The sequence below is a fragment of the Pleurodeles waltl genome, chromosome 11 (genome assembly GCF_031143425.1).
Source record: "Pleurodeles waltl isolate 20211129_DDA chromosome 11, aPleWal1.hap1.20221129, whole genome shotgun sequence".
NCBI classification, from domain to species: domain Eukaryota; kingdom Metazoa; phylum Chordata; class Amphibia; order Caudata; family Salamandridae; genus Pleurodeles; species Pleurodeles waltl.
The window spans coordinates 695429125-695714591 of NC_090450.1; the positions used below are offsets into that span (position 1 = coordinate 695429125).

The 285467-nt window shown below is 45.0% G+C and overlaps 1 protein-coding gene and 1 long non-coding RNA gene across 5 annotated transcripts; one reads left to right on the forward strand and one right to left on the reverse strand.

The window, feature by feature from the left end:
- Positions 1-280: 280 nt before the first annotated feature.
- Positions 281-95010, reverse strand: LOC138265991 (uncharacterized). Its single transcript, XR_011199447.1, has 3 exons — positions 94943-95010; positions 2955-3027; positions 281-855 (listed from the first exon to the last, which is right to left on the reverse strand). It is a non-coding gene; the product is annotated as an uncharacterized lncRNA (long non-coding RNA).
- DBNL (drebrin like) lies at positions 94405-231911 on the forward strand. Of its 4 annotated transcripts, XM_069214242.1 has the most exons (16): positions 94405-94594; positions 119089-119144; positions 119655-119767; positions 134396-134470; positions 138016-138162; positions 139897-139974; positions 150092-150243; positions 156580-156634; positions 157328-157402; positions 158480-158585; positions 192579-192680; positions 193289-193381; positions 195638-195748; positions 213642-213769; positions 213869-213962; positions 226655-231911. In XM_069214242.1, the coding sequence occupies exons 1-16, from the start codon at positions 94512-94514 to the stop codon at positions 226792-226794; spliced, it is 1608 nt and encodes a 535-aa protein (XP_069070343.1). In that variant the 5' UTR covers positions 94405-94511; the 3' UTR covers positions 226795-231911. The 4 variants fall into 4 exon arrangements, with proteins under 4 accessions (XP_069070343.1, XP_069070344.1, XP_069070345.1 ...); XM_069214243.1 differs by lacking the exon at positions 193289-193381; XM_069214244.1 differs by lacking the exon at positions 192579-192680 and having other exon boundaries at positions 94407-94594.
- The last annotated feature ends 53556 nt before the right edge of the window (positions 231912-285467 follow it).

The window sequence follows — 285467 nt, forward strand, 5'->3', positions numbered from 1 at the left end:
ACATAATTATAACTCTGCTACCAAAATCGTTGTAGCGCTCACAGAGGTCTTCTTCATGCCTCAGGTTCAGAAACTGTAAGCACTCTGGTGAGACACCATTACTATTCCCACCACTAGAAGTCGACTGGATCTTTAGATTTAGTAAAGAGTGTAGCAGTCAGATTCACCTAATCACAAATCAGTGACATAAAACCACAAACAATTCTAAACACCATGAACAGCTTGACACTAAAATAAACTCCAAACTGAATAAAGTTTTATAGTTTTATTACAATCCCAAAATCAATGTCACGTATATGGTGCGCAAAATTTAATTATAAACATACGTGAAAAGCATAGGCTGACCAAAACGTCTAAAGAGATTTAACCTACTAAACATCGGCACTATTAAACACCCCAAAAGAATAACCTAAATTAGCAGAACCACAAAATGCACATTAATATCAGATTTCAAAGCAGATGATGGTGACATAGGTAAATCAACAAAATCCAATTTTTAACATTCAATTTCAGGGCTGGGCTATCCTTATTTCTAAAACAAATTTAAACTTGTATGTGTGGGAATTGGCTAACACATGCAGGCAAAAGCAAAAAGGAAAGGACAAAATAATTTAGAAAAATCATCTAACTAGGGTTACTCTCCATAAAAATCTGCTGGTGTAATTATCTAAGCTGCAAATGAAACAAGAAACCACATTTCGTTATACGTCTCCTCATGGGACAGCAGACAGGGATACTTCATCAGATAGAGCGTTCGCCTTCTCCTGACATCAGAAGACAGCAGCATCAAGATGGTGCAGAACACGGGCTGCACATAGGACGTCAGCAGTTCACAATTAGTTGGGCATATTAGTCCTGAACAGCATAAATGAATGGGGCAAATAGGATTAGAAGGAACTCATAATACAAATATTAAATATGACAGCTATTACAAATTTTCTTACATGGTTGTCATTGAAACATGTTTTTTGTCTTCAATGTAATAGGACATTCAATATCACGTCAGCAACCTAGGGAAAGAATTCAGGTCAGAGGAAACAGAATAAACAAGTAATTTTCCTCTGCTGCTGCAAAATTAATCTTTCAGACCTAGTCAAGCTAAGAAAGCCTTAATACACATTAATACAATGAATACACTAATAAAATCTATTGTGCACCTTACAATTAAAATCAAGTAAGCAGAGCAAATTATTTAATTACAAACCTTATTCATGACATGTTAGAACAGTTTAAACATTCATTTATTTTTCTGCACACATATATCTCACATTAATTAAAATCCATTCAGATCAATATAAGCATGATTAATTCATGTTCATCTAATATTTTGCTTCTAATATTCATCTATAAATACTTTTTGCATTATTTCATGTCAATAGCCTACTCAAATATAAGTACACAGTATCTTCATGTTAAACTTGATGTCAAAAACAAATGACGGCCACATCGTCCACCATGATTCAAACGTGCACATTTTATATTTCCCTGTTAATTTCTTTGTTAGCCTTTTAAATGAGGGTTTGTAAATCACCATATGCTAACATCTATGCCACTAATGTATTAGTAAAATGTGATCTCTATTATTGGCTAGAATAGAAGTATAAAGCCATGCCAGAAAATACATAGGAACAAAGGTTGTGTGGTATTTAAAATATTTGCACTTTATCATTCTTTTTTAATGTATATGTTTCCTTTACTAGTTTGCTTTAAAAACAAGCATTTGCAATGCAATAGTCTCACATTTGTGAAAGTTAGAGCTATCGGTGTGGTAAATGACAATGTTTTTTACCCATATGTTTTGTTTTGGAGTGTAGTGGATGCATGTGGTGTGGAGTGGAATTATGTGGGTTGTACTGGAAATGGTAGTTAATGAATTGTGGGGTGTGGAAATGTGTGTTGTGGAGTGTATTTGTGTAGTAAAATTATGTGTCCAGGTGAATAGATAGTGGTGAGAGCTGCAGATAATAGAGATAAAGGAAGAATGAGAGGGATAGGCAGTTTGTGTAGGAAGTGGTTATTGAACTTGAGACAGAGAAGCAGAAATAGTGTGTGAGAAACATAGAAAGAAGGAAAGAGCAGGCAATAGATGCATCAACAGAGATGTTTTGTGTACACAGAAAACACCCTAAGAAGAGGAGAAGAGTGCGGTTTGAGGTATGGAGACTTTGAAAAGTCACGGAATAGAAACTGCTCTTGAAGGCCTGAAGTTAATCACATGAGAGAGGCAGGAATAGTGTGAGAGAGAGCGAGAGAAACTGGTGAGCGAGAGTATGAGAGATAGAGGGACAAGTGGAAGGGGATCTGGGGAGGTGGACTAGTGCACAGCTCAAGGAGGTGCAGGAAGGCACATGTCTGAATAGGTAGTGGGGGACAGGTAGAGTGAGGGAGGGATGAGAGGGGGCATTGGTAATGCGAGATGAGAGTGGGTAGTGGGAGTGTTGGAGAGAGAGATAAGATGAGAGGGGCAGTGGGTGTGTGGGGGAGAGATGATGGTATTGGTAGAAGTAAGTAAAACCAGTAAGTAAAAGATAACCCAAGTAACAAATTAAATAAAAAGCCATGTTACTAAAGTAACAAATACCCCGATGGCAGAAGAACCAAAAGGGATTGCAGAACGCAAATACTCTAATAAAAAAAAGGAAAGCAGTCTATTATTTTGCACAAAAGCACTAGGAACAAGTTTCTTAAGGAATTTATTCACCCTAATGTTTACGCCCATTCCCCTCACAGCCAAGATCGCTTGATGTTTCTACTTTGCAAATTAACAGCCGCCCCTTTCTACTTTGCAAAATAACAGCCGCCCCTTTGTCCTTGCTGGTGACTGCGATTAAATGAATATAACACAGTGTTAGTTATATGGGCGGGTTGATGAGAAGAACATCCTAAATTGGTGCATTAAACTAAAGCTAACAAGATAACAAGATAAGGGTTGAATAAAAGCAGTGTGCGCCTACCTGACTTCACTCACTCTTAACAGAAGTATTTCAGCATTTTTGAGATTGCCTTTTTAGTTATGGTATTCTGCATCTGTGGAAAAGAAAGATTGTGTCACAAAAACATACTAAGCACACACATGTAGAGCTTATTTTGCAACTTTGCAGTAAAAAAACAATGCATTTCTCACAAGACCTGAAGATGAATGCAGGTGAGTAATCTACTGATGCAATAAAAAATAACCATCTTTCGAATAGTTGATGAATATCATTTTTTCCCCTTTCAAGCAGAATGGCGCATTGCTACAAAGTTTACAGAGTAGTGAATTCAAGATCCTTTTTTGGTGTTTTTGTTTTATGCTGCAAAACCAAGTAGCTCTATGAAATAAAAACAGTACGTTGCCATACCAAGAAAATTCCGGACTTCCGTGGCGTTTCACGGAATTGGGGCACAGCGAATGGCGTCCACCCTCTTGGGGTCCACTCACAACCCCTCATGAGAGAAAATGTATCCGAAGAAATCAACTGAGTTTTGGTAAAATGCACATTTCTTCTTGTGAAGCGTGAGACCCGCGTGAGACAACTGCTGAAGCGTGGCCCTTAACCGACGATGATGGTCTTCCAATGTTTCAGAGAAAATCCGAATGTCATCACTAAGGTTCAGCACACCCTCAAGACCAAACAAGGACTCTCTGACAGCAATTTGAAAAACTACAGCGGACGACAACACCGAAAGCTAAGCCTTTTGAAACACCATAGCCCCACATGCATGGAGAAAGTAGTAATATTCTTGCTGTCAGGTGCTAACTCCAGCTGACGGTAGCCGGAATTCAAATCAAGTTTTGAGAACCATTGCGCACCGTTCAAATCTGTGATGATGTCATCCATCGTAGATGTGATGAGTCGTTCCTTTTTGATAGCATAATTCGGCAACCGCATATCCACACAGAGGCTAATGGCACCGGGATGTTTGGGTTTAGGTGTGATCACCAATGGCGATACCCAAGGGGTGGGCCCCGTAAACTTCTCGATCACCCCTTGGTCTTCTAGGGCTTGCAGTTCTTTCTCAAGCGCCGGTCCGAGATGAAACGGAACTCGGCTGTGCCGCAACGCCATGGGGATCACTGCGGGCTCAATATGCAGCTCGAACTGTTTCCCCTTGAGTTTGCTCAGTCCTAAAAACAACTGTGGGAAGTCATCAAGTATGGACTCTGCATGTGTGTCATGGATCTGGTGTCAAAGAACACAAGTTCCAGATCCTCAGATGTGTGGCATCTGAGAAGGGTACACCTGTTCCCCTTCGCAACATAAAACTTGGCTTTTGTCGAGCGACGTTGGCTGACCACTTCCACATCAATGGCACCTTGCAGTAGGAGCAGGTCACGCCCACCATAGGTGTAGATTTTCGTGTTGTAGGGCATTAGTTGTGGCCTCAGCAACAGCTGGTCCTATAGCACACTGTCCATCACATTGACTGGCACGCCAGTGTCAATCAACACAGTCGCTCTGATACCATTGATCTCAACATTGCACATAGGGGGTGGCCACCATCCAGTGAAGGAGATGACAAAAATGTCTTCCTCATCTTCCTCATCCTACCTCATACTTCCTGCCCTCTCCACACCAGCATCTGTGCTTTCCACAGGCATCAGTTGCCTCACTGTGGCAGTCTTTTCTAGTGCTGTCTTCAGCTTGAAACGTCCAATTCGACACAGCTTGGCTAAATGAATCACCTTCCAGCACTTATTGCAGCTTTCCCCTCTCGCTGGACAAACGCCAGGCATTTTGTGGTCATATCAGCAGCTACCGCTTTCTCTCTCTCCCCTTGCTTTTGGGCACACGGTGAACGCTGGGTGACTTGCCGTGTTTGCAGAACGACAACCTGTTCCTCTTTCACCTCCAGCTGTTTAGCGGCACTGGATGGCGCCAACGCCTGCCCTCTCACGGCGGCCATAGCATCTGCCCAGGTAGCTGAGAGTTTGTGCGAGCCGGCAAGGATCAGAATCTCGTCCAACGTAATGCCCGGCTGTCGCAGTATAAGTTTCCGTAATACATTTGAACGGCATCCCTGAATGACCTGCGCACGGATCTCTTCGGTCTGGTTTAGGCCTATGGAGGTACTTGCTAATTTCCACAACCGGGCGTAAAACATGTCCACTGACTCAGTGTCAGTTTTTTGCGCTTGGAGGAGCTTGAACCGTTCATAATCAGAATTCAACTGGGGGTCGAAGTACAGGTTCAGTGAGGCCACCGCAGTGTCAAAGTCATTGGCTGCACCCGTATTTGGGAGAGTGCATAAGGAACATAAGGGACCAGCGCACCGCACCATCCTTCTCTCTGGTGGCAAAGAAATAGTTGTTTAGGTGACCAAGCCACTGATGCCATCGCTTCGCCTCCATGGCAGGATCTGCCAGCTGGCTGAAGTGGGGCAGCGCTGCCACCGCTGAGTGGGCCCCCACATTGGGTGGTGGAGGCTGATGGTCACAGTTCTGCTGCCACAAGCTCATTACACTTGTCTAGCGCCACCCACTCCCTACACGCACAAAACTTGTTCTGTGACCTGGCAGGCCTGTGTCTCTGCCGCTGGTGTCCCCACCTGAGGCAAGAGCCTTATAGTCTTTTTTTTTTTTTGATGTCTCTTGTGACCTCTTTTTATATGTAGATATACATATATATCTTAACACCACTCTGCAGTGAATTGTCTCTCCCTTCCAACGGGCTGTGCCTTGGTATTTGTTTCAGACCTTACGCGGCAGGCGACCGCTCGCAGTCACCGCAGGCTCAGGAGCCAGAAGGCCGCGTCATCCCCAGCCTGGCTGGAACACGCAGGGAAGCCTCTGGGCGGGGTCCTTCCCCAGCTGACAGCGTCGAGGGAAGAGCCATGCCTCCGGACCGGCATGGACAGAGAGCACCACTGCTGCAATCAGAGGCAGACATCAGCGGGCGGGCCTCTTCACCGTCCCAGGGGCACTACCGAGCGCAGTAGCACCGCAGGAGGAGTGGGGAGATGGCCCCAATACGAGTGCATGCCCACGCCGATAGGACACCAGAATGCTCCACCAGGAGAGCAGAGCGCCGAGGTAAGCATCGTCGGGAATCAACTCGATGGAGCCAACACCTGAGGCATATGCCGTGGGGCACTGCAGTGGGGGCAGTTCAACCTCATCGCCAATGTGGCGGGTGGCTGGGCGATCGTTTGGCTGTTGCAAATAATACAGGACACAAGCAGAGTGGACTGGTACGTAGCTACTGCCAGGGTCAACAGCGCTGGTTCATTTTATATCCCTCGGTGGTGAGCCCAACCCCCTTGACCACCATTGGCAACATGTTATCGGAGAGCCCGGGTGGCTCTCTACACTCTAGAGGTGGGTGTGCAATGCCGCAGCTAAACAGAAAATGTGTGCTTGTGCGTGTCTCCGTCTCACTGTTTGTAGTTTGTATGATTGTCGGTGTGAGAGGGTGAGTAGGAAGTTATTTTCTGCCTTTTTGTGTGTGCATTTGATTGTGTGCACCTGTAAAATGTATGTGCTTTAGTGTGGATATAAAATATTGCGTGTCCAGAGAGTTTCAATGCAATTTTGTATTTGGATGGTGTACATTTGTGCATCTGAATGTTCGTGTTTACTTTGTACTTGTCTATGTTTGAGAGAGGATATGTGTGGAAGAATGTGGCATTCCCATTGTATGTGCTACATTAAAGACTATTCGTGAATGTATGTGTGTGCATGTCAGCACCAACAATAGAATACACAAGAAATACTCTTCGTGCTTCACACAAAACATTAAAGGGCCAAGTGTCTGCAAACATCTACTCCCGGCACCGTCCGAACTCTGGGGGTTGAACAGACGCGGAAAACTTTGAGAAGTAGTGTGTTCTGCACAAAATAAAGGGACATACGCCAAATCAAATATCTAGAACCCCCCAAAATATCTGCAGTGCAAGTGGAGGAGAAACGCACAAAGACGAGAATGTTCAGTATGACAGGGTTATACAGCACTTACTTCAGCTGCTCCCCAAGGCTGAGCTGCAAAAGAAAAAATAGTACGTGAATTTAAGGCAGATGGCCCAGAAGTGAAATCCTACAAGTAACAGGGGCAGTCGCCATGGGCGTGAGCAGCACACCAAAAGGAGGGCCAAATCTAAGCAATTGCCCCAGAAAAGCAAGTATTTCCAAAGGCCATGCAAAGAAAAGGATTGCAAGATTTGGGAGTGTTCTAAACCCACAGATGAGATACAGCATGCCTCACAGAGGCAGTGCATGCGCTGCCTAGGCGAGACCTAAAAACGATTTGATTGACTCTAAGAACCCAGTTTTAAAGTGAGTTACTTCACTGTGGCAAACGTTTACACTGTGATTGATCCCCACATGATCCCATGTTTTTGCTTTGAAATGTTTACAGCTCAGGGGTTATTTGGGCATACCCCTATATGTTTTGACACAGATAGTGCCACTCTGCAGCACTTTTGACTCTCTGTCCTCCAGCAGTCCCTCAGCATCACTCTATCCTATGGACAAAAATCTCCTACACGACTTGCTTAGGTCTTTGATGGAAAATAGCTGAGGAAGACAAGTGTAAATAGGGTTATTGATCTTGTTAAGGCCTGAAACGTTTCACAGCTGGACTCCCTGCACTCTCTGTCCTCCAGCAGTCCATGAGCATCACCCTATCCTATGGACAAAAATCCCCTACATAACTTGCTCAGGTCTTTGATAAAAAATAGCTGAAGAAGACAAGTGTAAATAGGGTTTTTTATCTGGTTAAGGCCTGAAAAGTGTCACAGCTGGACTCCCTGCATGTTTCAACTCTGGTATAATCAGGCACATCCACAAACCAGGCACCAGGGGCAAATGCACCTGCAATCCCAATAGGCTCATTGCCAGCCTGCTCACCCTTACCCACAGCATAGGCGTGGGAGGAACGGGCGGAAATATAGCTTTTGAGGCTTGGTAGTATGCACATTTTGCCTTTTTAATAAATGTTTATACCGTGCAGAAAATACAAGGCAATCAAAACGTGTACACCAAGTTATAATCCCAGGAAGGGGGGAAAGGGTGGCGATAGTTCCCGTCTTGAAAAGCACAGAATTAACGTTTCATTTCTGTCTATTCTTCTTTTACAGAGTTCTGAAGCGTGGGATCTCGGCCAGAGCCCTAAAAAATAAAATATGCATAGTACGGTGAGAATGTCAAGATCCTATCTCTCAAAGTTTTCTTCATCACCAGATCAACAGAGGTGTGTGAGTCTTATATACTCTGTCAGTGGTTCCCAACCTGTGGTCTGGGGAATCCTGGGGATCTCGGAAGCCTCCTCAGGGGGTCCGTGACTGCTTAGAAAATTAACTAATATTAACAGATTTATAAAGTGTATATAAATAAAGTGGCTAAATGTACAGTTATAAATTTTAAGACGTATTGTAAATGTCAAGGAATTTGAAATTGGAGGCTAAAAATGTAACTAGTCCATCAGATTGATATGTGGAAGCAGTGCAGGTGCATCAAACAGAATACAGTATGGATGATTTGTAGCTTAAATTTAATTTAGAAAAGGTCTAACCTTTCTATTTCAATTAAGATTTTGATTTTGATTTTATTTGTTTGTAAATTAAATAAAAAGTGTTATCAATTGTGGATGTGTTTGATGGAATGCTGGTTTCTGTATTTTTTGTGTATTGTTTTGTGGTTCATATCATCAACAATGTTTAGGCCTGGTTCCCCAGCTTCCAGTAATGATTCAGTGGGGGGTCCCTGGATTCCAATAATGAGTCAGTGGGGGGTCCCTGGGTTGCAGGAATGATAAAGTTGGGGGTCCACAAAAGTCAAAAGGTTGGGAACCACTGCTCAATTTGCCTCTTTTCTTCTAGGGACATCAATATAAAGACGGGGGAGGGGGCCCAACTCATATTTTGTGTATTCAGGTAAGTTAAACATTGAAGATATTGTGAAGAAAATAATAATAAAAAGAAAAGAGAAATAAAAAGGAAAGGGAAAAGAAAATAAGTACTTTTTTCAGCTTTGCCACTAAAGTTAAAGAGGGGCTTCCTCAGAATACTTCCTTTGTGGCGACCGACTTTCCTATTGTCAGTCTCTCTAGGGTTTCCCCGTTATATTTTTGGGCTTTTGGCACCACCTCACTTCCTGTCTCTCCTGCACCGGTCCAATCGACTGGCCGTTCAGGGCTGTCCGCCCCGCCCCTCCTTCCCTGTTGGGATAAGTCCCTCGTTAGTTTTGATACATTAATAGTTTCTGCCCTCCCTTCTTGTTTTAATAGTCCTTCTATTATTTCTAGGTCTTGCCAGCCACAACAACAAGGAGGAGGTTGCGCTCCCCAAGCAGGTAAGGAGACAGGTTGGAAGGGGGTTCCATCACAATGGGACTTCTGCCTTGGGCCCAGTTGGAACAGCAACCCACAAGAGGTTCAGCTCTTCATAGCATGTTTGCTCTGCTGTGAAACACCAAATGGAGTAAAATGTACTGGCTCAAAGAGGGCAATATTTATCCTGTTTGGTGACGGAGGTGGGAAGCTAAATCTAATTGAAAAGTGCTGTTTTTTTCAAATGTCACTATTTTGGCCACTTTTCTCAGGTTGGCCTTCGCTTCTTGAAAGTGTGATTGTCACAGAACAATAGATCCACCCTTTTTGCTATGAGGCAATAGTCCAGGTAGTGCTTCTAGAGGCCTTAATTTTATACACTTTATTGCATCCAGATCATGTTTTTGACCACATTGATTCTATATCATTTGACCTTTCATTAAAACTGAACCTACTATCCCGAAAGAAACCAATAATTCCTCCACCATTCCAAGACTCATTTTGTGTTACGGTTCCAGCCTTATAGGTTCCAACTTTTCAGATCCAGATAATGACAAACATATCACAGTATGTTGGTGGATCTCAAAGTTGTGATTTTCTAAACTAACAGCCTATGGCTAACTCAGGACTTAACCCCTCCACAATCTATTGGATAAATCATAAATGCATTTTTACTTTGTTTTAGGGCATTCTATTTATGGGAAATTTACAGGTATCCATTATTGTGTTAACATTTAGAATCATATATGAATATTTATAGGCCTATAGATGATGATGATGTACCTAATATCCCTAATTATTATTAATAAATATGAGTGTAACAAAAAAACAAAAAATTACATATATCCGTGGTATCAAAAAGGTGGCAGTCATGTTATACGCAGCAAATGTCTGAAAATCGGGAGCACTAAAACCATAAAGGCCAAGTGGCCTCAATCCATAAAGATAAACTCAACATGTAACAGACAAATGAACACTCCCATACTAATCACTTGTACATCATTTGTTTTAACAGTGCAGCAAGATAGTGGCTACCACAGTCATTACTAATGCTCAGCAAAGTGGCTGTATGCACCTATATAACTCAGTATTGAATACTTTTATACATTATCCATGTTTCGCAAGTAACACTTGAGTATAAAGTTTCTTTTTTCAGCAAAAACAAATTCACACGTCAAATTGTGGATACCAGATCAGGATACACGTGTTCTCACAGTCTCAACATGTTCTCAAAAAAACGCCACTAATAAAAACAAAAAAGCAAACACATGAGTGGACAATTACTCCAGTATTGAGAACTTTCACAGATTAACATGCTTGATTCCTTCTCCGTCGTTGAGATGGGAGTTCCCGGTGTTACACAAATGCAATGCTCTAATATACATTACAGGCAATAGACCTTTAGCTTAGTAACATATCAGTCATTTTGTAAAAAGGACAAACTCTAGAATCCATCAATCAGGCTACACCACCCCCTAGAATCCTCCTGTGAGGAGCTGCATTCCCTCAGATTTTCCACAGCACTCCGTGCTAAGGAGTCTCCTCTGAGCTCTGCTCAGTTTTTTCTCAGAAATAGTTATTCTAAGGTTTTTGGATTAAACTTTTGATTTTCTTCACAGAAGCTGAATTCTCTTCAAGTTGGTGTTTCAAACTGACATCCACCATGTCAGAGACGCCTAAAAGGGGGCTTTTCAGATCTTGTGCTACCTGCATGAAGAAGAGGCTTCATACTGATGACCCACATGAGGACTGCATATACTGTGTCTACCCAAACCATAAGACCAGAGACTGCAAGGTATGTCTCAAATTTTCTACAAAGGTATTAAAAAATCAGGAGGGGTGTCTCCTCCTCTGGCTGCAGAAGTTAAAATCTAGAGTGTCTCTGTCTCTGATGATGAGAGTGCCTCCTCTTCTGTTTCAGTCACCAAAACACCAGTGAAGAGACATAGGGGGTCATTCCGACCCTGGCGGTAAAAACCGCCAGGGCCGTGACCGACGGAAAGCACCGCCAACAGGCTGGCGGTGCTTTCCTGCCCATACTGACTGCGGCGGTAAAGCCGCGGTCAGAAAAGGGGATCTGGCGGTTTCCCGCCGGATTACCCCTGGCTGGGCTGAATCTCCATGGCGGCGCTGCTTGCAGCGCCACCATGGAGATTCTGACACCCTTCCCGCCATCCTGTTTCTGGCGGTTTTTACCGCCAGGAACAGGATGGCGGGAACGGGTGCCGTGGGGCCCCTGGGGGCCCCTGCACTGCCCATGCCACTGGCATGGGCAGTGCAGGGGCCCCTAACAGGGCCCCAGCATGATTTTCACTGTCTGCTTAGCAGACAGTGAAAATCGCGACGGGTGCAACTGCACCCGTCGCACCCCTGCAACACCGCCGGCTCCATTCGGAGCCGGCTCCTGTGTTGCAGGGCCTTTCCCGCTGGGCCGGCGGGCGCTCCCTTGGCGGGCGCCCGCCTGCCCAGCGGGAAAGTCGAAATGGCCCCCGCGGTCTTCTGACAGCGGAGCGGTCTTTTGACGGGGGAAGTTTGGCGGGCGGCAACCGCCGCCCGCCAAACATGGAATGACCCCCATAGTGAGAGAGATGTCACTGAGGAACCTCCAAAAAGGCACTAAAAAGTCATCTGAGGGCTCCGCAAAACTTTGTAGTCCTTCAAAAAAACATTAATTGCAGTTGCACAAAACAAAAAAAGTCAGATTCCTTATCAAAATCAAAAACGTAATATCATTCTAAGCTCCCAACACTGCCTCTGCAGGTTAAGCACACTTAAAAAAAAACAGCCTCTGCACTGTCGATGGCAGCATCATCGACAATATCCCTGTTGAAGGCTCAGGCGTCAACTATTACATCCACCATCGTCAATATCTCTGTGTCGATGGCAGTGTCAACAGAGTCCTCGTCGACGTTTTTTTCATCTTCGCCGGCGGTGCACCCTATTTCATCTCCATTCATACAGTCACCAACGACACTGCACACCTTGTCGACAATTCTCCCATCGTCGACACTTTCGTCGACAGGTGCACCGACGATGTTACTGCCATCAACGACACCTCCATCAAAGACGCTACCATCGACCACACCTCAGTTGATGAAGAACTTGTCAACGCCACCACCATTGACGACCATGGAAACACCGGCAAGAAGGCAGAGACCATCAACACAGCCTCTTTTCTCATCAACGGAACAGATAGGACTTAAAACATTTTTAAAAGCACGTTTGACCCCCATCTCTCACATCTAGCAAAGTTACTAGGCTCTACCATCCCACCTTTTGGATGAGGTTGATTCGGAAGAAGATGGGCTATATGGTGTTGCTAGAAGACCTTCACAGCTGCATGTCAAGTGTCAGGAAGATTCAGATGATGACTCATATTATGACCAACAGTATTATGACCAACCACCTCAACAACAGCAGGAGATGGTATGTCTTCCTTTCGGCATTGTGTTGGAACTGCACGCAATGTTGACGAATTACAGGGAATGTTTCCCGACAGTATCTAAGTCTGTACAACAGCCACTGATTTCCACAATCCCAGCAACCCCTCAACCACAGATGTTTCCTCTGAAGCAACCACAAGATTCCCCTCAGGCTGTACCTACACAGAACCAGACTTCCTCGGAGGAAGAAGGGAAAGAGGGTGAGATCTGCACCCATCAAGATGAATAGGATGAATATATCATACCAGCACCTGCTTCTCCCTCACGTAGAATCTCCTCCTGAGGATATAAGAGGTTTTCACAGCCTACTGGAAAGGCCAGCCACACGCTTCGACTTACCAATGCCAGCATCGCAGCAGGATTGTTTCCTGCACAGTTTCAAAGAGTCCTACAGGAAAACTGTCAGAGCTATTCCTGTCATTGACCATGTTTGGAGTCGAGGATTGAAAATTATGCATAACCCTGCAACAGTACCTGTGGTATTGACTAAACTTGATAAAATGTACAGGGCCCCAGATGACGCTTCTGTCTGCCTCACGGGTCACCCAAAGCCAGACTCGGTTATCTCGCAGGCGGCGCAGCAACACTCTAGGATCCCTTCCACACGTTTAACCACACCGTCAGATAAAGAAGGAAGGTGCCTTGATAACATTTGCAGGGCTTTTCCTCAATGTCGGCCATTGCGGTACGAGCTGCAAATTCCCTGGCGCTCCTTGGGAGATATGATAGGCAGCTATGGTCGATATTGCTTAGTATATAGAAGAGCTTCCAGAGAACATTAGGGAAGAAGCCTGGAAAGTACTGTTACAAGGACAATGTTCTTCTGCCAAAATTATTGACTGTGCGCTCAACATCGCCGCCATGGGTTTTAGACAATTAGTTGGGGCAGCAGTATTAAGATATCAAGGGTGGCTAAGGCCCACTAATTACCATCCCGAGGTTCAGTCAAACATTTTGGATCTTTCCTATGATGGAGATCCACTGTTCGGAAAGCACGTTGATGATGCGCATCAAGCTATAAAATCAGACACAGACACCGCTGGATCGCTGGGCACTCTTCAATATAGAAAAATACCTTTTCATGGGACCAGAAGAAGAGGCCTGCCTTCATTTCGTGGAGGACACCAACAGCATAGGTATCCAACATACCGCTCCAGTATTCACAGTGCCAGGCCTCAATATCAGCAAAGGCAACCACCTTCGGAGGCACAAAGTAGACCTCCTCAAAGCGGAAGGCTCGGAAGGCAAGGAAAGAAAGCCTCTCATAGGCTATGACTGCGTTCAAGCACTGGCTACCTCTCATTCTTCCCCATCAAGACTTCAAAGAACAGTGAAAGACCACCTTCATTGTTGGCGTCAAATAACCAAAGACCAATGGGTCCTAGACATAATTCAATTTGGCCACCTTCTATAGTTATACAAAAACCCCCATTGACACCTCCTTCTCTAGTGCACCAAAAGCACCTGCATTTGCTCAACTTAGAAGCGGAGATCATGTTACGGAAAGGAGAATAGAAGTCGTACCCTATTCTCAAAGGGGGAAAGGCTTTTACTTCTGCTTCTTCTTGATTTGAAAAAAGTCTTGACTATGGATACCGATCCTGGACTTAAGAGAGCTCAACAAGTACCTGAAGAAGCAAACATTCTGCATGGTCACATTACAAGACATCTTGCAACTTCTCAACTATCAGACTTCATGGCCACTCGTGACCTCCAAGACGCTTACTTTCATATACCCATTCACCCAACTCACAGAAGGTTCCTGAGATTCACAGTAGCCGGCAGGCATTTTCAATTCAAGGTCTTTCCCTTTGGGCTCAAGTCCGCACCCCGGATCTTTACCAAATGCCTAGCTCCAGTTGCAGCTTACCTCTGGTGAAAACGGCACCAAGTTTTCCCCTACTCAGAAGACTGATTAGTAAAAGCTCCCAGCACACGTGTCCATCAGAGCTACCTTATGTCTTTTCGAGGACTTGGGCCTCACTCTCAATCAAGAGAAATTGGTGCTCCAGCCATTGAGAAGCATAACCTTTCTGTGGGCTATATTAGATATGTAACAAGCCAAAGCATACCCAACGCTAGACAGACAAGAGAAGCTAATCACCCTAGCAAAGCGAATACAAAGAAAAAAGTGTCTTTCATTTGGACGTTACAAATCTTTGATAGTAATGATGTCATCTTGTATCAATCTGATTCCCTATAGTCGCCTTCATATGTGCCCACTAGAGGAGCTACACAAACAATGGAAAGAGGCGCAATGGTCCTTCGCAGATATAATCCAGGTAACTCCACTCAAGATAACCTCTCTCAATTGGTGGACGATCCATGCAAATGTCTTGGGAAGCCTACCTTTCTTAGCTCAAATTCCCCCGTTAACCATATCAATGGATGCGTCGCTGGATGGATGGGGTGCCTACTTACAGGATCTTTAAGTAAGTGGTAAATGGCCTCCCTCATACTGCACTCTTTACATTAACCTCCTTGAGCTGAGAGCAGTGTGTTTGGCGTTACAAGCCTTCCTTACAAGAATTTGCAGATCAGCAGTGCTTGTCAGAACAGACAACACAACGACAATGCATTACATCAACAAACAGGGAGGAACTCGCTCACATCTATTGTCCCAGGAAGCACAAATCTTTTGGAGTTGTTGCCTTCAACATTTGGTACACATAAAGGCAGAGCACTTTCCATGACATCAAAATGCCATTACAGATTCTTTAAGCAGGCAGACGACATTTCCTCATGAATGGGAATTAGATCAGAAGACACTGGATGAAATAGTCTTCCAGTGGGCCAAACCAAACCTGGATCTCTTTGCGACCTCCCAGAACGGCAAATGCCTGTTTTAAGCAAGTTGGCATCACCCACATGAGTTGTGGGGGATGCCTTTTCGATTGCATGGTCAGGAATCTATGCTTATGCCTTTCCTCCAATTCCTCTCCTCCCAAGAGTGATCAGCAAGATCAAATCAGAACCCTGTCAGGTCATATTAATAGCTCCTCAGTGGCCATGTCAGCACTGGTACACGGAGCTACTCCTGCTATCTCTATGTCCAAACTTCAAAATGAAGCCGATTCCATCTTTGCTGATGATGAACCAGGGCCAAGTGAGACATCCGGATCCCAAATCTCTAAGCTTATCGGCATGGCTCCTGAGTTCCGGGAATTCAGAGACTTAAACATCCATAAGGATTGCGAGGAAATCCTTGCCAAGGCCCGAGAAGGCAGCACAAATAAGACATAGGTGGTCATTACAACCCTGGCGGACGGTGTTAAAGCTGCGGTAATACCGCAAACAGGCCGGCGGACAAAAAAAGGGAATTACGACCCTGGCGGAAACCGCCAACTAAGACAGCCACTTTAACACACCGGCCGCCACGGCGGTACAGACAAACAGCGCGGCGGTCACCACCAACAGACAGGCGGAAGACAATGTACCGCCCACACTATCACAACACACCAATCCGCCACCTTTTCCAGGGCGGATTCACCGTGGATAAAAACACGGCGGAAACAGCTTTTGCTGTGGGAAAACGCTCACCTCAACACATCCCACGAGGAACGAGGACACCATGGATCCGGAACTACAAATACTCCCTGCCCTTGCATTCCTGCTCATCTACGACCAACAACGACGTAGGCGCAGAACATACCGGTGAGTACAGCACCTACGACACGGGGGAGGGGAGAGCCAAAAGTTACGGGGACACCCACCAAACACCCCCACCCTCGCATATTACAACATACACACCAATGCATTCACAAAAATCACAGTAACAACCCACAATCCCCCCGGAAGAATGCAAAGACAAAGCGAATAGCGGTCAAACTTTGTATTGTGCCAATATACTACTCATTAAAAAATATACGGATATATATATCACGAAATCTGTCAAAAATAAATGTACAATACAAGAAGTAGTGCAGAGATGTACACAACAATGCCCGTGCACCAACAGTCCAAAAATGCATGGGTGACGCCTACAATAGATACCTGACCAAAATCCGAGATAACACTGCCGGGGCATCAGATAGAAACACTACAGGCACCTCAGAGGGAAGGGGGGGCACCTCAGCCACATGAATGCGAAGCCAGATCCACGACGGGGCTCCATGCCCACTGTTACATCCTGGGGAGTGCTAAGCCTCAGTCTCTCAAGTCTCTACAGTGGGTGGCTTGCCCACTGTGCCATCCTGGGGAGTGCAAAGACACATCTTCGCAAGTAGATGCAGTTTTCTACTGGTACTGGGTGGGACTGGTGCCCAGACTGGATGAGTCTCCCCGTGAAAGTACATGTCCTGTCACAGTCCCAGCTGCACATGGGAGAACGATGCCTGATGTGCCAAACTATTCATACCCACACGGTCTTTGCCCTGTTCAGCAGTGCTTTGCCATGGCAGTCTTTGCCCTGTTCAGCGGTCTTCACCATGGCGGTCTTTGCCCTGTTCTGCGGTCTTCACCATGGCGGTCTTGGCCTTGTACAGCGGTGCTTTGCCATGGCAGTCTTTGCCCTGTTCAGCGGTCTTCACCATGGCTGTCTTTGCCCTGTTCAGCGGTCTTCACCATGGCGGTCTTGGCCTTGTACAGCGGTGCTTTGCCATGGCAGTCTTTGCCCTGTTCAGCGGTCTTCACCATGGCGGTCTTGGCCTTGTTCAGCTGTGCTTTGCCATGGCTGGCTATGGACTGTTCAGCGGTGCTTTGCCATGGCGGTCTTTGCCCTGTTCAGCGGTCTTCACCATGGCGGTCTTGGCCTTGTTCAGCAGTGCTTTGCCATGGCTGGCTATGGACTGTTCAGCGGTGCTTTGCCATGGCGGTCTTTGCCCTGTTCAGCGGTCTTCACCATGGCGGTCTTGGCCTTGTTCAGCGGTGCTTTGCCATGGCTGGCTATGGACTGTTCCGCGGTGCTTTGCCATGGCGGTCTTTGCCCTGTTCAGCGTTCTTCACCATGGCGCTCTTTGCCCTGTTCAGCGGTCTTCACCATGGCGGTCTTGGCCTTGTACAGCGGTGCTTTGCCATGGCAGTCTTTGCCCTGTTCAGCGGTCTTCACCATGGCGGTCTTGGCCTTGTTCAGCGGTGCTTTGCCATGGCTGGCTATGGACAGTTCAGCGGTGCTTTGCCATGGCGGTCTTTGCCCTGTTCAGCGGTCTTCACCATGGCGGTCTTGGCCTTGTTCAGCGGTGCTTTGCCATGGCTGGCTATGGACTGTTCAGGGGTGCTTTGCCATGGCGGTCTTTGCCCTGCTCAGCGGTCTTCACCATGGCGGTCTTGGCCTTGTTCAGCGGTGCTTTGCCATGGCTGGCTATGGACTGTTCAGCGGTACTTTGCCATGGCGGTCTTTGCCCTGTTCAGCGGTCTTCACCATGGCGGTCTTGGCCTTGTTCAGCGGTGCTTTGCCATGGCTGGCTATGGACTGTTCAGCGGTGCTTTGCCATGGCGGTCTTTGCCCTGTTCAGCGGTCTTCACCATGGCGCTCTTTGCCCTGTTCAGCGGTCTTCACCATGGCGGTCTTGGCCTTGTACAGCGGTGCTTTGCCATGGCAGTCTTTGCCCTGTTCAGCGGTCTTCACCATGGCGGTCTTGGCCTTGTTCAGCGGTGCTTTGCCATGGCTGGCTATGGACTGTTCAGCGGTGCTTTGCCATGGCGGTCTTTGCCCTGTTCAGCGGTCTTCACCATGGCGGTCTTGGCCTTGTTCAGCGGTGCTTTGCCATGGCTGGCTATGGACTGTTCAGCGGTGCTTTGCCATGGCGGTCTTTGCCCTGTTCAGCGGTCTTCACCATGGCGCTCTTTGCCCTGTTCAGCGGTCTTCACCATGGCGGTCTTGGCCTTGTACAGCGGTGCTTTGCCATGGCGGTTCTGATACTGGACATTGGTGTGTGGCATGACGATCTCCACACTGGACGTTGGTGTGTGGCATGACGAACCCCACACTGGACGTTGGTGTGTGGCATGACGAACTCCACACTGGACATTGGTGTGTGGCATGACGATCTCCACACTGGACATTGGTGTGTGGCATGACGAACTCCACACTGGACATTGGTGTGTGGCATGACGAACTCCACACTAGACGTTGGTGTGTGGCATGACGAACTCCAAACTGGACGTTGGTGTGTGGCTTGACGTTCCATCATTGCCCAGCGGGGCTGTGGGATTCTGGACCCTCATGGGCTGTGACTCCGCCGGTGGCGGTGGTCTCCTGACCAGTTACGATACTTGGGCCCTCCTGAGCTATGACTCTGGCGGTGGTCTCCTGACCAGTTACGATACTTGAGCCCTCCTGGGCTGTGACTCTGGCGGTGGTCTCCTGACCAGTTACGATACTTGAGCCCTCCTGGGCTGTGATTCCAGCGGTGGCGGTGGTCTCCTGACCAGTTACGATACTTGAGCCCTCCTGGGCTGTGACTCTGGCGGTGGTCTCCTGACCAGTTACGATACTTTAGCCCTCCTGGGCTGTGACTCCGGCGGTGGCCTCCTGACCAGTTACGATACTTGAGCCCTCCTGGGCTGTGACTCTGGCGGTGGTCTCCTGACCAGTTACGATACTTGAGCCCTCCTGGGCTGTGACTCCGCCGGTGGCGGTGGTCTCCTGACCAGTAACGATACTTGGGCCCTCCTGGGCTATGACTCTGGCGGTGGTCTCCTGACCAGTAACGATACTTGGGCCCTCCTGGGCTGTGACTCCGGCGGTGGTCTCCTGACCAGTTACGATACTTGAGCCCTCCTGGGCTGTGACTCTGGCGGTGGTCTCCTGACCAGTTACGATACTTGAGCCCTCCTGGGCTGTGACTCCGGCGGTGGCGGTGGTCTCCTGACCAGTAACGATACTTGGGCCCTCCTGGGCTATGACTCTGGCGGTGGTCTCCTGACCAGTAACGATACTTGGGCCCTCCTGGGCTATGACTCTGGCGGTGGTCTCCTGACCAGTTACGATACTTGAGCCCTCCTGGGCTGTGACTCCGCCGGTGGCGGTGTTCTCCTGACCAGTAACGATACTTGGGCCCTCCTGGGCTATGACTCTGGCAGTGGTCTCCTGACCAGTAACAATACTTGGGCCCTCCTGGGCTATGACTCTGGCGGTAGTCTCCTGACCAGTTACGATATTTGAGCCCTCCTGGGCTGTGACTCCGCCGGTGGCGGTGGTCTCCTGACCAGTAACGATACTTGGGCCCTCCTGGGCTATGACTCTAGCGGTGGTCTCCTGACTGGTAACGATACTTGGGCCCTCCTGGGCTATGACTCTGGCGGTGGTCTCTGGACCAGTGATGACTGTGCTGGCGGTTGTGTCTGGACCGCCGGTAATGATGGCGCACTTCTCCGCCGTGACACTCACAACAGGTTGGGGAGACTTCCTCAGGACCTTCCCCACCTTCTTTTGAGTTACAGATGACTCACCAATCGCCTTGGATCCCATATCACTGTTTGTCCCACCAGGAGTCTTGACACGGTCCCGTCGTCCACTCTCCAATTTCGGAGCCTTTACAGGGGGTGGGCTGACAGTGCCTTGGCTCCGGGTCCTACTGCCTGCCCTGGTGGACGGGGCACTCCAAAAACCTGGTACACGCACCACTGGTACTGGAGGCTTTTTGGCTGAGGCGCTACGACGGGACTGATGAATTGTAGGGGGGGTGGGGGCAAAAAGGTCAATTTGACATAGGGACAGTTTCTGACGTACACTGGGATGGGTAGCTGGAGGGGCTCTGGGAGTGGAGGAAGAGGAGGTGGTTGTAGGAGGTGTCACTTTAGCTGTTTTGGGTGCAGGTGCAGGTACTGGAGGCTGTCGTGAGGTGGATGGATGTTGGGTGAGTGATTGCCGGCGTTTGTGTACTTTGGGAGGGGGCGTCACAGACACACTGGGAGAGGACACAGGGGACGTGTATATGGCAGTGGAGGTGGTGAGTGCAGGTGAGCGGCTTGTGGTGCTGCGTGTCCTGGTGCGAGTCCTAGTGCCTGTAGATGTGGTGCATGCAGGTGTGTGTGTAGACAACACTGGGAGGGAGGAGGGAGACGAGGAGGAGGGGGACACAGTGGAGACAGTGGATGTTGCTGTGTCTGTATGGGTCTGATGCTTGTGTGAGTGCCTGTGGTGTGTGTGGTGCCTATGTTTGCTTGAGCTACTTGTGTGTGTTGACTTGTGTGCATGCTGGTCTGTAGGTGTGCTTGGGATGGGCTGGGGTACAGGGGATTGGGTCTGGGTGGAGGAAGTTGGAGGGGGGAGGCTGGACACAGGGACAATGGCTGCCATCAGTGCTGAGGCCAGAGATTGCAGGGTTCGCTGAAGGACAGCCTGACCAGAATGAATGCCTTCCAGGAATGCATTACCGTGTTTCAACTCTCGTTCTACACCCTGGATGGCATTCACAATGGTAGACTGCCCAACAGTGAGTGACCTGAGGAGGTCAATGGCCTCCTCACTGAGGGAAGCAGGGGTGACTGGGGCAGGGCCTGAGGTGCCTGGGGCGAAGGTGATGCCCACCCTCCTGTGTGAGCGGGCACGGGGCGAACGCTGAGGGGCTGCTGGGAGGGCGGTGCTGGTAGGGGAGGTGGCGGCTGTACCTGTAGAAGTGGGGCGCACAGATGGTGCCGCCACCACAGGGGAGCTCACATCGGCGGACGAGTCCGTGTCGCTGTTTGGTGATCCTGTGGCCGACGTGAAGCTCCCCTCGCCCTCCGTCCCACTGGTGAATTCAGACTCTGTGGTGTGGCCCTCCATGGCCATGTGGGATGCAGCTCCCTCGTGCTCCGGTGCCACTGTACCTCCGCCTGTTGATGCTGATGTACAGAAGGACAGGTAGAGCAGAAAAAGGGTGGAGACAGAAGAAAGAGTTTTAGTGCATGGCATACCGCTACCGTTGGCGGACAAGACAAACGCAGCAGCCCCCTGCATTACACCGTGCTCCTGCCCTCTGCACATGCAATTTCTGGGATATGGCCTACATGGCAATGGTAGAAATCTGCCCACATGGATGGCAAAGGGGCAACTATACATCAATTTGCCTTTTTTTTTGCTGGGGTAGAGTGCCACATGGCCTACATAACGGAGGGGCCTTGCCTACCTAACTCGCCCTGGCCTGGGAACACCCACAGCCCACCACCCCCACCCAGACAGCTCCACTGCACGCAAAGTCCATAGGATGAGGTTGTACTCACCCCCTTGTGTCTGCTGTGATGTCCTTAAAAGCCCATCCAACTCCAGGTACGCCACCGCCAGGATCCGGAACATCAGGGGGGGTCATGGTGCGACGGGCACCCCTCCCACGTTGGGAGGCCATCCCCAGCTGAGCCTCCGCCGTCTTCTTGTTGCAGCGGCGAATGTCCTCCCATCTCTTCCGGCAGTGGGTGCCCCGTCTCTGGTGGGCCGCCAGGGTCCGGACTTCCTTGGTGATGGCACGCCAAATGTCCCTCTTCTGGTGGGCGCTGACCTACATGACATGCACAAGGAAAGAGGAACAGTCATTACCTACAGCACCGTCGTTGTAATTGGCCCCCTCCCAACTCTATCCCTGTAGCCCATTCATCCCCATGCATGACTATTCTATGTACTCTGCCCCCTTCCCTCATCCACCCAGCCCTGTCCACCCAGGCCTAGCCCATACAACGTAGTCCCTGTTTACTAACCTGTTGGTCTGGAGGACCGTAGAGTAGCGTATACTGGGGGAGGACCCCATCCACAAGTTTCTCCAACTCCTGTGCAGTGAAGGCAGGGGACCTTTCCCCAGACGCAGCAGCCATCGTCGCTTCCCTTGGACCACTACCTGCCCTGAAAAAATTGTTTTGGGTCCATTCGCAAAGGGGAAGGGGTCCCATGGGGACCCCTTCCAATTTGCGAGTGGGTTACCATCCACTTGAAGTGGATGGTAACTGCGATACCATTTGCGACCGCATATGCGGTCGCAAATGGTATTGCATGCCACTCCGAATCGCAAATAGGAAGGGAACACCCCTTCCTATTTGCGATTCTGAAATGCATATTGCGAGTCGGTCCCGACTCGCAATATGCATTTCTGCATAGGGAAATGCGATTAGCGAGTCGCAAACGGCAATTTTTGCCGTTTGCGACTCGCTAATCGTTTCCTGCATCTGGCCCTAAGTTACTTACCTGTAACTGTAGTTCTCCAGTATTGGAAACTTTCATAGATTCACATGCGACCCACCTGCTTCCCCTGAGGAGCTCACCTTCATTTTCTCAGTGTTATCTTTCTAACAGCACTACTGGTTGGAAAATCTGAAGGAATGCAGCTCCTCACAGGAGAGTTCTAGCGAGTGGTGTAGCCTGATTGGTGGACTCTACAGTTTGGTCCTTTTTACAAAATGACTGTTATATGTTACTAAGCTAAAGGCCTGTGGCCTGTAATGTATATGTATATTAGAGCATTGCTTTTGTATAACACCGGTGACTCCCATCTCGATAACGGGGAAGGCTTCAAGCATGTGAATCTATGAAAGTTTCCAAATCTGGAGGACTGCAGTTACAGGTAAGTAACTTATTTTCATAACTGTTCTGCTTTCACTAATGACCGAGCTGACAAAAAATCTCTGGAATGCACTTCTTAGTTTAAAGAAGACATTTATTCTAACTTCACCACGAGGTTCCTAAAAAAATGAAGGAGATTAGTAGGTCGAAGGCACACATTTAAAAATAGTCACAGCAATGAAAGGAAAATATATCAAAGTGATTCTCAACTGCAATGTACACAGCAAATATATGTGATTATATTATAGCATAATTGCAAAGCAAAGGATAAAGTAAAAATTAATCACAGTAGGGCCTGCCAAGCTCTTCATCTTTCTCATGCCAACAAGAAGACGGCCCCTGTTCAACCATCAGAAAGAGATCCTCACCCTAATGGGAAAATGTTATGCATTTGATGTCCAATCCTGACCGAGGTCTCGGAAATTCCCTCGTTACTGAGCAGGGCCACCTCTTTATAGTTTAAAAAACCGAAAGGTCTTCCTGGAGAAAACCCCTCCTCTCAAATGGAAATAACATGTTGGCTACTGTAGGTCAGAGTTCGAAGAAAAATGTTGAAAACTGGCCAGCCTTTCAAGGTTCTCCTTCCAAGGCCGCACCTCTCCCTGCACTGGAGAAAACAAAAAAATATGTACTTTCTTATCAAGGACTGTTCGTGTTCGGTGAGAGAAATATGAAGAAACAAGCTTAGTTTACCATGTGTAAAAAGACAGCTCAACTGCACTGTCTCAACTGCAATGTCTAATGCCACAATAAAGCTATTAGGCAGCTAAACTGAATACAAAATGTAATCTGCAACTGGTGAACACTGAACAACTAATATGCACAGTGGTGTAACACAGTCAGTGGTCAAACCTACCTATTTTCAATACATTTCCACCCTTTGACCATTGACTTTGTGTACTTTTCTCTTAAAAAAAAAAAAAAATCATAAGCAAATTAGGTTTGCATTGTATACAGCAACATAATGCAATAATAAAAGCAATCACTGTAAAGCAATTGAAGTGGATTAACATATTGGTTTTATAAACTTTTAAATCAGACACACGTACAATGAAAAGACTGAAGCTTATATATATTCTGATTGGGATAATAACTGATTGAATAGTGTCTCTAGGATAGCAAGTTGGTGTAGAATTAGATGGATTTTTTTTAAAAAAAAGACTTTTCTAATGAAAAATTGGGTATACTCTGGGAGGAAAGTAATTTTGGATACATATATACATATATTGTACTATTGTATATCTAAATATATGTGTGTATATATATGTGTGTTAATTAATTGTTATTCATGGTCTGATTTTGAAGGTGGGCAATGAAATCTCTATTTGTGATGATGAATATTAACGGAATCTGGGTGGAATTTGGATAATGAATCGGTCCCATTGCGGTGGATGAATGTCGAATACGGGGGCTTGAGAAATGTGGAAGCATATATATATATTTAGTCTTTTGTGTTGTTGTATGTAGGTTTGATTGAACAACTTTGGGGAGCATAATATTTAGTCCTGAAGAAGGTGGTGAAAAAGGTCTGGAAGCCCACCGAAACGCGTCAACGCTTTACTCTCACTGGACCCATAGGAGGAGGCTCTTATCGAATAAGGATTGCTGACAATTATGGATAGGCCTAGACCTACCATAATTGGGACAGTCTTATTTTATAGACTATTGTATATGTCTTCTTTTTGTCTCCCTTTTATTGAATTTTATTTTAATTTTATTTGGTTTTATTGATGTTTTTAGTATTGATGTTTTTGTCTTGTTACTGTATGATCTGGGGTCTTTATTTGGAACTATATTAAATACTTACCCTTGATTCCTTTGTCTTTAGGCTGATCAATAGAGAGATTCATTGATTGTGTGAGTGTGAAGTGACTGGTTTGGTTTTCCCGTGGGGGATTTTTATGATTTCACTGTGTTACGGTACCCTGTCCCCCTCGGTATATCGGATATAGGAGGGTCCCCTCTCTATTTTCTCATTACTTACAGTACAACCATTTGGTTGGAGAGGTCTGTGGTCCTGTGGACCTTACCATGGATTCTTTTAAAACATCTGGTTTCAGTGATGATCAATTTAATAAGATCATTGGAACTGGTGGGAATAATGGTGGAAGAGTAACAATATTTACCTCAGATAGTAATGAGAAAAAGAATAAGATTTTAAATTTAAAGAAAAAAATGATTAGGACTGAATTTCATGCGGATTTTCTTATAGAATATGTAAAGGCAGGAGTTATCCCGATTGGATTACAGGTAAGAAATGAACCTGGCCTATTTGTAGATAATAAAAAATTCTTAGAGACTTGGACCCTTATAGCTAACCGGTGCAGTCAGGATTGGATGCTGCTTATTATTGAAACAGCTCAGGGCATGGTACTAATAGAGAAACAGGAGGTTGAAGAGTTAGAAAAAGCCCGAAAGGAGAGTATGGCCCTTGAAAATGCAAAACAATATATAGAAGAAGTAAATCAGGATGTTGACGGATATAGAGACTATTTGATGAACAAGAAGTCTACGAAATTGAGAAAAGATGTGAATAGGTTTAGCTATGAATTAGTTTATCCATACCTACAAAAAGATTTTTATCAAAATAAAAAAGATCAGGGCGGGGATATGAACCCAGGACGGAGATGGGTGGCACCCAAAATGGGAGGGAAAAAGTATGTAACTTTTTCCAAGTCATCAGGTTCGGGTAGTGAAGATGAGGTATATACACACAATAGTGCGGATTTGGGAGACAAAAGTAGTAGTGTTTTTTTAGAAGCCCGCCCGAGACTGAATCGTAGAGGGAGGGGTATAGGAGAAAGGTCTATGCCACAAAGATATCAACCTCAACAGGAATATATCAGAACAAGGAATCAACGATATTGGAGGTAGATAAGGCCCCTATAATTAATTTATCAGCTAGGACCCTCACTAACATCGAGGTTGAGGTGTTAGAGAAGGGCCTGAGCTTTGCCCCTACAGCCAATATTAATAGGGTGGATCTACAGCAGGAATTGAGGGCCTTTTTTCGAAAAGTTAGGCTTCAAAAATATTTCATGGGGTGTCAAGAGACAAGGGAGACTGATAATATATCTGGTTTGAAACCCAAAGCTACCTTTACTCCCTCGCTCTCACAAGTAGGAAAAGAAGTGGAATTGTTTGACACACTGGTGGATAAAGAGATTCAGAGAATCATGCGTAGTAACCCCTTTAAATCAAAGAACAATCTGTCCAAGGAACATTCTAACGCTCTCTGTGCTTTACAGGGGGATGTTAGTATTACTATAAAACCAGCAGACAAAGGTGGTGGTGTAGTAGTCCTTGATACGTGGGATTATGAGAGGAGGGCTGTTGACCTCCTGTCAGTACAAGACCACTATCAAAAAGTATCCATGAATCGATTAGAGATTCTGAAAAAGGAAGTGAGAAAAGTTGTAGATAAGGGATTAATGGAAGGTTGTATTTGTGAAGAAGAGGGACGTTTTCTTCTGAATGAGTGTCCCATTACTCCGGCATTTTATGGATTGCCCAAGATCCATAAGAATACCTCAGATCCTCCCTTGAGACCGATCATCTCATGTATTGGGTCCCTTCTTGAACCCCTCAGTAAGTACGTAGACAGCTTTCTAAAACCCTTAGTTTTACAACAGAAATCATATATTAGGGACTCCACTGATATGATATCAAAGGTAGAGGGCAGACTCTTTAATAGCGGTACACAGCTTTTAGTGACGTTAGACATAGAAGCCCTGTATACTAATATTCCACAGAATCATACTATAGAAGTAATTAGGAACTGTTTAGAGGAGATGGACCTTAGAGGTGCAAGTAGTGAGTTTATCATTAACTGTGTTTCTCTGGTTCTTAAAAATAATCTTCTTTTATTTAAGAATGATCTGTACCTCCAACTGAAAGGGACGAGCATGGGAGCAACCTGTGCCCCCAGTTTGGCTTGGCTTTATGTTGGTGATTTTGAGAACAAGCACATATATAATTTTACAGCGCCTTTTTATGAAAATGTCACCGCTTGGTTCCGATTTATTGACGACATATTCTTTATATGGGAAGGACCAGAGGAGACGCTTCAAGAGTTTCTCCAGTGGTTGAATCTGGGAGACATTAACTTACGTTTCACAGCCCATATCAGTAAGACGGTGGTTGATTTCCTTGATATTTCTATCAAGGATGACAATGGATGTTTAGGGGTAGAGTTATTTACGAAACCTACCGACAAAAATACCCTGCTTCATTATAAGAGCTTTCACCCTAAAGCTCAGAGGGACTGTATCCCTTTTGTACAATTTTTAAGATTGAGGAGAAACTGCACATCCTTGGAAGATTTTTATAAACATTCTAATGTTCTGAAACAAAAATTGAAGAACAGGGGGTACCCGAAAAAGCTACTCAGTCACTCTTTTAAGAGAGTTCGGTTCTATGATAGGGATAGTATGTTTAATCAGGATCGAAGAAGGAAAGAAAATGAACGGATAGTTTTTGTTAGTCAGTTTAGTGGTATCAGCAATAAGATCAAAAATGTGATAAATAGGAATTGGCATTTATTGGATGCTGCAGATGAGACTAGGTTGGAAAAGCCCCTTTTTGCATTTAGACATAACCAGAATCTGAGAAATAGATTGGTTCATACTTATAGGGAGGATCGTCAAGCTGGACAGCTGGGGCTAACTGGCAATATAACTAGAGGTAACTATAAATGTGTAAATTGCAGCTGCTGTGATAAGTGCTTAGAGAAGAAAGTTATTGAATACAAGGGAGTAAGTATTACCTCTAAAACCCTTAACAATTGCCGTAGTAAGAATGTGGTGTACTTGATTCTTTGCCCCTGTGGATTAGGATATGTGGGGGAGACAGGGCGAGAACTGCGGGTTCGCCTATGTGAACACAGATCAGCCATTCGAACCAGAAAGATCAATGCACCTTTGGTGGAACATTTTATTAGTAGTGAACATTCAGAAACAGACTAAGTGGTTCATCCTAGAGAAAATATTCCAGAGGAAGAGAGGTGGAAATTGTGAGCTACTAAGGAGAAAACGCGAATGGTGGTACATCACTAGGTTAGACACCATTGAATATGGTTTAAATTGTAAGGAGGAAGGGGTTTGACTGTGGAGGGGCTGTTTTGGATTGACCTGGATGGTCATTTTTTCCTCAATTCCTTATTTCCTCTATTTAGGAGATTGCTGTCTATTATTATGCTAGGGGTGTGTACATATGTATATGTATATATATTTTTTATAGCTTATGGGTTGGTTTTTGGTATTTTAGATATTCTTATTAGACAGTAATCCCTTTTTGGACCATATGTTTGTTGTATAGTCCCCGTATTTAGCTGCTCTATTTTGATAGGGATAGTGTCCAACAGATGATATTAGCTTTTTTGTATTTTTAGCAAATTTCTAGTTTTTATTTTAATTAATAGGAGATCGGGGGTTTTATTTGATTTTTTTTAAATCATCTTAGTTTCCCTGCAGGTCGGGTTCATTATCGAACAAACGCAGGACTTCAAGATGGCGCCTGTTCGGTGCTAAAAGCAACAGTCTAGTGTCTCGCTCGGTGTAGGCAGGAAGTGAATCAGACTGAATAGGAAGTGATTTTACTTCTTGGTTCATACCGGATGGAGCGAGCACTCGGTATAATGCAAAGCGGTTGAACAAAGATAATAACGCCGACTTAGCGGTAAGTTAAGGGAACCGTCTGGATCACAGGGGGCCCGTGGGTACGTCTAAGTTGAGTTATAGAGCTGCACTACAGAATTACAAAAAGTGTCAGTCTCTTATATATGAAAAATGAGTTAAGAGGAACTAGAGGGCCCAAAGGGGCTTTTTGATACCAGAGTCTGCTTTAGTGTGGCAGTAGGGCGGTCTTTGATTTATTGTTTAACAACCTTTAGAGTATTGTGTAATCTTGTAATTCAAAATGTTTGATTCTCATTGTAGAATTAAGGCTTGAACCAGATGAACAATAGTTGGTTCTGACCTATTTTATTTGAATACATTTGGATTCCATGGTAAGCCCCAGGAATATGACCAGTGCATGTTATGAAATTAAAGATATTTTGGGATTGCATGAGGGATACATACAAACCTGCTTGCTTTCCTATCTCTGTTGTAACACTTTGTCATATTTTTCATGCACTTATGGGAGAAAGAAAGCATGGATGAATTCCTATCACTATATGGGTCACTACATGGTGTTTGGGCCCCTGCGATATGAAGGATAATTGATTAATGGTCCTCTATCTCACCTATATAGAAATATACTTCCTAAAGACTGCGGATGTCGAGGAAAGTATCTATGTTTATCAGTGTGGATGTTTAGAATTGGCATTTGTGGAGGTGAGTGATTGTGGATTGATTTAATAGTTGGTTCTTTTACTTTAATATTAAGAGAGATTTAAAAAAAAAGACTTTTCTAATGAACATTGGGTATACTCTGGGAGGAAAGTAATTTTGGATACATATATACATATATTGTACTATTGTATATCTAAATATATGTGTATATATATATATGTGTGTTAATTAATTTTTATTCATGGTATGATTTTGAAGGTGGGCAATGTAATCTCTATTTGTGATGATGAATATTAAAGGAATCTGGGTGGAATTTGGATAATGAATCGGTCCCATTGGGGTGGATGAATGTCGAATACGGGGGCTTGAGAAATGTGGAAGTATATATATATTTAGTCTTTTGTGTTGTAGTATGTAGGTTCGACTGAACAACCTTGGGGAGCATAATATTTAGTCCTGAAGAAGGTGGTGAAAAAGGTCTGGAAGCCCACCGAAACGCGTTGACGCTTTACTCTCACTGGACCCATAGGAGGAGGCTCTTATTGAATAAGGATTGCTGACAATTATCGATAGGCCTAGACCTACCATAATTGGGACAGTCTTATTTTATAGACTATTGTATATGTCTTCTTTTTATCTCCCTTTTATTGAATTTTATTTGGTTTTATTGATGTTTTTAGTATTGATGTGTTTGTCATGTTACTGTATGATCTGGGGACTTTATTTGGAACTATATTAAATACTTACCCTTGATTCCTTTGTCTTTAGGCTGATCAATAGAGAGATTCATTGATTGTGTGAGTGTGAAGTGACTGGTTTGGTTGTCCCGTGGGGGATTTTTATGATTTCACCGCAGAATTAGATGGAAACATCATGAGTTCTAATCATGTAAAGGTACACGGCCCACCTAAAAGGTTTGCTGGAAAGTAAGTGAAAGTCAGGTTTCCACACGGAAAACAGCCAACAAACTGGCAATTTTGCTTAATGAGACTGGCAGCAGTCATCAGATGATAACAAGCCATGGGTTATTTCCAGTGGAAGAATGTAATCAAACAAGTTGACAGAACATCCATGGTACTCTGTATTGTTCCCATGTAGAACTTGAATCGGAGATGCAATTTGCGCAAAATGGATCCATAGCTTTTGTACTTTAAAAGCAGCAGGAGCGTTACACAAATGTTATCAATCAGGTTCACCCCACACGTAAACCCCCGAAGGGAGACCACACAGCACACCCATGGTCAATGGCAAGTGTTAGGATCTGTAAAAGAAACAAGTATGACTTTTCTTGCAAATAACATTTGTCATTTGAAATGTGCTCTCCTTTTTCCTTTCCTTGTTTACTAATTAGCAGGACGTTATTCGGGCACTTTGCTGTAATTTCTGCAGGTTCTGGAGGGCCACGTGGGGATTCAACCCACACTTTAGCACTGAGGTTTTTATCTGCTGAACTTCCCTTTTGTTGCACTGTCAGAAGGGCTGGGGAAGTCCCCTTCCTTACCAAACCTCCATACACTGCACTTAAGACAAGTTGGACAATTCTGTCTCCAATCTGTATGAATAAGTCAACTTCTCCACTATTTAACATAATAACTTTGATTTCTCCTTAGTAATCTGCGTCAGTCACTCCCCCTAAAACCTGAATACCTTTAAGGGCCAACACAGATCTGGAAGCAATAAATCCAAAATGTTCTGGGGGAATCGGTATTCCAACACTTGTTTCACACAACGCTATGTCTAGGAGTTTTAGTCTGTAAACTTGTGAAGCATGTAAGTCAAGACCTGTAGATTTGGGTGTGGCTCTGTAAGGAGCTAACGCTCCAGGTTTTATTTCCCAGTATGTGATGGTATTGGTGGCCACATGTGGTTGTATTTGCAAAACTGGAGTTAACATTTGCACCAACGGTGTTTCAGCATTTGTTAATGGTCTATTGTTCAGAATCTTAAGGGCTTCATTTAAATGCCCTCTCCAGTTATTCAAAGTTCCATCAGATAATTTTCGCAATTGAGCTTTCAGTAAACCATTCATTCTCTCAATCAGTCCTGAGGCCTGTGGATAATAAGGAATATGATATATCCGCTCAATATTGTGCTGAGAGCAGTAGTCCTGTACCAATTTGCCTTTGAAGTGTGACCCGGTGTCATTCTGAATCTGGAGTAGTACTCCATAGTATAACATTAACAAGTACAGAGTTCTGATAGTATTGTGTTGAGTAGCACGTTTGCAAGGGACAGCAATCAAGTATCCAGAATAAGTGTCCACTACGGTACAGGCGTATTGACACCTGCAACTAATCAGTAGTGGTCCAATGTAATCAATTTGCCATATCTGTCTTGGTAACTTTCCTCTCCCCAACGGATCTTTGACGGTTTGTGGGATAGATCTCTGTTGTGTGTGCTGAAAAATAGGACATTGCAAAAGTACAGTTTTGATCAAATCTAGGGGAATGTGCATCTCTCTAACCTCTGCCCACCTGTAAGTGGCTTTCTCTCCCAGGTGTCCACATTTCTGGTGAGCCCACTAAGCCATCCCCACCAAGTCAGAATTCTGGGTTGACACTTCTGCTCTGAATTTTTATCTATGATGTCTGCAAGGGAATTAAACCAGCGTTCTAATGAGTTGATGGGACAATGAGCATCTATGACTTTACTCTGTTTTTCCCAAATTTCCTGCCACAACTCATTGCTCCACATCTCCTTTGAATGAATGAACCAGTTATGTGCAAGTCATGTGGAAAGCCAAATGGCTAATCCATTGGCAGTGAACCAAGAATCAGTGTGAAAATGACATGTCTCAGGCAGCTCTTGCTTTAGAGTCTCACACACAGTTTACAACTCTGCATATTGGCTACGTTTTCCTTCTCCTATGGTGGTCAACAACTTTTCAGTAACTGGATTGTATGTCACTGCTTTCCATTGTCTTTTAGTACCCATGTATTTCAATGAATCATTAGTAAAACAAACATGCTTTCTATCCTCAGGGGACAAGAATTCAAATAGTGCACTCCATTTCACTGGTGACTCTTACCTGTGGTACCTTCTGCATCCTCTACTTGCCCTGTAAAGGGGCTGGTGACACCTGTTCATGTAGGGCTGCAGTGCCTGTCGGTCCTACTCGAGCCCTGTCTTGTATGTACCAGATCCAAAGTATGATACTATCCTCTTGTGCATGTCCTATAAGGTGAGATTTAGGTGAACTCATCACCCACTGCATGGTTGATAGTTCAGGTTTCAGAATTACATTATAACTTAATAATGTGATTTTCTTATTATCCACTAGAGCCCAATAACAAGTCAAAAGCTGTTTTTCAATAGGAGGATAGCGCTCCCCAAAGTCAAGTCGTTTTCTAGTCCAAAGCCCCAGGGGCACCCTTGTCCTCCCCATTTTGACTAGCCAAGCAGGCAAATGATGAACATTCGAGCAGTAAAAGTATTCTATAGTGGCATGGATAGACTCCCTGCAAGAGTCTGCCAAATTCCCAGTTATTTAGCGAGCTAATGTCCAGGTCACTTTTATCACTAGGGATGACCTATCATGATTTAAGTTGCATAAGCTGTTAAAATCTCTCCAGATACTATATTACTGTTGGCAACAGCTGACTGCCAACTATTAAGATAATTTGGTAAAGAGCTGGCTTGATCAACACTGGGTGCATAAATACTGGTCAGCAGATCATCCCCCACCCCCTCACCCCCCACAACCTGCCAGCTAGATCTATCATATACCTACCAGCTAGAACAACCAGTTTGGGTAGGGTAAAGGTCATCCCACTCCTCACTGAAATCATTGTATCCCTAATGTAATCTGTGTGAAACAGTTTGCTCTTTCTGGGCCTATTCCATTTCCCATGCTCTTCCTCTGTAAAGTACTTTTTCTGAATGAGTGTTGTGCAGGTCCCTCTACATTTCACATATGCATGGATTTTGTATTGAGTTGCATTTATATAGCACTTGCTGCCCCTGATGAGACTTTGAAGCATTTTACTGTGAATACCATGCTGCCCTGTAAGGTTAGTAATTAATCCTGATGGTATTGTTGGTTAACTGGATTTATATTGTGCTCTCAGTGAAACTATTGTATGCATTTACTTCATTATATGAGGAAGATTATATTATTAGAAGTTAGGTGTGATCATTTGTTGGGGGGGCAGTGTGAGTTTATGCAAATGGTTGATGGCATGAATATATAGGCTACAGGAGTGTTGCATAAACTATGGCTTTGGCGTAGTTCTACAAGGTTTGCTTTCCCACCCATGGGTGACACTGGTGAATTTGTTGTGAAAGACAGGTTATTGTAGCCCTGCCAAACCCCACCCAATACATAACTTGAGTAGGGTTATTGCTTTTGGGTTACTAGCAAACCATGCAAGGGGATCAGGGGCACCCTGGTAATAGAAACAAACCTGTTTTGTTATTCACAGTATTACACACTGCTAAAAGAACATACACTTTTAGCTGAAAGTATTTATTACATAAGGCTGAATCTGTTTCTCAAAAACAACAGATGATGGACGGAATGCAGAACAAACAAACATTCACCCCATTCACAAATCTGGGTTTAATCCATCAGTTTTTTTGCTCGCTATGCCATTCCAGTATGGACCCAGCCATATGCAAATCAGTCTTCACCCTTTTCCCAATGGGGACAGTCCATCCCGAACTGCCAGACCGGGTCCTCCCTGGACAGGACAAAAGCATCCTGGGACCGGTTTCAGGGTGTCATCCTTCGTCAGCCAGGCTAACTTGAATCCAGTGGCATAGTGAGCCCGGGACATTTGAAAATGTTTGAAGCAAAAGATTAACATTCATTTATCTGGGGAATGCAACGTGTAGCCTTAAAGCCTGCAAACAATACCCACCTGTACTGTAAGTCTGGTCAAAGCCCTCTAAATGTCCATACCATCATGTGTTTGTATTTATGATTATTGTAAAGCATATTCTGACCGGAGGTATCGAAGCGCTATGCAGGGACTAGAGCCAAAGCAATCATAGATCTAGAGGGAAAATAGCCATGTCTTAAGATGCTTACGAAATGGTAGCAGAGAGGGGATTGGACTGATCCCATTTGGGTGGGAGTTCCATAGCTTAGTGGCTGCTTTAGAGAAGGCCCCATGTCCCCATTTTACTTTGTGGGTTCTCGGAAACTTCACTAATCTGAGGTTTGATTATCTTAGTGAGCGCTTTGGGGTGTGCCAGCTAATTGCAGTTTGTAAATATTTGGAGCCTTGGAAGTGAAGAGTTTGTGTGCCAAGCACAGTGTCGTGAAGGTGATACATTTCCTAACTGGAAGCCAGTGCAAACTCCTAAGGCCCTCCTTAATGGAAGCTTACCTGGGTATCATGAGTACTAATCTGGCTGCTGAATTTTGAACAAGTTGTAGCTTATTCAGGGCAAGTTGATTAATGTTGGGGTAAAGGGCATTGCTGTAATCTAGCCTGGACACAATAAGGGCCAAAACTCCAGTGACTCTAAGTTCATATGGGATAAAACGCAGGATGTTCTTAAGAATTTTGAGTAGCCAAATACATGTGTTTGTAACTTTATTTATCTGGGCATCAAAGGTTAGTCCTGGGTCACAAATGACTCCAAGATTTCCTGACAGAATTGTTGGGGTTGGTAAGGTCCCACAGGTCTCAGGCCACCAGTTGAGGTTCCAAATGGTGGGGTTCGCACCAAAGACCATAACTTTGGTTTTGTCCCCATTCATTTTTAACCAATTCTGGTTCATCCATTTATTGCCTTCTCTCTTAAAAGTTTGAAATCTGCCAGCTGTGATGTCTGCCCTGTCTTGCATGGTAAAAATGATTTGGGCATCGTCAGCAAATGAGGACACCTGGAAGTCAAAGGAACAAGTTCATTTAGCCAGAAGGGCGACAAAGTTTGAAAAGGGTTGGACTCAGATGATCCCTGAAGGACCGCACAAGGAAGTTTGTAAAGGGGTGAGCAGAAATCCCTACACTTAATCAACAAAATTCTCTGGGTGGACATATAAATGCGGAGGCCGGATACGATTCAGAATGGTGATATTTATTAGTATTCTTGCTGTAACAATTAATGTTGGCTCTCCTGATAATAATTCTTCCTTTGGTTTTACAGGATCTTCCATCAGGAGGGCCCCATCCTGGATTCTCAAGGAAAGAGAAAAAGCGGTAGGTATGAGAACTTGATGTAGTACTACGCTTATCAGTCACAACACCCATTGTGTGTTCTCTAGGTTAGGGTAGGTGCTCTTTCGATACACAAAGCAGAAGCCAACATGCAAATAAATAAATATCAGGGGAGGGAAAGAAAAGAAAGAAAACGAGTGTCTTGAGGGTGCTGTTGTGCGGTTGGGTGTGTGAGTTGTGTGTTGTTGTATTCAGCGTCTGCTTGTAGTGTTCTCAGTCTGGCTTCTCCTACTGGTGATGCAAAGGATTGTGGGGTGTGTATGTGAGTGTTTTATAGTGTTGTGGATGTGTCAGGTGTGTGTTTTCAAACTTGCCAATGTGTGCATTTTTTGCTGTTGTGTCCCATTGCTGGCCGTGGCGGTCTGTACTGCCAATGGTCGTTCTTCATCCACTACCCGCCGCAGTGATTTGTGCATCATTATTTGGAGGGTGGGGGATTTGTGTGCTCGGCGGGGCGGGGTGGGATGTGCAGCCTATCTGCCGACAAGGCCCTGGCGGTGGCAACAAACATTTTGGCTGGTTCTGTTTTTGGCATCTTTATATGGCGGGTTTCTGTTTACCGCCAATGGTGGTATTCTGGTCACCGTTGCCACGGCGGCCGACGGTGTTTACCGCCATAATCATAATGACCCCCTAAATGAAGTATAGTGCTTAGAAACACAGTAGCTCCGACTGGGGCTACCACAACATTGTGATGGAGTCACTTCCAATAGTCCACGGGGGAGTGCAGGCCTGTTACAGAGTCACATGGACCCTGAGTACAGTACCTCAGAAATGATGAGGAAACAAAGATGTTGCAAGGAGTCAGGGAGGTGAGGCGTCACTGGAGCTGGTACGGCGTTGGTTCCTTATTGCTACTGGGGAGGCACTGGTTCCTTACTGCTAGGCAGGGGAGTTGAGGATTCGGTTCCTTACAGATGCAGGTGATGATGCAGAGTCTGCTGCGAGGCATTGTTTCCTTATGACACTGTGAAATCTATGGATCCAGCAGGACAAGACTTCAGGCGCCACCTTTGTAGGGTTGCGATCACCCTATGGGGCCACAGGTGCTGTGGTGGAGTCTTAGTCGGGTGTCAAGGACGCGGTGACAATGCTCTGGACTCATGCTGTGGCGGGACTTCAGAGGCGCTGCAGCGGCCTAGGGCCAGCGGTTGAGTTTACAGTCTGTGAGGAACACAACTACAGTGCGGGTGGCAGCTTGGAGGCAGAGTGCGGTGCCGATCCTGAAGTTGTTCCGGGCATCGGTACACTGGTTTGTTCTTTTTTCTCACCATAACTCACTCCCAAAGGCAGAGCAATTGGGTTTGGCACCCCTTGGCAAGGCAGGACTCTCAGCAAGAGAACCGAGGTGCAGGCAGATTAAGGCCCTCATTCCAACCCTGGCGGTCTCTGACCGCCAGGGCGGAGGGCAGCGGTAGCACCGCCAACAGGCTGGCGGTGCTTCCTGTGCTATTCTGACCGCGGCGGTAAAGCCGCGGTCAGAAAAGGGGAACCAGCAGTTTCCCGCCGGTTTTCCCCTGGCCCAGGGAATCCTCCATGGCGGCGCTGCTTGCAGCGCCTCCATGGGGATTCTGCCCCCCTTCCCGCCAGCCTGTTTCTGGCGGTTATCACCGCCAGAACCAGGCTGGCGGGAACGGGTGTCGTGGGCCCCTGGGGGCCCCTGCACTGCCCATGCCACCGGCATGGGCAGTGCAGGGGCCCCCTAACAGGGCCCCACAAAGATTTTCACTGTCTACTTAGCAGACAGTGAAAATCGCGACGGGTGCCACTGCACCCGTCGCACCCCTGCAACTTGGCCGGCTCCATTCGGAGACGGCTTCATTGTTGCAGGGGCTTTCCCGATGGGCCGGCGGGCGCTCTTTTGGAGGGCGCCTGCCATCCCAGCGGGAAAGTTGGAATGGCCGCCGCGGTCTTTTGACCGCGGGGCGGTCATTCGCCGGTGACCGCATGGCGGGCGTCAGAATGACCGCCTAAGTCTTTGTTATCCCTGAGACTTCTCAACAGGAGGCACGTTCAGTCCAAGCCCTTGGAGATCACTTGTGGGGAAGGCAAAGTCCTTCCAGCAGAGTCAGGGAGCAGCAGGCAGCAGGGCAACAAACAGAAGAGCAGTCTTTCCACAAAAATGGCACTGAAGTCCTTCCAACAGAGTCTAGTTGCAGGTCCAGAAGTTTCAGATTTGAGAGGGTCACAGACCCAGTAAACATATACTGTATATTCCCAAATGTGCCTTTGAAGTGGGGTTGACTTCAGAGAGTGGTTATGAAGAGCCCCTCCACCTTTCTTGCCCAGGAAGACCCATCAGTATGCAGATGAATGCAGATGCAGCTGAGTGTCCTGTGTGTATGGCTGTCTGGATGGAATGCACAATGAGAGCTGGCAACCAGCATAGACCAGACATGGACTGGAGACAGGCTTTAGGGCACGGGGCAGTAAGTGCAGAGAAATGCCTACTTTCTAAAAGTAGCATTTCTAAAATATCAATGTTAAATCCTACACCAGTAAGTAGGATTTCTCACTACCATTCCAACCATACCAAACATGACAATGCCATTCCTTTTAGATCAGAAATTACCACTTAAAAGTAAATAAGGGAATTTCCAATGCTGGCCTATTGGAGGAACAGCCATCACAATAGTGAAAAACAACTTTGGGTGTTGTAAAGATTAAATCAGGGCGCACAAAACGACAACAAACACTAACAAAGCACTACCATACTCTAAGACAACAGGATAGGATTACAGAGAAATTGGACTAATCACAAGAGTGCGAGAGAGAGGGAGAAGAATAGGATGTTGCAGCAATCCAGAAGGGAGATGAGGAGGAGAGTGGGCAGACAGCAGAGCTAGGCAGCAAGACAGGAAGTGGAGACACGAAGTGAAACAGATGTGCAGGAAGAGACTGCCACCCCAGACGAAGCATCTGACATGTGGAGCAAAGAGCGGTACACCCCCCTGGAGGATGCTGGAGAGCTGCCACAACTCAGGAGAGTTGCAGCATAGCGGGTGAGTCTTGGAGGGAAGGGTCTGTGTATGTGTGGAGAGGTGGGATGGTCATGGACCGAGTAGCTGTCACTGTAGACTTTGGGCCAATACTTCAACTTTATTGTTTTCTGTTATTTTTGTTGTTGTGTGGCTGTGTGTGGAAAGTACTGTTTCCCCAGTAAACAGCCACTGGGCTATACTAAAGTTTTATAGACTGGCCCGTGGGGAAATATGTAAGCATGGTTTTTGTGATCTTGCAGAGGGGGTAGTCCCTAAAAACACTGTGTGAGGTTAACTAGGCCTATATCGGAAACCCTGAACCTCTCCCCCTACAGAATGAAAAGTGGGAACCGAGAGTGACCCTGTGGAAAAGACCACCAAAGTCGTAATGAGGGCCAAAACCTTTCAAGTTTGGCTCACCTTTAAAGCTGTGGCTTCCCGTATTAGTACAAAAGCAAAGGGGGATCCATTCGGGATGACCTTGGTTTACCATGGCACAAGACATGGGTGAACATGGCTTCCTCCAGACAGCAATCATAAATTGTGTTCATTCCTGTAGCTGAAGGGTGGAGACTGAGTCACTGAGTGAAGGGTTTCCCTAAAAAATTCAATAAGAGCCTTGCCCCTACTAATTAGTTCTTTCTGAGAACTGACATTTGGTAAATGGTATGGGGGCAGGTGATACTGTAATTTGTTGTTCAAGGAGAGAACGTTTCTTGGCCAGCCTGCCTTTTTGTATGTTATTCATTGTTGCTTCAGGAAGGTTAATGACATCCAGGTGCAGGGATCTCATAGTTAAATAGTGCCCTTGCTGTGGATACTCACGCTTAAAGTCATCCTCAGTTCTACTTGTTTGAGAAGCATCTCTTTACCCAAAGGTTGTGCCTGAGTAGCAGCTTTAAGAGGACACTTGAAAGACAACCAACCTGGTTCTGTAGCATGAAACAGTGGATGGACTGTCATGATATTCCTTTGTGGTGGTTTAGGGAACCATTAAAAGGAACACACATGGGAAAAAGACAGAGGAGCACTGCGCTTAAGACAGAGCTAATTTGCCTTAATGCTGCAAATCAATTGGTCATAAATTATCACTGCAGAATTCAATTGCCTACAAGCCTGTTGGCTCACAACTAAATGTGGCCATGGGGTGGAAGGCGAGACGGAGCACACATAGAGCCACCATAACTCACAGTACAATATTAAGACCTGCTTCTCATGCCAGCCGCTCAAGAAACACACTGCATAGCAGAGCTCCAGTTGCATTCATTGTAAATCTGATGGTCCTACGTGGAAAATGCTTGCAGTGAGGCACGGAGAGTTGAAGCACTGGATAATACAGCTGTTGGACTGGACCCTCCTGTTTTCTAAACCAGATTGTGTTGGCTTTTAGGGCTCTGTGCACTTTATCACTACTAACCAGTGATACAGTGCTTGTGTCCTTGTCTTAAAACTTAGTAAAATTGGCTTAACCCTATTTGGTACATTTAATGTATTTGTAAGTCCCTAGTAAAGTGAGACTACATGTACCCATGGCCTGTAAGTTAAATGGTACTAATGTGCCTGCGGCACTGATTGTGCCACCCATTTAAGCAGCGTTTAAAACTGCATGCACAGGCTGCAATGGCAGACCTGCAGCATGTTTAAAACTGCCATTTAAACTTTTTGCCAGGTGTAAACCTTCCTTGTTAACCGATATATGTCACCGCAAAAGTAGGTCCTGATCAGTCCATGAGGCAGAGTGCAGTGTATTTAAAAGGATGGACATGTACATTTAAGTTTTACATGTCCTGGTAGTGAAAAACTCAAATTGACTTTTCACTACTGCAAGTCCTACCTCTATCATAGGATAGCATTGGGTTATTATTGCCTTATTAAATTTAATAAGTGATAACTTTTGATTGGGAGTATATATTGATGTTGAGTTTGGTCTCTTACAAATTGTAATTTAGAAATCTCTTTAATGGTAAAGTTAGATTTCAAGTCACAATTTTGTGAATGCCACGTTTAGAAAGTTAGCATTATCTTGTCCTAACCATTTTCTGCCTGAGTCTGTTTCCTATGTCACAGGGCTAGACATAGTTGGCAGATGGCCTGTGTGTATTCCTCCCATACAGTATCACAAAAGGGGAGTGGGTGCTGACAGGATGTCAGGATTTGGGGGAAAGGGGTGTGGTGGTGGTGATGGAGAACTGTCACCTGCTACACTTGCACTTCACAAATGGCTGCCGCACACTACAAAGCATTTCACACTAGTCTATTGTGATCCCAGGCAATCTGCGGCCAGGGCAGGGAAGGAAATTCTAGTCGCCTCAGAGGGGGAAAACTGTAGAAGCTTCTCCCACTTCAAAGTGGGCATCAGGTATAAAGGTTGGATCCTCAGACCCAACTCTCAATACACTTGTAGACCTGTGGATACTACAGAAGAAGGGCAGCCTTCTGCCTGAGGCCTGCGCTGCTTGCTAAGAAGGAAGACTGCACCTGCTCCCTTTCATCACAGGCTCCCTGAAGTGACTCCAAGGGTCAGCTGACTGACCTACGTGTAGAGCTACAAGGACATAACAAGCGACAGAGGCCTTCCTGCTACTGTCCAGCTAATCTGCTGCTGTGGACATGCCTGAGCCCTGCTGACCTCAGGATGGGTGAGTTCCTGATCCCCAGGAGACCCCTCTCCAGGTCTTGGGCCTTTGGCTGGCATCAGTTGAGCTTCCCCTGAAGTTTTGGGCTCTTTGTGACTGCAAACAGGTCAGTTCACACCATGATCTTGCCACCTATGTTGAGGACCAATGCAAAGTTCCAATGGACCTGTCTCTTTGTACTACATTGACAAAAGGCAACGCTAGAGCTACACTTTGCATTACAGCATCAACAGTCCACTGTGACCGCCAACTCAAATCTCCCTCTACAAGCATTCAAGATGCCTGACAGGACACTTGCGCTACAGCAATGACCATCTGTAACGCCCGACCTGCTCTTTGCGCTACAATGATAACCACCAGCTACGTTCTCCCTACTCCTTACAGCCTACCCCATTGTGAACTGGACTCTTCCCACTAGACTTTGAGAAGGTAGCACTGTTAGCAGGACTAACCTGGTCCCTGTATCATTGTGGTCAGCCTGAACGTTTGAATTTCCCCGGTCTAGCACAACCAGATGACCACGAGTGGCTGTTTGGACTTTTAGGGGCAATACCTAGCTTAAATCTTTAAAACTGCACAACTCTGGTTCTACTAATTACATGTTTCTCCTTTTGGTGTCAAATAATGTATTAAATGTTACTCTATTTTTTAAATTGGTGTGGGATTTTTCTTGTGTTTTGTTTTTTGTGCCAAGGTACCAAAGGGTTCAGCACAGGTGAATTACTTTAGTAACCTGTATGGCTCTCCCTGACAGGGATTCTGGCTGTTGCTTCATAATGGCTGAACTCCCGCCTCCACCCACCAACCCCCAACTAACAACCCAATTCCTCACAACAGCCAAATAACTTACAACCTGTGCATACACAGCACCACAATGTGAGTTCTGGCTTGGTCAGTCTCACCAGAAAAAGTGCTACACTGTAGTTTACAAAGCAGAGTAAAAAGTCTGAGAAAAGAGTGACCAGAAGCAGGGACAGGGAAGAAAGAAGGCACTTCTGAGAAGAGAGGGTAAAAAAAAAGGAGCATAAAAAAGAAGGCAATACTGAGAACAGGGGAGGGAGAGTGAGGGAGTAGGCACTGCTGAGGAGTGAGGGGCCAAAAGGAGGAAAAGGGATTAGAGCAGGAGGTTTGTAGGTGAGAGGTTTGAGAGGAAGAGAGAGAGCAATGACTGTGGATGAAAGAACATCCAGACAGGAAAGGAATGGAGAAAGTGAGAGCAAGCATTGCTAAGGAGAGAGGGACTACAGTGTGGAAGGTTGGGAAAGCAGACATTGCTGGGGGGAGACTGGAACTTAGTCAGGGCCTGACCCTCACATTGAGGCATGCAACACGCCTTCCCTGGAGCTACTGAGAGAGGTCTGATATCTTTCTTACAAATGGCAACATGTACCAAAGACTGCAGCACCTTCCAAGTTCAGGAATGTATCATAGTACACAACTTTTACAATGTTGTAACAAGGGATCTCCGACTTCCCAGTTCTCGCCCTCACTACTTAACTCAAACTTTTCATTAAATGCACTGTCATCTTTCCAGGGGTTGAGTAGAGGTGTTTGATCTTTATCATTCAGAGCTCTGCTGTTTTCCACGTATAGGCATTAGCACATAATCCTGTCCTTTTTCTTTACCATCTGTTATTTGTGGTGGGTGGTGGTGTCGTAATAACACAGAAGGGACTACAAAATCCATAATGCAGAGGTGAAACCTAAACTGGTTGAACCACGGATTCTTGAGAGCTCTGTCCATCACTGTCAAGTGGTCCACTCCCATGTCATCTGAAACTATCAGACACATACATTCCTGGTATTTCTACCTCCACTGAAAAACTATCTACTGATTTGGTTTTCTGCATAAGATAGGTGAGTACTGAGCTAGACATTGGTCAGTCTCTGGCTCAAATGTGAAGATTTCCTTCAGAAAACTGATACTGTCCTGACGTTTCACTTGACTGTGGGAGGATCAGAGATGTTTGAGCCTAGAGGATGCTCATGTGTTGAGGTCTTCCAAGGTAGAGGTGGCTGAGCAACAGAGCAACAGGGAGAGCCTTGTCAGACCTGAGCCAATTGTCAGCTCTGGCTCTAAGTGGGCCTACACAAGCCAAGCCTTGAAAATATTTGGAATGTAAATCATGCAGCAAACCTTGTGTTAAATGGGATAAGGTGTGTTCAAAATTCAGCAAAGTGTATTCTTATTTTTTTGTATGAGATTCTGATTATTAGGTTTTCAATAAACATTACATGTCAAAAAACTTGTGTCAATCATTAATAGTGATGGCAGCAATACATAGACTAGTTGGCAAGTATACCTCAGCTTCACAAGAACATCAATAAGCATCCCCATCAAGGATAAACTAAATAAATAGAACCAGGCCTTGACTGGCCAGGTAAGCTCGATTAGGGGAGGATACAATTATACGGCGATCCTAGATATGCCACAAGGTCTGTGAGCTGAGCAAAGAGTGAGGTCCTGTGTAAGTGCTGGTCAAGATATGATCGTCAGGGGTAAGGCCTGTGGGCAGTGAGCGCTCCCCACCAAATGTATGGCCCATGGAGGTGAGGCTTGTCCCTCTCCAGTATGGTCATGACATGGTGTCATGAGACCAACAGGTCTAGCCATAGGGGAGAAAAAAAGAGGGAAAACTAGAACCCAACTGGTGGGAAGGTGGTGGGATTCTCCTGTTCTGCAGCACAAGGGAAAGAGATATGATCGCTGGGGTGGGGGTCCTGGAGAGGTTACTATTGAGGGGCTGCCCAGTGAGGGGCGGGCCTTCCTCCCCCACCAAAATCCACCCACAGCACCAGAGAGGTCTTTTAACTGAATAAGTCGAGGGCTCTGAGTCTGGTGGGCATGACGCATAGGCGTTCAAATCGGAACATATAGTCAATGAGGGGTTAGTTGTCAGTGTGTCCTAGGTTGTGTGACATTTGTTCCATGGCTAGTGTGTGGCACAATTGCATAAACCAGGCTGCCACTGAAAGAGGTATCAAGGTATTCCTAGCCAAAGCAATACATTGTTTTGCTGCTCCTGACATGACGGACAAGATACCAGTCTTCATAGGTCAATGCCTCTGACGTGACCCGTCGAATCCCCAGTATGTTGTACCTTTATGATTTGTCATTCTGTTTCAGTGTTTGGAATATTTCTGTATTCTTTATATATATGTATTATGTGTTTGTACTTGACATGAGTTCCATGATTGTATGGTGCTGCTTCCGGTTGTTGGGCTTAGATTGGCTGGACGGCAGAGACAGCAGGCATGCTGGTTGTGGGCTCTACTTCTATGTACTTAAGCTTATTACAATAAAGCTGCACATTATGAGGGGGGCGTGGCCAGCAGCCGATGAAGCTGCACTTGTAGAGCGGCTCTCCGGGGCCGAGAACGGGACCCGGACCGAATCCTAGCCATCAACCAACCCCGAAAACCCCATCAAACTCGATCCCAACACTGGCGTTCCCCTGTACAGTATTCGGAGCAGTGGTGGCATCCCCGAACAACTAAGAAAGAAGAAATGCGATCGAACCCTGGAGCTTCAGAAAAATCAAGATGGCGGCCGCAAGGGGAACCGGGTCCCGTTTTGCAGAAATAACTAAGCTCCTCGACTCTAAGACGCGATCTCGACAATCCGACACCCCAAACTGATGCAGGGAGGAAGCGGCGACCCATAAGGCCACATTGGGAGAAAGGAGAGGAGCAGCAGCGGGATCGAATCGGTGCGGGCCCGGAGGCCCGAAAACCCAGAGCGGAATTTGCACCGCGGCGAGGGGGCACACTGAGACGCCAGGCACCCGCAGGTGACGGCGCCCACTAGGAGCTCCCGACTCGACGCGGCTGGGGGCATACAGCATCAACTAAGACCCTGGGCGAGCGGACGGGACCTTCCGCAGCCGAGAATGGGATGGCAACCCAGATCCCACAAACCTGAGCAATTAACCACCCGGAGGCCGGAGAGATGACAATGGAAACGGGGGAGCAAACTAAGCACTCAGCCAACTCAAGCGCAGTGAGTAACCAACGATCCTAGCACCTACTAGAGGCATAAACACCCCCTGTCCCCAAAGGGCCCCTGAGAGACTACTCCAGAATCCCCACAGAAGCGACCGGGCCCCAACATCAGAACTAGTAACATTACCGTAAACCAACCCATTGGGGGCCCCCACTCCGACACGGCCGCGAACTTGCAGCACCGACTGGGAACCTAAGCGAGCAGAAGAAGCCCATCCGCAGCCTAGAACGGGATTGCTGCCCAGATCCCGTAAACCCGAGTGACCAACCTTCCAGAGATCGGAAAGACGGCAATTGAAACGGGGGAACAAACCGAGTACTCAATCAACCGCAGTGAGTAACCAATGACCCAACCACCTCCCAGAACTACAAAAACCCCCTGTCGTCGTTGTCAGAACTAATAACATTAACACTGGCCTACCCGGCCGCGCACTGGCCTAAGCAGTCCTGTCGAACTAAGAGAACGGCACGCCGACTGCAACTTATTTTGCCCACCACCGGGTGGCACCGCCGCGTTGAGGACTGCACAAAACGCTTACCCCCTCGCTTAAAATCCTAATCATCTATCTGACTAAAGTAACGACCTCTAGACGGTCTGCTCTCTGAAGACCATAACCGGACGCCCCCACCCTAACCTGCCGCAAATAAAAGCCCTCACCTCTACCAATACAGGACAAAGCTAACAAAATGGGCAAGCCCAAAAAACGAGATGGTCAAGACCAAGAAGAACCAACAGCAGACAAGACACCCGGCCAATCTCTCCACTCGGCTTCCCAGAGCACAACAACTCAACAAGAAACTACCCTGGATACAATTCTACAAGCCATAAGGGAATCTCGTGAGGCACACGAACAAAAAATAGATAATCTAACAGTGGACTTGTCACTGCTGAGAGACGATCATCGAAAACTCACAGAAAGAGTGGGGGCCACGGAAAAAACATTAAACGCGGTGACGTCTAGTCAAAAGACATTGACTCTGGAGACGTCCGATTTAATATCCAGGATCAAAACCCTAGAATCCAGAGCCGAGGACGCCGAGAATTGATCCCGGAGGAGCAACTTGAGAATAATCGGAATGCCGGAAGGCATGGAACTCTCGTCATCGAACACAGAGACATTCCTAGAAAATTGGCTTAAAGACACAGTCCCGCCGGAGGGCTTTTCGGCATTCTTTGCGATCGAAAGAGCACACCGAGTCCCCGGCAGACCACCTCCACCGGGATCCAGACCCCGCCCGATAGTAGCAAAATTACTGCACTTTAAGGACAGGGACTATATCCTCTCGCAAACTCGTATTAAAGGGGAAATCATTCTAGACAACCAGCGTATTATGGTATTCCCTGACTTCACCAAAGAAACTCAAACCCAGAGAGCTTCATACAATAACCATAAACAAACCCTACGCGAGAAAGGCATCAAATATGCAATGCTCTTCCCGGCTAAACTGAGAGTAGAACACGAGGGCAAGACGCACTTTTTCTCAACTCCACAGCTGGTAGGAGATTGGCTAGAAACCCTAAATATCGCGTCCTTGAACGAGCTGAGTGGATCATCCCGCGCCCCGGGCAGGAAACGCGGTAGATCTTCTAAAAGAGCATTAGAAACTGCACCCTCCAGACACCAATCACTACAAGGAATGCGCGAAGCAGTAGATGCAGTAGCGGCCTTGAACAGAGGAGCCCCACATTGCTCGCAAACCTCAGGTGATGCCTCGGACCATGACTCGAGCTGCGGGAGTCTTTCAATATCATCCCAAGACACATGCACCAATCTACCAAAAGTGACCCCCAGAACGGCGGAAGATCTCATCTAACCCTGCAAGAACCGGTCAGTGATCACCCAATCTACCAAGCGATCACCCCCTATATATAACCCCTGTAGAGGCTAACCTCCTAGGCAACCTCCAGTGTACAGTAAACCTCGAACACTCACTCACGGGCAGAAAATATACCTTAGCCGGGTCCCCGGAACGTCCCGGGGTGTAAGCTCTCGGCCCTGTTGCGCCTCCCACCTCCAGTAGGAAATAGGATAGTTTATATGGTTTGGACGGGGAAAGTTTTGTCATCCGGTCCTGGGGAGAGGGAGTTGGGTAAAGTTCGAATTAGAGTTGGGAATGGGACAATTCATGCAAACACAATCACTTTAGAAGGCAGATCTCAAACTAAATATAGGATGACTAACTTAGCCTCATGCCGCAGAGCCCGTGAGTAACTCTGCCAACACAACCAAGATTAACCAAGATAATGACTACTCACTATAAGATTATAACCTGGAATGTAAGAGGCCTAAATAATATGTCCAAACGATACAAAGTTCACAACTACCTCAAGCGAAGGGGGATACACATAGCCCTACTACAAGAAACTCACCTGACAGAGCAGGAAGTTAAAGCCCTTAGCAAAAGATGGAGAGGCCAAATAATTGCTACTAACTACTCAGCCTATGCTAGGGGAGTTCTTATGTGGATCCGTCCCGGGGTCCCTTTCCAAATATTCCACAAGGCTATCGATAAAGAAGGAAGATACGTATTAGCAAGTGGAAGATTAGGTGGCAGAGAAGTGACAATAGGAGGAGTATACGCCCCCAAACACGACCAAGGTAAATTCCTCAACAAGTTATCGCTAGAATTAGGTCCTCTCCTGGCTGGCACAAATATAATCGGAGGGGACTTTAACTACATCACCAGTAACTCCCTGGACAGATCGCACCCCCCAGTATCACAATCCCAATCACTGAAAACGGCGAAGCAACTCATAGAATGGCAGCAACACTGGCAATTAATAGGCTGTTGGAGAACACTTAACCCACACTCTAGGGACTACTCATCCTACTCACCTGTACATGATCTACATGTTAGACTCAATACCATCCTGGTATCCCCTGAAATACAGAGCGACGTGGTATCCGCGGAATATCTTAGCCGAACGATTTCTGATCATAATCCCCTGATAACTTCATTGGCCTGGGGCAGAGAGAAACCGACAATCCCAACTTGGCGCCTCAGAGCAGAAATGCTCGAAGACGAAGCGTTTAAACATACTTTACATACAGCTATCGGAGAGTTTTTCAAACACAACAAGGGTACGGCATCTACTAGATCCATTGAATGGGAAACTTTTAAAATAGTTATCCGGGGAAAATGCATTGCTGAAAATATAGGGGCCCGAAAGTCAATCGAAGCAGAACTTCTTCAACTGGAAGACTCTCTTAGAGACCTGGAAAGAAAGTGCCCCACACAACCTGACTTACACCCTGCAATAGCGGCTACTAGGACGAAAATTCACGTAGCTGCCAATACACTTGCCCGCTTCGATTATAAACAACACGTAACCAGACTACACTCAGAGGGGGACAAAGCTAGTGCTTTACTTGCCTGGCTCGCGCAACCCCCCAAAAAACAAACTGTAATAGTCGAAATCGAAAACTCACAGGGCACACACGTTTACACCCAAAAAGACATTAACTCTGTCTTCCAAGAGTACTATGCACTCTTATATGCCCCCCCCCCACCTATAACACTGACCCCTACCCAGTTACGTGAATTAGAGTCCCTCACCTCCCCCAACCTGTTAACAGCAGACAATTCGGCTCTAGCGACGCCTATATCTATTGAGGAAATAAAAACAGCAATCCAAAGCATGGCCAGGGGTAAAGTACCAGGAGCGGATGGGCTTCCACTAGAATTCTACCACCAGTATCAAGACCTACTAGCCCCCCACCTCTGCGCATTGTATGCAGAAGCATGGAATAGTAACTCCCTCCCACAATCCACCAACACTGCTATTATGATCCCCCTACTAAAACCAGATAGACCCGCCACAGACGTCCGCTCTTATCGCCCCCTATCAATGCTCAATATAGATTACAAAATTTTAAGACGGATTTTAGCTGATAGATTACTCCCCCATATGCCATCATTAATTCACCAAGACCAATCGGGTTTCATACCCAATCGTAGCACATCCCAAAATATTAGACGCCTCATATCAATACTCCACTCTTTGCCCCCGAACTTACCACAAGCGGCGATCATCTCGGTAGATATTGAGAAGGCATTTGACAGCTTAAGATGGGACTGTCTGGAACAAGCTATGCTAACGTTGGGGCTGGGCAGAGGATTTGTAAGGTGGACCAAACTATTATATACCAACCCTACTGCAAGAGTAAAAACAGGCAACTACATTTCCCCTTCGTTTCAGATTGGCAGGGGCACTAGACAAGGATGTCCATTATCCCCCCTTCTTTTCGCAATCGCAATAGAGCCCCTAGCGCATATGGCAAGAACAGGCCTCCATTATAGGGGCATCCTAATAAATAACTGGACCCACCACATTGCATTATACGCAGATGACATGTTGCTCTTCCTACAAAACTTAGAATCAGATTTACCTGGGGCCATGAGAATGATGGACAGTTACAGTGCTGCCTCCGACTGCGGCTTAACTGGAGAAAGTCCGCCATTTTCCCACTACACAAAGAGACCCCGGAGCCAAATGACACAAGAGGCCTCCCCTGGTCACCTAACACATTCAAATGCTTAGGAGTAAAAATTTACCATTCAGTAAATGACCTACTAGAAGGAAACATACAAGGAGCACTCAGAGGGATCAGAGCCAGTATGCGCTTTTGGGAGACATTACCACTAACAGTCACAGGCAGAGTAGCTCTTCTCAAAATGATAGTGCTGCCCAGACTGCTGTATTATTTCTCAACTATCCCACTCATAATCCCGAAAGCAGTATTCAAAGAGATAGAGTCCATGTCTACAAACTTCATCTGGGGCCCGAGTAGACATAGAATGGCACTAAGAACACTCCAGAGACCTACAGCTGAGGGTGGCCTTGCCGCCCCAGATATGGAGTTATACTACTGGGCAGGACAACTTCAATGGGTCGCAAAATTAATATGTAGCCCTCAAATTGAGGCGGGGCTACGCCTTCCCTTAAACTGCCCCATAGACAGGATACAGGGCATACTACTGAACCCCCGGAAAACCAAACAGCTGCTCCCGATAGAATGGGAGTCTGCTAGACACTGTTGGTCTCAACATCTGAAACGCTCCCGCATTAATACCCCTTACACCCCGGAGGCCCCACTGTCCTGCATGATCCATATCTCAGGGAAGCAAAGTATTTCAGGCCTCAACAAACTAATTTCGCATAATATTACTAAACTAGGAGACCTATACGGCGGAGGGAAACTCCTCACATACACTGAGCTACAAACACAATATAACCTCCCCCCCGGTTTATTCATTACCCACAACGCCATTATTAAAATCGCTCAAAAAACCTGGAGAACCGGAATCCTTGAACCCCCCACTCATAATAGCAGCAATACTATTTGCTCCATTGGGGACCTAAAATCGGTAGTATCCAGAATCTACAAAGCGCTACATGCCAGTACATGCCTATCCCTAGAAAAACTTAAAGACAAATCGGACTTAAATATCACTTGGGATGAAAAGCAATGGGATCAGATCGTCGCTCGTATCTATCCAGTTTCCAGAAATGCCAGGTTCAAATTAATAAACCTATACATTTTTCACAGAGCTTACATGACCGCACACATGATCTCCAAAATCTACAGAACAAACTCCTCAAGCTGTCCTAGATGCACGGAGCCAGCAGCCAACCTTATACATATGCTCTGGAGCTGCCCCCAACTTAACACATTCTGGGAGGAGGCCTTTGCTAAAACATCAGCCTGCACCGATAGATTATTAATTAAATCCCCGGCAGTGGCGCTACTGGGGGACTTTCCACGCCCGATAGCTCTTAAAATCTCCAACAAATTTATAGACCTTGCTCTAATCCTAGGAAGAAGGGAAATAACTACAACGGGCCCACAAATATCCAGATGGCAAAACTCTTTCGTGAAGTGGGCAGAAGCAGAAGGAACGTCACTGCTTCGCGAGGCAATACACGAACTCCGACCAAGGGATGATGCATCCCAATGGGAATTAATCCTGGAAAAATTAAAATCACCAAATGCATTCTCCGAAGAAGCAAACAGCACCGCTACGGACTCAGATACAGACTCCAACGCAACACAGGAAACCTAATGGCTCTGCGAGCGAGGACAGAAACAACTAACAACCAAGACCTGCCAAATGTGAATAATTTTTATATAAGTAGTAGCATGAGGGGAGGGAGGGGGGAACAGTTAATCTAAGCACCGTTACCATAATGTTGTTGTTATTGTTATATTCAAAAATTGGAATAAAATCTTTAAAAAAAAAAAAAAATGCTGCACATTATGAGTGTGCAGTAATCAGCTGGAATGGGAAAGCCCAGTGTGCCCTTGATGTGGCTGAGGACTTCCTTTCAAAATGTAGTAATGGCGGAGCAAGACCACCAAATGTGCTGGAAGTCCCCAACCTGTGTGCCACACCTCCAGCAAGTGTCTGTAGAGGAAGGGAACATAGTATGTAGGTTTGTGGGGGTGTAGTACCATTATAACATTAGTTCATAGGCCAATTCCTGTTGGACCATGCTCCTATGGATCCCAGGGACCTTGTGCCACAGAAGCTCCCATTGCTTCTGGGAGGTGGCAAGGGTACTATCCAGGTCCCATTTGGCCTGGTGGGGAAGTATGCAGGATTGCTGGAGGGTGCTGTAAATTTTGGAGATAAAATGTTTGGAGCCCTCAAAGCCACGCACAAGGGTCTCAAAGGGTGAAAAGTGACAGGTGGCACCCACAACGTTTGAGGGGGCCCAATGTGTAAGCTGAAAATATTGAAGGCAGATGTTTCAGGGATGGTGAAGTCGAGTTTGCATTGCTCAAAAGACTTGATTGACTTCCCTTGGGAGAGGTCCTGCAAAGTTCTACACTCTCCCTTCTCCCAGTCCTGGAAGGAACCTGGAGTGAGGGTGGACATAAAGTCTGAGTTGCGTGCTATTGGACTGTGAGGGGAGGGAACAGTAGGTCTCTTCTAACTGCTAGTCTGTCCAAGATTTCCAAAACTGTGCACTTCATGGTTGCTAGGTATGCACTGCGGTGGCAATGTTGCTTCGGATGCCAGGCTAGGCTCCAGAGTGGCCTGCAGGCCACTGCCTGATGCATATGCAGCCAGTGTTTTTTTGCTTTCCCTGACCACCCATTCAGAGATGTAGTGCAGGTAGGGAGCTCAACACAACAATAGTTTAAGAGATTGGGACAGGCTAGACCCCATGGTTTCATGGCAACATTAATTGTGAATTTGAGATTTGCAGTTGTTTCCCCTTCCAGATAAAGGATCAGAGATCCTTCTGCATAGCTGTGATATCATCCATTGGGACATGTGTGGGGAGTGTCTGGAAAAGACAGAGCAGATGGGGGAGGATGTTCATCTTTACCACGTTCACTTGGTTCAGCCGCAAGATATGTAGGGGCCTCCATCTCCTGAGGTCTTCTAGAATGGCCTTGCAAAGTGGGAACCAGTTGGCACGGGACCAAGTTTGCAGGGAGGGGTTGATGTCAAGACCAAGGTACTTTATGGATCGGGGCCCAGTGAAAGGGGATGAACTGTGCCAGGCACAGGACCTGCTGTGGCAGGACTGTCAGGTTAAGTATTTGGGATTTAGTCATGTTAATTTTATACCCAGATACCAGCTCAGCGGCCCGCAAGCTACGGACCACCGCAGACAGGGAGGGAGGACTCCAAGTAAGTCAGTGCAAGTAGCATGTCATCTGAAGGGGATGCCACCTATCAAGCACTCTTGCCGAATGCGGATGGCTCACCACCAGGTCAAAAAAGCAGAGGTGAAAGGGGGCATCCCTGTCAGGACCTCTGTGCAGGTAGAAAGACTGGATGGTCCGGCCATTCACCCAGATTGTGGCCCTGGGGGGCAGTATAAGAGGCCATGATTTTACCAATCATAAGGGGATCCAAGCCGATCTTGTGAAGAACAGCTCACAGGAAGCTCCCAACTATCTCAATCAAATGCCTTCTCAGCATCACACAAGAGGAGGGAAGCTTGGATTTTGTGTGCCCGGGCTTTTTTTTACCAGGTGGTCAAAGGGTCTGATATTATCGGCACCCTGGCACTGTCAGATAAAATCAACTTGGTCAGAATCTATCAGTGATGGTAGCAAGGTCTCCAAGCTGTTAGCTAGCATTTTGGTGTAGATTTTAGCATCCATCTTGAGCAAGACTGTAGGCTGATAGGAAGCACAAAAAGTGGGGTCCTTACCCGGCTTAGGAAGAAGTGTTATCTCTGTGGCAGACATTGGGGCATAAAACGAGCGGTGTCTGTGAAGGAGTTGTACAGCTCAAGTAAATTTTGCTTCAACTGGGGAAGAAAGACCTTATAAAAAGAAAACGGTATGCTTTTGGGGCCCCAGTGTCTTCCCAAATGGCAGTCCATTGAGGGAGTTTCAAGGTCTTGCCCCATTTGGGGGTATCGGTGGGACCAGGGGCAGCTACTAAAGTAGGAGGCGATAGCCTCTGTGTCATCTGTCTTCAGTGCGAAGTGCTTGATAGAAGGCCCAGAAGGCTTCCTGCTTGTTCCGTTTCTTGACAGCCTGTGCATAGCTTAGAAATGGGAGAGTGATCCTGCTTTAACCGTAGTCTGCCTGCGGGACAGTAGATTGCCTACCTTGTGGCCCCCCCATAGTATTCGTGCTTAAGGGCCAGCATGGACCTCTCTGCCTTGTTTATCCGGTGCACTCACAGCTGACCCCTCTAAAAACCCAGTTGGTGTTTAGCCCGTGCTGTGGGACGCTGGTTGTCAGATTGTTCTAACCTGCATATTTCTGCTGTGAGGTTTGTTTCGAACAGGCATGTCTCTCTTGGTCGGGCGATGGAGATGGAAGCTCGATCACCCCCTGATGGTTGTCTTGAAGCCTGTCCCACACACCTGCGGAAGGTGTTTGGTAAGACATTGAGCTTGAAGTATTCAGTGAATTCCTCCTTAATGGAGGCAATGTCCACCGGAATGCCCAGGAGCTGAGGGTATAATCGCCAGCCCAGGGGGCCCCGATCAGTGGTTGCTCGTTGGGGACCATATAAGCTTAACATGAGCATGGTCGGAGATTGAAATGTATGACCTCGCAGTAGAGTCTGGGTGTAGGTAACGCCAAGCATCAACCAACCAATAGTCTGTGAGTTCTCTATAGAGCTGGTTAGACATGGCCCCAGTACCCAGGAATTGTGGTGAAGCCTATTGCGGTTGGGTTCCCAAACCAGATTGAAGTCCCATGCCCCATTATCAGGTCCCCCAGAGCGATACCCAGCTGGTTCTTGTGTACCTTTCTCAGGAAAGAGTCTTGAGCCTGGCTTGGGGCATATAGATTAAGGAGGGACAACACAGATTGTTTCTTTTCCGCTGTTAGAGTTATGAAGAGCCCACATCCAGGCAGGAACTCAATACCTTTGTATAGACTCCTTGAAAAGGATGGCAACTCTGTGGTTTTAGTGGTGATATATGCCCAGTGTTGACGTGGATAGCAAGGGTGAAGCATGCGTGGGCAATCCCGATGGAGCAGGTGCGTTTCCTGCAGGAATATATCATCAGGGTCGTGCTGTAGGAGGTAGCACCAAACTTGTTTCCTATTGCTAGGGGAATTGAGCCCTCTGACATTTATGGATAGTAGTTTAAGATTGGACAAGGAACCCATGGTCTTGGGGTGGTGTGGGAGGTGGCTGAAGGGTAGTGCAGGAGCTTGTGGGGCCCAATTGAAGAAAATCACGGTGCCCCCGTGCACCCCAAACCCCTGTAAAGAAACCTGAACCAGAAAGAAACAGGTGGGCCAACAGGGCCCAATGTGGAAGACTTCTCCGTCAAGAAGTGGGTGTCCGTACCCATTGCACCCCACAGAGGTGTCACCCTCAATGGAGCAAAAACCCATGTGGGTAGGGGAAGTGGTAACTGGGATGCCGACACTGCCTTTTGTCCCCGCTGGACCATGGCCACAGTCTACCCCCTGGTGTTGTCTGCAAGAAGTAAGTCAGGGTTAAAGTCCACGCTCGGGCAACAAGACCAAGCAAGGCAAGGTGAAAGGAGTCCGGCCCAGTATGTGGGCCTAGCTGTAAGAGAGAAGGTAAGGGGGAGCAGCTTAACATCATGTCCCCCCATCTGACAGCAGGCAGGGATAAACGCCTGTGTGGTAAATCAAGACAATGTGGGGGTAGGCTGGGAGGTCCCTTTTTTCATGTTCTTTATGTGGGAAATTATGTCCACATTTGCTTTTTGAAGAGATGGCCTCCAACTGTTGAAATCAAAACAGCCGGATGCCATCTCTACATGATGAGGGGGCTGGGGACCCCAGTCCGAATACCCACCACGGAGGCCCAAGTAATTTGGCTTCTGTCAGGGATCAGACTAGGCACTGTTTACCATACCATTGAAAGGCGAGCCCGAATGGGTGGGCCCATTGATACTTGAGCCCCTGCTCCCGCAGCTTTCCATGACTGGTTTTAAATCTCTCCTCTTTTTCAGTGTTAGGGGGGGAAGGGTCTTGGAACATCTGTATAGAGTTTCCTTGGAAAACAAAATCTGCCTTGCCCCTTGCTGCCTTCATCATGGCCTCCTTTTCCTGCAAAAGTGTACTTTGGTCAGTATGTCTGGGGTATTGTTCAGACAGCCCACCATGGCTGAAGTGCTCTGTGCTCTGTCTAAGAGTAGGGGTTTATCTTCCCAGCCCCCCGGATACCTTCTAGAAGGTGCCTGGTGGAAGACATGTCGTCATCACCTTCTGCACATCTAGGGACCCCCCCTCCTTTCCCCGTATGTGAACATTGTTTCTGCGGCTGCTATTTACAAGGCCTTCTTGCTTGGCTTCAAGTTCGATCTGCTGTTCTTCCAATAATGCGTTCTAGGTCATCCACATGGTCGTCACCTAGGTAATGTCTTTACGCAGATCCTGCATGCAGCTTTTGAAGTCCATCTACAGCCAGCTAATCTCAAGCCAGATGTCATTTAGAAATTTCTCCATGTACCCCTGAGAGATGCGCTGGGTGGAGGGCACTTTGGAAGCCTGCAGTGCTGAGTCACCTTTGCTGGCCAGTCATCTAGTTTGGATTTCAACCACAGAGATGCAATGGATGCACCTCTAAAGTTTCTGCCACTTGGGTGGGGCTGGAGGGGGGAGGGGCGCAGGGAAGGGTCTTGCAGTAGCCAGAGGTTGTGGTGGCTTCCAAGTTGTTTGCTTCAAATGCTGGGAGGCATCCAGCAAAGCAGGGGGTGTTGGTGGGAGGAGGGATGCAGGGAAGGGTTTTGCAGCAGCTAGAGGTGCAGATCATCAGTGCACTGGGGGCGCGAGGTTGTGGTGACTGCCAAGTTGTTTGCTTTTATTGTTGGAAGGCAGCCGGTAGGCAGACCGGCCAAGCATGGCTCCGGCAGTGGACAGGGGGGTCGAATGTGAGAGGAAAGTGTCCAGGAATGTCCACCCAGGGAGTGGGGTGGCGTGTGAGAGTGTGCCCTCTCTTGCTGGAGCCCTGTGTTCCAGTGGCTCAGAGCGAGGGTGCCAAGATGGCCATTTGGCACAGGGGGCAATAACTAGGTAAAGTCCAGTGGTCCTGTGGCACCCATCAACCAGAGGAGCCGTGGGGGAGACCAGTGTGCAGTGTCCCTCACTAGGGCCTGGCAGTCGACGTTCTACACCCAAGTCAAAAAAGAAGATCTTCCTGCAGTCATTCTGAAGTCATCTGATGACTTTAGCTGTGCTATTCCTGCAATTAACTGGTGAAGTCATACCAAACCATCCTGAAGTATGTTTATGGAGGGAAAATATTAAATGAGATGACTCTAGAATCATCACAAAAACTACTCTAGGATGGTGTTCTGATGACTTCCACTGGCAGGGAGTGATGACCTTCTACAACTCCACGAATACTAATTGACAACTTCGGGATGAGTGTGAATTACTCCTGGATGGTCTCTAGACAATTTACCAATGCTTGTGGATTACTCTAGGATGATTCTACAACAATTTCAGGAATACTGTGGATGGTTTCTTGATGATCTCATTACCACGTCAGGATGGCTGTTTATTACTCTGGAATGACCACAGTACAATTTCAGGAGGACTGTGGGTTATGCCTCGATGATCCTATTACTGCTTCAGGATGGCTGTTGATTTGATTATTTTGGAATGATCCCATGACAATTTCAGGATGAGAGCGGATTACTCTAGGATGATTTAATGACTACTCAGGAATGAGCATTGATTATTCAGGATTATTTTAGGACAACTTCAATATGAGTGTGGCTTACTAAACCATGACTACATGTGGACTTTCAGATGGTTGTGCAATACTCTTGGCTGGTTTTATGCCAACTGCAGGCCAAGTGTGCATAGCTCTTAGATGATTTAATGAATATTTTAGAATGGCTGTGGATCACTGTTAAATCTCTAAGGGTTGGATTACACCTTGATAATTCCATGTTACAAGCACATTAGCCAATTGACAGTATTTCATTGCAAGCTCTCACTAGTAGTTTATGAATATGGTTTTGTTGATAGTGAAATATTTAGATGACCACTTCCTCAATCTTCCTTCCAGTTGAAAAAAGGTCACTTGGATGTAATATGCCTTCTTTACACAATACCATGAATTATTTGCAATGCCATGAGTTCCAAAGAACTAAGTGCCAGAATTACAAAACTGTCACTGAACGCAGCACAGCACCCAAAGTTGCTGTGTTGCAAGAAAGGGAGAGAACATTAAAGTGTCATTTCTCCCCCTTTCCCTTGCACCAGTGGGCCATCAAGCAGCCGAGCGCCATGCACACACCTCTGCATCATATTGCAAAGGTGTCTACCAGAGTCTAGTTTAGGCTAGTCTTAGCCTAGGCAAACGTGAAAACTTTTCCCCACTTTGGACTGGTATCTTACCAAATACCAATTTGCTTCAGTTTGTAAATCCTGAAAAGGAGTTTGCATTAGTTCCGAGTTATAAAACATAAGCAAACTAAACACAAAACTTCCATAAATCTGGTCCCAATAATCAGATCATTATTATTCTGCTTTGGAAAGATTACTTTTTAAATTCTACCAAGAGAGGGGAGCACCGGTATGAAACAATTCTGAGAATCATGCTTTTAGTCTTGAAGTCCTCTGAGCCCTCAGCCCCACAGTGCTATGTTGTGGTGTGATGCGGACACACAAGTCCACAGAACCCATTGGGATTTAAGCTTCCAGGCTGAGCAGGAAAATGCTGCCCTTGTGGGCCTCCCCTGGGCGCTTGGGGCAGTGAAGTGGCAAAGACAGAGGGCCTGTTGATAGGGGAAGCCCCAGCCTCCAAGGGCATGTGCAGTGTCTTAATCCCCCAGGCCGTCCAGTATGTGCCTCTGCTCTTCCCCCTCTTCTTACTGCTTAATCTAGAGCAGGTTTCCTGGTGGTGTTGGGTCTCTTTCCCCCACAGTGGGTCAGCTTATGCAAGAGGGGGCAGGCTGGAGGGTTGAGGCATCTGGGTGTCATTGCTCCCCATCAATAGGTGGGAGGGCCCAGGAAGTGCAGGGCAAAATGGCAGACTGCGCTCCACGTGTCAGGTGGGCTGTTCGGTCTTCAGGAGTCAGCAGCTGTGAGCGAGATGCAGCCCGTGGAGAAACTGCCCTTTCGAGAGGAAGGGGCACCATTGACAAACAGCCTGGGTCTGCCTTGCCAGATGCCTCCTCCTTTCTGGGCGCTGCTTCATGCAATGGCCCACAAGATGGAGGCGGGAGGCAGGGAATCCAGCCCTGCGACTCTTCTCTGTGGGACTTTCAGCTTAGCTCTCGGGGCCCCTGGTCCGCAGGTCTCCCAGAGGTAAGCTGGACCACGCTAGGGCCCCGAACTGGGGCCACTATGGATGATGTAAATGCGATATTCGGTCAAAGGGAACCCAGAGCTCGGACCAGCGGTTTCCTACTCCATTCCTGTCCAACATTATTCCTTTTTTAATTCACCTTAGTACATCAGATCATTTAAATCTTACTTATCGTACTTATTAAAAGTGAGTGTTTTTAAATATGAGGAGAGAAAGATTCCTGCCCCTGCTCTGATGACACTCAATTTGCCCTACCCTCTTATTATAAATTTAGCATCTTTACAGGCTATTAAATCAAAGACGAGAGGTTTTTGTCCATCACACATCCTAAGCTCATGTATTTGAAGGTCCTCGCCTATGTGAGAAAACAAAAAGGTAGCTTGGTGAAATAAAGTATTTGCCACCGATCATATGATGTGGGCACGCAGGCAAACTGGGATTGATCCTAGGTTCTCCAGTTACACACTGCAATTCAGCAAAATGATTAGATAGGTATTTTTTCCTGATATAAATTATTAATGTTTTTCGTTAATTCATATCAGATGAGATTAGAGCAGGGGTGACAGACAGAATCTGCATTTTGTTTTTGTAACTGTTTTACACGGTGCAAACCCAAGTCAGGCCAGACAAGCATACCACTGCATATACAGACTACCTTATACTTTTTTTCAGGATTCACAGGGTGCCACATGAATGCCTCTCGTGAAAGCTCAGCTTGTTTTGTTGGGACATGTTGCTTGGGCTTTAAATAAATACAAAATCACCCATGGACAGTTTAACCAGAAAATGTACCTCAGAGCCCATTGCCATAATGAAGATTTAGTGGAAATTGTTTATTTGAAAATCTACCAATTTTCGCTTATCATCTGCAGGGAAAATACATCAAGTATATGGAACTCGTACATAAATATTTTCGTGCCTTTAATCTATTCTTTTTCAGCTCATTGACATTAACATTGAAATCAAGAAGCCCATCCATTTGATTTTAGATGAGGGGCAGGGTATCATTTTTAAAAGCTTTTCTGTGCTCATGGTTCTCATCCGCCCATCAGCCTGTCTGTTCACTTTGGGAAAGTCAAAGGCAACTTGTTGATAAGAAACACTGTTAAAATTCACATAGTTGCTATTTCTTTCTGCTATTTCTTCTAATAAATGTGGACATGTTGAACCCTTACAATTATCCTGTTTCACCTCTGAGGTCTGCAGCCACTGCAAACATGATACTCGTCGAAAAGAAAACACTCCAAAAATTAACATGTATTCAAAACATTGCATGAGTCCGTACAATGCAAGTTAATGTAATATGGTTGTTCTACAAATGGAACAGTGTCACATCATGTGAGCACATTGTTCTCATGAAATGAGGGATGGCATATATGAGATTTCTTTCCAAATAAATCGTCACCGAAATTTCATAAGAAATGAAACTCCAGAGCTCTATAAAAATGAATGTGAACTTTCCTACGATGTTTGGATAGGGAGTGGTTTGTGTCTGCTTCAAGGTATGTTTATCACTACATAGAGAATGACAACGCTCTACAGCACTAAATATGCATAGAGATCAGAGTAGAAAAGCCTCTTCATCAGTTCTTAAGGTTCTTCTTTGTCACATGAGGAGAACCTTCACTAGCGCCCTGCAGGCTCCTTCCCTACGAACTCAAATGCTTCTGCACCTCTGAAATACCTCATAAGCCTCCAAGCCCTTTGCCCCATGAGTTCTGCCTCAAGCAACTTACAGGCTTTTTCACTTGCACCTCAAAGGCTCAATCCCAGAAGTCACAAGCTCCTTCTTTGGCAGTTTCCATGATTCTTCCTTGTCACCTCTTAGTCTCCTTCCCTGCAGCTCACAAGCCTACCCAGACGCACATCACGGGCTCCTTCCCATGTACCTCAGATGTTCCTTTTCCAGTCCACAGGCTCCTTAACTAATACCTCATACGTTCTTTCTGTAGCAGCTGCTCGTAAGCTCATTCTGTGGTATATCACTTTCTACTTCCCCTACACCTCAAAGGATGTTTCCTCAACTCACAGGCTCCTTCATCAGCTCCTTGCAGGCTCTTCCCCTTTTCACCTCAGTAGCCCATCAGCTCTTTTCCATACCCCTCAAAGCATGTTTCCACAGCTCACATGCTCTTTCCCCGTATCCCACTGGCTTTTATTCCATGCAACTCAGGATCTGTTCCAAACACCTTGCAGGCTCTTTTCTTGTACCACCGTAACACACAAGCTATTGTCCTTGTACCTCAGAGGCTCTTTTCCCAGCTCACAGACTTCTTCATCTGCATTCTACATGCTCTTTCGATGGCACCTCACAGGCTCTGTCCCTACTATGGTCCAAAGGATCTACTCTCTGTCTCATACAAGCTTGTGTGGTCTTGCCAAGCAGGGGACTCTCCTCCTCACCAGGCAAGTCACAGGCTCCTTCCCAAGCAGCAAAGCCACACACCAGCAAACTGCTGACTTCACAGCCTCTGCCAGCACTGCAGACCGTAAGTTTTCAAACTGCAGCACTTAAGCCTTTTTAAATAACATTTAGTTGTGCAAATATTGGGTACAGTTTATACCAACAGCAATCATTCCTCGAAATCAAGCTTCGCGGCCGAGCACCAAAATCTAGGAAAAGTAATATACTTAACAGCCATCAATGGTAAAGAGCCTGTGCACAGTACACTGAGGGTTAGGAATTATAATGTTTCTGGCTCTGATGCAAGGAATTACTACAACCGCAATGGTGGAAGTTTCTCTACACTCATACGCACCCTAGAGAGGTGCTTAGCAGAACAGAACACACCCTCCCCCATTTCCACACACAAGCTTCTTGACTGTGCTGCACCACCAGCTGGGGATACAATATCTGCATTCCTGGGAGGAATGTCATGCATACCACCTCCTATAAGAGGGAGTAGACCCTGTGCACATCTCTGTCAACAAAATGACAAGAACCGGGGTATTGTGTCCCTAGGGGTGCATGGGATGCCACCTGTCCTGGTAGGAGAGACATTGGGTCCTTGCATTTACAGGCACAGATAGTCTGACAAAGACGCCATCTCCTGGTACTGACAGGCAGAGAGCCTTCTGTAGAGACACTCTGTTCTAGCACTCACTGTCACAGAGTCTCCTACCAAGATGGCTGCGCATGTAATGACAGGCAGAGCTCCTCCTGTAAAATACTATTTACCCTACCGGTAGAGATTGTCCCATAACAACGTCTTCTAAACCTGACAGGCAAGAAATCTCCTTTATGGACAATCTGATGTCGTTGGAGAAGACAAAACCATAAGCATGCTCTGTTTAAAAGAAAATCTATACAAGCCAGTTTGATGAGACATTTGCTCTTTTTGTTTTTGCTTTTTTCTGTTTCCACGGTTGGAGGGGTAGGTGTACTTTTCTATCCTCATGCCATGAAGACACTCAAGCTTTCTGAGTCCTCTCCCACCTCTATTGCATAACGGGCAAACACCCCAAAATCAGCAAAACACACATAGATACACACAACCACAAGAATTGGCAAATTACACACACACACAGAATCAGCACAGGTCCATACACCTCCACTTAGCCATAGCTGCCAAGTTTTCTGTTTTATTATGCGTGAAATGTACATGTCTTCTGTGTGCCAATGTATGACCCTTAGATGCATTTGTGGCATTTTGAACGACACTTGAGAAAAATAAACTACGATGGCCACAAAAAGAGATAAATATAAAAAATGAATGCCTTTTTTGTAATTTAATGAGAAGGGCTTTGCTTCAATGAAGACAAAATATGCATACTATATATGTAACGTCAAAGTCTACTTTCCTTTTCTGACATGATCACCATGGATTTAATTTTAAGAGGCAGATAAGATGAGGGGGTTCAACAGCCTTTGACAGTGCTGCATAGGCAACAGCGCTGTCTTCTTACTACAAGGAGAAAGATCTTTCCTCCTAACTGAATCACATCTCCTGATAGAGAGCTACAGGAGTAAGCTGGGCAGTGATCTGTGTGTTGCAGGATTTTCATGATGGGGCCCTGCACTCAATAGACAAAGGCCCACTCCTGCCACTACCCTTCCCCAAAGTTAATACCCACCCACCTTTGACAGGTCTCTATTTAAGCAGAATACATACCTTCTCACTAGGAGTAGAAAAGAGATCAAGGGACCCACTGCTCCGGAAAGGTACTTTCAGAAGCAATGTCTATCCAAGTCTATTCAAAGGCCTCAGGGAACACATGCTAATCATCAGAGACAGAAGATAATTCCGGATACTCACTGGATAGAGTCCCAGCTCTCAGCACTAAATGGTAACAGTAGGAATCACCTATAGTACCACTAGGTAACTATGGTGTGTAAGTCACTACTGCCAAGTGGCCTACATCGTGTCTGACCGTCAAACAGTTCTGTGTTCTAGCTAATTAGTTTTTTACTTTGTGTACCAGCTACAAACACCTGGAATGAAAATTATCATTTGAACCATCAGAGACCCCGCCTCATTATGTCTATACATCCAAACACCCACACTGTGCACAAACACCGTGCACAGCCCCTTACACATCCCTTATACATTCATTTTCCAAAGTATGTGTAAGTGATGAGAAGCAACTGTTCCTTTTCCATTCGTTTACAATTTATGACATTTTTGAATGTGCTTTCTAACTACCAGGACAGCAAAGACTATCAATGCTGCCTTTTCCAAACAATCATCTTCACATGAACTGAAATGATGCACTTCTAACAAACCTGAAAGTTAGATATATGGACTGGATTTACAATAGATACAAGAAGAACATTCATAGACACTAAATTATAACTTCTTTTATTGTGAGATCCTTTGCTTGGACTTCTGTCATCCTATGGACTCATAGTCGACCTCCCACGCTGCACCCACAAAACACCACACCCCAACAAATGTCCCTGGCTCCCCATTCACAAGCGCAGCTAGTTCAAAGTTCTCACGCACACATACAAAGCCCTACACAACACAGGACAAGAATACCTGAACAGCTACATACACTTTCACCAACCCACCACACATCTACGCTGTACCTCACACAAATTCCCCACATCTTCAAAAGAAAAACTGGAGGTCGTTCATTTCCCTACATGGCACCCAAGACATGGAACAACCTTCCTCAAAACATCAGTCACCTCCTTCCTGAGTTCCGCAAGAAGCTGAAGACCTGGCTCTTCGTTTAAGCACCTTGTGGACTTCACACCTGCTCATGCTCCTGGATATCCTCTTTGGTGATTAGTACATTATACAAATCAATATAACATAACATATGGACAGCCTATAACAACAACTCAAAAGTAAACTCAAATTAGAGAATGTGTACACATTGTAAAATGCAGCTTTAGGAAAGGTCATTTGAGGACTTGAGGCAGCATTCCAATCTAATGAGAATGTCCTTGTACTGTGCTGTTTAACAGAAATTAAAGGAAGAAATCGAGGGATGGGGAGAAAGGAAGTTAACAATGTGTGATGGATAAATGGAAAGAAGAAAGGAGGAATAAAAGCAGAAGGAAGTATTGAGGATAGGAAAGGAAGAGATTAAAGAAGAGATGAAGGACGGAGCTGGAAAATAAAGTAAGAAAAGTGAAGGAAGAAATGCACAAAGGGTGAAAGAATGAGGAATGAAGTCATATATAAGGAAACATGAATGGAAATAAGAAAGGAGGTGTGGCTGGAGGTGCTGAAGAAGAGAAACAGGAAAAGAAAAAGATGGGACAAAGGAAAGAAATTAATTCAAGGGAATGGATAGGAGTATGAAAGACTTGGTCAAGGAGAATCAGAGGGAATAATGACAGTGTAATATTGGAAAGAAATTGAAAAGCAAAAGATTAAAATATAATTTTATGTCCTGAACACGCTAGGTATGTTTGCAAAGCATATATTAATCACAGGGGGTCTTGACACCGAATTAAAAATATTGTTACCTAACTTAATGGCACTCATTTTATCGCCTTCAGAAACATGAAAGACTGAGTGGCCACACCAAGATTTAAATTTATGACCCTGAAATTAAACACAGATTGCAGGAGTGGAACTATTAGCCCACTGATCTACAAGACCCAGAAAAGCATTTGTTGAAATAGAATGTAAACAAAGTGAAAAGGAACGATTTAGATTTCTCTTACTTAAAACCGTAACTAAATCTGTGGAATATGGCTGAAAGCTTTGGCCAAGTGCATGGAGGATTGAGCATTGTTTGAAATCTGGAGGAGGCAACTTTTAATGAGATAGATGTCATCCGACACGAAAACACATACCTCTCACAAGACAAAATAGACCAGGGGTGAAACAACAGACTGGAAAGCGACCTTCTCTCCTCGAGAAATACAACTTAACTATATAAAGACAGTCAACTGTGTAAAACAGACAAACAACCTCACTATGACGGCTAACAAGAGGAGAACCTATTAGTGGCATTCCAATGCTGAAAAGGTCTCCAACACAAGTATGACAAATGTACCTCTGTCAGTTGCCCCTTCACCCCAAGTCCAGATGCCGCTGAGCTTGCTGCGCTATTGATTGTTGCGCTTCTGATGCTCGTCAAACTGTTAGTACCCCTTCTCCATACCCCAAAAAACTACGAAAGCAGAAAGCTAAAGAAAACCTTCACACACAGCAACAGGCCCTTTGAGGTTTCTGAGCGAGAGATGCAGCACAACTGAGAGGGCATTTACAAAAATCTACCTGCAGTGTTTTAGAAGCACTCGTAGCTGATCCTGACATAGTTTGCAGCGCTGAATCTTAGTGTTATTAACTTTAGTTTGCAAGCTCTTACTTGGGGAGTCCCATGGGTGAGCCCATCGACCCTGGCCCAAACTAAAACCCAACTTCTGTTTTCCAGATGCTGCATATGTGAGGTAGCTTACGGGTCGAAACACTAAGCGCACAGCTCAGTGCTTAATTTGTGCTTGTTGTTTCCGGTGCTAAGCACCGGACCTTATTTGTGAGGGCCGGGGCTTATTTTTATGCCTCAAGCATTTTGCAGTGAGCAAAAGACACATATGGGAAAGACGGAAGAGGGAAAAACAAAAAGGCGTCATAAAGGGAGAAAGTAGAAAGTTGCAGGATGAGCTGAAGGGGCAGGGGTGGCCGTAAAAGGATTTAAGAGGCCCGAGATGTCTTCAGGAATACGCTGCCTCAGTATTCAGTGCTGGCAGATTTAATTACAGAAGCCTTGTGTTTAAGAGAAGGGCTTTGAGCACCGGCACCTCTTTATTTACAAATTAAGCACTGGCACAGCTGCTACAAAAGGGAGGAGACTATGGCCTATCAGTCACACCTGCGGGCCTGGGTATTTTATACCTTGTCCTAAAGTATACAACAACACAGGTAAATTGCAGTATTTAGTTAGACGTCTCATACTATCACCAACAGTCTGCTCTCTCTGTCTGCATTTCCCTACTCACTTAGCAACCTCGCGCTCTCCCTTCCATTCTCGAACTCACAAATCTCAAGACCAACCACAACACCATCCCCCTTTTGCAAATCAAGATTTAACAATAACTAAATGTATAGTGTAATAAAACAAAGAGCTCAAAATCAAAAGCAACAATTATAGGAACATGGTAATAAGCATTAAAATGCAACTGATTAAACGAATTACGAGATAAATAAATTGTCATGCAACCTACCAAAAAGAACAGGTAGTAAATAAGTTACTAAAATTCCAAACAATGAGAGAATAAAGTGAATTTATATACAAGTACAGTGGTGACTGATACGTTATAAGATCACAAGACATGGTATTCAAAGTCATACACAAAATGTAAATAACATAGTATTGAGGATCTCAGATGAAATTACACATCCACCAAGGTTTCCTTCGCTGTCTACTGGGATGCTCCCCACTGCCTCTTCCTGCACATTCCTCACCATAAGGTTGTTTGTTGGTCCCTCTCAGGATCACTCAACACAATAGTGTCACCACCACTGTCCTATTCTCTCACCAACTGCGACATCCTTCACTCATCACCCAAGTCCAATATAACCACATTCTTTTTAACTCCAGAAATCTTATAAGGTCCGATAAAATTTGTGGTGCCCTTCCTTACAGATGTAGTTTCTTGATATAAACTCTGTCTCCAACATTCCATTGTCCACTCTTCACTTTGTGCGATGCATCATACCTTTCTCTGTACATACGCTAGTGCTCCCTAATACTCTTGCTGTTCACATCACCAACTTTACCACCTCTTCCTCTGAACCACACGAATGAAGATAACTTCGTTTTAGCCAATCTACCTCTCAACCCTTCCAATGGAGATATCCCAGTCACCCTGTTGGGGGTTGGCCTCCTTGCCCACAAGGTCTCTCTTAATGTCTCTACCAACGGCACCCCATTGTGTAAGGCTCTTTGTACACAGTTCTTCACCAATGTATTCATTACTTTAGCAAGACCATTTACCTTGAGAGTGATATAGCGCTGTGCAATAATGCTCTATTTATAGGGCACAAAAGAAATCTCTCATCTCTTGTGATACGAACTGCACCCCATTATCTGGCACTATGTTTTTTTAAATAGCTTCTTTGAAAACTTCCTTCAAGAACTCAGTGATGGTCATGAAAGTGACTTTATTGCAACACTTAGTTGTCACACACTTTGTGGAATAGTCAACAACTAATACAGCAAACCTCTCTGAAGGCCTCAACAACTCAAAGGGTCCTACTATATCCATCCCCAAATTTTGCTAGAGCTCACTGGGAACTTCTACTGGCGAAAGGGGCATCTGTCTCACTTTCTTCCCTTTTTCAGCCTGGACACACGTTGCAATCCCGGACCACCTCCTCAACCATAGTGTCCATCCCTGGCCACCAATAAAGCTTTCTCAGCCTGGATTTAGTCATATTTCTGTGTAGATGACCCTCATGTGCCAAGGACACTAATTTCACCCTCACACAACAGGTGGAACCTTCTTTCCATTTCTTTATATATCACTTATATGGTTAATTCTTCTTGAACAACACTGTACCACTTTTCCACTTCACTAAGAGCTTCTGCATTTGGCCAGCCCTTCACTACAAACTCACTTCTCTTGCCGTAAAGTACATTTATGTTTTTCTCCATGTCCCACTCTTCCTTCTTCACTGCTTCCTGGCCTACCCATGACACTACTTCATGACTTACCCATGTATTTTTATCTCCTTCAAAATCCACTTCTTCCTCATCACTTACCATAGGTAGTCTAGAAAGACTGTTTCACACCTTGCTCTGTGAACCCTTTATATATTTTACCTCAAACTTTAATTCTGTCACTCCTTCTATCCACTGGGCAATCCTGGGTGTAGCCCATTCACCCCCTTTACATGAGAAGAGAGTCACCAGTGTTTTTTGGTCACTGCATACTATGAAAGGCAGTCCCCACAAATGAAATTTAAAATGTTTCACCACCCATATGCATGCCAAAGTCTCTCTCTCTCTCTCTCTCTCCCTACCCACAAGAATAGTGAACATCCAACTCTATGAATGTCTTTGATGCAAAATCAATCACCTTTTCGTCCCCATTATCTAGAATGGGACAAAACTGCACCCATTCCATCCAAGCTAGCATCAGTGGTTAAAGTAGTTGTCCTTCTGATGTCAAAATATCCCAATGTAGGCATAGTTCAGGTACCTCTTAATGGACTCAAAAGCACTCATACACTCATCATTCCACACAAACTCTTCTCCTTTCTTAATGAGTTGTCTCATCGGATGAACTAGTGTGGCAAAATTCTCAATGAACTTGGAATAGCAGTCGCAAGAATAATCTGAGGTTTTCCTTGTCACTGGGAATAGGTGTCCCCACAACAGACTTAACCAAATCTAATTTTGGGGCACTGATCTCCTTCTCAGAGATAGTGTGGCCCACATAAAGTCACTGTCCCCACTCTGAATTGAATTTTTTTTCTTTTTAGGGTCAATCTGCTTTTCAGTAGTCTCAGTATTACTTGCTCCAAAACCTCATCATGATTACTTCTGATTTTACCATAAACTTGGATGTCATCCTGATAAAATAGAATTTGTTTGACACCCGCCGACATTCTTCTTATTGTGCGATAGAAACAGGCGGCCGCTGAAGGCAACCCAAATGGCATTCTGATAAGGGGAACGCACCAAGGGGTGTAACAAAAAAGGTTAAGTGCCTGGAGTCTTCACTCAACAACAGCAGATGGTAAGCAAAAGACAAATTGAGGACATTGTACAACTGAGCCGCCCCTAGCAGTGATAGATCCTCTGCAGTTTGGGGTAGGGGTGCCTGTCCACCCAGATATTTTTGTTAAGGTCACAAAGTTCAACACTCAAACTGATATTACTCCCTCCATCTTTGGGTGCCAGGACTATAGGTGCCAACCATTCAGAAGATTTGATCTCCTTGAGCACTCCCTCCATCTTCAATCTTTCCAACACAGCCTGCAATGGTTGTGTCATTACATTTGGAGCTTTCCTCACTTTATGGACAACTGCCCTAGCTCACTTAAGTATGACCTTATGCTGAAACCCTTTCAGGAGGCCCAACTTGTCTGAAAAGACAATATCAGTGTCATCACTCACATGAGCGGCTATCATGACCTGATCCAGTGACCTGGGATTCAAGGTAACCACCAGCCCCGTTGGTGACTCTACCCCAGTAAATATATTGTCTCTTTGCCATCTAAATCTTTTCTACAGTTTCTCTGCCTTTGAATCTTATAGCTGGAGAATGTAACTAATTAAGTATACAGTAATTCGTCCATTACCTACAGGATTGACGTCCGGTTTTAGCAGTTCAATCCCCCCCCATGACAAAAATGGCATCCCAATTCTTGTCTCTTATCAATGTAAAGGGTGAACCAGAGTCAGCAAGTTTCTCCACTTTTTTTCCTCCAGTAATGCTTTTGCACTCAGGCATTGTTATCACACAAGTGTCACAGTCAGAAATAGAACCAGGTGTCATATTGAAGATAACTCTATTTAGTCCTTCTTGTAGTTCCTGTACTTGTTGAACAGTGTCAACACTTCAGATCCCCTTTCCTTCTTGAACCTTACAGGCTCTTGCATAATGGACTTTTTTCCCACACTTTCAACAAGTAGAGAATTTTGCATAACAATTGGGACTGTTTGAAGAATGGTTAGTGTTACCACATTGATAACATTTAAATCTTAAAATTACTACTTCCGCACTTCTTCACCCTGTTTCTTTTCCTTGATAGTGTAGTCTAGAGAGCTGTCATTTATCCTGGCTATCTCTGCAGTGGCTAGTTTATCGCTTCTCATTTCCTTGATCCACCCAGAGGTGTGTTCATTACTTTCAGTTATAGCAAGGGCCTCTTTCAGGTTGGGATTTTTAGCTAACAGTTTTCCCCTGAACCCTCGGATTATTGGTACCATGTACTATTTGATCTCTGATGAGTGAATCATTGAGTTTGCCAAATTCACATGTTCTCACAAAACCTTTCAATAAAGCTACATAGTTGGAAATTTCCTCTGTCTTTCCCAGATGTCTTGAGTAAAACGTATGCCTCTCCATCACCCCATTCACTTGTGTGCCAAAATTTACTTCTAATACTGACATCTGATACAAAATAGTTGGCTCTCCTTCGCCTTGACCAATTGGGACTTCCTCCAAACTCTCATGTAGGTTCCTTCCCTCAATTTCCAGATTATGTAGCAAAATTCCTTGCTTTCTTGCGGCAGTGAACTTTTCCCCACCTATGGCAATTAAGTAGGAGTCAAATAGTTTTTTCCATCTCGTCCATGTTAGAAGAGATTCCCAGGCCTTTGACAATAAGGTAGGAGATTGCAACATGGTTGCTGCTGCCATAATGCATAAAGCAACTAACTAATAAAACAAGTTAAAATAAATAGATAAAACGAAGGGACATTATAATTAATTAACACAATAAGTTAATCTAAAAATATCTCAATAAAGAGGATACTTATGAATGTAGCTGCCGTATTGACATCAAATGAGTAGATGAGAAAAGAAACAGTAGCAACGGCACAATTATCTTACTCTTTCTTCTTTTCTTTTTTAAGTATAAAATAACTGGCGATAGTCCAGCACAGTCAGGTGTAGCTACTGTAGAAAAAACATAATTCCCACACAGTTTCCTCAATTTAAATTACACTGAGCTGTATGCTTCCACAGTGGTGAATGGCGGGATGGCTGTACTCCGCCCAAAGATGGTGGCATGCAATGTGATTGCATTGTGTTCAATCCCACAGTGCACTGCAATAGTCCTTGGAAACAAGTTTGTGAGTGTTCAATCAACTTGCGCTAGCCTCGATCAACAACAATTGCGCTCCAACTGATATAGCCGTCCAAAATAGGCTTGCGCACGTGCAATTCGCGTGCTTGTTCTGAAAAATTAAAACTGCTTACATGTGGAGAGAAAATTCAGATTTTCCTAGCTTTAGTGAAGGAAAGTCTAGATTTTATTAAAGACACAGAGGCGAGTATTATGCTTCCTTTTCTTGCTTTAATGTTAACAGCAGCCAAGAAAAAGAACACTACAGTACGAACTACATATCCCATGAATCAACAAAATAATATGTCACACGTGAAGTCACAAAGGAATGACCAATGGCATGCTCCCAACCCCAATAACTGTCTTAACTGCGAGCAACAAGCCCTTTTTTCTTGCAAGAGCATGTCAAGGGAAGCAATACAATGGAATAATAATCAATATAATGGAAAAAGCCATCAATAAAGTAAAAAAGTATTTCGCAAAGTCCAGAGCTAAAGGGGAAATCGAATTCGGCCGGTCCACAAAACGACAGGAAGAGAGAGGCCGATCTTCATGAAGAGTGACAGATGCAGAGACTTCTCGTGGATCAAACTTGGTGGAAGGACGAACATCCTCATGAAGCAGCGAGTGGAGCAGGGGAAGCCAGCACTAGAATAGAAATGGGGGGGTTACGAAAATCAGTGGAATAATATGCGCCTCCATGTCTTTAATAAAATCTAGACTTTCCTTCACTAAAGCTAGGGAAATCGGAATTTTATTACAAGACCGGAGGCTCCTCTTATGCTTGTTTAAAGCATGTTAATAACAGAATCGGCCACAGTAGAAATTGGTTTACAATAAAATGTTCTAAAAGTGGAAACATTAGACCAGTCTGCCAATCTAAGAATGTCCTCCAAACGAGCCCCGGCCCAGTGGGCCTTAGAAGTCATAGCACCTCTGGTGGAATGAGCCCCAAAGGAAGTGGTGTCAACACCCGTGAGGGTCATAATCCACTTAACCCAACCAGCAAGGGTAGAAGAGACTGGTTTATAAGGTTTTAAAAAGGAAATTAGCAACTGGGGAGAGGAGGACGTTCTTAAATCTGCAGTTTTTGCTATGTAAACTTTTAAACAGTTACCAACACAAAGTTTAGGATGTGAAGGAAAGTACGGATAATGAACCATGGACAGATTTGTTTTCATTCTCCTATGAATTCTGAAAGACACATTAATGGGAGAGAACTGGACAGAGGACACATCTAAAGCTCTAACATCGGAAACACGTTTCAAAGAAACCAAACATAGCAACATTGTTAGCTTTGCCAAAAGGCATTTCAGAGAAAGAAACTCATTATCGTGCCAGGAATAAAACAAATTCAAACCAAATTTACATCCCATAAATCATTATCTCTAGAAACAGGAGGCCTGGAAAATCTTACTCCCTTCAAGAGACGACACACCAAAGGATGTTCACCGACCAGTTTTCCATCTACTTGGCTGTGTTCGGCAGAAATAGCAGATCTATACGTGTTCACTGTTCTATACGCCCTACCTTGGGGGCCAGAGAGGCCAAAAAACTAATGACTAAAGTCACATCGGCTGAAAAGGGATTGAAATTCCTGTCCAAGCACCAGCCACTCCAGACCAACCAGGCAGACTTGTAAGCTTTAGCTGTTCCCGGTGTCCAAGAGTGGCGGATATACTGGGCAGCCTCTTCCGAAATTCCATGGGTTCTCCAGGCTGTCCCAAAATCTTCCATGCCACCAGAGTTAACGTATGATCGAGAATCATATAGTGAGGACGACCCTCCGGATCTAGAAGGAGTTTGGGAAAGGATGGAATTAGAACCGGAAAATCGAAGACAACTCCAGAATCGAAGGGAACCAGGGCTGGGTTTGCCAAAAGGGAGTTACTAGCACCAGAGAAGCCTGTTGGTGGCGAACCTGGGCCAAGACCCTGGCTATCATCATGAAAGGAGGAAAAGCGTAATTGAGATGGGGAGACCAATCCTGGAGAAAAGCGTCTGTAGCAAGAGCTTGAGAATTCGGTCTCCAACTTTAAAACTTGGGAAGGTGAGAATTTAAGTGAGAAGCACACAGATCCACCGTCATGACACCGAATTTCGAAGAAAGTTTGTTGAATACGAAAGGGTGAAGACGCCAATCACTGTAGTCTTTTAGATGCCGAGAACACCAATCCGCAATGGTGTTTAGTTTGCCTGGAAGATATTGCTCTCTGACCGACAAGTTCCGAAGAAGGCAAAACTCCCAAAAACTCTTGGCTAGATCCACAAGGGGTTTTGATTTCGTTCCTCCAAAATGATCGATGTATTTTACTGCGGAAATATTGTCCATCTTCAAAAGAATAGAGCAACTTACATTGTCCTTTGCGAAGGTCTTCAATGCAAAGGAGCCTGCAAGCATCTCTAAACAATTGATGTGCAGTGCCAACTCCTTCTCTGACCATACGCCTCCAGACGAGATTTTGCCACATCTTGCGCCCCAACCTGTCCAACTTGCATCGGATCTGGGACCGAAGAGAAAATTGCTCTTCCGTTCCATGCTTCCAAATGGTCGAGCCACCACTGTAATTCTGCTTGAGAGTCCAGGTCCAGCTGAATTATATCCGAATAACGAAGACCTTTGCGGGGATGTTGAATCTTCAACCTCTGAAGGGCTCTGTAGTGTAATGGACATGGAAATATGGCCTGAATAGAAGAGGCCAAGAGGCCTACAATTCTCGCCAGAGAACGAAGAGAGAGAACAGAAAGATTGAGGACTTGGCAAAGTTCGTGTTTTATACGATTCACATTTTGTTGGGGAAGAGACAGGGATGGTGTTTTGGAATCTATAAGAAACCCCAGGAACTCTACTTGAGTTGAGGGAACAAGAGAAGACTTTTCCATATTGACCAGAAAACCCAGGGAATGCAGAAGGCAAAGGCAACTGTTCAAATGACTTAATAGAATGTCCTTGCTCTGAGCCATAATGAGAAAATCATCTAGATAAATGTTCTGTCTTATTCCCTGAGCTCTTAGATGAGCTACCACTGGTTACATCACTTTTGTGAAACACCAAGGAGCGGAAGCGAGCCCAAAAGGAAGAGCCGTGAACTGGAAGATTGAACCTTCCCACTGGAAGTGCAGGAATCTTCTGTAAAAAGGATGGACAGGTATCGCAAAGTAAGCATCCTGGAGATCTAGGCGAACAAACCAATCGCCTTCCATCAAAATGTCTCTGAGATGGAGAATAGTCTCCATTTTGAAATGATTGTAAACTACATAATTGTTTAACAATTTCAGATTTATCACCGGATGAAACTTTTTGTTTTTCTTCTGGACCAGAAAAATGGTACTGAGAAACCCTGAGGGGTGAAAACGTGTTTTCTCTATAATGTTTTTTTAAATCAAAGAAAGAATCTCCAGATTGATCAAACAGGCTTGTTCCTGGGAAAACCTTAGGGGAGTAGGTGGACAAGACTGGCATGGAACTTGATAAAGGTCTATACAATACCCTTGAATGGTTTGAAAAAAACATGGATCCGCAGTAATTTGATACCAGTTTGAAAGAAAATGTGCCAACCGTCCTCCCACCGGAAGAGGGCCAAAATTAAAATTTCTTACCTGAGACCTGTCCTCCTCTTTGACGATAACCTCTGCTCCTGAACCCTCTCCCTCTTTGAGGGTAGAACTGAGGTCTGTATTCAGGGGAGTAGAAAGAGGAGCCTCTGAGGGAACTGCCACCACGGGAGGGGAAGCGGCTGGTAAAGCGGCTCCTCCCTTTACCGGCCCTGCCAAAAACCCTGGAGTTGAAGATTTTCTTTAAGGAGAACTGAGCCTTATTCAAAGTCGCGAAGGTAGAAACATATTTACTCAGTTCTTTAATAAGAGTCCCCAAAACAAAGGCCATTCGCTTGCTGACCCTCCTCTCTGGAAGCCAGGCTGCCCAATTTAGGGTCCATTTTAAGCAAAAGACTTTTACGCCTCTCCTGGGAGATAGCAGTGTTCGCATTGCCCAAAACACATACTACCCTTTGGGCCCAGTTAGATAAGTAGTTGGATCAATTTGTGAGCCTTCCAACCTGGCCTCCTCTGCTAAATCAAGAATTCTGGTCAAAGGACCCACCAGATCTAAAAGCCTGTCCTGGCAAACGGAACAAGCTCTATCGACCCCTTTTTTAGGGTCCTTACCATATTTGGAGAAAAAAAAAAACATATTAGGATCAATAATAGGAGTAGAAGTAATGTTATGAGGCAGGGAGGGATGGGGACACTTGGAACAAAGTTTATTTCTTGTGAATTTGTCCAAAGAATGTCTTAAATGCAGAGAAACGTCATCTGCCACATGCTCAGATGGGAACCATTCAGTAGAATTCGGATGGTGTAGTAAAGTGGGATCAAACATTGGTTCCCCCAATCCATCCAGAACAGTATAATCATTTGTATCTGCTAAAAGGTCTGAGTGAGAAAGATAAATTTTCCACCTTTTCTCTGAAGGCCCTTGCCAGAGGTCATCAAAACCCTGGGTATCATCATCATCCCTGTCCTCATATTCCATGTCATCATCTGTGTCCCTCAGGTGTGTAATATGAAATTGAGAGGGACCCTTTTCTACCGTATGAACTTCCTTACGGGGGGAAGGACCAGCAAGTTGGGAAGAATCTTCAGCGCCAGCAACCAACTGTACCCTGGAAAGAGTACGCTTCTTCCCTTTATTTGCCCCAGAAACGTTAGAATTTTGAGAGGCCAATTTTTTTAAAGATGCTTCTAATTTTTTTGACGTCTGCAGCATAGACGCTGACACAGCCTGTTGTACCGAATCTTGAATAAAAGTATTTGAGTTGGCGCGAAAATCCTGAAAATCAGCATTATTAGAAACTTCAGAATTATTTTTGGACATCCTTAAATGTTAAAAAAAATAATTACCAGAGAGAAAAGCTCACAAATTGAAAGAAAAAAGCTTCAATGAAAAAGATAAATTGTATACTAAATTCAACCCAGAAAAGAAAGGGTTAAAATATGTATTGGGCAATGGGCATGAGCAAGGGGAGTGGAAAAAGGATGGAAGACACACTCCCGACTGCTAAGACGTCCAACGAAGGCGGGACACACCCACAGGCTGCGCCCGAAGAAAATATTGTGCTTGGAGCCGAACGTGTGAAGGACGCGGTGAAATTGGCCCCAATCTGACCTTGAAGCCAAGAACGAGGAAGAAGGCAACAAGAAGGCGCGCCGCCAAGCATGACGCAAAGCCGTTGACGGTAAAAGTTTTCTGAGGCGCGTACCTCAGAAGCTGACAGAAGAATGAGAGACGAATGTTCTGGAAGGGAAGAACGTTCAGCTCTCAAAATGACGAGCGAACAAGACGGTCGTAAGGGAGTACAACCAAACCGAGAAATGTAGCGTGAAACATGAAAACATGCACAGCACCAATAACAAAGTAATAATAATAATAATAAAATTCAGTGAATATAATAAAACGTAAGAATAAATGTATAACTTATCTTGACTGCGAGCAGCAAGAAAAGAGGGCTTGTTGCGCGCAGTTAAGACAGTTATTGGGGTTGGGAGCATGCCATTGGTCATTCCTTTGTGACTTCACGTGTGACATATTATTTGTGTTGATTCATGGGATATGTAGTTCGTATTGTAGTAATCTTTTTCTTGGCTACTGTTAACATTAAAGAAAGAAAAGGAATCATAATAGGAGCCTCCGGTCTTGTAATAAAATTACTTGATATCGATTTGGCCTCCCCACCAACCTGGCCAGTGATGCTCCACTGCCTTCCCCATGCTTCAACATGTCCAGGCAGCATCCTAAATGTTTCCTTCTGTTTTTCCCCTTTTTGTGAGGTGTGATGGTGTGCCTGCTCCCTGCACAGGACCCTGGTTATCACGTGGTGTCACAAAATATACAACTCGGATAAGTTGTTCTAGTATTTATTTGGATATTGTGTGCCATCATCAATGATCTGCTCTCTCAGCCCCCAGTCTCCTACTCACATCGCAGCCGCCGTGCTCTCCATTCCATACTCGAACTCGCACATCTTGAGACCAACCACAACAGAAAACATGTTTGACCTTGGCCTTAACTGAATGTCCTGCCATTCTGGACAAATCAAAAGTTCTACCTATCCTTAAAAATAATGTATAAGTCGTCTATGTCTCTTTTAATGTGCTCTAGGGCCATATGTACGAAGACATTTTCCCATTGACACAAAATGGGTAAAACCCTTTGATACATCTAGCCCCTAATTCCTTCTCCCTATTTAAATCTGCAAAACGAAAAAGTCATTGTAGGAAAGTACCATCTTGCCTGGCATGTTACCCCCATTTTTCACTGTATATATGTTGTTTTAGTTGTATGTGTCATTGGGACCCTGCCAGTCAGGGCCCCAGTGCTCATAAGTGTGCCTGAATGTGTTACCTGTGTTATGACTAACTGTCTCACTGAGGCTCTGCTAATCAGAACCTCTTTGGTTATGCTCTCTCATTTCTTTCAAATTGTCACTAACAGGCTAGTGACCAATTTTACCAATTTACATTGGCTTACTGGAACACCCTTATAATTCCCTAGTATATGGTACTGACGTACCCAGGGTATTGGGGTTCCAGGAGATCTCTATGGGCTGCAGCATTTCTTTTGCCACCCATAGGGAGCTCTGACAATTCTTACACAGGCCTGCCACTGCAGCCTGAGTGAAATAACGTCCACGTTATTTCACAGCCATTTTACACTGCACTTAAGTAACTTATAAGTCACCTATATGTCTAACCTTTACCTGGTAAAGGTTGGGTGCTAAGTTACTTAGTGTGTGGGCACCCTGGCACTAGCCAAGGTGCCCCCACATTGTTCAGGGCCAATTCCCCGGACTTTGTGAGTGCGGGAACACCATTACACGCGTGCACTACATTTAGGTCACTACCTATATGTAGCTTCACAATGGTAACTCCGAATATGGCCATGTAACATGTCTATGATCATGGAATTGCCCCCTCTATGCCATCCTGGCATAGTTGGCACAATCCCATGATCCCAGTGGTCTGTAGCACAGACCCTGGTACTGCCAAACTGCCTTTCAAGGGGTTTCACTGCAGCTACTGCTGCTGCCAACCCCTCAGACAGGTTTCTGCCCTCCTGGGGTCCAGCCAGGCTTGGCCCAGGATGGCAGAACAAAGGACTTCCTCTGAGAGAGGGTGTTACACCCTCTCCCTTTGGAAAATGGTGTGAAGGCAGGGGAGGAGTAGCCTCCCCCAGCCTCTGGAAATGCTTTCATGGGCACACATGGTGCCCATTTCTGCATAAGCCAGTCTACACCGGTTCAGGGACCCCTCAGCCCTGCTCTGGCGCGAAACTGGACAAAGGAAAGGGGAGTGACCACTCCCCTGACCTGCACCTCCCCTGGGAGGTGCCCAGAGCTCCTCCAGTGTGCTCCAGACCTCTGCCATCTTGGAAACAGAGGTGCTGCTGGCACACTGGACTGCTCTGAGTGGCCAGTGCCAGCAGGTGACGTCAGAGACTCCTTCTGATAGGCTCCTTCAGGTGTTGCTAGCCTATCCTCTCTCCTAAGTAGCCAAACCCTCTTTTCTGGCTATTTAGGGTCTCTGTCTCTGGGGATTCTTTAGATAACGAATGCAAGAGCTCATCCGGGTTCCTCTGCATCTCTCTCTTCACCTTCTGCCAAGGAATCGACTGCTGACCGCGCTGGAAGCCTGCAAAAATGCAACAAAGTAGCAAAGACGACTACTGCAACTCTGTAACGCTGATCCTGCCGCCTTCTTGACTGTTTTCCTGGTGGTGCATGCTGTGGGGGTAGTCTGCCTCCTCTCTGCACTAGAAGCTCCGAAGAAATCTCCCGTGGGTCGACGGAATCGTCCCCCTGCAACCGCAGGCACCAAAGAACTGCATCACCGGTACCCTGGGTCTCCTCTCAGCACGACGAGCGAGGTCCCTTGAATCCAGCAACTCTGTCCAAGTGACTCCCACAGTCCAGTGACTCTTCAGTCCAAGTTTGGTGGAGGTAAGTCCTTGCCTCCCCACGCCAGACTGCATTGCTGGGAACTGCGACTTTTGCAGCTACTCCGGCCTCCATGCACTTCTGGCGGAAATCCTTTGTGCACAGTCCAGCCTGGGTCCACGGCACTCTAACCTGCATGGCACGACCTCCTAAGTTGTCCTCCGGCGACGTGGGACTCCTTTGTGCAACTTCGGGTGAGCACCGTTTCTCTCCACTTCGTAGTGCCTGTTCCGGCACTTCTGCGGGTGCTGCCTGCTTCTGAGAGGGCTCCTTGTCTTGCTCGACGCCCCCTCTGTCCCTAGACGCAATTGGCACATCCTGGTCCCTCCTGGGCCACAGCAGCATCCAAAAACCCTAACCGCACGATTTGCAGCTAGCAAGGCTTGTTGGCGGTCTTTCTTCAGGAAAACACTTCTGCACGACTCTCCACGGCGTGGGGGATCCATCCTCCAAAGGGGAAGTCTCTAGCCCTTGTCGTTCCTGCAGAACCTTCAGCTTCTACTGTCCAGTAGCAGCTTCTTTGCACCCACAGCTGGCATTTCCTGGGCATCTGCCCATCTCCGACTTGCTTGTGACTTTTGGACTTGGTCCCCTTGTTCCACAGGTACCCTCGACTGGAAATCCATCATTGTTGCATTGCTGGTTTGTGTCTTTCCTGCAGAATTCCCCTATCACGACTTCTATGTCCTTTGGGGAACTTTAGTGCACTTTGCACTCACTTTTCAGGGTCTTGGGGTGGGCTATTTTTCTAACCCTTACTATTTTCTAATAGTCCCAGCGACCCTCTACAAGGTCACATAGGTTTGGGGTCCATTCGTGGTTCGCATTCCACTTTTGGAGTATATGGTTTGTGTTGCCCCTATCCCTATGTATCCCCATTGCATCCTATTGTAACTATACATTGTTTGCACTGTTTTCTAATACTATTACTGCATATTTTGGTATTGTGTACATATATCTTGTGTATATTTGCTTTCCTCATACTGAGGGTACACTCTGAGATACTTTGGCATATTGTCATAAAAATAAAGTACCTTTATTTTTAGTATACCTGTGTATTGTGTTTTCTTATGATATTGTGCATATGACACTAGTGGTACTGTAGGAGCTTCACTCGTCTCCTAGTTCAGCCTAAGCTGCTCTGCTAAGCTACCATTATCTATCAGCCTATGCTGCTAGACACCCTATACACTAATAAGGGATAACTGGGCCTGGTGCAAGGTGTAAGTACCCCTTGGTACTCACTACAAGCCAGTCCAGCCTCCTACATTGGAAGTAGCGATGGGATAAGTGCTTTGAGACTACTTACCACTTTTGTCATTGTACTTTTCATAAGAGAAAAATATACAAAACAAGTTCAGTGTATGTACACCTAACCAAAAAGTTTTGCATTTCTTTTCTCACCTCTTTTCTAAAGTGCTGAAAAGTACCTCTAAACTTTCTAAAAAGTTCTTAAAAGTTTAAAAAGTTTTTTCTGTCTTTCTAAAAGTTCTGAAAACCTTTTTTTTCTCTTTTTCTGTCACTTAAAGGCCTCACTATCAAGGCTTCACAGTGCCAGATAGGGCAGGGAAAAGTGGTTTATCTGGGACACCTTGTTGGTGGGGAACAGATTGCACCACTTCAGGGGAAAATCCAAACTATTATAGATTGGGTTCCCCCTACTACTCAGACCCAGGTGAGAGCCTTTTTAGGCCTCACTGGGTATTACAGGAGGTTCATTAAGAACTATGGCTCCATTGCAGCCCCTCTTAATGACCTCACATCCAAGAAAATGCCTAAAAAGGTATTATGGACAGCAAACTGTCAGAAAGCTTTTGAGGAGCTGAAGCAGGCCATGTGCTCTGCACCTGTCCTGAAAAGCCCTTGTTACTCTAAAAAATTCTATGTCCAAACTGATGCATCAGAATTAGGAGTAGGGGCAGTCCTATCACAACTTAATTCTGAGGGCCAGGATCAACCTGGTGCTTTTATTAGTAGGAGGTTGACCCCTAGAGAAAAGCGTTGGTCTGCCATAGAGAGTGAGGCCTTTGCTGTGGTCTGGGCACTGAAGAAGTTGAGGCCATACTTGTTTGGCACTCACTTCATTGTTCAGACAGACCACAAACCTCTACTTTGGCTAAAACAAATGAAAGGTGAAAATCCTAAATTATTGAGGTGGTCCATATCCCTACAGGGAATGGACTATACAGTGGAACATAGACCTGGGAGTAGCCACTCCAATGCAGATGGACTCTCCAGATATTTCCACTTAGACAATGAAGACTCATCAGGTCATGGCTAGTCTTATTGTCCTTCGTTTGAGGGGGGGGTTATGTAGGAAAGTACCATCTTGCCTGGCATGTTACCCCCATTTTGCACTGTATATATGTTGTTTTAGTTGTATGTGTCACTGGGACCCTGCCAGCCAGGGCCCCAGTGCTCATAAGTGTGCCTGAATGTGTTACCTGTGTTATGACTAACTGTCTCACTGAGGCTCTGCTAATCAGAACCTCAGTGGTTATGCTCTCTCATTTCTTTCAAATTGTCACTAAGAGGCTAGTGACCAATTTTACCAATTTACATTGGCTTACTGGAACACCCTTATAATTCCCTAGTATATGGTACTGACGTACCCAGGGTATTGGGGTTCCAGGAGATCCCTATGGGCTGCAGCATTTCTTTTGCCACCCATAGGGAGCTCTGACAATTCTTACACAGGCCTGCCACTGCAGCCTGAGTGAAATAACGTCCACGTTATTTCACAGCCATTTTACACTGCACTTAAGTAACTTATAAGTCACCTATATGTCTAACCTTTACCTGGTAAAGGTTGGGTCATAAGTTACTTAGTGTGTGGGCACCCTGGCACTAGCCAAGGTGCCCCCACATTGTTCAGGGCCAATTCCCCGGACTTTGTGAGTGCGGGGACACCATTACACGCGTGCACTACATATAGGTCACTACCTATATGTAGCTTCACAATGGTAACTCCGAATATGGCCATGTAACTTGTCTATGATCATGGAATTGCCCCCTCTATGCCATCCTGGCATAGTTGGCACAATCCCATGATCCCAGTGGTCTGTAGCACAGACCCTGGTACTGCCAAACTGCCTTTCCCGGGGTTTCACTGCAGCTGCTGCTGCTGCCAACCCCTCAGACAGGTTCCTGCCCTCCTGGGGTCCAGCCAGGCTTGGCCCAGGATGGCAGAACAAAGGACTTCCTCTGAGAGAGGGTGTTACACCCTCTCCCTTTGGAAAATGGTGTGAAGGCAGGGGAGGAGTAGCCTCCCCCATCCTCTGGAAATGCTTTCATGGGCACACATGGTGCCCATTTCTGCATAAGCCAGTCTACACCGGTTCAGGGACCCCTCAGCCCTGCTCTGGCACGAAACTGGACAAAGGAAAGGGGAGTGACCACTCCCCTGACCTGCACCTCCCCTGGGAGGGGGCCCAGAGCTCCTCCAGTGTGCTCCAGACCTCTGCCATCTTGGAAACAGAGGTGCTGCTGGCACACTGGACTGCTCTGAGTGGCCAGTGCCAGCAGGTGACGTCAGAGACTCCTTCTGATAGGCTCCTTCAGGTGTTGCTAGCCTATCCTCTCTCCTAAGTAGCCAAACCCTCTTTTCTGGCTATTTAGGGTCTCTGTCACTGGGGATTCTTTAGATAACGAATGCAAGAGCTCATCCGGGTTCCTCTGCATCTCTCTCTTCACCTTCTGCCAAGGAATCGACTGCTGACCGCGCTGGAAGCCTGCAAAACTGCAACAAAGTAGCAAAGACGACTACTGCAACTCTGTAACGAAGATCCTGCCGCCTTCTTGACTGTTTTCCTGGTGGTGCATGCTGTGGGGGTAGTCTGCCTCCTCTCTGCACTAGAAGCTCCGAAGAAATCTCCCGTGGGTCGACGGAATCGTCCCCCTGCAACCGCAGGCACCAAAGAACTGCATCACCGGTACCCTGGGTCTCCTCTCAGCACGACGAGCGAGGTCCCTTGAATCCAGCAACTCTGTCCAAGTGACTCCCACAGTCCAGTGACTCTTCAGTCCAAGTTTGGTGGAGGTAAGTCCTTGCCTCCCCACGCCAGACTGCATTGCTGGGAACTGCGACTTTTGCAGCTACTCCGGCCTCCATGCACTTCTGGCGGAAATCCTTTGTGCACAGTCCAGCCTGGGTCCACGGCACTCTAACCTGCATGGCACAACCTCCTAAGTTGTCCTCCGGCGACGTGGGACTCCTTTGTGCAACTTCGGGTGAGCACCGTTTCTCTCCACTTCGTAGTGCCGGTTCCGGCACTTCTGCGGGTGCTGCCTGCTTCTGAGAGGGCTCCTTGTCTTGCTCGACGCCCCCTCTGTCCCTAGACGCAATTGGCACATCCTGGTCCCTCCTGGGCCACAGCAGCATCCAAAAACCCTAACCGCACGATTTGCAGCTAGCAAGGCTTGTTGGCGGTCTTTCTTCAGGAAAACACTTCTGCACGACTCTCCACGGCGTGGGGGATCCATCCTCCAAAGGGGAAGTCTCTAGCCCTTGTCGTTCCTGCAGAACCTTCAGCTTCTACTGTCCAGTAGCAGCTTCTTTGCACCCACAGCTGGCATTTCCTGGGCATCTGCCCATCTCCGACTTGCTTGTGACTTTTGGACTTGGTCCCCTTGTTCCACAGGTACCCTCGACTGGAAATCCATCATTGTTGCATTGCTGGTTTGTGTCTTTCCTGCAGAATTCCCCTATCACGACTTCTATGTCCTTTGGGGAACTTTAGTGCACTTTGCACTCACTTTTCAGGGTCTTGGGGTGGGCTATTTTTCTAACCCTTACTATTTTCTAATAGTCCCAGCGACCCTCTACAAGGTCACATAGGTTTGGGGTCCATTCGTGGTTCGCATTCCACTTTTGGAGTATATGGTTTGTGTTGCCCCTATCCCTATGTATCCCCATTGCATCCTATTGTAACTATACATTGTTTGCACTGTTTTCTAATACTATTACTGCATATTTTGGTATTATGTACATATATCTTGTGTATATTTGCTTTCCTCATACTGAGGGTACACTCTGAGATACTTTGGCATATTGTCATAAAAATAAAGTACCTTTATTTTTAGTATATCTGTGTATTGTGTTTTCTTATGATATTGTGCATATGACACTAGTGGTACTGTAGGAGCTTCACTCGTCTCCTAGTTCAGCCTAAGCTGCTCTGCTAAGCTACCATTATCTATCAGCCTATGCTGCTAGACACCCTATACACTAATAAGGGATAACTGGGCCTGGTGCAAGGTGTAAGTACCCCTTGGTACTCACTACAAGCCAGTCCAGCCTCCTACATTGGAAGTAGCGATGGGATAAGTGCTTTGAGACTACTTACCACTTTTGTCATTGTACTTTTCATAAGAGAAAAATATACAAAACAAGTTCAGTGTATGTACACCTAACCAAAAAGTTTTGCATTTCTTTTCTCACCTCTTTTCTAAAGTGCTGAAAAGTACCTCTAAACTTTCTAAAAAGTTCTTAAAAGTTTAAAAAGTTTTTTCTGTCTTTCTAAAAGTTCTGAAAACCTTTTTTTCTCTTTTTCTGTCACTTAAAGGCCTCACTATCAAGGCTTCAAAGTGCCAGATAGGGCAGGGAAAAGTGGTTTATCTGGGACACCTTGTTGGTGGGGAACAGATTGCACCACTTCAGGGGAAAATCCAAACTATTATAGATTGGGTTCCCCCTACTACTCAGACCCAGGTGAGAGCCTTTTTAGGCCTCACTGGGTATTACAGGAGGTTCATTAAGAACTATGGCTCCATTGCAGCCCCTCTTAATGACCTCACATCCAAGAAAATGCCTAAAAAGGTATTATGGACAGCAAACTGTCAGAAAGCTTTTGAGGAGCTGAAGCAGGCCATGTGCTCTGCACCTGTCCTGAAAAGCCCTTGTTACTCTAAAAAATTCTATGTCCAAACTGATGCATCAGAATTAGGAGTAGGGGCAGTCCTATCACAACTTAATTCTGAGGGCCAGGATCAACCTGGTGCTTTTATTAGTAGGAGGTTGACCCCTAGAGAAAAGCGTTGGTCTGCCATAGAGAGTGAGGCCTTTGCTGTGGTCTGGGCACTGAAGAAGTTGAGGCCATACCTGTTTGGCACTCACTTCATTGTTCAGACAGACCACAAACCTCTACTTTGGCTAAAACAAATGAAACGTGAAAATCCTAAATTATTGAGGTGGTCCATATCCCTACAGGGAATGGACTATACAGTGGAACATAGACCTGGGAGTAGCCACTCCAATGCAGATGGACTCTCCAGATATTTCCACTTAGACAATGAAGACTCATCAGGTCATGGCTAGTCTTATTGTCCTTCGTTTGAGGGGGGGGTTGTGTAGGAAAGTACCATCTTGCCTGGCATGTTACCCCCATTTTTCACTGTATATATGTTGTTTTAGTTGTATGTGTCACTGGGACCCTGCCAGCCAGGGCCCCAGTGCTCATAAGTGTGCCTGAATGTGTTACCTGTGTTATGACTAACTGTCTCACTGAGGCTCTGCTAATCAGAACCTCAGTGGTTATGCTCTCTCATTTCTTTCAAATTGTCACTAACAGGCTAGTGACCAATTTTACCAATTTACATTGGCTTACTGGAACACCCTTATAATTCCCTAGTATATGGTACTGACGTACCCAGGGTATTGGGGTTCCAGGAGATCCCTATGGGCTGCAGCATTTCTTTTGCCACCCATAGGGAGCTCTGACAATTCTTACACAGGCCTGCCACTGCAGCCTGAGTGAAATAACGTCCACGTTATTTCACAGCCATTTTACACTGCACTTAAGTAACTTATAAGTCACCTATATGTCTAACCTTTACCTGGTAAAGGTTGGGTGCTAAGTTACTTAGTGTGTGGGCACCCTGGCACTAGCCAAGGTGCCCCCACATTGTTCAGGGCCAATTCCCCGGACTTTGTGAGTGCGGGGACACCATTACACGCGTGCACTACATATAGGTCACTACCTATATGTAGCTTCACAATGGTAACTCCGAATATGGCCATGTAACTTGTCTATGATCATGGAATTGCCCCCTCTATGCCATCCTGGCATAGTTGGCACAATCCCATGATCCCAGTGGTCTGTAGCACAGACCCTGGTACTGCCAAACTGCCTTTCCCGGGGTTTCACTGCAGCTGCTGCTGCTGCCAACCCCTCAGACAGGTTCCTGCCCTCCTGGGGTCCAGCCAGGCTTGGCCCAGGATGGCAGAACAAAGGACTTCCTCTGAGAGAGGGTGTTACACCCTCTCCCTTTGGAAAATGGTGTGAAGGCAGGGGAGGAGTAGCCTCCCCCAGCCTCTGGAAATGCTTTCATGGGCACACATGGTGCCCATTTCTGCATAAGCCAGTCTACACCGGTTCAGGGACCCCTCAGCCCTGCTCTGGCACGAAACTGGACAAAGGAAAGGGGAGTGACCACTCCCCTGACCTGCACCTCCCCTGGGAGGTGCCCAGAGCTCCTCCAGTGTGCTCCAGACCTCTGCCATCTTGGAAACAGAGGTGCTGCTGGCACACTGGACTGCTCTGAGTGGCCAGTGCCCGCAGGTGACGTCAGAGACTCCTTCTGATAGGCTCCTTCAGGTGTTGCCAGCCTATCCTCTCTCCTAAGTAGCCAAACCCTATTTTCTGGCTATTTAGGGTCTCTGTCACTGGGGATTCTTTAGATAACGAATGCAAGAGCTCATCCGGGTTCCTCTGCATCTCTCTCTTCACCTTCTGCCAAGGAATCGACTGCTGACCGCGCTGGAAGCCTGCAAAACTGCAACAAAGTAGCAAAGACGACTACTGCAACTCTGTAACGCTGATCCTGCCGCCTTCTTGACTGTTTTCCTGGTGGTGCATGCTGTGGGGGTAGTCTGCCTCCTCTCTGCACTAGAAGCTCCGAAGAAATCTCCCGTGGGTCGACGGAATCGTCCCCCTGCAACCGCAGGCACCAAAGAACTGCATCACCGGTACCCTGGGTCTCCTCTCAGCACGACGAGCGAGGTCCCTTGAATCCAGCAACTCTGTCCAAGTGACTCCCACAGTCCAGTGACTCTTCAGTCCAAGTTTGGTGGAGGTAAGTCCTTGCCTCCCCACGCCAGACTGCATTGCTGGGAACTGCGACTTTTGCAGCTACTCCGGCCTCCATGCACTTCCGGCGGAAATCCTTTGTGCACAGTCCAGCCTGGGTCCACGGCACTCTAACCTGCATTGCACGACCTCCTAAGTTGTCCTCCGGCGACGTGGGACTCCTTTGTGCAACTTCGGGTGAGCACCGTTTCTCTCCACTTCGTAGTGCCTGTTCTGGCACTTCTGCGGGTGCTGCCTGCTTCTGAGAGGGCTCCTTGTCTTGCTCGACACCCCCTCTGTCCCTAGACGCAATTGGCACATCCTGGTCCCTCCTGGGCCACAGCAGCATCCAAAAACCCTAACCACACGATTTGCAGCTAGCAAGGCTTGTTGGCGGTCTTTCTTCAGGAAAACACTTCTGCACGACTCTCCACGGCGTGGGGGATCCATCCTCCAAAGGGGAAGTCTCTAGCCCTTGTCGTTCCTGCAGAACCTTCAGCTTCTACTGTCCAGTAGCAGCTTCTTTGCACCCACAGCTGGCATTTCCTGGGCATCTGCCCATCTCCGACTTGCTTGTGACTTTTGGACTTGGTCCCCTTGTTCCACAGGTACCCTCGACTGGAAATCCATCATTGTTGCATTGCTGGTTTGTGTCTTTCCTGCAGAATTCCCCTATCACGACTTCTATGTCCTTTGGGGAACTTTAGTGCACTTTGCACTCACTTTTCAGGGTCTTGGGTTGGGCTATTTTTCTAACCCTTACTATTTTCTAATAGTCCCAGCGACCCTCTACAAGGTCACATAGGTTTGGGGTCCATTCGTGGTTCGCATTCCACTTTTGGAGTATATGGTTTGTGTTGCCCCTATCCCTATGTGTCCCCATTGCATCCTATTGTAACTATACATTGTTTGCACTGTTTTCTAATACTATTACTGCATATTTTGGTATTGTGTACATATATCTTGTGTATATTTGCTTTCCTCATACTGAGGGTACACTCTGAGATACTTTGGCATATTGTCATAAAAATAAAGTACCTTTATTTTTAGTATATCTGTGTATTGTGTTTTCTTATGATATTGTGCATATGACACTAGTGGTACTGTAGGAGCTTCACTCGTCTCCTAGTTCAGCCTAAGCTGCTCTGTTAAGCTACCATTATCCATCAGCCTATGCTGCTAGACACCCTATACACTAATAAGGGATAACTGGGCCTGGTGCAAGGTGTAAGTACCCCTTCGTACTCACTACAAGCCAGTCCAGCCTCCTACAGTCATGAAGCGCTATGATTAAAATAAATTTTTCATCCTGAGCAACTTTGCCCAGTGCCACACACTGTTGACCATATCAGCTCTGTGAGGATTGAAGTGATGATGGCTGGTCACAGCAGGTCACTGTTGCACTTGTGTGGTTCGTGCTGTAATCTTCAGTCTAGGGCAATCGGACATCTAAAGTTCAACTTGGCATATTGTGCCTGCTGCCCCGTTGCTCCCTGTAATGCTGCCACAGCCAGGATCACGCAGCACACCAATTAAGGTGCCAGTGCTGGCAGTTTTTAGTGTCAAGCACACAAAGCGTTCTGTCCCTGGTGTAATCCCTCTATGGACTTTTAACCACGCCCATCAGTTTGGTTGGTTTGTGGGCTTGCCTTTTAAAATGTTCTTGATTTCATTAGTTAAAGGCATGCATACGTCATGCCTTTTCCGGTGTTTAGCCCACCTCGAGCTCACCGGCCAACTACTGAAAACATACCAGGCTTGATGTTTTCCGTATGGTTTCTGGCCTACTTTTTCTTTTTATTTCGTAAGCAACGTGATCTCGCTGGGTAGTAATCAAGCAGTTTTTCTTTTTATTTCATAGGCTGCGTGATCTCACTGGGCAGTAATTGAGCGCTTTGCATGACATCAACCCTTTTAAATGGATAATTGCACTTTTGCCGTTTACATGGATATTTGCACCTTTGCCAGTTACATGGATAATTGCACTTTTGCAGATACGTTTCACTGTGAGCAAACTTCTGTTTCCTTTAGTGTGTCTGCTTCGTGCTTATGGCGGCCGTCGGCTTGCTTATGTGAAACTGTTTTACTTTTCAGTTTATGTGGCAAGAAAAGTCTGGTTAGGAGTTTAAAACGTTAATAGCTCTAACTCGAGCAAACATGAGACCCATTGCATTGCAAATGCTTGTTATTCAGTGCTGCCAAAGCACAGCAGCATGTGCACATTGAGGTCTGACAGGGATTGCAGTTGGTGGTGGGCCCAGGGTGCAAGTGTGCGAAAGGTAGAATGAATTATGTCTGTCCTGTTCAGTTCAGTGTGTGTGAGCTGTTAAAGTATGCTATGCAGTTTTAATTTACTCCATGCCACGACGTCGCATTACACTTATCCTGGAATTTCCCAGCCTGACTGGCCCCAGCTTACCCTTCAGCCCGCTGTGAACCACTATTATCCAATGGGAATGATGATACTCCTTGGTGAAAAGCATGTCTGCACTGCTGACATCCTTAACATGATGCATGCAGTCTTCATGCCTGGACCTGGGTGTGCCATCCTCTGAAGAGATATACCAGGCAGACATCCGAACCGAAGGAGAACATGACAGGTAAAATGTATTTTTAATAATACCTGGGCCCACAGTCCAGGAGAGAAAAATTCAGTAGACCCAGCCCTTATGAAATAAGGGCTAGTGCTAAGTACCGGAAACCACCAGGACAAGTTAAGCAATGGTCGAGAGTCTGAATTTATCTTAGAAGTTTAAACAATTTGCGTTGAATCCCTTTCCATACCTCGGATTGATGACGTGACAATGATTGCAGGTGCACGCGGTTTAGTAAAATTAATCTGACATCTGCATACCATCAACTTGAATTAAATCCATCTTCTAAATATCTCACTACTTTTGTGTCCCTAATGGGAACTTTTCAGTTTAGGATGAATCCTAAACTCTTGGGATTGCGTCAGCCACTTCTGTTTTTCAACGGATCACAGAGGCAGTTCTACATGGAATCAAATAAGTGGACACTTTCCAAGATTACATCTTTATTGCTGCTAAGGATATTCAGGAACATGACAAACTGATGCAAGCTGTACTGGAAAACTGGTATAATGGCTAATATAAATATATGTGAATTTGCGACGTCAAGTATTGAATATTTAGGCCATGTTATTTCCGATCAGGGGAAATAACCATGTTATGTGTCGGCTGAGGCTATAATGAATGATCCTTTGCCAAACAACAAGGAGCATGTAGTTTCCTTTTTAGATGTTTTTGAATTCTATGCTTAAGTTTATCAATAATCTTTTGACCAAAACTGAAAATCTGAGAGTTTGTTAAAAAAAAGAAAAAAAAAGTTTTTTTCTGGGATAAGAAATGTCAAACAGTATTCGCGACACTAAAAGAGGAAATTGCTCCTACTAAGATCTTGCCACCATTTGATCCTAGCAAGGAATGTGTAATTACTGAAGATGAAAGTAACACTGGCCTTGATGCTACAATTTCTAAAATCATTAGAGAAGAAGAGAGAACAGGTTTTTGCGTCTACAGCATTGCATGACAATGACAAATATTTTCAGCAATTGAAAAGGAACTGTTAGCCTGTTGCTGGGCGGTGGAACGTTTCAAGTGTTTTTTTGAGTTGAGAAGGAAATTTACAATGATGACAGATCAAAGATCTTTGGTATATATACTGGGTGGGTGTGTTGTTAAAGATCACACACCAAGAATAGCCAGACTAAGTTCTAAGTTGTTACAATATAATACTGATATGCATCATATTAATGTTCGGAGGAACATAAGAGTTGATTATTTTTCTAGATCATCAATGTTGTTGAGTCACGCTTCTGGTCAAGAAGAGGACAATGAAGAATGTCTGTTTGCGGCTGATGATGTTTGTTGTGAGTGTTTTTTCTGTTGAAGAATGGTTTGAATTTTTGTCTTTGGGTGAAGATTTGGTTTGGGTACAAATATATTTTAGAGAGGTGGGCAAATGCTGTGACACACAACAGGAAAATGAGGAGGGACAGAAAACAGTCAGTGGACTGGTAAATGATCATGCAAGTTGGAATCTTAATAGAGTGGTGAAAGTGAGCAATGAGCTTGAAGTTCGTGTCAGTGCAAATGGTAAAGTACCTGTTCACATACAAGATGAATCTCATGATCTGTATGACAAAAGGGTTAGGTATCAAGATTTCTCTAATAACAAGAATGTACTATTGATTCTTAAGAGCAAAAGAGTTGTCAGAAAACCAGCAAGGTTTTGCAAGTAACAATGTTAATGAATGACTAATAAACAACTGACAAGCAGTATTTCAATCAGTTTTTTTGTTATGTTTATTGTTATCAAATGCCATTATCTTTGTAATAGTAATTTACATTCAGAGTATTAAATGTGTTCTTAACATTGAACAGTAATTTTTCTTTTCGCGTTTTTCATACATCTAAGAATTGTTGTTTAAGGAGGAAAGGAAGATTTTGTGGTGATGTTGTCTTTAACCCTGTCTGTGTTTAACATTTTACATTTATTTTGTACCTATGGGATGCAGTATATGTTTTTGACAGTTGGTTCCTGGAGCTGCTTGGGGCTTGTGGTGAATAAAGGTCGCATCACCTACTGACTTCACTAGTGCCTAGAGAACCAGGGTCCAATCTCTGCCTCTGCCCAACATCCTGTGGTTCTGGGTAATCATCTAATCTTAGGGTGACTAGACAGCTTGGTTTTTCAAGGACTGTCCTATCGTCCCAACATTTTAAAAAAATACATCTGCTGGTTTTGAGAAAGTCAGTGAGCATTCATATTTACCACTGTGCTGTGAAGGCTCATGTTTACACCAGCCCTCTCACCACACCTGGGACAGAGCTTACTGCTGCGCTGTCTGGCGTCAGTCATGCAGCACAGCAGTATTTAATGAGGTGTGGTGAATCAGTCTCTATTGGGCCCATCACCCAAGGGTGGGATCACAAACTATCTGCCCTTGGAACAAAGCTTTGAGAAGGAGTCAAATAGATAGATAAGATAGTTAGATAGATAGATGTTGGTACTGGTCAGAGCAGTGCCAACATTTAGTCTTATTTCAATGTCAATGGCTGCCATCTGTTTTTTTGTACTGAAAATCTGGCCATCCTTCCTCCCTCTGCCTACTAAATGTGTAACATAATCTGATTCTCTTGTAAAGTGCTCCAGTACGCTTGAACTAAGATTATGATTTATAAACGTGCAAATAAAAAAAGAAACCCCTAACCTGCCATTCCTTTTAAAGACCGTGTACCTCAGTGGATTAGAAGACAAAGGGGAGGCTAGAGTGCCTCACCTTTGTAGTTGTTGTGGTCGCTTGTTCCACTCTGGGCATAAATGTTGTGTCCTCTGCAAATCTATCTGGCTCTGACACAGAAGTAGATTTTCAGCAGTATGCTTTGTAGGTGTCGTGTGCTGAGCTCCTTTGCTGGACTACCAGATATAACAAAGAAGGAACTCGCACTGGAGTGCACTATGAGGGGCTCGCACTGGTGAGTAGTGTAAAAACAAGAAACTGGTGTATAGAAGGAGAGGGGATATTCGTGGGCAATAACAAGCGGTAATGGTGGGTAGTTTGAGAGTCCTTGCCAATGGCGCAGGCCCCATATTATATGGGCTCCTGAGATCTGACTCCATCAATAATTAAGGGTTCGAGACAAACAGTCATCCCAGGGCCAACTCATTTGTTTTTCCTAGACCTGGATGATTGAGTTAGCAGATATGCCCTCATATTCCAAATATAAAAGATAAACGCAATGCACAGCTTTCCGTAGTTTGTATTTCAATGCCAGGCAGATATCATTGAATGTTTGGACATGCATGAAATAATGCTTTAATGCCTGTAAGGCCTAAACATTCATTGCTTTGAAGTGGCAGGTGGATTGGCAAGAACATGTAGTTTACATATAAAACATTATGAATCATATGTATGTGCATCTACACTGCAAAGATTGTACTTCAGTTATGATAGCAACAAAGTGGTTTTGAAAACTCTCCCTATGATGAAGTGACATCACTATCCACAATAGTCAGCCACCACCTACTTTTAGGACATATTACCTGTTTATAAGGTTTAAGGAAGGGGGCCTCGGTTATCAGCGCTCATCGGGTGGCTATATAGACCATTAATAAATGAGTTGCTTGTCCATGGTCCTGAAGTCTGGGATATGCAGTAATTTCCAAAACTTCTCCATACATTTTTGGCGTGACTCATGGAATACCTCCTCCCACACTCTCCTCATCTCAATGGACGTGCTCATATGACCCTGTGGTCTGCGACCCACCAATAATTTGGTGAACCTGGCACCCATGGTCACTGTCACGGTTCTTCTCACACTGGTGCTTAGAATGAGAAGCTGATAGTGATAGGCAGTTTAGAAGCTTTCACTAGTGGGACTTGAGAGAATCCAACACTAGGGGAATAGAGGGCGAACCTGTCACTGATATGCAGTGTAACATGCTGAAGGCCTTGCCCTGGTGTGCTCTACAAGGGGAGTGCAGGAGTTGAGCTCCACTAAAGCAGGATACTCCCAAAAATTTCGAAAGCCCTCCACCTCGAAACAGTCATTTTCTGAAAATGAGACAACGATCTGGAATGCCATACCGACATCCGATAGCCCACGCCACCGCCACTTTTAAAAGGGAACTTAAACAGCACAAGTTAAAACCTCTCATAATGTGTACCCACCTCTTGTATCTGGCCTCCTCAAACTGCAACACAAAGATACCAAAACCTTTCTCGAGTCCACTGCCTGCACTGATGCATTTATAAAGGATTTAAATAAATAAAAACGTGAGGATGTGTGGTTACTTGTGAAGGGCTTCAGGTCACAGAGCTAAAACTTAAGATTTTTTTTTATTGAAAAAAGATTATTGGTCCGAGGCTGGTTTAAACCCAATTTCTCACGCACTCACTAAAAACACTGCAAGGTGGCTGTAGTCTCCTGTTTCACACAAAAAATGGCTTAAATTTGGCAGCCTGACTGGTCCCTACAGTGTGCTTTTTACATAAACATACAATACAGTCCGCTCACTGCCTCGTGTTTTAGGATTCATCTAGTACTGTATGCCACTTGGGTGCTGTCTCCCCCTCACTCGTAGATCAGTTTCAGGTAGTTTGCTTCAGCACAGTTCCCCCTCCGGTCAGCAGAGGGCAGTGCTCGTGAGCTACGAGTCGGAGTGAGTGTGCAAGGAAGGCGAAAGAGGCACGCCCAAGAGGGAGGCGGTGAGGTACACACGGCAGTGAGGTACCGACGCACCCGCAGACATGGCTGTGAACCTCAGCAAGAATGGTGCGGCCCTGCAGGCGGCTTACGCGGATGTACTCAGCGAGAAGAGCGGGACCGACTGGTGAGTGTGCCTTCTCCCCTGCTGGCAACCCCCATGTGTTTCTACCGACGCTCCGCTCATGCACTTTACTTTGAAACCCGTGCTCAGCCTCTGCCCCTGTTGTCTCACACCCTGCCCCCCTCTTTTACCCACGCACAATCCCGACAGTGTCCCCGACTCTCCCCCTTCTGTGCCCGTTGTGTTCCTCCGACCTCACCTATGCCCAAATGCTTTTGCTCCATTGTATTTCCCCTCCTCGCTGACGCTGTTATTCTTTCATCCGAGTCCCAACAGGTGAGACCCCGTGCCTCCCACTGACGCCTGTCCCGATACCCCGCTTCTTACCCACCCGAGCCCCTCACTCCCTACCGTAAGGTTTCCTTCAAGTTGCTTCTGCTGTACCTCTGCTCTTCTCACCCCTCGTAGGACGCCCCTCCCACTGCGCCCCATCCCTTTCGAGCAAGCACGAGACGACTTCCCCACCTCTTTCCCCCTCAAGCGCAGCCCGCTCCCTAATGCCACCTCTCTTTACCGCCCCAGGAGCAGCTTTTCTGCCTCAGTGTAGGCCCCACTTCCGGGTGAGAGAAGGGGCAGGCCCTCGGAGAATAGAGCGAACTATAGATGTCCTTAGCATCACGTATGTCCCCTCTGTAACCCCTTCACCACCTTCCTGTCTTCAGTGGGATCGGTAGTGGCAATCACAGACTGCTGACTACGAAATACCGCCTGGATGTGGCAGTCAGTCGCGCATGATGTTTTGTCTGGTTTCATTCAGCAGGTTAGGTGTATTTGAAATACTGAAAGGACTGGGAAGAGTCAGTCATAAATCGGACCGGTACTTCTGAAATGGTGTCAGAGTTGTGGCATTTTCACACCATCTTTCCAGTGTGGGTGCGGTGAAATGTACTGTCAGTCAAACTGGCCGGTGCTCTGAAGGTGCGGAGGGACTAGGGAGAAGTCAGTCAATCATAAATTAAAGACACGTTTGGAACGATCCAAACAAACGTGTAGTAGAAGCACACACGAGATGCCATGTAGTAACCGCCTTACAAAATATATCTCTACTTTTCGTGTCCTTTGCAGTACAGCTCCCTGAAGCGAAATATCTCTTTCGACCGCTTAAACCAGTAGGTCGGGCAAGGAGTCCAAAAGAGGGTGCGTAGCCCCTGTCGAATCTGCTCCTTCGTAAAGAAACCTAGAGATACCCTTTGAGATGAAGTGTGGGTCTGTCAAACCCGCCAAATTCATTTCAACCCTTTAATCATGGATGCTGGCTACGTGGGCTTTAGCTTCCCTTTTCTTAGTCAGCACTGCAGCTCCCCCTTGCTTCACAACCACATTTTGTGCTCAATTTCCTGTTTTAGTCACAACGAATGCAGCTGTTCACATTTTCCTGTGTCCATATAAGTACCGTAACTTGTCTGGTGTAGCAATTTCATTAAAAAAGGAAGCTACTAAAATTCTCAGAGTGTAGTACAGGAGAGGAAGACATTGGGAGAAGCGATACCTTCCACCGAGAATTGAATCGTTCTATTTATTTCAGTATACCGTCTATTGTTGTGCATATTGTTGGGCGTAACGCAGGTTTCCAAAAATCTACGATATACATTACTTGATTTGTTTTGTTCACTCACGCCGATAGTCATGTTTTTCTTTTGTATTTCACACCTGTACTCTGATTTGTACACGTGCAGATAAAGAGATCTGGCCAGGCGTTCTCCCTTTTTCGTGTTAGAATAAATATTTTAAGTTGTACATTGTCTTGTGTGATCCAGTCAACACATTTTCAGATTATAGGTGCGAGTAGCTAACTCACTTTTCAGATTTCAAGCTGTAACATAATAGAGTAACTGCCCAAATCTGGGGATATTAGGCCGTGACATGGCAGCTGTGAGTAGACCACCCGCGTTTCAGACCTCCTATTGCATGTCTGAGTTTCTCAACAGCACCATAGAGCTCAAAGTGGCCCATGTCCGTTTATGTCCAAGGATGCCAGTGAGCCACCCCCACAGTATTGTTTTGTCAAGCTATCCATATAAATTGAGGTGTGTGTGTGTGGCACTGAGGGAAATGGGGAGGGGGGGTAATAATAACGGAATTTTCCTTTTCTGTTTTGGGGTTTCTGGATCTCTTGAGTCTTTTATACCTTTGACCTGTTGGGAACTTGGATATGAATGAAAGTTCAGTCAATGATTTAATTTCACCCGGTGGCAACACATGAGTAAAATAAGTAGAGAGATGGATCTTCCTCCTGCCCCTTCTCTCTGTCCCACATGCCCCGTACCATCATACTATACTGCCAACCCCAGTGGTCGTATGTTGTGAGCAAAATTCATTGACAATATATTGATGCTGTAAAAAAAAAAAAAACATCTGTAATACATTTTGCCTTGTGTACTCCCCAGTACGTATAATCGTGGGTCAACAACTTGATGAAAATAAGCATGAGTGAATGCAGTGTAACATGTCAATACTTCACATATCCTGATTTTAATGTTTAACTTGTTCATTTAAAATAGGCATTTCTGTTTCCTTTTATTTGTTCTTTAGTTTGTTCATATACATATGCTGAGCAAGTTACACAACATATGTTTGAGTATGTGTTACTACATATTTCACCTCATTACTTTTCGATTAGTTGTTTACAATAGCTATGTGATATTACTCTCATTAATTTATTTTCACCATCTGCAGTAATTACATTAGTGACAGTAGCCGCACTACTTGGGTTGAGCTGGTTAAACTTGAGTTTGAGTGCATCATGTAACTTTCACAGCGATAGGCTTCGTTATGCTTTGATGACTGCAAGATCAAAGCTGTTGGTCATTGGGAAATTGGAATTAAGGATATGCGAATTGTATTCTTATCAGATTAACCAGATTATCCAGGGTTCATGAAGTGACCAGTCTCCCAATTCTCGAGTTTTTTTTCCTTTCCCCCCCCTCATTTGTTTTTCTAAACTGATTTAAGGCGCTTTCTTGTACAGCACGAGAGTCCCGCATTTTTCCACAATGGTTGGAGTCATGCCAGATCCTCCGGGTATTAACAAGAGGAAATTCACATGGGATGTATATGCATGCAGTGACACTAAAAATAATTATTTACCCAGTCAGTTGTGAATGTGAAATTTTGACAATCCCCTTCACAGGCTATGTTTATAAAGATCACAGTGGTCGGACCTCGTTGTCTTTTCTGATTAGTTGTGTATGTTCGTATTGGAACTTTATTGCAAGTTTGCTTCTACTCTGCCAAGTTAAACACCGTACCCTCATTTACGCAGCTAACTGTAGATCCTGTTACCTTAAAATGCCCCATTTTGTATCAGTACTTTAGTCTCTGCTTTGGATATATTCTATTTATATGACTGTTGGGTCTCTGACTTTATTTTTTCGTTCTCTGTTACTTATTGCATTGTTTTCATACACCAGTGTAACTGGTTGTAAAGCAGGACGTTCTATCAGTTTGTTTTCATGTTGGAAATTTCTGTGTAGGTTTCATTGAATATATATGCTACGCTTTTCAAAGGACGCCACTTGGTCATTTCGTTGGATATTTAGGTATTTAAGTCATACCAGGAGACAAAAGTTCTTAACCTATCTGAAAACATTGATTAGAGACGTTGTGCTCACACAAGACACATATCAGTTCCCTACAGTGTGTCATGTGTCATTGAAATGGGATTGAACACAGCATTTGGTCTTAGTTTTGTGCCTATTAAAGTTATATCATGATGCTAAAACCCCAATTCCTCCGGGAAATGAGTAAAGGCAGGTGTATCCATTATGTCAAAAAAGTAACCACTATGTGCTTGTACGGGGTGAATTCGTCTTTTTCTACAGCAGATAATCTAATTTTAGGTGTGAGTTGCTTCGGGTCACCCGTTCTTAAAAATGAAATCAGAAGTGAATATGTTTACTACAATGTACATAAGATTTTATGCAGTGTTAATAATAATTATGCTTTAAGAGCCTTAGCATCCCCAGATATGTGAAGTATGCTTTCATCTAACATGCATTACGAACTGTAGGGTTGAGTCGCTTTACTAAATAATGTTGCAGTAACTCAGTGTCCCAGTACTACAGTTATTGAAATGGAGTGTGGTTTCAGAATCCAAAATTACTCCTGAAAAGGAAGATAGACTTTTATAACAGTGCAGTGCAGCCTCAATCACTGCATTGTTTACCACACTGGCCAAAAGCCTAAAAGGATTAATACCAAATAAAGGAACTTGTTGGGCAGTTTAAAAAAATAAATAAATAAGTGGGCAACTAAAGTAAGCACATTAAAAAAAAAAAAAAAAAAACAGTAGAAATAAAAGTTTGAGACATTTTCATGAGCGTTTCAGATTTTTTTTAAACACTAAACCTAATCTAAGATAGTTTTAGGTTTGAATATGTTATTTAAGCAACAGTATCTATACTATAAACAAGATCAAGAATTACCCTGTTCGGGAACCAGATGACCTTCCAAGTTTTATTCAAACTTACAGGGCATGCTGAAATCACTAAAACTAGTTACATTCTGTTCTGTAATTAGTGACCCCAGTTGCGTTGTTCTGCATGTGTATTATTCTTGATTCCAATAGCAGAAAATACCCTACCTTACAAAAAGATTACCGTGCTGTGTTGCCCTTTTATGCAGTACAAATATAATTTAATAAAGTCCTTGCATCAGATTAGGCTCTGCCTGCCCTGTCACAATGAATCCTCATCTAACTAGCTTTGTTTAAAAAAAAAAAAAGAGAAGGATGGCAGCCTCAAACATTCTTGCGCGTGCCACACTTCTGTTATGCCTGGTTCGCAGTGGTGCTGCAAAGGACCATCTCAATTGATGCTTCTTAATCCATACTTTAAGGTGCCACGTACTTTTCAGAATATTTCTCCTATGTCAATGTATCAGATCTCCAGCAGCATGAAATGTGTATTCACCAACAGTTTTGTCTCTTTTTTCTTTAAACAAGAAAGAAATACTTGATGGCAAGATGCCAACCGATATTTAACTTTCTTACCTCTCGTCCTCCTTACCAGTGCTGATGCCTAAGAATAACCAGTACTTTTGGTCTCGGTATATGAGCTTAATTTACATAGAATTTCAATAACGTTTAATGCCTGTTTCAGACATAATCGATACTTGAGCCTGACCTGCCCAAGTGTTCAGAGTTGATGGAATATATTTGAATAGATTAAATTTATAACTTAATGTTGAACCTGAATTTGGCTTAAATCAGCAACAACTCTTGGGCATTATTAAAAATGAAATAACATAAATATTTTTCCCTGCTAAATTCCCCTTGTTGGGGTAGACCTTATACCATCTAGGCTGACCCCTCAGGTTTTTGACTCTTTATTCTCCCAAATATACGGGAACATTTGAAGACCCTTATCGAGCTTTCCCTGGTAAAGTAACCAACCCTGAAAATCCATCGGTAAACTTCAGAGTACCAAAATCAGTGAAGAGCTGCACAAGCCAAACTTCCAGCGGTTCCTGTGTGCCTTCAGTTTATCTCAGATGTTTTACTGAATTGGCCACTTGCAAAATTATGCTAGTTTCTTGGGTAAGTTTTGTTAATGTAAATTTTCTTTTTCCTAGTTATGCCACTCTGAACACTGGTAAACTAATCTCAGACCATCTTGTGCCACATTTCCCAGAACATTTACAAGCAAAGCCCAAAAGACATGATAGTGTGAGAAAAATGAGTCGTAAAATCGGCCAGTATCAGAACCTTAACTAGACTTACAAACACAATTTTAACAACTGTAGATCCTAAAAAGTGTTTTTTTTGCAACCCAAAAATAATAGAACACAGGGCAATTAATTTGTTACTACCCTGCCTTCCACAGGTCCATATTAAGCCGGTTCAATGATTAGTTTGTTCTGAGTTTTAAAATAGAGTAGGAATATCCATAGCACTGCAGTCCCTGCTGTCCACCTGCCAGTTCTAAATGGCATATACCATCGTATAGTTAAACCACCAATACTTCCTTACAATTTTTTTTGCTTATTTAGTTTAACTAGCAGCTTTACATCTCTGAAATTATGATGTTGTATGAGTTCGGATGGGAACGTTTGGTTAATAGCCTTGTGAGGCTTGAAGAATAAGTGCTTATATGGGCCAAAGACCTGGGTGTCTCAGTAGAAGGCACACATTTTGTTTACTCTCCAAATTACCTTGTATTCTTTTAATAGGCTACTTAGAACTTGACTATTTGATAAGCTCAGTTGTTAGAGATCCAGTACAGAAGTGGACTCCCCGGAAAACATGTTATTATTCTGTTCTCTGCCAAACAAATAGTGATCTGAGTAAATAACACACTAACTGAGGTGTTAAAACAAGAGCTTGTTCACTCTTTGAATTGTTTCTCCTTTCCGTATACCACTGATAGAACCTTACACAACTGCAGATCACACTCCTAAACAGTTTAATGATGTACGTCACCCCTTGGCATTACATTGTGTGGTTCTGAAAGTCCCAGTGATTAGCACTTTGGAGCACCCTGCCTTTTTCATGATTTTTTACCCTCTTCCATATCTGCTTCCAGAGATTAAGTATGGCGGCTAACATCGTGTATCTTAGACGTTCATACACTTAACCGTGTGCATGTAGATCGCTTACTTGGTGGCTTGTCAAAAGTTTGTGATACAGATGAGCTGTTTATTTCTAGGGAGGCTGGATGTGCATCACATCAGAATAAGAACTACCCCCAAGTCCCTTTCTAATGAATTCTCCCTCCAGAGACATCAGCAAAGTAGAACTGCCCACGTACAGTTTTTTTCTTCTGGTAATTTTCTTGGCATCTTGTGAAACACAGAAACCCTTTTGCCATGGCGTTCTGTCCAGTTTGCTTGGGAAGACCTCAAACCTGATACACATGGACCGGAGTTGTTAGAACCATTTTAACTTCCCCATTGTGTGATTGCAGGTGTGTTGCTTTCAGTGATTCCAAACGTCCTTTAAGTATCGGACCCCTTTTCCTAGTACTTTGAAGAGTAATGGAGAGCCAATATAATCTTAAAGAGAGATCACAGTGAGACACGTGGTGCTTGCTTCCTTTTAACTCTGTCAAACGAGACACATCTATTTTGAATGGTATCGGGATTATGCTACAGCATTTAAAAACTCTTTGAACAAATCCAAAACAGTAGGGTTTCTCGCTAAACCTCTTATTTGGAAAAACAAAAAAAGCTTGTGGGAGTAGTTTTACTTAAAATAGCTAAATACTACACTAAACCACCTACGTCTAAAATGTGCTGCCTGTTTACTAAAAATCCCAGGGATGAGTCAATAAAACTGATTATTAATGTTCTGTGCATGTTGTTAGTCACCACATCGGACCGTTTTCTAAGTAAAATTGTCTTCCTGATGTCTCCGTTTCCGTGAAATAGGAAAACAGATGCAGAGCCACGGAAAGAGAAGAGGGGAAGGGGAAAACCACATGTTCATCTCAGAGCAGCAAACCGTGTCATCCTTACAATGGGGTGCACATGCATTTTATACAACAGTCAGTTAATATTAGCATAATTTGTTAAACATCTACTGAACCACACGCAGCTACGGTGAGGAAGAGCAGGTTGGCAGGTTTGCAGAGAGGGAGACATTAGTCTACTATTCAATGTGTGGAGCAGTAGGGATGATGGCACAGCGAGCCACGCAGGCTTGGTGGTGGGGAGGGGTCATATAGGGGTCTCATTAACTGTGAGAGAACTGTGTTATAATCAAGCCGGTGTGGTGTGTGATTGATCTAACGTACTGCCCTTGTGTGTCCGTATGTATGAGGATCGTGTACAATACTGAGCTGCATCCTCAGGGGAATGAGTGTCGTTCTTGGCTCTTAGGTTGATCACAAATATGTCCCATGTCTCACAGCCCTACTGGGCCAATCTCCTATGTCTTAAGGAGCGCAGCATGCTCACGTCAGCCTGGGCCTATTGGTGCAGAGCTTTGAGTCATTTCGTGGTATCTGGTGTTGCGGCTGCCTTCCACTGCATTGCTATAAGCTGCTTCAACAGCACAAATGTCAGGTCAATAAACCTGTGGCGATGTTTGTCCCCTTTTGCTTTGGGTGTAGGATTTAATGCATGTCCCTCTAAATATGCGGTTATCTCTTGCCAGGTACGGGGGGACAATCCCAAACCATATGGTAAAACCCTGCAGCCCACAGTGCGGGCATTCCAGAGTCGTTAAGGGGAACATATGTTTAACACGTTGGGAGTATAAGTATGTTTGGTGCGGATAATTAAATTGGGTGAATCAGAATCCAGGGTTTCGTGAAATCTCCTTTACCTGTTGTAGGGCTGTCAACCAAGACTTTTGGGGCAAGGGCATTGGGAGGACTCCCTCCATATCAGTGTTGGCACTTGCGGATAAAGTTACATACAGCAGGGAAATAGCATGTTTTTGACCTAACCCAAGTAATATTGCATGGAGGTTTGCTGACAGTGGTGGCTCTGTGTGACCTGTTCTCCACGTAATCATGCACTACCTGACAAATGGCATGATATGATAAGAATTGCCCAGGGCCTATAGTACTGGTCCCCATAATGTCCTCATAGGACATCAAAGTCCCACCTTTAAAGAAGTCCATGACTGTTGCTAATTCTGCAGCAGCCCATAGGGTCCAGTGAGGATGCTCAGCCAGGGCTTGTGCACATGGTATTTGGGTCACAGGGTTCAGTGGAGAGTAGGGTAGGAAGAGGGATTGGCTCTGCACAAACCCAGCAAACGCAAGCTGTGGTCCTCCGGTTGGAACCCTGCAGTGAAGGGTGCTTACGGTATGACAGCCAGGTATATACACTGGTCAGACCCAAGCTCGTACATATGGATGTTCTCTCCACACTGGAGGTAGAGAGCTGGTGTAGAGGCCATTGATACTACGCTGCAGCGCAATTACAGTCAGGCATGTCTAAGCCACACCCTTCAAACGGATGTTGCATTGTAGTCCGAGCTACTCGGCTCCAGTCACCTCTCCACAGTAGTCCCAACATTAGACTGTGTAATTCTAGAAAAAAAGGAATTGGGGAGTACTATTGGAAGTGCTGCAGAAAATACAGTACCTTGGGAAGTATGAACATCTTAGCTATCGCCACTTGTCCCAAGAGAGAGTGGTAGTGAGCACCAAAAGGAAAGTGATCACTTAATAGAACAGATAGCTCGGCCCAGATTGCCCTCTTTGAGGTCATCAGTGGAGTGTTATATTTGTATCCCTTGGTATTTGAAGGAATCGTGGCACCATTGTAAGCGATGGCTTGGGAGAGCAGCTCTTAAAGGTGCCGGGACCTGTGCAAGTGGGACGAGCAGGATTTCGACCAGTTTACCCTGAGACCAAATATATCTCCAAAGGTGTCCCTAAGAGCCATCAAATCCTGCAGGGAAGATGTTCCCTGTCGTAGATATATCAACGCATGATCTGCATAAAGCAACGCAGTGTGGTCATTGTCAAAGTCAAAGTCCTGGATCAATCACTGCCACAACTGAAGGCGCAAAAGGCAGGTGAGAGGTTCCAAGCCATGGCAAGTAGCAATGGTGCCTCTGTATCAGAAAAATATTAGAGATCGAACAACCTGTTTTCACTCTGGTTAAAGGATTAGAGTACAGAGTACAAACCCAGTACAAGTACCCTGGGCAAAAACCCATGTGTCGTAGTTTCAAAAACAGGAACTCCAAAGCTGAGGATGTCTCATTATCTAAGGAGACTGCCACCCTATCATAGTCAGCCTGTGGGGTATCATGAACAATTTTTAAGAGGCGTCTAATGTTGAGAAAGGTACTGTAGCCTGTAATAAACCCGGATTGGTCCTCATGGATCAGTTTGCTGATCAGGGGAAGTATTATATTTGCATGTATTTTATCTAGCACTTTACAATCAAGTTTAAGCAGGGACAGTGGCCTATCAGAGCGCACATCTAGAGGGTCATGTCTCGGTTTGGGAAGGACTCCTGTGTGCGCCTCCGTGCCTCATTAAATACCTCCAACAAAGGTTTGGTAAGAAGCGCTGAGTAGGTGGTATGGTATTCAGCTGGTAGGCCATCCTTACCTGGTGTTTTGTTCTGGGCTTTCTGCTCTAGTGCATCCCGTATTTCCTCAAGACAAATCAGCTCATCCAGCTGTGCACTTTGGAGTGGAGAGAGCCGAAGCAGAGGAAGACTCCCTAAAAAGGCCTCCAACTGCCCAGGGGCTAGAGCGGGGCCCGCTGCACACAGCGTGCAGTAATAGTCACAAAAAACAATAATTAATGGCAGTTTGGGTAGTGGCCAAGCCGCCATTATCCAACCTGATGGCTAAAATTGAGATGCGTTGGTGTTAGTTCCGGACGAGCCAAGCCTGCAGCCTGCCGAAGCGGTCGCCTTCAGCATGCAGCCTAATTAGGTAGTGCTTATAATCAGGCTTGCTTAGCCGTATCTCTGCTTCTCTGTGTTCTTTCTGAAGGTCCCGAAGGCGGTCAGCACCAATTGTTTTGGCTGGGACATCCTTTTCCAGAGTATGCAGCTCTGACTCCAGCAACATCAATTTGCGGTGTAGACCACTCCTCACTCCCCAGGTGGCCAAGAGACAATGGCCCCTTACTACCACTTTATGGGCGTGCCATTACATGGCACCGAGAGGGGTTTCTTTATTGCGCTCAAAATAGTACACTATGCAAGCTAATTGAATTGGAGGATCAGTGAGCCCCCTCAGTCTCTAAGCGCTATGTGGGGATGAACATGCGCTGCCTACCTCACTGTAGTTCCATTTGAAACGGGCAGTGGTCAGACAGGGTATTGGCCAGGTACTTCACCCTTGCAAAGATCTGGGCCAGTTGCGCCGATCCAAGAATGAAATCAATCCTGGTGTGGAGCTCGTGGACCGGGGAGCAAAAGAAGTACTCGCGCACCATAGGATGTGCAATGTGCCACAGGTCATGGAGCCTTCTATCTGCGAGCCATGAGCTGAACCCTTGGGTCACTCTCTTACTTGGCGCTCTGTGCAGCGGTGGTTGAGCCTGATCAAGGTCAACATTTGGTGCACAATTAAAGACATCCCCATAAGCCAGATAGCCATTGGTTCACGAAAGAGGGTGGGGGTAAGTGTTGCCAAGAATTCTCCATGGCTCGAGTTGGGTGCGTAAATCCCCACCAGTGTCAATGATGACCCGTCTGTGTCCTACCAGAACTACATACCTACACCCAGCATCTGTAGTATATCTGTCCTTAACAAATAGAACTCCTGGATTCACCCAAAATCAATACCCCTTGGGCAAACGCGGCTGAGGTTGTGCCATACACCTGCCCTCGCCGTTTAGCCATGAGCTCTGTGTCGATAAGGTGGGTCTCTTGCAATATAGCAATGTGCGTGTGGCGGCACTTGAGATATGCATGAATCCAGTATCTTTTAGTGTGTGTTGCCATACCACGCACATTCCACATCAGCACGTCTTAGCGTGGGGCAGTCATGGCATCGTTGATGCTCATGATGTATTATGTGGGTATAATGGACAAGTAAGTGGTGGCACTTCTGCCGCGCACCCCAGCCTCCTTCCTCCATACAGGATATGTGGATGCCTTCTCTTGGTGGATTTCCCCTCCCCCACAACCATTCCACCATCCCACCATGGATCTGTCGAAACAAACTTGTAACATTGCAGAAAACAGTTTTAATGAATTCCCACCCCTTCCCCCAACCCCACGCTAATGGTGGATAGGCCACCTGCCAAACATCCCCAAATGGTAAACTATATGTATAAAACACCAAGCCTAATGTAGAACTTGTGCATATGGAAGTATCTTTGTGCGGTGCAGCATCTCAGGGTATACCTTACCTCTTGGTTTTTGGCCCTTCATATTTAATACCTCATGAAGTCCCTTAGTAGATTGTGGGTGTAGTCAGTTGGACACATCCCTTTGGGAGCTAAAACTACAGAGGTACACAGGCTAGACCTCCCTTGCAACTGCAAACCCCAGCAGAGCTCCGGTGACCGGCACATTGTGTCTCAAGACATTGAGTCCGTGGAAACCCCACATCGGGGCAAGAGCCTTTTGCGCCTAGTTCAGTGAGACATGTTGCACCAATTGTAGTATAGTTTCCATGTAACAAAAGCTGGTGGTGAACAAGCAATAGGGCATCCCTCGGAGATCATCAGCCGTGGGTGGGGTGACCACTGGCCCTTTGGTGGGGTCCGCAGAGGAAGCACTGGAGCTTCCACAGTCGGAGCCGGGGTCCGATATGCAACCTTCGCAAAGCACCATAAAGAGTTTCCACATACTGAGTGGTTTCATGTAGAACTTTAGCCCAACCCTCCCTTACTTGTGATCTGGTGAGTTTTGTACTGGAAAGGTTACGCCAACCGTGGCGGGGGCGCAGAGTCAGCCACTTGTCAGTCACAGCCTCTCCCGACCGGGATCAGGCCATTCCCTTGGTGTGAAGCTAAGTCCAGACGTCTTCTGGTCAGGCGAAAATATGGGTCATCTCGCCATCCACTACCCACAGTTTAGCAGGAAATAATGGAGCATATTTAATGTTATGGCCTCCTAGTCGCTGCTTGACCTCAATGTAGGAACTCTGCTGTTGCTGTAACTCTGCACTGAAGTCGGAATAGGCAGTGATTGAGGCATCTTCAGACCTCCAGGGTCCCTGGGTTCGGAAAAGCTGGAGTATCAAGTTACAGTCTCGATAACTGAGAAGGTGGACAATAAGCGGTCTTGGAGAGGCCCGGTGGGGGTGTGTGGTTTGCCTGGTATCCTGTGTGTGCGTTCAATGGAGAAAAATTATGGCACTTTATCGAAAAGCATGGTGTCCATCAACCATTGTTCAATAAAAAGATCCTCACTCTGGCCTTCCAGGGGAAGCCCATAGAACTGATATTCTTGCGTCTTGATTGCCCCTCTGCATCTTCTGCCTTGTGGTGCAAAGACACCATCTCTGTGCTCAATTTGCTTCATTTGCACCTGCATAACCTAGACAGTTGCAGGGACGACTCGGTTTCTTCCACCTTGTCTGTCAGTTTACGATGCTCAGCACGCAGAAGATTTACATCTTGTGACTGTATCAGTTTTGTCTTCTAATGACGTCTTGGTATTCGATATAGCCTGTAGGACCCTTTCAAACTGTATTGATTGGAAATGAAGGGTGGCTTTGCCAAAGGGCATTTGCTGTGCAGTCTGGCGCTGAGTGGGACAGTGATCCTTTGCACTTCGGTAGGGAGAGTCTTGCAGCTTTGGGTTCCACCATATTACCATTAGATGAGGATCCGTGCCTCTGCAGAAGGCGCGGAGAGGAATTGATGCCTTTGTTGTTGTCGGTGGTCAGGCAGAGTGGGCCCAGAGTTGAGTCCTCCGCTCAGTAAAGGCCACACTTTTTGTCATACAATGCTTGCACCTGGGTCGCCATCAAGTGATACCCCCATCCCTGCACGGGGTTTGTAGCAGGTGATGCAGAGGGACAATTATAGCTTGAGTCCAGTGGCAGACAATCCTAGCGCAGGACGTGGGTCTGAGCCTGCGTCACGTAGGTATGAGCGCTGGGGCCCCCTCAAATCGCCCGAAATGTGGTAAGAAATCACAGGGGCTCCTTTTCCCCCCCCTCCAGTTATTTGGGTGGGTGTGATTCCTGACAGCGCGGCGGCAAAGCACGCTTAGGCCCTGTGGCAGGTGGAATGTTAGCCTCCTGAGTGTGACTATGTTTGGGCCTTCTGCAGTTTTTAAATTGCTGCGGTGCTTTCCCCAAGAGGGCGGGAAACAGCTTGAGCCCACCCTGTGATGGTGGGGTGTCACCAAAAGGAGCCCTGCACTACCTTATGCAGAAAAACGTGGGCCTCCGTGCCTCACAGTGAAGCCCGCTGAATCTGTAGGCAGGATAAGGAGGCACAAAGTTCAGGGGTTTTTATTTTTGGCCGGATGTGGTTTCTAATGGTCGTAAGAAGAGACTGAGACAAGAGTTAAGTGTCCAACAATGCCAGTGTGTTTGGAAGTGCAAAGTTATAGATGTATACTGCACTAGATTCTTATTACATTCATAACCCAATTTCGAAAATCTTTGTACAGCCTGCAGAAAAACTGGACCCATGCAGAATACAATGTCAGACAACTTTGCTACTACACAGATAAGAGACTGGCCAAGTGCTAAGCTTTTTATGTACAATAATAAAATATTTTCAGGTTTTTAGTAAAAAATAATTTTTTTTATTATATAGTATAAAGTTGTAAAACATAGTCCATGCTCGAACTTCACTGCTAACCCCATTTCATCGCCAACTCAATAAATGACACACCACCTTCAGTACCTATGCAACAGCAGTATAGCTATCGATAATAGTTTGTTTGGAAGTTATTAGGTTTGCCAACCTTGGCCTTCGCTAGGACAAACTTTATTTTTTCATTATTTAGTTATAAGTGAAGAAAGGATCTAGTGAAGTCTGACTGTTCTGCTTAATTACTCAGTGTTTAAGTAGACCTGGGATATTTCAGTTTTGTTAGAATGTGAAATTGTAAAGACCTGCTATATTATAACACTTTCCCATACTCATTTAGTTAAGTGAGATACAATGTTCCACAATTTTGAAAGAGCTATCTGAGACTGTTTTATAAGTAGTAAGGAGAATGAAAATATAAATTGAAAGACTTCTGGGAGCTGCTGTTATGTCTCAACAAAAAAAATGCACCGAACTACTTTTAATAGGCAAGGTATTTTTTTTTAGACAGTTGGAAGACCTAGAAGATCCATTAATATTTATCTGAATTCAGTCTCTGTACGGTTTGTGTAGACCAGAATACTTTAATTTTCTATGGCCGTAGAATCTTTTTAGACAGCCGGGAAATAGCTTGCCAGCATAGTTCAATTGTGAGATAAATATATAGTCGGGGGAATGTATGTTGCAAATTGAAAATAACCATAAAAGCCCACCATTTAAAAATGCCTCTAGCTTTTACCACTGTAGACTTGGATTGCAACTAATTATCTGAATTTAGGGATCGATTTGATACTAATTCTTTGATCACAAACTAACTGAAGATAAAGCAAAGATGGGATTCTGGACTTCACAGAGAACTTCCTGAATGGCAGCAAAACTTAACAAGCCGAATTTGTTGTCTTCTCTTTTAAACCAGCACTTGTAGTCAAAGGCTGTGATCTTTGCCACATTGCTTCAAATGCAAACAGTTGCTTTCACGTTGGGAGGAGGGGGGGTGGAAGCGTGGAGCAGTTGATTGGTTAAAGACTCTATAAACTATAACACATTTAAACAATCAGCTGCCCGAGTGCCAGGTTATTGAAGATCATTTCAACATTAGCAAATCAAAAATATAACAGCTTGGTTTATTGTTCTTTGTGAGCTGAAACACATTACATTTCTGACTGATCCTTTGTATTTCTATTTCATTGTATACATTTGTTCTTCGATCTGGACAACATTTATTGACATTACAAGTCTTTCTATTATCATTCGTAACAGTTCAAATATTGGTCCGTTCACATGACCATAATATCTATCTTTTATGTTTTCTCTCAATGATAGTCAACTCAACCCTTTTCTCTCTGAATCAACGTAACTATTCTCAGTGTTGCTGTGGTATCAGTCAGTATTTATTTATGTGGGTGTTCCTGAAAGTAGCCTTATTCCTTCTGCAAAGGGCTCCCTTTCTACTTCATCCACCCTTCCACATGCATTATGCATTATGCAGCATACACAGACTGTTTGACCTACTGAAGTTTGTTATAACTCTTTCTAATATAACAGCAGGTTTAGTGTTTTAAAAACAGTTTTCTGGTTGCTGAAACGGATATTATTTGCTGAACTGTGCAAAAGCTGTACAATGCCACGTTTGTTGGTCATAAAGAAACAAGTAGTGTATATGGTACATATTTTTGTCAACATTATGGCCCAACGGGGTCAGAGTTTCCGCCTCTGGTATGTGCCCAAACTCATTACAGCCCTTGCATTTTCTGCCTCATCTTCTTGATAGTGCGGACGTGGCTAATGTCATAAAAAGCGCAGTGTGCCAGTTTGCTTTAGTGATATTCTGAAAAGTGTTTGGTAATTGGACAGTTGTTTAAGTTGAGATGTTTTACTGCTTGTCTTCTGTGGTATATTTAAATTGTATCGGTTTCTCCTGCCATCCTTGTTGTCCGAGTTACTTTGTTAACGTTATCCTGTGAAGGATTCGGTTTTCCTGTATGTCGCTGCGGATGAAGGATCCGTTCTCTAGTGGATCTACTGACACATGCTCGATTCATTCCAATATTCCTACATGATCATTTCGATTTGGTTGGCTGTATATTGTTATAAAACATGTCTCCGTTCCAATCTTAGCATGATGCTTATTCTAATGTATTTATAACCAACTTCCTATGTCTTTTTAATTCGTGGGAGGTCAGTAGTAGTTTCTCTTTTTGTTACAGAATCCCCAGTTACTGCTTTGGGTTTTACTATTTTTAAATCTTTTCCCAGTTGTCATTACTTATTTTGCAAAGCTTTGCTTGTGTGAGTAATTATGTGTTGGACCAAGCATTTTGTTAGAAGTGGGATTTCTGGTTGAGTAGGGTTTGCACCTAAGCCAGGCAAAACCCACCACTCTAGTCAGGGTAATTGCACCACACACCCAAGAAAACCCCTGCCCGCCCCCTTGGTAGCTTGGCCAGAGCAGTCAAGCTTATCCCAGACGCAATGTGTAAAACGTTTGCGTGAGACACAAACGCACCAGTGACACAATAAATACAACATAAAAGAGACACAATGATATATCAAATGTATTATACATAAAGCATAGAAAAAACAGCACAAATCAGTCATTACTTTGCCAACTAGGCAATTGTCAAACCATCATAGTCAGTGCAATAAAAAATAAATGTTTCTACACTGCACGGGTCATCAGAACACCATTCCTGCACCGACTCAACAATCCCTGAAAGAATGCTTGTTATACTGTTAGTACAGGAACAAACACGACATACATCATCATATCAGGGCCCAGCATGCAGTAGTTAGATGCAGAACATGTATGGGTTACTAAAAAATCACTAAATACCCCAAATGTTGCTCACAAGTACCGGTAACACTCAACTCCAGCGCTCGTGCACTTCATTACAGCTTAGGCAGTAAAACGGTGAGCTCCTTTAAGGAGCAATAGGGAGTATGCAACGTAGGCCACAGGAATCCCCCTGCGTAGCTACTACCAACAATATGGTACTCCAGTGGCAAGCACCCATGTGTAATGGAACCAAAGGCCCCTCAGGACCGAAGTAGTAGTGGGGCCACCACAGAATCCACGAGTCCGCCTTGGTTCCTCGGGACTGGTACAGCAGCTGCAACACTTGTGGCATCCCCGGTCAGTTAGAGCTGTGGGTGGGTCTTTGCCATGGGAAAACACCACCACGGAGGTAGAGCCATCTCTTCCCTCCGCCCCCTCTTATGTGTTTCTCCCTGGGCCAAGATCGGCCACAATACGGAGCAAATCCTCAGCCACCAACAACCCCGGCAGCCTAGAGGAGGTCTCATTGTAGATGACACAGGGGGCCTCTCTGGTTGTATAACAGAACCACACATGGCTTAACAGCGCGGTCGGAATTATGACTGCCCTCTCCCAAAAATTACCCGATACCCCGCCCTAAACCCTAAAATTTACCCTGTCCTAAACACTACACCCTGTCCTACAAACTAACCCAACCCCCGCCCTAAAACATACCCTGCTCTGTCCTAAAAACTACCCCAAACCCCCGCCCGAAACTCTAAAAGGTACCCTGCCCTGTCCTAAAACCTACCCCTTCCTGTCCTAAAGACCCCACCCACCCTAAACACTACCCTGTCCTAAAAACTACCCCACCCTGTCCTAAAAACTACCTATGCCCCCCACCCTTGTCCTAAAACCGACCCTGCCCTGTCCTAAAAATTACCTTGACCCTCCCCCACACCCAAAAACCTACCCTTCCCTACCCTGTCATAAAAATCCTGTGAGGAAAGAATTATCGAGCAGATTAGAGAAACCTTGGTGGTTCTAGGTCTAAAAGACATCATATGAATATTCCAATATATTCAACATTCAATCTGACCAAAATCCAGAATTCAAAAACTGAATTAACTTTTGGTAATTCGAGGAAGTTAGCGAACCACACGGGATAGAAAGATTGAAAAAGACAACATAAATCCAGAAAACAATTAATTCTGGTTTTCATATCAAAACACCTTTATTTGCTCATATACATATATATATAAAATATAGATGACAAACTCAAATATACATAACCGGTCCAGGAGTGAGAAGCAACAAGCATTATATAAACTGTGAACCATTACTAAAAACTAATTTCCTATAGTTCAACATATAACATTTAGAGCAAGAGAGGCACATTCCTCAGAGAACCCAGGGTAAGAAAGTAAAAAAGGAAATATAAAAGTTAATGAAATAAAACATAGTAAATGTTAAAGAAGGTATTAGGTTTAAAGTGTGTCCTTAGTACTTATACTTGTGATTGTTGCAGATGCTGTCATCCATTTAAGACCTCACATGAGTGGCAGACTGAGCATGTGAAGATTCTCCATGTCTGAGGCAGTCTCTCTAAATCCCATTCCCCTTTCCCCCTCCAGAGTGCTCAAGACGGGAATTCAAATTCGTTGCGAGCAGTCTGGGTTGGGATTGAGGACTTACCTTCTGCTCCTGAGGGAATCTAATCTAGGTATTCTGACATCTCCCCACATGTGGCTCCCAGACACAGTGAAAGTGTTCAACAAGCGCTAAGTAGAAAGACACAGTGAAAGTGTTCAACAAGCGCTAAGAAGACAGACTGGCACAGAGATGCAGGGAAGTAGCAGCAGGCCAGCACATCATGGTCCTTGAAGCAGAGTGGCAGTCCTTCTTGTGGCCTAACAGGTCGTGGTTCAGCTCAACAAGCAAGTCAGTCCAATGGCGGTATCTCCAGGCAGCATAACAGCTCCTTCTGGCAGTGTGCAGGCTGTAGAGCCAGCAGCATGTGGTTACAAGTCCACGCACTGTCTGAAAACATGGGGCTTCAGCCCCTGTACTTCTACTCAAAATGTTGTTGATCGAAGGGGCACATTAAAAGAACCTTAATAGTGCACAACACCCACCTTCAGCCCCAGGCCTGGCTCCAGACAGTAGGGGGTAAACAAGCCTTTTGTGTGAGGGCAGGATACAGCCTTTACGAATGTAAGTGCGCCCACCTCCCTCTCTCCTAGCCCAGAAAGACCATTAAGTATGCAGACGTAATCCTGTTACACCTTCATCCTCCCTGTGTGATGGCTATCTGGAAAGTATGCATAAAGCCCAGCTGTCACTCTACCCTAGACGCGGATTGGAGTCAGACTGCCAACCACAAGAGTCATTAACACAGTGAAATGCCCACTTTCTTAAAGTGGCATTTCTGCAATAGTAATGAAAAATCCACCTGCACCAATAAGCAGGATTTCCCACTACCATTCCAAACATACCTAACATGACCACGTTACTCCTCACAGATCAAAAACTACTACTTAAATTCCTTTAAGGGAATTCCCAATGCTAGTGTATGAGAGGAGTAGGCCTCACAGCAGTGAGAAACCAAATAGTCTGTTTGTCTTTACCAGGGCATGGCACACAATGAAGGCACGTGTCCTACCTTTTACATACACAGCACCCTGCCCATATGGCTACCTAGGGCCTACCTTAGGGGTGACCTATATGCATTAAAACAGGGGTTTGAGGCTTGGCAAGTAACATTAAATGCCAAGTCATTGGGGCAGGAAACTATGCATGCAGGCACTGCAGTGGCAGGCCTGAGACAGGTTTGAAAGGCTACTTCTGTGCGTGGTGCAAGCTGTGCTGCAGGCTCACTAGTAGCATTTAATTTACAGGCCCTGGGTATGTGGGATACCACTGTACAATGGACTTGTAGGTAAAGTAAAGGTGCTAAACAGGTGTAAACAAATCAGACCAAGTTTAAAGGAGAGAGCACATGCACTTTAGCACTGATCAGCCATGGTAAAGAACCCAGAGTCCAAATGCCAACAAAAAGGGACAGAAAAACAGGAGGAGGAAGGCAAAAAGATTAGGGTTAACCCTGCAAAAATGGCCAGGTCCAACACATTTAAAAAATGGAATGCTATATTTGAACCCATTTGAGTGTGCTGTCTGTTTCTTGCCTAGTAATTGACTTTTACAGTCTGTAAGTCAGGAGCACACTATGTGACGATTGAAGATGACTGGTGATAAGATTGAGCCTTGAAGTGCCTGCACATTGGTGGATCATGCTTGATCCAGTGCTGTTTGTTTGGACGAACTAATGTTTGATGGATGGACAAATTGGTGGGACCCCATTCCACAACAGTGTAATTTAGTTTCACGTAGGGTACAGAGTATTGAGAGTGGCTTAATAGTGGATGGTCGATAGAGTTGAAAGCAGCAGTGCTGCCCTGGAAAATGACCAACTGAATGTTCATTGATTCTGGGCTACATCCCAGGCCTGAACTCTGACTGGTGGTCCTGTAAGAGCAAGCTTGTAGTCATGGGTGTGACTACCACCTTCAGTAGTCTGCCCAGGTACGAGAGGTGGGTGATTGGGCAGTAATTGTTGAGGTTAGATTTTTCAATAGAGGCAAAATGTGAAGGGTGCCTATGGAAACACTGATGATGCTGATCAATTGTCTGAATACTTCCCTGTGAATGGACTTGAGAATAAGTGTGGAAAAGGTCATATTTTTAATGTGGGCTTTGGAGATGCAAAGAATTTGTGAGGTTGCCAATTAGGAGAGAGTGAAGTGGTTCATTTGGGTGCACGGTGAATGGGCATTTATTTGTAAGTGAAGGTTGATTCCATATCTCTCTTTTTCTTTGGAGAATATGCTTATTGTATTGCATGTGTTCGTGGGTCGTTTCATTGATCAGTCTTGGGACAGCGCTAATTTACTATCTAAAATCTGTAACAAGTGCTTTGCTTCTATTTAAGGAAGTTATTTTTTGTCTCTTTGGATTAGACGCTGAGTTTTCTAGGTGTTTAGTGGAAAGTTTTCAGAATTTCAAGGCTCCTTGGTTAATGTCTTTAGAAAGCTTATATGATCAGGTGAAAGCCCAGGATCATTTTTTTAAGTTTTATTTCAGCTGTACCACTAGTTATACCATCTCATCTGATGGCCACTTGAGTTTAGGATCTACTGTGACTGACTGTGCTTTGTAACAGTGTGTATTGGTTTTGTCGCTGCTGGTTTAATGTGCTGTTAATCTTCAAAAATAGCTGCAGCATCGATTGGATAATTCTTCTCAGACAGCACTTTCCTCTAAAGTTCCTCAGTACAGATATTTCTTGTATTTTAGCACCAAATTCCACATTTCTCCTGAAAAATCTACACCTCTCCTTGCAGTGCTTCTATGAACTGTTAAGTTTTTAACAGTTTCCTGAAGATAAGATGTTTTGACTAAGCCCTGGTTGATGGAAGTTGAGTGTTTGAGGTGTGATCCTTTCCTCCCAAGGATTTAGCTTCCTGTTTTATGTGTTTTGAATTTAAGGAGGAGGTCTTTTCATTGACTAGCTGAAGACCGCTTGCGATTGGAAGCTAGTATGTGGGTTGTTTCTGTGAGTGCTTGTTCCAAAACACTTAGAGAAGAAAGTTAAATTTAACTCTGGTATTGAGAAACAGCCCAAAGGGTTTTTAAGATAGGTTTGATGCGATTCTGTTTCTTCCATTAGAGATCCAAATCTTTCTGTATACATTGTGGCCTTAGTAGGTACCTTCTTTTGTTTTGTGTCCTTGGGTGACATTCTTTTAGTTGTTTTGTAGAGTCCTGTCGTCAGTTTTTATCCACTGTGTCCTTTCTAATTTAGATGTTTTGTAGAGTGCTGTCATTGTGTCCTTTTTGTCCATTTTGTAGAGCTCTAACATTGACCTTGGGAGCAGGGCATGAATGTCAAATCTTGTGTCCCGTCACCTCATGATTTATGTCAGTCTCAAGATTTATGAGATAGATTTAATTGAGGTGCCCCAACAGGTCTTCAGTAAAAAAGGATTAGGAACTGGTGGTGAAGGGGCTGTCTTGTGTTGCCAGGTTGGGTAAGAAAAATGCTTTTTTGAAAAGTAGTAGCTACATCAGTTTTTGTGTGGTGCACAAGTCATACACACCTTGATCTACTTTATGCATTCATGTGCAAACACCCGTGCACACAGATAGGTAGGCATCTGGATGCAGTTACTGTCAGACAAGAGGTACAAATGGAATGTAGGTTTCATGTCTTTACAGATAGAGCAATTATGTATCTGATGTACTGAAAGGTTTTACCCATTCTATGTCTTTGGGGAAATACATTGATGCATAAGGGTCAACATCTGAAGGAGAAAAGAGTAAAGTGTCAACTCCTAATTCAATCCTTGGCGAAATCGTTCTGTCAGGTGATAGAATACTTTATACTCCATTCCCGTCTGGTCATAGCCCTCATTGGAATAATCCATAACACAGCGCAGTATGTATACTTATTCATTCTTTGGCCTTCTTAACACAGTCTTTCATGTGTATTCTACTATTCAGTGCATGCATCGCCCTAAGAATTATCTTGTTGCACTTGGGGGTTGTCTGACTGCTCAATTTAGATCAGGCAACGTGTCTAGCCCTGAGCTATCATTTTTCAAATAAGAGTTGTGTGCTATTTCTGATTCCATACTTGATTTCTCATAGTGCACTTTGTTTTATGAAATCCCCGATCTTCAGTACATCATCAGCCTAGCTCCGGGATGGTGTTGGAATACACTAACTGGACAAAGTTCCATTTTTCACAGTAATCATTCATTTAGTAATTGACAATTTCGCCTAATCCTGTTTTTGCTCCTTTGGAATGTGTTTCCTGTTGTTATCATTGTAGACTTCCTACTTAAAAGGCATTTATATGCACCCTATTTGACTTTGCATTCTTTTCATTAGTATTTACGTTTGAATGAAAACATTGGGGTCTCAAGCAAAGAATCGAACCCGGGCCATTAAGTGTTTTATTTTTTTTATTTTTTAAAGAAAAAGTATGTCATTTTGCCTTTGTGCTAAAAAGCCTTCATTTGATAGTAGTCCCACTTTATAAGCTTGGTTAGCACTACATTAAGAAAGAGATGTTGCGGCACTTGCTGTTGTCAAGCAGTGCACTGGTGCTGCTTACTGAAACATACAATCTCTTAAAGTTGGTGCCTGGCTGTGATAAGTCTTCTGAAACATTATTTCTTTCTGCAAGTGCCCTCTGTGTGTACCACAGATGGGATATGGTGCAGAGACTAAACTTCATTCCTCGACCATGACACTTGCATACCTCTGCTGATAAGGCAGTTACAAATTCAGTTGTTCTACTTGCAAGACGCACATATTACATTTGGAATGGTCATTGATTAATGATATAAGGCAAATCGATACTGTTTAAAAATTAAAAATGGTTTTCTTGAAGTTTGGTAGGTTGTGGAGTTCCCTAAAGTTATCACACATGTTGTTACAGAAATGGGCTCGTAGTAGACTTAAGCTTTTGCCCTCAAGCTCGTTTCTCATGGATGTTGGGTGACAGAAATCCCTAGTAGTGGGTGGGTCTGAGGTTTCCGACTGGCGTGCAGTGAGAGGCATCTTTCTGTAGGTATCTGGGACTAGTACCGCCTTAAGATTGGGTATGCACAGAGAATCGTGAACCTAATTCTCTGTTTCATTAGGAGGCAGTGTATTGACTTCAACCCATGTGTTATCTGATCAGAGTGCCATGGATTTAGCATAGTCTCTTAGCTTGGTTTTGGATCCTTTGAAGTTTGGGCTGCTACTATGTTTGAGATGTCACTGTGTTTTTTACCTCACTGGTGGTTCCTCTGTAATGAGTTTTCTTGCAGTTTTAAAAGAAAATGCACGGGGGAAAGATTCACATTCCCTATTACAAGCATTTTTTAATGAAGTCCCAAACATCTCCTTAAACTCTTTTCCTGTGTAGTATTTTTTTATGAAGATTGTGGAAGAAGCGCCTGACAGCTGTCAAGACAAAATTCTGTTTTGTTTTTTTATTTTTATTTTCTGGGTCAAAGTGTTCTTCACTGCTGCCAATTCGAAATCATATCATATTGTAAATGATTCCTAACTTCGTACTGCCTCCATCCCTGTCCTATAGGTATTCTTATTTGGTCAACTTGTAGTGTTCAGCAGGCAATTAATCCGTAGGTACTGGATTTGAATTAAGTTGTACATGAGGTCTAGGATGAGCAGTAGCAAGTTCATTGCGAGTTCCAGCCTGTAGCAAACGTCAGAGGGACATTCTAAGCTTTGAGCTTTATGTTCTGAGCGACCAGGTCATGCTTTTGTGCTTTTGGGATTGGTGTTTCTGAAAAACGTGTGGTGCTTCTTTATATTTTAGAGATGTTTTTGGCTATGGAGACTGGTTTGCACTTGGTTCTCCACCGGTGAGGTAACATCATGGGGACTTGTATATTTATGGTGCCTATCATGTGCTCGTAGGATAAAGAGGAGGAAAACGCCCATTGGGTCAGGGAGATTTGTGTACTTTGGAGAGAGTCCTAGAAGGCTACTCGTTGTCTAACCATCTTCATCTCTGCTTCTTCCAGGGCTCTCTTCACCTATGAGGGTAACAGCAATGACCTACGTTTGGCTGGGACTGGAGGTGAGTGATTGCAGATTCACTAACTAAGTGGGATAGAAAATACTGGGTTTGGTGGGGGGGGGTCAAAATCTCTACCATGGATAATAATGGGGTAGAGGAGCAGGGTCTGGATATCTGCTGAAGTAATCATAAACACGTGTCTGGGCAGAAGTGGGTGTTGTGGAGTCATGATATCAGGGTTAGGGGTTGCAGAACCACCGAATGCTGATCATTTTGTATGGTCCACTAATGAAAATTTCAACTGGTGACTTGTTATAAGCACGATAAAGACGTCAAGTACTTCACTGAAGTAATTCATTCTAGAGAAAGAACACTGATTTGTTTAAACAGTGCTTGGATAGTCACACAAAACATACAAAAGTATATAATGCAGTATCTTTATCTTTTTCCACAAAATTGTGAGGACGTGTTTTCTTATATGGCATGCAGTCAACACAGTAAAGACTCAATGTTTGTGGCACCTTCTCTCAAATGGTTACTGCTTCTCTTTTTTTTTTTTTTTTTTTTAAGATGGCGGCCTGGAGGAGATGGTGGAGGAACTTAACAGCGGCAAAGTGATGTATGCCTTCTGCAGGGTGAAGGACCCAAACTCTGGCCTGCCCAAAAACGTTCTAGTCAACTGGGTATGAACATATGTCCAGGAGAGGTCTGAAGCCTGATGGAATCAGTGTGATTTCAATGCATTATAGAGCCTAGAGAAATGTATTGAGTGAAATGACACTTTAGTGGATGAATTGAGTGATTTGTGAATATCCGAATGTTGAAGAGTCTGTTGCCAGTGATGTGGACATTAGTGTGAGTCTTTCGTATATAAATTTGGTAATGGGGGGAAATGTAACACTGAATTAACATGCATGACAACAATGGTGGAGATGAGTCAGATCACATTGGTGTGTCTGCTGTCAGTGATGCTGCGATGTTTTGAGGTGCATTTAATTCTAATATACAGGTGGAGTGTTGTAGAATGATAAAGCACAGTAGTCAGTGCGGCTAAACAAAACAGATTTTGAGACTATAGGTATTCTATGAAGTAAGTTTGATATGAGTACACGCCAACATGTAAAATACACCCCTTTGTTTCTGTCACCGGCAGCCGTTTTTCTGCAAACGGTCTGTCGAGTAATAAATGTTTCATTTAGCACCACATCAGCCTGTGGTTTGCTTTGTGCAACAGCCCAGATTCCAGCTGCTTGAGAATATTGCCATGCTAATAATTCTTGCAGTGGCTGCATTTGCAGCCTCTCATTGGCCAGCAATGGAAGACAAGAAGCCATTGCCCAAAATGTTTTTTAAAAAAATTACTGTCAACGACTGTGACACCTGGTAAAGAGCCTTAGATTGATCGATTTGAGAGATGAACCCAAGAGATATTGTATTTGTTGTGTTTGTAACTGAGATTTATTGACCGTGATTGAATACCCTAATTTGTATAACAACGCCTTGAGTATAATTTATATTCTTACATTGTGTTTCCACTTATCAGCTAGCCCTCTAAGCGAGGATTAACATTTAAGCTTTGACAATAATGATCATCTTCCACTGCTAGACTTTTTCTGGACACCCAGCATCAGCATAAAAAAGTCTCCATCTTTCGAAACCCCTTTTGTAACTGTGCCCACTTCTCTTGCTGAAGAGAAGTCAGCTTAAAATATGTAATTTTTACTTGTCAGTTCAATAGCCATAAATCCAAAATGGGTCTCAGTGACCTGTCCCTTTCTTTGGAATTAAGTTTACAGAATACTCTCATTACTCATGTTTCAGGTCCTCGTAGGCTCCTTAATTCTGTATGCTGTAAAAGCTGTCCACCCTCCAGCAAGACGGACACTGCTTGCTTTCAAAGACAGACAAATGGGGGTAAAGTGAACATCCAGGAAGGGACCTATAATGACAATGAAGGATCCAGGTTTCCTAAGTCACTTTTGGCATCTCAAAAGAACTGAACTTCTCTACCAAGCATTCACTTGTTCAGTCTTTAGTACATAACTTATGTTGAACACAGAGGTCATTTCTACATTTGGAAGCAGTCTGCCTTCTGGAGGGTAAATTAAGGAAGCACATCAAGTGACCTTAGTAATGCATATGTACTGCAGTGCTTGACTGTCATAAATACTAAAGATACTCATTTTAGTTTGACCTTTTTGGTAAACCAACTTGTTCAGTAACATGAAACCAAAAGAGAATTGAAATCCTGGTTATGACCTTTTAACTTCTGTGATCATTTAGTTGTGATAGTCTCAGAAACACAAGTTTCATTTGGTAACCCAACGGTATTGCGCACGGAGTCTTAATCAAGATTATGTGTAAGAAACCTCCAATTGTTCAGGGTTACAGGCACACTGCATTATTTGTTGACTTTCATAGCATTAATAGGCCTGATAATTGTCTTTCCTTAAAGAATGATACACAAAGCTTTCAAGAGTTTTATCCAACTACAACTTTCATCAACTTTCATCAAATACAAATGCGTCCAAGACACTCCTACCCCTAGTCAGGGATAGTCTCTCTAGATCTGCATAAGTCCTGACTCACATTGATGGTCACTCGAACAAACTGCAGCGCAGCACACCAACACCACAAAGGAAAGCCGTTCTCCTGTGCACTCTCACTGATGCCTCAAAGTGTCTGATGAGGGACGTGTTCCCCTGTAATAGCACAAGCTGATCCAAGATGGTCACTACACTTAGCATTTTGGGGAATGTAGTCCTGCTTCTTCCCTTATTTGTCTTTCCACGCTGTCTGCACTGTTTGTGTTTTGCCCGTGAGGAGAATTTTTTTATCCATGCCATGCTGGCCTGCTGCACACCCACAGTTTTTGCACTGTTTCCTCATAAATGTCAATGGATGGGGCGTGGTCTGGCCACGCATGGAAATGGTGGGCTCTAGACGGGGTGGAGGAGCCCAGGGTGCAACACGGCCCTCCATCGTCGCTCTGGAGGACACTCGGAGTACCTGGGGGCTTGAACGGCTTCACTCCCTGCTCCATGTGAGGATCTCTGCCGAGCGGGGTAGGCGGGTCCTAGTTAGAGGCCTGCAGCAGCGGCCTGGAGTACGCAGCCTGCGGAACCCCTGCGACGTCTGCGGCATGCTGCGGTGATAGAGTTATGCCACCGTCACTGCCAGCGAAATCGGAGAGGGATGGAGCCCGTTGGTGGAAGTTTTCTGTGCCGCTGGAGTTAATCACACCCCACGATATTGACTTCACTTTTGCCCACCCACACTTCATTTCCTCCCCCACCGCCATGGTGATGGCAGTTACACTGTGACTAGCGGGGCCTCTGCACCCACTCCTCCTCGTGGCCGCTCTCCTCTGGATGCTGGGCTAACTACGAAAACCTGTGTGGGTGCATCTCGAGGTCCGGATCCCGCAGTGCCAACATGGAGAAATTGTCAAAGAGATGCCCAGCGGCAAAGTGATGGGGAAATCCTCTGGTAAACCAGGGAGACAACTTCTTTCTCAGTACCCGACCCGTGCCCTCTGCAAAAAGTCCATAGCCAACGGATTTACTGCACGCCACTGCCCCACAGGAGATAACAATGGATTGCATACTTCAAGAAATTACGCCTGTGGGACATAGACTCGAGGGCATGGACCCTACTATATCCTCACTGGCCACAGAGACGAGATCCATACATTCAGACATCGCAGGCTTCCAGACTAAAGTATCAGGGATAAATGTCAGTGGATGCACAAGGTGTGAGTGCATCTCTGCCACTCCAAACTACTGGCACTCAAATACCCTTTAGGCCTTGATCTTCGTGCTGGGGATCTGGCACCCTTACCTGCCTTAGGCATGTCTTCTACTTCACCCTTGAATAATAATGATATCTCCTTCAACAATAGTGGTATTATAATTGTATAATTTGCAATTGTTCCGTGATTTCTTTGACAAGTGCTTGGTGGCAAAATATCAAATTTTGTGCATTATTCTTGTTGTATTATTGAAAACACCAGTTTGTTAGTTAGCATTTTCCTCTGCTTCGGTATTAAACGTTTCAGTTTCCCCAACCCATTTTTCAGGTTTTTAAAGTTTAGGCTAATGTGGCACATACACTAGGTAAATACTTTGAAGCTGAGGAACCTCTCCTTTGAGGTCCCCTGGACCTTATTCTTTATTGTTCTGTAAATGTTGATTCAATTCTGTTGGGTTTGCAGAAATAGTTGCTGTTGTGTTTTTAGTTCAAACAGATGTTAGAAGTCAAATGGCATATTAAGTAGATATTGAATATTGCTATGACCCCGACATTCACAATCAAACATGCCTTCTATGTAAAATGTTTGTGTCCATGTGTCGTCTTGTGGTGTCAGCCGCATTTAAAGTACACTGAATGTCTTCATTAGAAATAGTCTCTCAGCGATGGTTTAAGCTGTCTTTCTTTGGGTTTCTGCACAGTGCTGCAACAGCACCTCCATTTCACTTCACTGGAAACTGTCATAACTACTCAAGACTCGACTATATTCCAGTTCATGGTAGCTCCCACTGTCGCTCTTTGGCTTGCTGTATCAAATTGTTTGCTGTCCTTATCAGGTAGCTGTCAACTTCTGTAATTTCTGTACCTGCCCGTTTCCTTGCCATGCGCATGAACTATTGAATCAGCAAGCATATATCCTATGGAGCTGCCTTAACTTTTTACTCTACAAAGAGCATAATGGCTTTAGTCTAAACTGGACTCGTCGTCTGTTGATTTTAGGACAATTTTAAGAAACTGATATATTTTTCTTCTTTTTTTCCCTGGACCAGGGCAGTGTTATGATTAATAAATCTTCCTCTTCATCAGTTTTCATAGTGATATTCAGAAGTTTCAGGCTAAGAGGATACTTTAGCTGGCTTAGGGTCTACTTCTTCACCATTATTAGAATACATAATAGGTGTTCTATGCACCACTCCCACTCCTGATTGTAAGGAAATGTCACTTTTTGCATGGTCACCCCCAAAGGTTTGGCCTAATGCTGCTGGTGTCTCAACTGTGAGTGAATTGAGGCCTGCTAATCAGACCTCCATGCCAGTGCCCTGACCCTTAAACATGTATGTTTGATTGGGCTATGCCCAACTGGCATAAGCTAACTTGTGTCTAAGCCCCTAGTATATGGTACCAGGGGTACCCAGGGCCTATAGGTTATAGTGTCTCCTCTGGGTCTGCATCACTTATTTTGCCACCCTCATTGGGACAAGATGAATCGTGTCTCCCAGCCTGCCACTGCAGACTGGTGGAGCAGTTTAAAAACTGCTAACTCAACGTTGTCATTACAAACAATGGCAAAGCCCAAACCTCCCTTTTAAATGTGTACAAGCCACCCCTAAAAGCAGGCCTGTTGAGTTCTAAGGCAGGGTGCTGCATGTTAAAAAGTAGAACACGTAATTTGCATGTTATGACCGTAAAAACACGCAATTGTTTTTACTGTGAGAGAGGCTAGTAGCCCCATTGACAAGTACAGGGTTACATTCTGACAACTCAGCTGGGCAAAGTTCTGAATGGGGCTATCAAAGATGGTACTTGAAGGTATCAAACAACTCGTTACAATAAGTTCGACTTGATGCCCGTACAAAATTTATTGTAATTATTTAATTAATTATTTTAATTGTAATTTGTTGCTACATGCAGCCTTTAGAAAGTTGCCACTTTGTTGCCTAAGTTTCCAGTGCCCATGTGCAGATGTTGCCCACAAGACTTCTGCCTGCCAGGGAAGATGTTTAAATGTCTCCTAGGACAGGTAGAGACCTGGCTCTGAAGGAAGTGTTATGTCCTCCTGGAAGGAGGCTACAAGGGATGTTAGCCCAAAAGACAGGTTTCAAAGTAGAACCCGTATTTGAAGGTAAAACAGTGAACACACTCAAGATGGTTGCTCTTTAGTCTGTGTAGACAGGTTGGCGTCTGTGACAGAGATGGGGAAACACTGGCCAAACCATTGTTTCCATGGGTGTGTAGTCCTCAGGTAGCCACACCTCTTGTGTGGGCCACTGACTTCCACACACCAAGAAAAGGGTTCAGCCTTCTTGGGAGTGGGCAGAGTAGATCACTCTGGGATAGCTAGATGCCACACTTTACAGGAAGTTTTCATCAGGCAGAAGAGACGAAAGTAGCCCATTGGCTATTGACCATGGCATCCCTTAAGGACATTTGCTGGGCTTAAAAGAGGCACCTAGAACCTATATGTTGTGTGTAGTGGAGAAGAGGACGAAGAAGGACTGCCCTGCTGACTGTGGACCTGTCAAAAAAATGAGGCTGTACCGGAGTTTGACTGCACCTGCTGCTCCTTGGGCTAGCGAAGATGGGACTGGGCCTGTGGTATCCTTCTTGTGAAGAAGTTTTCCCTTGAGCCCAGCCAAAAGCAGAGACTTCAAGAGTAAATTGGCTGACTTCCTGTTCTTAGCACAGGGCCACAAAAACTGCTGCAGCCTGAGAGAGAGAGAGATCTGATGCCCAAAAGTTGGACCCGAGTCTGCTGGAACTGGAAGTGTTGTCAGAGTGCAGTTTGGTTGCCTAGAAGGAAAGTTACTGCCAAAAGAAGGGAACCACTGGTTTTTTTGTGCTCGGGGGCTAGCAGTCCAGTGCCAACTGGGCTTGTGCTGGACCAAGGAGGACTTCGAAGAACATTGACCCCTGTGGCCATTGTAGCCCCCACCTGGACCGTGGACTGATGAGTAGTCCCAGGAAGGTCCCCACCCGACTGCACATCATCTTCACCATCCCAGAGCAATTTCAACATCCTGTATCCCTTCAATCATGGCCACTCTATAGAAGTCAATGGCAAGTGACCATTAATGCTGTAACTGGAGTGGAGACTGCTTTTCTGGTGAAGGTAACTGTTTCTTCAGACATTTTTGGTCCCCTTGCCTGGTTCCTCGCCGGAGTTGGTCTTCCAAAGAACATCTAAGTAACAGCATTCTTCCTTGATGTGACTTTTTGTTGAAAAAAATCCCAAGTGTCAAATTCTTTGAATTTACCTATGCTTGTTCCCGGTTGAATGAAAAACTTTGATTTATTGATTCTTTAAAAAGCAACATCTCCGGAATGCTCCAGTGTATCTTTTTTGTTTTGGTGTTGATAAAATCATAAAAATATATCCTAGTTCTGTAGCTTGGTGTCCGATTACTTGAGAGTCCTGTTTCTTTCTTTGTTCAATTTTTTAGGTGCTGTTTAAATGATTTACACTTGTTCCTTTTTTGAAGCCTGGCTGCTCAAAGCCTTAACTACCCAGGTTTGAGCTAAGGTTTGACAAACTAAACCTAATGGGTGCTAAAAGGGTTGGTAGTGTATTACATGGTGAGGTCTCACAACCACACTATATAATACACCCCATTTCCTCACACTGATGCTGTTCTTAGTCCCTTTCAATATCTTAATCTGAATATGTTTGAAATTTTTCTGATGGTGACGGAGGTATAGACTAAGACAAATTGGGGAGCATCTTGTGTCTTGGCCCGTGATATTCTAGGAATCTGGTATGCTTTGATTTGACGTTTTCTTCTGAGGTTAATCAGGAGTTGTAGTTACATCCAGAGGTGCATCTAGAGGCATATGAGCAAGTAGGTGTAACATGGTATGTATCTGCATCAATTTCAGTAGTTTTTTACCACTGTCCACCACAACTGGTGTATTAGCAAGAGGTGAAGAAGGCTGCACTTTCCTCTGACTCTGAGCACCTAATTGCTTGAAGGCTCTTTGTAGGAAACTGGGTTGAAGTTGCAGAAGTCTCCCCCCCCACCACCCCCACACTTTTTTGCCTGGTATTTGGTGCATTAATAATTAATGTATTAATAAACCCTCACTGATTCCAGTGATGGATTTATTAATACATGTACCAAGAGAGCACCTTAGAGGTGCCCCCTGAAAACCTATCAACTGCTGGTGTGCTGACTGACTGTCTTCTACCAGTCTGCCACCAACAGATGAGTTTCTGACCCACCCAAGGGTCTCTGGCTGTCAGGAACACAGCCTGCTCTGGCAGGGGTTTACATACCCCTCCCAACAGGAGGACCTGAAAATCTACATTCCAAGGCAGGGGGCTTCAAAGAGCCCACTGCCTTTGGTATGCTGATCTGGCTTCCCTCAGAGGTGCAGAGATGCTGACAAACCCCATCCCTCACAGCCTGGGCCCATTTGGCACCTTGACAGGTGGGAAAGTTAGCTATGCAGGAGGTGCGATGCGCTGCCAGGCTCTGGACACACTTCTAGGGTTACCAGCCTGAAGTAAACACACAATGAGAAGTTCCACCATCTTGTGAGTGGTGGTATTAGGAATTATGGGACAGGGTAATGCCCACTTCCCATAGTATTTGGTCATCTAGGGGGCGTAATGACCCCAGGAGTAAGTACCTCTTTGGTTACTAACCCTTATTCACTTAAATTACTCAGCATTGCGTAATTTCAAGTAGAATTTCTTTATACGAAATGTAAATTCTGGTAATTTTTGAACGGGAAATTACAAATTTTAATATGAACGACAGTGTTTTAAATGCTAGTGGCCGTTCCTTTAATGTGGGTGGTCAACAAGCATTTCAGGTAGCACACCACTCAAGTAATTTTTAAACCTAAAACTGCAAATCTGAACAAAAGCTGCAGTGTTTTGAACAAGAACAATCAGAAATCAACTCCAAATGACACTTTCGAGTTGAATTTCTATCCAAACTGCCCGTTGGGGTATTTTTGTAAGTGTAAGATGCAGTTCGCATAGTTATGTACAATTTTGAGTAGTTTTTTGGCAATTTCATAGAATAACGCTACCCAAAATTCCAAGAGTTAAGGCAAACCCTAGTTTTTGGACGGGCTGTGATTTTGAGCCATGCATGCTCAAAACAGAATCAAAGACTTAAAAGAAAAACAAGTTAAATGGTTCGGTACCCAAGGCTTAAGTGGACTGGGTCCCTCCTGCTCCCAGTCCTGGTAGTATATAAAAGCTAACAGAGAAACAGGTCCTTACCAGGCTCTTTACTGATGTACTTAACTTTACAGACAAAAGCGCTGATCGATTTCTGAACAATGAAAATAAAACACATTAAAGTGCGACAAGTGAGAGACTTAATTTTTGTTTATATTTCACATGTTTTACCTAAGCCCATAGGTGCGGGTCACGACCAGTGGCCGATGCTGGGAGGGGTTTTGCACCGGAGTATTTTTTTATACTTTAAAACCCCCTAATGAGACACGGAAGAGCTCAGTTTCTCCCCCTGCCTCCCCACCCACCCCTCTGTGACATCAGCACGCCGGTAAGGCTGCTTTCTGCTCCGGTCGGGAAAACGGGCCCAAAAGGGCCTCCCCACCATTCAGGAAGGCCTCGTTTGAAAGGTGAGGCCAGGCAACCTCTCTAGACACCAGGGGTTACACTTGGGGGAGAGGGTTGGCCCCAACTGAAAATGCCCCCCGGGGGCATGCATATATATATATATATATATATAATATATATATATAGGCGATACCTATTTTTCACGCTTTATATTTTACCAAATGAATTGCTGTATACCCGGTTTACAATGAAAGCCCATTGCAAGGTGCAGCTCATTTATTGGCTCTGGGTACCTAGGATTCTTGATAAACTTACAAGCCCTATATATCCCGCAACCAGAAGTGTCCAGCAGACGTAACGGTATATTGCTTTAAAAATCTGCCATAGCTGGAAAAAGTTACAGAAGAAAACATGGACAGAAATAGCTGTTTTTTTCAATTCAATTTCAATATTCTTTTTATTTCAGCTGTTATTTTCTGTTGGACTACCTTAAGGGACACAAATGACCCCTTGCTGAATTCAGAATTTCGTCTACTGTTTAAAAATGTTTAGCTGTCTGGGATCCAGCATTGGTTTCACACCCATTTCTGTCACTAACTGGAAGGAGGCTGAAAGCACAAAATATAGTAAAAATGGGGTATGTCCCAGTAAAATGCCAAAACTGTGCTGAAAAAATTGTTTTTCTGATTTGAGTCTGCCTGTTCCTGAAAGCTGGGAAGATGGTGATTTTAGCGCTGCAAACCCATTTGCAGGTAAAAAAACAGATGCTTTCTTCTGCAGCACTTTTTTCCCATTTTTTTTTTTTTTTTAACTGCACATTTTAGCTGTACTGTGGCTAATTTCTCGGTCTCCACCAGGGGAAGCCACACACTCTAGGTACCTTTACAATCCCAAGAATGATGGGGAAAATGATGGGGGAAAAAAGAACGCAAATTTGGCATGGATAGCTTATGTGCACAAAAGTTATGGGGGCCTAAATTCGAACTAGCCCAAATAACCAAAAAAGGACTCAGCCCTGGGGGGTGTGCGGGGGAGGGGTGTTAAAAAAGGGTATCTGGGTTAAAAAGTGATTCTTTGCAAATGTGTGTGGAGGAGATAAACATGGCCAAAATATTGACAAAGTGTAAATTAAAGAAAATGTAGTGCATAGGTAAGTGGGCGTGTTGAGAGTTTGGGGGTAGTGAAGTGAAAGAGATACAAAGAAGTACACACACAGGAGAGTGAAAAGACTTTGCTGAGGGGGAAAGAGGTGAGATATGCAGATTGAGGATTTCAGAAAGATGTGCAAAAACAGCTGTGGAGTATTGAACAAAGACTTCAGAGGAATGTGGTGTGAAGGGAAGAACAAGAATGATTGAGACACCCTAAAGACCACTGCCTCTTCTACGATCCTCAGTAGTGTTTAATTCACAGTCTTATGATTTCAAAATTAAAACATTTTCCAATATTATTCACAACATCATTTTTGTTCATTTGTCTTATACCGCTAGCAGCTACTGACAAAGCTAGTAGTCCTGGCTTGTTTTAGTTGTATGTCAGTTGTTGTGTTGTATATCTGGATGCAATAACAGAAAGCACAGAAAAACAGCAAAATACCATTTGGGTGGCACACTATGGGAAGCACACATTTTTTGTTAACATGTTTAAGTCACGCCCTTAATTACATAGGCCATGCCCTTTTTAGAGCCCCCAAGTTTTTTTCATCCCCTTGTCTGTACCAAACACTGGAAGGCAAAGTACACAGCATGTGACAACAACACTACGAGCTTCAAATAGATATGTGAAGTTTTCTGTGCAGCAGGCTTGATGTGAAGGATATTATTTGTTTTTCTTAATACTACTCTTAATGTACAGTGTTTCTATTAGGTTTATAAATAACAGTTTTTCAATTCTGCTCTATTGTCTTCTGCAACAGTATTTATATCATAAGAATTGGCGGTCTTTGCGAAATTGAGTATTTATTGTATGTTTAACTGAGTAACATGTTTCTAAAAGTTTGAGAAGTTGCAGCAGAGGCGGGAAACAAAAAGATATCTCAATGTTTAAAAAAAAAAAACTTAAAAAAAACTGTCTGACTGTAAATGCCAATGAAAGAGCATACTGGGTTGTCTATCAGGTACGTAATTTTCTGTATATCTAATAAATGATGCACAGTGGCTTAAAAACAATAGCCCAGTATAAAATTGAATGTTCAAAGCCTCATTGCAAAAGGAATATATCAAGACATTTTATAGTTGCATGGTCTGTGTGCCTGTCCACCCATGCTTTGTAACCATGAATCAAAGAGACTGCTTACTGCAGATGCCATTTCATTTTGTATCGCCTGGTAGTCTTGGAGATTCCTGGCATAAAGAGCTGTTCACCCCCTCCTTTTTATCTCTGCCCGGCTATGAGAATGGTTAATGTGTTCGCTATGTCGGTTTTTTGTTTCTCCTGGCATGGTATTTAGGAACTGGTCCAGGAGCAGTACATGGATATAGTACGGCTTGCATGACAGATTGCTCTGTGGTTCAAGTGCTTGCTGTTGCCATACAGTATGATCTGCAGGCCATAATTTGGAATCTCGGGCAGTGGCTGTCATCTGTTTACTTGACCAAATTCACTCAGTGGGAGAGAAGCAAGGAACATAAAGGCAAGAAGGCATAACACAGTTGACTCCCTATTTGACAGACCTAGCATAAGGTTTGAAAAAAGGTTAATTACATGAGGAGAGTAAAGATTAAGTCCAGGAAAGTGAAATGCTTTTGGTTATCCAGCCCAGTGTGGAGCATCCTTTCTGTACTCATTCCGGTGCAGAACACTGCCTGGTTCAGATTAAGGGAATTTTCTAGAAGCGATTTACCATGTATAGTAGCAAGGTCAAATGTATGTCATCTTATGTGTTGAAGATGTGTTGAAGTTCACATTTGTTTAGACTGGTTTTCATCTGGTTCATCTTGGGTGCACCTAATTGTGCAGCCGCAGAGCACCTGCCTTGGACCAGACAACAGAATGTGGGAAAGCTGCATGGTCCAGTCAAAGGAAGTGTTGAAATGAAAAACAGTGAACAGAAATAATTAAAATAATTTTACTAAAAATAACCAGGTTTTAGACCGGACAGCCTTAGGCTGGTCATCCCCCAACTTTTTGCCTGCCTCCCTCCAGTTTTATGACTCTGTTTTTCCTGGTCTTAGGACTCTGCGCACTTTACCACTGCTGACCAGTGCGAAAGTGCATATGCGCTCTCCCCTAAACATGGTAGCATTGGTTTTTACCCTATTGGCATATTTTATTTACCTGTAAGTCCCTAGTAAAGTGCACTACATGTGCCCAGGGCCTGTAAATTAAATGCTACTAGTGGGCCTGCAGCACTGATTGTGCCACCCACATAAGTAGCCCCTTAGCCATGTCTCAGGCCTGCCATTGTAGGGCCTGTGTGTGTAATTACACTGCCATTTCGACTTGGCATTTAAAACTACTTTGCCAAGTATTAAAAACTCCTTTTTTCTTCATACCAGTCACTCCTAAGGTAGGCCCTAGGCAACCCATAGGGCAGGGTGCTATGGAGGTAAAAGACAGGACGTGTACTTATGTGTTTTACATGTCCTGGTAGTGAAAAACTCACAAATTCGTTTTCCACTACTGTGAGGCCTGCTTCTCTCAGAGACCAGCATTAGAACTGCCCTCATATACTTTTAAGTGGCAGATTCTGATCTGGAAGGAGTAGCCTGTCAAGTTTACTATTGCCAGAACGGTAATAGACAGTCCTGCTTACTGGTGAAGTTGGGTTTAGTATTACTATTTTAGAAATGCCACTTTTAGAAAGTGGGCTTTTCTCTGCACTTACTGCAGTCTGTGCATTACAGCCCTGTCTCCAGTCCTTATCTGGTCTGTGCTGGTTGACAGCTCACTTTGTGCATTCCACTCAGACAAACATAAGCACAGGACACTCTGTCATATCTGCATTTATCTGTGTACTGAATGGGTCTCTCAGGGCAGGAAGGGTGGAAGGGCTCTCTCTTAGACTTCAAAGGCCAGTGGCATGCCCTCACACAAAGGTGCTCTCCAAAGGCTTAGATTGAGCTTGCCTCCTGTTTCTGAAGTCCAAGGGCCAACAAAAACTTCACCCCTTAAGGAAATCCTCCTGAGTCAGAAAATCAACCCAACACCTGCAGAAATTGATGCAATGCCTTCCTTGAGGCTGGAAAATTGACTCATCGACAACCGTAACAATGCAGTGTCGGAGCCACAACCAGAAATCGACTCCTATCAGATCAGCTCATCACCTGCTCCTTTTACCAGCGTGTCAAGAATTTTTAGCGCATCGTACCTGGGCGTCAAAATATCACCACATCACAGTAAGGAACCAAGGCTGTGCTCCTGAAATTCAACGCATCACCTTGCAGCGTGGAAAGAAACCACGCATCTCTGCCGTGCCAGCAAATGTCACGCAACACCTTCTTTTTCCACGCATCTCCTCTGCTGCTCCTGTACGTTATTATTTTTGATGCATCCCAGTTACTGTGTGATACAAAGATACAACCATTGATTCCTAAGGATTGAAACTCTTTTAAACCTTTTCACTGGTGCTAATTGGATTGTTGTGACCTTATTTTATTCAGATAAATATTATCTATTTTTCTTAACCTGTGTGGTGTAATTTTGTGGTGTTTTCACTGATACTGTGTTAGTTATTGCACAAATACTTTACACATTGCCTTCTACGTTAAGCCTGCCTGCTCTGTGCCAAGCCACCAGAGGGGTGAGCACAGGATAATTTGGGTTGTGTTGTAATTTATCCTGAATAGGATTGTGGTCCCTACTTGGGCAAGGGTGTATACCTCTGCCAACTAGAGACCCAATTTCTAACACCACAGGATTGGGAAACCGGGAAACCGGATAGTTATGTATAAGTAACCATGGTGTATTTGTTATAACAAAAACTTGAATTTATAGGAGAAACAGGAGGGAAGTGAAAGGGTAAACAAAACTCATACATTTGTAAAAGCAATGGAATCAACTGTAAACCTATTCACAGGTTATCAGCGGGCAGTGCAGCTCCAAACCTCTCATTTTCCTGTGCATGTTTGCATAACAGCTTACAAATGGTGCTGCATATATTGAGGTACCCACTCCCTTGGAGGCACTGCATTCTTTTAGTAATTGCCACTACCACTATGTACTGTTAGGGTCCGTAACTCCCAACTGTATGAGCGTGTGCTATGCCAAACCAAACAAACTCTTTAGAAGCGACACCTCCTGCTCCCGTTCCCCGCAGCCTTGCCCAGTCAATAAGTATCCTCAGACCTGCAATAGGTCTTGGCTATGTGGAGGACAAAAAAATCATCCTTGTAATCTTAACAGCTGAGCTTAGCAATGTTTTCTTTTAAAACCTTTTAATTGTGATTCCTAAATATTATTGAATGCAGACATTGTATGTTTATGCATGCAAGAACAAAAGATGTGGGAGCCAAGAGAGGACATACAGAGAAATGCTTTAAAATAACACTTTTTTGGTATTCACCCAGGTGGCCTGCAAACTAGATGTTTAAACAGTGTCTATGTGCCAAATGAAGACTCATTTTTAAAGCAGATGTCAAACATGTATTATCAAAAAATGAATGATTAAATTCATTCATTCCCTGCAGCCGTTGTGTAAAAATTGATTTGAATTCCAACAGCATGTTGACCAGGGGCTCCTCACTTTTATTCAGTCATTAAGGAATGTTTTCACTTCAGTTCTGTGATATCTGACCTTACAATTAGTCATTTCCAAATATTTGGTTAATAACTTGCATAAACAGCCCAATCAAAATGGGATGAGTAGCCTGTAGCATGCAGATGAGGGCTGTGACGAGGAATGAATGAGGATCAATTGAACATTACACCTGTAATATGAGAATGAGTTAGAATTTACTGAAGGATCTGAAGCTGTGGGTATGGACATGAGTGAAATGCCTCGAAGAGTATGTAGGATGTGAACAAGACTCTAATGAAGTGTCTGGGGTCAATGGCATATTTTTCTAATGTCAGTATTTTGTTTTTTCAGACTGGGGAAGGGGTGAAAGATGCCCGGAAAGGAATCTGTGCCAATCATGTCAGCACTATTGCAACCTTCTTGAAGGTAAGGCATGTTTTTCCTTTTCTACTTTGAACCCTAAAAAGTAGGCATTGCTATGGCTCTGATTTGGATTTTGCTATACATCTTAGCCATTGTGCGGGGCTGGCGGTATGCATGAATAAATGGAGGAAATATTTATGTACTCTTATTTATCATTTGCGTAATGTCTGGATTGTGGTGCTATGAGTGTTCGACTATCCCACTGTAGCCCATGGGCGGATGTTTGTGTAAAGTTATATGACATAAAGCACCCATCACCAAGTGTTCCATTTCTTCCTAATATTCCATTTTGTATCATGCAAACTACAAGGATTTGGGTGTACTATATGATATGGCTGTGGGGCCTTATCGTGCAGTACACTCTCAAATACCATCTTGTGCCCAGTCAGGTAGTTTACTTAACCTTAAGCTCAGCCCTGGGTAGCTGTGGCTGTGAGCAGTAATGCTTAGCAAAGGAACAATGTGTAAAGCATTTAACAGCAACAAACAATAAAATAAGAAAACAACAGTACACGAAAGAAAGAAGACACTGATTCACAAACAAATAGATAATATTTTTATGAACTTTTAGAGACTTTGACAAACAAAATCCACCAAAGAGTTCCGGAAATATGAATTTTTAAAGCATTGAATAACTTATGTCAACCACAAACCAACATTGGTCAATAAAAGTTTGTAAACTTTTGAAAAGCTTGAAAGAGTTAGTCTGGCAACTCTGACCCAAGTTGGGTGACCAGTTCTGGAAGGACAGAGGTCTAGGAGGTGAGGAAGGATACTTTGTACAGTTACCTGCCCACCAGAGTGTCTCGGAGGCAAAATCCAAAGTTTACAGGACAGCTGCCATATACAGTAATTGAGTGGTCCTGATGTTGAGGGATGCAGGCAAAGGATGCTCCTGATGCTGTGCCATTGACGGGGTGAGTCCACAGGTAAGTCCACAGGTAAGGTTGAACGACTTTGGCGATGGGCCCTGGGGTCGCACAAATTCCTCTTTGTACTGGTAGAAGGGCGTCTGTGGCAGGCCTTCGGTTCTTGCAATACAGCGGTTAGGCTGCAAACCTTTTGAAGGGGCAAGTGTCCCCATTGCGCAGCACATCCAAGAACATACCACAGCCACGGGTTCAGCAGACACAGATGCAACTTTTGTTTATCTCTGATAAGTCTCTTGAAGTGCCCAGGGTCTTGGTGCTGGGAGTGAATGTTTGCAGTGCTCAGCATTCAGTCCATCATCTGTTCTTTTCGCTTCTGTCGCCCTAAGCGGGAAGGGTATGCGCAGGCGTGGTCCTGTGCTCATTGCAACACTGAATTCAAGCTAGCCTGACTGATGAGGGGTGACCCCCAGAAAACGATCCCAGGATGCTTGTTTCGAGTTCAGGGAGAACCTTGCCTGGCAGTTAGGGCTGGACTGTCACCATGAGGAACAAAGTCAAGAATGATTTGCATATGGCCAGGTCCAAACTGGGTTGGCGTGGTGGGCAAAAAAATGCTGGATTAAACCCAGATCTTTGTGATTGGGGTTATTGTTTGCATTGTTCAGCATTCAGTCCATCATATGTCCTTTTGCCAGCGTCAGGTAGCTGCAAACAGTCTGCGGTTGCTACCGACTTGGGGTTTTCGGCTCTTCCAGCTCTAATGTAACTGGTGCTGTCCCAGGGGGCCAACTGACTGACCCTGGGAGTCACTTCTTCGATCTGGGGCTGGAACTCAACTTTTCCCAGAGCCAGGAGCCACAAACACGTTCCAAACTTTACCAGCCCAAAGTGCAGCAGGTCATTCCTTCTGACGATGGAGCTTCTCTTTTAAGCTCTTTCAGTGCTAACAGGGTGGTTCTCCTTTGGTCCTTTTGCCAAATCCATAGTGTACTGAAACTAGGGTGCCATATTTGTCCCAGGGAAGTGCCCTGAGGGGACAATGTGATCACTAGCCAATGGACTAGTGGGTCACCTCCTCTTGGGTGACAAAGTTCCTGTCTACTGTGGCACCTGGCTATCCCAGAGGGTAAATTTCCTGCCCCTTCCAAGATGGCATGACCCTTCCTTGGTGGTCAGGAGCATGGTAGCTCACCCCAGATGTATGGGTACCTAAGGGATACACACCCACGCGAAAACCAGTTTTGACACTGGATTTCTCCCTCTGTCCCAGTCTCCAACCTGTCTACAGAAAAAATTGCAGCCGATCGGGAGTGTTATCACCATTTTCCCTTCAAAGGTAGCTTCACCTTTGAAGCTCACCTTTTGGTCTAACTGACTGAGTGGCCATCTTGGGGGGGAGGTCACACTTCATTCTGCGGCAGTTGCCTTTGTTCCTGAGCCTGAGAGTTGTCCACACGTCTCCCCAGATGGTCACAAAGCAGTCTGTGTGCCAGCATCTTTGTGAGCCCACTGCACTATCTGATGCACAGAGCGACTACTTTCTAAAAGTTGCTTACCTTTTTATAGTGTTATTAAATTCGACCTGGGCATCAGGTCAGGTTTAATGTCACGATTAATTTGATACCTTACATGACCCAGTTTGTTAGTCCCATTCAGGAGTTAGCCGGTTGAGATGCCAACCAGTTTCCCTATGTTAGTCACTGGGGCTACTAACTTTATCCTTAGCAAAACGACAATTTGGAAGTGTTGCTGTTAAGGCATATCAGCCTTCCCTGGGGAAGACATTACATTAAGTGTTAAGATATAGGGTGGCTTTACCATTGGAGTGAATTTTGTACTCTGTCACACACAGGGTAGCAGAAATAGTGCTGCAGCCCTGAGTGGATGCTCTGCCTTAAGTGCCCTGGGTACCATATACTAGGGACTTGAGTAAGTCAGTCCTTGCCAATTGGGTATATCCAGTTTGACATGCAATTTATATGGGGTCTGAGCACTGGCACTTAGGTCTGGCTGACAGGCCTGCGTGCGCTTTTGGAGTCGAAAAACCAGCAGCGTCAGTCCCACAATATGGTGATGAACATGCAAAAAGAGGCATTTCCTTACACAAACTATCTCTGGACAGTTAAAATAATCTTTGTAATCACAAGAGTTGTTTGAACACGGGCACCTGAAATCATCCACACGAATCCCAGCATTTCATTTTGCCTGCTCCTTCCACTGACACTAATTTCTCTCTTTGCCCACTGGTGCCTGTTCCTCACTGGTGTCCTCGGATTACTAGAACCAGTTTTTTGCACTGCTCCCTGGGTCAGTTTTCTGGAGTTGGAGGATCGTGAGGGGAAGACTGCGGGACAGGGTGGAAGTGAGTAGTGGGGGCTCATACATCACTCCTCTTCAGTTTTTGTTGTCCTTGCTAACACGGCCATAAAGTGGCATACCGTTTATGGTGGTGGTGGTGAGATGAATTTTCCCAATCATTTTCCCAATCACATTGGGTAAACCACTGTCCTGGGGTCGTTGTTATTTGATGAAGGTCACACACAGTCAGTGGCAGACATGGCCTGTACTTACACATAGCTTTTCTATATTTTACCTCAATGCATGCACCTTTGTTGTACTGCAGCTAGGCTGTCACCCCCAGGTTCCTGATTCTTTCCCCCTTTTACCCCAACACAGGGGGCGCATGTGACCATCAATGCTAGGGCAGATGAGGATGTCGAACCCGAAACCATCATGGACAAGGTCGGCAAAGCATCTGGTGCCAACTACAACTTTCACAAGGAGTCCAACAAATTCAGTGATGCAGGTCCCCAAGGGCCAGTGGTAAGTACTCAAGCACAAGGTCCCAAATCTGGGTCAGGGTTGAATACAGCTTTTCTCTGAGAGAGATAATTATAAGAGGTTTTTTTCATGAGTGTCCTTGGTGATCATTTAGAAGCTAGCTATACAATAACATCTCAGTTACTGCTGCCAACATGTCTTCATTAAAATTTGATATTTCATATGGGATTGAAAAATTGGTATGATGATCTGTGAATGTGTGAGATTCCATGTAATAAAATATTTGCCTGTGGGCTTTAGTGCAAAGAAATAATAATTTATGCTTAAATGTCTATTGACTTTAACATATGCTTTTCACAATACATACATAAGGCCTACACCTTTTTCATAAGATTTCATAATAAACAGATCATGTCTATAGCCATATTTGGCTTGCCACCATAATCAGCTCATTCCTGCTGTATTGATTCTTAGCTTTGCCACAAGCCAAAAGTGCAACACAAGCATTCTTTTTAGTGGAAGCACACAACTTCAGCGCTATCAAATCCTCTATTTGGTTAAGCCAATATGTGTGTGGAGCCTAAATCCCTCTCTCAGTAGTACTCTGAAAGCCCTTTTTTTGATGATCGGATAAGGTCCTGGACAAGCTGTGCTGTCGAGGGGGACCTGAAAATGCTTGTGGGTTACTGTAGCCCTTGGGCATTCGATACTGATCTCCAGCACACAAATGCACTCTAAAATCCAGCTAATTATGGAAACCAAAGGGTATATCAAATCAAATCATTAACATTTATAAAGCGCGCTACTCACCCGTGCGGGTCTCAAGGCGCTAGGGGGGAAAGGGGGGGTTATCGCTGCTCGAACAGCCAAGTCTTTAGGAGTCTCCGGAAAGCGGAGTGGTCCTGGGTGGTCCTGAGGCTGGTGGGGAGGGAGTTCCAGGTCTTGGCCGCCAGGAAGGAGAAGGATCTCCCACCCGCCGTGGAGCGGCGGGTGCGAGGGACGGCAGCAAGTGCGAGGCCAGCGGAGCGGAGGGGGCGGGTGGGGACGTAGAAGCTGAGGCGTCTGTTGAGGTATTCCGGTCCCTTGTTGTGGAGGGCTTTGTGTGCGTGGGTGAGTATATATAGTGCTACTAGACTAAAATAAACGCCATAAGTTTTATACTTAAGGCACTTTATCTGTTCCTTGTGCTTGCTCCTGAAAGGACAAGTTCCTTCCCACTGTAAGCTTGATAATTTGTGTGTTTGTGAGCTTTCTTTAAGCAGCCATACTGCTGTTGGCACATACATCTAGATAAACCATGTAATCGCAGCTTGGTGGAGAGGAAGCACTTTTGTGTTCAAGCACAGAATTTCTGCTGAAACAAAATGTAATCCTGTCCACGGACATGTGGGCGGAGCTAAAGTCCCTCAGCAGTGAGCTTTTTTTCCGTTCATTACATAACATTTGTTGAGACCTACGCCGTCAAGTCAGATCTAAAAATGGGCTCTTCTGAAAAATATGAACACAAAATGAAAGGGAAACCTGTGAGGTATAAGACAGTGCACAAATTAGAAGAAATATATCAGTACATGTGGATCATAAAGTGGTTTCATATATCTAAGCGGTAATAGGGATTGTGTCACTGTGCATGGAGACATTTTGGAAAATCTGGCTGTGGAGGGGGCAAGACTGTAATGGTGTGGGGGATATGCTTTGTCTGCCTTCATCAAAATGCCCCTTCTCTGATGTCTTAGAACTGTGTTGACTTCACACGAATGCTTTATCGCCCTTCTGCAGGGGTCTGTGTACCAGAAGACCAATGCCATGTCTGAAATTAAACAGGTCGGCAAGGATGGCTTTTGGGCCAAAGCTCAGGTAAAAGGACTTTTTCAGTGAGAACAATTCTACGTGCTTCTTCAATAGATATGTACCCTAACACTTCTCACATACATTGCCACCACAGTAGACTCTCGTGGCCATTCAGACATAGGTGTACGATTCTGTGTCACTCTTCCAAACGCAAAACCATGAGGTAAGATTCCTTGTCCCCATGCCAAACACGTGAGATTGTGAGGTCAACATGCTTTGTGTCTGATCCAATCTCTCCAGTCATCCATTATAAAGGGTGGTAGCCTGTGTATTCTTGTACCACCTGCAGAGCCTAATGCAATCCTAAAGGTGCTCCCGGCCAGTACCCAGGACCATCGGGTGATAGAACGGAAGGACCCTATATTCCTGTGTCAGATCCATGAATGATCAAAATCTAGTGGTAGCAGGCCCCATTTCCTTTTTATTAATCTCCAGGGGGAAAACATTTCATGGTATGCCATTCAGATTGGTATCATGTGCCACTCTTGCTTGCCTATCCAGTTGTAAATGGGACAGTATCTGGGTCAGAGTTCTCCAACCTATCTATAATAAGAACTATTTAAGTTTATTGAAAACCATATCAACCCAGTCCACTAATTGAGGTTGCAATAGTGACCACATCAGCTAGAATTACATTAGTGGTTACCCTAGGCAAGATTACCAGCAGTGATCACCTCAGTTCACCAGGCTTTGTTACCAGCACTTATGTCAAATCTTTGTCCATGTGCTATTCCTCTATATAGTTAATGCATAACCGTCAAAGCTGTAGTGCCCCTGGCACCAAGGTAATGATATTAGTAATGCCACATGATTTTTCATTGCAATAGCTGCTTTGAATGTATTTTGGAAGTTCAAGGTTTTTTCTCCAAACAACAACCAGAGAGTTGTGAAAATGCGCATATTTTTAAATCAAATATACACCTTTCATTTTTGGTATACATACACTAATTCAACCAAGCAAAAGCTTCTAATTTAGTAGACCGATCTGCACACAGGCGAGCCACTTACTGGTAGCTGGCAAGCTGTCAGTGGATGTTGAGTCACTTGTTGGAGAAACCTGGTCTAGATCCTATTGCACTCCCTTAATCTACCAGGCCCAAGAAGTCACAAACTCTGTATCTCATGCCAATTTCTCGAGCACATCCAGAGCTAGATCTGCATGGCAGGCAGACCTTAGGGTTCTAGGCTTTTTAGCTCTGTGGTACTCTTGAAATTGAGGATTGATAGATGATCCCAACTATTTTTTGGCCAAGGCTCCAAGCACACCTCTACCCCTCTTGGTACTCCTTCTTCATTAGCACTCTTCCATCTTGTATATTGTATCTCCAATATTCCCATCATGGCACACTCCCCTTTTGTTTCGGTCTCACAGCACTTATCCTCCTCTTTCACTACTAGCCTAAGGATGCTCTCACTTCTTTGGTCTTAGCCCTAAAGCTATCTTCCTCTCATCATCTCTCACCTGTGCTGGTTTAAGCCTCTGAGAACTCAGCCAGCTGGTCTGGTACACTTGTTCCTCTGGTGATAATGTTTCCCCTGCAGTATTTGCTTTTCGTTAGTGTCTTTCCTCCATTCTTCTCACCCACTGCAGTATTAACCTTCTTCCAAGTCTTTCCCTCATGGTACTGCTGCCATCTCCCACCTCCTCTTTACTGCAGCCTCTTCTGCTGACTTTTCTCTCATTGTACTACCTATCCGTCCAGACTTTATTCTTTTCCCACTGTGTATCGTATCTGATAGACTTCTAGCTGCAGATTCCTTAACTTAGAATTATCCCCCGACATCAGACTGGATCTGGAAATTTTTACCGCGAGCAATACTTCTGCCCGCCAGTAGGTGGCATTGTTCGGTTCCCTGTGCCATCATCCGCACCAGAAGTGATGTGCGTGGTGCCTATATGGGCATCACCTTAGTGCACAAATGTTAGTTTTCTTTTGCACCAGTCAGCGTTGATTCAGAGAGAGCTAGACCCAGTCATTTTTTTCACTGACTTGTTTTCAACATTTTTGTCAATGTTTTTTTCAAGATCTTTTCTCCTGATGTGGCAGATATGTCAACTAAGAAAGCCTGCTTCAAGCCCTGCGGCGCCTGTAAACGAGAGAGATCGGTGACAGATCTGCTTCTTGTTTGCCTCTGGTGCCTCAAGTGCAACCACGACACGAAGACCTGCATCGACTACGGCTCCATGCTCCACAAGCCCTTGAGGGAGTGGTCCTTCAAACTCCTTGCCCCCTGGTGTGCAACGCTGCCACTGTCTCAATCCTGGTCAAGAGGAAGGTCCCAGGATCAGTAGCAAGCCCTAGATCCTTGTTGCGCTCAGTCATCTTCTGGTAAGCCCCACAAAAATAAGAGCAACAGGTTGAAGAGGGCTTCAACTTCACCCTGTCCGTCAAAGTCTTCCCACGAGACGAGGGAGCGTTGTCATTTACGGTCTGGCTCCATTGCAGAGCCTGTGCCTGAGTTTCCGGAAGCGACCCCCCACCGAACTTCGTGAAATTTATAAGGCCATGCATCTCTGGGTACCTTCGGGTCCTGCAGGTTCAGGAGGCCACCCCTCCTCTCGTTTCCCACCAGCTGGTTTTCCTCGGGCTCCAGTCGGGCACTTTGGATTCATGGGTGTATCCGAACCGGTGCCAGTCGTACCACCTCGACATTCTCGCCACAGTCCCATTGTGGCCACTCCTGGTGCTGCCGTCCCAATTTATCATCCCTGACTCCAATATGGAGCTGACGGGGTGTCATCCCGGCGTCGACTGAAGCCAAAGCCTGAGCCCTATTCATAATGGCTAGGGGACTTGGGGAAAGATTGGACTGGACCCTACGGAACGCCAGTCCCTGTACCCTAGCATGGGCTGGTGTGAGGATATAGCGGATGCCAGTGGACTGGACACTCCCCAGATACTGGCATGGTCTCTCCTCTTACCATGGCTACAGAGGAGAGATTGTCTTATGCTATGGAGTTGAGAAGTGGGGCTGAAGTTATGGACCTTAGCCTCCCCTCAGTGACAGTCAAGACTGTCTTGACAGAGGTGCTTTAGCTGTGAATGAGCCCCTCAGATTTGCTTCTCCCTTTTAATGAAGCCCTTACTGATGTCCTGCTTGGGACCTGGCCCATGCCCAGCATAGAGGCTCTTGTGAACAGGGCAATTTCCAACTATCACCCCACCTCAGGGGACCCCAGTTCCCTCATGCAACTCCCTTCCCTGGAGAGATTGGTAGTCCAAGCCTCCATGCCCGTTGTAAATGTTGGCACATTCCCTACCAGCCCACCGAATAGGGAATATGGATAAAGTATCTAAGAGGCTGGCCACCTTAGGCAAGAAAATGTTTTCTTCCACCAACCTGGCACTGGGGTCCATGAACATTGCATGCCTTTTGGGCTGTTACTCCTGATCAGATGTTGTCTGGACAAGATCGGTCTCTTTGCCAGGCAGAATGGTCTCTTTGCCGGTGGTCTCAGGGCACCATGGCAGGCTGAGAACAACTGGGGAAGTTCAAGCTTCACATATGGACATGCCCTTTGATGGCTCCCATCTCTTCAGAGACAAGGTGGAATCAGCGCTCGAGCACTTCAAGGATTGCAGAGGTGCAGCCAGGTCCTTAGACCATTCCATGGCCCCCTGCCAATCACAGTCCACCTTTGCTATATTTGTGGACCTGGAAGGGACTTCCAGCCACATCCTTACCCGGCCAAGCACCAGGGCCCTCAAGCCCCCCACACTCTGCATGGCTGAGGACGCAGAACCCCCAGACCATGTGGGTCAGGCAACCAAAGGTAGAGTCAGTTCACCCACCTTTCTAACCCCTGCAGCCTCCAAACCTCTTTAGTTTGCCCTCCAAGCATCATGGGCAACCAGGAAGAGTCAGGATTTGCCATCAGCTGCCCCATGAGAGGTTGATAACATCAGACTGCTGGGTTCTCCAGATTGTCCGGAAGGGCTACTCTCTCCCCTTGGTGACTACACCCCCCCCCCTCCACCCATGCCACCAACCTACGACAAGCTGATGGAGAACCATCTCTCCTTACTCTGCCAAGAAGTGACAGCTCTCTAGGCCAAGGGAGCCATAGAGCTAGTGCAGATGCCAGAAGTAGGTTGTGGTTGTTATTTCTTAAAAATGAGCAACAGCTTTAATCTATCCTAGACCTGCGCTCTCTTAATTTCTTCCTCAAGAAGGAGAATTCAAATGCTCACACTCCCTTAAGTCCGGTCTACCCTGGACCAGGGAGCCTGGATGGTAGCATTGGACTTGGAGGACGCATAGTTACACATTCCCGTCCTGCCTGCCTGCCTGCCCGCCCGCCCATAGGCGTTACCTGCGGGTCACGGTGGGCAATGAACACTTCCAATTTGTCATGCTCCCTTTATGCTTTACCAGCTCCCCTTGGATGTTCACCAAGGTGATGGTAGTGTTTGCAACTCATTTCCGGAGATTAGGGGTACCAGTCTTTCCCTATCTTGATGACTGGCTGTTGAATGCAGGCTCGTCCTTGGCAGTTGTCTCCCGCCTCCTGACTACAGTGGACCCCGTACACTCGCTGGGATTCACTGTCAGTGTGCCGAAGTCACACTGGGGTCCTTCTCCGATTCTCCCTTTCATTGGAGCTTTTCTGGATAAAGTGCAGTTAGGGCTTATCCTCCTGAACGGCAAGTCTAGGATTTTCAGGCTATGATGCCAATGTCTCAACCTCGTGGCCTCCTGCGTCCTTCTTGTGACACATACCTGCTGATTTATGCAGGCTCTGCAGTGGGACCTGAAGTTCCTGTGGGTGCTGCATCAGGGAAGTCTCTCCGACCTGGCCCATATCTCAGAGGGAACTGCAAAAGATCAGCAGTGGTGGTTAAAGAACAGTAATTAGGTCAGTGGGAGAGCCCTCACCCTTCCGCCATCCAGAACTAACAGTTGTAACAGATGGATCACTCCAAGGATGGTTAGGCCATCTAGGAGAGGTCTCTGGTCTCCGGCTGAGTCCAGACTCCACATCAACGTACTGGAGGTACGGGTGATCCGGCTAGCATTGAAAGCCTTTCTACACTCCATCAAGGGAAGGCTAGTGCAGGTGTTCACAAACAACAACACTGCCATGTGATTGCAACCGACCGGGCGTAGTGAGATTGTGGACCCATTGCCAAGAGGTCCTGCACATCTTAACTTATCTGGAACGGTGGACCATATCCCTGGTGGCTCAACACCTAGTGGGCTCCCTAAACGCTAGGGCGGACAGATTCAGCCAAAGATGCCTGGCAGATAAAAAATGGCTTCTCCAGCTTACTCTGTTATAAGGTCTGTTTCAGCTGTGCGGAGAGCCTTGTTTAGATCTGTTCGCCACTTCTGAGAATGTGTAATGTCAACAGTTCGGTGCACTGGAGTTTCCAAGGCAGCTCTCGCTTGGAGACACTTCATCTCGAGTGAAGCTCAGGCTTCCTGTACGACTTCATGCCCGTACTACTCCTGCCCAGAGTTCTCAAGAAAATCAGGAACAACCAGGCTCAAGTCGCCCTTGTGGCTCCGGACTGGGCTCGGATAGTTTGGCATCCTGAGCTGTTGAGCATGACTTTTGGTCCTCCGATCAGGCTGTCCCTTTGGAAGGATCGTCTGTCAAAGCAGCAAGGAAGGGTTCTCCAGAAAATGTCAACAATCAGTCATCATGTGTGGAGAATGAGCGGGGACAGTTGACAGCTTTTACCCTTCCGCTCAAAGTCTGCAGTGTTATCTTGGCAGCCAGGCATCCACCCACGAAGACCGTATACACCTGTCATTGGGGCAAGTTTGTGGTATGGTGTGCAGAGAAACAGGTTGTCCCTCTTTCTGCTCTCCTCTCTTAGGTCATTCTCTTTATTCTTTCTCTCGTTGAGAGGACTCTGCTTTGGGCACCTTAAAGGGGTATCTTTCTGCCATCTCAGCCTTTCTGCGATTGCCATATCAGCCATCCCTGTTCAAATCCCCTGTTAAAAATAGTTTTTTTTTTTTTTTTAAAGGTCTGCAGCGTATGTTTCCTCTTTCACTGTTCATCATGCCTCAGTGGGACCTTAATTTAATCCTCACTTTCCTGATGTGCACTCTTTTGAGCCACTACTACACAACTGTCCTATCAGGCTCCTTACCATCAAGATGGCCTTTCTTGTGGCAATAACATTTGCCTGGAGAGCCTCCATACCTGAACATCTACCCAGACAAGCTGGTACTTCGCACTAAAGCTTCCTTGCTGCATAAAGGTGTTACTCCCTTTCATGTCAGCCAGTCCATCACCCTCTCTACTTTTTACACTTCGCCACATCCCTCTAGGGAAGAGAAGCAAATTCACCAACTGGACCCAAAAAGAACATTGTCGTTCTACCTTGACTGCATGAAAGAGTTTCGGGTGGGCGACCAACTCTTCATGCAGTATGCTAGAGTGAAGAAGTCAATGGCCTTTCAGAAAAGGACCATCTCCTGAAGGAATATGTATTAAGATCTGCTTTGCATCGGCCAAGTAGCAGCCACCTGTGGGCTTGGAAGCTTATTCCTCCAGAACTAAGACTGCGACTAGTGTATTAGCATGCTGAGTTCTGATCTTGAACCTCTACCAGACAGCAATAAGGGCCTCTGCACACGTTTACAAATCACTACTGCCTGGATAGTCCGGTCTGTCGGGATGGGCACATTGCCTGTTTGGTCCTGCAGGACGTTTTGGTGTGAAATTGTTTCGCAGACCCTCCCTGGAGAGGTATTGCTTGGGTATCTATTCTAAGATTTGGAATATTTGGCTAGAAGTCTCCATCATATGAACAAGTTACTTACCTTCGTAACACCTTATCTGGTAGAAACTCTTATCTACCCGCAGATTCCTTACCAACCCACCCATCCTACCTGCTATGCAAATGGCTTTCTATGGGCAAAGTTGTTCCCCTCTCAGGGCTCTAGTTTTCCACACCAGTGGACATTGTTTTTTGTGGCTCCATGCTGCTGGCATGGAAAGTCTTGAAAAGAAGCTGATATTTGCATACCAGGGTGGCACTTATCTAGAAACTGTGCATGTCATCTCCAGTGCAGAAAATGGCGACAGTCACATGGAGCCGAATGGAGCCATCTACCGGCACACAGTACTGCTCACAAATAAGTTTCGGATCCAGTCTGATGTCTAGGAATAATTCTAAGCTAAGGAATCTGCTGCTAGAGAGTCTCTCTACCAGATAAGGTGTTATTGAAGGTAAGTAACTTGCTCTTCAGGCAGGGATTACGTTTAATCTTTCCTCTCACAGTAGGATCTTCCCCTGTGGCCTTTCATCTCAGTGCAGTCTCTGAGCATTACTCCTTCAAGGTAGGCTCCCTCTTAGTCATTCCCTGATGGCCTTGTGTAAGGAAATGCCTCCTTGGCATGGTTACCCCCTGACTTTCTGCCTTTGCTGATGCTAAGTTTTGATTTGAAAGTGTGCTGAGGCCTGCTAACCAGGCCCCAGCACCAGTGTTCTTTCCCTAACCTGTACTTTTGTTTCCATAATTGGCACACCCTGGCATCCAGGTAAGTCCCTTGTAACTGGTACCCCTGGTACCAAGGGCCCTGATGCCAGGGAAGGTCTCTAAGGGCTGCAGCATATCTTATGCCACCCTGGGGACCCCTCACTCAGCACAGACACACTGCTTGCCAGCTTGTGTGTGCTGGTGAGGACAAAATTAGTAAGTCGACATGGCACTCCCCTCAGGGTGCCATGCCAACCTCACACTGCCTATGCAGCATAGATAAGTCACCCCTCTAGCAGGCCTTACAGCCCTAAGGCAGGGTGCACTATACCATAGGTGAGGGCACCAGTCCATGAGCACTGTGCCCCTACAGTGTCTAAGCAAAACCTTAGACATTGTAAGTGCAGGGTAGCCATAAGAGTATATGGTCTGGGAGTCAGTCATGCACGAACTCCACAGCACCATAATGGCTACACTGAAAACTGTGAAGTTTGGTATCAAACTTCTCAGCACAATAAATGCCCACTGATGCCAGTGTACATTTTATTGTAACATACACCCCAGAGGGTACCTTAGAGGTGCCCCCTGAAACCTTAACCAACTACCCGTGTAGGCTGACTGGTTTTAGCAGCCTGCCACACTCGAGACATGTTGCTGGCCACATGGGGAGAGTGCCTTTGTCACTCTGTGGCTAGTAACAAAGCCTGTACTGGGTGGAGATGCTTATCACCTCCCCCTTGCAGGAACTGTAACACCTGGCGGTGAGCCTCAAAGGCTCACCCCCTTTGTTACAGCACCCCAGGGCATTCCAGCTAGTGAGAAAAACAAGGAGGAGTCACTGGCCAGTCAGGACAGCCCCTAAGGCAACCTGAGCTGAGGTGACTCTGACTTTTAGAAATCCTCCATCATAGGGATAGGAATGTGACCCCCTCCCCTTGGGAGGAGGCACAAAGAGGGTGTAGCCACCCTCAGGGCTAGTAGCCATTGGCTGCTGCCCTCCCAGACCTAAAAACACCCCTAAATTCTGTATTTAGGGGCTCCCCAGAACCTAGGAACTCAGATTCCTGCAACCTAAGAAGAGGAGGACTACTAAGGTGAAACACCCTGCAGAGAAGACGGAGACACCAACTGCTTTGGCCCCAGCTCTACCGGCCTGTCTCCCCCCCCTTCTAAAGACACTGCTCCAGCGACGGTTTCCCCAGGGACCAGCGACCTCTGAATCCTCAGAGGACTGCCCTGCTCTAGAAGGACCAAGAAACTCCCGAGGACAGCGGCCTTGTTCACCCAAGACTGCAACTTTGTAACAAAGGAGCAACTTTAAAACAACTTGCGTTTCCCGCCGGAAGCGTGAGACTTACCACTCTGCACCCAATGCCCCCGGCTCGACTTGTGGAGAACAATCACTTCAGGGAGGACTCCCCGGCGACTGCGAGACCGTGAGTAGCCAGAGTTGCCCCCACTGAGCCCCCACAATGACGCCTGAAGAGGGAATCCCGAGGCTCGCCCTGACCGTGACTGCCTGCTTCCCAGATCCCGACGCCTGGTAAAGACTCTGCACCCGCAGCCCCCAGGACCTGAAAGATCGGAACTCCAGTGCAGGAGTGACCCCCAGGAGGCCCTCTCCCTTGCCCAGGTGGTGGCTACCCCGAGGACCCCCCCCTTGCCTGCCTGCATCGCTGAAGAGACCCCTTGGTCTCCCATTGATTTCAATTACAAACCCGATGCGTGTTTGCACACTGCACCCGGCCACCCCCGCGCTACTGAGGGTGTACTTTCTGTGTGGACTTGTGTCCCCCCGGTGCCCTACAAAACCCCCCTGGTCTGCCCTCCGAAGACGCGGGTACTTACCTGCTGGCAGTCTGGAACCGGGGCACCCCCTTCTCCACTGAAGCCTATGCGTTTTGGGCACCACTTTGACCTCTGCACCTGACCGGCCCTGAGCTGCTGGTGTGGTAACTTTGGGGTTGCTCTGAACCCCCAACGGTGGGCTACCTTGGACCCAAACTTGAACCCCGTAGGTGGTTTACTTACCTGCAAAAACTAACTAACTCTTACTCCCCCCCAGGAACTGTTGAAAATTGCACTAAGTGTCTAGTTTTAAAATAGCTATATGTGACTTATTTGAAAACTGTATATGCTATTTTGATTATTCAAAGTTCCTAAAGTACCTACCTGCAATACCTTTCGTTTGAAGTATTACAAGTAAAATTAGAACCTCTGGTTCTTAAAATAAACTAAGAAAATATATTTTTCTATACAAAAACCTATTGGCCTGGAATTGTCTCTGAGTGTGTGTTCCTCATTTATTGCTTGTGTGTGTACAACAAATGCTTAACACTACTCCTTTGATAAGCCTACTGCTCGACCACACTACCACAAAATAGAGCACTAGTATTCTCTCTTTTTGCCACTATCTTACCTCTAAGGGGGGAACCCTTGGACTCTGTGCATACTATTCCTTACTTTGAAATAGTGCATACAGAGCCAACTTCCTACACCTTGTTTCCCTCTACAGTTTTCCCTTAGCAGTATCTCACCCTCTTGTAGTGTACACCTGCAGTAATCATTTTCCTCTCTCCATTTGATTTCCTCATTCCATGGTATTCCTCTCCCTGTTCTCCACATCATCCTAGTCTCTTCCTCTTTGGTCTGTCCTCACCACACTCTTAATTCTCATTAATAGAAGGAGGAGGAGAACCGGCAGCTGGAGGAAAAGCGAAGACTGGAGGAGCAGCAGCGGAGGTTGGAGCAGGAGCGAAAGGAGCGGGAGCAACGAGAGGCTGAAGCACGTGAACAACGGTTTAAGGCTCATGCAACACAGATCGATGCACAAAAGTAAGACTGGTACTGGACTTGGGGATGGACAGGGAGAAGAGACTAGCAATCTCAAATTGCAACTGTTTTGTAAAGCCAGTCCCTGTTTGGTTAGCATATTGGACGTGGCCCTGTATTCTGCTGGGACATAGTGGAGTGACCTTTTGTAAAGTTTTCGTCCATCAAGGAGATTAGTGAGTGTTGTAGTTCTTGCAAAGTTCTTGTGTAGTGTAGCCGTGTTTTTGAAAATTTTGTTGTGTAGTAAATCAGTCACTCCCATTTGCACAATGCCCCCTGACCAGTTTGAAATCTGATTTTCTTTTTTAAATTCCAAATGGAGGATCTTGACACCACCAGCACTTTTACTTCCGTTGCTAGAGTTCACTGAAGATGAAGTAGGTCTGACAGAGTATAAGGTTTTAGAGGGTGTGGTTTCAGACCCAAAACGTTGGAGCAAATGTTATGTCTGTCCTGTTCTAGATGCAGAATTCAGACACCTTTTAAAGATGATCTGTCATCGACTAGGGCTTACAAGATGCAGACAGACCCTGATGCAGTCTTTGAAAGGAAAAGAGCCCTAGTTACGGGTCTGTTTTGTTAAATTTATGGACCAGGTTATTAATCAATAGAGCAGTTGTTTCAAGCATTGGAGTTTTCTTGTTATTACTGTTGTTTAACATTTCGCACTGAACACTTGTTTTCTTTTTTTCAGTTCCGGTATTTTCAGGGCAGCGTTCCTTCTCCTTTATGTACATGATAATTCTATTTTAGATTTGTATTTTATTGTTTAATTTTCAGTAGTTTAAAGTAACTATGCAGTAAAGTATCTAAATGCTTATAAGACGTTATTGTTGTCGAACTTCAACCTTCCTAGTAATTAGCAGACCAGTGGTTCAAATACATTAGTGGGGTCGTCATCTTAGCACCTTTCAGTATTACTCCAACAGTTATTACCCATGGGATGAACTGCAGTTTCTTAAGGAATATAACACTAAGGAGTGATTGTGTTGCAAAAGCAGCATGTCCAGGCAACCTGCGCTGTCTTTCTTGTCACTTCTTGTACCACTGATAACGAAATGTAGACTCTGTTGTAGTATAGAAAGCTTTCCTTCATCCAGAGGTCTATGCAGTTGAGACAGCCTCTTATGTTTACTTGTTTGCCTTGGTACCTCAGTTGGTCCTCAAAACCAGGGGCCATATCATCAACTGTTCGCAGTAAGCAGTGCTGTTGAATCATCTTGTCCCTATCAAGGGAAAAATGCATGTTAAATTTTAAAGGCACTATAGCTGATCCGTGCAGAACCACAGAGATTGCCCTTTATTCAGGATGTATGTGCTGAACCTAGCATTATTTCCAATGAGGTTGCATGGAAAGGATTGGTCGGGACCAGCTCAGATCCTGGCCCACAAATATGGCCTTTAGTCAGTTATGCTGGATTTTAACTAAAAAGCATACGGAATCAACCATTTTGGATCTGTCATGTAAGACGATCATCCATAATGTTGTCAACCTCCTTCTTCCAACGTTCATCGGGCCTGTATCCTGATTGGCAGTCTATAAGGATGTTTTCCAAAAGTCTTGCTTGGGAACAGTAGGTGCAGGGGGGCTGGTAGTTGGGTTGTTCCTTGGGGATCTAGAAATGCCTTCTGTAGTAGTGGGATGACTATGGTGTAAGTATGAGTGATTCACAGCACCACCAAAAAGATTTAGAAACATTAGTGGAAGAATTCTGGATGAAATCTTAGGCAAGTTGCTGAGCACAATTCTGTTATTAGGTTAAAGTCCTTGATCTGGTGTGCGTACGGTGCCTGGAAGTTTTAAGGTTGTGGAAACCTCACCCAGGATAATATTTATTTGTTTGTGACAATATCTTGCATATATATTGTCAGATAATTTTTTAACACTGCCCCATCTCACATCATGCAGCCACATCTACATCCATTTCCATTGAGAGGGGAAACCTTCCCACAATTATCTATTGTATTGCGTGTATTACTGTTTCCGTGGTGTAGTGTATCCCTCACCAGTCTATTTTTAGCGTACATTGGTCAAATTAAAACAATTATAGTAGCAAGAGCTATCACTTCGCTGACATGTTTATTTTGTATTTCCCATTTTTAAACGCTTACCAAAGGTTTTGCTTGGCAGTTTCCTCCTGAGCAGGTGTTTTATCTATTGGGGCGTCTACTTTATTGGGGTTGAGGAGAAAGTCTAGGTGCTACCTTCCTTCTTTTGAACCTTTCCGGTTTTCTTCTCATCTCCCAGATCAGTCAGTTTGGTTATTAAGGTACGGTCCACCTCTGACACTTACTTCTGCTTGTTATCCATTGTTTTGAGTACACTGCATTTATCCTCGTAGATCCTGTCCACTACATCCAGACCCAGCTGGGCCTCAGTAGTGCAGTTTTCACCCACCTCCTTGCTGGAAAGCCATTTGCTCTAGTTTGGTTATCATTGACAATTGTTTAGCTGTCGCGAAGGCTCTTGTTTTCTTCTCATTCATTTTATTTCTGTTCCTGTGAAATATGATCTGTAAAGTACCAAGCAGTAAAACCTATATTGTCCCTCTCCAATAACCAAAGCACTACATATAACAAATACTTACTCAGTCAGATTAGCACCGCTCGCGGGGTAGCAAGAGGCAAATCAGGGAGATGTGGATGACACAACAGTGTAGTAGTCCTTACAGGAGCCCTAGTTTATGTGTACTGTGTCCTACTCATGCAGATGAGAACCACCCATGTCAACCTACATACCAGCCCATATCATTTCCATGATGTCCACACCTCAGTTACCGCTCAGTTCCAGGAAGAACTAGGCTGCCTCGACTTGGAAGAAGATCTAGCTCTTTCACTGATGTTCCACTTTGTCTCAGAGAAGCCCATTGAGGCTGCACTTATGCACTATCTGTTCTTTTTCACCTCAATCTACTCTTTTCCTGAGCAGTATCAGACATTTTAGAAGAGGAGCAGTCAGTTGTTGCACAGCTTCACTTCCTTCTTATGGTGCCTTTTCTCTATGTTCCTCAGGTCCAGCTGGTGCTGTTGTTCCTTGAGCTTCTTTGGGAAAGTGTAGGATTTCTACATCAGTTGCCACCTAGACACATTCTGAATGGACATTAAGTCCATCAACACCTTTTCCATCTCGCCTGTAGATTTTGTTGAAATTATTAACTGTTTATCCAACTCTTTGAGAAGGGAACTTTTCTTATGGTATCCACCATTCAATCTTTTGTGTACAGAAGCTTAATGCAAAGTAATGTGGCTAAACTAAAATATTAACCGAGGGAGCTTTCATATTTAAGTTAGATTGGTTGGCTCACAAATAAAATAAAAAGGGATTGGGATAAGCAGGCAACACCATAGGGGCTGCTTATTCCTATGTTTTGCCCTTGTTTGTGTCAGGTTTCTCTGTGCTCTTAGTAGAATCCTACTGCCTGTATGTTTTGCTATAACAAATCCTTGTGAACAGGGTCGACAGCATTTTTTCGATTAACACATTAGATACAAATGAATTTTATCGAGTTCTCCTTATTTAAAAGAGATATATAATGGGAAGCTTTTTTATTCATTCCTAATCTGTCTAATAATTCAACAAGAGCAGAAGAATGAATGCTGCTGTTGCAATTGGTTTAAAAAATAATTTCCTCAAAGTTTGCTATTCAGCATTGATATAATCGTACATTTCCCATAGACATTTTGTTACATATAAATTTCTTTCTGCAAAATTCCATGTGTTTGTGACAATAGCAGAAGCCAAAACCAAAAGTATCTGCTTTAGCAAACCGAGCCCGCCCAATAGTTTTGTTTTTAAACAAATCTACTAATCTGTGAACCCAGTGCCTAACTTTCTTTGTTGAGAAAGATCAGGTATCATTTTTTCAAGGGTAAACGGTTCTATATCAGTTGGTTAAGCTTGCTGTATGGATGGATGTTCATACAGTGCAACTACAATCTTTGTACCCCCAAGTGGCAATATTACTTTATACTTCACTTTCCTCTTTATTGTCAATAAATACCTGAAATAGTTATATGGGTGTGAAAGCATAGTGCCATGTGATTGATGCACCACCACAAAATGTCACTGGAGATAGATCTGTAGTACTATACCCAGATACAGCTACACACTCCATTGCATATGACTGTTTTTTTAATGAGCGTATCTAAATTGCTTTCTCAGTCTAATTTGTGACAATTTACTTCAAGTGTTAGTGTCCAAATTTTCTTAATTGTTTTGTCTTCATCAAAAGCTGGTTCATAAGCTCACGCCAACTCTTCATTAAACCCACTGCACTTTTGGGGATTCTTCTGAAGTGTGTGTGCTCAGTTAGAAACATATAACAAAAAAAACATGATGGCCTCATATAATTGAATGAGCCACAGTAAAATAGTCCATCTCAGAAACCTTTGGTTCAGTAGCGTTGGACATATTCGTTTACATACTTAAAACATTTTCCTCTATATTGTATTCTTTGTATCCAAAGTGTCCTATTGTACTATTACTGCAGCCGTTGCATAAAGCCAGCACGGACATGGCTGAAATACAGTGTGACACTGTACATGTGGAATTACGAGAAAAAGGTTATTTTATCTGTTATTCACCTGTTTGGGTCTTTGTAGTTGGATTCCTTGCTGCAAACTTTCCTTTGATCCAGTTCCTTCAAAATATAGGAAACTTCTTATTTGTTTCATGAGAGGCGCTGCAGTTCTATGGATTTCATCAAGTAGAAGCAGTCATTCAAATCTCATACTTTTACTTAATAAAAATGTTTTCTCTTTTGTCTTGGCTTCATCAATCTTTTCCTAAGCCATATGCATTCAATGTATTTAATTTATGTCTTGCTATTACTTCTTTATAGCACTTCCTAACTTTACTGTTTTTCCTCATGTCATTTTCTTGTCTTTTTTAAGTTCACATCTTATTCTTTCTAAATATGATTTCAGATCTTTGAATTCCTGATGAGATGTGTGTACAAATCCTTTTTTATGTGGAACACCATTGATTAAAATTGTCTAATCAGTTTTACAATTGGATAAAAATGTCTTGATATCAGCATTTATGCTCTTCGGTTGCTGCCATAATAATAGTAGTAAATTGTATTTTCAGTTTTGCATTAGCCAGTATTTATAAGTTAAAAACAAACACAAATCAAGGTGGCATTCTCCCTAGCACTAGTTGGTGGCTGGTGGGCTGCTGATGGGAAGGCATGTTGGTTTGCTTTAGTGTATAATGAGCCCATGTGTAGCAGTGTTTGGCGTGAGGTTCTCTTGCATTGATATAGAGGACAAATTGGCTGTGCCAGAAATTCATGATGGAGTTTGGTTTGTGAATGGGATACACAGGAGGACCTGTTATGTGTCAAGAACAAAAAGTTGGTAGGGTAGGTCATTGGGAGGAATAAGGCGTGAGTGGGACAGAGTTGATGATGGCATACAAACATCAGAAGGCATGATTACCTGAAGGCCCATTTTGGTGTCAGTAATGGAATTACAAGGGTTCTTGCCAGTGGCTGGCAGTGGTTGGTCTAAAATGGCAGCATATAATGGGATGATGACCCAGATGTAACCAGTGATCTATTGGCAGGGCCTCAAAGCAAATATGCTTAACGGTCTGGTTAGTGTCAAGGATAATAAGGGGGCAGGATGGTCTATTAATTGGTTGACACCAGTGTTGTAAGAGGCAGTGTCAATAGCAGGTGGGAGGTGTGAGAAGTGTGGAATGGCACCATGCTGGAAAGTGAGAACCGGGGCTGCAGGGAGATCTTGTTGATAATTCAATGGTTGTTGGATGAATTCACAGAGATTGGTGGAAGCATAGAGGATTTAGTGTTGGTGAGAATAGAGGGCCTAGATTGCAGCAGTGATAGGTTGACAGTGTGGGCACAGAGAGACAAGCCTTGGTGGCAGGGATATGGGAGAGAGTGCCCGTGGCACACATACTAGGCATAGATCTCAACAAGAATGTGAGAGCACTTGGTTCAGAGCAGTAAGTTAATGCAAAAGGCGACTTAAGACCCAGCAGTTGCAAGTCCTGACTGGCACTTGTGTTGCAAAAAAACATCATTAGCAGCAGGGAAAGCAGGGGTGCAGTATCACTGACAAGGATGTTGGAGTAGAAAGTGGGGTTTGGTTGCAGGGATTTAGAGGTTGCTGACTGATGATGGTTCTGAGGGGCATCATTGTTATTAAAGCATATTCTTTCTGTTAGAGACGTCAGGATGGGGGACATTAGAGGTGTTGCAGGAGATGGGGAATCAGTACAGATGATTTGTGTATGTGGTAGGTGTTGATGCCTGCAGTACATGATCACAAGCATTGTTCAGTTTTCTGAATTCCTTTTCCTCCTTGGATTCGCAGGAAGCTCAAGCAGCAGCAGGAGGTGGTGAGCCGTGAAAAGGAGAAAGAGGAGTGGGTAAGGCTAGGCCCTTGTGCCACCAGTTTTAACACTGTAGGTACCATGTTGCTTTCTCATTCTAAGCATCTGGAAGTCTCTTGAAAACATCAGGCTACTGGTTCGTTGAGTTTCACTCAGTGTGTTTTTTTTTTTTTTTTGCTTAGTCTCCACAGATCTGTTACTTGCTTTCCAAAACTCAACATAAATGTCCATTAGCCTTACTCATCTTAGGGGGGAGCATGGGAGAAAGCGGTCTATTGTTTGACCTAATCCTTTTTAAGCATGTGGTGCTGACATAAAGAACTGGTGGAAAATGCTGGATTACATGGTCTTAGTGTCATGTGTTCATGCCCCACGTCTGGTAACTTGTGAGGGGTGGAAGTTTATCCTACAGCACGTGGTGCACTTAGTTTTGATGCAACACAAAGAAGTTGTTTCTATGTGATGCTGAGAAGTGATTTAAGGCAAACACAAAGAATTGGTTTGAGGGCAACACACGACCTCTGAGCTAACTCTGTTCTCCCCTAAGGTGTGACTGACCCAGACCCATAACCCACAACTGTTGACATGCAGTTGCTGTTTTGGTATATTCTCACAATATCATGGTGTTGTACATAATTCCACCCACTGCTAGATCATGCAATCCGCCAACCATTCACTTTCACTGCCCGTAGCGTTGTGTTTAAATCCACGTCCTTGTGTGTGTTACAGAAGGAGCAGGAGGCTGAGCACCAGGCAAAGATGCAGAAGGGACTGAAAAGGAGCGACTCTGTGGAGAAAGCCAAGGTATTGGTCTGTTATGAAAAGAGTTGTATTAGCAGATGTTTGTGGGTCCAAATACTCGACTAGCAGGTCAGCATGGAGGTGCAGCTGGAGAGCAGTGTGGGCATCCCAGTGTTAGAATACCTGAGTGTTTTTTGATAGGATTGAGGTGCAATGAAAGAGCAGTGTGTGGCTCATAGCCATGGACTAGCGGCTCCGAACTGCAATGCTGCATTGGCAGAGCAGTGAATGAGCTTCAGTACTGTAATGGAGTATAGCAGAATTGGATGTGATGCATTAGTAGATGTAGGCCAGTTGAAGAAATTGTATATCTTACAAGGGCTTTGCAGTTTCTGTGAGTCTTGTTCTTTCTCCCGTGGCCACCTTGGTCTCACTTGGCTATCTTTTAATACAAGGTGTTCCTTCTCTTCCGCATAATCACTCGAGAAGAGGTCCATGATTCATGTGCTGCATGTGTTCGTTGTGGTATGTCTGTGTGCCCATTGTCCACTTACATCTTAATTTACCCCCAGTGGTGATGCTTTTGTCACCTGCACAATTTCTGTGGAACCTTTCACTGTCCAAGCCACTCTGAGGGTTTTGGCAAGCCCTTCCCTCCTGTGCTATATTCTGCTTATGGCCATTCGTTGAAGAATACAGGACGTCTCCCCTACTAGAAAGCTATTACTATGACCTCTTTAAATAAATCTAAGATTTTCTGCACAACCTGGTTTGATGAAAGATTGGTTTTATTTAATTGGCAACGGGAATCATGGAACCAGTCCAGCCCTTTGTGCTGTAGGTAAAAAGAGGGATGTCTACAACTTTGTAACTCATTAACTGTGAAGCCATAGAAGGCTGTACACTCTTGAGCTCATCTCTCAACCATAAGCAGTTTTGTTTTTCATTTTGAAAGTAGCCTGAGAGTGATATAGACCTGTTACCACTAATGAGTTCTGGGGCTTCTTTTTTGCCCACTCTTTTGAACTGACACAGAAACCACTACACAAATTAAGATAAATACAATATATAATGTAGCTTCAACTGTGTGTCCTCTGTTTTAATCCCACTTGAAACTTTTTAATATTCCGTTTTCTACAGGAGGCAGCATCACTTATATCTCAGAGATCAGCCAATCCGCGTGCCATCTTCCAGCAGAAGGAGCGATCCATATCTTCTGACACTTCCCCAACCATCTCCCAGCCAGGTAGGACATCCACTCTTAGCAGCTGCTACCAAGTATGCTACACAGAAAAGCCTGCTATGCTACAAGCCTTCTGCATGCTGGGGCGTTCGCTTATTGCATGGCAGAAAACCACTAGAGTAAAGCACTTCTTTCATTGATTTGAATCTGCTCGGCGAGGGATATGGAAGCTGGCTACATGTTTTCCATACAGACATGTGCAAAACTATGAACTAAAGGCACAGTATTCCCAGAGTGTGGGACTGGAGATGAAAACTTAAATATCACCAAATACTATTAAGATCCTAGGGTCATTGTATCTGATGATCTAAAAAGAGGTTAAAATTATGTGGGTTTAGAAGGTTCTATTACTACTATACACATTTGGTGAGACTTCGCCTGAAGTAGTGTTTAATTCCAAAACCCACATCTGAAGGTGGGTTTGCGTCTAAAAAACATTTATTGAGATGCCCAGCTCTGCAAGTTACACACCAATATATGATAGGCAGTTCGAAAGGCCAGTTCTTTGGTAAAGAAGGCCTGGAGCTAGCCCTGACAGAGAATGGAGGGTGCTGTACGAGAAATATATCATATTTGATTGTTAAATTCATTAGAAAAAAAGTGGTTATAATGGAGACATAAATACATCATAGGCATAGATTTGTATAGGACGAAGAAGGGAGTAGAGAGGGATACTTACATATTTGAAGGAAGCAGTACAATAGACAGCATTTTTAGGTTAGGATTTTTTTTTTTTTTAACTAGATGTTAAGATATGAGTATAAGGGGTATCTTGAGTGATATAGTTCACAAAAACGTTTGTGAGTATATTCAGCTTTGTTAATGGAAAGTGCTTTGGAACCATGCATGCATTTTTGCTTTCTGTGTGATAGTTTTTTTTTTTTTTCATTATTTAATTATATTTTCTCACAAGCAAACAGTATGTAAAACAATACGTAGATCAACTAAACCCCTAGGTTTCTTTGCCACATGGACACATAGGAAATGTCAAGTGGCACTGTCAGCCTCAAGTCAATAAACACTCGGTTCGAAAATGTCACAATTCCATCCCTAGATCCACACAAATCAGTAGTTTCTGCGACTCTCCTACCCCATGCTCCCATCACTCCCTGTCTTCCTCTTACCAACAGTCCCATATCTTTGTGAATTTCCAGAGGCAACCCTGTGCCCAGTGTATTGGCTCCTCTGCTTGCACCACGCCATATTGGATTCATGGATTCCCAGTCTCTCAGTGTCTGAATCCTTGCACAGCCTCATTATCTTATCATGTTCCTCCTTGCCAATGTAACATTGCAGAGCGAAATTGTGTGCCTATCTAGGGTCTCCTCCCCAGATGCCCAGGTAGACCAACCAAGGATTGAGCTCCAGGACCTTACCCAGCACCCCGTAGAGCCTAAGTTGAACCCCCTCTCAGAAGGCCCTCACTCTTGGGCACCCCCATAGTGTATGGAGAAGTGTTCGCCACTGTCTTAACCCCTCAGTCACCAGTCTGAGTTACATATCCTCATAATGCAGATCATTGTGTGTGGAAATTATTCCTGCTGTAGCAGCTTTAACTTAATGAGCTGGAACCCCACCTTGATAGCAACCTCCCTGGGGTATTTATAGGCTGCTTCACACTCATCGTCCTCCATTCTACCCAGTTCTCCCTCCCGTCTTTCTCACAGCCTCTGTAATGGGACCTGGCTACTGCTGAAGAGGGTGGAATAAAACTGCAAAATAGCATGTCTTCAAAATGGGACTTCCAGTGTCCGATATTCCAATCTTCTCTTGTCCAGCAGGTCCTGAGGGCAGAGGCTCCGCCATGTCAATATGACCTAATTTGTAAAAATTCGTCACTCCCCCCCCTCCCCCCCAGCATGTCATACTAGCTTTGCAGGGACGCTAAATTCAGCCAATGTTTTGCTTTGCTTTAAACTAAAAGGAAACAATGCCAAGGAATGCAGCACTCTTAGTTTGAGTAATGTACCATATTTATCGGCGTATAACACGCACTTTTTCTCCCTGAAAATAGGGGGCAAATGATGTGTGCGTGTTATACGCCGATAAAATGTAATGTTTTTTTTTTCTGAAATTTCCTTTTAAAATGAGGTGCGTGTTATACGCCGGTGCGTGTTATACACCGATAAATACGGTATTTATTAAGGCACTTCCTGGATATCAAATAAAAGCAAACAAATACATGAAAATAAGCATTTAACTCAAATAAATGGAATAGAACACATGTATATACAAAAATAATGGCAGACAAAGAACGATGTGGTGCATCAACAAAGCATAAACATGTATATAAGCTGAATAATTCAAACTTAGAATACATCACCAATGGGGTTGAATCCATCATCATCCTTGCCAACATCAAGCTGGGGAACCCTGAACGGCTGAGACAGGAGAACTTCCCCAATGGGATCTTATTGGGTAGTGCGTACACTCCCAAAACAAGCTCCGCTGTGTCAGTGCTACATTTCCCCCGCTTTATATACCTTAAATTAACTCAAGAGGAAGATTCCAGCAATTGACCCTTCTCTTCGGCTATTGACTTCAAATGCTGACTGTACTTGGTCTATGTTGAAAACACGCAAAAGAACTGGCCAGGCCCCAATGCGCATTCCTGAGACAGAACGGTACCTTTCTCTGCTGAAACACTGGTACACTCTTATCACCTCCACATCCCCCACAATATGTTCCCTGCTCTGATGAGAAGAGCGAAAACACGTTCAGTGTAGAAAAATACCTGCGCCTCCGCTGTGACTGCACCTGAAGCTGAGCGCAAAATGGAGTCAGTGGTCAAGATGGAGTCAGTGGTCAAATACAAATACCATTACACCATCCTTACCCTCCCCAGAGATCATCCACTTTTGAGATACCAATCATATTTTAGCGCTCTGCTAATGCACTTGTGTCCCATAGTGGTTTCTCCAGTGTCAATTGACCCGCTCATTCCAACCTTCATGTCACACACCTCTACGTCTGAACCACTGAGGTAGTTGGTTCAAGGATGGTTGCTAATCTCCTTGCACCATAGAACCACTGTGTGAATCCATGGGGCTCCAGCACCTGCCCGTCTGCCAGAAGGGCTGGCTTCCTCTGATCTACAAAGGTCCAGTCATTGACCAGCATAAGGCGAGCCACCCAGTAGTACGCTGAAGATCCGGCAAGGCAATACCCCCATCTGTCGGACGCCTCGTGGGTGTCTCGAGCGATCCTCTGGGCACTCCCATCCCAGAGAATGACTCTAACCTCCGTTTCCACAGCTGGAAATAAATGATCGGGGACTTCGAACAATTAATTTTGCACCACATAAAGCAACTTGGGATGATACAGGCCTGCCTTCCCAGCAGGTACAGGGGAAGTCGTAATATCTGCCCCACGTTTTTATCATAAAACATGTTAGGGTCTGCGGTCACATAGATTGTCAGGTAAGAAAATTCAAGGTCAGACCACACCAACTTCCGGGGCGATTTGCTCGAGGCACCAAACAGGACAACCAGTACTCTACAGATTTACTGCACTTGATAGATAAGTTGCTGAAGAAACAAGATATGTAGGATCTCCATGATCAGTATCTGTGTGGTAGAGCATAGTGGTTGTTTGCCTGATGGGAGATCACATCCTCCCTTCAGGCAGGGTCACTAGCCCATCGGAGAACCCCGCAAACAGTGTGTCCCGCTGAACCCAATTTGTCAACGGCTCCATCACCACCGCAAAGTGCAATGGAGAAAGGGGACACCCCTAACTAAGCCCAATTCAAATTCTTCTGACAATATACCATTCAATCGCACCCTCACTGTTGTCCTTTGGTAAAGGAGGCTTACCCACACCTAGAACACAGAGACAGAGCCCATAAGATTGAGAAGAGCCAGCAGATAGGGCCACTGTAAGGAATTAAATGCCTTCTTGGCATTTATCACTTGCAGTAAGTGGTTTGCTAGAACTTCAGCGAGCAGTTTAGTTTCTATGTTTAGGAGGGAAAGCAGCTCATACAAGGCACAATTTTTTTGGGATCTTCCTAGCTTTATGAATCAATACTATCCACGCTTGCCTAACATCTCAGGGTAGTTCACCCTGCATCTGAGCCTCTCTGTACAGAGCAAGCAAAGGCTGCTCTTAACACATTTAAAAACCTCGGGGGAAGCCTTTGGGATCTGGGGCCCTCCCACTTCAGATTTAGGTCAGGACTTCAGCGATCTCTCTCTCTCTGTGATTAGGGCCTCAAGCGGATCCCTAGCCTCCCTCCTCAGTCAAGGCACTGGAAGATCACACATAAAGCAATGCATGTCCTCTTCTGTCTCAAGAAAGAGACGTGAGGTATAAAGAGCACTGAGGTATATCACAGTGGTCTAGGCTGGCATGCATACTGCCGGGATCCAGCCTTGGCCCTCGTCTTCCTGACCAACCAGGCCAGCATCTTCCCCGACCTGTTCCCAGTCTCATAGATCCTACTGTTCCGTCTATTGTCTTCCCTGAGCTGAGCCCGACTTTGTGCTTGGTCTGGCTATGCCACATACACAGCCTCCTTTTTCCCTTTCCAGCTCCATTCTTTTCTGCTGATTCTCCCTATTCTTCCCTGCCACATGCAGTATTAGCTGGCCCCATGCCACCATCTTATGTGTAAATGTAAAAATGTAAATGTATCCCAGTCTATTAGCTCCCAGGTGCCAGCTGGCATGGGGCCTGTGCGCCCACAATTCCACCACAATCTGGGAATGATCTGAAATGTTTATCGTCAGGTAGGCTGTATTTCTGTTTCTAAAGAGTTGGGTCTCCATTACCTGAAAGTAGTCGAAAAGTGCCAGTGAGTGGGAGGCATTGACTGCATAAGAAAACTATTTGTCCCGTGGGTGAGAGGCCTGCCACAGGACTCAACACCAGGGCCCCCAAAAGTGAGCAAAGCCACGGGGTTGTCCCTTGGTGCACTCCCAAAACCCCACCCCCATCCATATCCTTCGATCCACCTCTCCAGGCGGGGTCAGGTTGAGGTCCTCTCCTACCAGTAACAAGGCCTCTGAGCAGTCGGTGATCCATTACTCCAGGCCCATCAGCCTAGGCCCCTGGAGGCTGGGCGGATGGTACTAGGAGGCTGCTATCAGATGCTTCCCATTCCACATGCCACCTAGCATCCAGATGGCTCAGTTCACATGTTCGTTATTTGGAATGGCATGGATCTGCAAATTAGGATTCCAACCATTCTGGCCCCAGCAGATTAGCTTGCGTGTACCAGAGATTTAAGCTTGCCTCTCTCCAGGAAATCACAGTGGGAACTCTGCTCTGCGTTTCCTACAAAAGAATCAAATCCAGTGCTTGTTGCGTTAAGTACCGCAGCACCTTCTCTGAGTACCCCACCAAAAGTATATTTTTATGGTGGGAGTGCCCCTCAGCATTTTCTACCCTGGCTAAAAGGACTTTCTACCTTCCACTGCAGCCTGTCCTGATGATCCATCACAGCCGGTCGAAGCAGGCCTTCGTCATCTCCACATCAGTGACCCTATTAGCTTATTTGGCATACTCCACCCTCAGGAGACTCACATCAATTACCACTGCCTCTGATTTATGGTTCACTGTCTCCTTGGTGTCCCGGATGGCCGCCAGGATCATGGCCATGTGGGCCTTCAAGTCCGTTTCCTCCCATGTCAGAGCATAGCCCTCCATGGCCCCCTTCACCTGGTGTGGGCCCCCTGTTTATTGTACACCATTGTATGGGCCAGCTCTTTCAAGCCTACTATCATCCACCAGCAGCTAAATGTCAATACATCCCTCAGCCATATCCCTCAAGGGGCCCCCAGCCTGAGCCAGATGTGGGGGTAGAGGAGGGCTACCACCAAGTCACTTCCTAACCCATCAAGGGCATAAACCACCTCCTCGCCCACCAGTAGCTGCAACAGGGAACCAAACCACTTGTTTCGCCCCAGAGCCTACACCTTGGCCCCTTCGCACCAGAAGAGGATAAGGGGTGTCCAATGACGCGTGCCCCAGCTGACCTCTGCAGCATTGTCTTGTAGTTGTGCCCTACCCCCTGGGCTGCATCAGCACTCACGGGCCCTTCCTGCTGTCTCCCAACTCACCCTGGGATCCCTGGGGCCCCCAAGGGGCAGTCCCACCTGCCTGGTCCACAGCTTCTTCATTGGATTCTGCTCACTCCTTTGTGGCCTCTCCCACCTCCTTATGTTGTCGGCCCTCACAGTGCTCCAGATTAGGCCCCTCCCGGACCCGCTGCCTCCTCTACACTCTCTGGTGTAGGAGGCTGACCCTCTATGTAGTGTGCAGAGCTAGGCACACTGTGCAGGGGTCCCAGGCAACCACACTTTGATTTACTGAGGTTAAAAACTAGATCACCTAATGCTCTAATTTTTAAGGTAGCTTGGTCAAGCGTTAGGTCAGTCTTGGAAAAGCGAAAAGCATTTGCTGTACTCACAGTATCAATCATGCAACTCACACACTTGAAGGAATAACTCAAGACCAATTTATATTAATAATCCCGATTTTTATATAATTTTTAAGACCAAGGTTATCAAAATTGGTTAAGTACTTTTTGAGATATGGATTTTTGAAGTTTAAGAAAAATAGTCTTTTGTGTGTAATTACACACAATAGGAATCGGTCACCTTTAAAAATACATATACAATCACACACTTGCTTTACCAAGTTCTTCTTTTGAAGGTTAGTTTAAGTTGTCGGTGGGCACACTGTGCCAGCTGGAGAAGTTCTGGTGACTCACGGTTTCTGCGGAAGCAGCTGTGAAAAGTGTCGAACTTTTGCAGGGCCACTACGGGGTACCACTTAGAAAAGGTCTGTGCAAGTAAGTTTAGAGGTGGTTCCTTGGGGTCCCCTTGGAGTGTCGAGGTCACAAGGGGTGAGGGACCCTTAGGGCACAGCAGCTTCTTCGTTACAGGGCACAGGGCGGCCGGATGCAGAGTGAATCGGTGAGTCAGGAGCAGTGCGCCACGATGCTCTTTGGATCTGGAGGTAAGTCACTTCAAGGGTTGTCTGCAGGACAACAGGGCCACTCTTGACGGGAGGTCCGGGCTGTTCCTGAAATCCCTCGACTGGGGCTTCCTCTTGGTCCCTTTTCAGCCCCTGGCAGGCAGGTTTTCCCAGGTGTAGGAAGTTGGCTCTGTATGTGCTATTTCAAAGTAAGGAATAGCATGCACAGAGTCCAAGGGTTCCCCTTAGAGGTAAAATAGTGGTAAAAAATAGATAATACTAATGCTCTATTTTGTGGTAGTGTGGTCGAGCAGTAGGCTTATCCAAGGAGTAGTGTTAAGCATTTGTTGTACATACACATAGACAATAAATGAGGTACACACACTCAGAGACAAATCCAGCCAATAGGTTTTTATATAGAAAAATATCTTTTCTTAGTTTATTTTAAGAACCACAGGTTCAAATTCTACATGTAATAGCTCATTCGAAAGGTATTGCAGGTAAGTACTTTAGGAACTTCAAATCATCAAAATTGCATGTATACTTTTCAAGTTATTGACAAATAGCTGTTTTAAAAGTGGACACTTAGTGCAATTTTCACAGTTCCTAGGGGAGGTAAGTATTTGTTAGTTTTACCAGGTAAGTAAGACACTTACAGGGTTCAGTTCTTGGTCCAAGGTAGCCCACCGTTGGGGGTTCAGAGCAACCCCAAAGTCACCACACCAGCAGCTCAGGGCCGGTCAGGTGCAGAGTTCAAAGTGGTGCCCAAAACACATAGGCTAGAATGGAGAGAAGGGGGTGCCCCGGTTCCGGTCTGCTTGCAGGTAAGTACCCGCGTCTTCGGAGGGCAGACCAGGGGGGTTTTGTAGGGCACCGGGGGGGACACAAGTCCACACAGAAATTTCACCCTCAGCGGCGCGGGGGCGGCCGGGTGCAGTGTAGAAACAAGCGTCGGGTTCGCAATGTTAGTCTATGAGAGATCTCGGGATCTCTTCAGCGCTGCAGGCAGGCAAGGGGGGGGTTCCTCGGGGAAACCTCCACTTGGGTAAGGGAGAGGGACTCCTGGGGGTCACTTCTCCAGTGAAAGTCCGGTCCTTCAGGTCCTGGGGGCTGCGGGTGCAGGGTCTCTCCCAGGCGTCGGGACTTTAGGTTCAAAGAGTCGCGGTCAGGGGAAGCCTCGGGATTCCCTCTGCAGGCGGCGCTGTGGGGGTTCAGGGGGGACAGGTTTTGGTACTCACAGTATCAGAGTAGTCCTGGGGTCCCTCCTGAGGTGTTGGATCGCCACCAGCCGAGTCGGGGTCGCCGGGTGCAGTATTGCAAGTCTCACGCTTCTTGCGGGGAGCTTGCAGGGTTCTTTAAAGCTGCTGGAAACAAAGTTGCAGCTTTTCTTGGAGCAGGTCCGCTGTCCTCGGGAGTTTCTTGTCTTTTCGAAGCAGGGGCAGTCCTCAGAGGATGTCGAGGTCGCTGGTCCCTTTGGAAGGCGTCGCTGGAGCAGGATCTTTGGAAGGCAGGAGACAGGCCGGTGAGTTTCTGGAGCCAAGGCAGTTGTCGTCTTCTGGTCTTCCGCTGCAGGGGTTTTTCAGCTGGGCAGTCCTTCTTCTTGTAGTTGCAGGAATCTAATTTTCTAGGGTTCAGGGTAGCCCTTAAATACTAAATTTAAGGGCGTGTTTAGGTCTGGGGGGTTAGTAGCCAATGGCTACTAGCCCTGAGGGTGGGTACACCCTCTTTGTGCCTCCTCCCAAGGGGAGGGGGACACAATCCTAACCCTATTGGGGGAATCCTCCATCTGCAAGATGGAGGATTTCTAAAAGTTAGAGTCACCTCAGCTCAGGACACCTTAGGGGCTGTCCTGACTGGCCAGTGACTCCTCCTTGTTATTCTCATTATCTTCTCCGGCCTTGCCGCCAAAAGTGGGGCCTGGCCGGAGGGGGCGGGCAACTCCACTAGCTGGAGTGTCCTGCTGGGTTGGCACAAAGGAGGTGAGCCTTTGAGGCTCACCGCCAGGTGTGACAATTCCTGCCTGGGAGAGGTGTTAGCATCTCCACCCAGTGCAGGCTTTGTTACTGGCCTCAGAGTGACAAAGGCACTCTCCCCATGGGGCCAGCAACATGTCTCGGTTTGTGGCAGGCTGCTAAAACTAGTCAGCCTACACAGATAGTCGGTTAAGTTTCAGGGGGCACCTCTAAGGTGCCCTCTGTGGTGTATTTTACAATAAAATGTACACTGGCATCAGTGTGCATTTATTGTGCTGAGAAGTTTGATACCAAACTTCCCAGTTTTCAGTGTAGCCATTATGGTGCTGTGGAGTTCGTGTTTGACAGACTCCCAGACCATATACTCTTATGGCTACCCTGCACTTACAATGTCTAAGGTTTTATTTAGACACTGTAGGGGTACCATGCTCATGCACTGGTACCCTCACCTATGGTATAGTGCACCCTGCCTTAGGGCTGTAAGGCCTGCTAGAGGGGTGTCTTACCTATACTGCATAGGCAGTGAGAGGCTGGCATGGCACCCTGAGGGGAGTGCCATGTCGACTTACTCGTTTTGTCCTCACTAGCACACACAAGCTGGCAAGCAGTGTGTCTGTGCTGAGTGAGAGGTCCCCAGGGTGGCATAAGACATGCTGCAGCCCTTAGAGACCTTCCTTGGCATCAGGGCCCTTGGTACTAGAAGTACCAGTTACAAGGGACTTATCTGGATGCCAGGGTCTGCCAATTGTGGATACAAAAGTACAGGTTAGGGAAAGAACACTGGTGCTGGGGCCTGGTTAGCAGGCCTCAGCACACTTTCAATTGTAAACATAGCATCAGCAAAGGCAAAAAGTCAGGGGGCAACCATGCCAAGGAGGCATTTCCTTACACAACCCCCCCCCAAACGAAAGAGGATGAGACTAACCTTTCCCAAGAGAGTCTTCATTTTCTAAGTGGAAGAACCTGGAAAGGCCATCTGCATTGGCATGGGCAGTCCCAGGTCTGTGTTCCACTATAAAGTCCATTCCCTGTAGGGAGATGGACCACCTCAACAGTTTAGGATTTTCACCTTTCATTTGCATCAGCCATTTGAGAGGTCTGTGGTCGGTTTGAACTAGGAAGTGAGTCCCAAAGAGGTATGGTCTCAGCTTCTTCAGGGACCAAACCACAGCAAAGGCCTCCCTCTCAATGGCACTCCAACGCTGCTCCCTGGGGAGTAACCTCCTGCTAATGAAAGCAACAGGCTGGTCAAGGCCATCATCATTTGTTTGGGACAAAACTGCCCCTATCCCATGTTCAGAGGCATCAGTCTGCACAATGAACTGCTTAGAATAATCTGGAGCTTTGAGAACTGGTGCTGAGCACATTGCCTGTTTCAGGGTGTCAAAGGCCTGTTGGCAGTCCACAGTCCAGTTTACTTTCTTGGGCATTTTCTTGGAGGTGAGTTCAGTGAGGGCTGTCACAATGGATCCATATCCCTTCACAAACCTCCTGTAATACCCAGTCAAGCCAAGGAATGCCCTGACTTGAGTCTGGGTTTTTGGAGCTACCCAGTCCAGAATAGTCTGGATCTTGGGTTGGAGTGGCTGAACTTGGCCTCCACCTACAAGGTGTCCCAAGTAAACCACAGTTCCCTGCCCTATCTGGCATTTGGATGCCTTGATAGAGAGGCCTGCAGATTGCAGAGCCTTCAAAACCTTCCTCAGGTGGACCAGGTGATCCTGCCAGGTGGAGCTAAAGACAGCAATATCATCAAGATAAGCTGTGCTAAAGGACTCCAAGCCAGCAAGGACTTGATTCACCAACCTTTGGAAGGTGGCAGGGGCATTCTTTAAACCAAAGGGCATAACAGTAAACTGATAATGCCCATCAGGTGTGGAGAATGCTGTCTTTTCTTTTGCTCCAGGTGCCATTTTTATTTGCCAGTACCCTGCTGTCAAGTCAAAGGTACTTAGAAATTTGGCAGCACCTAATTTATCAATGAGCTCATCAGCTCTTGGAATTGGATGGGCATCTGTCTTGGTGACAGAATTGAGCCCTCTGTAGTCCACACAAAACCTCATCTCTTTCTTTCCATCTTTGGTGTGAGGTTTGGGGACTAAGACCACTGGGCTAGCCCAGGGGCTGTCAGAGCGCTCAATTACTCCCAATTCCAGCATCTTGTGGACTTCCACCTTGATGCTTTCCTTAACATGGTCAGACTGTCTAAAGATTTTGTTCTTGACAGGCATGCTGTCTCCTGTGTCCACATCATGGGTACACAGGTGTGTCTGACCAGGGGTTAAGGAGAAGAGTTCAGGAAACTGTTGTAGGACTCTCCTACAATCAGCTTGCTGTTGGCCAGAGAGGGTGTCTGAGTAGATCACTCCATCTACTGTACCATCTTTTGGGTCTGATGACAGAAGATCAGGGAGAGGTTCACTCTCTGCCTCCTGATCCTCATCTGTTACCATCAACAGATTGACATCAGCCCTGTCGTGGAAGAGCTTAAGGCGGTTTACATGGATCACCCTCTTGGGGCTCCTGCTTGTGCCCAGGTCCACCAAGTAGGTGACCTGACTCTTCCTCTCTAGTACTGGGTAAGGGCCACTCCATTTGTCCTGGAGTGCCCTGGGAGCCACAGGCTCCAGAACCCAGACTTTCTGCCCTGGTTGGAACTCAACCAGTGCAGCCTTTTGGTCATACCAAAACTTCTGGAGCTGTTGGCTGGCCTCAAGGTTTTTGGTTGCCTTTTCCATGTACTCTGCCATTCTAGAGCGAAGGCCAAGTACATAGTCTACTATGTCCTGTTTAGGCTCATGGAGAGGTCTCTCCCAGCCTTCTTTAACAAGGGCAAGTGGTCCCCTTACAGGATGACCAAACAGAAGTTCAAAGGGTGAGAACCCTACTCCCTTCTGTGGTACCTCCCTGTAAGCGAAAAGCAGACATGGCAGGAGGACATCCCATCTCCTTTTGAGTTTTTCTGGGAGCCCCATGATCATGCCCTTTAATGTCTTGTTGAATCTCTCAACTAAGCCATTAGTTTGTGGATGGTAAGGTGTAGTGAATTTATAAGTCACTCCACACTCATTCCACATGTGCTTTAGGTATGCTGACATGAAGTTGGTACCTCTGTCAGACACTACCTCCTTAGGGAAACCCACTCTGGTAAAGATACCAATGAGGGCCTTGGCTACTGCAGGGGCAGTAGTCGACCTAAGGGGAATAGCTTCAGGATACCTGGTAGCATGATCCACTACTACCAGGATATACATATTTCCTGAGGCTGTGGGAGGTTCCAGTGGACCAACTATGTCCACACCCACTCTTTCAAAGGGCACCCCCACCACTGGAAGTGGAATGAGGGGGGCCTTTGGATGCCCACCTGTCTTACCACTGGCTTGACAGGTGGGGCAGGAGAGGCAAAACTCCTTAACCATGTTGGACATATTGGGCCAGTAGAAGTGGTTGACTAACCTCTCCCACGTCTTGGTTTGTCCCAAATGTCCAGCAAGGGGAATGTCATGGGCCAATGTTAGGATGAACTCTCTGAACAGCTGAGGCACTACCACTCTCCTAGTGGCACCAGGTTTGGGGTCTCTGGCCTCAGTGTACAGGAGCCCATCTTCCCAATAGACCCTATGTGTTCCATTTTTCTTGCCTTTGGACTCTTCAGCAGCTTGCTGCCTAAGGCCTTCAAGAGAGGGACAGGTTTCTTGTCCCTTACACAGCTCTTCCCTTGAGGGTCCCCCTGGGCCTAAGAGCTCAACCTGATAAGGTTCAAGCTCCAAAGGCTCAGTTCCCTCAGAGGGCAGAACTTCTTCCTGAGAAGAGAGGTTCCCTTTCTTTTGCTGTGTTGCAGTTGGTTTCCCAACTGACTTTCCTGTTCTCTTGGTAGGCTGGGCCATTTTTCCAGACTCCAGCTCTACTTTTTCACCCTGTGCCTTGCATTGTGCTCTTGTTTTCACACACACCAGTTCAGGGATACCCAGCATTGCTGCATGGGTTTTTAGCTCTACCTCAGCCCATGCTGAGGACTCCAGGTCATTTCCAAGCAGACAGTCCACTGGGATATTTGAGGAGACCACCACCTGTTTCAGGCCATTGACCCCTCCCCATTCTAAAGTAACCATTGCCATGGGATGTACTTTTCTCTGATTGTCAGCGTTGGTGACTGTGTAAGTTTTTCCAGTCAGGTATTGGCCAGGGGAAACCAGTTTCTCTGTCACCATGGTGACACTGGCACCTGTATCCCTCAGGCCCTCTATTCTAGTCCCATTAATTAAGAGTTGCTGTCTGTATTTTTGCATGTTAGGCGGCCAGACAGCTAGTGTGGCTAAATCCACCCCACCCTCAGAAACTAGAGTAGCTTCAGTGTGGACCCTGATTTGCTCTGGGCACACTGTTGATCCCACTTGGAGACTAGCCATACCAGTGTTACCTGGATGGGAGTTTGGAGTGGAACCTTTCTTGGGACAGGCCTTGTCTCCAGTTTGGTGTCCATGCTGTTTACAGCTATGACACCAGGCCTTTTTGGGATCAAAGTTTTTACCCTTGTACCCATTGTTTTGTGAAGAGGCTCTGGGCCCACCCTCCTGTGCAGGTTTTTGGGGGCCTGTAGAAGACTCTTTACTATTTTTAGTTTTGGTTGTCTCATCACCCTTCTGCTGGGGAGTCTTTGTGACCCCTTTCTTTTGGTCACCCCCTGTTGAAGTCTTGGACACCCTTGTCTTGACCCAATGGTCCGCCTTCTTTCCCAATTCTTGGGGAGAAATTGGTCCTAGGTCTACCAGATGCTGATGCAGTTTATCATTGAAACAATTACTTAACAGGTGTTCTTTCACAAATAAATTGTACAGCCCATCATAATTACTTACACCACTGCCTTGAATCCAACCATCTAGTGTTTTCACTGAGTAGTCAACAAAGTCAACCCAGGTCTGGCTCGAGGATTTTTGAGCCCCCCTGAACCTAATCCTGTACTCCTCAGTGGAGAATCCAAAGCCCTCAATCAGGGTACCCTTCATGAGGTCATAAGATTCTGCATCTTGTCCAGAGAGTGTGAGGAGTCTATCCCTACACTTTCCTGTGAACATTTCCCAAAGGAGAGCACCCCAGTGAGATCTGTTCACTTTTCTGGTTACACAAGCCCTCTCAAAAGCTGTGAACCATTTGGTGATGTCATCACCATCTTCATATTTAGTTACAATCCCTTTAGGGATTTTCAACATGTCAGGAGAATCTCTGACCCTATTTATATTGCTGCCACCATTGATGGGTCCTAGGCCCATCTCTTGTCTTTCCCTCTCTATGGCTAGGATCTGTCTTTCCAAAGCCAATCTTTTGGCCATCCTGGCTAACTGGATGTCCTCTTCACTGGGGCTATCCTCAGTGATTTCAGAGGTGTTGGTCTCTCCTGTGAGGGAACCAGCATCTCTGACTATTATTTTTGGAGTCAGGGTTTGAGGGACCCTGTTCTCCCTAGATAGGACTGGTAGGGGGGAATTGTCCTCCAAGTCACTATCCTCTTCCTCTGAGTTGCCACCCTCAGAGGGGTTGGCCTTTTCAAACTCTGCCAAAAGCTCCTGGAGCTGTATTTTGGTAGGTTTGGGGCCCATTGTTATTTTCTTTATTTTACAGAGTGACCTTAGCTCCCTCATCTTAAGATGGAGGTAAGGTGTGGTGTCGAGTTCCACCACAGTCACATCTGTGCTAGACATTTTGCTTCTAAAAGTTGGAATACTTTTTAAGAATCTACAACTGGTTCTAGAATCTAATTCAAACTTTTACAAACTTTTAAACTCTAAAAGAAATGCTAAACAGGGACTTAACACACAAGGCCCTAGCAGGACTTTTAAGAATTTAGAAAACTTTTCAAATTGCAAAAATCAATTTCTAATGACAATTTTGGAATTTGTCGTGTGATCAGGTATTGGCTGAGTAGTCCAGCAAATGCAAAGTCTTGTACCCCACCGCTGATCCACCAATGTAGGAAGTTGGCTCTGTATGTGCTATTTCAAAGTAAGGAATAGCATGCACAGAGTCCAAGGGTTCCCCTTAGAGGTAAAATAGTGGTAAAAAATAGATAATACTAATGCTCTATTTTGTGGTAGTGTGGTCGAGCAGTAGGCTTATCCAAGGAGTAGTGTTAAGCATTTGTTGTACATACACATAGACAATAAATGAGGTACACACACTCAGAGACAAATCCAGCCAATAGGTTTTTATATAGAAAAATATCTTTTCTTAGTTTATTTTAAGAACCACAGGTTCAAATTCTACATGTAATAGCTCATTCGAAAGGTATTGCAGGTAAGTACTTTAGGAACTTCAAATCATCAAAATTGCATGTATACTTTTCAAGTTATTGACAAATAGCTGTTTTAAAAGTGGACACTTAGTGCAATTTTCACAGTTCCTAGGGGAGGTAAGTATTTGTTAGTTTTACCAGGTAAGTAAGACACTTACAGGGTTCAGTTCTTGGTCCAAGGTAGCCCACCGTTGGGGGTTCAGAGCAACCCCAAAGTCACCACACCAGCAGCTCAGGGCCGGTCAGGTGCAGAGTTCAAAGTGGTGCCCAAAACACATAGGCTAGAATGGAGAGAAGGGGGTGCCCCGGTTCCGGTCTGCTTGCAGGTAAGTACCCGCGTCTTCGGAGGGCAGACCAGGGGGGTTTTGTAGGGCACCGGGGGGGACACAAGTCCACACAGAAATTTCACCCTCAGCGGCGCGGGGGCGGCCGGGTGCAGTGTAGAAACAAGCGTCGGGTTCGCAATGTTAGTCTATGAGAGATCTCGGGATCTCTTCAGCGCTGCAGGCAGGCAAGGGGGGGGTTCCTCGGGGAAACCTCCACTTGGGTAAGGGAGAGGGACTCCTGGGGGTCACTTCTCCAGTGAAAGTCCGGTCCTTCAGGTCCTGGGGGCTGCGGGTGCAGGGTCTCTCCCAGGCGTCGGGACTTTAGGTTCAAAGAGTCGCGGTCAGGGGAAGCCTCGGGATTCCCTCTGCAGGCGGCGCTGTGGGGGTTCAGGGGGGACAGGTTTTGGTACTCACAGTATCAGAGTAGTCCTGGGGTCCCTCCTGAGGTGTTGGATCGCCACCAGCCGAGTCGGGGTCGCCGGGTGCAGTATTGCAAGTCTCACGCTTCTTGCGGGGAGCTTGCAGGGTTCTTTAAAGCTGCTGGAAACAAAGTTGCAGCTTTTCTTGGAGCAGGTCCGCTGTCCTCGGGAGTTTCTTGTCTTTTCGAAGCAGGGGCAGTCCTCAGAGGATGTCGAGGTCGCTGGTCCCTTTGGAAGGCGTCGCTGGAGCAGGATCTTTGGAAGGCAGGAGACAGGCCGGTGAGTTTCTGGAGCCAAGGCAGTTGTCGTCTTCTGGTCTTCCGCTGCAGGGGTTTTTCAGCTGGGCAGTCCTTCTTCTTGTAGTTGCAGGAATCTAATTTTCTAGGGTTCAGGGTAGCCCTTAAATACTAAATTTAAGGGCGTGTTTAGGTCTGGGGGGTTAGTAGCCAATGGCTACTAGCCCTGAGGGTGGGTACACCCTCTTTGTGCCTCCTCCCAAGGGGAGGGGGACACAATCCTAACCCTATTGGGGGAATCCTCCATCTGCAAGATGGAGGATTTCTAAAAGTTAGAGTCACCTCAGCTCAGGACACCTTAGGGGCTGTCCTGACTGGCCAGTGACTCCTCCTTGTTATTCTCATTATCTTCTCCGGCCTTGCCGCCAAAAGTGGGGCCTGGCCGGAGGGGGCGGGCAACTCCACTAGCTGGAGTGTCCTGCTGGGTTGGCACAAAGGAGGTGAGCCTTTGAGGCTCACCGCCAGGTGTGACAATTCCTGCCTGGGAGAGGTGTTAGCATCTCCACCCAGTGCAGGCTTTGTTACTGGCCTCAGAGTGACAAAGGCACTCTCCCCATGGGGCCAGCAACATGTCTCGGTTTGTGGCAGGCTGCTAAAACTAGTCAGCCTACACAGATAGTCGGTTAAGTTTCAGGGGGCACCTCTAAGGTGCCCTCTGTGGTGTATTTTACAATAAAATGTACACTGGCATCAGTGTGCATTTATTGTGCTGAGAAGTTTGATACCAAACTTCCCAGTTTTCAGTGTAGCCATTATGGTGCTGTGGAGTTCGTGTTTGACAGACTCCCAGACCATATACTCTTATGGCTACCCTGCACTTACAATGTCTAAGGTTTTATTTAGACACTGTAGGGGTACCATGCTCATGCACTGGTACCCTCACCTATGGTATAGTGCACCCTGCCTTAGGGCTGTAAGGCCTGCTAGAGGGGTGTCTTACCTATACTGCATAGGCAGTGAGAGGCTGGCATGGCACCCTGAGGGGAGTGCCATGTCGACTTACTCGTTTTGTCCTCACTAGCACACACAAGCTGGCAAGCAGTGTGTCTGTGCTGAGTGAGAGGTCCCCAGGGTGGCATAAGACATGCTGCAGCCCTTAGAGACCTTCCTTGGCATCAGGGCCCTTGGTACTAGAAGTACCAGTTACAAGGGACTTATCTGGATGCCAGGGTCTGCCAATTGTGGATACAAAAGTACAGGTTAGGGAAAGAACACTGGTGCTGGGGCCTGGTTAGCAGGCCTCAGCACACTTTCAATTGTAAACATAGCATCAGCAAAGGCAAAAAGTCAGGGGGCAACCATGCCAAGGAGGCATTTCCTTACACCAGGGTATTGGTAAGGTTCGACCAATGGAGGGTGCAGTGCCACCAAACTTGGCACGCTTGCAGGGTTTGTCCTTGCAGTCGTTGGTGTGTTGCCAGGCCTGGCTGCAACTTAGGGTTCAGGAGTTAGTGGCTGGTCAGTGAAGTCACCCTCACTGGTTTCTTTGTTGCAGAGTGGTACCTCCAATCTGGAAGGAGTTCTTGGGCGATTGGCAAAGCCTGGAGGTCCTCTGTTTTTTTTTTAGGCCAGTCCAGTAGCAGCTCCTCAGCAGCGATTGTCGGGTCCTGGGTGCAGCAGGCAGAGTTTAGCGCCTTTTCTTAGTGCAGCTGGTCCACAGTTCTTGTGCCTTGGATCTTCTTGGTGCTGGTATTCTTTGTGTTCTTCGAATCTGATTACCTGGTCTAGGGATGCCCACTAAATACTAAATTTAGTGGGCATTTTAGGAGGAACCTGGTAGTGTCTAATGGAACACCTACTTTTTGGTGGCTACATTCACTATAGTGACCGCTTCCTGTGGGAAGGATCACTTCCCTATCCCTGATTGGCTATTTTCCTGCCATCTAAGATGGAAGAAAATTAAATGGAGTGTCCACCTCGCAGGCAACACCTTAGAGGTGGTGCATGCCAGGTGGGGCCACTCCTCCTACCCTTTGTGTAGTTTCCTGCCTCTGCTCCTGCCAAAGGTGGAGGTTTGAAAAGGGGTTGACCAACTGCTGCTAGCAGCAGGCCTGGCGTTTGAGTTTCAAAGGCTGTAAGCTCTTTGAAACTCACTGCCAGGGCAGTGCTCATTCCTGAGGGGAGGGGTGTTAGCACCCCCACCCAGGAAGGGCATTGTTATACAAAGAGACAGAGCTCTCCCCCAAGGTTTGTAGTTTGGGTGTCTGGAGGTGGCAGGGTGGATAAAACCAGTCGGCAACCATGCCAGGGTAGTTAGCTTTTGTAGGAGGCACATCTAAGGTGTCCCCGGGGTACATTTAAGGATAAGTCTAATACTGGTACCAGTTTGGATTTCATTCTGAGTTGTTTGATACCAAACAGCCCAGGGTTCAGAGTGGCCATCATATAGCTGGAAAACTCGTGTTGACCAGTGTCCAGGACATGTATTAAAATGGAGGCTATGTTCACTCACTATGTCCCAGGTTTGGCAAGGACACAGTGGGGGCATATTTCTCATGCAGCTATGCCCTCACATATGATATGGTGCATCCTGCCTTAGGGCTGTAAGGCCTGCCAGAGGGGTGTCTTACCCATAGTATATGCAGTGTATGGTGTGCAGCACACACAGGCAGTGTGCCATGTCGAGTTTGTGTTTTAGGTTTGCACCAGTACACACAGCCTGCAATTGCAGTGCTGGGGCATCTGGATGCATGGCCCTAGAGGGTGGCATAATAAGTGCCACTGCCCTCGGGTGCCTACCCACAGTACCCCATGCCCTGGTACCTTTTACTAGGGACTTATATTGGTAGCCAAAGGTTTATCCAATTGTGCCAACGCATCACAACAGGTTTAGGAAAAGAGCTATGGTCCAGGGAACCTGGTTAGCAGGGGACCTGGGCACTATCATTTCTAGGCTACATCAGGCAAAAAGTGGGGGACTAACCATGTCCGAAAGAGGCCTTTTCTCACATCTGGCACTCCACTGGGCCGTCTGCAATCAGTGGCCGTGCAGAGGGTCCCACCACGGCCCAGCTCACCACGTTAGCCGCCATGCCTCTGTGGCCCTGGGCTGTGGGCAGGTCCTGATTGACTGCCCACTGAATTTTACAAAACCTATGCACCCCTCCTCGCACCGCCTGGCTACTGACAGTGTATGAAAATGCCCTCTCCATTGATAGCCTTTACAAATCCCAAAGGGATGCAACACTTATCTCCCTTCCTAAACCGCACAAAGACCCCACACAATTAGGCTTATATCGACCACTATCCCTGCTGATTACAAGGTATTAGACAAAATCCTCCCAGATCATGTAGCACCCATTGTCCTGCTCTTAGTTCACTCAGACCAAAACAGGTTTGTTACCGCCTGCAACACTTCACTAAACCTCTGCTGTTACTGCCAAGTTATGACTTACTCGCAATAGGCCTGGCTCAATGCAGGATGCATGGTCCTAGATTTAGAAAAGGCCTTTGACTCCTTAGAATGGAACTACCTCTTCTCCACACGGCCTTGCTATGACATTGGTCACCGCTACGTGTGCTTAGTGAAACTTGTGAATCCCAGTCCATTGATCAGGGTCAAAACGGGCCCCCTAGTCTGACTCGATAGTCATACACAGGGGTACACAACAGGGCTGCCTGCTCTCCTCCTTACTCTTTTCACTGGCGATAGTCATGCATAGTGGAGGAAAACACTGGGGCATAGCGCTGGGTGATGGAACACACATAATCTCATTATATGAGGACTATTTACTACTCTATCTTAGAGATACGCACAAGATACAACAGCTACAATAGCCTCAAACCTTGGACACTTTGCAATCCTCTCTGCCTATTCCTACTCCATAAAAGGACCCCCAGCCCACAGTTTTTTTAAAATTGTGTGCAAATAGACTGGCAACCTCATACATTTAGTTATCATGGGGTGCGTAAATACCATTTTCAAGCAGACCCCTGCGATGGTAACATTACCCATATTTTGCTAATCTTCCACTCCACATTACTGCTACATTTTTTCGCCCTTTTGACAGCCAGATACGTGAGCTATTCTGGCACAAATCCAGATGTAGGGCTGCTTTGGCCAAACTGTCTGCCCACAACTCAAGACAGTCTTGCTGTTCTACACTGAGCAATGCTATCTTGCATCTCCGCTCCAGTGGATAGCCAAACGGTTGGCAGGTTTACACTTCATGGCCACAGCCTTACCGACCTGGACCCTATCCGCCATTCTCAAAGTATTTCACCCTTGCACCCAAGCACGACCGCCCGATCACTGTTACTGGGGGTAGCCTTTGCACTGCTACCGCAGGTGTCTTCATTACACAAGAACCCCCTATGCACCAGCTCTGGCCCTACTTGGAACACCAGGAAACAGCAGCTTTATCACATCAGTGGAATTGACCTTATGGCATGCCACTAGCCTAATCACTTTAGGGAACTTATACCGTTATGGTGTCCTGACATCTTATGATCCACTGATGGAGGGCGGCCTGCCTCTTGGTCAGTTTTTGCTCTACAGCTCACTGACTACCTCCTTGGGGGACCAGATGGGGAGATGTTGGACCGTAAAGTGTGTTGGAGGTTCATGGGTTATATCTCCATGTGTTTGGGCCGGGCAGATGCATTATGCACGGGTTTGCTGATTCGCTGCATATTCACACTGCCCTAGCACTCACAACAGTGTGACCGCAATGGGAAGCTGATTTAACGCATCCTTGCACGGACAAGGAGTGGGCCGCACGTGCCATGCAATGCACATTTTTAACTGATACAGCTCTACATTGTAAATAGGGTGTCTCTTACTCCTTCCTACATCAATCCTTTTTACCATAGGAACAACACTGCGTGCCCCCGCTGTAATCTGGTAGCTGCTGATCTACTGCATATGTTATGGGCTTGCCTGCGGCTACTCATCTACTGGTTGAGTGTCCCGCTTCTCCCAACTCTGGATTTGGGCTTATTAGTGGCCAAACGCCTTGTTACTCACAGATGGAAATCTCCTGAGCCCCCACCCTTGAAAGCCTGGGTATGCTCAGTGCTTTACTGGGCGCAAGCAGAGAGCACTTCACTCCTTAGAGAGGACAACCTGGGCTGCGGAAATATCCCATCACCACCTACTGGGACACTATCCTAACAACTTCAGTCTGCCACTGCACGTGATATTGATAGTAACACAGAACCCCTTTAGGTTAATACAAATAAATCCTACCCATCACCATTGATGTGTTGACCAGCCTTGATATACACCAGACCCCTCCCAGATGCACATTCCTTATACAGCCCCTCATTAAATAACAATTAGCAGAGACATGAGTGTATGTATTGCGATTGCGGGACTCGAGATTGAAGCGAGGGAGGAGGGCTTACTGTTACACGATTTTTGTAAGACTATTTTTGATGTGTTTCTTAATACACAGTTCCATATAAATGGAACTTGTTGTCATAACTATCTGTAGCAATATAGACAACCTGTAACCCATTTCCGACAATATCAATCTCGTGAATCCATGTCATGGCTACTTATCGATTACAAAGCAGTGCTGACCTGGACTGCGACATACACTTTGCAAAGGTTAACAGTGCCTGTCCTTTCTGCTGTGGACCCATATAGTGACTGTTTATTCTACACACCTAATTGCAATGTCAATATTTCCAGTATATTGTACCATTCACTATAACACACGTTATTATCTACATATTCGCCAAATGCTGTTAAAACCTGCTGCTTAAGTTGTCACTATGGTGTACGTTGCAAACTCAAACAGATGCAAACAAAAAAATCAGTTAGTAAGAGCTGTTCCGACATTTGACCCCTAAACGCTCCCCACGTCCCACCCCACCAAGAAGTCTACGAAAACTGGACACAAAGATGTACATTCCTCTGAATTGGGGAGAGCTTTGTATTTTGAACAAGGCAAGTGTTTGTTTGGCACAGCCGTTAGTTGGCTCAGTCTGTCTGCTAGGTCCACTAAATAAGAATAAATACTGTCCCTGAGCCAGCCACATGCGCACAGAATCTGAACTTCGAGTAGACTGTCTCCATGATAATGCAGTGCAGAGCCACTGCCAGAGAGATCCTCTGGGTTGCTAGCTTCCTACTCAGACCTAGGACAAGCCTGTATTCCCAGAGACCCTGTTATGGTCACTGAAGAAGAAGAGCTGGGCGACCCTATGGAGATAAGAGTTTACCTCACTCCAGGAAGAAGTCCACCATGCCTGCTGGCGGAAGGAACACTATAGAGGATGACTTAAAGGGGCTGGAATAGCTTGACTATCTGTATAGCTCTTACGGATGGTATTTAAAGCTATGGTTGCCGCCTTCCCCCCCCCCCCACCCCTCCTAAGGTCTCTTTTTCCAAGTTGGATCAGATAGAGCTTGACACAGTAAATCATTTATTTAAAAAAAACATCCAGAGTCAGATCTATCACCTCTCCAAAGAACAGGTCTTTCCTTGTTTGTAAAATAGGGCAGTTAATATTAGGAAAAACACACAAACCCAGAAGGTGCTAGTATCTTTGGGCATAGTTATTTTCAATCAATCAATCAAAGAAATTTATAGAGCGCGCTACTCACCTGTGAGGGTCTCATGGCGCTAGGGTGGGGGTTTGAGGGGGGAGGTTTTTTCACTGTTCGAATAGCCACGTCTTGAGGTTTTTTTCTGAAAAGCAGGAGGTTTTGGGTTTTGCGAAGGTTGGTGGGGAGGGAGTTCCAGGCTTTGGGGGCGAGGTAGGAGAAGGACCGTTGGATGTGATGCGTTGGATGTGGGGAACTGTGGCGAGAGCGAGGTCGGCGGAGGTGAGAGTGTGGAAGTTCACTCTTTCGTTGAGGTAGGCTGGGCCGGTGTTGTGGAGGGATTTGTGTGTGTGGATGAGGATCTTGAAGGTGATTTTAGTTGATTTCTATTATATTTAAAGAAATATTAATGAGATAATTGGTCAATGTTATTCCAGTGCATGAACCATCAGGCTGGTTTGTTTCACCAAACTTTATGGCTCAAAGCTACAGGACAGAGGGATGACAGTGGAAAACAAGTGTTACACTTACAGTTGCATACTCCCTCTGGTAGAAATCTTCAGCGGCCCTTACTTTAAAAAGGTAGTCATGCTTGAAATTTCAGTTCTCAATAAGTCTCATGAGATGGGGAACACCTACTGCCTGTGCCCACTTCTACATTTTTGCTATCTGAGTCTTTTGGAGTTTTGATTGATTAGGATAGAGGTGTATTTCTCCATGGAAGCTTTCAAAACCCAGCTGCTTTTTTGTTTCAGAACCAGCCAGAAGCTCACTAACAGTCCTACCCAGGATTGTGATGAGAATATGACAAAGAATAATATTAAATATAATCCAACCAAGCCTGAAATTCTGGTTATTCCCACCTGTTTGGGATGCAACATGTTATACAATCCTGTCCCAACCCAGTCTCAGTGGTTGCAAATTTGGGAATGCTTGTTGGCTCTGACTTGTCTCTAGCATGGGTACTCACAACATTTTTCCAGCGGCCACGAATTATGGTCTGTGATGTGCTTGGGGGGAGTTGGTTGTAGAGGAAGCAAATCATGGTGTGGTCACTGAGTCATTGAGTTAATTTGAGTATTGCATTCCTTACTGCCCTCTAAATTAAGCCCCTTTTGAATGCTGTGTTATGCTGTCTCTGAATCGCTATCCCTCTATGCACCTTAGGTTAAACTTTTTCTGTTTGCTGTTGCTACCCTGAGTCAAGTGTAAAAAAAAATAATAATAATAATAACCGGATTATTGCATTGGGATGGAATTGAATTGAATGTGAAATGTGAAACCAGAACACCTAGTCTAAATCCCCGGTTCCCCACTAGACTAAATTGTGTGATCCTAGCAAATTGTGAAATTTCATTTTGCCTCCTTTTTCTTCATTATGAAATACAAGAGCACCCTGAAATACACAAGTTAAGGATATACACTGTACAAAACCTCCTGTGGTGTTTGATTTAATAAACTTTAATGTTGTACAGGTGTATTAACAACCCAAGCCACCCGGAGGGTTCCATGTGACAATTGACTTACCTTTTAGTTCAGTACTGGCTTTGTTGTTGGGTTGGGAGGAAGCATGAATGTATCTACATTTATTTTTTTAAACTATCAGTTTAAAAAAAAAAATACGTCTCCAAGCACTGATATAATCATATATACTAAAGGTGAAACATGTCTGCATGTTAATGAAATACACTTTTTTAAATACTGAAGAAACTGCATCATATGTTTGCACGTTTGTTTTAAAATGTCTTTAAAAACGAGTATGTTCTTAGAGTTAAGTAGTGCAGGCCACCCTATTTGCCTCTTTTCTTTTACTTCAGTTAATGTATAACTAAATCCTTGCCCGTTTATTTAATAACTTTCTGAATTTTAGTGCTGTCTCAAGTAAGCAGCAGTCATGCAGCTGTGGTCCGTATGTGAGGGTCAGGAGGGCCGCATGCGGTCCTCGGTCCATACTTGGAGTATCATTGCTCCAAATCAATCTCTGCAATAGTTAAGACATGCCTTTTAAAGTTGTACCTTTTGCAGTAGATTTTGCTGTACCTTTCCTTCTGTTATCTGGTTTGGCATTGAATGCTTTTGTCTTTTCCAGCCCTGACTTTGGCAAATCCCTCTTTTGTGGGTTATCTAATCAGGTAATTGCTTACGCGCAAATAGTTCCAAATGCCGGTAGCAGAAGTAGACTTAGAGATAGTGCTTCTAGCACACTTTCGCGAATACCATTTTTCCATTAGTAAATAAATATGTACCTTTGTTGATGCGAAAATCTGCTGTGCAATTGCACATTAACTTTACCTACACATTTTTTTCTCCAACTTGGAAACATTTTACTCCTGCCAGTAGTACATTTTTACCCTTTTCCAGTGGGACGGGTTTAAAGAAGAGTTTTTGAATAGCCTTAAACAGGTTAGTTAGTGGATGTGTTCAGACTCACTTGGCATTTTAACCCTGAAACTACCACTTCCTGCCTACAGGCAGCCAGTGCTTGTGGACATCAGAGCCCTGCTAGAAGTTAAAACCTGATATAATCTGAGGGCCAACATTATCTGAGAGGCTATTAACATAACTGAAGTACTGGTAATAGTGCCATAACTAGTAACCACACTGTGACACCAGTAGAACAAGCTGTTGTTTTTTTTTCAAACAGCACAAGTAGATAATTTATGAAATTCCACTCTCCCTCTGTTTACTTTGCACTTTCACTCCCCCCAAATCCTCCTCTCACCATTGATAAAAGGTTGGTTAGCTTTCATGCAACACGAGCGCAGTTCAAACACTTTGTGTTGGATTTTAACTTGGTTCATGGACTACCTACCACTTTACGTGGCTGAAAGTCTCTATCGCACTTCCCATCTTAGCATTTGCACTGTGCAAATATCGCTGTCTCTTCTTTGACCCACTGGAAGATAATATTTCGGTCTCTCTTTCCACAATTGTGATCTCTTTCAAAGGAATGCTCTTCCATTTTAACTCAATTCAGTGTCCACCCTAACCACCTTAAAATTGCTCTTAAATCTTACCTCTGGTGTCTCTCTCTCTCTTTGACATAAATAATCCCACTTTCTCTTCTCCCAGTTCTTTTCCACTCCCTCACCCCATTTAACCTTTCATTTGTGTTATTCTTTATACACACCCTTCTGTTCTACCCTACACACTCCTTAATGTATTGTGCAAAATTTGCATAACAATGATGGACCTACTTGTTTCTTTTTGCTTTAAGTCACCCTTGTTCCTTGAAGCACGGGATATCTGATGGAGCTTCTAGCTGCAGATTTGTTAACTTACAATTATCCTCAGGCGTCAGACTGGACCCTGCAATTTTTCTTAGCAGTACCCCTTCATGCCGGTTGGTGGTGTAGTTTGGCTCTGCATGACGTCGTCAGAATCATCCGCACCAGAAGTGACGAGTGCAGTGCCTATATAGGCGCCACCCGAGTGCACTGATGCCAATTATTTTCCTTCTGTGCCTTTTTGGCAATTTGTTTTGATGTTTTGTCAAGATCTTTCTGACGTTTTCCTCCTGGTGTGGCAGGGATGTGATCTAGGAAGGCCGACTTGAAACCCTGCAGTGCATGTCACCTCTCGATGTTGGTGACAGAACCGCATCTTGTATGGCTTTGGTGCCTTGAGTGCGACCACGATCCTAAGACCTGCTATAATTGCCATGAACCCTAAGGCCTTGAGGGAGCGCTCCCTCAGGCTCCTGGTGGCTCAATGCCGCACAAATCATTATATCCCAGTCGAGAGGAAGGTCCCGGGAGCAGTCGTGGAGTCTGAGATCCTCGTCGCTCTTGAAGTCGTTGGGCCACTCTGTATGTCCCACCACAAGAAGTTATCGAAGCGCTCTCCGACTTCACCTCATCTGTTGGTCGACGGGACAAGGGAGCATTGGCAATCGCCTGGGCTGTCTCTGCGCCTCCCCAAATGTCCGGGAGCTGGAGTGCCCCCTGTCCAATTAAAATAATTTTATGAGGCCATGCACCCCATATTTGGGTGGCCAGTTCCCTCTGGCGCACCTTCAGGCTCCGCTGGTTTGGGAGGAGCAAATACTGGATTTACGGCAGCAGCTCTGGCACTAGTCGGGCTCCTTGGATCTTCAGATGGATCTGGATCAGCACTGGTCGGTTGATCTTCCAGAGTGCCGATCTCTATGCTGACACACCCATCGCCACCTCCATTCTGATCTCGACTCTGACAGGGAGCTGTAGGGGTGCCTTTTGACTCTGGTGCCAACTGGAATCATGCCTTACAGGCCAGAGCCTGAACTTGCATATGGGTGGGTCCAAATTAGGGTGGGAAGGTGGGCAAAAAGTAATGGATTGAAAGATGGCCCCAGTTGATTGCCAGTGGCTGAGATTAATTTAAGCATTCCATCCATCACCTTGTTGTTTTTGCATTCGCCACCCTAAATGCGCCAGGTATGCCCAGCCATGGGTCCCGGGCTCACTGTGCCACTGGATTCAAGCTAGCCTGGCTAATGAGGGGTGATATCCTGAAACTGGACCCAGGATGATTGTTCCGGTCCAAGGAGGACCTGGCCTGTTGCAGTGGGGATCAGGGTCAAGACTGATTTACACATGGCTGGGTCCTAACTGGGGTGGCGTGGTGGGCAAAAAAAATGATTGATTGGTTTCGGACCAGAGCGATTGCCAGTGGCTGTGAATAATTCAAGAATCCCATCTATCACCTTGTTGTTTTTACATTTGCCCCCCTAAGTGCGCTGGGTATGCCCTGACGTGGGTCCCAGGCTCACTGTGCCCATGGATTCAAGCTAGCCTGACTGATGAGGGGGTGATATCCCGAAACCAGTCCCAGGATGCTTGTTTCCGTTCCAGGCAGGACCCAGCCTGGCAGTTCAGGTTAGACTGTTCCCATGGGGATCTGGGTGTAGACTGATTTGCATATGGCTGTGTCCAAATTGGGGTGCAGCTGGAGCGATTGTCAGTGGCTGAGATCAATTCCATCCATCACCCTGTTATTTTTGCTTTACTTATGGCTTTGACTCTGGGAGGATTGGGAGGGGTTGGTGACCCTGAAGAATGCCAGCCTTATGATACCAACATGGACTGGTGTGAGGAGTTGGATGCTAGTGGACTGGACGCCTCTCCAGGTACTGACCTGATTTCTCCCACTTCCATGGCTACAGAGAAGGGAGCGTCATGTGCAATGGTAGTGAGAAGGACTGCTGAGGTCCTGGATCTTAGCTTGCCCTCGGTGGCAGTCAATATGAATGTTTTGACAGAAGTGCTTCAGCCGGGAGTGTCCCCTTCAGAACTACTTCTCCTGTTTAACAAGGCTCTTACTGATGTCCTGCTTGGGATGTGGTTCTGTGACCGGGACAATTGCCCGCTACCACCACCACCCCACCCCAGGGAACCCCAAACTCATCACACAGCGCCCACCCTGCCCCGGAGAGCTTAGTAGTCCAATCCTTCACTTCCCACATAAATCTTTTCGCATTCCCAACCCCACCACCAGATCAGGAATCCAAAAGGTTGGATAAACTTAGGAACTAAAATGTTTTCTTCCACCAGCCTGGTACTACGTGAGCACCACATGTCTTTTGGGCTGCTATTCCTACGCTCTGTGGGATATGGTTGAGCTGGTGCTGCCAACGGTTCCGGAGGAGGCCCAGGCCATGCTGTCCCAGTCTGTTGCTGATGGGAGAGAATCAGCTAAGTTCACAATAAAATGTGGACTGGACACCACTGATTCACTGGGCAGAGTGGTTTCGTTGACAGTGACCTTAGAATGCCACTTCTGGTTGGTTCTGGGGATGTCCAAGCATCACTTATGGACATGCCCTGTGATTGTACCCATCTCTTTGGAGACGAGGTAGATTTAGTGCTGGAGCACTTCAAGGATAGCAGGGCTTCGGCCAGGACCTTGGGCATTTGCATGGACCCCTTCTACCCCAATCTGCCTGTCACTCTTTTTAAGTTCAAAATGCTCTCAATCACTCAGGTCCTGTCTGCCCTGTACTTGTGAGCCTGGGTGGTAGCTTTAAACTTGCAGGACACATACTTTCACATCCCGGTCCTGCCTGCCCACAGGCACTACCTGCGGTTCACAGTAGGTCACAAGTATTTCTATTCACTGTGCTCCCCTTTGACCTCACCAGCGTCCCTCAGGTGTTCACCAGGGTGATGGCAGTGGTTGCAGCTTATCTGTGGATATCCGGGGTGCCAGCCTTCCTCCAAATCGACAACTGGCTGTTGAAGGTGGGCCCGCCCCAGGCTGTCAGCCTCCCACTTTGCGACCACGGTGGACCTCCTGTACATGCTGGGTTTCACTTTCAACATGCCAAAGTCACTCCTGACTTCCTCTAGGACGCTTCCTTTTATCTGAGTTGTTCTGGACATGGTGCAGTTTCAGGCTTATCCTCCCGAATGGTGAGTCTTGGATATTCAGGGTATGATGCCCAATGTTTCAACCTCTGACCTGGTTTTCTGTGAGACTGATTCTGAGGCTAATGGAACTCTTGGTCTCCTGCATCCTGCTGGTAACACTGTGGGACCTAAAGTTCCAGTGGGTGCAACATCAGGGGAATCTCTCTGGCATGGTTCATGTCTCAGAGGGAACTGCAAAGGACCTGCAGTGGTGGCTAAAATACTGTGATTGAGTCAGTGGCAGATCACTCTCTCTTCTGCAACCAGATTTGATAGTGTTGAAAGATTCATTGTTCCTAGGATGGGGGGTGGGGAGGGGGGTATCTGGAAGAGGTTTGGCGATCAGAGGACTCTAGTCTCTGACAGAATCCAGACTCCACATCAACCTGTTGGAGCTCCAGGTGATCCGGCTGGCATTGAAAACCATTCTACCCTCCATTGAGGGAAGGCTTTTACAGGTGTTCATGGACAACACCATCACCATGTTCTACTGCAACAAACAGGGTGGGTGGGGTTGTGTTCCCTTTGTCAGGAGGCCCAGCATTTTTGGACATGCCTGGAACTTTTCCTTGGTGGTTCAACACCTGGCAGGCTCTCTGAATGCCAGGGTGGAGAAACTCAGCCGTCGATGCCTAGTGTATCACAAATGACCTCTCTATCTGATGGTGGTGCAAGATCTCTTTCATCAGTGGGGAGAGCATTGGTTAGATTTGTTTGCTACTGATGAGAAGATGAAACGTCTTCACTCCTGCGCACTGGGGTTTTCAGAGTGGCTATCGCTTGGAGTTCTTTTTGTCTTGAGTTGAGCTCCAGCCACCTGTACCACTTTCCCCCATAAACACTCCTGCCCAGAGCTCTCAAGAAGATCAGTTACAACCGGGCCCAAGTCATTCTTGTGGCTTCGGACTGATCACAGAGAGTCTGGTATCCCAAGGAGTTGAGCATGGTCATCATCCTCCAATCCGGCTGCCCCTCCAGGGAGGTTCTTTGTCATAGCAGCGGGGGTTCTCTGTCTGAACCTGTCAACTCTTCGCTTTCTTACGTTGAGATTGAGCAGCAACAGTTGACAGCTTTCAACCTTCCTCTCAAAGTCTGTAATGTTATCTTGGCAACCAGGTGTCCCTCCACCAAGATGGTATATGCCTGTTGTTGGGTAAAATTTCTGGCATGGTGTACAGAAAGACAGCTTGTTCCCCTTTCTGCCCCTGTTTCTCAGGTTCTCATCATTCTTTATCTTGCCCAGCAGGTCTCTGCCCAGTGCACTCTTAGGGGCTATCTTTCTGCCATTTCAGCTTTTGTGCGGTTCTCTGACCAGCCATCCCTCTTCAAATCCCTTATTGTAAATAGTTTTTTGAAATGTCTGCAATATTTGTTCCCCCTTCTCCTTTCATTGTGCCTCAGTGGGACCTCAGGGTTTTTGTTTAATCTGAAGCATTTTTATTACAACAATGGTGGCATACAGCAGGCAGGCTCTGTCCTAACCCGGGCCAACTCACATGCGGACCAGTGGGCCCCCAAACTTTGCCGTACAACAACCATGAATGTCCCACAATACAGAAAACCCAAGCAAACAGAAAACAACACCGTCTCCCATAGCACAACAACCCACTGTGTCTTAATATATAACTTGCACCTCACCTCACACCCTGCTCCCCCTTCCCTCCCTACATCGGATTATGTACCAAATGCTCTGATTTCAGCCTTTAATGGCCACATTGACATGTGGGTGTCCCTCCAGGCAAATCCCATGAAAGGCCACCCATCCATCTCCTATTTGGTAGTACTTCTTGGGGCACCCTCTGACTATGTAAATCAGGTGCTCCAACCCCATAGACCTTCCTTTCAAACCTCCAGGGGGGTGGGGGGTGCTGAGTGTCCTTACAAGCCCTCGCTTTGTCTTATTTGGAAATGACAAGGCCCAGCCAAAGCAAGGCTCACTTATGTATCTATTACCATCCATCCCATGGTAATGTGCAGCAGGGCACATTGCGGGGTCCATGGCAGGGTAGACTCAACACTCCCTCCCTCCAAACAGTGAAACTTCCCCTCCCAAAAGGGAGCTAACACTGTAGCTCCAAACAGTATGTTGACAATCTCCTGCCTTGGTCTGGCAGAATAGGCAGCTTGCTGACTCAATCAGCCCCGTCCTTCACAATCTCTTCCTCATGAAGTACACCCAATGTAAGTATTGTACCTGAATCAACCAGTACTGGGATGCCTCCCTCTAATTCCCATACTGAAAGGGGCCCAAATCCCGCAACCAGGCCTCCTGCAGGGTCCCAAAGGCGTCAGGGGGCTTAACCACCAGCAACTAATAAATGTTGGAAAGCTTGTGGTCTGAGATATTTGTCCAAGGTATTTTGCCCTCTAAGGGGTTGAACTCCAGGATCTCATCCAAGGATGTAATATAGGTTATATGGGCGTGACAAAGTTTAGAGGCCAAACTCTTTCTGAAGCTCACTAGAGGGCGTAATTGAATTTATGTGAATTGCATATCCCAGCCGAGAGATGCTGATGAGATTCCACTGCTAAAAGCCCTGCAGCCCGCTGTCTCTCGCAGAACGGTGCCCAGCCACAGGTGAGTCACTAATGTGAGTCGACCCTTCCACCCTGTGGACGCTGTCGCGTCTTTCCAGACCTTAAGGACTGCATGTGCAGCTGGAGGGAGCCACGGAGGTTCTGTTCCACCCCCCCACCCCCAACATTAAATGGAGAGGGGTCACGCCAGGCGCCCACCCCTCCGACGCATAGGCCGAATCTATGAATCCCCCACTAAGTTCTCAGCCACTTAGAAATGCCAACTGAGCAGCCAGTGGGACCTCACTCTTGGCCTCACCTTCCTTATGTGTGCTCAGTTTGAGCCTTTACACAATTGTTCTCACAGACTACTTACCATCAAGACTGCCTTTCTTGTGGTTATTTCATCTGCCCAGAGGGTCAATGAGCTTCAGGCTTTATCATCCAAGCCTCCATACTTCAACATCTATCCAGACAAACTGGTGCTTCATATGTCACCTTTGTTTCTACCAAAAGTGATCACTGCCTTTCATGTAGGCCAGTACATCACTCCCTACTTTTTATGCTCTCCCTCAGAGAGATGTGGCAGAGGAACGACTTCTCCATCTGAACCCAAAAACAGTGTTGTTCCACCTTAACCGCACACGAGAAATCTGGGTGGACGACCAACTCTTTGTAGGGTATGTCGGAGTGAAGAAAGGACAGGCCTTGGAGAAGTGGACCTTCTCTTGATGGATAGTTCTCCGTATGAAAATCTGCTACACACTGGCCAATAAGTGACCCCCTGATGGTTTGCATGCTCACTGCACCAAAGCTAAAGCTGCGACCCCTGCATTAGCATGCAGAATTCCGGTTTTGGACATCTGCCAGGCAGTAACGTGGGCTTCTTTGCACACATTCACAAAGCACTACTGCCTGGACAGTCAGATCCGTCTGGATGGGCACATTGCCAGTTCGGTCCTGTCGGACTTCCTCGTGTGAAATATTTGTCTGCAGATCTACCTCTTGAGAGGTACTGCTTTGGGTATCTATTCCAAGGTGAGGAGCCTGTGACCAGAAATCTCTATCAGATGAACTAGTTACTTCAGTATTGTCTTATCTTGTAGAGAGACTATCTAGCCACAGATTCCTCACCCACCCTGCTCTGCGAACAGATTTCTATGGAAAGGGCTGTTACCTTTCAGGGCCCTAGTTTTCCAGACCAGTGGTCAGTGTTCTTCGTGGCTCCATGCTCATTGCATGGAAAGTCGCAAAAAGAAACCAACAGCGCATGGGGCGGTGCCTTTATAGGCACCGGGCACAACTCTTCTGACGCGAACGAAGCTGATGCCATGCGGAGCAGAACAACGCCACCTACCAGTGTGCAGGGGTACTGCTCACAAAACTTTTCTGGATCCAGTTTGACGCATGGGGATAATTCTAAGGTAAGGAATCTGCTGCTAGGTAGTCTTTACCACATAAGGTGTTACCGAAAGTAAGTAATTTGTTCCTGAGGTAACCATTCAGGCCCATTGTGTCTGTCCAGAGGCCTACTATGTACAGTATTTCCTTTAGTAATAACAGTATTTGTACATACACATACGTCAAATACATACCCTCCTCAGAGTATGTCGTTTTTGGGAATCATCCAAAGCATATTACTGAAGTGACTAGAGCATAATAGCAAGTGTGTTTTTTATTTTTAGAGGTAACAGTTGAAGCTCTGGTCCTTTAGCCTCTTCATTCATGTGACTTCCTCTCTATACCTCCATCCTGCGTTTATATTTAAATGCAGTTAAAATAGCAAGAACTTGGTGGGTGTCTGGTGGGGGAGAGAAAGATGGAGGGGGCACTTCAATGGCCTGCTTCCGCTCAGTTTTTTTTATTTATTTTTTAAGTGCAAGTGCATGTCCTCTGGTACTCTCCTGGTTTTAGTGTCTGCTCCATGTATATGATTAAAGTGGCACTAAGGAACAGGAATACCATAAGTGAGTAATTTGTAGTTTATCGAGAACCACAGTAAGGCTGCTGTCATACACCTGTCACATCTATGCATATTAGAATCAGTCAACCAGGCCGGGAACTCTAAGATTGAAATGTGCATGTGCTATATTCTTTGTTGCATGTGCTCCGAATCATGCTTGAAGTGAACCCTTTCACATTCATTTGTATGTGGATGCCACCTCATGGTCTATTGTGTGCCTCTGTAGACCATCAAAACATGTCTTCCATGCTTTTGATGCTAAACCCGGTCTCTGGCCTGGATGCATGCCTCATCACTGTCTTTCATGTATTTCCAAGTCTGTGTTTTTCTTTTTGTGTGAAATGTCTTTAGTTCATTATGAATACCTTGTCTGTCCATTCTGCCATGTTTGTTGCTGCTCTTTTTCCCTCCAGGGAAATTAAGAAGCCCCTTCCTACAGAAGCAGAGCAGCCAACCTGAGCCCAAAGCCTCGCCTGTGAGCCCAGCCGTCCGGCAGGTGGCCCCTGTCTCAAAAGGTGCTGCTCCCTGTTTCATACAGTGGACCACTGGACTATTCATGTGGTTTTACACCATGATCATCATGTCACTGACGTAGTACACATAGTCTTATATATTCCTTACATCATAGGCCTTGTACACCTGGACGTTTGATTCATTCCTCCACGTCACTGACGTCATGCTGTTAATGCCACCTGTTTCACACATAACTTACCTTTTGCACTCTCAGTTCCCTACATTGTATAAATCTGTAGCCTGCAGTAGGGGAAGCTTGAAACTTCATCTCAAAGGAACTTAGCTCCCACTGCTTATAAAGGAGAGAGCTGAGAAGTGTTGCTCGTGGTAAGATATCTCCAAAGGCTTGGGGAGAAAAAGTTATTTCATTAATGGGGGAAGATCCTGACGTCATCTAAAGGTAATGTAAGTATAGCTAAATTATTGTCTCCTCTCCAATGGGATGTGTCCCCTCACGGCTGAGACAAATTGGTGATCAGTAGAAGAATAAGTGGGGTTCCTGATTTCCAGAAGGAACAATCACCCTGGTGTTCATTTGAATAGATGATACAGTTAAGGTTATTAATGTGTCACTGAAAAGCTCAAACTGATTTCCACTCCAACCTCCCAGATGAACATGAGGTGCAGCCCATGAAGCCCCAAGGCCGGATCCCACAGCAGGAGGAGGACCTGTATGAGGAACCCCCGGAGCCAACACAAAAAGGTCACTAAATACAAAGCCTGATCTGCAGTCCTGTTAAATAACCTTGTTTTTAAATAATCTTGCTTCTTCATGCAAATTATTGGTGCCTCTTAGTTTTGCACAGGGGCAGGAGTCCCATGGGACATGTACTGCTGACATGAGGCACCGAAGTACATAGTTTGAAAGTCTTACCCCCACTTTTTCCAAGGTAAGTCATGAGAGAGCCCCACATTTCATGGAGTGATATGGCTGCCCACTGGAGGTAATCAGGTGTATCCTTTCATTTAACAAGTGGTGTCCCGTGCTGGTCTAAAAGGCGCACAGTAAATAGTTCCTAGTGCAATACATCGCAAACATGTACATTTTGTACAGGATATCATGTAGATGGATATCTTGAAAGAAAGACATGCTTGGTTACAATTCATACATCTGCGTATGCCATTGAACCAAACATAAAACAATAAAAAGGACCAAAGGAAACATTTAGTGGTTGGTAGAGCAGGGGAATGCTGCAAATTAGTGCTGGTTTTTCCTGCCTGAGTTCGCTATGCACCGCATGGAGGATTCAGGCAGGAGAAGACCGAGGTCCCCAGTGTGCGAGGAGAAAACAGCATGCATATTAAATATTAAGAAACATTTTTCTCACTTTGGAGGTATGTTTTTGTAAAACAAAAATAAGATTGAGTGGGCTGCCCTGAAGTGGTAGCTTGCATAGCATTACATTTTAGTGGAAGTACTTCCTCCATTGTTGACAGAAGCACTGTAGTGAAAAATGCTCTACCTCAGCAAGTGGAGATGTCTCAAGCCTTCTGCTGAGGGGTAGGTTTAGACAGGGCCTCCACCTTAGCAGGCTGAAAGACAATCTTGCGGTGTCTAGGTAACCCCCTAGTCTTTCAAATGATGCCAGTAGATTCAGACATAACGAAGGACAACTAAGTTACATACTACAAACAAAATGCTGAAAAATTAAATAACACAATAAAACTCAATCACAAAAGACAGTAAACTGCAGTAGCAGTAGGGAGCCAGAGAGCTTCAAGACCTGCTTCATACCATATAGTCTTGAAACAGACATAAAAGTTGTCATGCCAAGTAGCTAAAACAAACTGCCTCCAAGGCTAACCCAAAGCCTAACCTAGATACTTGTCTGAATCCAGTCTCCAGAAAACACCAAACCAAATAAGGAATACACTAGCAAAGCAAACTAATTGCAAAATCCATCATGGATGTAGTAAGGCAACGTTTGGCAAGAGGCCCAGTTGACTTGGAGCATTCATTTATGCTTTGCATAAACAGACCCCACATCAAAGGAAATCACACATGTAATAAAGTGCAAACAGGTCAACCAGCCCATACAGGAAGCGGAAGGTATCAAACATTTTCAGGTAGACTTAGCCAGGTAGCATTTTAATTTTTTAGCGTGATTTGCTCTGTTGGCACTGCTAGAGAGATCCCGTTGATATAGTTGAAAGGATTTCTGTACATGTCCTTAAAGGAACACCCTTCAAAACCCAAAAAGTGAGATTTATTTAATTACTGACCTATGTCCTTGTTCTGATCAGTGCCTTCATATTCTTCTAAGGGATCTCATTCAGTCTAAGCAGCAGGGCTGCAGCTCAAGAGTAACATGTCTTTACTGCCTATAGTAGAAAACGGTCAGAATAGGGAACTCCTGCTTTAAAGTAGAATGTTGGAGCTACTGATCAGATAACGGTCCTTGCTCCTTAAATTGGGAAGTAAGATTTTCAGCACGGGACATCAAACCTTTACCTACTTATGCAGAAGAAAGGAACTACTATATTTCAGCGGAGCGGGTATTACTCTCTGTATATAGTGAATTGGTCATAATAGCAGTTCAAGATAAAAGAGCTCTTACTGCTTATAAAACAAAAATACCAGATTTGCAGCTTTGGGTGTAGAACAGTCGTCGTGGGGAGGGTCCAGAATGGCAGCACGAGGTGGCCAAGGACTTACCACTCAGAGGTGAGAGGTCAGAACTCCAACCTTTGATCACAAACTGCTTATAGAGAACCACTAACAGAAGATGAATTCCATTGGGGCACAACAGGGCAACTGAGTCAGAAGATAGCTTATCCCTTTTCTGACTTCTGCGAGTTAAATAGTCACTGCTGGGTGGTAATAAAGTGGTAAGTAATGGAAGATCAAATATCAGACCAGTCTGTAGAATTAAGGAATCACTGTTGTGTAGGGGTGCCTTAATAAAATGAACCTACATGTCCCTTAAACTCATCCTGATCCCTCCCTCACCTTCCCCAGATAAATATGATGTGAATCCTGTGAAGCCTGCAGCCCGGATCTCAGAGCCGCAGCATCGGCAAGAGGATGAAGACGACCTGTATGAGGAACCACCGGAGCCACCACGAAAAGGTTGCACTAGTCTCAAAGCCATACTGCAGTCTCATCAATTATCCATGTTTCTTCCTTCTTAAAATGTAAATGTTTTTTTGCGAGATCCAGTGTAGTGCACGGAGAGAACAGTTTCACTCAACATGCTGTGGGTGAAAATATCCTTTCCTTTCATTCTAACCTTTCTCAGCTGTCACTCTGTCCCAAAAAGATGAACTTCCCTTGAGAACACCAGCCATAAGGGAATCACAAGACATGCTTCTCTCTGTCAACTAAACAAAATGTTCTTCTAATACAAGTTGGGCAATGGAAATTAAAATGTTCTTCCATCCCCTAAATGAAAAATCGTTTTTCATTGAGACTTGCTTCTGAAGAAACATTTAGAAGACACACTGATGGTAGTACCAGCAGGATAAACACTATGACTACATTGTCAACATAGAACAGTGCATTTAGTTGGGGTATCCCTCAGATCAAACTCTTCTGTTGCAAAGTACCTAATGGACTATGCCTGTAATGCTGTCCTTGACTACATTCCTGATGTTCTGTTTGAAGGCCTACATTTGTGTCTAGACCCCTCCCAGGACTGCTGAGCTCCTTCTCTCCATGTTCCGCATGGCTTGTCTAGAGCTGTTGCATCAACCCAATCATAAGGCACGTCAGCTCCTTAATAACTGTTTTTATTAAGGGCAGGTTCCATTCACATTCTTGATAATGTCTCCAGTGTTAATGATCCAATATTTTTTTTAGATTAGTTTGAAATGGCTAACCCCTCCACATCGAGCCCCCTTCCAATACAATAATTTTCTTACATCCCAAGGCTTCCACAAATTAGAAAAACCTTGAACCGGCTCATTTTCACATTAATCTGCAGATATATTTCTCTTGGCTGGCCTACTTTTTATTCTGAATCTTTTACCTCCCAAGTTTAACCAAAATATATTCCAAACTCTAGATTTTCTTGTCCAACTTCTGTCCCTTTCCACCAACCACCCCACTTCACATTCATTCAGTATTTGATTTTCTACAGATTTCTTAGACCTGAAATCATAAATGAGATGCACTGAAAGAGCATAGCGGATAATTATTCCCCGGAATTACAGGACCATTAGCGGTTTAAACAATCTGCCTTAAAAGACACATAAAGAGCTGTCTATGAAAACCAAATTATCCAAGCTTTAAAACTTCTATAAATCCCTCTTTCGTATACCTTTGCACTTTACCCATCCATAGTGCCTCCTTTCTTCTGTTAGCAATAGTGGCTGGTGACCTTTAAAAGTGGTGGGGTGTAATCCTTGGTTCAAATTCCAGTGAGCTTCTTCTTGAAGGGTTCTCGCAGAATTTCTTGCGCTAAGGGCCTCTTTTACAAAGATTTGGCATAGGGCAGCACCGCAAGTCTTTTTGCTGCGCTGCCCTACGCCAAATTAGGAATGTACCATATCTATGAGAGACAGTACATTCATGGCCTTTCAACCAGCATCCGTGCACAGTTTGGTGCCTAGCACCAACGCAGCACCCTTGTTCTGCGTTCTTGGCAGGATTGTTTTTCCTGCAGGAAGGGACACTTTCCTGCACAAAAACAATCCATGGAAGCATTGTCCTCGTTCTATGTGTGCTGCAAAATGCAACACACGTGGACAGAGGAGAAAATTAGGAGAAATGAAAAAAAATCGCCTAGTTATTCCTGCTCTAGGAAGGCATAAGGTTTTGGTGCAGCCACAGGTTTACATGATTTGGTAAACTTGGGGCAGTGTCAAAACCCATGGGTGTTGCGTGGGAGCACCCACTGCAACACCCATGGAATGCCTCCTTTGTGCTACCTTCCCTTACTCCATATCTATGAGGCCATGCAAAGCCAGGCAGGGTGATTTCGCCTTCACGCAAAGATATGATTGAGAGGACTGCACCACTAGAGCGTTTAAGAAAAAAAAAAAAGAAAAGTGATGATACGATGGCTCACGCCTTTTGGAAATAACCCCCTAAGTTTACTGTCTCACTTAGATTCACTCAGTCATACTCTCTCATTCCCACTCATTCTGAATTACTCAGTCTTTTTGCGTCTCACACTGAGTAACACTCAGTTACACTGTCATTCTCCCTCACACATTCATTCACGCACATACTCGTCCCTACTGTCACTCATTCTCACTCACGCTGACTTACTTCTTCACTGACTCTCTCACTTTAACTCACACACAGTCACACAGACATGCTCACAGTACCTGTGTCAGCAAGCAGTGTCCCTAGCTGCCTCAGTTTGTCGCTGGCCTGAAGCGGGGGATGCATTTTATTTTAATTGTACCAAAAGTGAATAATTATTCACTCTTGATACAATGAAAATGGACCACAAAAAGGGAGTAGTGTAGTTGTGGAGCCCATAAAGGAGAGCTGCCACTGGTCCAAGGACACCATTCCATCAAAACAATCCATCCACTCAACCATCCATCCTTTCTCTTAACCACCCCCCTTTCATCCATCCTTTCAATCATCCATCCATCCTTTCGCTCCTCCAACCACCCTTTTGCTCCATCTATCCATCCTTTACCTCCATCCATCATCCTCCCTTTGGCTCACCCATCTAGTCTCCCTTTCACTCAGCCATCCATTCTTACTCCGATCCATACACCCTTCGTCCCATCCATCCACTCATACACCCCCATTTACCCATTCACTCAGCCATCCATCCTTTTACTCACTCACCCATCAATTCACCAATTTACTCATCTACCCATCCTTTCACTTGTCCATCCATTGTTTTCCTCATCCATCTTTACATACATCCTTTCACTCATATATCCTTTCGCTTATGCATCCACATTGTCACATCATCCATTCGTCCACTCATCCATCCTTTTACACTTTGACATCCATCTGTTCACTCATTCCTTTCTTTCTTTATCCATCAAGCCATTCTTTCACTCCTCCATCCATTCACCCATCCATCCACCCTCCATCCACTCATACACCTTCTCTCCCTTTCACTCATCCATTCTTACCTCTATCCATTCATCCTTTCATCATCAACCCATCCTTTCACTCCATCCTTTCATCATCAACCCATCCTTTCACTCCATCCTTTCATCCACCCTTTCACTCTTCCATTCTTACATCCATCCACCTATTCATCCATGCATCCATCCACCATTTCATTCAGTTTATTTTGAACCTTTGTCTTCTGAGCTGCAGACAGAAGATGCCCATCAAGAACACCTCCCCCCCCCCCCCCCCCCAGCTGTCAAAGCATGGGGTGAGGTTGGGGGAGGGTGACATGCCCCTAATGCAGACGCTTAACTGCACCCTTACCTCTTAGTCCACCAGTGCAATTGTTGTCGGCAGCTGGTTCCTTCCTTCTCTTGGGCCTCTATGGATGAGATAAGGAAGCACTCCGTCATGCTCAGCTCCATAATGTTTTTTTCAAAATGAAACCACATGCAGTACCAAACATGTGTTACTGCCAGGAGAGCAGCCCCCTGATCCTTCCTGCAGCCTTCCCCTCTATGATGATCACAAATTGTTGCCACTCACTCCCTCCTTGGCCTGCTCCACCACCAGCCGTTGAAGTGAATAGAGCTTTGCCACCGCCTTTCAGGGCCACTGGTTATGAACCCCAAAAGCAACGGGTCCATGGCTTTCTAACTCTGCACTCCCTCCCCTGTGATGTCACTGCTGGAGCTTGTACCTGCAGGTCGAAATAAACCTTGCCGGCTGGTATTTGCTGAGTAGGACATCTGCAAAGTTCACCCAGGAGATTCAGCACACTGTCTCCGTGCAGTAATTTCTTTTCAGCTGCTCTGTTTATTTCTGTGTTCTTGCCTCTCCCCGGAGGGTGGTAAGGTAATGCCCCTTTTGCCCAAGAACACCAGTCGCCCCTTCCTGTTAACCCATCACAAAAACAGTATGACCTGCGCTCCTTTTATTTTATTTAATTATTTGAAAAAGATTTAAATGATTCGCTCCTCACTTGAATTAGAGCCATCATTGATTTCTTTGGATTCCCTGGTACCTTTCCAGTTTACTTTCCAGACATCAGAATTATTGTCCCTGCCCTTAGCAGAATCAGACATAATCAATATTCTATCATGTGCCAACCCCTCTGGCTCCCCCCTTGACCCAGGCCTTGTTTCTGTGATACATAAAGAAAGAACGTGCCTGGCTCCTTCTTTGACTGTCTTTTTAACAACTCACTGTCTACAAGGAATCCCTACAGATTGGCAAACAGTCATCGCTTTTGCTAAAAAATAAAATACAAAAAAGCCTTGTCGGTAATATCAAACTTTAAACCTCTTTCCCTGCTCCCTTTCCTTGTCAAATGTCTGGGAAAAAAAAAAAGTTGTGGCATCTCCTCTTCCAGGCTTCTGGAGTCTCCGCTTGCTGAAAACTGCTGAGCAGGATTCTGTCCAGGAGATAGTATTGAGCTGGTACTACTATCCACGCTAAACACTCTAGGAATGGAAATAGACAGGGCTAGCGTTCGGGCACTCGCTCTTTTGTGAGCTGCATTCAACACCAACAGAGTATACGGTCTTGAACATACTTTTCCCCATTGTTTGCCAGGAAACGGATATTAAGTGGTTAACCCCTTTTATTTCTGTAAGAACCCTTGGATCGATTGTCCTCATCCACCCTGAGGTGCTGTGTCCATTCTTTCACCCATGTTCTTTAGCATCTACATGTTACCATTGGTCAATCTCCTTCAGTAAATGTGGGTAAAATTATATATGTACTCAGATGATATTCAACCTGTCTTGAGCTTAGAGCAATTACATCTGCCCACTGATCGGAATATCATTTATCATCATGCGTTGGTACATTGCAGTAGTGTAGGAAGTTGGCTCTGTATATACTATTTCAAAGTAAGAAATAGCATGCACAGAGTCCAAGGGTTCTCCTTAGAGGTAAGATAGTGGCAAAAGTCGATAATCCTAATGCTCTATTTTGTGGTAGTGTGGTCAAGCAGTAGGCTTATCAGAGGGTAGTGTTAAGCATTTGTTGTACACACACAGGCAATAAATGAGGAACACACACTCCGACTTAATCCAGGCCAATAGGTTTTTATATTGAAAAATATATTTTCTTAGTTTATTTTAAGAACCACAGGTTCAAGATTTACAATTAATACTTTATATGTAAGGTACTTCGCTTAGATACTTTAGGAACTTTGAATAAAAACAATATAATGTACAGTCTTTGTAAAAATGGCAATAAGCTATTTTCAAAGTGGACACGGTGCAAAAATCAACAGTTCCTGGGGGAGGTAAGTAAAGGTTAGATTAGGAGGTAAGTAAAACACTTACAAGTCTCAGTTCTGGGGCATAAGCAGCCCACCGTTGGGGGTTCAAGGCAACCCCAAAGTTACCACACCAGCAGCTCAGGGCCGGTCAGGTGCAGAGGTCAAAGAAATGCCCAAAACACATAGGTGCCTATGGAGAATGGGGGTGCTCCGGTTCCAGTCTGCCAGCAGGTAAGTACCTGCGTCCTCGGGGGGCAGACCAGGGGGGTTTTGTAGAGCACTGGGGGGGGACACAAGTAGGCACACAAAACACACCCTCAGCGTTACAGGGGCGGCCGGGTGCAGTGTGCAAAGCAGACGTCTGGTTTCAGGTAGGAAACAATGGAGGGACCCGGGGGTCACACTAACGGTGCAGTCAGGCACAGGGGGGGCTTCTCGGGACAGCCACCACCTGGGCTAGGCAGAGGGTCACCTGGGGGTCACTCCTGCGTTGAAGTTCGTTCCTTCGGGTCCTGGGGGCTGCGGGTGCAGTGTTGGTTCCAGGCGTCGGGTCCCTTGTTACAGGCGGTCGGGGGAGCCTCTGGATTCTCTCTGCAGGCGTCGCTGTGGCGGCTCAGGGGGGTCGTCTCTGGTTACTCAGGGGCTCTCAGTCGCCGGGGAGTCCTCACTGAGGTGTTGGTTCTCTGGATCGCGAGCCGGGGGCGTCGGGTGCAGAGTGGAAAGTCTCATGCTTCCGGCGGGAAACGTAAAGTCTTTGGAAGTTGCTTCTTTGTTGCAAAGAAGTAGCTGGTTTTAAACAGGGCCGCTGTTCACAGGAGTTTCTTGGTCCTTTAGTCCAGGGCAGTCCTCTGAGGCTTCAGATGTCGCTGGTCCCTGTCGGATGCGTCGCTGGAGCAGGTTTTCGAAGTTGGAGACCGACCGGTAGGGCCGGGGCCAAAGCAGTTGTCGTCTTCCTCCTTCTCTGCAGGCTTGTAGGTCAGCAGTCCTTCTTGTTTCTTCAGGTTGCAGGAGTCTGATTTCCTGGGCTCTGGGGAGCCCCTAAATACTGAATTTAGGGATGTGTTTAGGTCTGGGAGGGCAGTAGCCAATGGCTACTGTCCTTGAGGGTGGCTAAACCCTCTTTGTGCCTCCTCCCTATGAGGAGGGGGGAACATCCCTAATCCTATTGGGGGAATCCTCCAAACTCAATATGGAGGATTTCTAAAGGCAGGGGTCACCTCAGCTCAGGAAACCTTAGGGGCTGTCCTGACTGGTGGGTGACTCCTCCTTGTTTTTCTCATTATCTCCTCTAGCCTTGCCGCCAAAAGTGGGGGCAGTGGCCGGAGGGGCGGGCATCTCCACTAGCTGGGATGCCCTGGGGTGCTGTAACAAAAGGGGTGAGCCTTTGAGGCTCACCGCCAGGTGTTACAGTTCCTGTAGGGGGAGGTGAGAAGCACCACCACCCAGTACAGGCTTTTGTTCCTGGCCACAGAGTGACAAAGGCACTCTCCCCATGTGGCCAGCAACATGTCTGGTGTGTGGCAGGCTGGCAGAAACTGGTCCGCCTACAATAGAAGTCAGATTGGTATTCACCTCCCAGTTTTCAGTGTAGCCATTATGGAACTGTGGAGTTCGTGTTTGACAAACTCCCAGACCATGTACTCTTATGGCTACCCTGCACTTACAATGTCTAAGGTTTGGCTTAGACACTGTAGGGGCATAGTGCTCATGCACATATGCCCTCACCTGTAAAAAGCTGAAAGGCCTGCTAGAGGGGTAACTTACCTATGCCACAGGCAGTGTGAGGTTGTCATGGCACTCTGAGGGGAGTGCTATGTCGACTTAGTCATTTTCTCCCCACCAGCACACACAAGCTGTGAGGCAGTGTGCATGCGCTGAGTGAGGGGTCCCCAGGGTGGCATAAGACATGCTGCATCCCTTAGAGACCTTCCCTGACATCAGGGCCCTTGGTACCAGAGGTACCAGTTACATGGGACTTACCTGAGTGCCAGTATCCGAACTCTAGATGGCGGAAGCTATGCATAGCATGTGAATCTGAAGCACTACATGCCACGAACAGATGCACACTGGGCAAGTGACATTTTCCATATATATGTTCGATGGCATGTGTAGCTGCAGATACACATGCTATGCATATGGATTCCGACATCTAGTGTTGGGCTCGAACTGTTACAAGTTGTTTTTCTTCAAAGAAGTCTTTTAGAGTCACGGGATCGAGCGGCGACTCCTCTTCGGTTCCATTGCGCATGGTCATCGACTCCATTGTTATATTATTTTCTTTCCGCCATCGGGTTCGAACGTGTTTGCTCTTGCTCTGAGATTTCGATTTGGAAAACTTTAAAAAACCTTATTTTTCGTCGGTATTGTATCGATCGCATTATTCATCGTTCATCGAAACAGCAGTACTGTCGGTAAACAACTTTGTTTGCCTTCGGGGCGCACGCGCCCAACTCAGGCCTGTTCGCGTGGAGAGCCTCATGGATCTGACTCAATTCCGATTCTGCCCTCGGTGCCATGCGAAGTACCCATACACAGACCAGCATCTGGTTTGCAACCTCTGCCTTTCTCCAGACCATTGTGAGGAAACCTGTGAGGTCTGTCAATCGTTCTGATCGAAAAAGAATCTAAGAGACCGAAGAGCAAGAAGGCTGGAAATGGCGTAGAAGACTGGAGAACATTTCAGACGTAACAGAAGAACTACTACTGCAGACAGCAGTCTCGGTCTGAGATACAGAGTCAGAGCAGTAATCCGAGGAAGACAGACCCGTTACAGCCAGCCAGCATGCAAGTACGTCTGCCCCTGCATCCCCACATAAGAAAAAAACAGAAGGCTTTGGGTACGCCACTGCCGGAAGTCCATGGCTCGGCCCAAAAAAAGACTGTTGGCCTCGAAGTGTTACAAGCTGTTTTTCTTTGAAGAAGGTTTTCGAGTCACGAGATCGAGTGACTCCTCCTTGTGGTAATAGTGCACATGGACATCGAATCCTTTGTTAGATTGTTTTCTTTCCACCGTTGGGTTCGGACGTGTTTCCTCTCGCAGTTGTTTTTCTTCGAGGAAGTCTTTTCCAGACACAGGATCGAGTGACCCCTCCTTTTCGGCTCCATTGCGCATGAGCATCGACTCCATCTTAGATTGTTTTCTTTCCGCCAACGGGTTCGGACGGGTTTCATTTTGCTCCGGTAGTTTGAGTCAGAAAAGTCCTGAAAACTCTCTAATTCGTCAGTATTGTTTTTGATCCCGTATCATCTGTCATCGACAATTCGGTACCGGCGGATCCAACTTCTTTACCCACCCTTAGAGGCACCTGCGCCCAACTCAGGCCTGGTCGGGCCGACCGAAGCTTCATGGACCAGACCCCATTTTGCTTCTGTCCTCAGTGCCACGCCAAGTTCCCATATACAGACCAACATCTTGTCTGTAATCTTTGTCTATCTCCAGACCATCAAGAGGATACTTGCGAGGCCTGCAGATCCTTTCGCTCGAAGAAGACTCTGAGACAGAAGAGCGTGAAGGTTGGAAATGGCGTCGAGAAGCACCGAACGTGGAGGAAGAGGAGATTATGCACACTGCAGTCTCCGTTCAAGGGTCGGACTCCGAGCAGGAGTCCAAGGAGGACAGACCGGTCACGGCAGGACAGCATGTGAGTAAGCCTGCCCCTGTCCAACCCAAGCCCAAACACAAGGCCTCAGGAACGCCACTGCTGGAAGGCCATGGCTCCACCCGCAAAAAGACTTCCGGTGACCAAGCAACAACTTCGGCACCGAGAGAGGCCACGCCACCGATGCCTTCGGACTCGAGCCGAAGCACAGGCTCCGAAACAGGCAAACACTGACCCATCGAGTTGAAGCCTCGAAAATCCCTGTCAGAGCCGAGGCCAACATCCACTCCAGGCCTTTCGATCCCGAGAAAACCGGCTTCGGAGCCAAAAAGACCCATCTACACAGAGTAGCATGGACTTTCAAAACCACTTAAAGCCATAGATTTTCAGAGGAACTCACACAAATGGAGGAATTTGATGAGAGGCAGTCCAGAATTCATATTCATAAAGACACTGGCAAGATTCTAACTGCACCTCCTCTGAAAACTAAGAGGAAGCTAGCCCTTCAAGGACAATTGGACATTGATCAGCCACCAGCTAAAGTGTCAAGGCCCAAACAAAAAACTCTGCCTTCGCAATTATCACCTCATCAGTCTCCTCCTCATTCTCTTCACCTGACTGTCTCTCCACCTACTACCCCTACACCTGCACAGTCTCCAGTACACTCTGCAGATTCCCAACAAGACAATGTCGACCCATGGGATCTCTACGATGATCCCATTTCTGATAACAGCCCAGACTGCTATCCTTCAAAACCATCACCACCAGAAGATAGCACTTCATACACTCAGGTTTTGGCTAGGGCAGTGTCATACCACAACGTAGCCATGCACACAGAGCCTCTTGAGGATGATTTTCTCTTTAGCACATTATCCTCCACTAACACTACGTTCCAGTCCCTTCCCACACTTCCAGGCATGTTGAAACAGGCACATCAAATTTTTCAAGAGCCAGTTAAAGCCAGGGTCATCACTCCCAGAGTGGAGAAGAAATATAAGCCGCCTCCCTCTGATCCGGTATTTATTACCCAACAGCTACCTCCTGATTCCGTAGTTGTCAGTGCGGCAAGGAAGAGGGCCAACTCCCAGTCATCTGGTGATGCACCACCACTAGACAAAGCAAGAAATTTGATGCTGCTGGTATAAGAGTGGCATGGCAAGCAACTAATCAATGGAGAATAGCTAAATCCCAAGCACTACTGGCTAGGTATGATAGGGCCCACTGGGACGAGATGAAAGATATCATCCAGCATCTCCCAAAAGACCAACAAAAGAGGGCACAGCAAATAGTCGAGGAAGGGCAGGCTATTACTAATAACCAGACTAGGTCAGCACTAGACTCAGCAGATACAGCAGCTAGGACAATCAATACTGCTGTCACCATTCGGAGACATGCATGGCTTCAGTCGTCAGGGTTTAATCCAGAAATCCAGCAGGCTGTTCTTAACATGCCATTTAATCAGAAACAGATTTGTGGCCCTGAGTTTGATACGGCCATCAAAAAAATGAAAAAAGGACTCAGACACTGTTAAAGCCATGGGTGCTCTGTATACTACACAGTACAGAGGTTCATTTCAAAAGCCTCAATACAGGGCTGGTTTTAGAGTCCAACCATCTGAGACATCCACCTCACAATCAAAACCATCTTACCAGCCTCAGTACCAATGAGGTGGGTTTAGAGGCACTTACAAAGGCCACTTACCCAGAGGTAGGGGAAAATATCAGCCAACAAAACAGACCTCGCACACAAAACAGTGACTCCCTCCACATCTTCCCTCATCACACTTCTCCTGTGGGAGGAAGACTGCAAACGTTCCACAAAAATTGGTTACCAACTACAACAGACAATTGGGTATTATCCATTATCCACAATGGTTACTGCATAGAATTCACACAAACTCCTCCGGATATACCTCCAAAACCACACAAACTCTCCTGCCAACACATCTCCATGTTGCAAACAGAAGTACAGTCACTATTACTCAAACAAGCCATAGAGCTTGTACCACAACATCAGATAGGAACAGGGGTTTACTCCCTGTACTTCCTTATTCCCAAAAAAGATGGAACATTGAGACCAATACTAGATCTCAGAACTCTCAATCTTCACATCCTATCAGAAAACTTTCACATGGTCCCACTGTTATAACAACAAGATCTTATGGCAACATTAGACCTCAAGGATGTGTATTTTTACATTCCCATCCGTCCAGCGCACAGAAAATATCTCAGGTTTGTAATGCAAGGAAAACATTACCAGTTCAAAGTGTTACCCTTTGGGATAACAACAGCTCCCAGAGTATTTACAAAATGCCTTACCTAAGAAGGGAACACATCCATGTCTTTCCATATTTCGACGACTGGCTAATAAAATCCAACAGCCAAACACAGTGTCAAAACCATACACATTATGTAATACAAACCCTACACACTCTTGGGTTCTCCATAAACTACCAAAAATCCCACTTGCAACCAGCGCAAACTCAACAGTATTTAGGAGCCACACTAAATACGGAAACAGCACTTGCAAGCCCAAGTCCACAAAGGATACAATCATTCCACAATGTATTGGCACAAATTCAGTCAAACCAACAGTACACAGTCAAATTTGTCATGAAACGGTTGGGCGTGATGGCATCGTGCATCACTATTGTCCTGAATGCAAGACTAAACATGCAGCCCTAACAACAGTGCCTTGCAAAACAACAGTCACAAGCACATGGTCAACTTCAAGATCTAGTGTTGATAGACCGCCAAACACACATCGCTTCAGTGGTGGAATTCCACAGATTTAAACAAAGGGTGGCCATTTCAAGACCCTGTGCCTCAAGCCACACTTACAACAGATGCATCAATGATTGGATGGGGAGCACACCTCAACAATCACAACATTCAAGGACAATGGGACAACAAACACAAACAACTTCACATAAATCACCTAGAATTGCTAGCCGTATTCCTAGCACTCAAAGCTTTTCAACCTCTTCTTGTTCACAAACACATTCTAATCAAGACAGACAATATGACTACAATGTATTACCTAAACAAACGAGGAGGGACCCACTCGTCGCAACTGTCCCTTCTAGCACAAAAGATTTGGCATTGGGCAATACACAACAACATTCACCCTGTAGCACAGTACATTCCAGGGATACGCAGCCAATTAGCAGATGTTCTCAGCCGAGATCATCAACAAACACACGAGTGGGAAATTCATCCCCAAGTACTGCAAACATACTTTCATCACTGGGGAACATCAGACCTAGACCTATTCGCCACCAGCGAAAACGCAAAATGCCAAAACTTTGCATCCAGGTTCCCACACTCTCGATCCAAGGGCAATGCTCTATGGATCAGCTGGTCAGGGATATTTGCTTACCCTTTTCCCCCTCTCCCGCTCATTCCATTTCTAGTCAACAAACTGCGTCAAAACTGACTCAAACTCATACTTATAGCACCAACGTGGGCACGTCAACCATGGTACACATTGTTGGACCTGTCAGTAGTACCACACATCAAACTGCCCAACAGACCAGATCTGTTAACACAAAACAGACAACTGATCAGGCATCCAAATCCAGCAATACTCAATCTAGCCATTTGGCTCCTGAAGTCTTAGAGTTTGGATATCTACATATTCCAACAGAATATATGGAAGTAATTAAACAAGCTAGAAAACCCACTACCAGGCAGTGTCATGCAAACAAATGGAACAGGTTTATGTTTCACTGTCAATCCAAACAGATTGCCACTAATTCAGCATCACTACAAGACATTGTAGGTTACTTGCTTCATCTGCAAAAGGCAAATTTTGCCTTTTCATCCATCAAAATACATCTCACTGCTATTTTATCATATTTGCAAAATATACAACACACCTCTCTATTTAGAGTCCCTGTTATCAAAGCCTTCATGGAAAGACTAAAACGTATCATACCACCAAGAACACCCCCAGTGCCTTCATGGAATCTAAATATTGTACTCACACGACTCATGGGTCCACCATTTGAACCTACACATTCTTGTCAGATTCAATACCTAACATGGAAAGTAGCATCCCTCGTTGCAATGACTTCATTAAGGAGAGTTAGTGAAATACAAGCTTTCACTATTGAGCAACGCTTCATACAAGTACACAAACATAAAGTAGTACTTTGGACAAACCCAAAATTCCTACCTAAGGTGATTTCACCTTTTCATATCAATCAAAATCAATCAAACAGTGAAGCTTCCAGTCTTCTTCCCACAGCCATACTCCGTAGCAGAAAGAGCGCTGCATACATTAGACATTAAAAGAGCTATAATGTATTACATTGATAGAACTAAATCATTTAGAAAAACTAAACCATTATTTGTGGCGTTCCAAAAGCCACACACTGGGAATCCAATCTCAAAACAAGGACTAGCTAGATGGATAGTAAAATGCATCCAAACGTGTTACCTAAAGGCCAAAAGGCAGCTATTAGTAACACCAAAAGCACATTCCACCAGAAAAAAGGAGCAACAGTGGCCTTTTTAGGAAATATACCAATGACAGAAATCTGTAAAGCAGCCACTTGGTCAACACCCCATACATTTACCAAGCATTACTGTGTAGATGTGTTAGCAACACAACAAGCAACAATAGGACAGGCTGTACTAAGAACACTATTTCAAACAACTTCAACTCCTACAGGCTGACCACCGCTTATGGGAGGAAAACTGCCTTGTAGTCTATGCATAGCATGCGTATCTGCAGCTACACATGCCATTGAACGGAAAATGTCACTTACCCAGTGTACATCTGTTCGTGGCATGTTCCGCTGTAGATTCACATGCGCCCTCCCTCCTCCCCAGGAGCCTGTAGTCGTTTAAGTTATATTGAAAATTTGTAAACATGTATATACATCTCTATTCCATTGCATGGACATACATTTATTTAAACTCTGTAGATACATCTCTATTCCATTGCATGGACATCTCTTTCTTTACACTCTTATCAGTCCTACCTTACCCTCTGCGAGAAAACAATCTAAGATGGAGTCGATGCCCATGCGCAATGGAGCCGAAAAGGAGAAGTCACTCGGTCCTGTGACTCGAAAAGACTTCTTCGAAGAAAAACAACTTGTATCACTCCGAGCCCAACATTAGATGGCAGGACCTCTGCATAGCATGTGAATCTGCAGCGGAGCAAGCCACAAACAGATGTGCACTGGGTAAGTGACATTTTACATATCTCTTACCCATCCCTGACCCTACAAACCCCTTACTACCCCTCAACTCTACACATCCCTAAACCCTAAAAGCCCCTTACTACCCCAAACCACTACCTCTCCTAGATCTTTAAAAACTATTTAGTAGTTATCAACACTACCCAATTCGTAACCCTAAAAAAACACCCTATCGCTCAATTCTACCCATCCCCAAAACCTCATGTGACTCCTTAACACTACCCATCCCTTAAACTCTCATGACTCCTTAACCCTGCCCGTCAAACCTTTAAAACTCCTTACTATTCCAACTGAAGTTACATAACGTCAAATATATACACATATATAAATATATATTTAAATAATACATGTATATAAACCTAATGTTATGTCACCTGGAACCATGAAAACAAAATGACCTGCATTGTACAGTACCAACTAAAAGCAACCTTTCAAGTACTTGCCAGCGATGTAAAAACTGATGTACTTACGTGCGATGTACTATGATGTAACAGTAGCAAACCACTGATCCTAGTCTTCTTGCCTGCTACCACTGCCAAACACTGGTTGTCGGTGATCTTCCTCATTTAAACCCATCTAAAGGTAACAATAACTCTACTCAGCTGCATATCCCTCCAAAGTCTCACCTCTTCTGCGGCTGCGCTGCAAAACAAGTAGCACAAGTTTTCTCTAACAAGCGATGCTTTGTGACTTTGGTTATAGTATAGCCTAGTCCTATTCTGGTGGCCGCGGACAGGAGGCATATGAGATGCATATACTGTAATACAGCATCCAAAGTTTAGATTGTAATTGATAGAAGTTAACCTTTTCCTTATGGGAATATGAAAGTACTCGTCGTGCACAATTGGAACCCATATATTTCCTTCACTGTAGACAAAATACGAGTGGTTGTCTCTTTGGCTAAGGTGTACTTAATACCAGGAGCAGAGTAAGTCCTGAAATGGGACAAAACACATGTCTGCTGAAGTCTTCAATCATTGGCTGAAATTATGTACAGGCTGAAATGTTAAATCATTGGCTGAAATCGTGTAGAATCTGACAGTCTTCTACTACTGTTTGAAATCATGTAAATGAGAACTCAATGATTAAGTTAATTGAAATTATGAAGTACCAAAAATGTGTTCTTAAAAAGTAATGGTACTGAATATGGTTGTATGAAGTTACAAAGAAAATGAGTGTGAACATTTGTAAAGAATATTTTTATTCTAAATTGATTTAGTAAAAGATAAAGTGATCTACACCCTGATGTCTAAAAATTTATATTTTAGGCTTATCTATGTTCCTTTGAAATTCATGTATGCAATTGAATTATTTTCATGGTTATACAAAATACCAGGTTAACAATAAGATTCATAGTATTTTGTGCTTAGTGCGCTCCACTATTATTTTGTTTTAAACCCATCCAAGACTGTAGTTTTACTAACAATCAGGAAGTCGTCATCACGGCACAGCAATGATTGGCATCTCTCCGCGGTTGCTTGTCAAACTCCCTCTAATCACATTCAAATCCAAGGAATCATCTTGGATAAACAACTCGCTCCTGAACTAAAAGTGACTGCTGTCTCTTTGGCATCTTTCTAACAGCTAAAGTATACTTCCTTTCGAGAAGCCTGTATGCGACATTCCAGTGGTCATGGCCCTGGTCCAATCAAAAGTGGACTACAGCACCAGTATATACACGGTTGCATATGGAGAACCTGCCACTTATTCAGAATGCTGCAGCCAGACATATTACAGGCCAAAGAAAATAGGATCACTCGCCACAGACTATCCTGGCTCCTGTGTGGGGGGAGGGGTGCAGTGGCTTTTGGCGTGGTAGTTCCTAGCCAAGGATGGGCCTCTGATGAATTACATTGGAAAATGAAAGAGTTACTCTGATTAAGCCATCCTATATCTAGCACTTGTTATGTAATGGATAAATGGAAAAAGCAAGAACTTATTTTAGGCAGCAATCAGTTTATCTCGTACAGAACAGTTTTTGTAGCCTGCAGGAAGCCCTGTGAGTATACTAACTGTTCACAGGCTATTTGCAAAAAATGGCAACCGAAAAAAAACATGGATTTTTGAAAGGAGAATGTACAACCAAGAGTATTGTAGGTTCAACCCATTGCTGTCCAGTACTGAAGGTGGAGATTCAGAATGCCAAAATCACTGTTTTAACAGATTCAGTATTTCCTTCCAATTAGTTATGCTGAATTCTTAGGGTCTAAATTGTGACCACTATGGGACCCTTCAGAACAAAATCATGCTTTCTCAGCACCACCAATGGAGGCGAACTTGTTACAGTGTACATTGCATCTCTGCAGGAGCTGGTAATGATTAGTGCTACAGAAAAGCAATGTCTAGGAACTTGCAGAGCTAACAACTTTAGATTTTTTACAGGAAGATGAAGACTATTCACCATTCATACTGAATGTAAATATCTCTTTTACCCGAAGTCCTCTATTTTATTTTTTTGTTGCTCCTGATAATTGTTTGTCCAAATGAAGGCCATAGTAACAGATCTCATTCAGAATCGGCCAAGACATGTTCTTACGTATAAACCAGGTGTCAGTGCTTAATCTGTAAATATAAAGGTGCTGGTGCCCAAAGCCCTCCTCTTAAACACACGGCTCCTACAATTAAATGTGCGAACACGGAATACTGAGACAGCCTAATCCTGAAGCCATCCCGGGCCTCTATAATCCATTTACAGCCACTCCCTGCCCTGCAGCTCACTTTTGCGGCTTTCTGCTTTCTCCCTCTGTGACACTTTCTCGTTTTCCCCTTCCTAAGTCTTTCCCATGTGTGTCTCTTGCTCACAGTAAATGCCTGAGGCAGAAAAATAAGTGCCGGCCCTAAAAAAATAAGTGCCGGTGCTCTGCACCGGAAACAACAAGCTCAGATTAAGCACTGCCAGGTGTCCATGTCCAGTAAGTGTGTAAAGACTGTGCTAGACAGTGCAGTGCTTGCACATGGACCTTCTAAATCCTTTTTGTGCCACTGTTAGTTACTTTTCTCTGTTTTTTAGGATGCCAAACTGAAGCACCATAGAAGAGGTAAATAAAATAAAAAAAACTATAAACTTGCTTCTGAAACCTATTGGTGTAGAGACCTTTTTGAAAAGAGAGTTGGGCCATCTCCATTCACTCTGCCATTTCAAAGTCTGTTATTTAAAATGGAGGAGAGAATCACCACTTTAGCCTTGTCAGCTGTTTGTTGTACCTACAAGGTGAGGGGAAAGTATGTTCTGTGTGTGAGATCATTGAGCCTACAATAGTTGACGGCAGGATGCAAATCTTTCATTTGAGAAAAACAACAACACTACAACAGAGGAGTAAAAATGGCAAAATAAACCTTATGTGGGCCATTTACTAACTCCTTGAATTCAAGTACAATAGGCAGTTGCAAGGCCTTGGAGATGGTAGGTTGGAGACAAATGTTCTCTTATGAGACATTTTAAGGGCTCCCCTGTGGAAAAGTAACTTGTGGCAATACATGGAGCAGTGCACTGAATGCGGCATGCAAGCAATATAGACTTCATTCTACTCACAACCTTGGGAGAACACATTTCAAGGAAACTTTAGGAAATAGCTACTTCATTTTCCCACACCACCAGAACAAACCAGCCCTGATGAAGGAATCCCAGAAATGAGGGAACAGCATAACCCAACTTGTTCATCGAGCAGCAGCCATACCAGAGCGCAGGTTGATGCTCCTCGGTACCTGTAACTTTGCACTGCATTCAACATGCCTCATTGGTCAAGAGCTGACTGGGCAAAGATTGATATACTGTAAATTTATTTTCGGGGGATGATAATTGTTTAAAGGAACAGCAAGCCCCCTAGGTTTAAAGGGTTTGCTCTCGATTAAATGTTGTCTGTCTCGCCCCACCAGATGCATATGGGGTGCAGCCAGTAAACCTAGCAGCGCGAAACACGCAGTTGGAGTATGAACCAAAGGAGGCGGAAGACTTGTATGAGGAACCCCCAGAATCTGCTGGTATTTATGAAGATCCTTCACAGGTTGGTGTTCCATGGGTCTTGGCTGAGGGAAGTGAGTTGTTTGTATACACATACACACCCCCAGACGCCTGTAATGTTCTTTTTATATATCCTGTGCAGGTGCAGCCGCAAGTTGAAACCATGTATGAAAGCGCTTCGGAATACCTACAGGGAAAGGGGTTGTGTGCCAGGGCTCTCTACGACTATCAGGCTGGTAAGGCCTGTGTGTGCGCCATTTTACCATGTGCAGTCTCCTTTAGTACTCTCTGAATGCTTCTCAGACCCTTCAAACCACTTGGGTGGCTCATGTGTTAAAAGTTCATCCCTGTATCTTTGTCTGATCTTTTTCTCTAACTCCCTGCCTATGCAATTGTATCGCATTTTGCACACTGTCTGTTTTACCCTCTGTCTTTCTATTTCTTCTTCTCATATGTGCATTCATTTAACTCCACCAATTGTTCCTTCTAAACATTAGATTTTGTTGAATATAATATGATGGTTTGGCGCATGAAAATAATCATTATTATTCTTATTGTATCTTATTGGAGCAGTTTGTATAATGTAACCCAGATGCAATAGAAGCAGAACACTTCACACAAGACAGAAATTATATGATGCTGCTTGCGGAACACATGGCCGTGGACAAAACTTTACATAAGCTGGGGGAAGAATGTGATCATATACTTAAATGCATTTGCATTTACAAATGGCAAAGATGTTGGGAAGTGTCAGGTGGTAGGATGAAAGTTAAGGGAAATGAGGAGGGTTGTTAATTGTTTTATGAATGTAAGGATGGTTAGGACCAGTCTCGACCGAAGAGGGTTACTATTCTAGATGTTTGAGGATTATAAGGAAATTATCAGGTTTTATTTATTTTCTTTCCTTGTCTTAATGAGCTCCATTTTCATCTGCTATTGTGTTTATTGGCTACTATCTGGTTTGCTGGCGTGTAGGGTGTTAATGGATGACACAGAATGACTTGATCGTGATGCCTGCTTTAAGAAAGAATGTGCCGGAGAAGATCCAGAAGCTGTATATCGTATGTTTGTACTAAGTGACTGGTAATGCAATGTTTACCAATGTAGAAGATGGCCTTTAGTTAGGTGAAGGTGTTCTAGAGAACACCTGTAATCCAGGGCACCACGGTTGAAGTGCAAGAGAAGTAGTGCTTGATTCGGGAATTGAAGCCGTTGGTTGGTGGGATGAGTTTGATCTGACAAAACTTGGTATCTAGCTTTCCGAGGGTTCATCACATGCATCTTTGAATTTGAAGTAGAGATCAATAGAAACGCTTTGGTTTAGAATGGAACTCCAGTTAACATGTGTACAGGATGACCAGGGGATTGATTAGTACCCAATAACTCACGTGTCTAAGGATCAGTGATGGGCAGTGAGGAGTAGAGGGCCTGATAAACCTTGTCTACGATGTTCAGGCCATTATGAATGACCTGCATTGTTAGAGTATGTCGATCTTGCCTTGGAGTTTCTGGGTCATTGCTCTTTGTAGATGCGTATCCACGACTTTGTAGTGGGTGCTGGTGTCATCTAAGTTAAAGTTGAGAGTGTTACACAGTAAGGTGGTATTACTTTTTTTTCTAGTTTTTAGGTATGCTGAGAACTTGCCAGCAAGTAACAACTTATCAATGACCATGTTTGTAGCTGGAGTGAGGCAGTTTACGTGGGAGAAAGGAATAGGATCATCCTCAGTAGTTAGCTTAGGTCATCAAATAAGAGGCTGTAATACGTGCCTTGGTGGATGTACGGTATGGTAAGGAAGTTGTTCATATTGGTGCATTTTGTGACCTTGTGTGGGACGGCAAGTGGGGAAGCTCGGTTTGCACAGTGCTTAGCTGTATTGCACAATGTTCTGATTATTCACGTCTTGTTACAGTAGATTTTGGCTTTGTGAATCGAATATATTTGAGTGCTTTGTGCTCTCTGGAGACCCTTGACCTCTTCAAAAGAGTGATTGGAGTGAGATATTTTCAAGATTTCTTATTAGGGCATTTTCTTATCTTGTATATACCAGGGTGCTTTGGGATATGAGACCTTGTTAGCGAGAAGCTAGAAAGTGGAATTTAGATCAAGGATAGTGTCCGCACTGGCACTTGGGCTGACAAAAGCATAGCCATGTCTATAGAAGAGTGACATATTTTTTGAGGGATATAAATATGGCGTTTAAGAGATTGGACACTTTCTTGTGGAGACAAAGTGCATATGCTGCGCAAAGAGGAAGCGAGATGGTATCTGCAGCCTAAGGAGATTGAATATGGGTATGTGAGTGGGATTTTCTATTAGGATGAGACCTATATTGTTCAGAAGACCATGTGCTGTGGTTACATGGGAAGAGGGTGAATGAGGAGAGCTCTAATAGGAGGGTCCATCATAGAAGTGCATAGTTGAGATAGAGTGGGGAAGCTATCAATGGGTTTTTGGTTTTCTTCAGTGGGTGGGATGGGAGCGTGTGTTAGTTGCGGTGTTCCTGGGTGGATCAATGAAGGTGAAAAGATTGCTGAAAGGATGTGCTTGTGAGAGTGGACATGTGAAACATTATTAAACCTCAACTGCAGCAAGGTCAAACACTTTCTAAAAACTAATACTGTATGGGTGTGATTAAGGATTCCCCACCCGACAGGATGGCTCAAGGGACTGAACATTCTTGTCAGAGTTGTACAGGGACGAGTTCCATTTCTGGCTAATTAAATGCAGTCTTCTGTACTTCAGAGGTGTATAAATGTAGTACTATTAAATTCAAAAAACAAATCTGTGCTTTGCAGCGCTTATAAAGACCGATTTTGAAGCACTATATGGAAACAACTTTTTGTTTTTTTTTATCATAAGGTATCGGTGTATACCTGGCTACCTATGTGAGAGTACTTTTCTTTTTCGGAGTAGGTCCTCTTGCAGTTGTGGAAACTTTGGTACAAATGTAGCTCCTTGAAACAATACTGACATACAGAAACTGATTATCTTCTTATGTAATCAATAAGTTACTGCCAAAATGTTTTTGGGCATTATTCAATGTTACACATTAAAGTATCTCTCAGTGAGACCAGTACTGATCTTAACAAGCATTGGCATAGCCAATAGGTCTTGCATTTCGAACCTTATAAGTATTTAGCCATATAGCACATTATCCTGGGTGCTTGAATATATACTGTTTTTTAACATTTAAGGTTTGACTCTAATAGGCACATTTTATAGCACTTCGAACAGCAGAACACACTTTGAAATGTGTTCTATATCTACACTAACTATCCCTGGCTAATATCAAAAGTAAACAAAGTCAGACAATTTGTTACAAATCAGTATATACACTTTCCTTGAACTTCATGCTTTGTTTCACATCCTGGTCTTTGCAGACTACTAATGCAACAACAAATGACCGGCATCTTGGTAAGGTGACAACCCTAGACACCTCATCCATGTTGTGAGCTTTAAATCACTGAAATGTCATGTATTACATATAATAGTATGATAAAATTAAGACAAATCTCTCCAGCCTTCTCTTTTTAACAAAATCCGGCCACTGCAGAGCTAATCCATTTGAGCCTCGTGCAGTCAATCATCTGTAATGCAACCACAAAATCGTATGATTTATCCCTAGATCAGACAAAGAACAGCTTCCCAGATGGAGCCTTGTTGTCATTGACGCACATCTTTGTTTCCTGTAAATCATATTATTTAAATGCCATGCCCACATGACTCTCTTGCTTCTTTAGGGATGGTCACACAAAAAGGAGTGGTATGGGCATTTAAAAAAAATATATATAATCTGCATGGCAGATGCAGTTAATCTGATGTCTTAGAGGAATCACACAAATGACTTTACCGAAAGCGATCATAGACTGATTAGCTCAGTGGTTCCCAACCTGTGGTCCGGGGAAACCTGCGGATCCGCGAAGCCTCTTTAGGGGGTCCGCGACAGCTTAGAAAAATAAATATTATTAACAGATTAGGTCCCCAGCTTTCAGTAATGACTCAGTGGGGGTCCCCGGATTCCAATAAAGATTCAGTGGGGGTCCCCGGGCTCCAGTAATGATAAAGTGGGGGTCCACAGAAGTCAAAGGGTTGGAAACCACTGGATTAGCTCATCCTTGAAAGTATGCACTGATGAATATCCTGCAGCCTGGCACCCCGGCCCGCAGAACTCTCTAATAATTGTTATGCTTAACCAAAAGCTGAACCGATATGCCATTTAATGCCATATACGACGCTGTTCTCGGGCATTAATCTCCCCTAGTAATTGAAGCATTGGCCACCATTTTATTGCAGCTGTGGAGTGTTAGATTCTATCTCTGCGTTTAAAATGTATACATAGTTTCTTAACTACTGTACTATTGGTAGTCATTGCATTACCTGATTGATGTGAAGTAAGTGATTTACCCTTTTAAGATGGCAACCAATTCGGCCATCTGTCCCAACTCTATAACCCAGGAGGCCCGCATCACTACGGTGGTGGAAATTGCGGCCGGGGTAGAGGGTAAGTGGGAGGCATTTTCGGGATTTGGTGCCTCCATACAAATTATTGCTGCCTGGCATGCGTGAAGAGGGCACCTTTCGGAGCACTTCACTGAAAGTGCCTAAACAAAGCCCCGTGCCTCTGCCAGTAGCCCCAGTACATGCTGGCCCCATTGTCTCCTCTGATGTGTCGGCAGTTTTCCGCCGCTGTGGACGAGGCTGAAACTCATCAAACGCCCCAATAGAAAAAACACAAAAAGCCTTTGCTTCAAAGCTGTCCAAAACATTGCATACAAGCTTCATGACAACAGTAGCAACCTTTGTTGTAAGACCTCCATTGTAGTAACGAAACTGCTGGATTTTGGGAAGCAGCAGCACCGATCGTGGGGTACTGAGTCTAATCCCACATCTCACCAGTTCCAGAGGTAAACGTGATTAGTGGCAGCCTGTTGCATGGCACTTTAAGAATCTGCAGGGAAGTAGTGGTAGAACAGATCGTACCCTTTCTCTCATTTATACAAATCTCATACATGCAAAGATAAACAGATGCAGGATTTGATTCAAAAGGTTTTATTGAAGCAACTGCATTCTATGTAAAAAGGCATGAATTGCGATTATGAGGATAATGAAACACATTATTACAGCAGTGACCAGGAAAGTGAAACCCAGAAAGAGTCCCACCATATTGTCACAATAATGAATCGAATACCCATACCTACACTACTAAGTTTCTACATGAGAACAAATATCAATGGTAACCCTAATCCACCCACCTAGTCCTGGGAAGGAAGCCCAATCCCCATACCTGTGTTCAGATATAAAGAAGAGGTCTGTCAGTCTGCTGGGAGTCCTCCCACGTAGACGAAGAGGAAGCGTGGAGTCTCAGGAGAAACTGCGAGGTGCAGCATGAGAGGGCAGTCTGGCTGTAATGTCCCCTCCAAGGTGGTGGGGGCAGCATGTTGTTTTATAATAATATCTTGTGGTTTTGAGAATTGCCCTGATGTGACAACACATATTTTTCTGAGCAGGGTAGACATTGTACGCTGGGCCGGCAAACTACTGTGTGAAGCCTTGGAGTGAGCACAGGATGAAAATGTTCTGGAAAGAAAGGAATAACACATGCTGCATGGAAGGGCAACTGATAAAAATGATAAAACATCGCCACTAAAATGAAGCCTTGCTCAAATAATAAGATGAATAAAATGACTAGTGACTTGGTGAGAGGGCACAGGTCTCAGACCAAAGCTAAAATAAATCTGCCTACATAAATGCTAAAATAACCTTGCAACATCTTCCTCAAACATATAGAAATAGAGCCATACAAAAAATTGCAGACAAGGTTCAGGAAATAAAAAAGCAATATCCAACAATTGTGCATGCTATTCCATAGTATAGTAAGAAGGCCGTCAAAGACATTACACACAAGCTTTGAAGAAAATAAACATGTTGAAAATTATGCCATACACATAAAAAGCCTTCACTTCATAGCTATCCTAAACATCATGCACAAGCTTAACGGAAACATTGGCAACCTTCCCCAAACACATAGAAAGAACGCCATACAAAACATCTCACACAAAGTTCACGAAGCAAAGACAAAAAAATGAACATTCAGAAAAAAACATTCAGGCTGCAACCAAAAACAGTGTGCAAACGCAAAGGGAACAAGTAGATTGTAGAAGGCTGGCTCAGTGTATGGTGTACACCTATGTTGTGGCACCCTATACTGAGTCCAGGCAACCCCCAATAGTTATAGTGTTTAGGTGTCCAGATAGCAAAAGCTCTCTAGGGGTAGCTGTGGTGAGCAGCTAGAGCTTATCTAGGAGGAGTGTAAAGCACTTACAATGCCACAATAGTCAGTCAGTAACTGTTCCCAAGAAAGAACCACACGGGTGTTGCAAAAATAAAGTATTCTTTATTACAACACTAAGGCTATACTAACATTAGTACATCTCCACTCAGATATATGAACACACATAATATACACTTAGCAACAAGCAGGAAAAGAATAGAAATTAATTGGGCCCTATAGAGAGACCAAACCATATACTAAAAAAAATGGTATAAGAATGGAGGTGCCCAACCAAGGTAAGTGTGTTAGGATCCCAGGGGCTGGGGGAGTAGGAACTTACCAGAGAAGTACTAGAAGTCCCACAGGTGCCCGGGTGCAGGGTTGTTTTTGAGCTAGGTGTCCTATAGGCTAACATAGGACATTACAGTAGGGTTTTTTTGGATTGAGGACCCTTCCAAGTGGACCCTGAGGAAAACAGTTGGCACAAGGAAGGTTGGAGAGTGCCTCCCCCCCCCCGTGGATACCCAGAAAACCAGAGTACCTACACCAGGGAGCTCAGGTGCATAGGGGTGAATTGGTATTGGAATCCCTTGTTGAAGTCAATGGAAGCCTCGATTGTCCAGCTGCTGTTGCAACACGTGGAGCAGATCGGTGGAGCCAGAAGGAGGATTCTGGATGTGAGGAACCTGAAAAAGAATGGGACAGTGTCCTGACCACGAGAAGATGTCCAGGCAGTGCAGGTAGGCAATGACCACCTTCTTGGAGGTGAAGATCCTGCAGTTCATTGAAGGACAAAGTCCAGCTGTGGAGTCCAGAGGGACGCACAAGATCCTTGGAGTTGCTCATGAGCTGCCCCATGTCGGTCGCCAGATTGCAGGAGGGTCAGTGGACAGCAAGACCACCAACAAGCCTTGGCAAAATGCAAATAGCTGGTGTAAGGAAGATTGCAGATTTTGGAGGACCAGGGAGGTCCTAGTGATTCTATCCTTGGAAGAGAGTCAGGGCAGGCCTTGGGAGCCCCGACGAGTGACCCACTGGTAGCAGGCACAAGGAGACACAGGGAGGAGTCAGCAGCACAACAAAACAAGAGTCCCAAATCGCAGGAGCTGCAGAGTGGAAGCTGATCTTGGAGTTCCAGAGTGCTGGAGGCTGGGGCTTTTTGGAGCTTGAAGATCTTCTTCGAGGAAGAGCCAACAAGCCTTGGCAAGAGCAACAGTCGTGGTGCACAGGAGTTCCGTTCCAGTGGCTGCGGCAAGGGTCCACTGTCAAAAGACAAGTTGGACCTGGAGAGGACCACAGAATCACCACCTGTGAGCAGAGCCTTTACATTGTCTGTGGGACAAGAGGATCCACCAGCCAGTCGTTGTTGTCTTGAGGTGCCTACAGATGTAGGGGAGTGACTCCTTCATTCACAGGGAGATTCCTTCTTGCTACCTCGATGCAGGGTGAGTTCTTGTGACCCTGGAAGGTGCACAACCACGGATGTTGCAGAAATCTTGTGGAGCAACAATGTTGCAGTGGGAGCCCTCCCAACTGGACTCAGTCTTGTTTGAGTTCAAAAGCAGACAAGCAGCAGTTCCAGAGACCAGCAGCAGTTCCAGAGGACAGGAGCAGATGATGTCTTGCAGAGAGTTCCTTGAAGAGTCTTGCTTGATGAATTGGAGGATCCACCCTTGGGGGAGCCCTTAAGTAACCCTAAAAGGGGGTTGGTCACTCTTTGTAGTGACCTACCTATAAGAGGGAGTCAGGGATGCCATCTACTTGAACTAACCAGTCAGATGCTCCCAGGGGCCTCTGCCCACCTTGTTTCCAAGATGGGATAATCAACCGGACAACTGGCAGAGCTCTGTGCACCTCCTTAGCGGAGGAGATGAAAAAGGGGTGGTCACTTCCCTATCATTTGTGTAGTTTCACTCCATAGTGGGAATTGAAGGTTCCTGAACTGGTGCAAACCATATTATGCAAAGAGAGCACCAAATGTGCCCTTTAAAGCAGTCTGGTGCTGCTCAGAGGTCACCCCACGCCAGCCCAGAGACACCTGTTCGAAAGGGAGAGGTAGTCACACCTCTCCTTTGCAGGAAATCCTTTGTTCTGCCTTCCCCTGCTAGAGTTAGGCTCAGCAGCAGGAGGGCAGAACAGTGTCTGGGGTCGGCAGCAGCGGGGACTGACATCCAGACCCTGTAAGGCTGCCACCTTGTTTCTAAGATGGGAGAATCAACCGGCCGCCTGGCAGAGCTCTGTGCACTTCCCTAGGGGAGGAGCTGAACAAAGGGGTGGTCACTCCCCTGTCCTTTATGTAGTTTCACTCCAGAGTGGGAATCAGGGATTCCTGAACTGGTGCCAACGATATTATGCAAAGAGAGTACAAAATGTGCTCTTCAAAGCAGTCTGGTGGTTCTCAGAGGCCACCACACCTCAGCCCAGGGACACCTGTTCCAAAGGGAGAGGTTATCACACCTCTACCTTGCAGTACATCCTTTGTTCTGCCTTCCCCTGCTTGAGTTTGGCTCAGCAGCAGGAGGGCAGAAAAGTGTCTGGGGTCTGCAGCAGTGTAGACTGGCAGCCAGACCCCGTAAGGCTGCACGGGCAGATCTGGGGGATCCTTTAAGAACCCGCCAGAGTATATGTGGTCATGCAACTAGCACTGGATTGGTGTGGTTGCATGATTCCAACATGTTTGATACCAAACATGCCTAGGTTCGGAGAAGCCATTATGTAGTTGGACCATTTGTGTTGACCAGTGTCCACTACATCCCTTAAGGTGGCTTCCATGCACTTACAAAGCACAGGGAATGGAGTCTGGGATTTGTAGGGGTACCCTGCTCATGCAGGCTGAAGGGCCTACCAGAGGAGTGACTTAGTGTCTAATTGCACTGACCAGGATATAAGGCAAGCCTTATATCTTAGGTGAAAGGTGCATACACCATTTCACACAGGCTGCAATGGCAGGCCTGCAGACACAGTTTGCATGGCTCCCATGGGTGGCACAATACATGCTGCAGCCCATGGGGCTCCCCTGATATACCAGTGCCCTGGGTACCTAAGTACCATATACTATGTACATACATGGATGCACAAGTATGCCAATTGTTGGGTGTAAACGTTTGCCAGCTACCAAATTTAGAGGAGAGAGCACAGACACTGAGGTCCTGATTAGCTGGATCCCGGTGCACTATAGTCCTAACACACTGATAGCAAGCAAAAAGTGTGGGTAACCATGTCGGAAACATGCTACTTTCCTACATAAAGCGCGGCACGTGAAACTGGCACAGCGCTGAGTGAAAATACGTTGGTCTCTTCAAAATTAAAATGGGTGCGACATGCAGAACAAAAGAAAGTGCAGCGGCTATACTTGGAGATAAAGTGTGGCATGCCACACTGATCATGGGAAACATAAAGACTTCAGACGGACGACAGCCAAAGTATCAAGGCCAGTAGTAAAAGGATGCACCTAGCATGGGCAGTCTCCAGAGCAGGAACAAAACAGCCAAAAGGTGGGACAAATGTAAACCTTCCCCAACAACAGCAAACAAATTTTGAAAGCTAGAGGAAACAACCAATAAAAAGCGCTGGGTGTGTTCAAAGCCTGTAGAGTGAATACTGCATGCCTCAAAGACAGTGCATGTGCTCTGCCTAGGCTCGACCTAAAAAGTGGCAGTTCCTGCAACCACGACCAGTTCCTCTTCCCTTTTTCCATAGGACTCAAAAAGGTGTTGTTTGTGGGTCTCCATTTCCGACCAATGATACTTATATTGTGATAGCAAACCTACTGAGCTGGCGATTTGCACTGAGTAGTTGTCACTACTACAAGCGTCTTCCCCACACCTTCACATGCTTTCCTTATCGAGGGACCTCATTCTGTAAACCTTTCTTGCATCTTGGCAGCTGATTTTGGGATCTTCCTATGGTATGCCCAACATATCTCTCTCTTATAGCATCTAAAGCCTGGGCAGGTCTCACACAGGCCTTGTTGTGCTTGGGGGAGAGGCAAAGTTGGCAGACGCCTTGATGGTCAGTCCAATGATGCCCTAAACTGAACTGTGGGCAAAAACAGAACTGTGTTCGATCCATCACCCAACACTTGCCCAGATTATTTAAGTTATCTGATAGAGACTTCTAGTTGCAGATTTTTTACCTCTGAATTCCCCCAGGTGTCAGACTGGATCCTGAGAATTTTCAGAGCAGCACCCTGATTGCTGTTAGGTGACGTCATTCGGCTCTGCGTCTGTCATCGGCATCTTCCGCACCAGATATGTCATCTCTGTCCTATATAGGAACCACCCGGGCACGCTGCCATCAGGTTTTTTTTTTTTCACACTAGCTGGCGCTGATCCAAAGAGAGCTACCCCTCAGTCTACTGCCTTTTTCTGTTTTGTTCTTGTTGTTTTTTTTAATCTAAGATTTTTTTTTTTTTTGAGTTTTCAAATCCTGGTGCATCGAGGATGTCATTGAGAAAGACTGGGTTTAAGCCATGCGGTTCCTGTCATCGGGCGATGTCCGTGATGGATCCGCACCTGGTATGTCTTTGGTGCCTGGAGTGTGACCACATCCCGAAGTCCTGCTCCAGGTGTCAGGGCATGCATCCGAAGATTTTGAGGGAATGGTCCTTGAAGCTGATGGCGGCCTGACTCTCTATCATGAAGGTTTGCATGCTCCTTCTACCTGAGCTACAGCCACAACCACTGCTTTAGCACATGAAGTACCAATCCTTGACATCTGTCAGACGAAAACATGGGCTTCTCTGCACATGTTTACCAAATACTACTGCCTGAACAATCAGGTTTTTATGGACAGGTACATTGCCCGTTAAGTCCTGCAGGACTTCCTAGTATGATCATGGTTTGCAGACCCACCTCAGGGGTATGATTGTGCTTGGGTATCTATTCCTGGGTAAAGAGTCTGCAACAAGAAGTCTCAATCAGATAAACAAGTTACTTACCTTCGGTAACGCCTTATCTGGTAAAGACAATATCTAGGTGCATATTACTTACCAACCCACCCATCCTCCCCCCTCTGCAAACGGATTTCTAAGGGCAGAGGCTCCCTTTTCAGGGCCTTAGTTTTGACACACCAATAGTCAGTGATCTTCATGGCTCTGCTCTTCTGGCATGGAAAGTCGTGAAAAGAAACTGATGTCAGCGTGCTAGGGTGGCACATTTAGAGGACCTACAACTTCATATCTGGCACAGATGAAGCAGACAACGGACGCGGAGCCAATCAATGCCACCTAACTGCACACAGGGGTACTGCTCAGAAAATTCTCTGCATCCAGTCTAACGCCTGAGGGAAATTCAAAGGCAAGGAATCTGCAATAAGTTATTGACTCTACCAGAAAAGGCATCACCGAAAGTAAGAACATGTTTGTTATGTCCAGAGAAAGAAGGCCTCTGCAGAAGCCATGATTCCATTCTTTCTCTGTGCACCACAGCACTCCAAATATTGTTCACCAGTCGATTCAGATCGTTCTGTCTCCCATGGAATCACAAAGATAGTCTCCAGTAGCAGGTGTCAAAAGTTGTGAACCACTAGCCCTAAGAAAGGGCCTCGGAACCCATCAACCTCTGAGTTGTTACAGAACACATCCAAAACCGATGGCAGAGATAAACATGCCATGGGTGGAGTTGGTGCCCTCTGAGCCATTACAAAACTATCCGAATCCGATGGTGTGGAAAGAAACAATCCAAGGATGGAATTAATATCCATGCACATTGTAACATGTTTTGTGACTCAAATCTTATTTGAAGAAAAGCAATATGTAATGTCTAAGCCCAACACTGGTTGGCAGGAATATGCAAAGAATGTGAATCTACAGCGCTACAAGCTATAAACAGATACTTACAGGGTAAGTAACATTTTCTTTATTTTACACAGTTGAGCCTTTTTGTTGAACATTTGCCAATGATTTTATAGCTCGTATTTCCAAAACAAAACTTGTAACTGTGATATAATTCATAGTGCTAAATTGATTTACAGGACATTAGCTTCCTGAAAAAAATAATAACGTTAAATAGATGGTTAAGACAGCAGTTCATCTTTCACTGCTGGTGGAAAAAAATGCCTTCATAATGATAGTGCTATGAGACCGTAAATCACCACACCTTACAAGGCCCACTTGCAGGACCATCCTTGATGCAAGAATCCTGCTAATAAATCCTCCACAATGTCTGAAAATAAACACTGCTATTCCAGAACCCTGTTAGCAAAAAGTTACACTGCCCCCTCATTGCACTTTATTTTCTTTCCTTATGTGTGTCCTTTTAAACTTACTCCACAGAAAAGTGTATTTTCGAGTGAATGTGTTCAGTTCCCTTACAATGCTTTTGCATTTAAAATTTGATGTAGAATAATATATATTGTTGCATAAAACACACGTTAAGTATTATGTTCATATGTTGCCATCTCAGGGTTCAAATGACATTTATAAAATCATTCGGCCTTCAACGTTTTGGTTTACAAGTGTCACCAGAATTGAAATAATTTGAGGCTATAATGGACTTTCTGCAGGGTAGATCTTTAACTGACGCTTCTCTTTCAGAGTTCTCATTTGCTCAGCAATTTTCTTATTTTCCATTAGGCTAGTTATTTGATTATGCTCTCCATTATTTCATCGGTTTCCCCCACACACTCATTTTGTTTTTTCATCTTTTTCTTAGCGGATGACACAGAGATCTCCTTCGACCCAGATAACATCATCACTGATATTGAGATGATTGACGATGGCTGGTGGCGTGGTTATGGTCCAAATGGCCACTTTGGCATGTTCCCTGCCAACTACGTGGAACTTATTGAGTGATCATTCCAATAAACAGAGGAGAGGTCAATAACAGAAAAGGATGGATGCCAAAAACCCGCTTGAAATAGAAGCTAAAAGCAAACTGACGGTTTATCACATCTGATGTTTTAAGAAGTTAATTTCAGCGTAAAGCTTGCAGAAATGCCATGTATCATGGACTTGCGCAGGGGCCTGTTTCAACCTATAATGTGGCTGTGGCCATGTAGTGATGACTTTTGAGGTAGTGGTTGTGTGCTTCCATTTGCACCTTCGAGGTAGACAACATGGTGCTAAGGTTGATGGAATATACAAAATATGGCTTATGTTGCGCTGATTTTTTTTCAAAACTCCTCTCATATTGTGTCTTGTGACTTGGATTTTATTTTACATAAACCAATGTGGTTAGCTTTATGGGATCCATCATTACATCTCCAATGTCATGCACTTTGATTCTTATCTTGACAACACAGTTTGCCTTGCATCATCGATGACACTCAGAATGTTTGTAATTTGGTGGCTTTGGTGTGGGATTGGGTGCACACTTTTGGGTACAGAAAGGGAGCTTGCAGATGGGAAATATCTTCATTTTATTTTGTCAATTTTTAAGCAGTATTGTTGATGCCATGAGTAGACTTAATTTCTTGGAGAGGCTTAATAAAATTACTGATCCTTAGTAGGCCAGCCAGGCTCAATGAGACACAAACGGGAAACATGATTAATGTATGTTTGTTATTTCAATTCACTCAGTGAAAAGTAAGGGTTAGCTCTTCTCTCTTTGTGTAAATATCTCCCATACCACTTTCATTTTATTGATAACGATGCAGTTGAGACCACACAGTATTCACAGACTGCCTGTATCCAGATATCTCCAGCACAATTGGCTGCAAAATGAACTGATTCTTATGTCTTCATCTCAGTCAGTCATATTAGGAATGCATTTGTTAAAAGGGTGAATGTATGCCTCACTGTCAACCCACATCATCCCTGGCATGTTTTTGCACACCACTGATGTTTGAAACTAAAAGGAAACATGTTTAGGGGTAACTCGTTTGAGGTAATGTTTCTTTTCAACTAGAATGTGACCCAAATAATTCACCAACTCTTGATCTAATAGTATAGTAAGTGTGGCCCCTTGTCTGCTGTTCTGTTAAACAGACCGAACAGACTCAGTAGCTGTGACTAATTCATCAGTATGTGCTTTAGCTGTCCCAGCACCACATTCACTGTACCCCCTAGATGCAGCGATATCTGTTTGATACCACAATTTGCATTAATCAAACTTGTCCTCCTTTTCAAGTCCACATCAAAACCTTTGTGCATGTCTTCATCCGCTGCTGAGTTTTTAAGAACCTATGTACAGCAGTAGATGATAACTTTAGCGCATAGGTGAGGGGATCGTTTTGAATTTTGGAAGGAAACCCCATTTGTTATACTTGTTGACTTCAAATTTAGAAAAGCTACCAAAATGTAACACTACTGTTTTCTCCTTAATACGTTTTCCATCACATTTAAAACTGCGATCCTTTTTTTTTCTCTGTTAAATTAGAGAAATATACTTCAATAGCCCAGTTCAAAAACATGCAAAAGATGTATACAAAAATAAAAAACCTCACGTGGGAGAGACATGATTTGATTTTATTAATTTTAGCAATTTGAGGATTTTGGAGATTGAGTGAAGAAAGAGAAGCTAACAATGGGACCAAGGTTAGATTAAAGATAGAGGTGTAAATTGAATTGTAAATACTAGAGGCATTGAAGGGCTACATTTTTACATTTAAAGTGCTTCTCTTTACTATATTAAACCAACAAAAGATAATTGCATTGTGGAGGGAAATCACCTGCAGACTTGTTTGGAAGCTAGGGAAGAGGGAGCCCTAGCAGATTTTAATCTTCTTAACTTTTGTCTTTTATTTGACCAACGTTTGCCGAAGTAATCACTGTGGTTTAATCCAAGTAGTATTATTAGGCTTCCTACATTCCTGCAAGAATCATTCTTCCAGTTGTTTGATGTATTAATAACTGCAGCTGAGTGTACCCATATCAACTCCACACCAGAACTAAAGATGAAGAGGGCTGAATGTAGTATTTTAATTATTGGGGCAGTATTGGGCACATTATGGGCTGCATGATCCCAGTGTATTGCAGCCCACCCACCTTTTTTAAATGAATCCCTGACAAATGTGTACTTCTCCCTAATTGAACACCTCATTCTCCACAATATTTAATTTAGTGATCCTTCTTCCTTGTTACCAATGATGCCTGTTCTTTTGAGGCTGATAGAGTGCTTACAGCAGTTGGAGGAATATAGGTTCGCGCCTGGAGGGACAATTGATAGCTAGCTCTAGACGTCCTGCTTTCAAACTGGACTTTCAGACAGGAATGTAACTGTCACAATTTCATATACAACTCCTTTCGTGTTCCACATGTTTTCTTTAGAAAGAATGGAATCCATGAATTTAATCTGACTGCATTAATTATGCAACTTCATGTTCTTCTTTAGTAAATGTTTGGAACAGTTTTTTTGTTCTTTGGTAATTTTATTGCTGTGCCGTAAAATTCTCTAGAATTAAAATTCCTCCTACTAAAATAAAATTGCTGGTAACTGGGCAGTCAAACATACAATTCTCTAGTGCCTGCTGTATTTTTTGTTTTAATTTCATTTCAAAATTCATAATCTTTTAGTCCTGTCTCAGTGGCCTATTAAAATATAAGAGGAGCTGCACTTTATTCTTTGTTTACTGTCTTTGAACCTTTGTATTTTTTGTAAGGCAACATGTAAAGAAAGCATGGTCTTACATTGCTAAATCACACAAGGAAGGAGGTCATTGTATATGATAAACCAATGTGTTTCTTTCGTAGTTTAGTCAATACATAAAAAGAACCCGTATTTTTAAAAGATGGTGAACATGAATGTTCCGTTGCAGGTGTTTTGGGATCACGTACAAGCTGTACTGATGTCCGAAAGTAGTTAATGGCTCTTTTGGTGTAAGTGTATCATTAGCACCGCCTCTCTTGGTTCTCTCTAGATTCTGCACCAGTGATGTTCGTGTACCCTAAAAGGGCATTCGCTTTATGCGGTGAATACAGTGGTTTCTGCGGCTACAGATTTAAAACCTCTCAACTAGCAAAAATTACCATATTCATAAGAAGGCGACTGGTGCAGGAGACAGAGGAATGCTTATAAAGCCAGGAGCATACTTATACTTTTTCACTTATCTCCTATAAAATTCTATATTTCTCTGCAGATTTCTTGCTGTAGAATTCCTGCACTCTATATTATATTTAATCTTTAAAGATACCAGACTCCCTAGGCAGTTGGTTTATTTTAGATTTGCAACTGTGAATAATTTTTCAAAATTCTATAGAACATCCGGGAGGCTCTTTGGAAACTGTAGAAAACCTCCCAGGGTGCTGCTAAATGTATATGGAGTGAGATGGACAATTACATGTTTTCCCCAATGTCGTATATGGATTAATACCACTTTCCCAGCTTGTGCAGGGTCTGTTTTGTAATTACTTTTTATGCCACTACAGCTTAAGAATGTTAGGTTAGAGCTCATCTAGTGCACACTCCAAATGGAATCAATGTCTAGTGAAATTAACGTTCTTAAATTAGTCCTTTTTAGGGTAATTTTCATAATAAATAAAATATGTATCAACATAGTAATATCCCAACTGGAAAAAATCTGAGACCGTGTTAGCTATGAGATGCCCTTTTTACGCTGTGGCTCGTCAGTGATTAGAGATGAAAAAGAGGAATTGAGGGCCTCTTTAAACACAGAGCTGGTAAGGTGGCAGCTTGTATTTCTCACATACCTAGGCCAATTTTTGAACCATAAGATGTTATGGGACAGGCTATGCAGTCTGTACTTAGAGACTGCATCATTCTTTGAGTACAGTTTGTGGAATTTGTTTCTCTTTCCTGGAAGAGATCTTGCCTGATTCAAGTCTTTATGAATTTGAAACCAAAAACAGCCAGTTGTCACCTGCTTGCTATAATTCCAGTATTTTTAGCAGACATGTTTAAAACAGGTTTTTTCACTTAGTTTGTCAGGTAGTAACAATGGTACTTGATGAACAGGTAAAAACTGAATTTTTAAATGAAAGTAAGTGGTCGCTTGCCTATGGTTTGTAGCACCAGAATGGAAGTTGATGGGACAGCTTTACCTGAAATACTAAATCCGGTCTAGAAATTGGATCACTTTAAACTTTTTTTTTTTTTTTTTTTAATAGAAGTAGGTTCTCAACCTTTCTTTTATTAAACATGTACATCAAAAATCACTGTTTATAATTTGAACAGTTGGAAGTTAAAGAATTCGGACTGTGAAAGTCCGTATGGCCCTAATGTTGTTCCTTTGTAAACACCCAGATCTCTACGGACATTCTCACTCTGAACTCTGATTCCTTGACCAGAATTCCCTTCCATTTGCAATGCTTTTCAATGGCGATTGCAGATCACCACCTGCTTGTGTTACAGCCATACCATTTTTATTGTGTTCAGAATCACGAATTGGGAGCTAGACTTTGCATGGAAAATGAAAAGAATAAATTAAGTTGGGAGGTTTCCAAAGTTAAGGAATTGGAACATGGATGTTACTATTATTCACCCACCCCTCCAGATAGGTGTTTGCACCTTTCACTATCATGTTAGGGTTTCCAGCTTTGCTGCTTCTGTATTCCATTTAATCAGAAGTTTTCCTTTGTACTTCCTATCCCTGTAAGAGATGCTCTTCTGCATTTCCAAATAATACAAATTGAGAACCTAGGGTTCTTGGTTAATACTGTTTTTATGAGAAACTGTGAATTGCTTATGATACAAAAATGGTGGCCAACGAGGTGCCCAAAGAAACTGGATCTTCCGGAATGCATTGTGAACCTATTGTCATAAAAATAGGGACTGACCAACCACTGTCTTGTATTTTTGAGTAAGAGGGATGTTGATAAAGGGAGTGGTGGGATTTGGGAGATGTAGTGGAGGCAGAAGTAGAGCAAAGCATTGATGCATGCCATACCTCTTGTTGGAAGCAAGATGATTTTGTCAAAATCATGTGCAACCTGGGCCTTTGGCTGTGTATTTTTGATTTTTTTAAATTGTATTAGGTATGTAATAAATAAAGTTAATCTTTGTGATAAAATAACATCGATTTATGGTCTTTTTGTTGTTTGTTACTGTGAATTCCTTTATGTATGTATGCATATTATATTTCTAGAGCGTGAGGCAGCGGAGCACTTTACATGGTCAAAGACGAGTATTAAGTCAGTGAGTGATAGAGATGGGTTGTGGAAGATTATTGAATTGTGATATGGTGCTCATGTCTCCATGTTCTAGTGTGCTGCTCGAACTCCTCCCTCTGTACATTCCTAACGTCAAACCATTGATGTGCTCGTGCCCGGCAAAACCTCACTTAATTGTCTGAACTTTCAACCTCCAGCAAAAGTTAACATGTGGATGGGCCGGATGCCTAAAACCCTAAAAGATTGTGGGGGTGTATACCGACCCCTCCAGGTTATGTTTTTATTAATTTGCCAAGGTGGTTAGTCGGAAGAGCGGGGGGGGTTTAAAGCCCCTAGACCGTCAGGGCTGCACGCCCTTAGTTGTTGGCCCATTGACCCCCTCGCCCATTCTCCAGGCCCCTTTATTAAGCTAATTCAAAAAAAAAATCCAGTGTGGATCTGACTCTCACGACAGCTCAGTCCCGGTGGGGAGCTACAGGATCAAGCGTGCAGCAGGGTGTGCATGCTTCTAGGGGGGGCATGCACAAGGCAAGGTCAGCCAGTGTTGCGGGTGTCCTTGATGCATACACACATGGGCCTGTTTGTGATACAAGGTGGTACCGAAACCTGGTTGCTGGAGGAGCAAGCGAGGAGCGACTGCAGACAACCACAATGGTTGAGTAGAGTAGAGTAGAGTGGAGTGAAGTATGCTCAAAGGGGTTCATCTAAATCCCTATATAGGATCTTTGGAACCTGATGGTTGGTGGAGGAGGTGGCAGCGGGAAGGCCAGGGAGGAAGGAGGTAAGTGACAACGTCTGTTGGTCCGTCGGCTGGGGCGTCACAGTGAATGGGATACAAAATATTTCCCTGGGGGATAATTGGCAGGAGCCTTAGGAATACTGCCTTAGACTACTGGGGAGTTCTCCATAAATGAAGATTTATACTTGGATATACACTTCTTTATGTCTCAGAGACTCGCCGCTCAATACTTCCTGTTAAAATAAGGTTCCTCTTCCACTTTTTTTGACACCTGTATATTTGGTTCAGGTTGCTGAATAGTGCTAGCTAGCTATTGATCGGACATTGACCTGTACTGTACAGTGCCTATACCTGTATCTGGCTCCTGCTCTGCCAGTAATTTGGTCTTTACCCCCTGCACCTCTCTGAAGCTGTTCCGTACAGGGCACAGGGAAGAGAGTTGTGGAGAGACCAGGAGGGTATTTTTGGGTGGTTCCTTCCTCTCTGGTCACCGGCTACTTGTGGCTTTTTTTGAGTTACTGACAATCTATTGACAATTTGACAATTTACTTATTAGTTACCTGAGTACATGTTCCCGGTTTGTCTTTGACATCCTGAATAGTGATTACAGTTCACTTGTTGTCTGCATGCAACAGAGTTTTAGCCTGTACAAAGTGTTAAATACTTTGCTATGAGGTCTCTAACAAGGTATCTGACTAGGAGTTGGAAAGATTGGCAGTAGAAAATCGGGTGCACTGTTGGAAAATAAAGAGGCTGGAATCTCCACAGCGTGGTAGGAATACTGCTCTCTAGAGTGGTAAATAAAAAAGAAATGGGCCTCAAGCCCAACCCCGTATGATTTACAAATAATTCAATCATAAAATACATAACAGCAATACATGCTCAGCAACAAGTGCCTAAAATCCATGTAGAAGAGGCCTGCCAGATAAATTAGAAAATCACCAAATTGGAAGCAGCAGGTTATGCCCCCATGTATCCTCAAAATTGTGATTTTCCTAAAGATCAAGCGGGAGGGTCAGAGCATAGATGTTGCCCCTCGATGGAGGTCTTAGTAAGGAGGAAGCTAGGGATAGTGATGAGCCCTGCACAGAATTAATTAATAAGGATATTCTTTACAATGACATTGAGGGGACCAGTGAAGCTTGCTTCTGTCCGAGGTAAAGGATGGACAAGAACATAAGGGCCTGGAGAATGTTTTTTTCAGTCTTCCAGAAGAACAGTTGTAGGAAGAAAGACCAAAACAAAAGATGTACCAAAAATGTCTTAAAAAGGAAGAATCTAAGAATAACGAAAAAGGCCAGGGGATTTATTAGGATACCATCCCAGCAAGGGAATGACGATAATTGTCCCATGGGTGAAGATAAGTTGAAGGACGTAAATTTGGACACTTATGAAGAGGTTATTTTCAAGACAATGTTAGTGGAAAGGCAGGAGGAAAATAAATCCTTTGGCACTTGTGTAAAAACAATTGGGCAAATGTAATGCCATTTGAAGACATGTCAAGGATATGTTAGCGGAAGTGTCAACTAATCTGTTGAAAAACAATACTCCTAGGCCTTGGGTTACCGTTAATCCCCCACTTGAGTCTGTAACTCAGAGAAAAGCAGAAGAGGAGTCCCAGGCAGGAAATTGAGGTGCCACCGTAATGATGTAGTGGATTATTTAGGAAAAGTGATGAATTATGGAAAGCAGGAAATCAACAATAGAATGTGGTTGATCGACTTTTTTTCTGACGGAGGTCTGGAATCGTTCTTAAACTTAACAAGAATTCTGACATTTTTGAGCATTTTCCCAAAAATATCAAAGATTACATCCAAAGATATATCCTTAGGTTTGATGACATGTGTAGCTGCAGATACACATGCTGTGCATTATCCTGCCATCTAGTGTTGGGCTTGGAGTGTTACAAGTTGTTTTTCTTCGAAGAAGTGTTTTCGAGTCACGAGACTGAGGGACTCCTCCCTTTTGGCTCCATTGCGCATGGGCGTCGACCCCATCTTAGATTGTTTTCTTTCCGCCATCGGGTTCGGACGTGTTCCTCTTTGCTCCATATTTCGAATCGGGAAAGTTAGATAATCATCGAAAAATCGACAGTATTGTTCGCGCTCGGTACCGGTTTAGTGTTAGGACATCGACACCGATAGAAGAAGCGCTCCGGCGGCCCTTCGGGGCTTCCACTCTTCAGCGGGGCCTGGTCAGCCCAACTGCGTCCATCATCGAAACTCATGGACCGGACCCCCTTCCGCTTCTGCCTGAATTGCCACGCCAAGTATCCTTATACAGACCAACACTTGGTCTGTAATCTGTGTCTATCACCAGAACACAGGGAGGATACTTGCGAGGCCTGTCGGGCATTTTGATCGAAAAAGACCCTACGCGATCGAAGAGCCAGAAGACTTCAAATGGCGTCGACACCGGCCGAACAGATAAACGTCGAGGAGGAAAGAATCTCCATTCAAGAATCGGACGACTCGGAAAGTGAGCTACCGACGGCACAACAAAAGACTGTGAGTAAAACTGCCCCTGCCAAGACTCACTCCAAAATCATAAAGGCCAAGGGGATGCCACCGTCAACAGGCCATGGCTTAACCCAAAAACACAGTGACCAACCATCGGCACCGAAAAAGGCCTCACAACAGCTGAAGACATCCGACTCCGGTCGAGATACCGGCTCCGAACCATCTCGGCACCGACACTTCGACACTCCCAAGGTGAAAAAGGTTTCCTCGGAGCAGAAAGACTGTTCCGAAACCTTCGGTGTTGAAAAAGGCAGCCTCGGAGCCAAAAATAGGTTCCTACACAGAAGAGCACGGACTTTCCAGCTAAATGCAAGAGCACAGATTTGAGCAGGAATTAAGTATGGGAGAACCAGACCATACTCAAAGGAGGCTGCACATCCAGAAAGAGAATGGTAAAATACAAACTCTTCCTCCTATTAAAATAAAAATAAAGCTAGCATTTCAGGAGTCGGAAATGCAGGCAAAGGTGGCAAGAGACAAAATACCACCACCACCAAGGTTTTCACCACAGCCTTCTCCACTGCATTCACCGCAGCTATCCCCAGTAACGACACCCCCAATGCAGTCACCAACACACACAGGGATGACACAGGATGACCCGGATGCATGGGACTTATATGATGCACCGGTCTCCGACAACAGTCCCGATTGTTACCCGGCAACGCCGTCACCTCCAGAGGACAGCACTGCATATATGCAGGTGTTATCAAGGGCAGCTCCTTTCCACAATGTAGCAATGCATGCGGAGCCAATAGAAGATGACTTCTTATTTAACACCCTGGCATCCACCCACAGCTCTTAGCAAAGTTTGCCAATGCTCCCAGGCATGCTCAAGCACGCAAAACAGGTGTTCCAGGACCCAGTGAAAGGCAGAGCTATCACGCCTAGGGTGGAGAAAAAATATATAAACCTCCCCCAACGGACCCTGTGTTTAGAACACAGCAACTGACACCAGATTCGGTGGCCGTGGGTGCCGCCAGAAAGAGGGCAAACTCCCAATCGTCAGGAGACGTACCACCGCCTGACAAGGAAAGTCCAAAGTTCGATGCTGCAGGCAAACGGGTGGCAGCACAGGCAGCCAATCAATGGCGGATTGCCAATTCACAGGCTCTACTGGCTCGCTACGACAGGGCACACTGGGACGAGATGCAACATATAATACAGCACTTGCCCAAGGAACACCAGAAACGTGCCCAACAGGTTGTTGAGGAAGGACAAGCAATTTCCAACAACCAAATAAGGTCTGCACTGGACTCGGCAGACACAGCAGCACGGACAGTGAACACTGCGGTAACCATTCGCAGGCATGCATGGTTACGGAGCTCAGGTTTTAAACCCGGAAATCCAGCAAGCTGTGTTAAATATGCCGTTTAACCAGGAACAATTGTTTGGGCCGGAGGTGGACACGGCAATCGAGAAACTAAAGAAGGACACAGACACGGCCAAGGCCATGGGCGTGCTCTACTCCCCACAAAGCAGAGGCACTTTTAAAAGACCACAGTTTAGAGGGGGTTTTGTACCCAAACCCCAGAGCCTTCCACCTCACAAGCCAGACCCACCTATCAGGGGCAGTACCAGAGAGGAGGGTCTCGAGGATCATACAGGGGTGCTCAATTCTCAAAAGCAAGGGGGAAATTCCAAAGCCCTAAAACAACTCAAACCAAACTGTGACTTCATTGTCACAAACCCCCAACACTTAACACCAGTGGGGGGATACTTACTGCATACTACCAAAACTGTACAAACATAACTAAGGACGCATGGGTCCTAGCCATTATCCATCATGGTTATTGCATAGAATTCATACATTTCCCACCAGATGTGCCCCCAAGAGCACACAATATGTCCAAACAACACTTAGACCTGTTACAGCTAGAAGTACAAGCATTGTTACAAAAACAACCAATAGAACTAGTACCCAACCATCAAAAAGGAACAGGTGTCTACTCCCTGTATTTCCTAATTCCAAAGAAAGACAAAACGTTGAGACCCATATTAGACCTCAGAACGCTGAATCTCTACATCAAATGACTTCCACATGGTAACATTTCAAGACGTGATTCCCTTGCTCAAAAAACAGGACTACATGTCAACGTTAGATCTCAAGGATGCATATTTCTACATACCCATTCATCCTTCTCACAGGAAATACTTAAGGTTTGTAATCCAGGGGGTGCATTACCAATTCAAGGTGTTACCATTCGGGATAAAAGCCCCAAGGGTATTCACAAAATGCCTTGCAGTAGTAGCCGCTCATATAAGGAGACAGCACATGCACGTATTCCCATACTTAGACAGTTGGTTAATAAAAACCAGCACTCAGCAACAGTGTCTTCTTCACACACAATACGTTATAAAAACTCTACACAAGCTAGGGTTTTCTATAAACTACCAAAAATCACATCTACAACCATCCCAGATAAAACAATACTTGGGAGCAACATTCAACACGCAAAAGACGATTGCCACTACAAGTCCGCAAAGGGTACAAGCATTCCAGAATATAATGTTAAGCATGCATCCAAACCAACACTACCAGGTGAAGTTTGTAATGAAACTTCTAGGCATGATGTCTTCATGCATAGCCATTGTCCCAAATGCAAGACTACACATGCGGCCCTTACAACAGTGCTTAGCAAGACAATGGACACAAGCACAGGGTCAACTCCAAGATCTAATGTTGATAGACCGCCAGACACACTTCTCGCTTCGATGATGGAACCCTATACATTTAAACCAAGGGCGGCCATTCCAAGACCCAGTGCCTCAATACGTGATCACAACGGATGCTTCCATGACGGGGTGGGGAGCACACCTCAACCAGCACAGTATACAGGGACAATGGGACATTCAACAAAAACAACTGCACACAAATCATCTAGAACTGTTGGCAGTGTTTCTAGCATTGAAAGCATTTCAACCACTGATAGCCCACAAACACATTCTTGTCAAAACAGACAACATGACAACAATGTATTACCTCAACAAACAAGGAGGGACACACTCGTCACAACTGTGTCTCTTAGCACAAACAAAATGTGGCATTGGGCGATTCCCAATCAAATTCGCCTAATAGCACAGTACATCCCAGGCATTCAAAACCAGTTAGCCGACAATCTCAGTCGAGATCACCAACAAACACACGAATGGGAAATTCATCCCCAGATCCTACAAGATTACTTTCGACGCTGGGGGAACACCAAAAATAGACCTATTCGCAACAAAAGAAAATGCGAAATGCCAAAACGTCGCATCCAGGTACCCACACCCTCAGTCCAAGGGCAATGCATCATGGATCAGTTGGTCAGGGATATTTGCATACGCTTTTCCCCCTCTCCCACTCATTCCTTATCTGATAAACAAACGGAGTCAAAACAAACCCAAACTAATACTCATAGCACCAACCTGGGCTCGCCAACCGTGGTACACAACACTGCTGGACCTAGCAGTAGTACCTCACGTCAAATTACCAAACAGGCCAGATCTGTTAACTCAACACAAACAACAGATCAGACAACCGAATCCAGCATCGCTCAATCTAGCAATCTGGCTCCTGAAGTCTTAGAATTTGGACACTTCGACCTTACACAAGAATGTATGGAGGTCATTAAATAAGCTAGGAAACCGACTACAAGACATTGTTATGCAAACAAATGGAAAAGGTTTGTTTACTACTGCCACAAAAATCAAATTTAACCACTACATGCTTCCGCAAAGGACATTGTAAGTTACTTATTACACTTACAAAAGTCTAAACTAGCATTCTCTTCTATTAAAATACATCTCACAGCAATATCTGAAGATTACACATTCAACATCGCTTTTTAGAATCCCAGTCATCAAAGCATTTATGGAGGGATTAAAAAGAATCATACCCCCAAGAACACCACCAGTACCTTCGTGGAGTCTTAATATTGTATTAACACGACTCATGGGACCACCATTTGAACCCAGGCATTCTTGTGAAATGCAATACTTAACTTGGAAGGTAGCCTTCCTAATAGCTATCACATCTCTTAGGAGAGTAAGTGAGATACAAGCATTCACTGTACAAGAACCCTTTATACAAGTACATAAACATAAAGTGGTTCTCAGTAAAAACCCCAAATTCTTACTGAAAGTTATATCACCATTCCACCTAAACCAAACAGTGGAACTCCCAGTCTTCTTTCCACAACCAGACTCAGTAGCCGAAAGAGCCTTACATACATTAGACATTAAAAGAGCACTGATGTATTACATTGACAGAACAAAACAGTTTCGCAAAATAAAACAATTGTTTGTAGCCTTCCAAAAACCTCATGGAGGAAATCCTATATCCAAACAAGGCATTGCCAGATGGATAGTGAAATGTATCCAAACTTGCTATATTAAAGCAAAAAGAGATCTACCTATTACATCCAGAGCACATTCCACTAGGAAAAAAGGCGCCACAATGGCTTTTCTAGAAAATATACCTATGACAGAAATTTGTAAGGCAGCCACATGGTCTACGCCTCATACATTCACAAAACATTACTGTGTAGATGTGTTAACAACACAACAAGCCACAGTAGGACAGGCTGTATTACGAACATTATTTCGAACAACTTCAACACCTACAGGCTAAGCCACCTCTTTTGGGGAGATTACTGCTTACTAGTCTATGCACAGCATGTGTATCTGCAGCTACACATGCCATCAAACAGAAAATGTCACTTACCCAGTGTACATCTGTTCGTGGCATGAGACGCTGCAGATTCACATGCGCCCTCCCACCTCCCCGGGAGCCTGCAGCCGTTATAAGTTGAATGAAAATTGTAAATTTGTAAATAAATACTATTTTAATACACATTATGTACATACATGCTTACTCCATTACATGGGCACATTGACTATATTCACAACTCCTACCTCACCCTCTGCGGGGAAAACAATCTAAGATGGAGTCGACGCCCTTGCGCAATGGAGCCGAAAGGGAGGAGTCCCTCGGTCTCGTGACTCGAAAAAACTTCTTCGAAGAAAAACAACTTGTAACACTCCGAGCCCAACACTAGATGGCAGGATAATGCACAGCATGTGAATCTGCAGCGTCTCATGCCACGAACAGATGTACACTGGGTAAGTGACATTTTCCTTACATTGCCTAAACATCATAATCATAGGCATAAAGGTCAAACTGCAGTGATACAGTTCAAATCGAGTCTAGTAGCTGAAATGGTCCTAGGCTCTGATGATCATCTACAACGCTCTGGTTATGACGCCTATGAAAACAATGAAAATATTGTCTAGAATTTAAATGATAACCAGAGGTATAAGGAAGATCAAGGTTATTTTTATCAAATAGAAAATGTCCCGATGATGGAAAATAACTGGACAGTTGTGAAACAAGTTATTGGGAAATGTAAGCAAATTGTGATGATAACTTGATCTGGAAAGACTACTACATGGGGATTGCAATAATAGTGGCTCATTGAAAATTGATGATTGGAATTGGATTATGATGGAAATAAACTCTGAAAACCAGATTTCTAAATGCCCACCGTGGAAAAGGCAGTGATGATGTGATACATTATGTCCTGGAATATTGCTTAGCTAGAAGGAATTGGCAATATTACTGTATTGTTACAGGAACCTTGGGAGTCAAGTGATGTGGTGATGAATGATTTTTTTTTATTTTGTATATATACTTTTAATGTAAATGTGTGTGGTGAAAGGGCAATTTGGTAGGGCATCAAGGGTGTTTTCTAGCATGAATATCCACAAAGGGACGTAAAGTCAAGGAGAATCTGTAAGGAGTTTACAGATGTTTAAAAAGTTTGAATATTGGTGTTGAATCAGAAGATCCCTTTTTAAACTATTGGAGAAAACAAAATATTGTTATAAATACATGTTTTCTGCCAAATACCCATCAGGATGAGCAAGCGCAACAATTGACTCTCCTCCTGGACAAGATAAATATAGCATATCCCAAGTGCACAATGTTGTTACTTGGGGACTTTAATGCCAAAAGATGTGGTGGAACTCTGCTCACATTCATTGTAAGAATGGTGTAGAATACCATGGTCAGTGAAAAATAAGAATAAAGCAAAATAGTTGGTGCAAAACCATGTAATCTTATACTGTGTCAGTCCAGTTAATAATATAGGGTTGGAATATGAAAGATTGATAAAAGATATTCACAAATTACCTGCTAAGTTTAGAAATACTAATAAAAAAAGAAAAGTCAAATCCGGGCCAGAGGGTGAATAATCGAAAGCAAAGATAGTTTTAAATAAGAAAATAAGGGGGGTAAATGAATTGGACACCAAGACCAGAAATAGGCAGATTAAGGGGTATAGCATAGACTTCGGAAAGAAAATAAGGAAGATTGGGAAGAGGAACCTTTATGGATAGACTTCATGTCAGCCCTCTGCAGTGGTAAAGCTATAATCTTTTGGAAAGTACTGGGTCAAAGCATTGGGGGCCGGAAAAAATCTTTTTTTTTGTTTTGTTTTTTGTATATTGGCTCCGTTGCTTTTCTCCATATATATAAATCAAATCCGATATCCTGGTGAATTTATGTCCCAGTTGTACATTTCCACCAAAACTAGGAGGGGAGCCAGTTTCACCAATACTTTATGCAGACAACACTATTTTGTTGGGACGTACACCATTAGGCCTTCAGAAGCAGTTGGATGCTTTTACAACCTACTACCTAGTTAATGATTTAAAAAATAATATTGCAATGTAAGAAAGTGGGTGTGCTGTATGACAGGACTGGAGCCTTATCCTGCAGTACACTCACATTTATCTGCTTGGGTCAAGTCCTAGTTATTTACTTAACCTTCAGCTCAACACTTTGTAGCTATGACACAGAACAGCAACGCTTAGCAAAGGAACGGTGTGTAAAGCATTTAACAACAATTTATAACAATATAACAACTTTTTATGAATTTTTAGTTTTTGATGACTAGAATCCACCAAAGAAATCCGGAGATGTGGATTTTTAAAGCATTTAAACACTTTGACATCAAGCACAAACCAGCATTGTCAAGTCAAAACTTTGAAAACTTTGTATTACTAAGTTCAACGACTCCGAGCCCGCTTGGGTAACCAGATCCGACAGGATAGAGGTCTAGGAGTCTCAGAAGGAATCTTTGGACAGTTACCTGGCCACCATAGCGTTTCTAAAGTTAGTTCCAAACTTTACCCAATATTGGCCATTGACTTCTGTGGAGTGGTCCAAATGCCGAGGGATTCAGGCTTAAAGATGCTCAATGGATACTCCAGATGCTGTGCGGTCCACATGGGTGAAGTCCGATAGAGTCCTCGGTTCACAGATGAATGGGGGCAACTCCAGCCACAGATCACTGGGTCCCACGAAGTCCTCTATGCAGGGGTCAAAAGGCTGAAGATGCAGACCTTTCACTCTTGCAGCACAGCAGTCCTGGTGCAAACCTTTGGTGGGGGCTAGTCTCCCTTGGGTGGACAAATCTGGTTATAACCAACACAACCAGGTCCAGCATACTCAGGTGCCACTTCTGGCAATTCCCAAATTGCCCATTGAAATGACCGTTGCCTGATAGTGGCAAAACAGCTACAATGTCTACAAGAGATGCAGTTTGGGCTCTTCCAGGTTTAATGTCCCCAGTGCCATTCTGGGGGGACAGACAACTTGACTCTTTGGGTCTCGGTTTCGGATTGGAGCTGGGGATCAAATGTTCCCCCAAGCCAAGCGTGCAGAACAGGGTCCAAACTCTGCTAGCCCAAAGTACAGCAGGTGCAGTTGCTTCGGTGTTGCAGCCTCTCTTTGTGCGCTTCCAATGGGTGCAAAGTTGTCTTCTTTTCTTAGTCTAAATCCAGTGAGTACTAAAGTCTTGGATGTCCGGGGTGCCCATTATATCCCAGTAAAGTGCCCTGAGGGGACAATGCGGTCAGCAGCCAGTGGTCTAGTAGGTCCCCTCCTATCTGGTGACACAGTTCCGGTGATGTGTGGCATCTGGCTATCCCAGAGCGCATCTTCCACGACACAACCAACATGGCAGAAGTCTTCTTCAAGTGGGAGGACCTTTGCAGGCCACCCCTAGGGGTGTGGCTACCATGGGCTGCATACCCACAGAAAACTGATTCTGAACCAGTTTTCTTTTTTTTTTGGCTCTAACTTATCTAGGGGAAGCAAAAGGTTTCCTGTGTGGGAGTGTTGTCACAGCATCCCTTCAAAGGCAGCATCAACTTTGATGCATGACTTTTGGGCTACCATGCTTTGCAACCTACCCTGTGGGAGTGGGTCACACCTACAGTGCAGCAACAACCATCGTTTGCAGTCTTGAAGTCGTTAACACGTCTCCCTAGGCAGTCAGAGACATGTCTTAATCGCAGTGCCTCTGTAAAGTCATTGGACCAACTGGGTCAAAGAGTGGCAACTTTCACAACAGTGGCCAGCATTAAATTGGACAATTAATGTTGACTGCACCATTGAGTCACATTTAATGTCCCCTTTAAGTTGATACCTTGCTTGGCATAGTTAGCCTTTGTCAGAAGTTTGGAGTGCCAACCGTTAATCCTGCAATTATCTTCACTGTCCTCAGAAAACACCAACACTTTAGGGCTTTGCTGTATAGACATATACTAGTGGGTTGTTATACTAGATATCTATGAATCCCTGCTCTCATCTTATCACACTTATCTACCCATCATCTTATATCATGTCTCTATTAAACTATCCTCCATTCCCACTCTGACTCATCTCAAATCCTTTCTACTACTTTCATCTCCTAAATAACTCTGCCTACGCTCTTCCCTCCGCTTCCACATCTAACTCACCAAACCTCACTCTACTACCATGACCTCCCACACAACTGTACTAAATTCTCTCTCATTTATCTCACCCTTCTACTATGATCTCCCTAACCCTTCCACAGACGCTTCCCTCCTCCATCCCCCTTTACTCATCCCAAGCCTCTGGGTTGAGTAAATGAGGGATATACTCACAATTAACACTTCTGGATTTCTTTCCTCCGCCACCCCTCCATTACTCCAGTCAATCTAACTAGCAAACTCTCATATCCGCAGCTCAAATTAACTCATAATAATACTGAAACTGTACTCATATTTCCCAATACTAATCCATCACTAATTCTTGTTGGGTTCCAGAGTAGCGTGCTACTCACCGAAAAGCACTTCGACGCCTCGTCAAGGGTAGTAAGCGCTATATAAATACTATTACAATACAATATCAAAAATATATGCCTCTCTTAAAAATATACGACTGCTTGCCTTAGGGCTTCATAGGCCTGCCTTAGAGAAGATATATATATATGTATATATGTTCGATGGCATGTGTAGCTGCAGATACACATGCTGTGCACTGTTCCTGCTATCTAGTGTTGGGCTCGGAGGGATACAAGTTGTTTTTCTTCGAAGAAGTCTTTTCGAGTCACAGGACCGAGTGACTCCTCCCTTTCGGCTCCATTGCGCATGGGCGTCGACTCCATCTTAGATTGTTTTCTTTCCGCCATCGGGTTTGGACGTGTTCCTCTTCGCTCCGTATTTCGAATCGGGAAACTTAGAAAAGAATCGAAAATTTGTCGGTATTGTTTATGTTCGGTACCGGTTTAGTTTTATCGTATCGGCACCGACATCAAAACCGCTTCGGCGGCCCTTCGGGGCTTCCGCTCATCACCAAGGCCTGGTCGGCCCAACCACACCCGTCGTCGAACCCTAATGGACCGAACCCCCTTCCGTTTCTGTCCTAAGTGTCACGCAAAGTATCCTTATACAGACCAGCACCGGGTCTGTAACCTGTGTTTGTCACCCGAACACAGAGATGATACTTGTGAAGCTTGCCGAGCGTTTCGATCCAAGAAGACCTTAAGGGATCGAGGCGCAAGACGACTACAAATGGCGTCGAAGCCAAACCAACATCTCGACGTCGAGGAAGAAGAGATGAGAATTTCCATCTAAGAATCGGACTCTGATAAATCCGACGGTGATCGACCTTCTACGGCGTGGCAAACAGTGAGTACACCTGCCCCGTCCCACACCCAGGGTCACACCAAAAAACCCAAGGCCACGGGGACGCCACTGCCAGAAGGCCATGGCTCAACCCACAGAAAAGAAGGTGACCAAGTAACATCGGCACCGAAAAAGGCCAAAGATTTGCCGAAGACTTCAGATTCCGGTCGAGAATCCGGCACCAAAAAAAGTCGACATCGAGTAATGGAGTCGGGCAAGCCGCGAAAGAGCTGATCAGAACCGAAAAAGACAATTTAGATGGGAATTTAGATACCGAAAAAAACGGCTTCAGAGCCGAAACGTTCTTCCTACACTGAAGAGCAAGGTCTTTCTCTGCAGCTCAAAGAAAGACACAGATTTGAGCAGGAACTGGATTTAGAAGACCATGACCAAACACACCAAAGGTTACAAATCCAGAAGGACATGGGGAAGATACAAACCATCCCTCCACTCAAGTCAAAAAGAAAACTGGCTTTTCAAGAGACAGAGATGCAACTGAAAGCCAAAGTGGTTAGAGAAAAGTCACCACTGCCACAGTTCTCACCATAAACATCCCCACTGCAATTGTCACCAGTGGGTACACTGATCGCGCAGTCACCCACACACACTGGGATGACTCAAGATGATGCGGATCCCTGGGATCTATATGACCCACCTATATCGGACAACAGCCCAGAGACTTATCCAACCAAGCCTTCACCACCAGAGGACAGTACAGCATACACACAGGTACTAGCCAGAGCAGCTACGTTCCATAACGTAACAATGCACTCAGAACCGGTGGAGGATGACTTTCTGTTCAACACTCTGACATCCACGCATGCTTCCTACCAAAGTTTGCCAATGTTACCGGGCATGCTTAAATACGCACAACAGGTCTTCCAAGAACCTGTAAAAAAGAGAGCCATCATGCCAAGGGTCGAAAAGAAATATAAACCGCCCCGTCAGACCCGGTGTTTATTACTCAACAGCTCCCTCCGGACTCAGTGGTTGTGGGGGCTGCAAGAAAAAGGGCTAATTCACAATCAGCAGGGGATGCGCCACCCCCTGATAAGGAGGAAAATTCGACGCGGCGGGGAAAAGTGGCATCGCATGCAGCCAATCAGTGGAGAATTGCAAACTCACAAGCCCTACTTGCCCACTATGAAGGGGCGCACTGGGACGAAATGCAAGACATAATCCAGCATTTGCCCAAAGAACACCAAAAACATGCTCAACAAGTGGTCGAAGAGGGACAGGCCATATCAAATAACCAAATCCGGTCTGCCCTAGACTCTGCTGATACAGCAGCACGGACTGTCAACACAGCAGTGACTATTCGAAGGCATGCATGGCTGCGAAGTTCTGGATTTAAGCCAGAAATACAACAGGCGGTATTGAATATGCCGTTTAATCAACAGCAGTTATTTGGTCCGGAAGTGGATACCGCGATCGAGAAAAGGAAAAAAGATACGGACACGACCAAAGCCATGGGCGCGCTCTACTCCTCACAATACAGGGGAACATTTAGGAAACCACAGTTTAGGGGGGGGGGTTAGACAACAGCCATCAGAACCACCTACCAATCTCAGTCCCAGAGAGGGGGGTTTTGTGGTTCCTACAGAGGACACTTCCCAAGAGGAAGAGGGAAATTCCAGCCCTCCAAACCAAGCCCTAGCAAACAGTGACTTCAATGTCACACTTCCCCGACACTTATCACCGGTGGGGGGAGGCTAACCAAATACAACCACAATTGGACACACATTACCACAGACACTTGGGTCCTATCAATTATCCAACATGGTTATTGCATAGAGTTCACAACATTCCCTCCAGATATTCCACCAAAACCGTACAGATTTTTTCTACAACACTTAGACCTGTTACAAATAGAGGTCCAACCACTGCTACAAAAACAAGCAATAGAGCTAGTACCCTATCACCAAAAAGGGACAGGCGTTTTCTCCCTGTATTTCCTTATCCCAAAAAAAGACAAAACGTTACGGCCTATCTTAGATCTCAGAACAATGAATCTCTTCATCAGATCATTTCCACTTGGTAACACTTCAGGACGTAGTTGCATAACTAAAACAAGGGGAATACAAGGATGCGTATTTTCACATACCCATCCATCCATCTCACAGGAAATACCTCAGGTTTGTAATACAAGGCAAACATTACCAATTCAAAGTGTTGCAGTTTGGAATAACAGCCCCCAGGGTATTTACAAAATACCTAGCTGTAGTAGCAGCTCATATAAGAAGACAACATGCACGTATTCCCATATCTGGACGATTGGCTAATAAAAGCCAACACTCAACAACAATGTCACGTTCACACGCAATACGTAATCGATACTCTACACAAACTAGGGTTTTCTATTAATTACCAAAAATCTTGTTTACAGCCATCCCAAATACAACAATATTTGGGAGCAACACTCAACACACAAAGGGCAACTGCCACTCCAAGTCCACAAAGGGTGCAGTTGTTTCAAAATATAAAATCAAACATTCAACCAAACCAAAAATACACTGTCAGGTTTGTGGTGAAACTATTAGGCATGATGTCCTCATGCATAGCTATTGTCCCAAACGCAAGGCTACACATGCAGCCCTTACAACAGTGCCTAGCAAAACAATGGACGCAAGCACAGGGTCAACTCCAAGATCTAGTGTTGATAGACCGCCAAACAGACTCTTTGCTTCAATGGTGGAACCAGGTAAATTTAAACAAAGGGCGGCCTTTCCAAGACCCAGTGCCTCAAGTCATTCTCACAACAGACTCATCCATGATTGGGTGGGGAACACACCTCAACAATCACAGCATACAAGGTCAGTGGGACAATCAGCAAAAACAAATGCACATAAATCACTTAGAACTGTTAGCAGTCTTTCTAGCAATAAAGGCCTTTCAGCCCCTTCTAGCCCACAAACACATTCTTGTCAAAACAGACAATATGACAACAATGTATTATCTAAACAAACAGGGGGGGACACACTCGTCACAGCTGGGTCTCTTAGCACAAAAAATTTGGCATTGGGCAATTTACAACATTCGCCTAATAGCACAATATATACCAGGCATTCACAATCAGTTAGCCGACGATCTGTCAAGATCACCAACAAATTCACGAGTGGGAAATACATCCCCAGATCCTACAATATCACTTCCACCACTGGGGGACAGCAAACATAGATCTGTTTGCTACAAAAGAAAACGCAAAATGGCAAAACTTCACGTCCAGATACCCACACCCTCAGTCCAAGGGCAATGCTCTATGGATCAGCTGGTCAGGGATATTTGCTTACGCTTTTCCCCCCTCTCCCGCTCATTCCTTATCTGGTCAACAAACTGAGTCAAAACAAACTCAAACTAATACTCTAGCACCAACTTGGGCACGCCAACCCTGGTACACAACACTGTTGGACCTATCTGTGGTACCCCACATCAAACTACCAAACAGACCAGATCTGTTAACTCAACACAACCAACAGATCAGACACCCGAATCCAGCATCGCTCAACCTAGCAATCTGGCTCTTGAAGTCTTAGAATTTGGATACCTAAACCTTTCTAAAGAGTGTATGGAAGTCATTAAACAAGCAAGAAAACCCACAACAAGACTTTGGTACACTAACAAATGGAAAAGGTTTGTTTGCTATTGCCAGGCTCATCAAATTATGCCATTAAACGCCTCCACACAAAACATTGTAAGTTATTTACTACACTTACAAAAGTCCAATCTGGTCTTCTCTTCCATTAAAATACATCTCACTGCAATATCTGCTTATTTGCAGATTAAACATTCAAAGTCACTTTTTAGAATCCCCGTTATTTAAGCCTTTATGGAAGGACTAAAAATAATCATATCCCCAAGGACACCACCAGTACCTTCGTGGAATCTTAATATTGTATTAACACGCCTCATGGGCCCACCATTTGAACCCATGCATTCTTGTCAAATACAATTTTTGACTTGGAAAGTAGCTTTTCTAATAGCTATCACTTCACTTTGAAGAGTTAGCGAAATACAGGCGTTTACTATTCAAGAACCATTTATACAAATACATAAACATAAAGTGGTTCTCAGGACAAATCCACACCGTTTCATCTAAACCAAACTGTGAAACTCCCAGTCTTATTTCCGCAGCCAGACTCAGTAGCAGAAAGGGCATTACATACATTAGACATAAAAGGAGCACTAATGTATTACATTGACAGAACAAAACAATTTCGTAAAACAAAACAATTGTTTGTAGCTTTCCAAAAACCACATGCAGGTAACCCTATATCCAAACAAGGCATTGCCAGATGGATAGTTAAATGCATTCAGACTTGCTACCTTAAAGCTAAAAGAGAATTACCCATTACTACAAGGGCACACTCCACTAGAAAGAAAGGCGCCACAACGGCTTTTCTTGGTAATATACCAATGACAGAAATTCGTAAAGCAGCCACCTGGTCTACGCCCCATACATTTACTAAGCATTACTGTGTAGATGTGTTGGCAACACAACAAGCCACAGTAGGACAGGCTGTACTAAGAACAATATTTCAGACAACTTCAACTCCTACAGGCTAACCACCGCTTTTGGGGAGATCACTGCTTTGTATTCTATGCACAGCATGTGTATCTGCAACTACACATGCCATTGAACGGAAAATGTCACTTACCCAGTGTACATCTGTTCGTGGCATGTTGCGCTGGAATTCACATGTGCCCTCCCACCTCCCCGGGAGCCTGTAGCTGTTTTAGTTGCATTAAAATTGTAAATATGTAAATAATTTTGACTTTACTACACACTATGTACATACACATTTACTCCATTGCATGGGCACCTCTAGTATTCTTACTTTAACAACTCCTACCTCACCCTCTGCGGGGAAAACAATCTAAGATGGAGTCGACGCCCATGCGCAATGGAGCCAAAAGGGAGGAGTCCCGTGACTCGAAAAGACTTCTTCGAAGAAAAACAACTTGTAACACTCAGAGCCCAACACTAGATGGCAGGAACAGTGCACAGCATGTGAATCTGCAGCGCAACATGCCACGAACAGATGTACACTGGGTAAGTGACATTTTCCATATATATATATATATATATATATATATATATATATATATATATATATATAACCAGAGAGAGAGAGCGGGCGCGCTAAGGGACTAGTGCACTTTGCCATTAAAGGTAATGGCAAAGTCGAGTGTGCAGTGCATGCACAGCCTTTTCAGTCTACAGTGGCAGCTGAAAGCCTTACATGCCCTGGAAACCTCTGTGCCGTATACTGGGGCCTGTGGAAGGTAGTCAGCACATGCCCAATTGGGGACACCCAATTAAACATACCATTTTGAAAAGGAAAGAACACTGTCACTGAGGTCTGGTCAGCAGGCCTCAGTGCACTCTCAGTCGAAAACCAGTAGCTAATAGTCCAAAATTGGGAGAAAAGGTGGGGGAAACCTGCAAAGAGCCTGTTTTCTTACATGCAAAAACAAAAGTAATGATATTTTCAAAAGCAAAATCTGTTAATGGTTTATCACATCCAATGAACTAGAGGTCTTAAAGGAAAATAAATATTATATATATTTACAAAGATAATCCTAACCCTAATACTCATATGGCATCCCAGGATCATAGGGTGAAGGTCCTTGTCGAGTCTTTAAGGAATTTGGACTCTGCTCTGGGTCACAAGTCTTTTGAGGTACTAAGAGAAATGTACACCCTAAAAAAAGTGAGCTTATTGCTTTCCGGCACTAAAATCATGGTGGAAACCGATATATTACACCTGCAATCAATAGAAATGGTCATTTGGAAAAACTGGCTGAACCTGCCAAAAGCTCAATTAAAAGTGTGCTTAGACTGGAATTAGGTCTTGTTAACATCAAACAAAGATACTCGCAGATAATTTTAAACCGTAGTGTGAAATTATGGCCATCATAAATGGGTTAATTTAGGTATCTGTTAAAATGCCTGTTACACATGAGGTATGCAACCTGTTGGAATATGAACTTATGTAATGTCTTGCAGGCTGTGAAATTGTCTTCAGCTTTTACCCCAACAAATATCAGTTCTGTTACTAAAATAGGATAAAAAATATGCTAAAACAAACACTCTGCAAGCGGATATTACAGATGTCCGGTTGTACGATAATTATACACAGATTATAAAGGCAATTTACAACAGTTTTTAAATGATATAAAAGCAGAAAATACTCGACATTGGATGCAGAAGATGAGAATAGTTCAAGTGCCATCATTTATAGTGGAGACAGGTCCTGGCAAGCTCTAACATGGACCACTAAATAGAGGACCTCTGTTCATGTTGTGCACAGTGCACGTTAACACTATGCCATGCTTTATTATTTTTTGCAGCTTTTAAAATCTAAAGAAAGAAAATAATATTACCAGTTTTTAGAGAGCTTCAGATACTACACACTCAAGGTGTTTTTAATATTGGAATGTAGCAATATCAAGCTATGCTACAGGGTGGGAAAAGTTTAGAGATGGTAAACAATAGGTTGAGCAAAGAAGTTAAATTTCAATTACACTACTAGTGCCAGTGGTGATAAATAATAGAATATTTGACAGAAATCCTGCTGTATTTTAATTGTTTTAATGGTATACTAGTACGAGTCTTCTATTGATGTTGTTATGATCCTGATGAACTTAAACTGTATTTTGATTATTTACTTTATCATATATACAAGGTCTCTTTATACTAAGGGAAGCAATGGGTAGTTTATTGCGGCAGAGGGATGGGAATGTTAGATTAATTATGCAGGTGTGGTCTTATTTGATTATATGCTAGAGTACATGTGAGGTTTGGGTGCATTGTTTGGCTCAAATCGAACAAATGCAGCTATTGTGTTCTTTAAAGAGATGTGTATTAAACCGTTTCCTAGATTGGAGCAGTGTTCGGGTGGTCCTGAGTGACACAGGATTATGTTCCAAATCCTAGCTGCATACATGCAACAGGCTTACTGTCTTTTTCTTTTTCACACTTCTCACTCCGCAGTCTGATATTGTCCTGGTCGCAGGTGTGCTAAGAACCACTAGAAATGAGCTCACCTGCAAGAAAAGCAGTGGTACTGTTTGTGATGTTTTCTTTATTAAAAAAAAATGTTTTGGGTTTAATAGTTTCTTGCATTACAAATGGACAAACCTCTCATTTAAAAATGGTCAGACGAACAAGAATGACATGAGAATGTTTATGGTTTATGTTTGAATTGCACATCACCTGGCAGTCAATAACACTCCAGTTACAGCAACGTTGATACTTGAACATTAAATTGGACAGCTATAGTGGTACCTGCACCTTTCATAATTTTAGACTCAGAGTCTTAAATATGGTAGTAGCCCACCTCCATGAGTCTGCTGTCTACAGCACAAATATAGATCAATGGAAATGCAACTTCGAATTTTATCAATTGGATATAATCCTTTGTTCAGACCTTGCAGTACTTAGCGATTAATATTCATATTTGAGGAGATGTCCAAATGATCAAAAGAGTTGAGTGTTTCTTTTCACAATAAAAAAGAATCCTTTATTTATTCAACATGTCAATTATTCTTGATGCACAGAACAGCCACCAGAGCTTCACCAGAGCCACAGTAGCTTAATGAATGGTCTCAATATTCTCCTTCATAAATGCTATTAAACTTAGTAGTGACCATCCTATGTTATATTACCAATTGTAAGGAGCACATGTGCAATCATATTTCTCAGAAGCCAACATGATCCAAACAGTCATTCGGGTTATTTCAACTTAAATTCTAATAGTGACTCACATGGTTTCTTCACCAGGAACAAGATTGCACCCACTTCCTCTTACCTGTCAGGATTCGTGGATCATCTTTAGGTATAATAGTCTGGATCTCTACTTTTTTTTTTCTCAGTTCATTTCTCTGTAAAGGCATATCTTCCTTATCTTTTGCAGCGGGACAGAATCCCAAATTGCTGACTAAATGGCGAAGAGACAACTCTGAAGAAGGATTTTGAAGTAATAGAGCGTATATACAACCTTGGAAATACTAGAACAGGTGAGACCTAAACTGCTATGTAGGCACTCACGTACACTTCTCTGAAGAGACAATGAAATATTACTTTTTGCAGATACCTTTTGATATAGGTACATGTGTTTATTGGTTGGTAAGACACTAGTGATAAATGAAAGATATTTGGGTTATAAATCATGGAGCATCCGGCAGTATTGCTCATAGTTTTACCTTGGTACCAGGGGGATTACAGCACTGGATTTTGTGTATTATCCATCCAGAGGCAAATTGACAAAGCCTTTTTACATTACAGATGGCAACCTTGTTTGAGGCAGTAAGGTGATCACTGCTGGTAACCTTGCATAGTGTGGCCACTAATGTAATATTGTCTTGTATGCTCACTATTACAACAGTAGTTCAGGATTATATTAATTGTGCATAAGTAGCTCTTATTACAGAAAAGGTTGGAGAACCATTGGGTAGATGCTGCCTCATAATAATATTTCTTTTTATAGTCTAAGAAAGAAGCACAGTGCAGTATATACAGAACAATCGCCCTTTTCTGTCATCTTGTTCTTGGCCTCATGGCTGCCCTCCGGGTAGCTCAGTTGTCTTTGCATTTAGGGGGTCATTCTAACCCTGGCGGTAAAAACCGCCAGGGCGAACGACCGCGGTAGCACCGCCAACAGGCTGGCGGTGCACCGCTGGGCATTCTGACCGCGGCGGTTCAGCCGCGGCCAGAAACGGAAAGTCGGCGGTGTCCCGCCGACTTTCCGCTGCCGTTGAGAATCCTCCATGGCGGCGGAGCACGCTCCGCCGCCATGGGGATTCTGAAACCCCCTACCGCCATCCCGTTCCCGGCGGTTCACCCGCCGGGAACAGGATGGCGGTAGGGGGTGCCGCGGGGCCCCTGGGGGCCCCTGCAGTGCCCACGCCAATGGCATGGGCACTGCAGGGGCCCCCGTAAGAGGGCCCCAAAAAGGATTTCAGTGTCTGCCTAGCAGACACTGAAATTTGCGACGGGTGCAACTGCACCCGTCGCACCTTCCCACTCCGCCGGCTCAATTCTGAGCCGGCGTCCTCGTGGGAAGGGTGTTTCCCGCTGGGCTGGCGGGCGGACTTTCGGCGGTCGCCCGCCAGCCCAGTGGGAAACCCAGAATGACCGCCGCGGTCTTTTGACCGCGGTACGGTCTTCTGGCGGTTCCCGCCTGGCGGGTGGCTACCGCCGCCCGCCAGGGTCAGAATGACCCCCTTAATCTTTAAGAACTTACTTTCCATGCCGTTCCCCTGCCTCATGTGGGACGCAGTGACTTTGCTATTTTCTTCAGGGTTTATGATTGTTAATAAGGATCCCCGAAAGAAATGTTACCTGTAATTCAACTTCCCTAACAACACTGCCTTCTCCCCAGAAGACCTAACAAAATAAAAGCAGAGTTTCAGGATAGAATGCTCCTACCTTTAGTCATCAATCAACTTTAAATATAAGCTAACTGTCGGCATGAGACACACTAGAGTTGTAGCGGCCCTAGGAGTCTGCTACATTGCTGCTCTTGATGGCTTTAAAATTTGGACTTATACAGATATCCCAATTAAACATTTAAGGGTGTAAATAATACATGCCTGTAGATAGCATATATCCTCTCCCAAAGCATTTACTATCTGTTAAATTGTTCTGGGATACCACATGTGGATGTGGACATTCAGTGTATACAGGTTAAATGAAGATACCCATAATAAAGAATTGTAGAAAAGGTAAGTAACTTTTCATTCTCTGATATCATTAAGAAACCAACATTATATAAAAATCCTTAAACTTCAGTTCAGTTGAAGAGACCCCATGTTTACAATTCAAAACCTAAAAGCACTGAATTCCAATAATGACCATCTCTCATGACCCCACAAATAATGTCTCAGGTGACCTTTCATTACCGGTTAACAGTACTACAATTCGATTAAAATCTGGACCAAGTGTTATTTATACAATGTCAGTAGCAGTGGCCTATCGCTGCACTGAAGCGGTCTGTGGCTACATATGCCTTGGCTATGAGCAGCATCAGAGAGATTCAAATATGAACATGAAGACATTGTGCACATATTCACATTGGATTCACCATGAAACAAAAGAAGTCGAAAGCATTGCCTCAAAACAGAAGCAGTTTATGAAGGCTGAGATAGACATTATTTGGGCACTAGTTTTCCCTGTGATGGAGATCTGACATTGCACATCAATGTTTCCCTTTCTGGTCGATGACTTCCACTTTGTGCTTTTAGCCCATTGCATCCTGACTGCAGGAAACGTGAATGGGTAACTCTAGGCTCTTTGGGGTTCGTGCCCTGTCCCCTTTTGTGGTTTCAAATTATGGTGCATACACTTTGGATTGGCTAGGTAGTTGCTAAGCCAGCTTTTCTCCTGGTTGGCTGCTTGCTAAGCATCTAGTAGCAGCTATTACTTGGGAACGATTGGCGTTTGTATAGCACTTACTGCCCCATATCAGGCACTGAAGCACTTTCTGGATGAAAACCACAATACTCATTGATATTTTGCCAGTCATAGAAGGTTAGGATGTTATTTCAGTTTATAAGCACACATTGGAAACTGTTTTCTCACATTTGTATGAGCAGTTAGTAACACTGATATATGGAGGTCAGTTAAGTCTGCATACACGCTAATCTCAGTTTTAAGAACATTGTTAGGGACACGCTTTCTAGATGAGTAGCATGCTACCGATAGTTCCCATTATTAGCAGTTAGTTACATAGGGGATTATCTATGCTTTTCCAGTTAAGCGGCGTGGGATATAAACACGTTTTTTCGCAAGTTTAGGAATTGTTATTTATGGAGGTGGGTTAAATGTGAAGGGGGGTAGATCCTATGGCTAGTAACATTGATATGGATGGTATTTAGTCAAAGCTATTAGTATTATTACTATTATTTTTTAATATTATGGTTGTCAAACTAACCCATGCCCAGTTCTTACCACATTATTTGGTGAGATTACTGTCAGATAACCATGGTGGTGGGCCTTCATCAAGAGGTATGTGTAGGAAGTTGGCTCTGTATGCACTATTTCAAAGTAAGGAATAGCATGCACAGAGTCCAAGGGTTCCCCTTGGAGGTAAGATAGTGGCAAAAAGAGATAATACTAATGCTCTATTTTGTGGTAGTGTGGTCGAGCAGTAGGCTTATCAAAGGAGTAGTGTTAAGCATTTGTTGTACATACACACAGGCAATAAATGAGGAACACACACTCAGAGACAAATCCAGCCAATAGGTTTTGTTATAGAAAAATATATTTTCTTAGTTTATTTTAAGAACCACAGGTTCAAATTCTACATGTAATATCTCATTTGAAAGGTATTGCAGGTAAGTACTTTAGGAACCTTGAATCATTACATTAGCATGTATACTTTTTACATAAAACACAATAAGCTGTTTTAAAAGTGGACACAGTGCAATTTTCACAGTTCCTGGGGGAGGTAAGTTTTTGTTAGTTTTGTCAGGTAAGTAAATCACTTACAAGTCTCAGGTTTGGGTCCAAGGTAGCCCACCGTTGGGGGTTCAGAGCAACCCCAAAGTTACCACACCAGCAGCTCAGGGCCGGTCAGGTGCAGAGGTCAAAGAGGTGCCCAAAACGCATAGGCTGCAATGGAGAGAAGGGGGTGCCCCGGTTCCGGTCTGCCAGCAGGTAAGTACCCGCGTCTTCGGAGGGCAGACCAGGGGGGTTTTGTAGGGCACCGGGGGGGACACAAGTTCACACAAAAAGTACACCCTCAGCGGCACTGGGGCAGCCGGGTGCAGTGTAGAAACAAGCGTCGGGTTTTCAATGTAAATCAACGAGAGATCAAGGGATCTCTTCAGCGTTGCAGGCAGGCAAGGGGGGGGCTCCTCGGGGTAGCCACCACCTGGGCAAGGGAGAGGGCCTCCTGGGGGTCACTCCTGCACAGGAGTTCCGTTCCTTTCGGTGCTGGGGGCTGCGGGTGCAGAGTCTTTTCCAGCCGTCGGGAAATGGAGTTCAGGCAGTCGCGGTCAGGGGGAGCCTCGGGATTCCCTCTGCAGGCGTCGCTGTGGGGGCTCAGGGGGGACAACTTTGGTTACTCACGGTCTCGGAGTCGCCGGAGGGTCCTCCCTGAGGTGTTGGTTCTCCACCAGTCGAGTCGGGGTCGCCGGGTGCAGTGTTGCAAGTCTCACGCTTCTTGCGGGGAGTTGCAGGGGTCTTTAAGTCTGCTCCTTGAAACAAAGTTGCAGTTCTTTTGGAGCAGGGCCGCTGTCCTCAGGAGTTCCTTGTTTTGCTTGAAGCAGGGCAGTCCTCTGAGGATTCAGAGGTCGCTGGTCCTTTTGAAAGCGTCGCTGGAGCAGGGTTCTTTGGAAGGCAGGAGACAGGCCGGTAGGACTGGGGCCAAGGCAGTTGGTGTCTTCTGTTCTTCCTCTGCAGGGATTTTTCAGCTCGGCCGTCGTCTTCTTCTTGTAGTTTCAGGAATCTACATTCTTAGGTTCAGGGGAGCCCTTAAATACTAAATTTAAGGGCGTGTTTAGGTCTGGGGGGTTAGTAGCCAATGGCTACTAGCCCTGAGGGTGGGTACACCCTCTTTGTGCCTCCTCCCAAGGGGAGGGGGTCACATTCCTATCCCTATTGGGGGAATCCTCCTTCTACAAGATGGAGGATTTCTAAAAGTCAGTCACCTCAGCTCAGGACACCTTAGGGGCTGTCCTGACTGGCCAGTGACTCCTCCTTGTTTTTCTCATTATCTCTCCTGGACTTGCCGCCAAAAGTGGGGGCTGTGTCCAGGGGGCGGGCATCTCCACTAGCTGGAGTGCCCTGGGGCATTGTAACACGAAGCTTGAGCCTTTGAAGCTCACTGCTAGGTGTTACAGTTCCTGCAGGGGGGAGGTGTGAAGCACCTCCACCCAGAGCAGGCTTTGTTTCTGTCCTCAGAGAGCACAAAGGCTCTCACCGCATGAGGTCAGACACTCGTCTCTCAGCAGCAGGCTGGCACAGACCAGTCAGTCCTGCACTGAACAATTGGGTAAAATACAGGGGGCATCTCTAAGATGCTCTCTGTGTGCATTTTTTAATAAATCCAACACTGGCATCAGTGTGGGTTTATTATTCTGAGAAGTTTGATACTAAACTTCCCAGTATTCAGTGTAGCCATTATGGAGCTGTGGAGTTCGTTTTTGACAGACTCCCAGCCCATATACTCTTATGGCTACCCTGCACTTACAATGTCTAAGGTTTTGCTTAGACACTGTAGGGGCATAGTGCTCATGCACATATGCCCTCACCTGTGGTATAGTGCACCCTGCCTTAGGGCTGTAAGGCCTACAAGAGGGGTGACTTATCTATACTGCATAGGCAGTGTGAGGTTGGCATGGCACCCTGAGGGGAGTGCCATGTCGACTTACTCATTTTGTTCTCACCAGCACACACAGGCTTGTAAGCAGTGTGTCTGTGCTGAGTGAGGGGTCTCTAGGGTGGCATAATACATGCTACAGCCCTTAGAGACCTTCCCTGGCATCAGGGCCCTTGGTACCAGGGGTACCAGTTACAAGGGACTTACCTGGATGCCAGGGTGTGCCAATTGTGGAATCAAAAGTACATTTTAGGTGAAAGAACACTGGTGCTGGGGCCTGGTTAGCAGGGTCCCAGCACACTCCTCAGTCAAGTCAGCATCAGTATCAGGCAAAAAGCGGGGGGTAACTGCAACAGGGAGCCATTTCTTTACAGTATGCATTCAGCACTTAAATAATTATGTAATTCATATTGTGTTGTTAGAATATAATTTGCATCTGACATGCAACAGTCATGCTCATGTATATTATGCAGTAATGATCCAAAAATAGTTTGAGTACAAGTTATTTGTGATTCATATGGCTGCATCATCTATTTCATCATGTATACCATTGATGCATTTTACCATGATGGATTGTTTGAGAGACTGGTTAGTTGTCTGGTAGATTCAGGTAGGAAAAGGCACAGACTTGATCATCCTCCTGAATTGTTTGTGAATTTCAATGGCTTGTATCTTTGCCTGATGTGAATTCCATGATTTTCTTCTTGGACTGAGAAGGATGAACCTCTGATGTGATTTTACTTATGCCTTGGTGTGGTGAATTGCAGTGCTAATCTAGACAGAGTGTTATATTTTTGGGATCGAGCTTGTGAGTTCATGTGTCTTGCATGTGAGAGACTGTTGTGTAAAGGAAAGAGCTTGAAGCCCGCCTATCGCTTACCATTTATTAATTTGCCTGCAACTCTTCTTTACAGCCTCGTAACTCGTCCACTCTAGGCCTAGCATCATTCCGTTCCCTGTGGCACAGGGACCCAAGCACTGATTGATTCAACTTAATTAGTGGCCGTCCGGTGCTTCTGATGTGATTGAGGTACTATTTTGTTCTTTTTAACTTCTCGTGCCCTGCCAACAGAAAGCTCATGACTGGCAAAAATGCACCCAGCAGGACAAACTAAATTGCAAAGTTAACTTTTTTAAAGCTAACTTTCTTTTATTTTGCCAAGTCGTCTCTTCTCACTTTTTAGGTCGAGCGCGCAATTGCTCTAGCCTGTTGTGATCTATTTTTTGGGCTTTTAACTACGCCCACCCCATGCCCATCACTATCACTCATTTATGGGCTTGCCTTTCAAAAATCCTTTGTTATCACTGGTAAATGCTTCACATTTGTCCGTTCTTAGGGCAGTTTTGTTACCACCTTGGCCATCGACCCTGTTACATGGATAATTGCACGTTTGCTGATAAATTTGAGTGAGTGAACTTTTTTCCTTTTGTGTCTCTCCATTGCGCTGATGCTCGTGGCGCTATGGCCCTTTGAATCAGCTTGCATTTGTCAACTGTTTTACTTATCATTTTCAATTTATGTGGCAATAAAAATCCAGTCAGAAATTTACAGCGCTAATAGCTCTAACTCGAGCAAACATGAGACCCATTGCATTGCCAATGCTTGTTTCTCTTGTTTTTGCTCATGGGCACTCTTCTCCAAAGATGACAATTAACTTGTTTGAAATTTCGCACAGCAACATTGTTTCTTTCTTTTGTGTAATTTCTGAAATGATGCTTCAACACATAATCATGCCGTGACCACCAATCTACCCATGCCAGTCCACCCCACTACAATCCACTCAACTTGACGCCACACCAATCCACCTAACTCCAATGCAGACCACTCACTCCAATTCAGTCCAATCCAACTCACTCCAAAAGTCTGCCAAACTGCAATCCAAATCAGTCTGCCCCACTCAAATTCAAAACAATCTGCCCCACTCCAGTCCACCTCACTCCAGTTGGCCTCACTTTAATCCAAACCAATCTGCCCCCCTCTCATCTGCCCCACTCCAATCCAAAACAATACGTCACACTCCAATGGAATCCACCTCACCCCAATCCAATCCACCCCACTCCATCCCAATTCACCACACTCCAATCCACTTGACTCCAATCAACCCTAATGCAATGTAGCCCACTCCAAACTGCCCCACTCCCTTTCAAAATAATCTGCCCCACACCTGTCTGCCCCATTTCAATCCAAAACAATCTGCCCCGCTCCAGTCTTCCCCACTCCCATCCAAAACAATCTGCCCTACTCCAATCCAAAACAACCTGCCTCACTACAGTACATCTAAATCTGCCCCACTACAATACATTTAATTCTGCCCCACTACAATACATTTAATTCTGCCCCACTACAATACATTTAATTCTGCCCCACTTAAATCCAAAACAACCTGCCCCACTCCAATCCCAAACAATCTGCCCACTCCAATCCACCTCAGCCCAATCCAATCCACCCACTCCATCCCAATTCACCCCAGTCCAACCCACCACAATCCACCCCACTCCAACCCACCACAATCCACCCCACTCCAACCCAGTCCACCTCACACTAATCCAGTACACTTCACCTCAGTCCAGTCCACCCTACCCCAATCCACTCCAGTACGATCCACCCACTCCAGTCTGATCCACCCACTCCAAACAGTCCAATCCACCCCATTTCAGTCAAGTTCACTGCTACCCAATCCACTTCACTCCAATTCAATCCACCCCACTCCAATACAATCCACTATATTACACCCCATTCCAGTCCAATCCAGTCTGCATGAATCCACCCTACCCAGTCCTATCAAGCCCACATTAATCCACCCTACTCCAGTCCAATCCAATCCACTTCATTCCTGTCAGGTGGAGCAGCACTTCCTCGGGGTCTGTATGAAGCTCAACAGGGCCCACCTCCAAATACCTCCAAATCTGAATGCTTTTATAGCGCAGAATCTTGGAGTGATCTGATGAGGGGAAGGGTGCGGGATGGGGTCAGCAGAGAAGGAGACCTGTAAATAAAATAATTGTACAACTCTGAATATTCTTACTATTCATTAATAGCAATTCTAGAAGACTTGTATATGTAAATATCCCAGAGCTGGATTAATTTACTACTTTTCATAAACTTCTTTTCCTATGGACAAATATGAATCATCCTCATCAAAGAAACCAAACTCTTATAATCTCTGTTGCCAATTCTATTTCAATCACAAAATTTGTGCTGCAATTTCCAAATGAGTTCACTGCACTCGATTTCATACAAATTATACCATCATTCACACTTGTGATTTCAACGTGAGTCAAAGATTTGTAAACCAATATACACTCCACAGCAATACACAAAATATCAAGTAACTCAAGAAATGGTGCATTAATGGTTAGTGGCCGTTCGCTCTGCAATAATCTTAAAACACCAAGTGAAACTAACCTTGCACGTTTGTTAGTTCGGGTTAAAACATTAACACTACACGTGCCTCAGCGATAGATGGCCTTACAGTACAGAATATGACCTGTTTTGTGATTGTGCGTAATGGGAAACAACTTCCTAATTCCTGCATGCGCGCCACCGAAGAAAAGGAAACGCCCAGGAAGACAGAAGATGCATTTTTATCGCAGCCACGATAAAACTGCAGGTGAAGAGGAGAAGGCTCTTCTAAGTCGAAGCCTCGCAGAGGAGAACGAAATTGGCACAGGGAATCAGCTGACCTTCAGAAGGAATCGGAAACGGGTAGTGAGCATCTGTTGTTGGGCGGGGCCGGTTTTATACTAGGTGCCACACCCAAACTGCCACACCCAAGATGGTGGCTGTACAGCCTGCTGGGAATTGTAAACTCCTACAGACTACTACAAAAACAATAGAGAATGAAGCAGAACAACTCTAGCACACAACTATATGGACCAACAAACATTTGTCTAAAAATGGAAGACATGCCAAACAATACCATCAGATATATCATAAGGTAATAAAACAGTTTAATAAGAAAACAAGCAACAAGACCACCATTTGGCTTTGCAGGCGGCTTCATGAGGTTTCCCACAAGATGGTTTGGCACACAATGGTAATAATGAGCATGCAGATTTCTTAGCTGGGGTGGGCCCTAGATCACGCACCAGCCATGTTCTGACAACTCCAAACAACCCTAATCTAGCCCACCTCAATCCAGTACACCCCTCTCAAATCAATCCACACCAATCCACCCCACTCAATCCAATCCAATCCAATCCAATCCAACCTACTCCAATCCAGTCTATACCACTCCCTTCCACCACAATCCACCACACTCTAATCAATCAGTTTTTGTAAAGCGCGGCTACTCACCCGTGAGGGTCTCAAGGCGTGGGGGAGGGGAGTGGCCTCATCCAAAGAGCCACGTCTTGAGGTTCTTTCTGAAGATGGTGAGTGACAGGCTTTGTCTGAGGTGCAGGGGAAGGTTGTTCCAACTCTTTGCTGCCATGTAGGTGAAGGCTCGTCCTCCGGCGGTGGTTTTGCGGATGCGAAGGGTGGTGGCCAGGGCCATCTGGAGGAAGCCGAAGGATCTGCCGGGGTGTGGAATCCACCCCAACCTAATCCTATCCACCCCACCCCACTTTGCTCCAATCCAATCCACCCACCCCAATCCAGTCTATCCTACTCCAGTCTACCACACCTAGTCCAATACCCCATCCTAATCCACCCCACTACACTCAATTTACCCACCCCACCCCACTCAATTCAACCCACCCCACTCAATTCAACCCAACCCACTCAATTCAACCCACCCCACTCCATCCAATCAACCTCACTCCAAATCCACTCAACTTCACCCTACTCCAATCCGATACACCCCAATCCTAGACACCCCAATCCGATACATCCCAACCCTACTCCGGTCCACCCCACTCCAATCTAATTCACCCCACAGCAATCCAGTCCACCTCACCTCAGTGCAATTCACTCCATTCCACCCCAGTCCAAACCTACCCCACCACAATCCAGTCCACCATCTTCAGGCCCCCCATCCCAATCCACTTCACCTTTCAATCCACTTCACCCCACTCCAATCCACCCCATCCCAGTTCAGTCCACTGCACTCCAATCCAATCCATCCTCCTCACCTCACTCTAATCCACCCAATCCAATCCAACACACCCGAACCCTAATCCATTCCACCCCACCTCAATCCAATCCATTCCATCCAAATGCAGCCCACCACGCCCCAGTCGAATCCAATCCAGCCAGCACATTTCAATCCACCCCACTCAAATTCAATGCACCCCACCCACTCCAATCCACCCAACTCACTCCACCACACTCTACTTCAGTCCACCCAAACTATCCCATTCCTGTCCATCCCAACACATCCCAGTACGTTGCACCCCACTCCAATCCATCCAGCCCACCCCACCCCACTTGAAACCATTCAGCCCACTCCAATCCACCCCACTCCAAATCTAATCCCCCACACTCCAATCTAATCACTCCAGTCCAGACCAAACTCCCCAATCCAATTGAATCCACCCAACTCAAATCCACCCCAATCCCATCCACTTTACCCCATTTAAATCTACCCCAATCCAATCCACCCCACTACCTCAGTTCACTCCAACTCACTCCACCCTATTCCACCTCACTCCACTCTACTATACTCTGCCACTGAACTCTATTTCCTTCTACTCAGCTCTAAAAAAAAAAAAAAAAAAAAAACGTCACTCCTTCTCCTGTGATGTGACTGCTGTAGCTTGCACCTGCAGGTCAAATAAAACATTGCCAGCTGGCACTTGCATAGTAAGATATCTGCAAAGTTCACCCAGGATATACTCCACACTGTCTCCGCGCAGTAATATCTTTTCACCTGCTCTGTGTTTATTTTCCTGTTCTTGCCTCTACCCAGAGGGTGTCAGGGCAATGTCCCTTTTGCCCATGAACACCAGTCACCCCGTCCATAAGGGCAGGCCTAACAAGCCCCTAGATAGGGTGATGTATGTTAAAAAAAGACTTATCTGTTTACATGTACTGACAATAAAAATCACATTGTTTTTTCTGTGGAGAGGCTAGTAGCCCCATTGGTGAGTATGGTGTTTCATGCTGACAACTCAGCAGTGCTAAATTCCAAATGGGACTATTAAATATGGTACTTCAAAGTATCAAAAGAATCAGTGCATTAAATCTGACTTGTTTCCCAAGTCGAATTTCACTTGTTTCTAAATGACAACTTTAGAAAGTTGTCCAAAGTTGTCCAGTAATAGTTTACGTTGCAAACAAGCAGCTGTCCTTGGGCAGCCTTCTGTCTTCCTGGGGATGTGAACAGCTCTCAGGAATAGGAACAAAGGATCTGTCAAGAGTATAGGTATGACATTTCTCCTGGCAGGATGGCCAGTTTGGGTGTGAGCCCAAAAGACAAACAGTGGTTAAGCTGCCTTCAAAGGGCAAATGATGTTCATAAACGAGAAGGGCTGCTCTGTTCTTTTGCTAGCATCTCGGACAGAGAAGGAAAATCTGCGGTCAAACTGTTTTTTCAGAGGGAGTGTAGCCCCCCAGTAGCTACATCTGTGTTAGGCTATGGAGCTCCACACAACAAGAGAAGGGTTCTTCCATGTTGGTATGTGACAGAATAGTGCATTCAGGGCTAGCTAGAAGCCACACTTTGCAGTAAGCCCTCATCAGGCAGTAGAGGAACTGGTAGCACATTGGCTAGTTAGTTGCCACATCCCTGGAGACTGATAGTGGACATAAACGTGGAATTTCTGCCACCCAAACTGCAGATCACTCCTGTGCTAGAGGACTAAAGACGGACTGCCCTGCTGTTCCCTATATCGAGCAAAGAGAGGTAGCACCTACTGCACCTTGGGCTAACAAAGAAAGGACTGTGTCTGTGGTGGCCTGCTCAAGGAAAAAGGATTCCTGAGCCGCAGACAGAGAAGGTGATTCCAAGATCCCTGAGCCCCAGACAGAGAAGATTATTCCTGTTACAGCCACAGGGCCATAAAAGCTGAGAATTCTGCTCCTCTGAGAGCCCAGGGTCAAGAAGCCTTGATCGTCCCTGGACACCCAGGTGCCGGCTTGGAAACCAAATCCTGAACCTCAAAAGTTGCACTTGTGTCTGCTGGACAGGGGAGAGTTGTTGGTATGCAGTTTTGTTGCCTAGCATGGAAATTACTGCAAGTTAAAGGGAACTACTGGTTCCGCTGTAGCCTGAGACCTGTAGATCAGTGACAATTGGGTTTGTGCTGGACTTCATTTGGACTTCATGGACATTGACCCCTTAGACCATAGTCACCCCACTGTGTTCGTGGACCAAGGAAGGTGGCAACATGACGACACCAGATCATCATTATTGAGCATCTTCATTATTCTGCATCCCTTGCATTAGGACCCCTCCACTGATTTCTGTGGTGGCGGTTTGCTCATAGATGTTGGCACTGGACTAGAGACTGCTTTAACTGCATGGTAACTGTTCAACTGAACTTTTCTGATCCCTGTGACTGCCTTCCTACTGGAACCGGTCCCCACAGAGTGCCTTACAGCCATTTTCAAATGACTTGTTGTGGCTAACCCTAAATTTCGAGTCATGGTAAATTTCAATGGTTTATTGCATTGAGTGAAAATGTAGTGTTTGTTTGAAATCCATATCTCTGGAACCCTCTGGTAGATTTTCGACATTGAGGTATCTATTTAAGGATAAAAATACAACCTATTTGTATACATTTTTTTGATTTTTACTGTGTTGCGTTTTCTTAGTCACCTGTTTTGATACTTCTTATGCTTTACATTTGTTCCTTTGGTGAAGCATGACTGCTCTGAGCTGTGGGTGCCCAGGAATGAGCTAAGGTTTCACAAACAAACCTCACTGGATCTTATACAGAATTGTGTCTTTATTACACAGCGAGGTCGCACAACCACACTATAATAAAACACTTTGCTCACAAAGGCTAAATCAAGGACATATTGAGGGATTGCAATTCAAAAACAATAATGTGCATAATCAGACTGATTACTTCTAAATGGCCTTTTTTTAATGCTAGGGGGTTTATTTTGATGCGAGAGAAAAGGAATGATACCTCTTCCTCATCCCACATTATTTGATGGCTCCAAGCATACAACGCATCTACGTGCATTCAGAATGATCTTGAAATAGGATTCCCACCTGGTATATATTTTCATAGCAAAAAGGGTCAAACAAATAAGGAATGTCATAAAAATCTAGTATTTTTACTCTTTGGATTATTAAAAGCTGAAAACAATAAATACAAGATGAAAACATGTGAAAAGAATGTCAATGCTGTCAAGACAGTTCTAAAACAGTTCTCATTTTGCATGTTCGAAATATCTAGGTTTGTGGAGTACTTTTGTTATTTTGTGTTACAGTACCTGTGGCATTTAATATTGGGAATACTTAAAGTAGCTGTAGTCACACAAGTACTAGAACCCAAAGAAAAAATATGAGCACCTTGGTGTATCGTATATGTTAAGGTAAGTTTTTAACTATGTTAAGGTGTGTTGTTAAGTATATTATTTGTGTTCAGCTTGATTATAGAGCTTGCGCTGTGTTATGATGTTATGTTTGTGCACTGGTCAGTGTCTGGTACCATTCTGGAATCTTACCGTAGTGCCAATAGTTGGTGGTGGCATTTAGGGGTGGGCAGACGTGGGCTCTTGGACTCTTACTGTAACTTGAATAAATAAGTAGAGTCTCTCCTTCACAGAAGATTGTCTTTATTCTGTGTCTGCTATGTTTCTAACAGTTGCTAGTGCAACATATATTTCACAATGAGTTGGGCGTTCTAGCTTAGCACCTGGCACAGGACGTGCCGATGGTGTGGCGTGAACGATTAGAGTTGTGCAGGTGTGTTTAACTGTGCTTCCAGGTTTGCTGCATAGTCTCTGTGGTGTCCTTCGGATTTGTTAGGTCGAGCGTGCAAGCGCTTTGACCTGTTGCAAAATTGTGGACTTTTAACCACAACCACCGCACGGCCATCACTTTCACTTGTTCCTGGGCTTGCCTTTCAAAAATCCTTTGTTACCATTGGTAAATGCTTTACGTTTGTCCCTCCTTGGGGCGGTTTTGTTACCGCCTTGCAAACTGCCCATGTTACGATTGCTGATACGCTTGACTGCAAGCAAATGTTTTTTTCCTTTTTTGTCTCTCCTTTGCTCCCATGCTCATGGTGGACGTGGCGCTTTGAATTGGCTTGCTTATGTCAACTGTTTTACTTTTCATTTTCAATTTATGTGGCAGGAAAAGTCCTGATCCGAATTTACAATGCCAATAGCTCCAACTTGAGCAAACACAAGACCCATTGCATTGCAAATGCTTGTTTTTTTAGCTACAAGGATTGCATAGAAATCAGGCAACAGCACTGTTCTCCGCAAGGATCACATCAAAGTCAGACTACAGGGTTGTTACACTGAGGCGCATGAGATCATCGCGACCCACCACCATTTTGGATAGGTGATTATACATTTGTACTCCATAAATACATTATTGTGCTTCATCCCAGTGCATGTAGCTATATTGTTGTGGTTGTAACTCATTTTTTACTGACCAAAGGAGACAAATAGCGATAAATTTATTTAAGAAAATAAATTACGGCTTTCTCTTCAAGCTTAGAGTACAACTGGTAAGAGCAAAATCCTGGATCTTTCAGTTTTTTGGATTGCAGACTTCATTTGTAAATGCTTTTGACTTTATATTGTAAGCCTTTTTCGCATGGGTCTTTGTATTCATTGTTAGAAATGGAGTCTCTAGTTGGCAGCGATTTGCACCCCGTCCAAGTAGGGGCCCTCGCTCTAGTCAAGGTAAGGGAGTCACACAGCTAAGATAACCACTGCTCACCCCCTTGGTAGCTTGGCATGAGCAGTCATGCTTATCACAGAGGCAATGTGTAAAGTATTTGTACACATACACGGTATCACAGTGGAAACAGCACAGAAGTACTCCACACCAGCTTAGAAACATTAGACAATATTTATCTGAATAAAAAAAGACCAAAGCTACAAAAATCCAACATACACAAACAAAGATACACATTTTCAAAGATTACATCCTACTATAACGCTTAGAAACACAATAACTCCAAATGGGGCTAGCACAACATCTTGACTGTTTCGTTTCCAACAGTCTGACGCCACTCGCAAGGGAGTGTGGGCTGGTCACGGAGTTGCACTGGCCCCAGGTACAGCACATTGGAAAATGAGCAAACAAAGATGTTGCAAGGAGTCGGGGAGTTGAGGCGTCACTGCTGCCAGTGCAGCATCGGTTCCTTACTGCTACTGGGGAGATGAGGCATCAGTTCCTTATTGCTGGGCAGGGGAGGTGAGTCATCGGTTTCTTACCGTTGCACAAGAGGTGATGTGGCGTCAGTGGCAAGGCGTTGGTTCTTTATGATCCAGCGGGGTCGTTGAATCCAGGAGGTCAAGATGCGAGACGTCAAGTGCACGGTATTGTGATCACGCCACAGGTGCTGCGTTGGACACGGCACTCAGGACTCACACTGTGGCAGGATTTCGGAGGCCCTGTGGCGGCATTGGGCCTGCAGCTTTGATCGTTGCACTAGCAGGGAACACAGCTCTGTTGCAGGCAGCAGCGTAGAGTCAGACAGCAGACAGTTCCGATGTCGCTCTGGATTCAATGTGCTTGTTTCCTCTTGGTTACACCAGACCTCACTCCCAAGGGCCCAGGAACTGGATTTGGCACCTCTTGGCAAGTTAGGACTCTCAGCAAGAGAACCCAAGTGCTGGCAGATGAAGTCTTTGATATCTCTAAGACTTCTTCTTAAAAGGAGACAAGCTCAGTCCAATCCATTGGAGAACCTCTGGAAGCAGGCTGTAGAAAGCAAAGTCCTGTCACTCCCAGGACAGAAGCAGTAAGCACCAGGTCAGCACTACAAAGCGACAGGCAGTGTGGCTGTCCCTTCTACCTCATTCAGCTCTTCTTCCTTGGCAGAATGTCTGCGGTTCAGAAGGATTCCAACTTTGTGGGGTCAGAAGTCCAGAACTTATACCCATTTCTACATTTGAAGTAGGCAGAGACCCCAAACCCCAAATCTCTATCTGCTCCCAATGGGAAGTTACACTTAAAAGGTATTTCAAGGTAATCCCCTTGTTACCCTGTAAGAGAGACAGGTCTTGCAATAGTGAAAAAAACGAATATAGCAGTATTTAATTATCAGGACATTTAAAACACACCAGTACATGTTCTTCCTTTTAAATACACTGCACCCTGCCCATGGGACTGCCATGGGCCTACCTTAGGGATGACTCGCATGCAGTAAAAGTGAAGGTTTGGGCCTGGCACAGGGGTGCACTTGCCAGATCGAAATGTCAGTTCAAAACTGCAGATACAGGCACTGCAATGGCAGGCCTGAGACATGTTTGTAGGGCTCCTCATGTAGATGACAAAATCAGTGCTGCAGTCTCACTAATAGTATTTGATTTACAGGCCATGGGCACACCTGGTGCACTATCCTAGGGATTTACTGATAAACCATATATGCCAATCAGGGGTAAACCAATCACCAATACCATTTAGACAAAGAGCATTTGCACTTTAGCACTGGCCAGCAGTGGTAAAGTGCTCAGAGTCGTAAACCCAGCAAAAACTAAATGCAGCACACAGTCAAAAACAGGAGGTCAGAGGCAAAAGGTTTGGGAATAACCCTGCCAAAAAGGCAATTTTCAACAGTCATGTAAAGTAACCACCTGATTTTCTACCTTGGCTGGTAGACCAGCACAAAAAATTAGATCCTTGGTTCAAGGTATTCCAAACTAACTTGTTACAATTGATACTGTGAATTACAGCCTTGCTGTTTAACTATTTGGGCATGAAGGACAGAAGATTTGTGATCACTTAGCAGTTTTAAAGCCTTCCGACTGTGATTTTGAAGGAGTAGAAGATTGGAATGTATTTCTGGAAGCAGAGAAAATATTGTCTTTGCACTTTTCTGAGGAACCTAGCATTGTCTTGGAGCATTTTCATTTCTATTCTGGGAAACAGTCTAGTAAAGAGAAATTTGATAACTATGTGGCAGCTCAAATTTGTGCAGGTACTTGCAACTTTGAGAACTCTGTGGAACAATATATTAGAGACAAAAATGTATTGAACTGTGCTTTTAACAAAGTACGGGAGTATTTATTGTGGTGCACTAACCCTACATTAGTAGAAACCATAAAAATTGTTAAGGATATTGAATTATCTTTTGAATTTGTAAATGTTTTTGCTGGTACCTCTGCTTATTCTGATAGTAATAACGTGAGTGCGTCGCCCAAAGTTCAGACTCAAGAGTAAGACTAGAAAGAGCTATCCACATACAAATGCTTATTTCAGATGCGGGTCTAGTACCCACATGAGCAACAATCCTACTTGTCCTTCTCAGGGAAAAACGATGTAACAAATGTAAAAACAAATTGGGCATTTTATTTATGCGTGCTACGGGAGTGGTTTTTCTGTTAAAGTAAATTGTATTCCAGAATCTGAGGAACATGACATTTGTGGTGTGATGTTGAGAACTTTTTCAACTGCAGATGTTGAGAATGACAAAGGGGTAATTTCTAGTAAGAATGGACCATTTTGTTGGGTTACCATTGATGATATTGAACTACAGATAATGGCTGATTCACGATTACCGGTAACTATGTTGGATAAAACAACATTTAAAGCTAAGTGGCCTAATATTTCATTATAAAAGCCTGATGTAAGAGCTGTGGCATACAGTTATTCACAGTTATTCTGAAATAGTAGCTTTAGGGTTCTTTGAAGATACCTTAACTTTCTTGCAGAGATCGTTTTTTGCGAAAGTCTATGTTGCTATTTATAGAAGGGACATAATGGGATGGATCGATCCGGGTAGTTTAGGGATGGTATTAAAACCTGATACAGACACTCAGAGAGAGTGAAAGAGAGACTGAGAGAGAGACTGAATGGAATGCAGTGTAAATATCCGAAGGTTTTCTCTGACAATCAAGGTATAATGGAAGGATTCGAACATGAGACGATATTGAAGCAAGGTGCTATTCCTGTTGTACACAACGTTTCTGATGTACCATTATGTATGAGAGATGAGTTCGAGAAACATTTCGATGAAATGCGTCAAGAAAAGGTTTTTGAGCCTGTCATTCTGCTGAGTGGGTCAGTGCTGTGATTACTTCTAAAAGAAGAATGGTTCAATTAGATTATGTGCAGATATTTGTTAAATAAAAAGATTGTAGTAGATTGACACCCTTTGCCTAAGTTAGAAGAGTTATTGACAGCATTGGGTGATAAGATTTTTTTAATAGTATAGATTTAAAATCAGCGTATAACTAAGTACCTTTAGAGGTAAAGTCATAGTTACTTATTACTTTTATTAATCTTTTTGGTGCCTACAAATATCCAAGGTTGCCATTTGGTCTAGCTTGAGCAGTCAGTATATTTCAATAGCGTATCTAAAATTTATTTAAGGATATCTCTGGGGTACAAGTTTTCCAGGATGACATCCTTATTTTCGCAAGGGCAGTTAAGGAGAATAATGTAATTCTAGATAGTCTACTGAGTGTTCTTAAGACACGTGACAGTGTTTTGAGATAAATGTAAATTTCGAACTGAACAAGTTGAATTTCTGGATCATAAGGTTAGTCTGGAAGGTATAAAACAGAAATCTGATCTCATTAAGGCTTTAGAAGATGCTCCTTCTCACGAGGATAAAGAAGAATTCATGTTCTTTATATGTCTAAGTGATTATTATTCCAGATTTGATCATTGATATGCTACAGTGATGGAGACCCTCAAGAAGATGTTGGGGTGAGAAGGGGTGACTGGTATTTGATGGCATCAAATCTATATGGTCTACAGGTCCTGCTTTAAAAAAACTTTGGGCATGCTATAAGTGTTGTATTGCGCTGGATGCTAGCTTGGCTGGATTGGAAGCCGTGTTGAGGGAAGTTGTTAATGGTTGTGGAGTACCATTGCATTTGTATGTAGGGTACTTAGAGATAAAGGAAATATAGTACCATAGAAAGGGAACCACTAGCTTGTACTCGGAGTATTGAAAAACTGAAAACATATATGTGTGGGGGACACATTTTGGTCTCCGTGCTGATCACAAGCCATTGATATTTACCTGTTGATAAAGACATGGCTTCAGCATCTTCCAGGTTGATTTATCTTGTCCAAACTTCAAGAGTAGAATTTCGGAGTTCCATTCCTGGTAGTGTCCATTTACAAGCTGATTGCCTTTCACAGTTACCAATTGGAAGAATTTGGAATCTGAGCATGTTGAAGTTTTTCATAATGATTGTGTTGTAGCCAGTTTTGATGTGGCTATGTCCTGCTCATTTACCTAACTCTGCTTGGTGCAAATTGGCTTCGGATTTCACAAGACTCATTGTGGCATTACCTTGACTTACATTATTTGGTTGTGTTGGTAGAGTATTTTTCCAAATTGGTCTATTATGACTGTTTCTGAAATAAATATAGATATTGCTATTGCCTTTTATCTGAGTTTTTTCCTGGAAGGTCCCCTTATGAACTTATTACCAATAATTGGGTTTGGTTGGTTTCTTATAAAATTGAGACATTTTTAAGAAACTAAGGTATCAATCATTTCACATTTGCTTTATAGTTACTGTTGCCTTAATTCAACAGCGTTGAGGAACGTGTGAACAGATTGCTCAAGGATAGCATTCGAACAACTTTGACATGTGGCTTGGATATAAAGAAATTTATAGGGGGGAAAAATAATTTTGTACTATAGTTAAGTTATTGATTGATTAATGTACTGTCACTTCAAAGATGTCAGGTTTCTCTGTTTTGAGCAGGAGTAGGTAATCTAGCCCAGGACTTATCATGCATTATGCAACTGGTAGCATTGGTGTTTTATTACAAAATCAAGACTACAGGCCACACAACACAAATAATAAAAAAAGCTAGACTAAATGACCTAGTCAAACGTGGACCTGAAAACCCATAGGGGTCGTTTTAGCTGAAAGGAAACCCTCTCTCTTTCCCCCTACTGTTTGTCAGTGCACCATTATGACTGTGATGCACATACCCAGAGTACCTGGACACCTTTTCAGCAGATTATACACTGACAGATCAAAGGTGTTGCAGAAAGGGTAGGAAGAGTCCTTAGAAGTCCCAGCCAGTCTCCTAGTTTTCTAAATTGTGTATGCCCTCCACTATTAGTGCAGCACTCCTCTTTACGCAGAGGACTGAGGCCTGGGCAGAAGTAATACCAGCACAGTGAGCTACTACTGCAGACAGGCAACACCACTGACGCAGGAATGTTGTTCCAGATCCTGGGTGCACTGGTAAATTACTTTTATAAGGTCTGTGCATATGATTGTTTGAAATGAAATGACTTATACAGCTTTAATTTTTGTGACAAAATATTTCAGTGTGGTATTGTGATAACAATAGCTCTTATATGCCAAGATCTCAAAAGATGAAAATAGTGGAAAAATGTGCGAAAATGTATTTTGCCCATTCACTAACATCCAAAAAAAGGGAATTTTAGGCTGGAGCCAGCTAAAATAAAGTCTATTTCGCTGTAAGAACTACACTATTTTTATTATTTTTATTATGTTCTCAAGGTCAGTGACATTACATATCGTTCAACAATCAGTGTGCGGATTTACACGATCCTCAGTATCACAACTCACATATTGTACTAACATATTCAGCCAGTCGTGGCTCCCCTCCATTCTCTTTGCTCTGTCCCACCCAATATTCCCTATATCCGTATGTGATCGAGAGCCTTTGTCGTCTCCCTCCATGTGCTTGTCCCGCTGCCCCTTTTGACTTCCTCTTTCCTTTCATTCCCAGCAGGTATCACTAGCTGTCTCCACTGCTTTGCTCCATAGTCTAACTTTGTTTCTGGCCCTCCCCTCACCTACCTCCTGGAACCTCTTGAGTAAGTTTGCCTCGGTATCTAAGTCTTTCATTGCATTGTCATCTTTTGCAGTAAAGCAAATGTGAGTCTCCGCTGCCAGGGGCCACTCAGTCACATCTCTATGCCAGTGGAGGAGCGCAGGCCCCCTAATTCCCAACCACTGCTTGGCTACCCGCCTCTTCGTGAGCACCATAAAGAATTGAGTAGCTTTCTGCTGCATTTTCTTCCCTGTGGCCTCTTTATTATTCATAGAAACAGTGATGCGGGGTGATCTCAAGGGCAAGGTGTGTCGCGTACTCACTTAGTGCTTGCCTAGCTCCAGAGATCCACGGTGTTCTGTTTCACTTCAGTGCTTTATACATAATGGACACCAGATGCCAGGCACCCCCCTCTGTCAACAGGGTTAGTAAGGTTGCAGTCTGTGGAAGGACATCGGGAAGTTCCTCCATATTTCTCTAGCAGTCCCTGCCAGTTTGGCATATTGTAGAAACTGGCCAGCTCCCACTGCAAATGTCTTGCATGCCTCCTGAAAGGTTATAAACCTCTCCCCAGAGTGCTGGTCCCCCAAAATTCTTCAACCTCCTACCCTCCATAGGGCCATCAAAATGCCTTCTGTAATATGTTTAAATGGTTGTAGCATCCAAATGTCGAAGTCCCTTGCAAAGGTTGGACATTAAAATATCCGAACCGTTGTTCTCTCCCACGTGTCCGCTGCCATACGTACCAAATAGGGGCACTCCTCCTCCACTTTAGAGCCCCTCATATGAAACTCCATCAGGTCGGTGCCTCCATAGGTGCCTAAAATAAGTATTTTTTCCCCCCAGTTATCATCTGTCACTCAGTGGGCTGCGTGTTGGAACTGCAATACATAATAATGGAAGACCATGTCAGGGAGGCCCATGCCTCCCTCCACCTGATCCATTTTCACTGTGTCTAGCGCTTCTCTACTGCATTTTCCTGTCCAGACCAAGTACAACAACAGGCTATTCAGTGCGAGGAAGTGCTGTCTTGTAGTTGGGTATAGCAAATTCTGTATTACTTAGAGGCACCAAAATAGAAAGACCATCATTGCGATGGCCACACATCCTGCCACTGAGAGGGGAAGCATATTCCAGTACCAGATAGCGGAGGTGAGGCCCTCAAGCAATCTATGTTGTATCAGTGGAGGTCCTCCATTGACCAGGCCACCATAAGTCCAAGGTAGCGGAACTTGGCCACCCTCCTTTCAGCCCAAGTTGAGGAAGTTTTGGTATTAGTTTACCCCTCAGATCACCAAGCGGGAACAGCAGTGTTTTATCCCCATTATTCTGGAGTCCAAATATGTCTCCAAACTGGTCTAGCTTATTCAGTAAAGTGGACACCAAACCTTCAGTTTCGTGAGATAAAAAAAGAAAAGTGCATCATCTGTAACGCAACAAGATCAGATGGATTGAGTCACTGAACTCAATACCCTGGTCCCTAAGCTCTGCTCAAAGCCTGATGGCCAGGGGCTCCTATGCCATTGCAAAGAAGAGTGGCAAGAGAGGGCGCCCCTGTTGTGTGCTGCGTTTCACTTCCCGGTCTGTCGATAACCCAGCACCTCCTCATCCCCCCCAGCTTCTGACACATAGTCTAGGATCACTGTTCAGAAGTTTTATCCAACTACAGAAGGTCAGGCCAAAGCCCATATGTTCCAGGACTTCTAGCCGATAGTCCAAGTCTAGTGTATCAAACGCTTTTGCAATAGACACCAGGACTAGATCTTCTGGTACATGGGCTAGTCTACCCAGCTTCATTGCTGTACTCCAGCCAGGCATAAAACCACACTAGTCTTGATCTACTAGTGTCCTCACCACTGTAGGCAGTCTCTCTTCTAGAATTTTACAGGGCAACTTAGCATCTGCGTTGATCACAGTCAGACCTATAGGAGTAGTGGTCTGTCCCCTCCTGGTTTCTGCATCATACAGACCATTCCCGCTCACATTGTAGGAAGAGGGGCAATCTACCTGCTCACCTGGTTCCCTCAAACAACTCAAGCTACTGAAGGTCTTATTAAAAAAACTATGATTATCAGCCAGGGGTCATTAAGACAGCTGTAGAATACATTTTACAGTCTTTCCTTGTTATCTTTTATTGCTTAAAGTATGTACCAATAGGGGGGAAAAAATAGCAGTTTTGGGTGATTTTTCTAGTTTTTGAACTGGCCCGGCCATTAAAATACAAGCATGTCAGTAGATTCCCTACTGAGTGGCAAATCCTAGTATCCACTTCAATGGCCATCCCAGTAAGAACACTCATCACAACTTGCTAATGACAGGAGTTTTCCCAGATCTAAAAAAGGTATTTATATGGCTCCTTTAATTAAAAAAAAAAAAAAAAAAACCTAACCTGGACAATCTGATAGAGACGATTGCCGCAGATGGCTTACCTTAGAATTATCCTCGGGTGTCGGACTAGATCCGGAAACTTTTCACGAGCAGTACCCCTGCATGCCAGTAGGTGGCACTGTCTACACAGAAGTGACGAGCGCAGGACCTATATAGTCACCAGTCCATTGCACAGATGTCATTTCTTTTCTTTGTGTGTGTCAGCGCAGATCCAGAGAGAGCTACTCCCAGTCAGTTTTTGGCTGCGCGTTTAATGACTTTGCTCAAAGTTCTTTTTGAGAAATCTTCTCCTGGTGTGGCAGAGTTGTTCACTAAAAGGACCTGCTTCGAGCCTTGTGGCGCCTGTCACTGACAGATGTCAGACGGACCCACACCTTGTTACCCTCTGGTGCTTGGAGCGTGACCATAACACGAACACCTGTGCCAACTACCATGCTATGCACCCCTAGGCCTTGAGGGAATGGTCCCTCAAGCTCCTTGTTGCTCAACATGCATTGCTGCCATAGTCTTGATCCCAGTTGAGAAGAAGGTCCCGGGTTTGGTCGTAGAGCCCAAGATCTTCATCACACTTGAAGTCATTCGGCGTTCGGGTAAGTCCCACAATAAGAAGTCAAAGGTCTTCAACTGTGCCCCATCTGTCGCATTCTTCAGATGAGACAAGGGAGCTTTGTCATTTGAGACCTGGCTCCACATTTGAGCCTGCGCCTGGGCAATCCCCATGTTGCTCAGAGTTTCCAGGTGTAGGAGCGACTCCCTCCGAGCTTTGTGTGTTTGCCATGCACCTTATATTTGGACACCCCATCCCTGCTGACATTCCTTCTGGCCGCGAGTATGGGAGTACTGGGTCCCCAGCAACAGGTCTGCCCCTGGCACTAGTCAGGCCCCATGGTTCCACAGATAGATCTGGATTGGTGGCGGGTGTACCACCTCAACCTTCTCCAGCACCAGTCCCCTTGCCGAAGCTACCAGCGGCACTCTCTACCGGTAGCATCTCTATTCTCATCCCTGACTCTGACACAGAGCCAAAGGGGCATCATCCGATCACAACTACAGGTTCAACTGGAGACATGCCTTCCAGGCTGGAACCTGATTTCTGTTCCTATGGGCTAGGACTTGGGGAGGGTTGGAAGGGTCACTGCACTCTGAAGAATACCAGCCCCTAGATCCAAATGCGGACTGATGTGCAGACTTGGCAAAGGGCCAGTGGACTGGACACCTCTTCAGATACTGCCATGTTTTCTCCCCCTACCGTGGCTATGGAGGGAGGAGTGTCATGTGCTATGGTGATGAGATGGGTGGCTGAGGTCCTAGACTCTCAGTTGCCCTTGGTGGCAGTCAAAATCAACGTCTTAACAGAGGTGCTTCAGCTGGGAGCGACCCGTCCAAACTGCTTCTGCCTTTTAATGAAGCCCTTATAGACGACCTGCTTGAGACTTGGTCCAAGTTTATTACGGGAGCTCCTGTGAGTAGGCCAATGGCACACTGCCACAGCCCTGCTCCACGGGACCCCGAGTTCTTCATGGAACATGCTACCTCAGAGAGCTTGCTCATCCAAGCCTCCACTTCTGTGTATATCCTGGTGTAGCTCCTATTGCCCCACCAGATAGAAACCCAGGAGGCCGTACACCTTAGGCAAGAAAATGTTTTCTTCCACTAGCCTGGCCCTGCGGTCCGTGACACTACGTGCCTTTAGAGCCATTACTCCTATGCGCTATAAGATTTGGTTGCGCTGGTGCTGCCCATTGTTACAGAGGCCATACTTTTCCAAACTGTTGCTGACGGGAGAAATGCAGCTAAGTTCATGATCAGAAGTGGACTGGATACTACCTACTCGCTAGGCAGAGCGGTTTTATCAACGGTGGCCTTATGGTGCCACTCTTGGCTGAAAACAACTGTCTTTGTGGGGATGTCCAAACATCGCTTATGGACATGCCCTTTGATGCTTCCGTTTCTTTGGACACAAGGCAGACTTGGCGCTGGAGTGCTTCAAGCATAGCAGAGCTATGGCCATGTCCTTGGGTCTTTCCATAGCCCCTCACCAACTCCAGTCTCCCTTTTGCTTCCCTTGTGGCCATGGAAGGGGCTTCCAGCTGTCTTTACCCACCCAGCTGCCATGGGCACAAGCTTCCCAGTCTCTGCATGACAGAGGTGGGGTTACCCACAGACCCCTTGTGTCGGGCAGCTAGAGGTCAGAACAGTCCACTATCCCCGGGCAGCTGCAGCCTACAAACCCCTTTAGTTTGCCCTCATATCATCATGGGACCCAGTGGGAGGCAGGATGCACCATCACCTGTCCCACTGGAGGTCTATAACATCAGACCAATGGGCTCATCGGATTGTCCAAAGGGCCTACTTCCCACCTTTGTTACCACCCCTCCACTCTTGCCACCCACTTATGACCGGCTGATGGAGAACCATCTCACTTTGCTCCATTGGGAAGTGACCTCTCTCTTGGCCAAGGGAGCCACAGAGGGGGTGCCAACGAGTTGCTTTTCCCTCTACTTTCTGATGCCCAAGAAGGGCAGAGGCCTTTGTCCAATCCCAGACCTTCACCCTCTCAATTTTTTCAATGCCAGACCTGCACCCTCTCAATTTTTTTTCTCAAGAAGGGGAAGTTCAAAATGCTCCCGCAAGCCCATGTCCAGTCTGCCCTGGATGGTAGAATTGGAATTGCAGGATGTATACTTTCACATTCCCATCCTGCCAGCCCACAGGCGTTACCTGAGGTTCACGGCAGCTTGGGTGTTTACCAAGGTGATGGAGGTGCCAGTCTTCCATTTCTCTCGATGACTGGCTGTTGAAGGCAGGCTCACCCCAGGCTGTCGTCTCCCATTCACAGACTGCGATGGACCCCCTGCGTTTGCTGGGGTTCATTATCAACATGCTGAAGTCTCACCTGACTCCTTCTCGGATGCTCCCTTGTAGTGAATCCTAGTTTGTTTTAAGGGTTACAGGAGTTAGCTTAGCCTTTGGCTTGCAGACTCGTGCCCCCATCACCTAGTGACTTTTACCCTACTTAGCTTGCTCTGTTTTAGCGCATTTATTTAATTAAATCTTTTAATATGGCTGCCTTGTTTTAGTTAAGGCCTGTGTTTTAGTTCCCTGTTATCAGTGCCACCTCACTAAGGCGTCAGTATCGAGCGACAAAGATAAACAAACAATACGTGTTCACATTAGGTACTTTCCCTCTTCACGCTTTCGAGGGAATTGTTTATATCAGTGGTTCCCAACCTTTTGACTTCTGTGGACCCCCACTTTATCATTAATTGAACCCAGGGACCCCCACTGAATCATCATTGGAATCCGGGGACCCCCCTACTGAGTCATTACTGGAAGTTTGGGACCTTATTTGTCAATATTTATTAATATTTTTTGTTTTTCTAAGCAGTCGCGGACCACCTGAGAAGGCTTTGCGGACCCCCAGGGGTCCCAGGACCACAGGTTGGGAACCACTGGTTTATATAAATTACTGTCCCAAGCATGTCTTGTTATCTATTGTTTGGGAACAAACCTACGTCAGGGGTCCAAGTAGATCTGTATATATATATTTCTCACCTATACAGATAGCAGAGGGATTCCGACCAGAGGCCATTGCCGCTATTGATGCTGCATGTCGCTTTGACGCTGACCCAGTCTTCGTGTCTTCACGGAGTCTGAGCTAGAGATCTCATTCCAAGGTAACAAGGGGGGGGGGTCTTCTCATGGAATTAGCATTGGCAGATTAGGTTTAACATACCTAGCTCTCTTTTAGGTTAGAGGTTAGGCCTATCATGCTATGATATTAGGACATATTCACACACTTCATGTCATCTCATGATATTGCAAGATGGTGGGGTCTTTGTATTAATGACTCTTGTCTTTACCATTCTGTTTCTTGCACTGTTCATTATCCTAATCATTTCAGCCCATGCAACTTGTCGCAGATTGCAGTTTTGCTAAATAAAACCTATTGAAACTTTACTGCATCTTCTTCATTGCATGGTGTTTGGTTGAGACGTTGTTAGTGTGAGAAAGGGGTAATCTCAGTTTAACAAAGACAATCCCTGAGATGTCATACTCTTGAGTCCATGCGTAAAGGCTGCCACAAATCACCTTTTACTGTTTTGGGTTTTGATGAGTTACAGCCGGAAGGGTTGGAACGACAGTTGCAACTTGTTGTAGGATTGGCATTGTGGCCTACAAACATAAGTACTGTCTTCCTTAAACCAGCAGTCTTGCCTAGAGCAAGAGTCCAACTACGACACCCTTTTTATCTGTGATGTTTTGGATACAGTGCAATTTTGGGCCCATCCTCCAGAACGGCAAGTCCAGGATATTCAGACTATAATACTGATGTTTCAGATTCTATCCCCGATTTCGACGAGGCTGCTGAGCGTCATGGCCTCCTGCATCCTGCTTGTGACACATGTCCGTTGGCATATGTTGCCTCTGCAGTTGGACCAGAAGTTCCAGTGGGCGCAGCATCAGGGGAATCTCTGACATGGTCCAGATTTTGGAGGGGACCTCAAAAGATCTGCAGTAGTGGCTAACAAACTGTGATTGGGTCAGCGGCAGAACCCTCTCCCTTCCCCAACCAAATCTGACTGTGGTGACAGATATGTCACTCCTGAGATGGGGTGGCCATCTGGTAGAGATGGAGATCAGAGCCTTGTGTCTCACAGAGAATCCAGACTCCACATCAACCTGCTGGATTCCTGGCCGCTATGCAGGTGTTCACGGACAACAACGCCGCCATATGGAATTGCACCAAACAGGGTGGGGTAGGGTCATGGAACCTCTGTCAAGAGGCCCTGTGTCTCTGGACACTGCTGGAGCATCAGGGTATATCCCTTGTTGATTCATCACCTACCCGGCTCTCTGAATGCCAGGGAGGACAAACAGAGCCGAAGATGCCTAGGGAATCACAAATGGCGTCTCCAACCGGAGGTGAGGCATGGTCTCTTTCAGCTGTAGGGAGAGCCTCAGATCTCTTTATCACCTCAGAGAACGAGCAGTGTCAGCAATTCTGCAAGCTGGAGTTTCCAAGGTGGCTCTCGCTTGGAGATGATTTTCGTATTGAGTGGAAAGCAGGCCTCCTTGTCGCGTTCCACACATACCACTCTTGCCCAAAGTTCTCAAGAAGATCAGGAATGACCGGGCTAATGTCATCCTTGTGGCACTGGACTGGGCTTGGAGAGTTTTGTATGTGAAGCTATTGAGCATGTCTACTGGTCCGCTAATCAGGGTGCCTTTCGGGAGGATTTTCTGTTGCAGCAGCAGTTCTACACCCAAACCTGTAAATGCTCGGCCTTCCTGCATGGAGATTGAGCAGGGAATGTTGACAGCTTCTGATCTTCTGTACAAAGTCTACAATGTTATCTTGGTAGCCAGGTCTCCCTCCACCAAGACTGTATACACTGGCAGTTCAGGCATGTTTGTGTCATGGTGTGCAGAAAAACAGGCTGACTGTCTTTCTGCTCCCCTCTCTTAGGTCCTTCTCTTTGTCCTTTCTCTTGCCCAGTAAGGCTCTGCTCTGGGCACCCTAAAAGGCTATCTTTCTGCCATCTCCGATTTTCTGTGGTTACCAGATAAGCCTTCCCTTTTTAAACCCCCTGTTGTATGTAGGTTCTTGAAAGGTTTGAAACACAAGTTTCCACCTTCACCTGGTCTTAACTTTTCTAATGAGCCACTGCACAATTGTCCTCTCAGGCTTCTTACCATCAAGAGGGCCTTCCTTGTGGCAATAACATCTGTCCAGAGGGTCAGTGAGCTTCACGCTTTGTCATTCAAGCCTCCATACCTCAACATCCATCCTGACAAGCTGGTTCTTTGCACTAGAGCTTCCTTAGTGCCCAGGTTTGTCACTCCCTTTAATGTAGGTCAGTCCATCACCCTGCCTATTTTTTTTATTTCCTACCTCTTTCCTCCGAGGAAGAGGAATGACTTCACTGTCTGGACCCAAAAAGAGCATTGTTGTTCTACTGTAACTGCACAAAAGAGTTCCGAGTGGACAACCAAGTTTTTGTGGGGTGTCGGAGAGAAGAAGTTAAAGGCCAAGCTCCCGATGGATCATGCTCTGCATTAAGATCTGCTACACTTTGGCCAAGAAGCAACCCTAGGGGGTTTGCATGCTCATTCCATCAGAGCCAAGGCTGTGACCACTGCGTTAGCAGGCTGAGTTCCAGCCATACAGCAGCGTGGGCACCTGTGCACATGTTTACCAAGCACTACTGCCTGGACGGTCAGGTCCGCATGCATGGACATTTTGCCTGTTCGGTCCTGCAGGACTTTTTGGTGTGAAATTGTTTTGCAGCCCAACTTCTGGGGAGGTATTGCTTGAATATCTATTCTAAGGTAAGGAATCTGCAACTAGAAGTTTCTATCAGATGAACAGGTAACTTACCTTTAGTAACACCTTATCTGCTAGAGACTGTATCTAGCCACAGATTCCTTACTGACCCACCCCTCCTCTGCAAATGGATTTGTGCGACAGAGCTTTTCCTTATCAGGGCCCTAATTTTCCACACCAGTGGTCAGTGTTCTTCGTAGCTCCGGCAGTGGAAAGTCGCAAAAAGAAACTGACACCAGAGTGCTGGGGTGGTGCCTTTATAGGCACCGTGCAAATCACTTCCGACACTGACGATGCCACCTAGACCCCGAATTATGCCCCCTACTGGTGTACAGGGGTACTGCTCATGAAAAATGTCAGGATTCAGTCTGACACCTGGGGATTATTCTAAGGTAAAGAATCTGCAGATAGATAGAGTATCTACCAGATAAGGCGTTACTGAAGGTAAGTAACTTGTTCATAAAGACCCCAACAACTACAGACCCATAGCAAATGGACCATTCCTGTGCAAACATACCGAAAGAGTAGCTTTCGCCCAGGTATCACAATGCATTGAAGACAATTCCATACTATCTGACTTTCAAACTGGTTTTCGTCCAAGAATAGGCACTGATTTGGCTCCAATGTCTATCTGAGAGGATCTTAAGAACACAGTGGAACAGATCAGAGCTGATGTCCTTCTCTTGAACCTTTAGGTGGCCTTTGACACAGTGGATCATTATACACTCATCCAAAGACTTGAGAAACCTGAATAGAGGGCACAGTTCTCATTTGGCTCTCATTCTACCCACACAACAGAACAAATACTATACATAGCCCCCCCCCCTTTTCTTCTAAACCATACAACATTAAAGCAGGAGTTCTTCAAGGCCCAATCTTCCAATCCATGCTTTTCAACATCTACAAGAAATCACTACCAAATTTGAAAATAAGGTTTGATATCACCTGCTACAACTCCAATACTTCTGAAATTGGAAAAACCCAAAGCATATTAAAACATCAAAACTCTTGGATTGCCTCTGGGCCATTGACCATGGATGACATAGAACCACCTCAAACCTAATGCCTGAAAACCGAGAAACCTGTGGTGAATGAAACACCTGCACCTGGCCTGACGATCAAAGATCACCTTCAAAAATATCTAAGGCGGTAAAAGTCTTAGAATTGCCATGGACACCAAACTGGCAATGAATTCACAAGTAGACAAGGTAGCCAAATCAAGCTTTATCACAATGAAAACATTACAATGCATCTTCTGCCCCTAGCGTACTCACACAAAGATGAAATTACCATCTCTCTTTGCCTATCAGAACTGGACTATGCTAATGGTCTGTGTCATGGCTCAACTTTAACTATGAATAGACTACAAAGAATTCAGAATGCTGCCCCTAGACTCCTACAACATGTAAAGCTAGAAGCATATATCTTGCCTGTCTTGAGAGATTTACACTGGTTACCAGTTGCCAGAAGATTCTCCTTGAAGCTGCTTTGTATCACACACAAAGCAATGCATTGCAAATAACCACTCTTCATCAGGAAGAAAATCAACAAATTCATACAACAAAGAAACCTATGCTTAAGAATGGCTCCCTACCTCATAATTACTACATACAAGAAAAAACATGGGTGGGATATTTTTCTCAGTTCAAGCAGCCACACTGTGGACCTCCGTACCTACAAAACTAAGATCCACAGATAAGTATCTCCACTTCAGACTATTAGTCAAGAGCTGGCTCTTCCAAAATGGCGACTATACTCACAACTCAAGAATTTACCTCAACAGTATACTCAAGCATGACAAACTATACTTCTCAGAGTCTGGAAAAGAACTGTCATTATACAAGTACGTCATTTTACATTGACCTATGCCTCCTGTTATAAGCAAGATACATTTATATAATAGGGACATTATATATTAGACCACAAGATACATGTGTATATCAGAGCATGTCAAACTTTTAGGTTCTGTGTACATATATGTGCATATATAGAGAGTTACGCTTGTTACTAATAACCACAATAAGTGGCATATGTATATTTATGTATATATGTTCATTACAATCATTTGAAAACATAAAACATTTGCTGCATGAAAAATGTGGATAGAGACCATGTAAATATCGCTGCTTCAATGTACATACTGGCCTTTATATAGAGGGGTTTCATCAAGCAAACCAAACTTTAACAATCTTTATAAATATATCTATACAAAAAACAAAGGAGAACTCTGGGAAGTTCCCAATTTAGGTGGAGAGCTGCTCTAGTAAGGAGCACTCTGCAACACCAGCGACACTCTAGATTTGCTCACCTCAAATGTCTGCTTATCTAGCAAAGTTTTTAAGCATAGGATCAGCACAGTGCTATCCTCGCCGAGCTAGATAGTGA

Excerpts from the sequence above, each read along its gene's own strand:
- DBNL (XM_069214242.1), top strand. The coding sequence starts at position 94,512 with ATGGCTGTGAACCTCAGCAAGAATGGTGCGGCCCTGCAGGCGGCTTAC. Across the intron at positions 94,595-119,088 it reads GAGAAGAGCGGGACCGACTG|GGCTCTCTTCACCTATGAGG; the intron begins GTGAGTGTGCCT and ends TGCTTCTTCCAG. Across the intron at positions 138,163-139,896 it reads CAGGTCCCCAAGGGCCAGTG|GGGTCTGTGTACCAGAAGAC; the intron begins GTAAGTACTCAA and ends GCCCTTCTGCAG.